The following is a 243,793-nucleotide window of genomic DNA, read 5'->3' on the forward strand; positions in this document are numbered from 1 at the left end:
TAGAAACCTTCACTGTTGCAACTCGAGGCTTGAATTTTTTCGTCAGTTCTTTCAGCTTGTACCATTTTACATTCCCACCAGCAGTGTACAAGTGTTCTAGTCTCTCCACAGCCTCTCCAAAATTTATTATTTTGCATTTTTTGGATTAATGCTAGCTTTGTTAGAGTGAGATGGAATCTCATTGTAGTTTTGATTTGCATTTCTGTAATGGCTAATGATCACATACACAATCTATTTAAGGTAAATACATTATAATTTCATATCATACTTCCAACTTGAATTCAGAAGTATATACATATGTATTTTTTCTCCCCCTTTTTCTTAGCTAAATGTGGTATCCTATGCATACTTTTATCCCCCTTACTTTTTCCACTTAACATTATGAACTAGCCATTGTAGTTGTGTGTCAGCAAGTCACGTTGACCTTGACCTGTTTAAGTAATGTCCTGGTGGCATGGGAAGAGTCCTTTTGTGTAAAATAAAAAATTATTATTTTTTTTTTGGGAGACTGGAAATTTGCATTTTCTCCAAGTGACAACTTTAAATCCATCCCACCCTCCCTAAGTTGCCACAGGAATGAGCAAAGGAAGAAACATAAGTTTTGACTACCATTTTGGATCACTTATGCCCCTCCTCTCTTCAAGCAGCATGATCAAGTTGTCTCACTCTTAATGTTGCTGTAATTCTTTATTAAACATTATTTTTTAAAGATTTTTATTCATTTTTTGCTATTGTTGAGAATATACACAGCAAAACATATACCAATTCAAGTTTCCACATGTACAATTCAGTGACATTGATTACATTCTTCAAGTTGTGCAACCATTCTCACCCTCCTTTTCTGAGTTGTTCCTCCCCAGTAACATGAACTCACTGCTCCCTAAAGGCCCTTCTAATCTTTACAGTTGCTGTTGTCACTTCCATCCTATTTAGTTAGTTCTTAAAAGACCAAATGCTCAAGGCAGACTTTTTTTCACTAGTTAGGCTAAACTATTTTTTTTTAATGATTTTTATGTGCTTTAAGTGAAAGTTTACAAATCAAGTCAGTCTCTCACACAAAAACCCTTATACACCTTGCTACACACTCCCAATTACTCTCGCCCTAACGAGACAACCCGCTCTCTCCCTCCACTCTCTCTTTTCGTGTCCGTTTCGCCAGCTTCTAATCCCCTCCACCTTCTCATCTCCCCTCCAGGCAGGAGATGACAACATAGTCTCAAGTGTCCACCTGATCCAAGAAGCTCACTCTTCACCAGCATCCCTCTCCAACCCATTGTCCAGTCCAATCCATGTCTGAAGAGTTGGCTTCGGGAATGGTCCCTGTCCTGGGCCAACAGAAGGTCTGGGGGTCATGACCACTGGGGTCCTTCCATCTCAGTCAGACCATTAAGTCTGGTCTTATGTATTGTTTGGTTTTAAGAAGACTTCAGGAGATATTTTCGGTTTAAGGTTCAAAGATCATCTCAGGGCAGTAGTTTCAGGGGTTCATCCAGCCCCCATGGCTCCAGAAAGTCTGAACTCCATGAGAATCTGAAATTCTGTTCTGCATGTTACCGCTTTTGATCAGGGTTCTTCTATAGAATGTTTGATCAAGCATTAAACATTACTAATGGGCCTACTAAACTTGCATTTTGTCTAAGGGCTCATGGGCTCTGAGTATGAAAGTAACTACCACTTTCTGAGTGCCTGCCATATGCTGGAGTGCTGTACCTACCTGTTCTCATTTATTCCTCACAAATACCCTGTGGAATGAGTGTTACTGTCCTCATTTTACAGAAGTTGGTCACTGGGGCTCCGACAAGGTTGCTGAACCTGGAATCTGGTTTCTCAGTGCTTTTCCCACCAGGTCATGCTAAGAAGGAAAAAAAAAGAAAACGATAAAAAAAGGCTTTATTAATTATATTTGTTTCCTAGGGCTGCTGTAACAAAGAACTGCAAACTGGGGGCTTAAAGCCCAGAAATGTATTCTCTCACAGTTCTGGAGGCAGGAAGTCTGAAATCAAGGTGTCGGCAGGGCCATGCTCCTCTGAAGGCTCCAGGGGAGGAGCCTTCCTTGCCTCTTCCAACTTCTGATAGCTCCTGCCAGTCCCCGGGTTCTTTGGAGTCTCTAGGTGATACAAACTGTTGATGTGCTTGGCTGCTAACCAGAAGGTTGGCGGTACAATGTAATTAATGCCACTGAATTTAATGTCGCTGAATTGTCCTCTTGGAAGAAAGACCTGGTGATCTACTTCTGAAAAATCAGCCATTTAAAATCCTGTGGATGACAAAGGTTCAATCTGTAACCAATCATGGGAATGATGCAGGACCAGGCAGTGCTTTATTCCACTGTGCTTGGGGTTGCCACGAGTAAAGGGGCGACTTGATGGCAGCTACCAACAACAACTGTTCAACCCAGTACTCTGTTTCCCTCACTTACTGGTGACAGGAGGGATGACTGTAGGCAAACCATGTGGATTCTGTTTATCAGTTGTCCATACAATTATTTTCCTATTTGCCTCAGCCTCTTTCCTCCTCACTCCTTTCATAACATTTTGTACCTCTATGAAAACTTTTACACTGACTTATAGTTCAGAGCCCTGGTGGTGCAGTGGCTAAGTGCTTGGCACTAATGGAAAGGTCTGTGGTTCAGACCTACCAGCTGCTCTGCAGGAGAAAGATATGGCAGTCTGCTTTTGAAAAGATTACAGCCTTGGAAACTCTATGGGGCAGTACTACGCTGTCCTATAGGGTCGCTGAGTCGGAATTGACTTGAAGGCAATGGGTTTGGTTTGGTTTTAGAGTTAATTCTGTCCGTGTGTGTTTCTGAAATCATAATTAGCAAAATGTCTTCCCAGGAATACTCAGTTAATTGAGGTTAGGTTGAATTTAAATCCGGAGCCTAGACTAATTTACCAGTCTGCTCTGTAGCTGGGAAATGGGTAACCCTGATACATATTAAACCTCAAATCTTGTTAACTGTCCTTTATATGTTCTTTGGCCTCTCACTATGTCTAATTATAACAGGCTTCTGGCCTTGCTCTGTTTAGCTTTGTAGAATTTTGCTTGCCATTATTTATGGCAACCATTAAAAATGCCTCATTGCTTCAATGACATTTGTTATTGTTAGCTGCCATGGATTCAATTTTCAGTCAATTTTCAACTTATGGCAACCCCATGTGACAGAAGTGGCCAGGACTTTCTCCCACAGAGCCACTGGGTGAGTTCGAACTGCCAACCTTTTGATTAGCAGCCAAGCGCTTAACAATTACACCACCAGAGCTCCATCAATGGCATTTACAAGAAAATAAATGAGTAACCAGGGAGGGTACGTGTGTGCATATACATATCATATTGCCACAGTCCATCTGGTCTCTCAGCATACTTCAAATAAATAAGACTGCCAATTCTTCACCAGTGAAAATCTTTACAGGAGTAGGGATAAATTTAGCTTATCACCAAAGCTGTTTGCACATTATTTGGACTGATTTTTTGGCTTTTGGCAAATTTCCCACGGAAGACTGTGGCCTTCAAGAGCTTTAAATTATTTTCCTAAATACTGCATATATATATGTATACACACACACACACACACACACATGCCCTGGTTGCACAGTGGTTAAAGCCTTCAACTGCTAACTGAAAGGTCGGTAGTTTGAATCCACCAGCCACACCTTGGAAACCCCATGGGGCAGTTCTACACTGTCCTATAGGGTCGCTATGAATATGAGTTGGAATCGACTCGACGGCAACGGGTATACATACATATATGTGTCTGTGTATGTGTTGTTAGTTGCCATCCAGCAGATTCCGATTCATGGTGACCCCCCGTTTGTGTAGATTAGAACTATTCCACAGGGTTTTCAAGGTTGTGACCTTTTGGAAGCAGATCGCCAGGCCTGCCGTCCAAGCCTGCCTTTCAGAACACCTCTGGGTGTCCTCCAATCTTTTGGCTCGTAGGCGAGTGCTTAACTGTCTACATCACCTAGGGGCTCCTTATACACGTACAATATGTATTTACATACTTGTAAATTATATAAAATTTGCCATTTTAGTCATTTTTAAGAGTACAATTCAGTGACATTAAATTCAGTGTTATTAATTACATTCATCATGTCGTGCAACAATCGCCACTGCTTCTTTGCAAAACTTTGTCATCATCCTTTCGTTTCTATTTTTACGTGTACCATTAGGGGGCGGTCGAAGATAACATCGTCAATCTCCCCTGACAACCACCCCGTTCTCCCGCGCATGCGCAGCTCACCTGCCGGGGGCGGGGCCGAAGGCGGAGTCGAGGGTGGCGCAGGCGCGGAGCGCAGCCGGCGGACATTGTGACGTCAGGCGGCGCGGCCTGGGCGGGCGAGGCGGCGACACCCCGACGCTTCCCCAGTGTGACGTGCGGAGGTGTCCTCCCCCGTGGCCGCCGCCCGCCTCCCTCAGCGCGTCGAGCGGGCCAGCGGCCGGGGCGGAGGCCGGGCGACGCGGGGAGAGGGGCCGGCGGCTGGCGGGCGGAGCGCGGGCAGCCCCGGTTGACGGGGACTGTGCGCGCCGCGGGCGGGCGGCGGCGGCGCCGCCGGTCTATATGGCGGCGGCTCTGTCGGGCCTGGCTGTCCGGCTGTCGCGCTCGGCCGCCGCCCGCTCTTATGGGGTCTTCTGCAAGGGGCTGACCCGCACGCTGCTCATCTTCTTCGACCTGGCCTGGCGGCTGCGCATCAACTTCCCCTACCTGTACATCGTGGCTTCCATGATGCTCAACGTCCGTCTGCAGGTGGGTGACCTGCCGGGCCCGGGCGCCGCCCGGCCTGCCCCCTCTTTCTCGACCCTCCCCCGGCGGCCGGGCCTGCCCGCCGAGGATGCTGCAGATGCCCAAGGGAGCCTGCACCGGCTGGATGGGACGCTGAGTGTGCCGAGCACCGTGCGTTTTCTCGTGCAATCCCACAGAGACCCAGTGAGATGATTGTCACCCCCGTTTTCCAAACGAGGTCTCCTTAAGCTTCTTGCTTGTCGTGAGGTCCGAAGACAGGTTGATGGCATGGGTAGGAAGGGGCCTGAAAAGGAAATTCTGCCCAGAGAAATACAGATTGTTGGTTTTCTAGTTTCCAAACTTTGCGAAGCTTCTTTATGTTATCCGGAAAACTTAAAATGAGTCGGAAATTCATGGTATTCTGGTGCACGTATGTTATTTATCCTGGTCAGGGGTGGGAGTGAGCGGCGGGGAAGATGAAAAGAAATGAAGCAGGAGAGGCAGAAACCAAAACCTATTGCCCTCGAGTTGATTTCCGACTCAGAGTGAACCTATAGGACAGGATAGAACTGCCCCATAGGGTTTTCTAGGCTACAGTCTTTATGGGAGCAGATTACCAGGTCTTTCTACCGCGGAGTGGCTAGTAGGTTCAAACTCCCTACCTTTTGGTTAGTAGCCGAGCACTTAACCACTGCACCATGAGAGTTCCTCTGGGAGAGGAGGAGGGATATAGTAAAAGGAGTGGTACATGCTCCAGACTGATGTGAAATGGTGGGTCCCTGCCTGGCACCCTGGAGACTGCCTTTGCTACCACCAACCGGCATTTCTGCATCTTCTAAATGACAGGAGTGCAATGGTGAACCTCTGGGGTGCTAACCAAAGGGCCAGTGGTTGAACCCACCAGCCGCTCTATGGGAGAAAGACCTGGTGACCTGTTCCGGTAAAGAGTGTGGCCTTGGAAACTCTATGGGGCAGTTCTACTCTGTTTTATAGGGCCACTATGAGTCGGAATCCCTGAGAGGGCAATGGGTTTTTGAATGACGGATGCCTTTTTCTAGTGGAAGGGGAAGGTGTCAGTTTGAGAATTCTTTCTTTGTAAGTGGTGTCATAGGTGGCCTAATGCTGAGCTCCTCTTGGATTCTGTGTACACATCTCAGAGTGCCTACCATATGCATGCACGGGTCTGTGATGGAGAAGGTCCCTGCCCTCAGGGAGCTTACGGTCTAACAGTACTTGCGTAACTTCCTTGTGTGCAAAATGAGGAAGCCTGTGCAGTGGAGCATCAGGCAGGTGCCTTTTTTTTGTTTGTTTGGTTTGGTTGGATTAGAGTGTAATTGTCCCTGTGCTTGGACTCTCATTCAAGTTGCTGGTGCCCAACACTGGTGATGGCGGGTCACGTAAAACCAACCACTGATCAAAATTGTGTCAAGGTGGGTTGAGGTGAACCTGCCTCTCAGTTTCCCATTCTGTATTGAGATACTCTTATATGAACCAGGGCTGTGGCATCCGTGAATGGTAACAGACTAATCAGTTGCCTTTGATTTGAATTGCCCTTATGGCAACCCCATGGGTGACAGAGTAAAACTGTCCTCAGGTAGGGTTTTCAGTTGTTGATTTTTCAGGAGACCACCAGGCCTTTCTTCCAAGGTACCTCTGGGTAGACTAGAACTGCCAGCCTTTCAGTTAGCCACTAAACATTTATTTAACTGTCGGTACCATCCAGGTAATTGTTAACAGGCTAGAGGAATAGAAAACTCAAGTATCTTTTTTCCCCCCCAATCATTTGTTTTATTTATTTCTGCTGTTGAAAATACGCACAGTAGAACATAAATCCGTGAAAACTCAGGTATCTTTCAAGCAGGTCAAGGGTGCTGGTTGGGAGCTGCGGTAACCCAGAAAGTCTGTGCTCTAGCCACTGGCCGCCCTGTGGAAATACCTATCCAGTGCTTGCCAGATCTGACGATTTCCAAAAGAAACTGAAAAGTCTGATTTTTAGACACCAAATTAACTCAGAACTTAAAGAAAAATTTTTGGTGGGCAACATGAAACATGTCAACAGGTTAGATTTGACGTAGCGAGCTCTTACTTTGGAACTTCTTATCTATAGTTACATTAATCATTTTCAGTCATTTTTTTTTAATCAACTTTTATTGAGCTTCAAGTGAACGTTTACAAATCAAGTCAGACTGTCACATATAAGTTTATATACACCTTACTCCGTTCTCCCACTTCCTCTCCCCCTAATGAGTCAGCCCTTCCAGTCTCTCCTTTCATGACAATTTTGCCAGCTTCCAGCTCTCTCTATCCTCCCATCCCCCCTCCAGACAGGAGATGCCAACACAGTCTCAAGTGTCCACCTGATATCATTAGCTCACTCTTCGTCAGCATCTCTCTCCTACCCACTGTCCAGTTCCTTTCATGACTGCTGAGTTGTCTTTGGGAATGGTTCCTGTCCTGGGCCAACAGAAGGTTTGGGGACCATGACCGCTGGGATTCCTTTAGTCTCAGTCAGACCATTAAGTCTGGTCTTTTTATGAGAATTTGGGGTCTGCATCCCACTGATCTCCTGCTCCCTCAGGGGTTCTCTGTTGTGCTCCCTGTCAGGGCAGTCATCGGTTGTGGCTGGGCACCATCTGGTTCTTCTGGTCTCAGGATGATGTAAGTCTCTAGTTCATGTGGCCCTTTCTGTCTCCTGGACTCTTAGTTATCGTGTGACCTTGGTGTTCTTCATTCTCCTTTGATCCAGGTGGGTTGAGACCAATTGATGCATCTTATTTTCAGTCATTTTATAAAATAACAAGAAATTCTGTAAGAGAGAATCTCTGCCTAGTGCTGTTATGTTGAATATTACTGTGTTTTAAGTTATTAAAAAAATCACCTTTCTTGTATGTCCCCTTCTGTCTTTTATGATCACCACACTAGCCCAGGCTACCATCATCAATAAAGAATGAAGGACTTCATTGCTGAAGTGATGCTTGGGGTTTCCAGACTCCTCAGTTGTTTGTAGGCTGTCGAAATAATCTCTGGAAATGTTATTTGAATACAGATTTGCCTGAGAAATAATTGGGGCTATCCGAGAAGGCTAGGCAGTTGGTGAAAACTCATAATAAGGAGCGAGTGAGTATAAGTGAACTGAAGTACATTCTGAAGGAGGGAAATTGGATCTATAAGAGTGGTGTGGGTAGGCAGTCAGAGGAGAGCCCCAATCCTGAAAGCCCACAGTGAATAGGTTTGTGGGTTTGACATCGACCACTGTCCCAGGTACAGCACAGCTTTTGAGAATTCCGGGAGCCAAATGCTTGAGGAACAGAAAAACTAAGTGGTGTGAAGTCGACTCTGACTCATGGTGACCTAATATATGTCAGAGCAGGACTGTGCTCTATAGTGGGTTATTCTTCTAAATTTTATTTACAGTCGGCCCGCTGTATTCACGGGTTCCACATCCATGGATTCAACCAACCGTGGATCAAAAATATTTGGAAAAAAATAAAACAGACTTTTTTTCTTGTCACTATTCCCTAAACAGTACAGTATAACGACTGTTCACGTAGCATTTACATTGTATTAGATATTATAAGCAATCTAGAGATTTGAAGTATGGGGGCGCTGTATGTAGGTTATATGCAGATACTACACCATTTTATATAAGAGACTTAAGCATCTGTGGATATTGGTATCCATGAAGGGAGGGCCCTGGAACCAATACCCCAATACCTAGGGACAACTTTAGTTTGTTGTTGTTGAGAATATACACAGCAAAACATAAACCAACTCAGCAGTTTCTGTGTTTACATTTTAGTGACATTGATTATATTCTTCAAGTTGTGCAACCTTTCTCATCCTCCTTTTTTGAGTTGTTCCCCCTTCATTAACATAAACTCCCTGCCCCCAAGGTTCCTATCTAATCTTTTGAGTTGCTGTCATCACTCTGATCTCATATAGATAGTTCTTAAAAGAGCACAATGCCCAAGGCAGACCTTTTTTATTGTATAAGCTAAACTGTTATTAGGTTTTAAGATGACTTCAGGGGATATTTTTCGTTTATGTTTTAAAGATTATCTCAGAGCAGCAGTTGCCATAGTTCATCCACCCTCCATGGCTCCAGAAGGTCTGGAGTCCATGAGAATTTGAAATGCTGTTCTTCATTTTCCCCTTTTTGATCAGGATTCTTCTATAGAATCTTTGATCAAAATGTTCAGTAGTGGTAGTTGGGCTCCATCCAGTTCTTCTGGTCTCACGGCAAAGGAGGCAGTTCATGGAGCCAATTAGCCACACATTCCATATCCTCCTCCTATTCCTGTCTTTGTCTTGCTCCAGGTGAATAGAGACCGATTGTTGTGCCTTGGATGGCTGCTTGCAAGCTTTTAAGACCCCAGGCACTACGCGGTGAACTAGGAGGTAGAACGGAAGCGCTAAACCCGTTATTAGGCCAATTAACTGGGATGCCTCATGAAACCATGACCATAAACCTCCAAACCAAGGAACAAAATCCCATGAGGTGTTTGGTTGTACGTGAGCAGCTTCAGCAGCTACTCTCTCTCTCTCTCTTTTTTTTTTTCTGTTTTTGTTGTAAATGTATCTTTATCACACAAGTTTTGTCAGTTCAGTTTTTACAGGTGTAAAAGCTATAGTGTTTTTAATGGCTGATTTTTTGGAAGTAGATTGCCAGGCCTTTCTTCTGAGGCTTGGTGTGTGGACTTGAACCTCTAACCTTTTGATTAGCAGCCAAGTGCATTAGCCATTTGTACCACACAGGGACTCCTTGAGAAGCAGAGAGAGGACTTTTTGTCAGTTTGGGGGCAAGTAGGGAGAGGGTTTCACCACCTACCTTGGGGAAGGGCTTCTAAGAGCTGGATGAGGATTTTAGGCTTGATCACGGGCTTGACCAATAAACAGCTCTTCCCAGACTGAAGGGGGGTGGTCTCTGTCTTCACTGTAACGGAAGAGGCTGTGACCTCGGTCTCAATAAGATGCTGTATTTACCTCGGGTACTTTAAAAACCCTTGCAAGTTATATAGAGTTTTTGTTCATGTGTAGAAAATCACTAAGTTACCTGATTTGAGGGTTTAATTACTCTGGCCTTCCTAAAGGGAGTGCAACAGGAAGTAGAGTCTCAGTAAGGGGGCCCGCCCCGGCACCCTGCTCTTTTTTTTCTCAGAACACTTGGTGCCCTTCCTCTTTGCAGGGGTGCTGGAGTCTGTGTTGCAAGTAATGAGAATTAAAAGGACTCCATTTCTTACTGGTTTACTTAGGACTCCCAAATCTCTTGTTTGTAGGGCAGTGAGGAGTTTTAAGAAGATTTATACCTCATTAGTCTGAAAGATGATTAAAGGAGAAAATCAATGCAAAAGGGCTTTGTAAGCTGAGAAGGATTACGATTAAAAAATCCTGTTTGCAAGCAAGGCTTCACCTCCTAGAGTTACTAGCATCTACTCTATTTTTACAGAATCTGAAATACAAAGGCAGGAAAAAAGCAAGAATCCATACTAAATACTATATTTAGTAAAAGCAAGGTAAAAAATCATACTGAGAACCTGGTGTCATTTAACAAGTTATGCCTACAGCGGTTCAGTTATGTGGCCCAGGGGGAAGAATCAAGTATCTTAGTTCCAAGGTCACCTAGATTCTTGTAACTAAAAGAGAAGGCTTAAGAAAGAACAGAGCAAAGAAGAGATCCTGAAGGTTGATGATAGTTGTCAAGCCAAACAAGAGCCTTGTTTTACCTGCGCCTGTCTGCTGCCCTGCCCAGTGCTGCCCAGGCCTGAGAATCTTCCTTGGGCTCCTCCCTTTGTGCTGTCTTTCCCCTTGTTCTGTCTCTGCTCTTTTTTAGTTGTCTCTCTTTGAATGACTTTCCAAATCCATAGCTCCATATGTTCAATGTTCACCTATCATTTGAAAATCTGTTATTCATTCATTCTGAGCAAGTTAAAAGAGTTCGGGATGCAGGGGCCTTGGGCAAGCTGGTTGCCATTTCAAATAGGGCACTCAGAATGCCTCACTGAGAAGGTGAGGGCTTTAGCCACGGATATGCCTGGGTGAGAAAAGTATTTCAGGTAGAGGGACAGCTGGTGCAAAGGCCCTGGGGCTGGTCCATGCCTGGCATGCTTCAGGAACAGCAGGGGCTGATGCGTTGGAGCAGAGTGAGTGAGGAAGGTGTTAGGAGAGCCAGACAAGAGTGTTCAGGGCAGCTCCCTGGTGTCTTGTGGGCATTGAAAGGACTTTGACTCTGATTGGAAAGATCTTACTTATGTCTGAACAGCTTCAAAAAGTAGTGTGTTAGTTACCCAGTGCTGCTATAACAGAAACACCACAAGTGGGTGGCTTCAAGAAACAGAAATTTATTTTCTTGGTTTAGGAGGCTAGAAGTTCGAAAATAGGATGCCAGGTCTAGGGGAAGGCTTTCTCTTTCCGTCCGCTCTGGGGAAAGTCCTTATTCCTTGAGCTTCTATTTCTGGGCGCTTTGGTGATCTTCATGTGGCATGGCGTCTATCTTCCCTCGTCTCTGCTTGCTCTCTTACTTGGTATATTAAGCATATGAGCCTTTTTATATCAAAAGAGATTGATTCTAGTCACATTCTACACTAATACTTTCATTAACATAAAAAAGAAAAGCATTTCCAAATTGAATATAATCACAGGTATAAGGGTTAGTTAGGATTTACAACACATTTTTGGCAGACACAATTCAGTCCATAACAGCAACCAAGATCCTGTTCCTAGGACTGATCACAGCTTGAAAGGAGCTTTTCCCTACTGTTTGGTTTACACGGGGCTCTGAGAAGAAAATTAGGGGAAATTAGAGACTATTAAAAAAAAAAAAAAAAAAACTTTATAAAATCTCGTAAGCTCTGTAAAAGCTTAAGGCCATGTTACTCATTTTTCAGTCAAACCATGAGCTCACTTAAACCTGGGAGTTTGTCCCGGCTTCTGAGATACTGGACAGCTCTTTACTTCAGGATGATAAGGGCTAAACATACAGGAAACAAAAATGCCATGGAAACTTTTCTGTCTTTCAAATGAAAGCTTAAATCATGGTTTTTCAAAAACTTTTTGTTTTGAAAATTTTTAAACCTACAGGAGAGTTCGAAGAGTAATGCAGTCAACACCTACAGCCTTGACTCGTTTTTTAGAAGTCCTATGAATGGTCATGTACTAGTTCAAGCAGATGTCAGAGTGTATGAGTGAGATCTGTATGTACTAATATAAAAAGATGTTCATGATACATTAAGTGAAGAAAAGCCAGTTTGAAAATTGTTTTTATTACTTCACTAAAAGTTGTTTCATAAATACGGTATGTTTGTCAGCCTCTGGGGGAAGCAGTCCAGCCTTAGGAGAGTGCCCAGGTGAAATGCAGGAAAGAGGATAGAGAGGGAAGAGCCACTTTTATGATTTCTGCTTTATGGAGAAGAGAGAGCCTTTTTTTTTTTTTTTTAGAGCACCGTATTACAGTTTCACCACAGTCGGAAAACCCCTTCCATTCACAGTTTTTGCTGGATTTGCAGTCATTCGTATCTACCCGTAACCATCAGAGTGGGAAGAGGTACACTGTGTCTCTGCAATAAAACTTGCCAGGTTCTCCCCTCTGTGCAGGAGACCCAGGTTCGAATCCCAGCCAGTGCACCCCGTGCACAGCCACCACCTGTCCGTCACTGAAGGCTTGTGTTTTGCTATGATGCAAACAGGTTTCAGCGTACCTTCCAGACGAAGATAGACTAGGAAGAAAGACCTGGCGAGCGAGTTCCAAAAATCAGCCAGTGCAAACTACATGGATCAGAATGATCCAATCCAGAACCAATCACGGGGACGGTGCAGGACTGGGTGGCATTTTGTTTCCTTGTGTGTGGGGCCACCATGAGTTGGGGGCCGACCTCAGGGCAGCTAACAACAACCACGCCACCTCTGCTAAGCAAACGGTACTTCCCTGAGTAGACATAGGTCTTCCCCCCTTACTGTTCTCACGTGGTGCATCGTGAGACAACACCCTGTGGTGGATCCAACGACACTTTGAAACAAGGCTGGTTGGATATGGACCTTCTTGGTTTATTTTTCTTGGTTCATTTTTTAAACTCTTTCTTTTTCTATCCCTCCTGTATTGTGGAACATCAGAGTATGAAGGGCACATGCGGTGGTAATGGTTCTGCCCTGCTTTCAGTCAGCCTTTTCAGGGTAATACAGTATCAAGTGTCCAGAAACTTTCATTCCTGCCATTTAGATAGAGATGAACCTTAAAAGTTTGGAACTTGTGCAAAAAGAAAAGAAAAAATGGGAGTATTGGCTGCATTTGGAAACCCTGGTGGCGTAGTGGTTAAGTGCTATGCCTGCTAACTAAGAGGTCAGTAGTTCAAATCCGCCAGGTGCTCCTTGGAAACTACGGGGCAGTTCTACTCTGTCCTATAGGGTCGCTATGAGTTGGAATCGACTTGGCGGCACTGGGTTTGGTTTTTTTGGTTTTGGCTGCATTTAGCAAGATTTATTCTTACTAATAAAAACAATCAATGATGCAGTGTTATGAATTCTGTATATAGGGTATTTTTATTGTAATAAAATATGTTTAACAAAAAGTTTAGCATTATAACCATTTTTTAAAATGGTACTTTAGATGAAGGTTTGCAGAGCAAATTAGTTTCTCATTAAACAATACACATACTGTTATGTGACATTGGTTGCCAACCCAACAACATGGCAGCACTCCCTTTCTTGACCTTGGGTTCCATATTACCAGCTTTCCTGTCCCCTCCTGCCTTCTTGTCCTTGCCCCTGGGCTCATGTGCCCATTTAGTTTCATTTTGTTTTATGGGCCTGTCTAGTCTCTGGCTGAAGGGTAAACCTGAAGAGTGACTTCATTACTGAGTTAAAAGGGTGTCCGGGGGCCATACTCTCCAGCCTCTGTCAGACCAGTAGGTCTGGTCTTATTTGTGTGTTAGAATATTGGTCTACATTTTTCTCCAGCTCTGTCAGGGACCCTCTATTGTGATCCCTGTCAGAGCAGTCCCTCCCTGGTGGTAGCTGGGCACCATCTAATTGTGCTGGACTCGGTCTGGTGGAGGCTGTGGTACTTGTGGTCCATTAGTCCTTTGGACTATTCTTCCCCTTGTGTCTTTGGCTTTCTTCGTTCTCCCTTGCTCCAGACGGGGTGGGACCAGTGGAATATCTTAGATGGCTGCTCACTGTAACCATTTTTAAGTGTACAATTCAGTGACGTTAATTACATTCACCATGTTGTGCTGCCATCACTACTATCCATTTCCAAAAGTTTTCCATCACCCCAGTGAATAAGGAAAACCAAAGAAGAATCGATGTCTTTGAATTACGGTGTTGGGAAAGAATATTGAATATACCCTAGACTTCCAGAAGAACGAACAAATCTGTCCTGGAAGAAGTACAGCTGGAATTCTGCCTAGAAGCGAGGATGGCAAGACTTGATCTCACATACTTTGGGCGTTTTATCAGGAGAGACCAGTCTCTGGAGAAGGACATCATGCTTGGTAAAGTAGAGGGTTGCCAAAAAAGAGGAAGACCCTCAACAAGATGGATTGGCACACAGTGGCTGCAACAGTGGGCTCCAACATAACGATGATTGTGAGGAGGGCCCAATACCAGGCAGTGTTTCATTCTCTTGCACATAGGATAACTATGAGGCGAAACTCACTCGACGGCACCTAACAACAACACAAGCAAAAACTCAGAACCCGTTTGGCAAGAGCTTTCATTCGTTCTCTCCTCCCCCCAGCCCTTGGTACCTGTTGCCGTTAAGTCATTTCCAACGCATAGCAACCCTAATAGGACAGGGAAGAATTTCCCCGTGGTGTTTCCAAGGCTATCACGTTTATGGGAGCAGATGGCCAGGTCTTTCTCCCATAGAACGGGGTTGAGTTCATTAAGCGGCCAAGTGCATGCATAACCACTGTACCACCAGGGCTCCTTCAGCTCTTGGTAGCCGCTAATCTTTTGTTTCTATGCATTTGCCTCTTCTAGATATTTTTTATTTCTCTAGTTCCTTCCACATTTATTCATTATTCATTTATTCATTAGACTTCTTTTGTAAGGAAGAGTTGTCTCTTCTCATGCATTTATTTGGTCATTTATTTTTATCAGTATGGGGTCATGGATAGTTATTTTATTCGTTAAGTTATCAGTCATCCAATACTGTTGTTGTTTTCTGTGTTGTTCAGATTGCTCCAGCTTTTCCAGCGAAGGTTTTTCATATTGGCGCCTGTGTCCTTTCAGCAAGCCCCCATCAAAAGGATAACTTTTTTAAAAACAGCGTTATTGAGATAGAATTCACATACCATACAATTTACCACTTCAAACATACAGCTCAATGGCTTTCGGTATGTTTATAGATTTTGTATGTATGGTTATAGATTTGGTATGTATATTTATAGATTTGCTATGTGTGTTTCTAGATTCGATATTTATGTTTCCAGATTCACTATGTGTGTTTCTAGATTCGTTATGTGTGTTTCTAGATGAGTGCCTACCACATCCACCACATTCAATTTTAGAACATTTTCATTACTGTAGAAAGAAGCCTCAGGTGTCACCCCCATGTCCCTCTGTTCCCCCAGCCCTAGGGGACCAACCACTATTCTACTTCCCTGTCTATATTTGTCTGTGTGGCTATTCTAAACATTTCATATGAATGGAACCATATAATACATAGTCCTCTGTGACTGGCTTCTTTCGCGTAGCATCATGTTTTCAAGGTTCTTCCGTGTCGTAGCATGTATCAGGACTTCATTCCTTTTTGTGTCTGAATAATATTCCATTGTATATCCATAAAAAAAAAATATATTAAAAATTTTTTTTTTTTTTACATTTCATTTATTCAGTCACCAGTTGATGGACATTTCGATTGCTTCCAGTTTTTGGCTGTTATGATAGTGCTGCTATGAATATTTGTGTACAAGTTTTTGCACGGGCATGTGTTTTCAGTTCTCCAGGGGATCTACCTAGGAGTGGAACTGCTGAGTCATACGATAACTAACCATTTCACCAGGATCACTTTTAAAACTCTGTAAGGGGTGGAGGCAGGGAGAGGATTACAGTAACCCGGGGGAGAACTAATGGTGAGCTGGCAGGGTGCGGGCAGTGGAGGTGGTGCCAGGTGGCTGCCTTGTTGGGTGTATTTTGGTGGCAGAGCAGCAGGCCTCCCTTACTTAAAGGAAGAGGTGGTGTGAGAGAAAGACCTGTTTGCATTTCTTTTTCTGTGAATTGCCCATGTTCTTTGCTCATTTTTCTGTTGGATTGTTGGTCTTTTTCTTAATTTCTTGGAGCTTTGTGTCTGTTAAATAGCCCTTTGTCTATTTAACAACTATTCAAGAGTTGAAATTTATTTTCTAGTTTGTTACTGTGTTTTGACTTGGCTTATAGTATCTTTTTGCCTTAATGAAGTCTATTTTCACGTAGTAAAATTTAACAGTCTTTTAAGACTTGAGTTTTGTCATAGTTAGAAAGGCCTTCTCAACTCTTATGGTTATAAGGAATTCACCCATATTTTACTATTTTTATTCTCGTACTCTTTTTCCTTTAGTTTTTATTTTTAAATCTAATGTCTTTAAAGTTTATCCTGATATATAGTGGACTGTATGGATCCACGTTGCTCTTTCTCCAAATAATTCTGCAGTGACTAGTCTTGTGCAGACATTTTTGTCCTGATAAATATTTAAAAAAACGAAAAACAAACTCTTTGCCATCAAGTCGATTATGGCTCATATTGACCCTATAGAATGGAGTAGAACTGCCTCATAGGGTTTCCAAGGAGCGGCTAGTGAATTCGAACTGCTGACTTTTTGGTTAGCAGCCAAGCTCTTAACCACTGCGCCACCAAGGCTCCAGAAAGTAAGCTTTAAGAAGACAGAGTTCTTTTTGTCTGCTTTGTATACTGTCCTAGCACCAGCACCTAAAACAAGTGCCTCGCTTCTGGTAGGAGCTCAATGCTTGTTTGTTGATTGAATCTGTACCAAGCAATCTCAGTATACTCCTGTATCAAAGTCCGTGTACATTTGTGGTTTTTAAAGTTATTGCCAAGTTGCCCTCTGTGAGGTCAGTCCGCCTTGTGCCCCAGGCAACGCAGGAGGGGCCTTTTTTTTTTTTTTTATTAACTTTTATTGAGCTTCAAGTGAACGTTTACAAATCAAGTCAAACTGTCGCATATAAGTTTATATACACCTTACTCCGTACTCCCACTTGCTCTCCCCCTAATGAGTCAGCCCTTCCAGTCTCTCCTTTCGTGACACTTTTGCCAGCTTCCAACTCTCTCTATCCTCCCATCCCCCCTCCAGACAGGAGATGCCAACACAGTCTCAAGTGTCCACCTGATACAAGTAGCTCACTCTTCGTCAGCATCTCTCTCCAACCCATTGTCCAGTCCCTTCTATGTCATGTCTGATGAGTTGTCTTCGGGAATGGTTCCTGTCCTGGGCCAACAGAAAGTTTGGGGACCATGACCGCCGGGATTCCTCTAGTCTCAGTCAGACCATTAAGTCTGGTCTATTTGTGAGAATTTGGGGTCTGCATCCCACTGATCTCCTGCTCCCTCAGGGGTTCTCTGTTGTGCTCCCTGTCAGGGCAGTCATCGGTTGTGGCCGGGCACCAACTAGTTCTTCTGGTCTCAGGATGCTGCAGGTCTCTGGTTCATGTGGCCCTTTCTGTCTCTTGGGCTCTTAGTTATCGTGTGAGCTTGGTGTTCTTCATTCTCCTTTGATCCAGGAGAGGCCTTTTGTTGATCTCCATTCACTCAGCCGATCCAGCCTGAGCCTTTGCCTCCACTGAAGGCAATTGTCCCTGTGGAGGCCACCTCCATGCTGCCATCTCCAGCAGTTACTCCTGTGTCCTCAGTGTTACGAAGCCTCTCAGCAGCATCACGTCATTTGCTGGCCAGACTCCACAGTCAGAGGGCAGAGTTCCTAAGAGATTGCCCTCACTTCAGACACCAGCCACAAGTTTAGAGGTTTCCACAACCACCCTTATCGTATGATCTGCTAGAACAACTCACAAAACGGAGGAAAGCGTATTATAGTTTTATTCTAGTGAAAGGACACAAATTAAAATCAGCTGAAAGAAGAGAGGCATAGGGTGAGGCCTGGGAGGGTCCAAACTCCACGCTTCCACGCGTCCTCTCCCCGTGGAGTCCTGGTCTGCGTTCCCTCCTGGCTTCCGTGTATGACAGTACGTAAAGAGCACTGCCATTACTGCCAACCAGGGAAGCTCACTGTGCCTTTGGTATCAGAGTTTCTTGGAGCTCGTTCACATAATGCCTGCCTGCTGACCTCACTTCCTCTGGAGGTCAGAACTGATATGGTGTGGCCTGACGCCCCCATCATAAATCATACCACCAGACTGTCCCGGGGGCCAGAGACCCCAGCCAGCACAGACAGGTGAGACTTTCTAGGAGCCTGAGGTCACCTCCCAGGAGCCAAGGCAAAAGCCACATGCTCTTTGGGTAGGCCTGACGTTTCACGACACAACTCCCTGGAACACAGCTGCCGCTGCTGCTGCTACTGCTAATTATGATAGCAGTAACAGCTGCCCATGATGTGCTCTCAGAGGGCATTTCTCACACATTTGCCCTCACAGAGTCCTGTGAGGTGAGTGTGTTTCCCTGAGGAGGATAAGTTGCCCGAGGCCCCAGAGGTGGGACAGAGCGGAGCCTCCTCCGAACTCTCTCACCTCCTGGGCCTGACAGTGGCTGCGCCTTCCAGAGCTCTGGTGTCAGGAAGGAGGAAGCGCTGGAGAGAGATGGGTGGCTGGCTTTTGAAGGGTATGTGTGATTCAGACGTGCTGAGCCATTAGTAAAGGGAACTCAGAGTTTGTGTGTACCCTGTGGTTATGATGTGGCTTCATTCAGAAATGATTGGATCATTTCTGGTTCTCGTCCTTTGAGCTATGTAGGAATGAGGGGTTTGTTTCCATCAGCTCCCCAGGATGGTCATTTTAGCCAGGAGCACAGGGACAGTCAGACACTTTCATGTCCCCGTTCCAAGTCTGGTGAGGGCAGGACCGTCCTGGAGCATGTCTGTAAGCTGTTGTTATTTGAGACCCACTCAGAGCCAGCCCATTGTCACCCTGCCCTTGGCTGAGCGGGCCAGGCTATGTTTGCTGTGACTTTTTCCCTCTCCCCTCTGGGACTCAGCTTGCCAGCTTCTTTTAGGAGCATAGAGGCCAGGATATTTTTAACTGAACAGAGCCATGAATAGCTTGGATGAGGGCAAGTGGGAGGACAGGAGTCCAGCTGCCTAACTGGGTCAGGTCCGTTATCATCCAGCAGGCCATCTGCCTTCAGTGGAGGTGGGGCTTTTTGTGGAAGGTGATTTCTTGTGTCTGCATCAGAGATCCTTGTGGACATACCAAACCCATGGTGCTGAGCCTCTTATTTCTCAGCCTTTATCATCTGTAGGGGAACAGTAAGTTCAGGAATTTACTCCCACTGCTATGTTTTTGGTAGGAGCCCTGGTAGCACAGCGGTTAACCTGCTAACCGAAAGGTTGGCGGTTTGAACTCACTAGCCACTCCTAGGGAGAAAGGTGGGGCAGTCTGCTTCTGTAAAGATCACAGTCTTGGAAACCCTGTGGGGCAGTTCTGCTCTGTCCTGTAAGAATCACTATGAGGCAGAGTTGGCTCAGTGGCAGTAGGTTTGGTTTTTGGTACTGTTTATGGAGTCCCTGGGTGGCACACATGCTTGAGGGGTAGACCTACTAACTGAAAGGTTGGTGGTTGAAACCCACTCAACGATGCCTCAGAAGTAGGCCTGGCAGTTTGCTTTCGAAAGGTCATACCCTTGAAAATTCTACAGAGCACAGCTCTGCTCTGCACATGGGGGTCGCCGGGAGTCGGAGATGACTTAAAGGCGACTCACAGTAACAACCACACTGTTGTTCCTGATTCATACTCCCGTGAACTCCAGAATATGCCTCTTCCCTCATCGGGGTGGTCTAAGTTTTGGAGGATAAGTTGTGTGCCATAATACATGCTGTTTATTTTGTAGACTTAGTTGGGGGTGGTGAGGAAGATAGCTGGGGGCCCCAGAGTTAATTATATAATTGTGCATACAGTATCTGGTACAATAGATGTCTCGGGTAGTGAGAATAAACTATGAAAAAATATTTTACAAATGACTATTAAATATGTTTAGAAATTATTTAAAAGTTATTTCTGGCTCTCGGCAGTAAGTAATATCTCTAATACAGTCTAGTATCGAAGGATTGGCTAGTCGAATGCTAGGAGCCAAAATGTATTCATTGACCTACTCAGGTATTTGTATTTTTGGAAAGAGAGTTAATATATAGTTGATTACGGCATTTACTAAAGAACTAGAAGGTCATCAGTAAGCTCTTTATCATTATTAAATTATTATTAAATAAATGATTAATAGCCCATATTTCAAATATTTTAACACAATTCTGGAAGTACTTCATCTTTCTGAATACTAGGCCCTTGTACAAGAACATAGTAACAGTGGTTAGACACTAATTTTTCTGAGCTGTCCCATATTAAAGTGACCTATTTTTATTAAGAAATAAAAGATAAAACAATCTATTTTAATATGTATTAAAAGTATGTTTAAGAATGCTTTCATTTCAGGAGAATGTCCATTCTTAACCCTTTGCCAGCAAGTCGATTCTGACTTGTAGAGACCCCATGTCTTACAGAGTAGAACTTAGCTTCGTGGGGTTTTTTGCCTATAATCTTTCTGGAAGCAGATTGCCAGGCCTTTCCTTCTGGTGCTGTTGGGTGGGTTTGAACTGCCAACCTTTTGGTTAGTTGTCAGGTGCAAATTGTGCCACCCAGGGATCCGTGTTTATTCTTAGTACATTTCAAATCAGTAATGTAAATGTTAAGTTTGAAATAACGAACTTTGGAAAGTTAAGAGAAGATTAGGTTTAGCTTGATTACTTTGTTTTGAAATGTTGATGGACTCTACACTTACAGTAATACCACCTTATATTTGTGGAGTGCTTATTCTATTCAGGAGCCCTGGTGGCGTAGTGGTTAAGCGTTATGGCTGCTAACCAAGAGTTCAGCAGTTTGAATCCACTAGCCACTCCTTGGAGACCCTATGGGGCATTTCTGCTCCGTACTGTAGGGTCACTCTGATTCAGAATCTACTCAACTGTCTGGGTTCCACTACTCAGATACAAAGAGTGATGGTCAGTTTCTACCAAGAAAATATTTTTAGCATGCACCACCAGGTATAGATACATGATCATAAACTATATAACTTGCCCTATAAAAATGTAGTATAGATTATAAAACATTCAAAAAATTAAAAGGGAGAAGAGATAAAAGGCAAAGACATTCTGATATTTTCCTCCATGCCTTGAGGTGGGTTCACCCCGTTTTAACAACTGCTGGACTAGAAGATTTTGCAAAGAGTTTTTCAGAATTTACCTGTAGCTGGACTGAGTTGTGTGTGCAAGAAACAGATCTTAACCACTCTCTTCTTTTTGAAGCACTCAACTCAGTGGGCCTCTGCAACACTCGGTTTTCCTCTTACTGTTTTGAGTGTTCCTCCTTGGTGTCTTTTGTGGACTTCACCTCTGACCAGGCTTTATATTTTGGTGGTCTCAGCCTTCCGTATACTACCTTCCATCTGTCCTTTCTTTTGATGTGCTGTTTACCAAAGTCAGCAGTTTAACACTTTGTAAAGCCGGGATTTCTGATCTACCTCCCCAGCTCTGACATCTCTTGGGCTAAAGACTTTATAAATCCAACTGCTTGCTGGAAGTGCCACCGTCAAACTTTTTTTTTTTTAATCAAACTCTTTATGTCCTCATCTGAACTCCTTAATCCCCCTCTGACCTGTGCCTCCCCCTCTTTTTCATTCGATGACACCTTCATTACCCAGAGTTGAAAGCAGAAACTTTCTTTTTCGAAAGAACCTGTAAGTCATTTCACCTTCTACATCTAATCAGCCGCCATCTTTTTTCTGATTTTACATGCTAAAATATGTAATTTTCTCTATTAGCACCTCCTGACTCCAGCCCTCCATCTTTTCCCTGCACTACTGAAGTAGCCCCAAGTTGGTCCTCTGTGTCCAGTGTGATTCCTTTCTAGTCTGTCCGCCACACGGCAGCCAGAGCAGCTAACCTAAAATACAAGTCTCGCCATCATTTCCTTGCTAAAAATTCACCAGTGGTGCCCCCCCGACCTGGTCGCCTGCCCAGTGACATCCACGTTCTTCATGACCCTGGTCAGTGCTGCTGCCACCTGGCTCCTGTTAAGCTCCACAGCCCCATCCTCAGCCCGCCTTGCTTTCCGCCTTAGCCTCCAATAATACTTACTGGCTCTATTCTCTTCCCCATGTACTCTTTTTGAACTTAAAAAAAAAATTAACAGTTGTACATTTATGTAACTTAAAGAGTCATCTATGTCTGTAAGATCAATTAAGAGAAACATCTGTTTCCTACTTTGGTTTCTCCAACCCTGAAGTCAGTCAGTTTCAGCGGTAGCTGGGTCTTTCTGTGTTTACTTTGCTATTTCTAAATTACACGCTGGTGTTGTCGCTTCTTGATTTTCCATTTCCAGGCCATGTCTCTTCGTCTCCCCACTGTGGAGGATGAGGTGTTGGCTCACTTTTGCCCGGCTTCTGCCTCACACGCTCACATGTCCATCCCTTCTACCCAGTGTTGCTGCTGTTTGGTGCCGTTGAGCCAGTTCCAACACACGGCAACCCCATGTTACAGAACAGAACTGCCCCGTAGGGTTTCCTAGGCTGTCACCTTTACAGAAGCAGATCGCCAGGACTCCCTCCTGCGGAGCCGCCGGTGGGTTCAAGCTGCAGACCTTTGGGTCAGCAGCCAAACCTTTAACCATTGTGCCACTAGGGCACCTTAATGAAAGGTGTAGGCCCTCGTAAAGTTAGATAACCCAGGGAGGAATGTGGTAGACAGCATTATCGGTAATCTTATTTTTTGTTCATTTCAAAGTCTTTCCCAGTTTTTCCTGACAGTTGCCCCATTTGGATCATAATGTCAAAGACAGATTTGTTTTTGTTGTTGTTGTACTTTTGATGAAAGTTTACAGAACAAACTAGCTTCTCATTAAACAATTAGTACACATCGTTTCGTGACATGGGTTATCAATCCCATGACTTGTCAACGCTCTCCCCTTCTCGACCTTGGGTTCCCCATTACCAGCTTTTCAGTCCTTGCCTTCTAGTCCTTGGCCTGGGCTGATGTGCCCCTTTAGTTTTGTTTTGTTTTATGGGCCTATCTAATCTTTGGATGAAGGGTGAACTTCAGGAGTGACTCATTACTGAGCTAAAAGGGTGTCTGGGGGCCATACTCTTGGGGTTTCTCTAGTCTCTGTCAGGCCAATAAGTCGGGTCTTTTTTTTGTGAGTTGGAATTTTGTTCTACATTTTTCTCCAGCTCTGTCCAGGACCTTCTGTTGTGATCCCTTGTCAGAGCAGTTGGTGGTAGTAGTGGGACACCATCTAGTTGTGCTGGACTCAGTCTGGTAAGAAAGATTATTCTTGATCTCACACAGACACAGACATAGACACACACACACACCTGGTCTCATTAGGTTTGTAGGTGCAGCAAGAGTGTTAATTAACCATGCAGCAACCTTGAGGTTGCTCTTGCACTCTAGAGCCACACAGTATTGAACAACTACTGAGGTCACAAACCAGCTTCTGCCCAGAAATTTTCATAAGGGATCTCAAATTGATCTTTTGAAAGCCTCTGTTCTTTGCTATCCTGAATATTAGAAACTAAGCCCAAGAAACTTTCTCTACGACATTTTTAACTGGAACCGAAGTAGTTATAGATGTGGGGGAAGTCTTTTTTTATCGGGGTCTGCAAAATTTGCTAAAAGTTCCTGGCCTGCCAGGAGGTGATCTCCCTTATCTTCTTTAAGGCCAGGACCCTTCCAGGCTAGTTTCCCTGCTAGAACTTTGTAGACATCAGAGCCGTAAGTAGAGTTGACCTTGGCTCCTTAAAAGTGGCTCGTCATACCTGAGTCTAGGAGAATCGTTCCCCAGTGTCTCTCCGGGTAAGACCCCGGTTCCATAATCAATTCATTGTTACATCCTGGTTAAAGGGAGGACAGAGTTCTGTTGAACCTGTGCAAATAGCTGCATTCCCACAAAAAGTACAGAGTCTCAGAGTTTATATTTTTCTTCAGTGTTTGTAGGGAACTCTGCATTAGTGAAGTACTGCTCTTGCTGTGATCTCCAGTGGGTAGGTGGTCATGCTGTTTGCTATCACAAGGTGGGAGTGACAGTAATAGTAGTAGTGTCAGTGTCCTCAGAACCTAACTTCAGGGGGCATAGTGCGAATCAAGATCAGCCCAAGGCTGATTCCAGTGAGGTGGGGGTCAGACGCACCTCTGGCCTCCAGCCTTTTTACCAATTCTGACACCAGCCGTCCCTCCCATAGCACTCTCTACTTCTCTTCCGGGTTTGATGATCCATTGCAGCAGCCGCAGCAGAACTCAGAGAGCACACTTACAGTTAAGTGGCTTATTAGGGAACAGGGTACAACTCGGGATCAGGCTCAACAGGCCCAACTCAGGAAGCACGCAGGCAGTCTCTCTTCTTCAGTGCAGGACAGCTCTCTCAGCGCCTCTGGAGTGTGCAGGCCTCCTCTCGGCCCCCTGAGGGCAGGCTCCTCTCGGCCCTGTGTCTGTCGCTGCTGCTCTGCAGTGGAGCCCCTTCTGGGCCTGTTTCCATATTCAGTGTTGCAGCCCTTGACCTGTGTTACAGCTCGTGTAGGAGGTTTCTTGTCTCCCCTCTGCTGCTCTCTTCTCTCTTCTTTCTTCCTACTTCTGTCCTGCCGCTTCTTTCTGTCTCAAAAACCTCTTTGGGTTGGCTGCTTAATTATGCGAACTCCTTGTCAATTTCGAGGCAGGGAGTTGCCACCAGGGCCAGGAACCCTGCAAGGGGCATGCCAATCGCAGGGCAGGCTGCAGCCCAGCGCCAGGCAAAAAATATCAAACCGTCCTTGTTTACAGCTTACCCAGGAGCTGTAACAAACCCTTTGGGGTAGAAAACTAAGACAAAGGTAACTCCTCAGGATTTAGGGGAAAAACTTTTCTTAAGCTGTCTTTCTAAAGAACCAAAGCAAAAGGTCGTATAAAGGAACGCATTTCACCACACCTTGGTACCAACGATCCTAATATTTGTTAGGAAATATCTGATGTGGGTAGACTTTCTTAGGAATCTCATCTTCAGGATGAAATTGAAATTTGATTATATTTTCCAGGTTCATATTGAGATCCACTGAGTGCCTGCTTCTGACTGTGACCAAGGCATGTCCTCGAGCCCCTGGCATCAGAGAGTACAAAGTATGAGGGATGGAAGAGGGACCCTTGGCAAATGCCTTGCCAAAGCGGAGGAGGAGGGAGAAGCTGGCTCAGACAAATCATTATATGGGCTTGATAAGAGAACCCAGGAGAGTTCTGACCCATCAGACGTACTGTCCTGGGTGGATCAACCTGCGTTCAATGTAAATGGAAATTCACCAAATGAGTTATCAGTGGAAATGAAAAATGACCTGAGCGAGGCTCCAGACTCGCAAGAATCCTTAAGAAGAAATTCCGCTTTAGCAGCCGCTCTGAGCAAGACCATGGCTCTGTCCTTTGCTCGCACGGAAGGGCGGGGTGTGAAGGTGCTCCCAGATGTTGGTGAGGCTCTGGTGAGGGACTGGCTGAGAAGAGGGCCAAGGGCCACTGACCGCCGCAGAAACTGGTGCCGCAAAGGAGAGCCCGGGGTGTGGTCTGCACGTCTCCAGCCTTTGGAACTACCACGTTACCACGAACTGAATCTGCTGCAATTAGGAACGGGAATTCTTGAGGATGAATCACCGAGTGCTTTTCTTGGGATCAGCTCTGAGCTTGAACCGCCTTCCCTGTACTCCATCCTTTCTGCAACCCTGTATGCATGTCCTGATGTCCCCCTGAATAATGAGACAAAAGATGCTTCCCTTGACTGTTTGAAGCCCGTGTTTTCAGAGCAAACTATAGAGTACAAGGAAATGCTCTCAAGTGTACAAAGTATACCAAGTGATCTGCAGGTGACACTGGGGTTACTGGCTCTCTGAGCTTTGGAATTTGCAAATCTGTTATACTATAGCTAAGGTACAAGCAGAACAATAAAGATAGTGAGATTAATTTCAAGAGTTGTCTTAAAGAGTGATTTCCTTTGCATTAAGGCTAGATGCAAACAGTGCAGCCGTCAAGTTCCTGCTCTGGTTGTATGGCTAGACCAAATTAAAGTAAATGGAATTGAAACTCACAAAAAGCTGGCTGACTCAGAAGGAAATTTTTGAGTGTATTTTAACTTGTGCTTGAAGGACATTCAGAATTGGGAAATCCATTTCAGAAGAATATTGGTAGATAATAAATATCAGATTAGAACCTTGTTTAACATAAAGTTCTTTGTAAATCTTTAGTACCTGTTTTGAAGGACTATTGGCCAGATACTGCTCTTCAGCCTGCCTTTGATCATCTGATAGAAGTGGATATTTGTAAAAGTCAACCCTCTCTACCTTCTAAAAGCTGTGGTGAGTTTGTGGTCAGCTGTTACCATTTCTGCATTTTGTGGAAAAATTTTGATCTGCAGGAGAATTTCTTTTCTCAGACACTTTTTTTTTTTTCCACTTGAAACACAGTTTACATGTAGGCCCTCAGATGAAAGTTGCAGTATTAAATTTACCTTTAGAATAATCCTTTCTCGAATTAGGAACCCTAGTAGTGTTATCTTAAGTAAAAATGAGCTTGAAAATATTCAGTGTAGCTCAGTTTACAGAGAGGTAAATCAGATATTTCCATTCTAGAATGTTCCCAGTTTCTAGAGATTGAGATATCTTTTACACTAAGATTTTTCGGAAGTAACTCCTTTTGCTGTTTGTGGATAACTTTGGTAAAGTCATTAAAGAGTCACCCTTGTGTGTAAGTTTCTAAGGAATCCCGAGGTGAGACTTAAAACAACCATTTCCAGGATTATTGATTGCCTATATCAGCTTCTATTGTGTGCTGAATTACTGTGCTGCGTGCTGTTTTAGTGTTTTGGGGAAATGAAAAATAAAATCTCTTCTTCAGCGTAATAAATATAAGTATTTTTTTACGTGTGTAGTCTTGGTTTATCTGGTCTCTTTATTAATGCTGTCTTCTTAATTCTTAAACATCTCTTAGCACTGAAGTGGGTTGCTGATCTAAAAGACCGGAAGCAGAGGTTGAAAAACAAAACGTAAAGCTAGGTCAGAACTGAGCCGCTTCAGTCTCTTCACAGGGTCTAATGAAATAGTGCACTGTGGTCCTTTGGGATGGTGCTTAGATGAACCTTTGAAAAACACGATCACCATCGAGTCTGAAATGACACTGTCCTGATTGAGCAAGTAAAACTCTGGCTAAAGGACACTCCATGTGGTGTCACCAACGGATTGTGAAATGAGATGAGGACACATTTATTTTAAATGTTTTAAAAATGGGGACTGTTTCCTTGCAAGCTCTACTCCTTTTACTTCTTTACAAAAAAAACAACCAAGTCTACTCCTTTGGGATGGAACTTTCCATGACTCATCAACTGTTGTTATTTCTTTGTTTTGTAAATTGCAAGTATGTAAATGTATTCAGCCAATTGCAGAGAAAAGTACAGAATTCTCTATTGGGCATCAAATGCTGAAGTAATAAATTAAAAATGTTTTCATGTGGTTGCATTAAAATAAAGTGTGTTTTTTCCTAAAAGCAGCTTTGGGGATGTGAAATGCAAGTAAGAGTAGTAGTGTCAGGACCTGACATACCTCCACCCTCCCAAAGTTTTTACCAATTCTGACATCAGCTATCCTCCCCAGGCCACTCTGCTTCTCTTCTGGGTTCCATACGTTGCAGTGGTCACACAGAACTCACAGACCATATGTACAGTTAAATGTCTGATTAAGGAAGCGACAGGGTACAACTTAGGGCCAGGATCAGGAAGCATGCAGGCAAAGTCTGGAAGGCTCCTCTCCCCCAAGAGGAAAGCACCTGCCTCCCTTCTTCACTGCAGGACAGAGTTCTCAGCTCTCAGCCCCCTGAGGACAGGCTCCTGTTGGCCCTGCAGGCCGTGGGCATCAACTCTGCCCTTATAGCTTTTTTAGGAGGTTCTTTGCCTCCCCCCCTCTCCCCTTCTCTCTTCTTTCTTCCCTCTTTCTGTCTCTAAAAAACCTCTGTGGGGTCAGCTGCATCTATACATAACTCTCAATTTCAAGGCACAGCCCCTCCCAGCAGAGCTAAAAACTGGCCAATCCCCTCTCAGATACTTCATTTGCATAGTAGAGTATAGACACTTACTTTGCATAGTCTATTGACCAGTCCCTGCAAGGTGCATAGCAGTCATAGGACAAGCTGAAGCCTAGGGCCAGATGCAAAGTATCAAACCATTAGGTTTGATTACACGGGAAATGTGAGTAATCAAAAAAAAAAAAATAACAAATGCTCTAGGGTAGAAAACTAGGGCAAAGGCTACTCCTTAGGGCTTGGGGGGAAAAGCAAGCTGTTTTTCCAAAGAACCAAGGCAAAAGGCTACATAAACTCACGTCACGGCAGGGGAAAGGTCACAGTAACTTGTTTCTTCACATTGATGTTTTTGTACCCATATACTTAGCTGCTATGTTTTCCTTTGGTGCTTAACTGTGTACATTTCCTGTCAGAAGATTCGCTCTCCTGTTGAAAGTTCTGGGGATAGCTTTACCTGGAACTCAGGAGCAAAAGGTGACAGACAGCCCCGAAGAAACATGATAAATGCTCCTTATATAGTGTCATGATTTTATAAAATGAAGGCCTCCTTTAAACCCTTTTATTCGGAGGCAATTACTACAGAAAGAAGGAGACATTCTTGTGCATAAACTAAGCTTCCATGATTGGGTTATAAAAGGGATCACGCCCTGGAAGTACAGAGATTGTACGGAGCAGTTCCACTCTGTAACACGTGGGGTCGCCATGAGTCAGAATCAGCTTGACGGCAACAAGTTTTATAGTTTGGGCAATAAGAACTAAGGGAAGCTTGTTTTAAAAGAATTGTGATTCTTAAAATTAGATGCTTTTTTTTTTTTTTTTTGCCTTTGTGGACTCTGCCTGTGGAAGGCTTTTAAGGGTTAAACACAGCAATCATTTTAAATTTAGAAACAATTTCTTTTTTTATATTAATACGGGAATGGTGGTGAGGTCTTGAAGTGATTATGAAGTTGCAAACCTCTAGAGAATAAAAAATAAAGTTGCACTTAAATAGATCATTTTTATATGACTACCGATTTTATAAATAACCAAGAAATGTATTTTAGAACTTAGTATAAATCTGTGTATTCTAAAATTCACATAGATCATTGGCTATACTGTGAATTCACACAGAATCAGAAATGTGCTATAGAATTCTCTCTACAGTTTCTTATGAGATAATTTTCAAATTCTTTTTAAACCTTCCAAGCAGAAGAAACAGATGGGATCTCTGGAACAGTACAGGCATACCGTGGAGATATTGCAGGTTCGGTTCCAGACCACTGCAATAAAGTGAGTCAAATGAAGTTTTTGGTTTCCCAGTGCATATAAAAGTTAGGTTTACACTATACTGTAGTCTATTAAGTGTGCAACAGCATTATGTTTAAATAAACAACGTACACATCTTAATTTAAAAATTCTTTATTGCTAAAAAATGCTAATCATTGAGCCTTCCGTGAGTCGTGATCTTTTTGCTGGTGGAGGGTCTTGCCTGGATGTTGATGGCTGCTGACTGATCAGGGTGGTGGTTGTTGAAGGTTGGGGTGGCTGTGGCTGTTTCTTAAAATAAGACAACAGTGAAGTTTGCTTCATCGATTGACTCTTCGTTTTAAGAAAGATTTCTCTGTAGCATATAATGCTGTTTGATAGCATTTTATCCACAGAAGAACTTCTTTCAAAATTGGAGTCAGTCCTCTCAAACACTGCCACTGCTTTAGCAACTAAAGTTTATATAGTGTTCTAAATTCTTTGTTGTCATTTCAACAATGTTCACAGGATCTTCACCAGGAGTAGATTTCATCTCAAGAAACCACTTGCTTTGCTCATCCATAAGAAGCAACTGGAAACCTTGGTGGCGTAGTGGTTAAACGCTATGACTGCTAACCAGAAGGTCGGCAGTTTGAATCCCCCAGCTGCTCCTTGGAAGCTCTATGGGGCAGTTCTACTCTGTCCTATAGGGTCACTATGAGTCAGAATCAACTCGACGGCAACGAGTTTGATTTTGATTTTTTAAGAAGCAACTCGTCATCCATTAAAATTTTATCATGAGATTGCAGCAATTCAGTTACATCTTCAAGCTCCACTTCTAGTTCTCTTGCCATTTCCATTACATCTGCAGTTTCTTCCTCCACTGAAGTCTTGAACCTCTTAAAGTCATCCATGAGAGTTGGAATCATCTTCTTCCAAACTCCTGTTAATGTTGATGTTTTGACCTCTTCCCATGAATCATGAATGTTCTTAATGGCATCCAGAATGATGAATCCTTTCCAAAACGTTTTCAGTTTACTTTGCCCAGATCCATCAGATGAATCACTATCTATGGCAGCCTTACAAAGTGTATTTCTTAAATAATAAGACTTGAAAGTCAAAATTACTCCGTGATTCACGGGCTGCAGAATGGATGTTGTGTTCGCAGGCATGGAAATATTAATCTCCTTGTACGTCTCCATCAGAACTCTTGGGTGACCAGGTGCCTTGTCAGTGAGCAGTAATGTTTTCAAAGGAATCTTTTCCTGAGCAGTAGGTCTCAACAGTAGGCTTAAACTATTTAGTAAACCATGTTGTAAACAAATATGCGGTCATCCAGGCTTTGTTCCATTTATAGAGCACAGGCAGAGTAAATTTAGCATAATTCTTAAGGGCCTTACGATTTTTGGAATGGTAAATTATCATTGGCTTCAACTTAAAGTTACCAGCTGCATTAGCCCTTAACAAGTTCAGCCTGTCCTTTGAAGCTTTGAAGCCTTGAAGCAAGACATTGACTTCTGGCTACCTATGAAAGTCGTAAATGGCATCTTCTTCTAATATAATGCTGTTTTGTCTACACTGAAAGTGTGTTGTTCAGCGTAGCCGCCTTCATCAATTAGCTGGATCTTCTGGGTAACTTGCTGCAGCATCTACAACAGCTCTTGCTGCTTCACCTTGCACTTTTATGTTACAGAGATGGCATCTTTCCTTAAACCTCATGAACCAACCTCTGCTAGCTTCAAACCTTTCTTATGCAGCTTCCTCACCTCTCTCAGCCTTCACAGAATTGAATAACGGCTTAGATATCTAGTGCTGCTATAACAAATACCATAAGTGGATGGCTTCAACAAAAAGAAATCTATTCTTTCACCGTCTAGGAGGCTAGAAGTCCGAATTCAGGGTGCTAACTCCAGGGGAAGGATTTCTCTTTTGGCTCTGAGGGAAAGTCCTAGTCATCAATCTTCCCCTGTCTAGGAGTTTCTGAGCGCAGGGACTCTGGGTCCAAAGGACACGCTATTCTCCTAGGTCTTGTTTCTTGGTGGTATGAGGTCCCCATGTCTCTCTGCTTGCTTCTCTTTTTTATATCTCAAAAGAAATCGACTTAAGGCACAACCTAATCTTGTAGGTTGAGTCCTGCCTCCTTAACCTAATTGCTGCTAATCCTGCCTTATTAACATCATAGAGGTAGGATTTACAAGGCACAGGAAAATCACATCAGATGACAAGATGGTGGACAATCACACAATACTGGGAATCCTGACCTAGCCAAGTTGACACATATTTTTGGGGGACACAATTCAATCAATAACAAAGAGAGTTAGAGCCTTGCTCTGGATTAGGTTTTCGTTTAAGGGAATGTTGTGGCTGATTTGATCTTCTACCCGGACTACTAAAACTCTCCATATCAGCAATTAGGCTGTTTCACTTTCTTATCATTTATGTGTTCACTGGAGCAGAACTTTTAATTCCCTTCAAAAACTTTTGCTTTGTAATCACGACTTGGCTGACTGTGCAAGAGGCCTAGCTTTTGGCCTTTCAACATGCCTTCCTCACTAAGCTTAATCATTTCTAGCTTTTGATTTAAAATGAGAGACGTATGACTCTTCCTCTCACTTGAACACTGAAGCCATTGTAGGGTTATTAATTGGCCTAATAGCAATATTGTGTCTCAGGGAATAGGGAGGCCCAAGGAGAGGGAGAGAGATTGGGGCGGGGGGCGGGTGGGGAACGGCTGGTCAGTGGAGCAGCCAGAACACACACATTAAGTTAGCCATCTTATATGGGCGCGTTTTGTGGCGCCCCAAAACAATTACAAGAGTAACATCAAAGTTCACTGATCACAGATCACCATAACAGATAAAATGATAATGAAAAAGTTTGAAATACTGCAAGGATTACCAAAATGTAACAGACACGATGTGAGCACACAGTGTTGACAAAATGGAGCCCATAGACTTGCTTGACTCAGGGTTGCCACAAACCTTCCATTTGTAGAAACGCATTATCTGCAAAGTGCAATAAAACGAGCCTTGCCTGTATGTTTGAACTCTCAGGTGGAAACTGCGGTCTTCAGGCTTGGCAAGGAGTGGAACCTTTAAAACGAGACTTCAACCTCAACCCAACCCAAGCAAGCGACTATACAGGCAGTGGAAGTTTTGAAATTAGAAGCTTAAGTAAGAGTGCAGCTCCTTCTGGACTCCCCTTTGCTTCCGGAATGTTTTCTCTTATCCGAAACATTTTGTTTTTATCAAAACCCAATTAACCAGGTCAATTGAAAAGCATCTGTTTACTTACAATTGCACTTCAAATTTTGCATACTAACTGCTCGAGTGCTGTATATGAACAGAAGTTTGAATGGAAAAGATTATTTGCCAAAGTGCTTGCTTTCTAGGACAAGTAACTCTCAGGACGAACTTTCTTTCCTTTTTCCTGAAATAAATTGTCTGGCCTTATTGAGGCAGATCAAGACATTGTTTTTACAGGAATACTCTGTTGAGTTGGGAAGTGTGTCCAGGCCTTACTCAATCAGACGTTCACCTCAGTCGTCTTTACAGCACAACAGGAGACCGTTGGGGCTGAGAAGTCCTTGAGTGTCGTGTTTCCTTCTGGTAAACCGATCAGTAATTCAAGGGTGCAAGAGTAGACGGTGGTATAATTTTGCTCTTTATAGTTAATTTAATTTAGTTTTTATTCAGGTAAGTAACAATATTGGGAATTTTTCTAGGGTAGCTGTGGCTCACGACAGTACCGTTTGCTGTCAAGTCAATTCCAGCTCATGGTGACCCCATGTGTGTCAGATTAGAACTGTGCTCCATAGAGTTTTTAATGGCCGAGTGTTTGGAAGTAGGTTGCCAGGCCTTTCTTCCCAGGCACCTCTGGGTGGAGTTGAATCTTCAACCTTTAAGTTAGCAGCCGAGGAGTGCTTTAAAGCATTTGCACAACTATGGACTCCAGGACAGTATTCGTTAGTTGCTATGAGTCGGTGCCGACTCATGGAGACCTTACATAGAACAGAACAGATCCTGCACCATCTCCAGGATCTTCTATGTTTGAGCCCATTGTTGTCCTAGTCTGTTTTGATCTGGAAGTGCCTCTGAAACCTGTCTACCATGGGTGACTCTGCTGGTATTTGACATACCAGTCACATAGCTTCCAGCATCACAGCAAGACGCAAGCCACCACAGCAGGACAGCGTTAACAGATTGAAATTCTCCGATTAACTGTTCAATGCTTTCAGTGTTTTAAGGAAGTGGACTTGACCTCTTTTCCTTTCCCCTGTCTGTCTCACAAGAGTGCTGTTTCTGATACTAGGAAACAATCAGGTAATTTAGTTGGAGAAAATTAGGGAACTGGCTCCCTTTTCTAACTCTTAAAGCTTTTCTTTATTATTTCTTTATTGTTACAAGGACTCTGCACTGCTCCTTATTCTGATGACTTGGAGGAAGTCTCCTGGCTCTGCCATCCTTTGACTGGCATTGTGCAGCTGCCTCTTCCCGGCTAAGTTCTCAAATGCTCTTTGTCAGACGTGTAGGAATAGCATACCCAGGACAGAGGAGCCTACAACTCACAGTGCAGCAAAAGCACGGATTCTTGTCATTTTCCCTCTTTTAAAAGACCTGATAAAGACTCAGACCTTTTCAGGAAAACCTCTTGAATGTGAGGGGCTCTGAGAAAAAAAAAGGGGTTAATTTACTTTAAATGCCTATACCTGGTTCTCCACATGGCAAGTGAGCTCTCTGCAAATCCAGACATTTAAGTGTCGAATCCTGGAACTGAGAAGGCAGCGGTGAGGGAAACGCACTGTTCTCAGGCCCCGGTCCTGGTGCCTTTGGGAGCAGAACCATGTCCTGCCTCCCCACGGCCAGGTGAGCACCAGGTGTGTTCATTGCAAAATTTAGTCTTTCCATTTTCTACTCTGCAGTGTAAAATCAAGGTGTGGCAGATAAACGTGCATTTAAAAACAACATTCAAATGTTTGGGATTCTTTTTAAAATCCGCGTCTCCGTTTTTCCTGGACTAGTTCAGAGTTTGAGTGATTCTTTAACAAGAACATATGGTTCAGCGTCAACATCGTACATTTGGGTTGAATATATTATTCCCTGATTCTTCAATCCCTGTATTTGGCAAAAGAGCACAGTCGGCCATTTTGTTTTAAAATTTGCATAATTTATGTGGTGAATATTATGCCCCAAATGGATTTTTTCCACCAGCTTCCTGCGGGGAGCAACGGGTTTGCTTTTTAGCCACAGAAGTGCTAGAATATCAGGACTGTGGCGTCAGGCCCCCCTCCACAATGTGTGATCAATGTGTGAATTGTATCCTTCAGCGTTCAGATTCATAGCAGTGGTGGACTTGGTTTGTTGGGGGGAAGGAGGAGGATCCAGAAAAAGGGGTGGAATTGCCCAGCTCATTCTAGATGAGAGTTACTCAGACCAAAGGACCTGCCCCAGGTAAGTATGAGGCTCCAGGGTTTCAATCCTGTAGAGGCCCCTTCTGACCATTGTGAAAAATGGATGTCCCATTTTTTTTATTTTGTATTGTAAATTCTTTGACAGCCATTCATTGATTGAAAAGCTTGCCTTTTCTCTAAAATCCTGTTTATCAGCATAGGGCTCTTTTGAAGGTGGTGGTCGTGTGCTGTCTATTCTGACTCACAGTACCCTACAGGACGGAGTAGAACTGCCTCATAGGGTTTCCTGGGCTGCAGTCCTTATGGGAATAGATCACCAAGTCTTTTCTCTCTTGGAGCCACTGGTGGGTTTGAACCGCCAACCTTTTGGTTAGCAGCCAAGTGTTTAGCCATTACACCACCAGGTAATTTTTCTTCCTTTTTAAACATCTGTGAAATATTTATTTGGAATATTACATTCACTAATTTACAAAAACTAATAATTATCCATCACAGATTAGGTCAAAAGGAAATGCTAATAAATTCTAAAAACCAGAGAATGTACAGGCCTCACTTAATTACAGTGAACTAAAACTAGAAGTTAATGACAGCAGTTTAAAAAGAATACCTAGCCAACTGAAAATTTAAAACTTGTACTCCAAATGGGGTAATGTTTGTTTTTGGAGGTATACGCAAAGTAGAACTGCTCCATAGAGTTTGCAAGGCTGTGACCTTTCGGAAGAAGATTGCCAGGCCTGTCTTCCAAGGCACCTCTGGGTGAGTTCCAACAGCCAACCTTTTGGCTAATAGTCAAGCGGCGCTTAACGGTTTGCGCCACTCAGGAACATCCAAGTAGTTGCTGGTGGCCTTTATTCTGGGCAAATTTTAAAGCTTGAATGGAAAATTCTCACCTTCCCCTGAAGGTGAACAGCTGAAGCACGCCCCAGCACACAGGGTCCTGCTGCTGTTGGATGTGTGTGTTAGCGAGTTGCGGGGTAATTTATGAAGCTGCGGAGTTGGAGGAGGGGGGAATGGGGAGGCATGAAAGCCACCCCCCTCACAGACACAGTGGTGCATGCAAGGCTGGCATTAGCCACAAGAGGGCGCCACGTGTTCATTTGGGGAATGTTTTGCTTCAGCGAAGGCCTTGTTTCTTTTTCCGATTATTTTGTTTATCTACGTTCTTAAACAAAAATTAACCTCAAAGTGCAGGACTTAGTTTAGTTCAGTATGATTTGTTAATCATAGTGAGTGTAATGGATCAAACATTACAACAGGATCCTAACTGTTTAATTCCATACCCATAGAGGTGCGTTAGGAGCCTTGGTGGCGCAGCTAACCAAAAGGTTGGCGGTTCGAACCCACCCAGTGGCTCGCGGGAGAAAGACCTGGTGATCTGCTCCGGTAACGATTGCAGCCTAGACTAGCCATGACTTTGATCATGAAACCACTTTCTCACGCTGCACTGACAAGAGTGGTCATTTGTTCTGAGCCGGCTTGTCAGAATCTCACTTCTGCCCGCAGGTACACAGACCCTTCTAGAAGCACTGGCGTCTGTGCTAATTCAGCACGGGCAACAGTGAGTTTTCTTCGGCCAGGCCTTTGTGCGGGAGCGTCTTGGAGACCCTTAAAGGGAAACTTGCCACGTGGGATGAGTTGATTTTTCACTACATGAACCACAACTTTAGTTTTCTTTTGAGGCTTGTAGTGCAATGTTCTTAAAATGCAGGACTCTACTAAAAGCTGGGAAACTGCTATTGTTCAGTAACGTCAGTGAACTATTGCTGTTTCCAAGGCATTCTGGTAAAAGATCTATCAGGAAATTTTTTTTTTATGATGAATTGGGAAAGTAGAGTATATATAAATAGCAAGCTATTGAATTTCATAGAAATGTTTTGAGCACCAGTTAGAACTTATTACAATAAAGCAGCTTGTTCACATAAACACCAGGCTTTCTCTTTGTTGGATATTTCCATTTTAATCTGTTGGGGAACTTGCTAGAATGGCGCTTCCTCTCTCCTGCTTCATTCAGACGTGATATTCAAAGCTCCTCGGATATGTTTTTGCAATATCACAAAATCTGGAGTGAGTTAACTGTAAATCTCGCCTTTATATTATAAAGCTTGTATTTTTATGCACATGGTTCTCCCCCATATTTACTGTTCTCAAGATATTTTAGAACAAGAATGTTTTATTAAAAGAGCAACTAATGGTAAGGCTGTACCTTTGAGGGCATTTCATTCTTTTTCAGGTAATTGATCATTCTAACAGCTAAAAGGTTGGCAGTTCAAACCTATCCAGTTACTCTGTGTGGGGACAAAGACCTGGCGATCTGCTCCCATAAAGACTACAACCAAGAAAACCCTACGGGACAGTTCTACTCTCACGTGGGGTGGCTGTGAGTTGGAATCGACTCAATGGCACCCAACAACAACAGAGGCTATCCTCTGAGCTCCAACCCCACGGCGTGAATAGGCAGCGACTCTGCTGGGTGCAACACTACCTTAATCTTCAGAACAGCACAGTGATTCTCATTTTTGGGCTGAGGAAATGGAGGCTAGGTGTCTTGGTTTGCTAGTGCCACTGTAACACCAATACCAAAAGGGGGTGGCTTTAAACAACAGAAATTTATTTTCTCACACTTTCGGAGGCTGAAGTTCAAATTAGGGTTTTGGCCTTGTTGGTAGCCCCAGGCCTTCTTTGTTTCGTTGGTGTTCCTTGGCTTATATGGATGATCCCAGGTGACATCTCTTTTCCTGTTTGTCCGTCTGTCTGTGTGTCTTTATCTCTGTGTCTATTCTGGTCTTTTTCTAACTCAGAAGTGATTAGTTTAGGATTCAGTATAGGGTAGTGTGGCCTCATTAACATAACAAGAGAAACTTCTCTATTTCCAAACAAGGTCGTATCTACAGATACAGGGGTTAGGATTTCAAGTCATATTTTGGTGGGGGGGACACAATTCAATCCTTAACACTAGGTCACAGAACTAGTAACTGGCAGAGCCAGGATTTAAATCCTGTATGGCTCCAAGCAGAGTTCCTGGGTGGTGCCAACGGTTATGGTGTTCGGCTGCTAACCAAATGGTTGGAGGTTCGAATCCACCCAGAAGTGCCTTGAAAGAATGGCCTGGTGATCTACTTCTGAAGAATCAGGCACTGAAAATGCTGTGGGGCACAGTTCTACTTTGACACACATGGGGTTACCATGAGTCAAAATTGGCAGCAACTGGGAAAACAAAAATGGCTCCAAGGACAGTTACTTCTTTATGTCATGTTAGTTTCATCCCTGTCGCTTCCTTCCATGATGGTCATTCAACATTCAGAAAATATTTATTGGGTACCTGCCATCCTAGCAGGTGCTGGACCCAAAACCAAACCCATTGCCCTTGAGTCGATTACAACTCATACCGACCGTATAGGACAGAGTAGAACTGCCCCAGGGGGTTTCCAAGGAGCGGCTGGTGGATTTGAACTGCTGAGCTCTTGGTTAGCAGCTGAAGCTCTTAACCACTGCGCCACCAGGGCTCCAGCAGGTGCTGGAGGTAGAGCAGTAAATAAAACCAAGCTCACCACCCTCGCAGAGCTCAGTGATTGATCTCAAGTGAAGGATCAAGGTAGAGGGAATGTCGGTGGGGAAACGGGGACATCTTTCCTCATAAGAGTACTCACATCCTGGTCTTTGATGTTTGATTTTCGGATTGGGTGCATGATCAGTGTTACACCCAAGAGTCAAAGCTCTGGCTAACGGGAACAATACTGTTAAGTTTTTGGTGCTGGTGAGGTCTTCAAGGATGAAAGGCCTGTCCTTCACTTCGTGCGTGAATCGTCACTAACCTCAGGCTGTGTTGGTCAGCTTGGCCTCTGCCTTTTTCACTAATGGTCCGAGATTTTTTAAAAAATCCTAAGTTTTCCTTCTGCGCCTCTAACGTTATGAAAATTATACCTATACTACCCAGTACAGTAGCTACTAGCCACATATGGCTATTTAAGTTGTAACGAAAAGAAAATTTGAACCAGTTCTTAGGCACACTAGTCATGTTTCAAGTGCTGAATAGTGACCTGCAGCCAGTGGCTACTGTCTTGGATAGTGCAGGCACAGAACGTTCCTGTTATCACAGAAAGTTCCACTGGACAACCTGTTACAGACACACTTAATGATAGTATTGCCTCTTCAGGATATGAAGATCTTCTTTTAATATATTAGGGCATTTTAAAAAAGCTTTTAAGTGCCTCTCCCCATCAACATAAGACAAAAACATCATTCTCTTAAAAGTGAAGAAATAAAACAGACCACGAGTGTGCACATGATTTTCTGTAAGCTTTTGCTCTACAAAGAGAGGTTGTCTTTTTGAGTGAAAACCTCTCACTTTTTAGCTTACTCACGAGGTTTATTTCAGAGTTGTTTTTGAGTAAAAAAATGTGAAAGTTTAGCACAAGTACCAGATGCCTGGTAGGCAGTCAGTGGGTGTGGCAGCCTCCTTTTGTCTGGATTTTATGTTACTCTGTAAACTTCAAAATGTAGACTCCTTAGCTTCTCTTAGTTGAAGTCTAAGCATTTATTGTCCAATAGGAGTCCCTGAGTGGCACAGTTGGTTAAGCACTTGACTATTAGCTGAAAGGTTGGCTGTTCGAATCCATCCGGAGGCCCTTTAGAAGACAGGCCTGGCAATCTGCTTTTTGAGAGGTACCAGCCTTGAAAACCCTGTGGAGCAGTTCTCCTCTGCACACAGGGGTTCACCATCAACTCCACAACAACTGACAACAACACAGTGTCCAACAGCAATGGTTTTAAAGTCTATTTCATTTTAGCACCTTTTGAAAAATTTAATTTCCTGTGATGCTGTGGAGGTCCTGGGTGGTGCAAACCGAAACATGCTTGGTTGGAGGTTCATGTCCACCCAGAGGTACCTCAAAAGAAAGGCCTGGCAATCTACGTCTGAAAAATCAGCCTTTAAAACCCTATGGAGCCCAGTTCTGCTCTGAGACACATGAGGTTGCCGTGAGTTGTAATTGACTTGATAGCAACTTTTTTTTTTTTATGCTCTAATCCCGAGCGTGTGATTTGTTTGGAGAGTAGAGTATGCTGCCCTTTAGCACAAAGGAAATACATACTCTGGTTGAAAATGACTTTGGCTCTTGTTGCAGTGAGGCAGCCTTGTGGTTAAGGCACATTGAGCTTGGGATGATTCACAAGAACACCCTGTACTACCCCACTCCAGAGTGACTTGGGGCTGTGAAACGTGTGCGTGAGGAATCGAGGTAGACCTTGAAAGCGTTTGTCCCTCTTGAATTGCACGCTTACTGAGCAGACCTTGACTTCCTTCCAGCGTGAGGCTGGGCTTTGCCTCCAACTGAACCGCTTTTCCCAAAAATAGGATTTGGAACTTATTCACCATGTGACATAATCCATTTCAGAGTCACAGGCAGGAAGTGGGTGATTCCCCCCAGACCTGCAAAGTGCCCAGGAGATGGGCTGGAAAGGATGTTCCCTCCCAGTCCTGTTTTACCACAGAACTTCAATGCATTTAAAAGACAATTTTCTTTTCAGTCTTAAAATACGGCATGCTCATCAAAACTACACTGCAAAAGAGGTTAGACTGGCTAGATTTGGATGAGCTTGGGTGTTTAAAGCTGTGCTTCATAAACCGTCAAGGTCAGGTGTTAGTAATGATGCCCTCCGTCAAGTTCAATATTGTACTGGGCACAGTGGGATTTATAAAAGCAGCGTGGTAGTCTCACTTGTTCTTGGGTGCCATCAAGTCGATTCTGACTCATAGTGAGCCCATGCGACAGAGTAGTACTGCCTCATAGGGTTTTCTAGGCTGAAATCTTTATGGGAGCAAAGCGCCAGGTCTTTCTCCTGTGGAGCTGCTGGTAGGTTCGAATTGCTGACCTTTTAGTTAGCAACCCAGTGCTTAACCACTGCTCCTCCAGGGTTCCTTGTAGCCTCACTAGGGAAACACATTCATATCCTTCAAATTATTAGAGCAGATGGCCGAATTTGGCCCATTGCCCAAACAAATGTGCAATTGAGGCAGGCTCGGCTCTGAATTTTGGGCAGCAGGAGAATCGTATAGCAGACCAAAGCAGGCGGGCACAGGCTCAGAATGTTCCACAAGAGTCCTTTTGGTTTTCCAGGGTTTTCAGTAGGAATCGAATGTCTTTGTTTCATTGCAAGTCCCCGCCGGGATCTCAGGATGAACAGGTGGGAGGAGAGAGTCAACCCCAAACATTCCCAGCTGGGGGAGGAAACTGACGTCTGCACCAGCCATTAAAGTGGTGCGGGTGCTGGGTGTCATTAGTGGGATAGCCCCTGGGGGCTGGGGAAACTTCTGGAAGGTGTCAGAAGTGGCTCTCAGAGGCTTACTTACTATACTTCCAGCTCCTTGGACTGAGGCCTCCATCAAAGGAGCCCCATCTCAGCCCTAGCTAAGTGGTTCACACAGGTTTGCTGAGCACACATGGTGTACTGTGCTGGGGGTCTTGGATTCCAAGATAAACCTTTGAGACATAGTTCCTGGACTGTAGGACTGTGATTTCACCTGCCAGCCTGTGCAGGGACCTCAAGACCTCTTAACCCCCGTCCTTCCAACTTAGGGGCCCAGGAGGCCCCGAGTCTCAGATGAATCTAACCTCTCACAGTCTGTCTGTCCTGGGGGCACCCTGACCAGTACTCAATTCCCCGCCCAGTGCTCTTATAGCTCCTTCCCACTCAGCCAAAGGCCAAGTCCTCCCCTTGGTAGTTGATGGCGCAGTTCCTCCTCAGCTTTTTGTAGTCACGGCGGGCTTTCCCTCCTATTCAGTTCTTTGCACAAGAAACAACCTTATCACCGCTACCCAATTGTTTAAACCAAATCAGACGTGAAAACAAGAAATTAGAGTCTGATTTTGCTTTGCTGCTTAAACTTGTTCATTGTAAATTCTAATGAAAGCAAACCCCAGTTCCTTAAGATGACAAATGAGGGGAAGCCCATTAACTGGGTTTGCTATTAAGTGGGTGTATTTCCACGTAATTGGACAGAAAATTACTGGGAATGCTTAGAGTGGAAATTAAAGCATCTTAGACGGTGGAGACGGGACCGTTCAATGCTTCAGTTCTGCCTGATCCCGGGAAGCTGCAGGTGGACCCTTTCTCCAGGTGCTCTCTGTCCTTGTGGCTGCCTGGCTTTGTGGGGCACTCCGACTTCCCACCGGTGAGGCTCCTTCCTCCCCACGGGCCTCCTGGGCTCCAGCCTGCCCTTCCTTCCCCTTCAGCACGGCCAGCACTGATTCATTTCTTGAGGCTCCCCTTCTTCTGATCAGGAGCAGTTCCCCCAGTTCGTGCACCCCTAGTGTCACCCCCAGTGACATGCACCTGTTTGTCATAATAAAATTTTCACTGCAATTACCATGAAAGGAGCAAACAACAACAGATGGCCCAAAAAGGAGAAATAATCAAAGTTCTCGGTTCTCAGGAGATCCACCTAGATGAGGTGGCCAGGGCCCCAGGCTTCCTTCCTTTCTTCTTCTTTTTTTAAAATAATTTTATTGTGGAAAAACATATATAACAAAAAATTTGCCATTTTAACCATTTTTAAGAGTACAATCACTGACGTTAATTATATTCACCGTATTGTGCATCCATCGCCACTATCCATTTCTGAAAGTTTTCCATCACCCCAAACAGAAACTCAGTGCCCCTTAAGCAGTAATTCCTCCTTCCTCCTCCCAGCCCCTAATAGCCTCTAAAAAACTTTTGTCTCTATGTATTTGTCTAGTCTAGATATTCCATATCTCAGGCTTCCTTCCTTGGTAGCAGGAAGAGCCTTCAGCATCCTCCTTATTCCTGAGAGTGGAGTGCCTCAAACCTCTTTCCACTGTGTTTCCTCAGCTACAGATCTTAACCCCTGGACCCAACAGAAAATTCACCTCTTTAGAACATCCCCAGTCCTGGGGATCCCATTTCTGAGCCCTCTACCTCCCAGAGAGGAGGGTACCTGAAGGACCATTCTGTACTTCTAGGGAGTATGCCACAAAAGGCCAGGTCTCTTGCCCCCCATTTTGTTGCTACAGAGACCATGTGTGGGGGTATCATGGGACAATACAGTCACAAAGACGTGGGTTTGAATTTCAGCTGACTGGAGAATGGATACATTTGAGCTGTGCTGTTGGTGAAGAATATCAACTTTACCATGGACTGCCAGAAAAAAGAACAAATCAGTCTTAGAAGAAATAGAACCAGAGTGCTCCTTAGAAGTGAGGATGGTGAGACTTTGGCTTGCTTACTTACTTTGGACACATATTCAGGAAAGACCAATCTCTAGAAAAGGACATCATGGTTGGTAAAGTAGAGGGTCATCGAAAATGAGGGAAATTCTCCATAAGATGGATTGACACAATAGACCTAACAGTGATTCAAACGTACCAATGATCATGGAGATGGTGCAGGACCACGGGTGTCACTAGAGGAGTACAGGGATGCAGACTGCACCAGGTGATACTGTCAGAGGGGGTGACACCAAAATGACTATAAAATTTTCGTGCAGTGTTTCAACAGAAACTTATTATTTAAAAAAAAAATTCCTGTTGTTAGTTATGACAACAAAAACGTTTTTCATAAGCCTGGCTTACATGTACCAATATACCTACAAGGCTAAAACTCTATGCTGATTTCCTTTTTCAACCTTCTGATGCCCTCTGGTCACAGCTGTCATTATTACCCAGTTACGAAGGTGCTTTGAATCACATGGTTCCGCCTGCACGTGTCACAAGCATGGGCTGCTGTTTTCTTTGCTGCTGGTGTGTTTTTTTTTCCCTAATTGTGCTTTAGGTGAAAGTTGTGGCTGGTGTTTTTGTAGTCGCCGATTCTGTCAGATCATCTGTGTTTCAGCTAGGATATTGTCGTGATTAGTATTTGTGAACCTGTATCAGTAACTTTTTTGAGAGTGATGTAATAATTAAAGGAAAAGGAGAAAAATTAAAAAAGGCTTCCACTCCATTGCTAATAGTGTTATAATTCAATGTAGAAAGATTTTACAGAGCAAATTTGTTGTTAATACTCATAAAATCTAATAATTACATTTAAGCAATTTACAACCATGTCACATATTATTCTATGATTAAATTGATTCTTCTAAGGAGTATGTTTCTCTCAGGTGTTATTTTTTATCTTATGTGTTTGTCTATTTTTTGGCTGGGACGTGGTCTCTGGGAATGGCTCCCTTCAGAGGTCAGAACGGTGTCTTAGGGCCATTGTCTTGGGCTTTCCTTCAGTCTGTCAGACAAGCAAGCCTAGTCTTTTTTGTGAATTTGATTTTTTGTTCTACAGTTTTCTCCCGCTCTGTCCAGGACCCTCTGTTGTGATCCCAGTCAGAGCAGTTGGTAGTGGTAGCTGGGCACCATCTAGTTCTCCTGGTCTGTGGGTCGTGTAGGCCGTGGTTCATGTGGTCCATTAGTCCTTTGGACTAATTGCTCCCTTGAGTTTATGGTCTCTTTCACTCTCCCTTGCTCTGGACGGGAAGAGACCAATAGTTATATCTTAGATGGCTGCTCCCAAGCTTTTGAGATCCCAGAAGCTACTCACCAAAGTAGAATACAGGATATTGTCTTTATGTACTATACTGCGCCGACTGATGATGTCCCCTGAGTCTATAGCCCTTTGTCTTCTAGCCTAGGAACTTCATCCCATGAGGTGCTTGGTTAAGTCTAAGAGATTTCCCTGAATATACCCCTTGTGTGCTCTACATGACCTGCATCTACAGTCATGTATATGGAAATATCCACTACCAAACCTATATTTGCCAGTGGGTATGTTCCCCTACATCCTCTCACATCTCTTGGCGTTTGTAGCTACCTATTTGTCCAATCGTAAATTACTATTTTTTAATAGTATTGCTGCAGGACTATCTAAGCTATAGTAGTTAGCGTAGTTGCCCTTTATTCCTTAGTTCCTCTCAGTGTCCTCTGTTGCCCTGGTCATGTTGTGCTGACTTCCCCTATATTATGTATTGTCTTCCTCTTCACCAATATTAACTCATAGCTTCTATCTAATTGGCAGTTTTCCCTCCCTCCCCTTCATCTCCCTGAAAACCATCAAAGAATGTTTTTTCTTTTTTTTCTATGTGTATATCTTTTTTTGTTACTTTATAGTGGTGGTGTCATACAGTATTTGTCCTTTTGTGATTGACTTATTTCCTGCAGCATAATGTCCTCAAAATTTGTCCATGTTGTGAAATGTTTCACGGATTCGTCATTATTCTCTATCATGTCATAGTTTTCCACTGTATGTATGTGCCACAGGTTGTTAATTCATTTAGGCTGTAATCTTTATGAAAGCAGATCACCAGGTCTTTCTCCCACGTTGCCGGAGCCTCTGGGTGGGTTTGAACTGCCAACCTTTTGGTTAGCAGCTGAGCACTTAACTGTTGCGCCACTAGGGCCCCTCTTGAAAGATTAACTAAGAGAATTAAGTGACATCCACATAAAGGATGCCAGGTATGTTTCGTTTTTTTACCTTCTCTTTAAACTTGAGGGACGAGATAACACTTTCAAGTTTATGTGAGTGAAAAGACACTTGGGGAGAGGAAATGTCGAACATTGTACTTATCTGCTATTTTAGTAAGAATGGGGAATACAAAATTAGTAAAAGATAACCAATTCACATGAAAATATGCTTGACATCATTAGTCATCAGGGAAATGGAAAATCAAAACCACAGTGAGGTACCGCTTCATATCTGATAGGATGGCTAGAATCAAAAAGACAGATAATAGCAAGTGTTGGCGAGCATCATGTTTTCAGGGTTCATCCATGTCACAATGTGTATCAGAACTTCATTTCTCTGTGACTCAGGGTGTGGAAGTAGTGAGCACAGCACAACCATAATAAAGATGAGTGTTTGAGCACAAATAGAAGTGTATAGACACAATTAAAGAAAATGCTGACAAACAGTAATAAATGTAACTAATGTCAATGAACAATTTATGTGGAAATTAAAAAAAATTCATTGGGAGAAATACAGTTCTGCAGCAACAGTAATAACAACTAAGAAATATATGTTTGGTTACATAGATATATGTGTATGCATAAATTTGTACAGGAAGGCATATATGGGTGTGCATGTATAGGTGTAACTGTAGGCATATGTATATATATGTTTATGTGTGCTGCATATATTTCCAAATATAAAGTAAAGCACATGGGGGCACAGTTATCTATACTTCCTAGATACAACCAACCACCTCATGGGATTGGTCTACTGGGTTTGAGGGCTTAGGACCATAGTCTCATGGGACAACTCAGTCAATTGGCACAATATAGTCTATTAAGACAATGTTTTACATCCTAGTTTGGTTAGTAGTGTTTGGGGTCTTAAAAGCTTGCAAGTGACCATCTAAGATGCAACTATTGGTCTCTACTTGTCCGGAGCAAAAGAGAAAGAAGGAAACCAAAGACTCAAAGGAGAAACTAGTCTACAGAACAAATAGTCGACAGGAATAATGACATCACCTACCTTGAGATCGGAAGAACTAGGTGGTACCCAGCTACCAGTACCGACTCTTCCAACCAGGGACTGAATAGATGGTCCTGGATAGAATAGGAGAAAAATATAGAACAAAACTCAAATTCCTAAAAAATAGGCCAGACTTACTGGACCCGTAGAGAATAGATGAACTCCAAGACTATCACCCTGAGATACTCTTTAAACTTGTAACTCAAACCACTCCCAGAGGGTCACCTTTCAGCCAAATGACAGATTGGCCATAAAATAAATAATATCACCTGTGAGTACTGTGCTCCTCAAAATAATCATCTAGATGAAACCAAATGGTAAACATTTACCCTAGACCAAAGGCGAGAAGTAAAGGGGTGGGGGGCGGACAGGGAAGCTAGATTAATGTAAACAGAACAACCAAAATGGAAATAACCAGAATGCTGATATATTGTGAAGAATGTAACCAATGGCACTGAACATTATGTATAGAAATTGTTAAATGAGAACCTAATTTTCTGTATAAACTTTCACCAAAAACACAATTAAAAAAAATACATATATGTATAAAAGAACTTCATTTCTCATTACAGTTGAATAGTATCTCATTGCATGGATATACATTTTTTTAATCCATTCACCTGTTAATGGACATTTAGGTTGTTTCCACGTTTTGCTATTGTGATTAGTGTTACAGTGAACATTGGTTGTGATGGTTAAGGTTGTGTGTCAACTTGGCTGAGCCATGATTCTTAGTGGTTTGGCAATTATGTAATGATGAAGTTTGGCAGCTGTGTAATGATGTAGTTATCCTCCATTTTGTGATATCATGTAACCACCTCCTTGATGTGTTCTGATGTGATCAGCCAATCAGTTGTAAAGAGTTTCCTCAGAGTTGTAGCATCCAATATATATGGACATTCTGGCAAAGCTCAGTGGTTTTTTGCTCACTCTGGATCCTGCATCTGGCTCATCATCATCTGACGTCTGGTTCTGAGGACTTGAGCTAGTGGCTGGCCATGTTGTCTGCTGATCTTGGGATTCATCATTCTCTGCAGCTTATGAGCCAGCAGCCTGCCATCTGACCTGCCAATCTTGGGTTCGTCAGCCCCTGCAGCTACGTGAGTCAGGAGAAACCTCCAGCCTGATGTCTGACCCATGGATTTGGGACTTGCCGGCCTCTACAATTGCATGAGCCATTTCCTTGAAATAAGTCTCTCTCTCTCTCTCTATACACTTCACTGGTTTTGCTTCTGTAGAGAACGCTGCCTAAGACATTTGTGTACAAGCATCTGTTTGTGTTACTGCTTTCAGTCCTTTTGGGTATATACGGTGAAATCTGTGAGAGCCAGAGTTCTATAGGACTTGTTTTTCCAGGCCTTGCAAGTTTTCCGCCTTTGACAGGGTGTAGTCTTACCACTTTTCTATTGCTTAAGTGGAAAATATTTGAGTTTTCCTTCTCTGACTGGTTTCTACCTTACACAGGTTCCAGCTTTCACAGGTTTTACTGTACCTAGGAGTGGAATTCCTTGGTCGTCTGGTAATTCTACATTTAACTTTCTGAGGAACCATCAAATTGTTTTCTACAGCGGCTGTACCATTTTACATTCGTACCACCATTTATATCAGTTTTTGGTCTGAGCCCCTGGTACAATGAAGCCAAGACCAAGTCTGCCCTCCAGCCCAGACGTTCCTCACTTCCGAAAGTATCTACTGGCTCGGATTTTTAAAACTGGGCCTGGCTCAACTTTTATTATTTGCTTAGAGATTATTTTTAGCCACTCTGGACTAGTTTTGAGGTAAATCTTTTGGGTCCTTATGGAGCATTTTTTTTTTTTTTAAGATTATGACTCTAAAAACAAAGAAAAAAGATCATGACTCTATTTTCAACTGAGTTTAAGTTCTAAGGCAAAAACATTGCCTTTTTAAGGCGGTGTTTCTCTGGTGATTATAAAGACTAATCCAAAAGATTTGCCAAAATGGACACTTGTTAAATGCTTGTGTCTGGGAAATACTTGCAATGGCGAACTTCTCTGGGGTGAGAGAAGGAAAGAAGAAAACCAGAGTCTTGTCTTGGGTGCTTATGAATAGTGAATTCCTTAATTGGACAAGTTTTTTTTGTTTAAACCAGAAAGCTTACTTTCATCAACAGTAGGTAGGCTTGTAAAAAACTGTACCTAACCAAAAACTACTTCCCGAAAAATTCAAGTTAAAGGGACAGTTTGCCAACCTCTTTTGGGTAAACCCGGTACATCTGCCGCCATAGCTCAGTGGATTAGATATGTTTCTGCATCTTTGAGAATCACCTGGTCCCAGGGGTCTCTCCACAGTTTTAGGGGAGCAAGTCTCAGGGTCCCTCTGCCCCAGCCACAGACCCAGGGTCAGGCTTAGCCCTCAAAGGCTGCGGGTGAGCAGAGGGTTTTCCTTTGGGAAGTGCTTGAAGTCGTTTTTTACCTTAAAAAACAAACAAACATAAGCCAATAGGAAGATCCATGGTGGATGGCCCCGTAGAAAGACTTGGGAGTCATTCAGACCAGGGTTTGAGTCCTGCCTCCACCACCTACTGCTGTGCGAGCCTTTAACCTCTCTGAGCCTCAGCCACCTTCTTTATAAGATAGTGTTGATGATATCTCTGTTGTTAGGCTTATTGTGAATGTGTGAGGAGTGCCTGTGCTAAAGGACACGAACCCTTTGCTCCCTGCCTGCCTCATTGTAGGCATGCAGCAGACGGTAGGTACAATCGGTAGTAGAACCATTGCCTATGTAAAAGCTTAAATTCATTTGTTGTTGTTGTGTGCCATGGAGTCGATTCCAATCCATAACGACCCTACAGGGCAGAGTAGAACTTCCCTGTAGGGTTTCCAAGGCGGTAGTCTTTATGGGAGCAGATCACCAGATGTTTTCTCCTGTGGAGCCTGCTGGTGAATTGGAAGTGCTGATCTTTTGGTTAGCAGCGGAACGCTTTAACCGTTGCACTACCAGGGCTCCTTTAAGTTCATTTAGATACTCCTAACAACAGTCTGATGTGATCTTTATGTCAACGTTCATTGTGGTACTGTTTACAATATCCAAAAGGTAGAAACAACCTGTATGTCCATCAACAGATGGTGGATACACAAAATGGGGTCCATCCATACAATGGAATATTACTCAGCCATAAGGAGAAATGATGTTCTGATACATGTTACGACATGGATGAACCTTGAAAACATTACCTGAGTGAAATAAGCCTGTCACAAAGGGACAAATATTGTGTGATTCCACTTACATGAAATAGGTAAATATATAGAGACTAAAGTTTGTTAGTGGTTACCATGGGTGGGAGGAAAGGGGAAAGAGCGAGTCTTAGCTTCGGGGGCATAGAGTTTCCTTTAATGGTGGTAGAATAATTTGGGAATGAATAGAGGCGATGGTTGTACAACATGATGGACGTAACTGATGTCACTGAACTGGACGTGTAAAAAATGCTGAAATGGCAAATTTTTTGCTATGTATATTTTTACCGCAATAAAACAAAAAATAAACCTACCTCTAATAATGTTAAGATTTTTTTTTAAAAAAAACTTTTTAGCTAGCAGGCTGGTTAAAATTAAGATTTAAAAACCGATTTTCAAATAGTGGTGAGGGTTGCCTGACGTTGTAAATAGAATTAATATCACTGAATTGTACACTTGAAAATGATTAAAATAACAAATTTTATGTCATATATATATATTTTTATTATCCTTTAGGTTTTTTTTTTTAGGTGAAAGTTTACAGAGCAAACTCATTTTTCATTAGAAAATTTATACACAAATTGTTTCGTGACATTGGTTGCAATCCCCACAATATGTCAGCACTCTTCCCTGTTCCACCCCAGGTTCTTCTTTTCCATTCGTCCTGTTTCCCTGCCCCTTCCTGCCTTCTCATCTCTGCTTTGGGCAGGTGTTGCCCATTTGGTCTCATATATGATCCTCAGGTGTGTAATTGTTTTATAGGCCTGTCTAATAGTTGGCTGAAAGGTGAACTTTGGGAGTGGCTTCAGTCCTGAGTTAGAAGGGTGCCTGGGGACCATAGTCTCGGGGGTTCCTTCAGTCTATGTCAGACCAGTAAGTCTGGCCTTTTTTGTGAGTTTAAATTTTGTTCTACATTTTTCTCCCACTCTGCCCAGGACCCTGTCAGAGCGGTTGTTGGTGGTATCTGGGCACCATCTAATTCTTCTGGGCTCAGGCTGGGGGAGGCTGTGGTTCATGTGGTCCATTAGTTCTTTGGACTAATATTTTCCTTGTGTCTTTGATTTTCTTCATTCTCCTTTGTTCCAGATGGGATGGGACCAATAGATGTCACTTAGGTGGCTGCTCGCAAGCTTTTAAGACCTTGGATGAGTAGTCTCCAACTCATGGAGACCCCACGTATGTCAGAGTATAACTGTGCTCCATAGGGTTTTCAGTGACTGATTTTTCACAGTATATCATCAGACTTTTTCTTTATGAGCTGTGTTATGCCAATTGATACAGGTGTCCCCCAAGACCACAGTTTCCAGCTGTCAGCCCCAGTAACTTGGTCCCTCAAGGCATTTGGATGTGTCTAGGAAGGTTCTATGACTGTGCCTCGTTTGTGCTCTATTATATAAATACATTAATATACATATAAGAGAGGGAGCAAAGGCCCTGAGATCGGAGGGTGCCAGTTTGAGAAATAACGAAGAGACTAGTGTGGTTAGAGAAGTATAGACTATATTATCAGGGAGGTAATAGGGGGTTGAGTGTGGAACCTAGAGACTTATTAAGACAAGGAACAGAGGGGTCTCCAAATCCGCAAACAAAATAACAAGAAATAGGCCAGGGTGCAGAAACAAAGCCATTCCCCAGAACAATGGGGCAGGGTATCTAAAAATAGTCCGCAAACTTCTTTCAAGTTGCCTTTCAGAAGCCGCTAGAGAAAACCAGGCCCAGGAACATGTGCAGAACATCCACCTGTGACCGCTGTGTGACCTTCCACGGGTCGGGGGAGGGCAGTGAGGGGCTACAGTCCCAGCCGGGGAATCGAACCCGGGCAGCAAGAGACCGTGCAGGCGCAACACCCCGTAATAAGTCCTGCTACAAATCCAGAGGCCTCCGGGACAGGGGGCATCTTGGAAAGCTGCTGCGGTGCACCTTAGTTAACATACCCTCGCCTGTGTCTATGAATAAACATGAGTCTTTTCCCACTCAAGAATTTTTAAAAACTCAGGCCCATCTTTTGTTCTGTGAGATGGAGGTTGCTCTAGGCCCTCCTCGTCTTCGCGTACAAGCCTCTTCAATAAAGCTTTGCTCCTGTGGAAAACTACGTGCCTTACCTGCTCATTCTTGACCAGTGAGAGGCAAGAGCCTTATTCTGGTAACACATACTGTGGAGCCCCAGTGGCATAGTAGTTAGGAGCTTGGCTGCTAACCAAAAAAGTTTGGCAGTTCAAATCCATCAGCTGCTCCTCAGAAACGCTATGGGGCAGTTCTACTCTGTCCTATAGGGTTGCTATGAGTCAGAATTGACAGTAACGGGTTTTTTTTTATACATACTGTGCATACAAATATGTACATACAAATATCCATAGCCTAACCTATATATATGTGGGTATACTCCTATATTCTCTGCTTCCCCTATTCAGCATACTTTTCTGCCTGTAAGTTATTATTTGTTTTTACTGTTGTTGTAGGGTTGTATATGCTATAGCATTTACTCCGATTGCCTCTTTTATTTATTTTCTGTGTTCCTCTCAAGTGTCTTCCTGTTCCTTGGTTAAGTTGTGCTGACTCGCCCTATATTGTCTGTTATCTTTCCCTTCACCCAAATTAACACTTGTCTACTATCTAGTTACTGATCTCCCCTCCCCACAACTCCCCTCCCTCATAACCATCAAGGATTGTTTCTTTCTGTGTGTAAAACTTTTCTTGAGTTTTTAGAAGTGGCCTCATACAATATTTGTCCTTTCGTGATTGACTTACTTCACTCAGCATAATGCCCTCCAGATTCATCCATGTTGTGAGATGTTTCATGGATTCATCATTGTTCTCTGTCATTGCGTAGTACTCCATTGTGTGTAGGTACCATAATTTGTTTATCCACTCACCTCTTGATGGGCACTTAGGTTGTTCCATCTTTTTGCTATTGTGAACAATGCTGCAATGAACATGGGTTGCATTGTTACATATATTTTACCACATTAAAAAAACACAAAACATTTTCAGCCTCATGGGGGCTAATCCCAAATGTAGATGTGTCCCAGATACTATGTGTGAATATTGAGGGCCCTAGGAAGGGTTGTTTTACCACTCAGAAGTTCAGATCTGATGACCATCATCGTGGTCAGAGACAAAATACTTTGAGGAGACGATTCATAAAGAGTATTTAAGGATGAAAATCAGAAGTATGTGAAAGAAATATGTTCTGCATATAAAGATTTAGAAGATAAAAATAAAAAGTTTATATAGTTGGTCAACCAACAGTTTCTGAGCGCCTGCTAGGTTAAATGTGTGGGTTCTCCAATCAGCTTGCCTGTGTGGGTGACCCAGCTTCCCCAGCGTTGTCTCCTGTGTTGTTGAAGATCTCGGGCAACTTGTAAATAGGCCTGAAGAAGGTCTACTGAATTTGTTTGAACAATAACTTTGAGGCCTGCTGTGAGATATAAAAACTACTTAAAATGGCAGTAGTACACTTGGCCAAGTTATTTCTAACCAACCAACCAACCGGTTGCCGTTGAGTGGTCTTCGACTCATGGCGGCCCCATGTGTGTCAGAGTGGAACTGTGTTGTGTAGGGTTTTCAGTGGCTGATTTTTCAAAAGTAGGTTGTCAGACTTTTTCTCTAAGGCCTCTGACCTTTTGGTTAGCCGCTGAGCTCATTAACTATTTGCACCACCCAGGGCTCCGGCCAAGTCCTGAATGTCCATGATTTCTGCTTGCTGGAGTTTGGGTCCCTCGACTTTCTTGGTTTGACCAGCTACCTTCTCAACTTTTAATAAACTGTTAGTATGATTAGTCTGTCGTAATGTACACATTGCATTTCAAGTGAAACTTGACAAAGTTGGAAGAAATGAACTTCAACTGAACTTTAATGTCTGATAGATTTAGAGCTAAAGGCATGTGTTTAGCTTTAGTTTGGGAACATTGAGGTGTGAGTGTATGCCTTCCTTAAACAAATTGCTTTTTCCCCACCCACAAAGTAGCTTTTCAGTTATCATGAAACTCAGGTTAATTCGTATACCAAATTATTTTCCCGTACCTTGTTTTGCATAAAGCTTCCCAGGACAAAGGAAGTCTCTTTGTCTTTAGTTGCTGGCTAGAATTGAGGTTCGCAAAGGCCAGTCCTCATTGACTGGTCGCTCACTGGTTATTGGCATCATCCTCAGCATTGGTGATGGCCTCACTGACTTGTGTAACCAGCTCTCTGAGAAAATCTTCTGATCGGCTTCTAACCTAAAAGATTGGTGGTTTGAACCCACCCAGTGGCTCTGTGGAGGAAAGGTCTGGCAATTTGCTTCCATAAAGTTTACAGCCAAGAAAACCCTATGGAGCAGTTCTACTCTGTTACACGCAGGGTTACCATGGGTCAGAATCAACTGGAAGGCAATGGGTTTGGTTTTTTGATGTTTAAACTTGGGAAAGAAAGACAAGGAACAAGAAAGAGGAAGGGGGCAGTCACAACCAGCTTGATCAGCCCATCTGGTGTTGCAGTGGTTAAGTGCTCGGTTGCTAACCAGAAGATCAGTGGTTCAAACCCACCAGCCACTCTAAGGGAGAAAGATGTGGTAGTCTTCTTCATTAAAGCTAGTCCAAATCGACTTGACAGCAACAGAGTTTTTTTTTTTTTTCTTTAATAATGGTAGCTGGTAGTGCAATTGTTAAGCACTCAGCTGCTAACCGAAAGGTTAGTGGTTGAAACCTACCCTGCAGCTCTGCTGTAGAGAAGACCTGGCTTTCCGCTCTCATGAAGATTTCAACCTAGAGAATTATATGGGGCAGTTTTGCTCTGTCACATGGGGTCACTGTGAATTGGAATCAACTTGATGGCACCCAACGGTAACAACGTAATGGCAGCTATCACAACCAGAATGCCCATGCCTCTGACAACATTTTCTTTGTGTGCCAAGATAGTCATCATACATGAAGTTAATGAATGAAAAGGAACTTAACTGAAGTTCCCAGATCGGAGGCTTATAACTTATTGTCCTTTGGGGATTTTTATTCTCCTAAGACTCATTTTATATGTGACATTTGGAAGACTTAGTGCTTTTTAACATCTGAAAATCACATAAGGTCATTGTCACTTCAGTGAACTTCTTAGTATTGTATCCTAAAGCATGCAAAATGTTTATTTTATTTGGAGCTTTCTCTAACTTCAGTCATATAGATTGTACAGTAGCTCTCAAGCTTGGTCGATGATAAGGGTCATTGGAAATACTTGACAGAAATGAAAGATTGCCAGGTCCTATCCCTAGAGAGCCCGATTTAGACACTTCCCCAGAATTCTACATGTTTGCATGCACACCGGTGGTTTTTTGTCTACACTGTGTCAAACAGTGGTATATACAGATGTCCAGAGTTATCCACTACAAATTCTACCAGATTGGACAATGGAATTTTTTTTGACATAGCAAGTTGAAAGACATGTTTAAAATAACTCATTACAATCCCAAAGAATCCATCACTGTAAAATATATGCTAAATGAAAACAGAAGAAATATTTTTAAAATTTTTGATGAACTGTTGGTAGGTTTTCTTAATCCAGAGGGAATTTATATTTGCCCTCATATGTTCTTTTTAACATTTTTTTTTAAATAATTATAGATTCACAGGAAGTTATACAAAATTCACAGGGAGGTCGCCTGTACCCTTGACCCAATTTCACCCAGTGGTAACTATAGCTCAATAGCCAGGAAATTGACATTGCTACAGTCCACAGAGTTTATTTAGGTCTCACCAGTTTGTATGCACTCATTTGTGTGTGTGTGTGGTTCTGTGCAGTTTTATCATGTGGAAGATTGTGCGATCACCACGGCCATCAAGACTCAGAGCTGTTTTCTCTCCACGTGACTGCTTCTAGATACCTTCTTGCAGCCACACCCATCCTCTCTCCCTCATCCCTAACCCTGGCAACCAGGAATTCTGATTTTTTTTTTATTTAAAGATGTTATGTAAACAAAGTTGTATAGTATGTACCCTTTTCAGATTGATTTTTTCACACAACACAACTTGATGAAGATTTACGGAAGTTACTACATGTATCAATAGTTCCTTCCTTTTTATTGGGGTCCCTGTGCTGAGAAACTCTTAGACCAGTGGAAGATTGATGTCAAGGACCTTCCCCCAGAACCAACAGAGAAAGAAAGCTTTCCTCTGGACCTGGTGCCTGGAATTCAGGCTGCTAGCCTGCTGGACTGTGAGGGAATAAATTGTTTGTTAAAGCCATTCACTTGTCCTATTTCTGTTATAGCAGCACTAGATAACTAAGACAGCACCTGTCTCATGGTCACAGTAAGGATTCAGCAATGATGTGCAGAAGGCACTTAGTCTGATGATTGGCTTTCGCCGCAGAGCAAGGGCTGATGATTATGGCAGATTGTGTTTAACAAAAGATGGCTACAATAATACCTCATGCTCTTATAGAATCTCGTCACTCCCATTAAGAGATGTCTAATATTCTCACCCCTTTGAATCTGGGTACACTTATGACTCACTTGTGACCAAAAGAATGTGGCATTAATGACACTAAATGACTTCCAAGGCTGGGTCGTAAAAGGCTACGCAGCTTCTGCCTTCTTTGCTGAGTCATCATTATGTAAGAAGTCTGACTACCCTGAGGCCGCCATATTGTGAGGAAGCCCAGGCCACATGGACAGGCCACGTGGAAGTGTCTTGGCTGACAGCCCCAGCTGAGGTCCCAGCTGAAACTCAGCATCAGTTACCAGACCTGTGAGTGAAGATGCCTCTGAACGATCCTAGCCTCCAGCTTAGGAGTTACCTCCATCCCCTAGCCTTTGGTCTTCCTAGCTGAGACATGGAGCATGAACAAGCCATCCTTGCTGTGCCTAGTCTTAATTCCTGACCCATAGAATCCATGAACATAATAAAATCGTTGTTTTATGCCTTTACTATTTGGAGTGGTTTGTTACATAGTAGTAGTTACTAGAACAATGATAATGGTGCTGTGTTGTCACTTCTACTTCCTTACTGTTTCTGAATCTGACCACTTCTCCCTGCCCATTTCTACTTTACCCATCTTAGCTTGGCCCTGTCTTAGTTATCTAGTGCTGCTAGAACAGAAATACCACAAGTGCATGGCTTTAACAAACAGAGATTTATTCTCTCACAGTCTGGAGGCTAGAAGTCCAAATTCAGGGTGCCAGCTCCAGGGGAAATCTTTAAATCTCTGTTGGCTCTGAGGGAAAGTCCTCGTCATCAATCTTCCCCTGTCAAGGAGCTTCTCAGCGCAGGAACCCCGGTCCAAAGGATACACGCTCCTGGCTGTTCTTGCTCGGTGTTAATAAAGTCCCCCTGTCTCTCTGCTCTCTTCTCTATTTTATATATCAAAAGAGATTGACTCAAATTACAACCTAATCTTGTAGATTGAGTCCTGCCTCATTAACACAACTGCTTCTAATCTTGCCTCATTAACATCATTTAAAAAATAAAACCCCATTGCAGCTGAGTTGATTCTGATTCATAGCGACCCTATAGGACAGAGTAGAACTGCCCCCACAGAGTTTTCTAGGAGTGCTCGGTGGATTCAAACTGTCAACGTTTTGGTTAGCAGCCATAGCTCTTAACCACTATGCCACCAGGTTTTCCGTTTCATAAAGGTAGGATTTACAACACATAGGAAAATCACATCGGATGACAAAAAGCTGCATAGTCTCACAGTACTGGGAATCATGGTCTAGCCAAGTGGACACACATTTTGGGGGAACACAATTCAATCCATAATAGGCTTCTTACCTGCATCAAATTCCACAGTTGTCTTTCTGCCTCCCATTTTGGCCCCTGAAACTTCCCTCTCCATATTTTCTTTTATTGTTGTAAAATGTATACATATGTACCACATTTGCCGATTCAACATTGTTTACATGTACAATTCAGTGACACCAATTACATAATCATATTGTACAACCGTTACCAGTATCCACTGCCAAGTTTTCCACCATTATAAACAGATAATGCTTCCTACACAATGACTTCCTCTTCCCCCCTCTCCTGCCCTAAACCAAAACCAAACCTGTTGCCATTGAGTCTATTCTGACTCTTAGCGACCCTACAGGACAGAGTAGAACTGCCCCTGTAGGGTTTCTAAGGATAGGCTGGTGGATTTGGACTGCTGACCTTTGGTCAGCAGCTGAGCTCTTAACCACTATGCCACCAGGGCTCCCCTCCAGCCCTAGTGAGCACTAATCTACTAGAATTTAGTCCCACATGATTTTCAGTCACAGAGTAGCTCTTAGATGGGTAAACAACCCAGGACTAGGGCTTGGTCTGGGGAGCTATCTGAGCCAAACCCAGGAGAGCATGTGCAGGTATTCAGGTGGCCCAGGATGTGGGTGAGGAAAGTTTGGCACAGTAAAGATGGCGGGGCGGAGGCGTCTGACCACCTCGTCTTTATCTTCTCAAGGGGGAAGGAGACTCATTACCAGCATGGGCAGCCCAAGGCTGATGGCTATGAGGCAGAGGTCAGACATATCTCTACTATTCAACCTTTTTACCAGTTCTGACACCCACCATCCCTCCCACGGCACTCTCTAATTCTCTGCTAGGTTTGAGAATTCATTGCAATGGTCACACAGAACTCACAGACCATACTCACAGTTATGGGGATTTTTAGGGAAGTAACATTATTTTTTTTTTTAACAGGTTATTACAATTCAAGTTTAGGAGGGACTCAGGATACAGCTGTTCAATCAGGACAGCCTCTCCTCAGCTGTGCCTGCAGGCAGACTTCTCTCTGGCCCTCGGCCCCTCGTCCTGGCCTCTGCCCTGCTCGGGCAAGTGTTACAAAGCTCTTTAGCTCCACCGATAAGTGCCCAGAAGCACCCCACTCTGCCAGTAAGCCTTGGCCCAAAGGTACTCAGCTCTCTCGTTTCGTGGGCCAGGAAGCTCACTGCACCATCTCCTGCCGGTCTCCTGGTTCTGCTGATTCTGCTGTCCCCGTTTCTCTGCCTCTGCTTCTTGCTGTCCTGCTGTTTTTGGTGTTATGGCTCTGTCTGTCTTCTGGGTCTAGGAGGGTCTCAGTACAGAGGTCCTGGGTCCAAAGGATGTGCTCCACTCCCATCTTTTCTTGGTAGTAGCCAGGTCCCCATCTGCTCTGGGATTGGCTTGCTTTTAAGCCTAGTGGGATGGCAAAACTGACCAGTCCCCTCGTTAGGGTTTCATACACCTTATTTGCATGGTCCCACCTCCACAAATGTGCCATGAACATTATTTGCAGCAAGCTGTCCAATCCCTTTGGTGGACCACTAGCACCTCATTTACATAGCCCCACCCAGTCATTTGGTGAGAGTTACAAAGACTATGGCTAGAAGGACCTCATTAAGTAATTCACTGCACTGCACCAGGTGACCAGGTGCTGGCATTCAGGTGGCCCAGGATTCTGGGGGAGGGATGTCTGGGTGAGCAGGTGCAAGTACTCAGATTCCTTCAGCTACACTAATGTCCCATGGGGCTGGCCAACCCAATATTTCCCAAAACTCCACCTTCTACATGTCGGCAAATGGAACAGATTAAACTTAAAATGTGCTGCTTGCGTTTTTGCAAATACATTTTGAAGGCCTTTGATCTTCTGAGGTTGTTTTGACTGATCCTTTGGAATGATTGGATGCAACTACGTGCCACTTCACGTAGCTCTTCCAGAAACTCTAACGGGAAAACTTTGTTCTTTGTTACTCACACAGTATGTGGTGAAGATCGGTCACTTTGGAAAATGCAGTAAAACTGTTAAACTGAGCAAATGAAGAAAGCCTTTTCAAAGTGGGAAAATAACTTTTAAAATGCTTTTTAAAAATAATTTCTTTTTTATCGTTGTTGAGAATATTCACAGCAGTACATACGCCAATTCAGCAGTTTCTCCATGTACAATTCAGTGACATTTTAAAATGTTTTTTTAACGGTGAAGTTTTGCCATTGATACGGCTACTTGCCACCTTGGTTTTTTGAGCTAAGGCCTCTTGTATAAAGCTGAAAATTCTTATGTCGAAAGGTACTTCCTTCTGTTATTTTATCACCTTCCTGGTTTTGTCTAATCTTATCCAGATTACAGTCATATTTCTTGGTCTTTTTAATGTGCATATTAAAATTGCAAACGTGGAGTCTTTGTTCTATAGTCTTGAGTTTCTCTGTTCTCTTAGACATATTTTGAGACTTTTACAAAGACTGTTCGCTTTAAATATTCTTAATGTCTTTAAACCCGCTTTGTCATGCTGAGCTTCTAAAATTTTCTTGCATCTGATGAGGTGTTTTATTTAGAGAGTATTTTGTTTTAATTAAGCTCATCTTAAGAGGCATTTTTTTTTTTGGCAAGAATGTGCTTTCTCCCTTACAAACCAGTTATATTTACAACATTCATAAACTAAGTTATTAGCAAAGGCAAAGTGTTAGCCGCACTGTAGCTGTATGTCTTCTAAATTCATGAGGAACTAAAGAGGATAAGAAAAAGCTAAGCTAAAACATGGTGACAAACCAAGACGCTATGAACATGTATGGACTTTATTTTCAGCCATACAGTTTTTTTAAATGCTGGCTTGTTTTACAGAACAATTTCTCATCTTTGAAAAGCATGCAGAGGGTAGGTCATTGTATTTGTGAGCATTGTTGTGTTTTATTGTTTAATATGTACCTGCTGTAACTATATAGTAGTTATATAACCACTATGCTACTATACTAAAAACCAAACCAAACTCATTGCCGTTGAGTCGATTCCAACTCATAATGACCATATAGGACAGAGTAGAACTGCCCCATAGGGTTCCCAGGGAGTGCCTGGTGGATTCAAACTGCTGACCTTTTGGTTAGCAGCTGTAGGTCTTAACCACTACACCACCAGGGTTTCCATGCTACTATATTATACTACTATAACTACTGTACACTATACTATTATAGGTCCCTGGGTGGTGCAAGTGGTTTGCACTACCCTGAAAACCCTGATGGCGTAGTGGTTAAGAGCTACAGCTGCTAACCAAAGCTTCAGCAGTTCAAATCCACCAGGCGCTCCTTGGAAACCCCACGGGGGAGTTCTACTCTGTCCTGTAGGGTTGCTATGAGTTGTAATCAACTCGATGGCAATAGGTTTGTTTTTTCTTTGGTTACTAATCTAAAAGTTGGTGATTCAAACCCATTGTGAAAGAAAGTCCTGGCTATCTCCTTCCAAAAAGTCACAGCCTTGAAAACCCTATGGAGCAGTTCTACTCTGCACACATGGGTCACCATAAGTCAGAATCAACTCGATGACAACAACAAAAACAACATACTAAACTGCTGTAGTGACCCAAGATGTGGTCTTTTCAATCACCTCATATACATGCAAAAGCTGGACAATGAAAAAAGAAAGAAGAACTGTCACTTTTGATCTGTGATGTTGGCAAAGAATATTGAAAATACTGTGGACTGCCAGAAGAACAAACACATCAGTCTTGGAGGAAGAATGTTCCTTAGAATGGAGGATGGTGAGACTTTGTCTTACTTACTCGGGACACATCATCAGGAACGACCAATCACTAGAATAGAACATCAGATCTGATAAAGCAGAGGGTCAGTGAAAACAAGTTGTTGTTAAGTGCCATCCACTTGGTTCTGACTCACAGCAAAGCTACATACAACAAAATGAAACACTGCCCCGCCCTGTGCCATCCTCACTACCGTTGCTATGTCTAGAGCTCATTGTTGCAGCCACTGTGTTAATCCATCTCGTTGAGGGTCTTCCTATTTTTTGCTGACCCTCTACGAAGCATGATGTCCTTCTCCAGGGCCTGGTCCCTACTAATAACATGTCCAAAGTATGTGAGACAAAGTCTCACCATCCTCACTTCTAAGGAACATTCTGGCTGTACTTCTTCCAAGATAGATTTGTTCGTTCTTCTGGCCCGTTAAAAAACCCATTGCTGTCGAGTCGATTCCGACTTATAGTGACCCTATAGGACAGAGTAGAACTGCCCCATGGGGTTTCCAGGGAGTGGCTGGTGGATTCAGACTGCTGACCTTTTAGTTAGCAGACAAGCTCTTCACCACTACCTTACCAATATTCTTTGTCAGCACCATAATTCTGAGGCATCAGTTCTTCAGTCTGCCATATTCCTTGTTCAGCTTTGGAATGCACATGAGGCAATTGAAAATACCATGGCTTGGGTCAGGCACATCTTAGTCCTCAAAGTGATATCTTTGCTTTTCAACACTTTAAAAAGGTTTTTTTGCAACAGATTTGCCCAGTGCTATTAAGTGCTACCGCTGCTAACCAAGAGGTCGGCAGTTCGAATCTGACAGGTGCTCTTTGGAAACTCTGTCAGGCAGTTCTGCCCTTCCTATAGGGTCGCTATGAGTCGGAATCCACTCGACGGCAGTGGGTGGTTTTTTTTTTGGTTTTTTTTTTTATGCATCATTTGATTTCTTGACTGCTGCTTCTGTGGGCGTTGACCGTGGATCCAAATAAAATGAAATCCTTGACAACTCCAATATTTTGTCCATTTATCATTATGTTGCTTATTGGTCCACTTGTGAGGATTTTCGTTTTCTTTATGTTGGATTAGATAATGAGATGGATTGACGCAATTGCTGCAGCAGTGGGCTCAAGCATACCAGTGATTGTGAGAATGGTGTGGGACCAGGCAATGTTTCATTCTTTTATGTGTAAGGTTGACTCAACAGCAAATAAAAATAACTGCTGTAACTACGAGTGATATAGCGACTATAACTAATCTACGTGGAACCCTCAACTTTTCCTTTGTTTGATTAGCCTGCGTTTAAAAATGAAAGTTCTTTGTTTTTCTGAATATTATACTATCCATCCATATAATTTTTCCTTTTAACCCTGAGTACCGTGGCTGTTATTTTGGACCTGGCCAAAGCATGATTCATTTTTTTATGTTTCCTTTCATTCTAATCCCAAAATCCCACCAGGCTGAGGCGCCTTCTTAGAAACCTGGTAACTGGAATAGGAAGCCTGCCTATTACTTAGACTTCATTTGTAGCATCAGCATAAATAATTAACCTGAAGTTACGCTTAGAAGACAAATAGGCAGGGTGAAATCGGTGATGCTGTGTGCTGGCTTGTCCTCCTGGGTTTTTATCCCCTTCACAAAACCCAGGAAGTGGACACGGGCCTTCCCATTAGCGGGAATGAGCCGTCTGCTCGGGAACACTTAGACAGGAAACCACAACCGAACCACTTCTCTCGTGCACTTAAACTTGGGGTTTATCTGAGGCCCTTGATAGCATTCTCCCCGCTAATGTCTAACAGGCACGCTAAGGCCTGGCTGCAACCGCCATAATGCACTGTGTGTGTGTATATGTGAAAATATACACAATAAAACATACATCCACTCAACAATTTTTACGTGTCCAGTTCATTGGCATGGTTACATCACGTCGTGTCACGATTCTCCCCACCTCTGCCCATGTTGTTTCACCACCGTTAACTTAGACTCTGCCCCTTACAGTTCTCAGCTGTGATTTATAGTTACTGTTGTCCATTTGATCTCATATAGATTTTCTTTTAAAAAGGGCAGTGCTCAAGGTGAACATTCTTTATTAAATGAGCTAAATCATTGTTTAGTTTAAAAAGATGACTTCATGGTATTGGGCCCTAGTGGTACAGTGGTTAAGAGCTCGGTTGCTAACCAAAAGGTCAGTAGTTTGAATCTACCAGCTGTTCCTTGGAAACCCTATGGGGTATTTCTACTCTGTCCTATAGGGTTGCTGTGAGTTGGAATTGACTCAACGGTAATGGGTTTTCATGGTATAGTTTTGGCTCGAGACTTAAAAGTTGTCTCCAGGCAGGGGAGATGAGAGGGTAGAGGGGGTTAGAAGCTGGTGAAATGGACACGAAAAGAGAGAGTGGAGGGAGGGAGTGGGCTGTCTCATTAGGGAGAGAGTAATTGGGAGTGTGTAGCAAGGTGTATATGGGTTTTTGTGTGAGAGACTGACTTGATTTGTAAACTTTCACTTAAAGCACAATAAAAATTATATATAAAAAAGTTGTCTCCAGGCAATAGATTTGGGGTGCCATAGTGCACTTTTTTTTTGTGTGCTTTAAGTAAAAGTTTACAGAGCAATTTAGTTTCTTGTTCAAACATTTATACACAAATCGTTTCATGACATTGGTTGCAATCCCCGCAATGCGTCAGGCCTCTCCCCCTTTCCACCCCAGGTTCCTCATTTCCATTTGTCCAGTTTTCCTGCCCCTTCCTGCCTTCTCGTCTTTGCTTTTGGGCAGGTGTTGCCCATTTGGTCTCATATACTTGATTGATCTAAGAAGCATGTTCCTCATGTGTGTTATTGTTTGGTGTATAGGCCTGTCTAATCTTTGGCTGAAAGGTGAACTTTGGGAGTGGCTACAGTTCTGAGTTAGCAGCATGCCTAGGGGCAGTAGTCTCGGGGGTTCCTCCAGTCTCTGTCCGACCAGTAAGTCTGGCCTTTTTTGTGAATTTGAATTTTGTTCCACATTTTTCTCCTGCTCTGTCCGGGGCCCTCTATTGTGATCCCTGTCAGAGTGGTTGATTGTGGTAGCCAGGCACCATCTCCTATGGGCGCAGGCTGGTGGAGTCTGTGATAGTTGTGGTCCCTTAGTCCTTTGGACTAATCTTTTCCTTGTGCCTTTGGTTTTCATCATTCTCCTTTGCTCTGGATGGGATGGGACCAATAAATGTATCTCAGGCGGCTGCTCACAAGCTTTTAAGACCCCAGATGCTACTCATCAAAGTAGGACGTAGAACATTTTCTTTATGAACTATGTTATGCCAATTGACTTAGATGTCCCCTGAAACCGTGGTCCCCAGCCCTCAGTAACTCAGTCCCTCAAGGCATTTGGACGTGTCTAGAAAGGTTCTATGACTGTACCCCATTTGTGCTCTATTATATATGTGAATATACATGCCGTACACACAAATAAAAAAAATGTATGTAAAAATAGCCACTACTTAACATATATGTAAGTGGTATCCTCTCATAGTCCCTCCTTCCCCTTTTCATAAGTATCTGCTTACATATCTGCTTGTAGGTTCTCATTTGTTTTTATGGTTGTTGTAGAAAGTTGTATATGTTATAATATTTACTGTGGTTGTCTCTTTTATATGTTTCTTTTTTTCTTGTGTTCCTCTAAGTGTCTTCCTTTGCCTTGGTCAAGTTGTGCTGACTTCCCCCTATATTGTATATTGTCTTTCCCTTCACCAAAGTTAACATTTGTCTACTATCTAGTTGGAGCCCTAGTGGTGAAGTGGTTAAGAGCTCAGGCTGCTAACCAAATGCACAGTAGTTAGAACCCACTAGCTGCTCCTTGGAGACCCTATGGGGCAGTTCTCTTCTGTCCTGTAGGGTGGCTCTGAGTCGGAATTGACTCAATGGTATACAACAAGAATAGCAACAACTATCTAGCTAGTGATTTCCCCTCCTCACCACTTCCCTCCCTCATAACCATCACGGATTGTTTCTTTCTGTGTGTAAACCTTTTCTTGAGTTTTTGTAATAGTGGGATCATGCAACAATTGTCCTTTTACTGAGTCTTTTATTTTATTTTGTGGGTAAGTTTGTTAATTTTCTTTGTGGTTACTGTGAGGTTTACCTTTATCATCTTATGTTTAAAACTATCTGTTATTTTTAGATATCTCCTTGACTTCCTCCCCATATGGAAGTTTTGTAACTACACCATTTGTTCCCTCTTTTTGTTTTCAAGTTGGTGTCGATTTCAGATTGACATTGCTGGTTCCCTGTTTTTGGTTCCGTAGCTTTATTTTGCTTTTGAGATTCCTCTCTCTGGGTTGCCATCTTGGTGATGCCATCTTGTGGCTTAATCTCAGGTTGTTGTCTGATGTCATTGATTCTCTATCTGAAGGACTCCCTTTAATCTTTCTTGTAAGGATGGTCTGGTTTTTACAAATTCCCTTAATTTCTGTTTATCTGAAAATGTCCTAATTTTGTCATCATATTTGAGTGACAGTTTTGTTGGGTATATGATTCTTGGTTGGCAATTCTTTTCTTTCATGGTTTTACATATATCACCCAATTGCCCTCTTGTCTGCACAGTCTCTGCTGAGAAATCAGAGCTTAGTCTTACTGGAGTACCTTTGTAGGTGATATTTTCTTTTTCCCAAGGTGCTCTCAGAATTCTTTCTTTATCTTTGGACTTGAAAAGTTTGATTATGATATGTCTTGGTAGCTTTCTCTTGGGATCTATCCTGTATGGGGTTCATTGAGCTTCTTGGATGGAAATTTTCTCATCTTTCATAATATTGGGAAAGTTTTCTCCCAGCAAATCTTAGAAAATTCTCTCTGTGCCTTTTTTTTTTTTTTTTTTGGTCTCCTCATGCTCTGGGATTCCCATTACACATAAATTATTCCTCTTCACGGTACCCCTCATAACTCTTAGGTTTGTTTTGTTTTTGTTTTTTCTTTTCTCTGGTTGTTTCTTAATCAAATTGGTATCAAGGGATTTGTCCTCTATCTCACTAACTCTTTCTTCCATCACTTCAGTTCTACTTCTGTGTCCTTCCATTGAATTATCTATCTGATATTTTATTGTTAATCTTCTGGATTTCTAGTTGCTGTTTTTGTATGATTTCTAATTGTCTATTTAATTTGTCATTTTGTTCTTATATTGTTTTCCTGAGTTCTTCTAGAGTTTTGTCTGTGTTTTCCTTGCTTTCTTTGATGGCCCTATATAGGAGCCTTTGGAAGTCCTTATCAGGCAGTTCCATTACATCTCTTCCTCAGGAAGGTTTTCTGCTCCTTTATTTTGGCCATTTGGTTGAATCATCTTGTCTTGTTTCTTTATATGATTTGATATTGTCTGCTATCTCTGAGGCATTAAGGTGTTATTTTATTTATTTATTTATTTTGGTTTGGTTTTGATTTATCAGTGCAGGCCATTTGGGTGTACTTTGATGATTACTTGTCTTACAGCATGGGGGTGTTCACTTCCTGCCCCTAGCTGGATGGGGCAATGGCTGGCAGGGTGAGCCCTCATCATTGTTCACTGCACATGGGGGATGGCTGAAGGCATACTGGATGGATGCTATCTGGCATTTTGGGGATGCTCACAGTCACTCACCAGATGGAGGAGTGACAGGCAAGGAGCAAGGCAGGCATCTGGGGGTCACTGAGGTGCTCCCTCCATCGGAGGTGACAGGGCAATTAGCCAGGGGTCACATAAGCACTCTCTGCAGTGAGGGGAGGGGTGGAGCAGTTAGCTGGGGGGGGAGCACACAGGTACTCTCTCTGGTAGGGGAGGGACATGGTGGGTGGATGGGGGGAGCACAGGCGTTCTCTACAGTGGAGGTTGGGTGGGATGGTCTATCAGGCATTCTCTCCAGTGTGGAGAGGTGGGGTAGACAACCTGCAGGAGTGCAAGTGCTTTCTCTGGTGTGGGGGGGGGGCAGGGTGAATGGCTGGGGGCGAGAGAGAGAAAAAGAAAAAAGGGGGTATTTTTATCTGTTGCTCCATCTTGTCACCTGCGCTACTGGTCAGGTACCACTGCTGGAGAGTCACCCTGTCTCCGGGTCCTGGCTCCCTCCTTGCTCTGTGTACACTGGGATCTCTAAACCTCACATCCTCCTTTCTGTACTTTCCCTCCTCAGCCCCAGTTCATGTCTTGCTCACCTTGCTTCACATTGGGTATGTCAACACAGTTTCTCTGTCTCCTATTGGGAGTTCTGTGGTGTTGTTTTCCTGTGCTCCTCACCTAGGGTCACTGCTGGATTTGTTTCAAAATGGCCCCGCTGTGCCCGGTTGTCTGGCAGGGCACCTCCATTCCGTTATCTCTCCCCGTTCACGTTGTCATTCAGTTTCTTCTTCCAATCAGTGTTTGATCTAATCCTATACGCTTTCATTTGATGTTCAGGGTTCCAGGCTTGTCATCTGTATCTATTTCACTTTGTTTCTTGGGTCTTTGTTGTGATGGTGTATCTCACTAGGCTGCCATCTTGAATCTCCTCTGCCACGGTGCACTTTTGATTATTTTTAGTTTTTAAATTTTACTGTGGTAAAATATATATAACAAAGAGTTTGCCATTTTAATCATTTTTAAATGTGTAATTCAGTGGCATTAGATTTACCATGTTGTGTAACCATCACCACCACCCATTTCTATTCATCACCCCAAACAAAAACTCTACTTCTTAAGCAATAATTGCCATTTCCTCCTCCCACCAGCCCCTGGTAACCTCTAATCTGCTTTCTGTCTCTATGAATTTGCTTATTCTAGTGATTTCATCTACCGCATGTCTGTCAATTTGTCATACTGTGGTGGCTCGCATGTTGCTATGATGCTGGAAGCTATGCCCCTGGCATTTCAAATACCAGCAGGGTCAGTCATGGTGGACAGATTTCAGTGGAGTTTTCAGACTAAGACAGACTAGGAAGGAGGACCTTGCAGTATACTTCTGATAAACTTGGCCAGTGAAAACCTTACAAGTGGCAGCAGAATGTCGTCTGGTATGGTGTCAGAAGATGAGCCCCTTAGGTTGGAAGGCACTCAAAATATGACTGGGGAAGAGCTGCCTCCTCAGAGTAGAGTTGACCTTAATGACATGAATGGAGTAAAGATTTGATGCATTGAACGCTAATGACCAAAGACAAGATGAGTTGTGGGATAACATCAAGGAAATCATACATGAAGAAAGCAAAAGGTCATTAAAAAGAAAGAAAAGACTAAAAGGATGTCAGAAGAGACCCTGAAACTTGCTCTTGAATGTAGAGTAGCTAAAGCAAGTGGAAGGAATGATGAAATAAAAGAGCTGAACAGAAGGTTTCAAAGGGTAGCTTGAGGAGACAAAGTAAAGTATTATAATGAAATGTGCAAAGACCTGGATTTGAAAACCAAAAGGAAAGAACATGCTTGGCATTTCTCAAGCTGAAAGAATCGAAGAAAAAATTTCAAGCCTCGAGTTGCCAGTTTGAAGGATTCTATGGGCAAAATATTGAATGACCCAGGAACCATCAAAAGCAAATGAAAGGAATACACAGAGACACTAACCAAAAAGAATTGGTCAACATTCAGGAGATAGCATATGATCACAAGCCGATGGTATTGAAGGAAGAAGTCCAAGCTACACTGAAGACATTTTTGAAAAACAAGGCTCCAGGAATTGATGGAATACCAACTGAGATGTTTCAACAAGTGGATATAGCTCTGAATGTGCTCAGTCATCTATGCTAAGAAATTTGGAAGACATTCCATACACAGAAAATTCTAAGGACTCCACAATAAAGCTATTGGAACTAATAGAAGCATTCAGCAAAGTGGCAGGATATAAGATTAACATACAAAAATCAGTTGGATTCCTCTACATCAACAAAGAGAACTGTGAAAAGGAAATCATGAAAACCATACCATTTACAATAGCTCCCCAAAAGATAACATACTTAGGAATAAATCTAACCAGGGAGGTAAAAGACTGACACACACACACACACACACACACACACACACACACACACACACACCCCTACAAAAAAGTACTGCGAGAAACCAAAAGAGACCTACATAAAATGGAAAAACATACCATGTTCTTGGACAGGAGGACTTAACCTTGTGAAAATGTCAATACTACTCAATGCAATATATAGATATAATGCAATCCTGGTCCAAATCCCAAAAACATTCTTCACTGAGAAGGAAAAACTAATCACTAACTTTATGTGGAAGGGAAAGAGCTCCTGGATAAGTAAAACATTACTGAAAAAGAAGAACAAAGTAGGAGGCCTCACACTACCTGATCTCAGAACCTACTGTATAGCCATGGTAGACAAAATAGTTTGGTACTGGTAAAACAACAGATACATAGACCAATGGAACAGAATTGAGAACCCAGATGTAAATCTATCCACCTATGGACAGCTGATCTTTGACAAAGGACCAAAGGATATTGAATGGGGAAGAGACAGTCTCTTCAACAAATAGTGCTGGCAAAATTGAATATCTGTCTGCAGACAAATGAAACAGGATCCAAACCTCACACCATACACAAAAGCTAACTCAAAATGGATCAAAGACCTAAATATAAAACCTAAAACTATGAAGATCATGGAGGAAAAATTAGGGACAGTGCTAGGGGCCCTAATATATGCCATAAATAGATTACCAAACGTAAGTAAAAATGCACACACAGAAGAAAATGAACTAGCTAAATGGTACCTCCTAAAAATTAAACACTTAAACGCTCAACAAAGGACTTCTCCAAACAAGTAAAGAGAGAACCTACAGATTGGAAAAAAACTTTGGGTACAACATATCTGACAAGGGTCTAATCTCTAAAATTTATAGAAAACTTCAACATCTCAACAACAACAAAAAGACAAATAATCCAATTGAAAAATGGATAAAGGAAATGAACAGACACTTCACCAAAGAAGACGTTCAGGCTGCTAACAAACATGAAGAAATACTCACGATCATTAGCAATTAGAGAGATGCAGATCAAAACTACGATGAGATAACATCTCACCCCAATGTTACTGGAACTGATTGAAAAAAAAAACAGAAAGTAACAAATGTTGGCAAGGTTGTGGGGAGACTGGAACTCCTATGCACTGCTAGTGGGAATGTAAAATAGTACAACCGCACTGGAAAACAGTATGGATTTTCCTCAAAAGCTAGAAATAGAAATACCGTGTGATCCAGCAGTCCCACTCTTAGGTATATACCCTAAAAAAATAAGAGCTATGACACGAATAGACACATGCACACCCATGTTCATTGCAGCATTATTCACAATAGCAAAAAGGTGGAAGCAACCTAAGTGCCTATCAACAGATAAATAGATTAACAAACTGGGGTACATACATGTAATGGAATAGTACCCAATGATAAAGAATAACAGCGAATCTGTGAAACAGCTCACAACATGGATGAATCTGGAAGGCATTATGCTGAGTAGAATAAGCCAATCACAAAAATACAAATATTGTATGAGACCACTTTTCTGAAGTTACAACAGAAGGTTTACACACAGAAAAAAAAAAAAAAAAAAAGCCTCTTTGATGGTTACCAGGAATGGGAGGGTGAGGGAGGAAAAATTACTGGAAATAGTGGACATGAGTTAGTACTGGTGAAGGAAAAGGCAGTACAAAATATGGGAGAAGTCAGCATAACATGAGCAAGACAAGAGAGGGCACTGAGAGGAATGAAAGAATAAAGGACAACTATGAGGTAACTGGAAACCCTGGTGGCATAGTGGTTAAGTGCTATGGCTGCAAACCAAAAGGTCAGCAGTTCGAATCTGCCAGGCGCTCCTTGGAAACTCTATGGGGCACTTCTACTCTGTCCTATAGTGTTGCTATGAGTCGGAATCGACTCAACGGCAGTGGGTTTGGTTTTTTTTTTTATGTGGTAACTACCATAGCACAGACAGCAATAGAATCAACAAACAATAATCTACAAATAGATGGATGGATGGTTGGATGGATGGATGGATGGATGGATAGATATGCCAAGAGCTGAGGGAGGACATAAAGAAACACACCCACCAGCAGATACAGGTTCGGAGGTGGACATTTCTAAATACATGACTGTAGGTGCTTCTCATATATTAATATAAACAATAGAACACACAAGGGCCACCACAATCAGCGAAACCTTTTAGACATAACTAAACACCTTATGAAGTTCCCAGGCTTGAAGGCAAAGGACTATAGACTCTGGGGACATCTGCGTTAATTGACACAATATAGTTCTTAAAGACAATGTTCTACATCCGACTTTGGTAAGTAGTGTCAGGGGTCTTTAAAGCTTGCCAGCAGCCGTCTAAGATAAAACTATCGGTCTCTTTTAGTCTGGAGCAAAAGAGAGGGGAAAAAAACTAAAGACCCAAGGGAGCAATTAGTCCAAAGGACCAATGGACCACATGAACAACAGCCTACATATCCCCGTAACGAGAACTCGATGGTGCCCAGCTACCACTACCTACTCTGGCTGGGATTACAACAGAGGGCCCCAGACAGACTGGGAGAAAAATGTAGAACAAGTGATCAAATTCACAAAAAAGACCAGACTTATTGGTCTGACAGAGACTGGAGGAACCCTTGAGGCTATGGCCCTTGGACACCCTTTTAACTCAGACTTGAAGCCAATCCCAAAATTCACCTTTCAGTCAAAGATTAAGCAGGCCTATAATGAGTCAAAAATTGACAGCAATGGGTTTGGATTTTTTGTAATAAAACAAATGGAGCCCTGATGGCACAGTGGTTAAGAGCTATGGCTGCTAACCAAAAGACCAGCAGTTCGAATCCACCAGCCATTCCCTGGAAACCCTATGGGGCAGTTCTACTCTGTCCTATAGGATCACTATGAGTCAGAATAGACTTGACGGCAACAGGTTTTATAACAGAAACAGTAACACTTGTGAGGAACGTGCTTCTTAGATCAATCAACTATATGAGATCAAATGGGCAACACTTGCCCAGGACCAAAGATTAGAAGGTGGGAGAGGACGGGAAAACTGGTTAAATGGACATGGTGAGCCCGGGGTGGAAAGAGAAAGGGGGAGAGTGCTGATACAATGCAGGATTGCAGCCAATGCCTTGAAACAATTTGTGTATAAATTTTTGAATGAGAAACTAATTTGCTCTGTAAACTTTCACCCAAATCACAATTAAAAAAAAAAAAAAAGAGCAGATTTAGCAAGCAATCAAGCAAGCACAAATGAGGGAAGATAGATGCCACGCCACATGAGATCTCAAAGTAACCAAGAAACAGAAGCTGGAAAGAGACTAGGACTTTCTCCCAGAGCCAACAGAGAGAAAAAACCTTCCTCTAGAGCCGGTGCCCTGAATTTGGACTTCTATCCTCCTAAACTGTGAGAAAATAAATTTCTGTTTGTCAAAGCCAAAAAAAAAAAAAAAAAAAAAAAAATTGGAAGACAATTACCTGGCCAACTGACAGGAAGAGATTCATATTTGTACCCATTCCAAAGAAATGATCCAACAGAATGTGGATATTACCGAACAATATCCTTAATGTCACACTTTAGTAAAATTTTGCTGAAGATAATTCAAGAATGGTTGCAGCAGTACATTGACAGGGGACTGCCAGAAATTTAAGGTGAATTCAGAAGAGGATGTGGAACCAGGGTTATTGTTGATGTCAGATGGAATCTTGGCTGAAAGCCGAGAATACCAGAAAGATGTTTAACTGTGCTTTATTGATTATGCAAAGGCATTCAACTATGTGGATCATAACAAATTATGGATAACATTGGGAAGAATGGGAATTCCGGAACACTTAATTGTGCTCTTGGGGAACCTGTACACAGACCAAGAGGCAGTTGCTCGAACAGAACAGGGGGATACTGTGCCGTTTAAAATCAGGAAAAGTGTGTGTCAGGGTTGTACCCTTTCACCATACCTATTTAATCTGTATGCTGAGTACATAATCCAAGAAGCTAGACTATATGAAGAAGAACGAGGCATCAGGATTGGAGGAAGACCCATTAAGAAACTGCATTCTGCAAATGACAACCTCGCTTGCTGAAAGTGAAGAAGAAGCCTTTACTAATGAAGATCAAAGACAACAGCCTTCAGTATAGATTAACCTCAATATAAAGAAAACAAAAATTCTCGCAACTGGACCAATAAGCAATATCATGATTAACAGAGAAAAGATTGAAGTTGTCAAGGATTTCATTTTACTTGAATCCATAATCAATGCCCACGATAGCAGCAGTCAGGAAATCAAATGACATATTGCATCATGCAAATCTGCTGCAAAAGGCCTTTTTAGGGGAGAGAGAGGGAGGGAGGGAGAGGGGTTTTCGGTAATTAGATAGTAGATAAGAACTATTTTAGGTGAAGGGCAAGACAACACACAATATAGGAGAGGTCAGCACAACTGGACTAAACCAAAAGCAAAGAAGTTTCCTGAATAAACTGAATGCTTCGAAGTGCAGCATAGCAGGGTGGGGGGTTGGGGACCATGGTTTCAGGGGACATCGAAGTCAATTGGTATAATAAAATCTATTAAGAAAACATTATGCATCCCACTTTGGAGAGTGGCATCTGGGGCCTTAAAAGCTAGCAAGCGGCCATCTAAGATGCATCAATTGGTCTCAACCCACCTGGAGCAAAGGATGATGAAGAAGACCAAAGACACAAAGTAATTATGAGCCTGAGAGGCAGAAAGGGCCAATAAAGTAGAGACTACCTTAGCCTGAGACCAGAAGAACTAGAAGGTGCCTGGCTACAACCGGTGACTTCCCTGACAGGGAACACAACAGAGAACCCCTGAGGAAGCAGGAGAGCTGTGCGATGCAGACCCCAAATTCTCGTAAAAAGACCAGACTTAATGGTCTGACTGAGACTAGAAGGACCCCAGAGGCCATGGTCCCCAGACCTTCTGTTAGCCCAAGACAGGAACCATTCCCAAAGCCAACTCTTCAGACAGGGATTGGGCTGGACTATGGGATAGACAATGATACTGGTGAAGAATGAGCTTCTTGGATCAAGTAGACACATGAGATCATGTTGGCATTTTTCCTGTTTGAAGAGGAGTTGAGAGGGTAGAGGGGGTCAGAAGCTGGCCAAATGGACACGAAAAGAGAGAGTGGAGGGAAGGAGTGTGCTGTCTCGTTATGGGGAAAGCAATTAGGAGTATATAGCAAGGTGTTTATAAATTTTTGTAGGAGAGTCCGACTTGATTGTAAACTTTCACTTAAAGCACAATAAAAATAATAATAATAAAAAAGGCCTCTTTAAAGTGTTGAAAAGGGAAGATGTCACTTTGAGAATTAAGGTACACCTGACCCAAGCCATGTATTTTCAATCACCTCATATGCATGCAAAAGCTGGACAATGAATAAGGAAGGCTGAAGAAAAATTGATGCCTTTGAATTATGGTCTTGGTGAAGAATGCTGAATATACCATGGACTAACAGAAGAACGAACAAGTCAGCCTTGGAAGAAGTGCAGCTGGAGTACCCCATGGAAGTGAGGATGACGATACATTGTCTTACATACTTTGGACATGTTGTCAGGAGGGACCAGTCCCTGGAGGACATTATACTTCATAAGGTGGAGGGTCAGCGAAAAAGAGGAAGACCCTCAAAGAGAGAGATTGACACAGTGGCTGCAACAATGGACTCAAATATAGCAACGATTGTGAGGATTGCGCAGGACCGAGCAGTGTTTCATTCTGTTGTACGTAGGGTCACTATGAGTTGGAACAAACTTGACAGCACCTAACAACAACAGAGAATTCATTTAAATGGAATCATACAGTATTTGTTCTTTTGTGCCTTGCTTCTTCCAGTCAGCGTGTTTTTGAGGTTCACCATTTTGTAACATGCATCAGAGCTTCATTTCTCTTTATGACTGTCTAATATTCCATTGAATGGCTAGATCACATTTTGTTTATCCATTTAGCTGCTGATGGATTCGGGTTCTTTCTATATTTTGGCTGTTATGAATAGTGCCACTGTGAGCCTTGGTGTATACTTTTGACTTTTACCTCCTGCTAATTTGGTCTTGTCCCTGGGGATGATGGTGGGGGCAGATCCAAGAGGGCTTGTGGTCACCTCAACTCAGATTCGCCCTTGACTGAGTTGGTCAGGGTGAAGAGGCTGCTGGGATTGTTTGTACTTTCTTTTCATTGAAGTGAGATTCACACAGTGTAAATTAAGCATTTTAAAGTGAATAGTTCAGTGGTATTTAATATATTCATTATGTTGTGCAACCACCACCATCTAGTTGCAAAACATTTTAATCACCCCAAAAGAAAAGCCATTAAGCAGCCACTCCTCACCCTCCCCTCTCCCAGCCACGGGTAACCTCTAGTCTAATTCTGTCGCTATGCATTTTCCTATTCTAGATTTTTCGTGTAAACGGAATCTTAGAATATTTGTCCCTTTGCATCTGGCCTCTTTGACTTAGGGTGGTGTTTTCAAGGTTCATCCATGTCATAGCATGTATCAGACTTTATTTCTTTTGCCCTGGTGGCACAATGGCTAAGCACTCCGCTGCTAACCGAAAGGTCAGAGGTTGGAACCCACCAGCTGCTCCATGGGAGAAGACCTGGCAGTCTACTCTTGTAATAGATTACAACATCGGAAACCCTATGGAACAGTTCATATAGGAGTGTTATGAGTCAGAATGAACTCTATGGCAAAAAACAACGTTATTCCATTGTATGGCCATACCACATTAAGTTCATCCTTTATCTGTTAATGGACACTTGGTTTCTACCTTTTGACTATTGTGAATAGTACAGTGTGAACATTGGCGTACAAGGATTTATTTGAGTCCTACTGCTGGGACTGTTAGGCTGTGCTTTGCTCTGCTTCTTTTTCTCCTTGCCAGAAGGCTCCCGGCTGCCCTTCCACACCTGTGGCCAAGTTTGTCCCACGGTGGCCTCCTGCGGCTGGTGGGACGACCAGCACTTCTTGGAGAACCTGCCGGGTGACATGTCTCGGAGGGTCAGAGCACTCAGAGGCCACCCAGCAATTAGGAAGCCGCCTTTGCACATTCCCCGGGGTGGGGTGCCCGGGATGTGGGCTGACAGTTCTGGTTGTCATTGGTTTCCTAAAAGCACCACAGAAGAGGAAACCACAGCCTCCAAGGGGGCAGATGACGCGAGAATCCGCCTCCTGAGTCACCTTTGGGTGAGCTTCACTTTAAAGTCTTGGGACAGCCAGTCTTGCCTCAATATTAGTGTTAACAGGATGAGTAAGGCATGAAGACATGGGAGTCGGGGTGGAGATCGTGGGCTCCAAGTTCTGTTCCAGCCTTGTTCACCCCATTACTCACTGATACTACGTTGTTAGTTGTCCTCAAGTCAGTTTCAACTCATGGCGACCCTATGTGACAGTAGAACAGTCCCATAGGCTTTTCTTGGCTATAATCTGTACAGAAGCAGATCTCTGGGCCTTTCTTCCATGGAGTCACCGGGAGGGTTCAAATCACCAACCTTTCGGTTAGCAGCTCTTTGCCTCCAGGGGTCCTTGCCGATACCGCAGGGTCTTGGGGATTGTTGCCTGATACCTGAGCACATCTGCCAGAGACCAAGATTCAGCAAAGGAAGAGTCTTGATGAACTTCCAGGCTCTAACAGCATTAAAAATCATCACCTGTGAAATTCCTTTACTGTGCAATTTCTAAACCTTTAAAAAAAAAATTGAGTTGAAATTCATGTAACAAAAAATCAACCATTTTTAAAGCAAACAGTACAGTGGCATTTAGTACATTCGCTATGGTGTGCAGCCATCACTACCATCTAATTCGAAAACATTTTCATTACCCTAAAAAGAAACCCCGTATCCATTAAGCAGTAACTCCCCATCCTAAACCCTTTTGATCTTGAAAACCAGTTGGCATCAAGTTAACTCCAATTCATGGCGACCCCACGTGTGTCAGAGTAGAAGCACATTCCATAGGGTTTTCAGTGGTTGATTTTTTTGGAAGTAGGTCTCCAGGTCTTTCTTATGAGGTGCCTTTAGGTGGACTCAAACCTCCAAACTTTCGGTCAGCTGCTGAGCGTACTGTTTGCATGACCCAGGGATGCCATGAGTCAGAATCGACTCCTCAATTCCTCAGCAACTGGTTTTCAACCTTGAACCATTTGAAATTGCATTCTAAATGTAATGTCCCAGCCCCCTAGATCAAGACCTGTACCACATGGAGGGCTCAGTAAAGATGGGACAGAATATAGTAAAAGAAGTGGGGGTAGGCAGGAGAGCAATGTGGCTGATTATCAGACCATGTTCAAGGGCAGACCGGGGACTCCCTGGACATGTGCTGCTGCCAGGACTCGGAAGTAACTGGAATATTTTGGAATATTCCAGAGGCTGGATGGTGCCTTGGAAAGAATGGGGCAGAGGAGGTAGGATGTTCGCCAGCTCCTCCATTTTCTAGCTATGTGGTCTTAGGCAAGTTAGCGAATGTCTCTGAAGCTCAGCCTCCTTGTCTAAAGGGGGCTAACAATGCCTACCTTGTAGGCTGGCTGGAGAGTCCCTGGGTTGTGCAGATACTTGGCTGCTAACCAAGTGCTCCTTGGAAACTCTGTGGGGCAGTTCTACTCTGTCCTATAGGGTTGCTATGAGTCGGAATCGACTCGATGGCACTGGGTTTTTTTTTTTTTAACCAAAAGGTTGGAAGTTGGAGTCCACCCAGAGATGCCTTAGAAAAAAGGCCTGGTGATACACAGGTAGTCCTCGACTTACGATGGGCTTCCATTCTGAAAACTCTGTCGAAAGTTAAGTCAGTTCTGACTTGTCGAACACCTGATTTTTTTTTTAGTTTTCATTATTACCGCCTTTTATTATCATAACGTGGAACACCTGGAAATGAACATCTGAGAATGATAACATCAGCAAATTATACGCTGCAACACTGTATGTGGTTGCATATTACTAACCATAAGCTGTACAAAAAGAAAAAAAAAAGCAGAAGATTGTTAAATGCGGCTTGTCGTAACTTGGATACACCATAAATCGGGGATTACCAGCCATGGAAGATCCGAGGGCCCACAATTCTACTCTGACGAACATGGGGTTGCCATGAGATGGAATCGACTTGATGGCAAATGTCTTAGTGTGGTTGGGAGGGTTACGGAGCCCTGGGTGGTGCAAAACGGTTAAGCACTGGGCTACCAACCAAAATGTTGACGGCTCAAATCCGCCCAGAGTAGCCTTGGAAGGAAAGCCTGGTGACCTGCTTCCGGAAAGTTCACAGCCATGAAAAGCCTGTGGAACACAGTTCTGCTCTGACACACATGGGGTTGCAGGAGTTGAAATTGACTTGAGGGCAACTGGTTTGTTTCGGTTGGGGAGGTCTGGGAGGGTTGCAGGGAAAGTATGCAGGGTACTATAGGTCCCTGTGTGGCACACATGGTTTACACTCAACTACTAACCCAAAGGTTGGTGGTTCAAACTCACCCAGCAGCTCCATGGGAGAAATGCTGGCTATCTGCTTCTGTAAAGATTACAGCCAAGAAAACCCTGTGGGAAAGTCCTACCTTGTCACACTTGGGGTCGCCATGAGTTGGACTCACTGGCAACAGATTTGATTTTTTCTTTTTAAGTATTTATTTTTGTTGTTGTTGAGAATAAAAAGAAAATACAGCAAAAACATACAGCAATTCAAGTTTCTACGTGTACAATTCAGTGACATCTTCAAATTGTGCAACCATTCTCACCCTCCTTTTCTGAGTTGTTCCTCCGCCATTAATATAAACCCACTGCCCCTTAAGGTTCCTGTCTATACTTTCGAGTTGCTATTGTTAATTCGATCCCATATAGATAGCTCTTAAAAGAGCGTAATGCTCAAGGCAGACATTCTTTACTAGTTAAGCTAAGCTATTGTTTGGTTTAAAGAAGAATTCAGGGGCTATTTCTGTTTAATGTTTAAAGATTATAACAGGGCAATAGTTTCAGGGTTTTATCCACCCTCAGAATTAAGTCGATGGCAATGGGTTTGGTTTTTTGGTTCTTATGGCTCCGGAAATTTTGGATTCCATGGTAATTGAAATTATGTTCTGCACTTTCCCCCTTTTGATCAGGATTCTTCTATTGACAGATTGGATTTTTTGATTTTATGCAGGACACTTGGTACTGAGTCTGGTACAATGCAAGTGCTTGAAAGTGGTTACTATAACGTCGTACTTATTAAGTGATGAAGGTGATGGTGATGGTGTTATGGATGGAGGTGCCTGGGAAAACCCAAGTTCTCTAGATGTCTGCTTCTTATCTCAGTCGCAGGAGAGAAGGGACCAGAATGGTAAAAAACAAGAATGAGAGGTCCAGAGGACTTTACCTCCACTCAGGAGAAGCAGAGTGAGATGAAAGCCTTTTAAGAAATGAGGACAATCGCTCACCCTGATTCACCTGCTCTGGCAGGGTGTTTCCCTGCACAGTTCCAGAAAAGCCTCGTATCTTCTCGCCTTTGAACTTGGGAGTCACAGAGAAGGGTTTGAAAGGCTGTGACTCAGCTCACAGCCAGCTGACTAGAGCCTCCTGGTGTGGGAGCAGGCACCCAGGAGAATGAGCCCAGGACAGTGCCTTCATGCGGCGCCCCAGAAGGTGATTTCTGTTTGCTTGTTTTCTTTTCTGTCTCCTCTTTTATACACAAAAACATGCTGAATGCTTGAGAACGTGTCCCCCATTTTCCTGTTGTAGAAGATGAGTCTTCATTTCCCAAAAGGATTCTGGGACTTATTCTCCTTGTGAGCCAGAGTGCTGACTGGCCGGGGTGGGGGAAACTTCTCTTCCTCTGTGTGTCCTCAGCAAAAGACTCCACTTGCCCGAGACCATCCAAAAGGCAGAATCTGAAAACATGATGCTGAGTGAAACACAAAAGGGCAAATATGTATGATCCCACTTATGTGAAATGACCAGAATAGGCAAATGCATAGAGATCAAAGTTTATTAGTGTTTATCAGGGGCTGGAGGCAATGAATGAGCAGGACTCATGGGTGTTTTTACCTACTGCCAGTCAAATTTTGGCATCACACTGGACCTTGGCTTGGCACAGTTATGCCTTCAGGTTCCTGGTGCTCTGTGATGGGTATTCTTCTGTCCCTTGGCTGCTGGCTGAGAATACCCTTTCTATTCAGAGGACCAGAAGCACACAGATGTTCACTATTCTTAATTCTTTTTAGTTGCCTGTCCAATAGTACGCTATGCACCCCTCAGTGGGTCCTCTCGACAACTTTAAGGTGCACACTGCAGGCTCTGACCAACTTCTGAAAGGTGCTTTTTTTTTAAAATTAATTATTCTTTTCTTTTTGTGTTTAATAGGTCAGGGACATGCTGTAAAAATGAAGCACTAGGTAAAAATAACACAGCCTTTTATTATTATAAGAGACACCTTGCATGTGATCATTCTTCATATTGATGCTGCCTCGAGTGGGTATAGTGTCTTCCTTCCAAAGTCAAATTAGCTCGAAATAATGGCTAAGTTATTATTTTTTTCAAGTTTACCACCAAAGAGAAATTTGACTGCCTGTTTTTTGTAAAGATGTAAGTCACTGATCAATCTAAAACAAATTAAGCTGCCCTTGGTAACATGAGGCCACAGAACTGATGTCGACTGTGTGGATTGGTGGGGGAAAACCAGGGCAGACCACACTGACCGACAAGGGTGGACAGAGCATTGTGAAGGATGTGGTGTCTGGGCTTTTGCAAATTTAATGAGCATTTGACCTGATGCTGGGGCTCCTGTTGTTTGTCTGGCCCGAGTGGTGAACGCTTATCTGCCCAAGCTCATTTTTCTTCCGACGACATATTTTTCTTTCCTACGTGAAATTAGATTTCGGGCAACATTACTTTCCTTTTGTGACCGGGAGCTGACAGTGAGCTGACCAGACCCCCGAGCAGATGGCGTGGATTAGTCGAGGTTCCCGTCTCCTGATGGTCACTGCCGTGTCTGCCTTTCTCGACTGTTATCAGAGGAGACGGGAACTGTGCTGTGCCAGGCTGGGGAGCAGTGTGCAGGGCAGTGTGGGCAGCCTCTTTGGACGGAGTGCAAAGAAACTGGCCTTGGCAGGGCCTGGCTGCTGTGGCCGCGGCGCTGGGAAAGGAGCCTCTGTCCGACAGCACAGGCCTCTGCTCGCAAGATGGAGATGGATGCACAAGGGAGGAGTCCTTTGACCTTCTCAGAATGTGGCTGCACATTTTTGATTTCTGAAACTATTGCTCCAACAGTCACAGGGCTGGTGAAGGGGTTTCGACATGCCTTCAAAATGTCTCCCACTTTTTAATACCCTTTATTTTTTAGAGCAATTTGAGGTTTACAGAAAAGTTGTGCAGAAAATAGAGTTCCCACACACCTCCCCCCGCCCCACTGTTTCCTCTGTTACTAACATCTTGCATTCCTGTGGTGCGTTTGTTACGGTCAGTGAACCCATACTGATACAAACAAAAGTCTGTATTTATAATCTACACTGGAGTTCGCTTTGTGTTGCACAGATCTACGGGTTTTGACAAATGAGTGTCATGTGTCTTCCATCACAGTATCAATCAGAGTAGTTTCACTGCCCTAAAAATGCCCTGGGCTTTACCTACTCATCTCTTCCCCTCCCCCTGAACCCTTGGCAATCACTGATCATGTTACCGTCTCTATAGTTTTGCCTCTTCCAAAATGCCATGTAACTGGAATCACACAGAATCTTGTTTTTCAGACTGGCTTCTTTCACTTGTAGTCGTGTGCGCTGTAGAGTCGATTCTGACTCGTGGTGACCCCGTGTGTCAGAGTAGAACTACCCCACAGGGTTTTCTAGGTCATAATCTATACAGGATCAGATCGCCAGGTCTTTCTCCCGAAGTCATTGGGTGGGTTCAAACTGCCAGCCTTCCTTTAACAGCCGAGCAATTAACTGTTGTGCCACCAGGGCTCATTTTCTTTCACTTAGCACTATGCATTTAAGGCTCCTTTGTGTCATTTCATAGCTTGACAGCACTTTTCTTTTTATCGCTGAATAATACGCCATTGTATGGATGTGCCACGCTGGGCTTATCCATTCATCTGTTGAAGGACATCTTGTTTGCCTCCAATTTTTGGCAATTATGAAAAAAGCTACTATAAGCATTCTCGTGCAAGTTTTTATGTGGACACACATTTTCTCCTCGTTTTAGGCTCATTCTAAGAGTGTGATTGCTGGATTGTATGTCCCCCACGTTTGATTGTCCCAATTAATCCAGCAGCATTTAACAATGTACTGTTGCTTTCTCCCTTCTCTGCTCTGGACAGGCCCTGCAACAGGAGGGAAGGACAGGATAAATACAGGCTACAGTCTCTGTCCTGTAGGCTTCAAGGCTGCAGAGCCAATACACATGGAATAGTGAGCACTGTGAGAAAGTTTACGAGCAGGGCAGGACATCGAGATTACAATTAAATAATTGTAATTATTTGCTTAATGACTATATTCCTTCTAGGCTACAAGTCCCACGAGCGACTGAATCTGTCCTTTTCACCATCAGATTCCCGGTACCTAGGACAGTGCCTGGAATACAAAACCCATTGCTTTTGAGTCTGACTTATAGCCGTTCTATAGGACAGACTAGAACTCTCCCGTAGGGTTCCCTAGGCTGTAATCTTTAAATCTTTACTGAAGCAGACTGCCACGTCTTTCTCCTGCAGAGCCACTGGGTGGGTTCAAACCACCAATCTTTCACTTAGCAGCCAAGCACTTAACCATTGCGCCACCAGGGCACCTAAATATTGATTGAATGACTGCAATAAGGTTTTGGGTTTAACACTTGTTATCTTGCAGAGATGTCTGTTGCAAGTGTTGGTTCTTTAGAAATTCACTTATGAAACTTCCATCTGAGGAGACCACGTAAGCTAGACATAAAGTGGTGGCCTACTTTTGTAGACTGATAGATATTTGGGGGGCAGTGGTGGTTCTAGGATAGAATTCTCGCCTTCCAGGCTGGAGTCCTGGGTTTGATTCCCATCCAGTGTACCTCAAGCGCAGCCACCACCAGCCTGTCAGTAGAGGCTTGCGTGTTGCTACGGTGCTGAACAGGTTTCAGCAGAGCTTCCAGACTAAGACTAGGAAGAAAGGCCTGGCAATTTACGTCTGAAAATCATCCAGTGTGATGGTTAATGTTATGTGTCAACTCGTCTAGGCCCTACTTCTCAGTATGATGTAATTATCCTTTATTCTGTGGTCTAATGTAAGGGGAGTTTCTTTGGGGCTGTGACCTGTATCCAATGTATATGGGTGTTCTGGCAAAGTCCTCCCTCTATCTCAATCCTGCACCTGACTCATCATCATCTGACCTCCAGTTCTTGGGATATGAGCTAACAGCCTGCCGCCTGACCTGCAGATTTTGGAATTTGCCAGCTCCTGCAGCTCCGTGAGCCAGCAGCCCGCCGTCTGACCTGCGATTTTGGGTTTGTCAGCCCTTACAACTAGATGAGTCAGGAGAAGCCTCAAGCCTGATGCCTGACCCACAGATTTGGGACTTGCCAGCTTCTACAACTGTTTGAGCCATTTCCTGGAATTAAATCTTAATGTATTCATTTACATATATGTGCTTCACTGGTTTTGCTGCTCTAGAGAACCCAGTCTAGAAGAGCTGGTAAACACCACATGGATCACAGTGGTCTGATCCACAACTAATCATGGGGATGGTGCAGGAGCAGGCAGCGTTTTGTCCTATTGTGCATGGGGTTGCCATGAGTGGAGAGGCCGGATCAACAGCAGGTAACAACAACAGGTATTTAATGTTTTTATGTGTAGGGACTACTTGCATGTAAGCAGATTAGAAAACCATTATCATGGTTATCTCAGATCTGAGAGATACTGGGAAGTGCCAGTTTTTCAAACAAATCTAATTTTTCCATTAGATATTAAATTCCTTTGAGTTGTAAGATTTTGAAGCCTTCCAAGTCCCCCATTAAAGTGGAGAGATGACACCTAAACTTTCATGCCCCCGGTATTTTTGCAGGTCTCATTGAAATGGGGCCCAGGCTAAGCATGGGGATGAAATAACTGGGCTGTGCTTTATTCTGATGACAGTTAGATTAGATGGAGATCAGAGAAGCAATTTACAGGGACTTTGGTGGGACCAAGAAAGGTCTGGTTTTCCCCAGGGTCCAAGGGCACAGTAGCTGAGAGGTCCCTCTGACAGAAGAAGGGAGCTCATACCTTGGGGGTGGGGGAGGAGTGAGCTGAACCTTGCCCTCCAAAATCTTGAAGTTCAGCTCAAATCAGAATTTTCTGTGTCGGTTTCTTTTCTTTTTTCTTGTGGTAATATATATATAACAAAAAATTTGCCATTTTAACCATTTTTAAGTGTACCATTCAGTGACATGAATTACACTCACTGTATTGTGCAACCATCACCACCACCTACTTCCAAAATGTTTTCTTCTCTCCAAGCAGAAACCCTGTAGCCATTAAGTAATAACTCCTCATTCTCTCCTCTCCCCATCTCCTGGTGGCTCTAAGCTACCTTCTGTCTTTATGCATTTACCTGTTCTAGATATTTCATGTAAGTGGGGTCATACACTATTTGTCCTTTTGTGTCTGCCTTCTTCTACTTAGCATCGTGTTCTCAAGATTCATCCACGTCATGGTGTGTATCAGAACTTTATTTCTCTTTATGGCTGAGGAATATTCCATTGTGTGAGTAGACCACATTTCACTTGTCCATTTGTCTGTTAATGGACACTTGGGTTGTCTCCGCCTTTTGGTTATTGCGAATAGTGCTGCAGTGAACATTGGTGTTTCTGTATCTGTTTCTTAAGCCAACTTTTTACTTTTTACAGAGATGACAGCTGGAAGAACTCTTACTGGAAATGTGACAAAACCAAAGACAGTCATTAAGCATCTTCATTGATGTTGTCATCCAGAGGTCCAGAAACATTTGTTTTTGCTTAGAAATAGTTATTTTGGGGACTTGTCAAAAATCCCACGTTTGGAACTGAATAATTCAAACTCTGACAGAATCACCTATAGGTGACACTTCAAGGGCCCTAAAGAATTAGGAAGACATTTCAATGTGTTTATAACTGATAGTATCTTTGAGTTCAAAGCTCCACAAAGCACAGTGTCAAGTTCAAAGAATGTTCTCGTATTTCCCAGTAGCTATGCAGTCTTCTTCAAGATGACAAAGCAGATAGGAAGGAGATCAGGAAGCTACATCTGTGGGCTGGGACTTGAACGTGTATCTCCTGACTTCCAGGCCCCTTTTCTGTTACACTTTTGTCACATAAGCTGCCAAACATCTTATCTACACCCAGAGGAGTCCATAGTGCCTTTCAAAGAACAGGAATGCTGGCTGCTTAATTCCTGAGATTATTTGGAGACTCAGCTCTTTGTCTGGAATCATCCCACAACCTTGAACAAAAAGGTGAATGCTGTCCGTTTTGATGGACCACAGCAGAGGGATCCTTTGATTCCATGGATAATTTGCAAACATAAAACAGTTGCCGGGAAATTATATTAGATATGAATGATCTCCTCCATTATGACATTTGCTTTTCTTTAACACAATTTAGATGGAAAATGAACGGAAAGGTCTGGGGAAGGGGGGCACATTCACTGCTTCAGGAGGACTTGCTGGAAGCAGGATATGGAGTGAGAAAGATATCTAGAGAAGATTTGTAGCAGAGGCAACCTGAGGTCTTCTGACTGGGAGACCTGTGCTTAGGGTCCTGGCTATGCCCTGGGAAATGGAATTCAGCGCTCTTTCTCTCATTTCTGTGTGTCTGCATCCTAAATCCAGGGCAGCTGGCAGCTTTTCAAGGGAGATTAGAGCTAAACTAAGGAGCCCTGGTGGTGCAATGGTTAAGTGCTTGCTGTTAACTGAAAGGTTGGTGGTTTGAACCCCCCCAATGTCTTGCAGGAGAAACACCTGGCAATCTGCTTCGGTAAAAATTATAGCCTAAAAGGAGAATGAAGAACACCAAAAACGTAAGGAAAATATGAGCCCAAGAGACAGAAAGGGCCACATAAACCAGAGACTCCATCAACCTGAGACCGGAAGAACTAGGTGGTACCCGACTACTGCCAATGACCGGACTGACAGGGAACACATAAGAGAGCTCCTCATGGAGCAGGAGGAAAGTGGGGTACAGAATTCAAATTCTAGTAAAAAGACCAGACTTGGTGGTCTGACTGAGACTAGAGGGACCCCAGAAGACGTGGCCCCCGGACTCTCTGTTAGCCCAGAACTAAAACCATTCCTGAAGCCAACTCTTCAGACAAAGATTAGACTGGACTATGAAACATAAAATGATGCCGGTAGAGAGTGTGCTTCTTGGCTCAAGTAGATATATTAGACTAAATGGGCAGCTCCTGTCTGGAGGCGAGATGAGAAGGCGGAACGGGATAGGAGCTGGTTGAATGGACATGGGAAATACAGGGTAGAGAGGAGGAGTGTGCTGTCACATTACAGGGAGAACAACTAGGGTCACATAACAACATGTGTATAAGTTTTTGTATGAGAAACTGACTTGAATTGTAAACTTTGACTTAGACCACACACACACACACAATTATAGCCTAAAAAACCATGTGGGGCAGTTCTACTCTGTCACATGGGGTCACTATGATTGGGAAATCAACTGGATGGCTCCTGACAACAACAACAAAGCTAAACTTTCAAGGGCACCAGAGGCCAGGCTGGCCCACCTCTTCCCATGTGAAAGCGGAGGGAACCCAGGTGTGCCGGATTAGGATTTGGGTATTACCTTATGAGAACACGCGTTTATAAAGCCTTATACCCTGTTCATTTCCAAGTGCAGTCTTATTGCCAGGAAAGGAGAAGAGGCCGCATTGTATATCAGAAAGCTTGACAGGCTGGAATAATTCCGAAGACCTGTGGCGACCTTACATTTCTTCTTCTTCTTCTTTTTTTTTAATTTTCTTGTGCTTTACATGAAAGTTTACAATTTATACACAAACTGTTTTGTGACATTGGTTACTATCCCCAAAATGTGTCAGCATTCTCCCCCTTTCCCTTTACACCCTGGGTTCCCTGTGTCCAGTTTTCCTGACCCTTCCTGCCTTCTCAGCTTTGCTTTTGGGCAAGTGTTGCCCATTTGGTCTCACATACTTGATTGAACTAAGAAGCACATTCCTCACGTGTGTTATTGTTGTTTTATAGGCCTGTCTAATCTTTGGCTGAAAGGTGGACTTCAGGAGTGGCTTCACTTCTGAGTTAGCAGGCTGTTCAGGGGCCATAGTCTTGCGGGTTCCTTCAGTCTCTGTCAGACCAGCAAGTCTGGTCTTTTTTTGTGACTTAAGAATTTTGTTCTACCCTCTGTTGTGATCTCTGTCAGAGTGGTTGGTGGTGGTAGCCAGGCACCATCTAGCTCTTCTCGGCTCAGGCTGGTGGAGGCTGTGGTTCACGTGGTCCATTACTCCCTTGGACTAATCTTTTCCTTGTGTCTTTTTTTTTTTTTTCTTTCATTCTTCTTTGCTTTGTTAGAGATGGAACTAATTGATGTATCTTAAATGGCCGCTTGCAAGCTTTTAAAACCCCAGACACTACTCACCAAAGTAGGATGTAGAATGTTTTCTTTATGAGGTATGTTATACCAACTGATCTAGATGTCCCCCAAGACCATGTTCCCCAGCCCTCAGCCCCAGTAACTCAGGCCCTCAAGGTGTTTGGATGTGTCTAGGAAGCTTCTATGAGTTTGATTTGGCCAAGTTGTGCTGACTTCCCCTATATCGTGTGCTGTCTTTCCCTTCTCCAAAGTTAACACTTATCTGCTATCTGGTCAGAAACCCTGGTGGTGTAGTGGTTAAGAGCTACAGCTGCTAACCAAACGGTTGGCAGTTAGAATTCACCAGCTGCTCCTTGGAAACCCTATGGGGCAGTTCTGCTCTGTCCTATAGGGCTGCTGTGAGTCGGAAATGACTTGAGGTCAATGGGTTTGGTTTTTTGGTTTTTACTATCTAGTCAGCGATTTCTCCTCCCCACCCCTTCCCTCCCTTGTAACCATCAAAGTTTTTTTTTTTTCCAGCGTGTAAATAATAGTGGTCTCATACAATATTTGTCCTTTTGAGATTGACTTATTTTGCTCAGTGTAATGCCCTCTAGATTCATCTATGTTGTGAAATGTTTCACGAATTCATCATTGTTCTTTTTTGTTGCATAGTCTTTCACTGTGTGTATGCACCATAATTTGTTTATCCATTCATCTGTTGATGGGGACCTTACATTTTGGGGGGCCCCAAGGGGAGGGTCTGACTTTCCAGGACGTTCATTTCTGGACCTTTTTTCCTGAGTGCAAGTGCGAGGAGGACGCCTCGCCTGAGTTTTGTAGAAGGAAGCACTGCAGTGTCCCAGACCCCACATCTGTTCTAAGGCTGCTGGGACCCCATTTCACCCTCGCCTGGCCGCAGCCTCCGGATCGGAGGAGACGCCCAGGAGCGTGGGCCGCTGTCAGGACACCAGCCTCACTCCGGCAGGGGGCGGGGCCGTGCACCCTGGGCTCCGCCCACAGAGGGGGCGGGGCCTATGCGTCACATGACGGCGGCGGGCTGCGGGCGGCTGAGGAGGCTCCACCGGCCGAAGAGGCCCCGCCCGGCTGAGGGGGCCCCGCCCGCCGAGGAGGCCCCGCCCACCGAGGAGGCCCCGCCCGCCGAGGAGGCCCGGGCCGCGAGCCGGCCGCCGCCGCGCTGCTGGAGCCGAGCCGGTAGCCCGCGCGCTCCGCACCGGCGGCGCCCCCGCCCGCGGCCCCTCGCCCGGCGGCCCCGGCGTGCCGGCAGCGGGAGTCGCCTCAAGATGGATGAAGGCGGCGGCGGCGGCGGCGGCGGCGGCGAGGGCGGAGGTGAGTGTCAGAGGTGTGGCGGCTCGGCCGGCGGCCTGGGCGGAGGTCCCGGACGGGCCCGACGAGGGCGGCCGGGGCCAGGGCGGGCGGCCGGGGTCGGCCTGAGGAGACCGGGCGGGGCCGGCCGCGGTCGCCGCCGAGCCCGAGCGAGGGTCCCGGGCGAGGCGGGGGTGCCCGGGCGGCTCGAGCCGAGGCCGCGGGGTCGCTGCTCCGGGCGGGAGTCCCCGCGGGCGACCTTCCCCGTATCCCGTCGCCAAGGGCGTCCACGCCCTCCGGGGCCCCGCCGCCGCTGGGGCTGACCGGCGCCGGTTCCTTTCTCGGGCGGTGGGAAGGGGCTGAGCCGTGGGGAATGGGGCTCCGCCAGGGTCAAAGGAGGGAGCGAGGGTTCAAACTCAGAATGAACACTTTTCTCGGCTCTGGGTCCGACGTGGTCTCTGGAATTGCTTGGGGGGCGGGGGACAGCGAGATTACAGGTGTGGATAAGCGAAAAATAAAAAAGTGGCAGAGCCGAGGGCTTGAGTAAGGAGCTACAGCCAGCGGCAGGAGTTCGACACCGGCGACCCCTTTCCTGTCGCCTCTGGGGAAGGACAGCTTTCCCAGGTGGATCGTGTCCGTGGCAGGATGGCCCAGGTCGTCTGTGTTTGACGTCCTGTCACCTCGAGCAGCATTTGTTGTGAACTATTTAGTGGAATACGGTACACCGTTGTGTCATGGGATGTATTGCTGCGAATTGCTTTTTTAAAACCAAATAATGTGTCTGCCTGGATTGGGACATTGGTTTGGAAAAGTACAGGATTAATACGCATATTTCACAGGGACACCCGAGGTCGAGGTTCTCTGTACTTTTGTTCAGGATACCCTTTTTGCTGACAGACCAAATGATCAGAAGAACCCCAAGTCATAGGCGAGCGTTTTTTGAAAAGTCCTAATTACAGCCTGCTTAGCAGTTGCCTGTAAGAATCAGCAGGATTGAATGCTTCAGGATGAAGTTAATCAAGGTGCCTTCTAGAATTTAAGTGCTGCACCGAGGGAAACGTTTTTTTTTTTTTTTTTTCCTGAAAGCAGGGATGTGGCTGTGATGGTGGGAAGTTGGCACAAGTCACAGCGTTTGAGAGTTCAGTGCGCGGAGTTAAAGCTAGCGATAGCACTATGGCACCAAGTGGGTGTGTTGTTTATGAAAGAAAGTGCTGTGCAAAGAAGGAGCCCAGTTGCAAACCCTCCTACAGCCAGGCTGTCGGTCTGAAGACACAGGATTCTAAGTAATGGATTCCCTGTGGATACAGCGCTTCCTGCCCATCACTCCTTGGAGGACACAACATAGCAGGCATAGCCGTTTTTCTTTTTTAGAAAATAAAGACAATTGTAACATTCAAACTTTTTTTTTTTAATGAAATTTTATTGCATTTCAGTGAAGGTTTACATGGCAGTTGAGGTTCCCATTCAACGGTTTCTACCCAAATTGTTCAGTGACATTGGTTACATTCTTTATAACGCATGAACATTCTCCTTATGTCTATCTGGTTCCGTTAACATTTAACTGTTTGATGTTAGAGTTAAGGTAGCTCGACAGACATGGAAAGGTGCGTCGGACTCCGTGAGCAAAGAGATGTAGAAGACTTGAAGGTAAAAGCAGATATAAAGAGAAAAAAAGGGAGCCAGAGTCCTGGAGCAATTTATAGGTCTTGAGTCCTATAACAAAGCCTGACATTAAATATCCAGAGTGTTAGAGCTTTCTTTGGGCTATTAATATATCAAGGAGCCCTGGTGGTGCAGCGGGTAAGTGCTCAGCTGCTAATCGAAAGGTCGGCGATTTGAACCCACCAGCCGCTCCTTAGGAGAAGGACATGACAGCCTGCTTCCTTAAAAAAATTAAAGACAAAAAAAAAAAAAATTTTTTTTTTTTTTTTTTTTATTACAGCCTAGGAAAACCCTATGAGGCAGCTCTGCTCTGTCCTATAGGGTTGCTGTGAGTTGGAATTGACTTGACGGCAATGGGTTTGGTTTTTTGGGAGGAATATATCACAAGGAAACAATCTTGAAATTAAAAAAAAAAAAAACCTTATTCATGAAGATGTACATCACATTATTTATAATAGTAAAAAATTAGAAGCAGCGGTGCCCAACAGTAGGGGAATGTGAGGTAAATTAGGGGAAGCTTATTGGAGGAAAATAATTTACAGGCATTAAAAATAGTGTTGTTTTATAAGTAATGGTCTAAACAATGTTAAAACTAGTGTTACCATGGATGGTTTATTTTCTTAGTTTATGTATTTTCCAGATTTCTGGATTAAGCATTAATTACTTTCAAATTTTGAGGGAGAAAGACAAAAAATGGACTCGCTAGTGGGAAAGGTATATGATTGCTTCTAATATATAATTTAATTCACCTCACTGGAACATTCAACAATGAACAGATATTTATTGATTTCCTACTAAACTAGCAGCCTGCTAGGTGCTGGAAAACAACTTCTGACCTTTATTGATTTGGTTTATTAAAATCTTGTATTGTGAAAGACCCTTAGCAATATTTATTTTTGAATCAAGTGAAAATCTTTTTCAAAAGTTTCGAAATAAGAATCATTGTATATAGATTATTGTATAAATTCTATGTGCTTACATTTAACTCTTGATCGTTAGGGCCTTAGAACCTGACAGACCTCCTACAGTTCTTTACACTTATTAACGCCATTTAGATTTTTAAAAAATGCTTTGTTTTAAAATTCACGTTTTAAGATAAAGTTCAGCCCTTTAGCAGATATTTCAGTCAGTTGCCAAACAATTGTAAAACATAACCTCTTTGGTATATTTTTAGAACAAAGTACGCAAAGTTTCAGCTTGCTTAAAAGGGTGAGTAATCTATTTAAATGGTAGTTATAGCAGAGGCCAAAGATAATTTGTAAGGTCTTATTTGTTAATGTGTTGGTCAGGTTAAAAGACTTAAAAAATTGGTCCCTACTTGCTGCTTTTACAGTTTAATTTTTGTCCAGGGTATTATTATGATTTGTTCTTTCAGTGCAAGATAAGGACAGAGGTTGGTGATATGAGTGGAAGGCGGTTATAAGGAGGAACAAGTGGGGGGTACAAGATTACAAGAACACATTGTTATTTATAATGTGTGCAGAGTATAGTTAAGGCATTTTTAACTCCTTTGGGGCTCTGTTGCCTTTCAGTTTTTCTAGAACTATTCTTGAGGTATGACTCTTCTTGAAAGGCGACTGGCTAGTTTAATGTTTGCTGCCATCATAAAGATCAGTGTGGGAATTTATCTGACCGACGTTCCTGAATGGATCATCCATGGCAGATTAACTTTGTTGGTTTTGCCTGCCCCCGGCCCATTAATGTAGACAAGGGCTGAATCTGTCTTCGTGGGGAAAGATGCCCAGCCTCACTTAATGAAATACAAATTAAAACTATATGGAGATCCTTCCTTTCACCTGTCAGACAAGTGATAACCTCCAAGTTTGAAAAGTCTGTTGGCAAGCCAGCCTGATAGGTTGCTGGTAAGAGTGTAAATTAGTTACAGCACTTATGGAAGCAGTGCCAACCTGTGTCCCCTTGGTTCTCAGATCTGTTCTTGCCCTTCCTCTGCAGAGGACTGACCCCTGCAGGCTACCTCTCCCAGGCCCTTGAGTCAGCTGGCTTCCAGCTGGGCTTGGCCGGTGGGGAGCCACTGGTGGGAGGTTGGATGGCAGGAAGAAGGCAGAAGCAGGTTTTTCCTCCTCCTCTTTTCTGCCTCAGACACTGTCCCTGGCAGTTGCCTTGTTTCCTTCTTGGCCCTGGCTCCTGCCATCAGGTCCATTGTGGTTCTAACTTCAGCCCAGCTAGCGGCCCTAGCTCCTGAGCTTTGAAAAGACCTCCTCCTTTTGACCCCCTGGTTTAGAGGAGGTGGCAGCTTCTTGCTGCTGCTAATCTCTGGGTGGTCTCACTATTTCTTGTTTGATGTCTCAGCTTTTCCCTCACCTCTGTGATCAATTCCTTGTATTTCCTCCATTTCATATACTTAGAGAGTGTGACTTGTGTTTTTTTTTCTGGTTGGACCATGACGGATACAGGGGGCACTTGAAAGTATCTTTTAAAATTGTTGCTGTTAGTTGCTGTCAGGTTGGCTCCAATTCATGGCAACCCCATGTATAACAGAACGAAACATCATGCAGCCCTGCTGCTCCATCTCCACGATCTTTGGCATGTTTGAGTCCAGATGGACAGTATTCTGTTGTGATCCATAGGGTTTTTGTTGGCTAATTTTTGGAAGTAGATAGCTGGGTCTTTCTTCCTAGTCTGAGTCTGGAGGCTCCACTGAAACCTGTCTACTATGGGTGACCCTTTTGGTATTTGGCTTCCAGCATCACAGCAACACCCAAGCCACCACAGTGTGGCAAACGGACGGACAAGTGGTATCTAAAATTACAAGTGTATAAATCCTTTGACCCAGCAATAGCTGTTCTAGGAATTTAACCTACAGATGTATTTGTATATGTGTGAGATAGCGTATGTACAAGGTTATTCATTGCATTGTTTGTAGTAATAAAAGATGAGAAATAACCTGAGTGTCCCATCTGTAGGAGATTCATCAGATAAATCATAATATATCCAGATGGTGGATGTCATGGATTGAATTGTGTCCCCCCAAAATATGTGTCAACTTGGTTAAGCCATGATTCCCAATATTCTGTGGTTGTCCTCCATTTTGTGGTTTTCAATTTATGTTAAAGAGAATTAAGGTAGGATTGTAACACCCCTACTAAGGTCACATCCCTGATCCAGTGTCAAGGGAGTTTCCCTGAGGTGTGGCCCGCACCACCTTCTATCTCACCAGAGATAAAAGGAAAGGGAAGCAAGCAGAGAGGTGAGGACGTCATACCACCAAGAAAGCAGTGCCAGGAGTGGACTCCTACTCCAGGGGAAGATTGAGGACAAGGACCTTCCTCCAGAGGCCACAGAGAAAGCCTTCCCTTGGAGCTGTTGCCCTAAATTTGGCCTTCTAGCCTACTAGACTGTGAGAAAATAAATTTGTTTTTGTTAAAGCCATCCAATAGTGGTGTTTCTGTTACAGCAGCACTGGATGACTAAGACAGTGGATGAAGTTGTGAAGTTGTAGAAAGAAATGAAGACACTCTTGATGAATTGATATGGAAAGATCTCCAAAATATCTTCTTAAGCTACAAAAACAAAATGTAGGAAAATGTAAAACTGCCATTTATGTTTAAAGAAAAAAAAGACATTCTTACATATGCGTGAGTGTTTTCTGGAAGGTTGAACAGGGAACTAATAACAATGGTTACCTGTTTGAGGAGAAGGCTAGGAACTGAACAGATGGGGAATATGGGTGGGAAGGAGACTTTACTATATATACTTTTTTATTTTTTGAAATTAAAAAAAAAAGTTCAAGTAAGTCTGTTTTCAGTTTTTCCAAAATCTGAAGATGGTTTCACAGAAAAAATAGTGGTTAAAAAAAAAATCACTCATTTTGAGGGTATTTTTATATGGAAAAAAAATATGATTAATATACATTCAATGGTAAAACGAGTTACCTAATTTTTTCAGTCTGCTTGTAGGAAATTAACAACTACTAGTCTTTTGAATGTTTAAAAAGTAGGCACAATAGATGCTTTTAGAATGTGCTTAGAGCATATTCTTTTCTAGTCAGTTTATTCATTTAACAAATATCTATAGCCTCTCTGCCAAATGCCAGGTGCTCTGCATGGCACAAGGGCTGTAATGGTGAAGGAGGGAGATGAGGTTCCTAGGACATGGAGCTTATGTTTAGGTGGGGAGACAGGTGGGAAAGGTAAACGGATATATAGACTAATTGCCCATTATAATTAACGGGTTAAAGGAGATCAACAAAGGGTTGAAGGAGAGAATGAGGGTGAGTCTATAGGGTCGCTATGAGTTTGAATTGACCGGAAGGCAGTGGGTTTTGTTTGGTTTTGGTTTAGGGTTGGTGGGGCAGGAGAAGTGAAGCCTTTCAACCAAGGAACCTTCTTTGGGGAAATGCTGTTTCGGGTACAACCTCAATGGCCAGAAGGTCTTGCCAATCATGCACACAGTGGACCAGGCAGAAGGAAAGGTACAGAGCTGGAGAGAGCTGAGTATGTCTGCAGAATTGAAGGAAAGTTTCTGTGGTTTAAGACAGTTTTTTAAAATTTTTTTTAAGGGGGGAGAGAGAGGCAAGGGCCATATCAGGTGGTTTCAGTAGGTCCAAAATTCAGATTTTCTTATGTGTGCATGAAGCCATTGGAGGGTTTTAACCAGGGGAATGACATTTGATCTACATTTCAAGAATTTTAGTTAAGGTTTACATAATGCTTTCTATAGGGGGTAGTGGTGGTTCAGTGGTAGAATTATTGCCTTCCATGTAGGAGACCAGAGCCCTGGTGGCACCAGTAGTTAAGTGTTTGGCTGCATCAAAAGGTCGGCAGTTCGAATCCACCAGCTGCTCCCTGGAAACCCCATGGGGGCAGTTCTGCTCTCTCCTGTATGGTCGCTAAGAGTCGAAATTGACTCGACGGTGGCGGGTTTGGGTTTTTTTTTTTTAATTAATGTGGGAGACACAGGTTCCATTCCCAGCCAGTGCACCTCATGCGCAGCCACCACCCGTCTGTCAGTAGAAGCTTGGGTGTTGCTGTGATGCTGAACAGGGTTTCAGTGGAGCTTCCAGCCTAAGATGGACTAGGAACAAAGGCCTGGCAATGTATTTTCCAACATCAGCTGATGAAAACCCTATGGATCCCAGTGTTCCGATCAGCAACTGATCACGGGGATGGTGCAGGAACTGGCAGTGTTTTGTTCCATTGTGCATGGGATCCATGAGGCGGGCCCACTCCATAGGGGCTAAGGACAGCAGCGCTTTCTGCAAAACAGGTTCTGTCCTATGTGCTTTACATATCTTAAGTACTCTTCCCAGTAACCCTATTAAGTACTTATTATCATCACCATTTTACAGGCGGGAAAACTGAGACACAGGGAAGTTAAGTGGCTTGCCTGACGTTGCACAACTGGGGCTGTATAGGGTCTGCATGTCCTGGTAAAGAGGGCTGTAAATTTTTCCCATAGAAAGGCCAGATAGTCAATATTTTAGGCTTTGTGGGGACTCTGATGGCACAGTGGTTAAGAGCTTGTCTGCTAACCAAAAGGTCTGCAGTTCGAATCCACCAGCTGTTCCTGAAACCCTGTGGAGTAGTTCTTTTCTGTCCTATAGGGTCACTATGAGTTGGAATCGACTCGACGGCATTGGGCTTACAAATCCAGAAATGCTTTTTACCTTGGGTGTCGTCATTGACCTTACTCTGGTTCCCTGTATCTCTTTGACATTTTCCATCCCTCTTCTCACCGTTTCACACCAGCCACACAGGTCTGCTTGCTAGTCCTTGGACCTGCCAAGCTCAGTCCTCCTGTCTCAGCTCCTTTGCACTTGCTGTCCCTCCGCCTGCAGTGTTTTCCCCTCAGCTGTCTGTGTGTCATGCTTCCTTGCTTCATTCAGGTTTCTGTTCAGATGTCTCCTCATCAGAGAGGTCTTACTCGACAAACCTGTCTGAAATAGCACCCCATTGTTAGCTTTATTTTTCTTCTTTGTGCTTACCACCCCTTACCTATTATATATTTGTCTCTTCCCTCTTAGAATGTAAATTCAATGAAAAGCAGAAATATTGTCTGCCTTTATTCACGGTTAATATCTCCAAGATCTAGAACACTGTTAGGTGCATAGAAGGCCTTCAGTAAATATTAGTTAATAAATATCAAATAAAATTGTAGTTACTTTTGTGTAGTAGCCTTCCCTGACCCTATTTCCTTCTTCCTTTTATATTTCCTGAGAGGCAACCATTACGAATTTGATGTGTGACCCTCTAGTGTGTGTGTGTTCACACACATTAACCATACATACATATACACACATACATATATATGTGCACACACACATATGTGTTTTTTACTTTTTATTGTGATAAAATATATCTCTCAGAAAACTTGCTGTTTCAGCCAGTCTTTAAGTGTACAATTCAATGACATTAATTGCATTCACAATCTTTAGAGTATTTTTAATACTTAACCCAGTTGTTGTCAAGTCAATTCCAACTCATGGAGACCCTAGACAGACATATATTTATACATGTATGTGTGTGTGTATCCGTAAACAATATATAGGTACTTGTGAGTAGTGTTCTTATTTTCCAGCATTCCTAGTGTTCTTAATCAACGCACGGTGTTTGTCAATGATGGTCTAATTTACGTTGCTTTAGTAGTGATCAAATGTATTTTAGAGAGAGAATCAGTTGGACAAACTGTTGGCTTGGAGGTTGGAGGTGAAGGAAAGAGGAATCTAAGAGGGCTTCCCTGTTTCTGGCTTCTGTGACTAGGTGGATTATGGTGCTGTTTGATGAGAAGGGGAGGTCTTGGTAGGTAGGACTAGGAGAAAACCATTTTGAGGATTCTTTTTTTTTTAAATGTCTTTATTTTGCCTTCATTTCTGAAGGGCACTTTCACCGGGTATACAATTCTAGGGAGTCTTTGGCTGGTGCAAATGGTTAATACACCCAGCTGCTAACCAAAAGTTTGGGGGTTGGTGTCTACCTAGAGGTGCCTTGGAAGAAAGGCCTGGTGATCTATGTCTGAAAAATCAGCCATCGAAAGCCCTATGGAGCACAATTCTACTCAGACACACATGGAATTGACTCGATGGCAAGTGGTTTATACAATTCTAGGTTATCAAGTTAATTTCTTGTAGTGCTTTGGAGATGCCATTTCATTGCCTTCTGGCGTCCATTGCTTCTGTTGAGAAATCAGCTGTTACTGTCTGATTGTTCCTTCGAAGATAGTGTGTCTTTCTCCCTCCTCTGGCCGCTTTTCAGATTTTCTCTTTGCCTTTGGTTTTCAGCTGTGTTACTGTCATTTGTCTGGATGTGGTTTTCCTCACATTTATCCTGCTTGGGATTGGTAGTTCTCATCCTCTTTCTTCTTTTCCTCCTCCTCTCTCTCTTTTTTTTTTTCCTTATAAAGCTGTGATAAAACTGTGACTTGAGATCTTAACATTAGATTTGGAGAATTCTTGGTCATTATCTCTTCATATATTACTTCTAATGCATTCATTTTCTCCTTTAGGACTCTAATTACATGTATGTTAGATCTTTCACTATGTCCTGTATGTTTTGATCTACATTCCAGTGTAGTAGTCCTTTGACTAGCTCTGTCTATTCTACTGTTAAACCAATTCATTGGGTTCTTAATTTTAGTTACTGTCTTTTTCAGTTTTCTTGATTCTTTTTTTAGATTGCAGTTTTCTGCTGACGTTTTTGATCTTGTCAACTAAATTCTTTATTATGTTAATCATAGCTATTCTAAAGTCTGTGTCTGGTAACTCCAATATTTGGATTTCTGAGAGTCTCTTCTACCCTTGGTTTTTAGTCAGTCATCTGATCTTGACTCAAAGTATGCCTTTTAAGCTTTCATTAAATTCTGGACAACGTGTATGAAAAATTGCAGAGATAATTTGAGACTCTGGATATCTTCCTCAAGAGAGGATTCTGTCAGGAAGGTAAGGTAGGGGACTGTCAGTTTAATTCAACTGGGATTTGAGCTCATTTGAAGCTGGGCTTCAGTCTTTATGAAGGCTGGTCTGCTACTGATTAGCCTTTCTTCTAGTGGTCCCAACTGAAAGTGTGGTGGAGGAGGGTGGTTACCAGGTCCTCTCCTACTTAGTGGGCCCTGAACTCCCAATTTTTGTCCCTCCAGGCTACTCTGGCTGCTCTAAATTCTGCTGACCTCAAATTCTCACGCACTTGTTTCTGCCCAGCTTTTTGGCCTCCTACCTGCTGCTGTGAATGGCAAATGCCTCAAGGAGAAAAGTGGCTCAGATTGTTGGACTCACCTCTCTTCTGTCCGGGTTTCTGACCCCCCTCAGTCCTCACTGCATTGGACGCTTGCTATGGCCTCCAAACAGTTGTTTTTAATAATTTATTAAGCCTTTTCACTTGTTCTTGGCAGAAAGGTTAGTCCTGGGCAAACTGGTCAGCTTCTACTGGAAGCAGAATCTCAGGAGTTTAATTTTGATAATGAAAATTTGACTTGTCCATGAGATTTCTAAGTGGAGATGACAGGCAAGCAGTTGGCTGTGTGAAGCTGCTGCTTAAAGGACTGGTCTGGGTAGGAGATAAACATTTGGAAGATAATCCATATTTTAATGCTTGGGGATGGACGAGATCACCTAGGAGAAGAAGTAGAGGAAGAGGAGAAAAATCTCAGGACTGAGGACGACCTAGCAAAGGAATCTGAGGAGTAGCCAGTGAGGTCAAGGATTCCTTGGAGCTTGTGTGGTATTGTAAAGGTTAAGGGAGGAGAGAGTTTTTTTTTTAGAGTGTACATGTTTAATAAGGTAGGACCAAGGGGAATGAGAACAAGAGAGAGACAAAATATGCTGTAATGCAAAACCCATTTGATTATAAACCAAATAAAGCAGATCCTCATCTTGATATTCATGAAGAAAATGTTAAGAGAAATGTGGTTTTAATTTTTTTTTTTTTTTAAATTTTTATTAAGCTTCAAGTGAACATTTACCATTCCAATCAGTCTGTCACATGTAGGTTTACATACATCTTACTCCCTTCTCCCACTTGCTCTCCCCCTATTGAGTCAGCCCTTACAGTCTCTCGTTTCGTGCCAATTTTACCTTCTTCCATCTCTCTCTATCTTCCCATCCCCCCTCCAGTCAAGAGTTGCCAACACACTCTCCCGTGTCCACCTGATTTAATTAGCTCGCTCTTCATCAGTATCTCTCTCCCCCCCACTGACCAGTCCTTTTCATGCCTGATGATTTGTCTTCGGGGTTGGTTCCTGTCCTGTGCCATCAGAAGTTCTGGGGAGCATTGTCTCTGGGATTCCTCTAGTCGCAATCATACCATTAGGTGTGGTCTTTTAATGAGAATTTGGGGTCTGTATCCCATTGGTCTCCTGCTCCCTCAGGAGTTGTCTCTTGTGCTCCCTGACAGGGCAGACATCGATTGTGGCCGGGCACCAACTTGTTCTTCTGGTCTCAGGATATTGTAGGTCTCTGGTTCAAGTGGCCCTTTCTGTCTCTTGGGTTCTTAGTTGTCGTGTGACCTTGGTGTTCTTCCTTTGCCTTTGCTCCCGGTGGGTTGAGACCAATTAATGTATTTTAGATGGCTGCTTGTTGGCATTTAGGACCCCAGGTGCCACAATTCAAAGTGGGATGCAGAGTGTTTTCATAATAGAATTGTTTTGCCCATTGATTTAGAAGTCCTCTCAAACCAAGTTCCCCAGACCCCAGCCCCTGCTTCGCTATCCTTTGAAGCTTTCATTTTATCTCGGAAACCTCTTTACTTTTAATCCTGTCCAATTAGGCTGACCTTCCTTGTTTTGAGTGTTGTCTTTCCCTTCACCCAAAGCAGTTCCCATCTACAGATTGATCAATAAAAAGCCCTCTCCCTCCCTCCCTCCCTCCCTCCCCCCTTTGTAACCACAAAAGTATGTGTTCTTTTCCGTTTTTTCTATTCCTCAAGATCTTATAATAGTGGTCTTATACAATATTTGTCCTTTTGCAACTGACTCATTTCGCTCAGCATAATGCCTTCCAGATTCCTCCATGTTATGAAATGTTTCAGAGATTCGTCACTGTTCTTTATCGATGCGTAGTATTCCATTGTGTGAATATACCACAATTTATTTACCCATTCGTCCGTTGATGGACATCTTGGTTGCTTCCAGCTTTTTGCTATTGTAAACAGAGCTGCAATAAACATGGGTGTGCATATATCTGTTTGTGTGAAGGGTCTTGTATTTTTAGGGTATATTCCGAGGAGTGGGATTTCTGGTTTGTATGGTAGTTCTATTTCTAACTGTTTAAGATAACGCCAGATGGATTTCCACAGTGGTTGTACCATTTTACAATCCCACCAGCAGTGTATGAGAGTTCCAGTCTCTCCGCAGCCTCTCCAACATTTATTATTTTGTGATTTTTGAATTAATGCCAGTCTAGTTGGTGTCAGATGGAATCTCATCGTAGTTTTAATTTGCATTTCTCTAATGACTAATGATCGAGAGCATTTTCTCATGTATCTGTTGGCTGCCTGAATATCTTCTTTAGTGAAATGTGTGTTCATATCCTTTGCCCACTTCTTGATTGGGTTGTTTGTCTTTTTGTGGTTGAGTTTTGACAGAATCATGTAGATTTTAGAGATCAGGCGCTGGTCTGAGATGTCATAGCTGAATATTCTTTCCCAGTCTGTAGGTGGTCTTTTTACTCTTTTGGTGAAGTCTTTAGATGAGCATAGGTGTTTGATTTTTAGGAGCTCCCAGTTATTGGGTTTCTCTTCATCATTTTTGGTAATGTTTTGTATTCTGTTTATGCCCTGTATTAGGGCTCCTAGGGTAGATCCTATTTTTTCTTCCAAGATTTTTATCGTTTTAGTCTTTATGTTTAGGTCTTTGATCCACTTGGAGTTAGTTTTTGTGCATGGTGTGAGGTATGGGTCCTGTTTCATTCTTTTGCAAATGGATATCCAGGTATGCCAGCACCATTTGTTAAAAAGACTATTATTTCCCCAATTGACTGACACTGGTCCTTTGTCAAATATCAGCTGCTCATACGTGGATGGATTTATATCTGGATTCTCAATTCTGTTCCATTGGTCTATGTGCCTGTTGTTGTACCAGTACCAGGCTGTTTTGACTACTGTAGCTATATAATAGGTTCTGAAATCAGGTAGGGTGAGGCCTCCCACTTTCTTCTTCTTTTTCAGTAATGTTTTGCTTATCCGGGGATTCTTTCCTTTCCATATGAAGTTAGTGATTTGTTTCTCTATTCCCTTAAAGTATGACATTGGTATTTGGATTGGAAGTGCGTTGTATGTATAAATGGCTTTTGGTAGAACAGACATTTTTACTATGTTGAGTCTTCCTATCCATGAGCAGGGTATGTTTTTCCATTTAAGCGTGTCCTTTTGAATTTCTTGTAGCAGAGTTTTATAGTTTTCTTTGTATAGGTCTTTTACTTCCTTGGTAAGATTTATTCCTAAGTATTTTATCTTCTTGGGGGCTACTGTGAATGGTATTGATTTGGTTATTTCCTCTTCGGTGTTCTTTTTGTTGGTGTAGAGGAATCCAAGTGATTTTTGTATGTTTATTTTATATCCTGAGACTCTTCCAAACTCTTCTATTAGTTTCAGTAGTTTTCTGGAGGATTTCTTAGGGTTTTCCATGTATACGATCATGTCATCTGCAAATAGTGATAGCTTTACTTCCTCCTTACCAATCTGAATACCCTTTATTTCTTTGTCTAGCCTAATTGCCCTGGCTAGGACTTCAAGTACGATGTTGAATAAGAGCCGTGATAAAGGGCATCCTTGTCTGGTTCCCGTTCTCAAGGGAAATGCTTTCAGGTTCTCTCCATTTAGAGTGATATTGGCTGTTGGCTTTGCATATATGCCCTTTATTATGTTGAGGAATTTTCCTTCAATTCCTATTTTGGTGAGAGTTTTTATCATAAATGGGTGTTGGACTTTGTCAAATGCCTTTTCTGCATCAATTGATAAGATCATGTGGTTTTTGTCTTTTGTTTTATTTATGTGATGGATTACATTAATGGTTTTTCTGATATTAAACCAGCCTTGCATACCTGGTATAAATCCCACTTGATCAGGGTGAATTATTTTTTTGATGTGTTGTTGGATTCTATTGGCTAGAATTTTATTAAGGATTTTTGCATCTATGTTCATGAGGGATATAGGTCTAAAATTTTCTTTTTTTGTAATGTCTTTACCTGGTTTTGGTATCAGGGAGATGGTGGCTTCATAGAATGAGTTGGGTAGTATTCCGTCTTTTTCTATACTTTGAAATACCTTCAATAGTAATGGTGTTAAGTCTTCTCTGAAGGTTTGGTAGAACTCTGCAGTGAAGCCATCTGGGCCAGGACTTTTTTTTGTTGGGAGTTTTTTGATTACCATTTCAATCTCTTTTTTTGTTATGGGTCTATTTAGTTGTTCTACTTCTGTATGTGTTAGTTTAGGTAAGTAGTGTTGTTCCAAGAATTTATCCATTTCTTCTAGGTTTTCAAATTTGTTAGAGTACAATTTTATGTAGTAATCTGATATGATTCTTTTGATTTCATTTGGTTCTGTTGTGATGTGGTCCTTCTCGTTTCTTATTCGGGTTATTTGTTTCCTTTCCTGTTTTTCTTTAGTCAGTCTAGCCAATGGTTTATCAATTTTGTTAATTTTTTCAAAGAACCAGCTTTTGGCTTTGTTAATTCTTTCAATTGTTTTTCTGTTCTCTAATTCATTTAGTTCAGCTCTAATTTTTATTATTTGTTTTCTTCGGGTGCCTGATGGATTCTTTTGTTGCTCACTTTCTATTTGCTCAAGTTGTCGGGACAGTTCTCTGATTTTGTCTCTTTCTTCTTTTTGTATGTGTGCATTTATCGATATAAATTGGCCTCTGAGCACTGCTTTTGCTGTGTCCCAGAGGTTTTGATAGGAAGTATTTTCATTCTCGTTGTTTTCTAAGAATTTCCTTATTCCCTCCTTGATGTCTTCTATAACCCAGTCTTTTTTCAGGAGGGTATTGTTCATTTTCCAAGTATTTGATTTCTTTTCCCTAGTTTTTCTGTTATTGATTTCTAGCTTCATTGCCTTGTGGTCTGAGAAGATGCTTTGTAATATTTCGATGTTTTGGATTCTGCAAAGATTTGTTTTATGCCCTAATATGTGGTCTATTCTAGAGAATGTTCCATGTGCGCTAGAAAAAAAAGTATATTTTGCAGCAGTTGGGTGGAGAGTTCTGTATAAGTCAATGAGGTCAAGTTGGTTGATTGTTGTAAGTAGGTCTTCCGTGTCTCTATTGAGCTTCTTACTGGATGTCCTGTCCTTCTCCGAAAGTGGTGTGTTGAAGTCTCCTACTATATATGTGGAGGTGTCTATCTCACTTTTCAATTCTGTTAAAATTTGATTTATGTATCTTGCAGCCCTGTCATTAGGTGCGTAAATATTTAATATGGTTATGTCTTCCTGATCAATTGTCCCTTTTATCATTATATAGTGTCCTTCTTTATCCTTTGTGGTGGATTTAAGTCTAAAGTCTATTTTGTCAGAAATTAATATTGCTACTCCTCTTCTTTTTTGCTTATTGTTTGCTTGATATACTTTTTTCCATCCTTTGAGTTTTAGTTTGTTTGTGTCTCTAAGTCTAAGGTGTGTCTCTTGTAGGCAGCATATAGATGGATCGTGTTTTTTTATCCAGTCCGTGACTCTCTGTCTCTTTATTGGTGCATTTAGTCCATTTACATTCAGCGTAATTATAGATAAGTAAGTTTTTAGTGCTGTCATTTTGATGCCTTTTTATGTGTGTTGTTGGCCATTTCATTTTTCCACATGCTTTTTTGTGCTGAGACGTTTTTCTTAGTAGCTTGTGAGATCCTCATTTTCATAATGTTTAACTTTGTGTTTATTGAGTCGTTACGTTTTTCTTGGCTTTTTTCTTGAGTTATGGAATTGATATTCCTTTTTGTGGTTACCTTTTTATTTACCCCTATTTTTCTAAGTAAAACCCTAACTTGTATCCTTCTATTTCGCCTTGTATCACTCTCCATCTGGCAGTTCAATGCCTCCTATATTTAGTCCCTCTTTTTGATTATTTTGATCGTTTAGCTATTGATTTCCATGATTTCCTGTTGTGTGTATTATTTTGTTTATTTATTTATTTTTTAGAATTAGTCTTAATTTGTTTGTTTTTGTGCTTTCTCTGTTTGAGTTGCGTTGATATCAGGACGTTCTGTTTTGTGACCTTGTATTGTGCTGGTACCTGATATTATTGGTCATCAGGCCAAACAATCTCCTTTAGCATTTCTTGCAGTCTTGGTTTAGTTTTTGCAAATTCTCTAAACTTGTGTTTATCTGTAAATATCTTAATTTCTCCTTCATATTTCAGAGAGAGTTTTGCTGGATATATGATCCTTGGTTGGCAGTTTTTCTCGTTTAGTGCTCTGTATATGTCGTCCCATTCCCTTCTTGCCTGCATAGTTTCTGCTGAGTAGTCTGAACTTATTCTTATTGATTCTCCCTTGAAGGAAACCTTTCTTTTCTCCCTGGCTGCTTTTAAAATTTTCTGTTTGTCTTTGGTTTTGGCAAGTTTGATGATGATATGTCTTGGTGTTTTTCTTTTTGGATCAATCTTAAATGGGGTTCGATGAGCATCTTGGATAGATATCCTTTCTTCTTTCATGATGTCAGGGAAGTTTTGTGTCAGGAGTTCTTCAACTATTTTCTCTGTGTTTTCTGTCCCCCCTCCCTGTTCTGGGACTCCAATCACTCGCAAGTTATCCTTCTTGATAGAGTCCCACATGATTCTTAGGGTTTCTTCATTTTTTTTAATTCTTTTATCTGATTTTTTTCCAGCTATGTTGGTGTTGTTTCCCTGGTCCTCCAGAAGTCCCAGTCTACATTCTAATTGCTCGAGTCTGCTCCTCTGACTTTCTATTGCGTTGTCAAATTCTGTAATTTTATTGTTAATCTTTTGGATTTCTACATGCTGTCTCTCTATGGATTCTTGCAACTTGTTAATTTTTCCACTATGTTCTTGAATAATCTTTTTGAGTTCTTCAACAGTTTTATCAGTGTGTTCCTTGGCTTTTTCTGCATTTATCCTAATTTCATTCGTGATATCTTTAAGCATTTTGTAAATTAGTTTTTTATATTCTGTATCTGATAATTCCAGGATTGTATCTTCATTTGGGAAAGATTTTGATTCTTTTGTTTGGGGGGTTGGAGAAGCTGTCATGGTCTGTTTCTTTATGTGGTTTGATATGGACTGCTGTCTCCGAGCCATCACTGGGAAACTAGATTTTCCAAGTAGTCAGCTAAAAAAAAATGCAGTCAGATCCCTATCTGAATTCTCTCTCTGGCTCCGGGTATTCGGATGTTAATGGGCTCGCCTGGGGAGGGTGAGGGAGGGATCTGAGAGCTAGGAGTGTAGCACCACAGAATATAGAGCTGAACACCACGTTCACGCTCCGCCCCCGTTTGCCAAAATCCGGGCTGGACGGGTCCCTGGCTAGGACACTGCTTTCCTTGCTCGGAAACCAGTCCCTTCCTCCTGGGGACTTCCTCCGGTGCGCGGCACCGCTCGTGGGCACTGAGTGGGCGTTTCCCGCACGAACGGGTGGGCCCGCCCCCAGGGTCTATTCAGGGCAATAAAAATGGACTCCGTGCTCACGCCCCGCTCGTGCGCGCGCCCAAGCCCCAGCAGGACGGAACCCCGTCTGGGACGCTACTTTCTGCGCTTCGGGACCAATCAGTTCCTCCGCACGGCCAGGTGGGCCCGCCCCCTGGGTCAATTCAGGGCGATAAAAATGGACTCCGCGCTCACGCCCCGCCCGCGCGCGCCCAAGCCCCAGCAGGGTGGCACTCTGTCTGGGATGCTACTTTCTGCGCTTTGGGACCAATCAGTTCCTCCGCACGGCCAGGTGGGCCTGCCCCCTGGGTCAATTCAGGGCAATAAAAATGGACTCCGCGCTCACGGCCCGCTCGTGCGCGCGCCCAAGCCCCAGCAGGGCGGCACTTTGTCTGGGATGCTACTTTCTGCGCTTTGGGACCAATCAGTTCCTCCCGGGGACTTCTCCTTCCAGTGTGCCGCACCTCTCGCGCAAACTGGGAGGGCGTCACTCGCACGACCAGGTGTTCCCGCCCTCTGGGTCAATTCAGGGTAATAAAAATGGACCCCGCGCTCATGCCCCGCCCGCGCGCGCGCGCGTGCCCAGATCGCAGCGGAATGGCTCCCCGTCTGGGATGCTGCTTTCCCTGTTTTGAGACCAGACACCTCCGGGGATTTCTCCCTCTGGTGTGCCGTGCCACACGCGCGGACTGGGTGTGCGTCCTCCCGCACGAACGCGTGGGCCCCGCCCTGGGGTCACCCCAGGGAAACACAGCTGACCCCCCCCCCGCGCGCGCCCCGTCGGCTTCTCGCCTAACTCCCGGCGGACAGCAGGGCACCCCAGCTGGGACGCTGTTCTCCCCCCTCTCAGATCAGTCACTGCCTCCCGGGTGTTTCTCCCTCCGGCTGCGCCCCTACGCCGCCCGCGCCAACCTGCTAGGCTTCCTCCCGGGATGGGTTCGGGGGGGAAGGGGTGGGCCCCCTTTCTGTGCCGTCTGCCCCCCTGGGCTCTGCCCCAGATCGAGCTCCGAAGGTCACCTGCCTGGTGCGCTGGCTCCTAGTTCTGAAAACAGTCGCTGTCTGCCCGTATTTGTTCGTCCTCCGTCTCTAAGTCTGTGCTTGTTGTTCAGAGTTCATAGATTGTTATGTATGTGATCGATTCCCTTGTTTTTCCGAGTCTTTGTTGCAAGAGGGATCCGCGGGAGCGTCCACCTAGTCCGCCATCTTGGCCCCCCGTGGTTTTAATTTTTTAAATAATTTTTATTGTAAAGTTTACAAATCAAATCAGTCTCTCACACAAAAACTTACATACACCTTGCTACATACTCCTAATTACTCTCCCCCTAATGAGACAGCCCACTCCCTTCCTTCACTCTCTCTTTTCGTGTCCATTTCACCATCTTCTAACCCCCTCTACCCTCTCATCTCCCCTCCAGGCAGGAGATGTCAACATAGTCCCAAATGTCCACCTGATCCAGGAAGCTCACTCCTCACCAGCATCCCTCTCCAACCCATTGTCCAGTCCAATCCATGTCTGAAGAGTTGGCTTTGGGAATGGTTCCTGTCCTGGGGCAACAGAAGGTCTGGGGCCACGACCACTGGGGTCCTTCCAGTCTCAGTCAGACCATTAAGTCTGGTCTTATGAAAATTTGGGGTCTGTATCCCACTGCTCTTCTGCTCCCTCAGGGGTTCTCTGTTGTGTTCCCTGTCAGGGCTGTCATTGGTTGTAGCCGGGCACCATCTAGTTCTTCTTATCTCAGGATAATGTAGTCTCTGGTTCATGTGGCCCTTTCTGTCTCTTGGGCTCATAATTACCTTGTGTCCTTGGTGTTCTTCATTCTCCTTTGATCCAGGTGGGTTGAGACTCATCGATGCATCTTAGATGGCAGCTTGCTAGTGTTTAAGACCCCAGGCGCCACTCTTCAAAGTGGGATGCGGAATGTTTTCTTAATAGATTTTATTATGCCAATTGACTTAGATGTCCCCTGAAACCATGGTCCCCAAACCCCTGCCATGCTGGCCTTCAAAGCATTCAGTTTATTCAGGAAACTTCTTTGCCTTTGGTTTAGTCCAGTTGTGCTGACCTCCCCTGTATTGTGTCTTGTCTCTCCCTTCACCTAAAGTAGTTCCCATCTGCTATCTAATTAGTGAATACCCTTCTCCCTCCCTCCCTCCTCTCATAACCACAAAAGAATGTTTTTTCTCAGTTTAAACTGTTTCTCAAGTTCTTATAATAGTGGTCTTATACTATATTTGTCCTTTTGCAACTAATTTCACTCAGCATAATGCCTTCCAGGTCCCTCCATGTTATGAAATGTTTCACAGATTCATCACTGCTCTTTATCGACGCGTAGTTTTCCATTGTGTGAATAAACCGTAATTTATCCATTCATCTGTTGATGGGCACCTTGGTTGCTTCCATGTTTTTGCTATTGTAAACAGTGCTGCAGTAAACATGGGAGTGCATATATCTGTTCGTGTAGAGGCTCTTATATCTCTAGGATATATTCTGAGGAGTGGGATTGCTGGATCGTATGGTAGCTTTTTAAGGAAGCGCCAAATCGATTTCCACAGCGGTTGTACCATTTTACATTCCCACCAGCAGTGTATAAATGTTCCAGTCAGAGAGAGTGTTTTAAGAGGAGAGAGCGGTCAGCTGTGTTGAATACTCTTGAGAGGCGGACTAAAATAAGGATAGAGAAGTACCTGTTGGATTTGGTGACTTAAAAAAAACGGTTTGGTGGAGAGGTTGGGAGCAAGCTCGACTGGAGTGGATTAAGGAGGGAGTGGGAGAAAGGTTTGTCCATGCTGAAGGAATAGCACGTGCCAGGGCCCTTAAATGGAAGAGTTCGGCATATCCGCAGAATGGAGGGAAAGCCCTTTTGATTGGAGCCTAGTGAGGGAAAGGTTTGTTTGATTTGCAGCTCAGTGTTCCTCACATTGTTGATGGTGCTCGAGGACCAAGAGTAATTTATATGAAGTGAGTTAGAGCAGTAGCATTGTTTGCTCATAGCCTTAGTATAAATAACTTCAAGAGAAGTAAATTAGTTTAAAAAATTATTGACAGATCCTTTAGGATACAGGTTTATCAATTTGTAATATAGACTTATTGAAACTCTTGAAGTGAAATGAAATGAAAAAAAAATTTATCAGAACATCCTAGAACTGCTTAAAATATATTAAATATTTTGAATTTGTGGGAAAAGAATAATTTAAATGAGATCAGAAACTACATGGCTCTCCATCCTGGTTTTTGAAGTTAACCAAACTTACAAACTTTTTTTTTTTTTTAACAAAAAAAAGTTATTTAATTTTATTTGATTCCTGATTGATGGTTAGTGATTTTTTTTTTTTCTTCTTTTTTTTTTCAGCCGGCAGTTTTGGCATCCTAGTAGACCCATCAGATATAAATGTATAGTTTGATTGAAGCTACTGGTAACAGATTCTGTTTCAAAATACCCTACTTAGTAATTTCTTTAGTTAAGAGAATTGTACACACCAAACTCATAAACTTTTTGTAGTTAATATCAATTCCCCAACTGACATGACGTACATGTGAGATTCTGTAGTGTTTTATAATTTGACTAGAGACAATTCAGCAAGTATTTATTTTGGATAAATATCTTTCAGTAGTATTGTAAATATTAGAACAGACTCACCTGAGTCAATTCAGTTGGCTAAGAAGATTTTGTAATTTACTTTTGCAGAGCAAATTTACTCTTTTAGCTGACTTAGTTTTCAGTAAGTCACCAGGAACACAGTTAAGGTAGGAGAAAATAAAAGTTTCTATCCTAAACTGTCAGCAGGGCTATTGTTAATTATGGTGCACTTATTTCTGTAATTAATAAGTAAAAACAGCAATTTGCTATTTTAATGAAGCACTTTAATGATCGAACAGTATTTCCCAATATCTGGATAATTAGTAGAATTTCTTTTTTTAGTTTTCATCCAGATGTTTGGCAATGTGTAGGCACAGCCGTACTGCAATTTTCTAATTCACTTTCATGGGAACATATAATATTCTCCGTTTATTTTGGACAGTAGAGTTTCCTTTTTCTGTGGACAGATACATCTGAAACACATGCTCTTTGAGTGGAGTTTGTGGTCCTCTGAGAATTCTCTGAAGGAGGAAATGGGTTGACCTATTTGGTTGCTATGAAGTAAAAACAATCTTGTTTCCATTTTTTTGTGAACATCTGGGTTGCATTTAATATTTCACATTCTGAAGGTTCTTTAAAACCACAATGTGATAATATGAGGGTTCATTAAAGCAGTAACTATTTGGCTATTTCTATAGTTGATTTAAGTGCTAGGGTGGCTGATAAATTTTTTAAAAATACTTTTTCCTCCCTAGAAAATGTAACTTTTAAATAAACTCATTGCCGTCAAATCGATTCCAACTCATAGTGACCCTGTAGGACAGAGTAGAATTGCCCCATAGGCTTTCCAAGAAGCAGCTGGTAGATTCGAACTGCTGACCTTTTTTTTTTCGTTTAGCAGCCACGCTCTTAACCGTTGTACCACCAGGGCTCCAACTTTTAAGTAATGAAACCTTAGATTTGAAAACCTAAAGTGAGATCTAATTTTTTTTCCTGGGTGGGGGGTTTGGAAGAAAAGAAAAAAAAAGGACTGATTGATCTGTGTCTTTATCGGCCAGTGCCATGTAGTTTTTGGTCACTGGTAAAGCTGTATTTGAATCTGTGAAAGACAGTTAGGCCCGTATTGCAAACCACCTTCCCCTTTTCCCTCACACACAGAACCCTGATTTGTTCAGCTTTCTACCCATTGGGGAGGAGGACCCTGTCGTCACAAAGGAGTAAATCTTAAATAGTTTAAGCCAGATTTGGCAATCTCTTTTTTCCTTATCATTGATTTTCCTTCCTTGATCATTGGAGGATGGGTGGATGTGTACCCCAAATCTGGCCAGTGAGATGTGAAAGGCAGTTTGTGGGGGGCCTTTTGGAGAGTTTTCTTCCTTTAAAAAAATATACAAGGAAGAAGCAGTTCTTTGTCTTATGCTAGCCTTTGTTGTATGTGCTGGTTAGGTAGCCATCTTACCTCCATGCCAGAAGCTAGCCTCAAGATCCGAGCCCATGTGGCCAACTGGATCCTGGATGATGATATTGAATTTCTGAATTTAGCCCACCTGGGAGCCTCCCTATCTCCAGACTTCCTGTCACATGGCACAGTGAATATCCTTGTTTAAATGGTTGAGTAGAGGTGTCCTGTAACCTGGAGCCGAAGGCATCTTAACAGATATGACTTGTAACAGCAGGTAGGTTTCATTCTCTCATTCATTCAGTAAGGATCTCATTGCGACACAGTGCAGAAGAGAAACATAATAAGTAAGTTTTCATTAAACATATATTATTTGTCATTTTAAGAACGGAGCTAGTTATGTATGCTTTTTGAGATTAGTAATTTCTCCCACTTTTAATAAAGCAAAACATTTTCATATGCTTAGAAATCCATTAATAGTTGCATGTGGCAAATCCTTATGACCACATTTATTTTAACTCAGAAATATTCAGAAAAATGCAGTAATTGAAAGTGGCAGACAGTGTGATTTAATATGCTGCTAAAAGACAGGACTTCCTTTTAGTTCTTAGCAGAGAGGAAATAAAAGAAAATGACCAAGAATGTTCTTTTCTAAGTTTCAGTAATTGGATTAAATTTTTTTTTAATTGAGGAAGGATCAGACAGATGAATTCATTTTTGTTTGTATTAGAGTATGGGAAACTTTGAGGTTTCTAATGTCTTGTAGACATTTGGCATCTTCACATGATGAGGCTGTGTTTCCCGAGTGTGGGAGGACAAGCGATTGCAGACTTCTTTCAGGCTCTGACCACACTTCTGAGAGCATGGACATTTTTGAGAATAAAATGCTGCCTTTCATTGCCTTACATGAAAAGAATCTTGATACTGGCTAAGCCTTCTCCTAAATTGTTGCATTTTCTCGGGAGCCTCTGAGTTTCTGCTGTGGATTCCCAAAATCACGTGTTTATAAGACAGCTTTTTCATTTAAAATAGTGGTTAAGCCATATACTAGTCAAATGGTTACTGTGAGGTTTTTATTTTTTACAAGAGAAAGTCAAATGTGTTCTTTCCTGCCTTTCTGTAGTCAGACTTGTCTTTGAATTCTCCACAGCTTGCTCATCAGACCTTCTCCTGATGACAAGCAGACAGAGGGAATAGAGGTCTTCCCACTGGAATGCAGGCAGGATGTCCCACCCTTGTGTGACTCCCTCAGTGCTTGTTCTGTCTTATAAGTGCCCAATAATTTGTCTGGGCATGGAAAATATGACTAGTTTTTAATTTTTTTGATTCTGGAAAGAGCCAAGCTGAGGAGTCTCCTCTGGGTTCTGCTGCTATTAGTGTTTAGATGTTTGGTTTTAGGATTTAACCCTTACTTTTCCACACTGTTCCCTGTCCCCTTTTCCTTCCCTTTCAATAGAGTCTGGGGCCTTCTTTCTTTGCCCTCTTCCTAGCGAGTATTTTAATCCTGGCTGTCCTGCATCTAAAGATAATAAGAAAATCTGTTTCAGAAGTGTTCTGGCAAAGAACTAGATGGGGCCTGGCTACCACCGGTGACAGCCCTGACAGGGAACACAATAGAGAGTCCCTGATGGAGCAGGAGAAAAGGGGTGCAGAACTCAAATTCTAATAAGAAGACCAGACTTAATGGTCTGAACAAGACTGGAGGAACCCCAGAAGACAAGGCCCCCGGACTCTCTGTTAACCCGGAACTAAAATGGTTCCCAAAGCCAGTTGTTCAAAGAATAGACTGTACTATAAGACATAAAATGATACTCATGAAGAGTGTGCTTCTTTCTTAGTTCAAGTAGATACACGAGTCTAAATGGGCAGCTCCTGTCCGGAGGCAAGATGAGAAGGCAGAAAGGGACAGGAGCTGGTTGAATGGACACGGGAAATCCGGATTGGAAAGGAGGAGTGTGCAGTCACATTATAGGGAGAGCAACTAGAGTCACATAATGGTATGTGTATTAATTTTTGTATGAGAAACTGACTTGAGCGGTAAACTTCCACCTAAAGCACAACTAAAAAAAATAAAAAGTATTACGGCTAGCTCTACAGTAAACATTTTATCTCCTTCCAGTTTATCTGGAAAGGTTTGAGGTAGGTTAAAAAAGAATTTCACTCTTCAGAGAAAGGTCCACATTGGGATTTAGTGTGAGCCTCCCCAGGTGTTCTGAAACTGAGAAAGTACCCTTGAGACCACGGCCCAAACCAGGGATCTGCCCACTTCACTTTGCAGAGACTGTCTCCTAGAAGTTGTCTAGTCTCGTTAGCTTTGCTTGGGTGGGTTTATCATGGTTTTAGTAGTGAAGTTGGTTAAAGTGGTGCCTGGGAGTTTCAGGAACAGATTATACAGGAAAGCCATTTCCTTAATTGAAGAGTTTTAAAGTTACTGGCGTCAGTGTTGGTGGTATAGTGGTGAGCATAACTTGTCTTCCAAGCAGATGACCCTGGTTTGATTCCTGGTGAATACATCCTGACCTTTGGAAACCCTGGTGGCATAGTGGTTAAGAGCCATGGCTGCTAACCAGAAGGTTGGCAGTTCGAATCCACCAGGTGTGCTCCTTGGAAACCCTATGGGGCAGTTCTACTCTGTCCTGTAGGGTTGCTATGAGTCGGAATCAACTCGATGGCAACAGGTTTTGAAAGTTACGGGCAGTCAGCCTCGTGCCAACTTCCACTTTTGAAAGGAGTTCAAGTCCAGACTTGGGTGGTGATACTAATCTGTGCATCCTCCCCAAATGGCAGGGAGGAGAGTCTGTCTTTTAGCACGGAGCTTCATTTTATGAGAGACTTTCTGCTTGTTTGATGTTTCTCCAGTTTCCCAAACACTTAACCCATCCCTCCATTCAGAGTCTCTTACTCACATCACTTCATCAGAAGCTGGAACCATGGAGCATCTCAGCGCAATAGCGTTAGCTTACCTGTCCTTCCCCAGTCGTGCTTCTCCGTGGCTGATCTTGTTGGGGATGAATCAGGCTAGAGTAGGACCAGGCAGCCATTCCTTCCTAAGGGATTTAGCCCTATGGGATTTGGGAGGTCTTCTTTCCGCTCCAGCCTCTTTGAGTACTGTGACTTCAGAATCTTTGCCTGTTTGCTGTATCAGGTCAACCATTGAGGATATTTCTGATAATTTCCCCAGTTTAAGGCAGAAAATAGTCTACTGTGATGTTAATGGGTTTATTCTGAGAAATTGGTGTCTCTAATGTCTGCGTGCTTGTATAAGCTTGATGAAACATTTGAACTTGATTGTTATGTTTGGTGTTCACATCTTTTTAAGTAAGTATATTCATCTCTGACACTGGTTTCCTCGTGACTCTGTGTAGGTTACTTAATCTCCGCAAGCATCAATTTTCTGATATGTAAAATGGACGTTAAAAACCCAAAGTGAAATAGTGTGTATGAAGAATTTATTTAAAAAATCCCAAATAATTAGTAGGTGTTCAAAATTGTTATTTGTCAGCTTATTAGGCCTCTTGTCCACATTTACGTACTATGCAGGGTATGTTGTATTATAAATCATTGTATTTGGGTTTAGGAATAACTAATAATTGGCAATATAATTATTTGTATCTAATTTTTTTGGAAAAATTTCAGATGTACAGAAAAGTTGAGAAAATAGTACAATGAACACTCATGCTTTTCACCTAAATTTACCAATTGCTAACATTTTGCCACATTTGTTTTCTATCTTTAATATATTATACATAGATGCTGATATTTCAGCTGAACTATTTGACAGGAAGTTGCAAACATCATAACACTTTATCCCTAAATTTAGCATTTATCTCCTAAGGATATCCTCCTGTATAACCATAACCATTGTCATACTTTAGAAAATTAACGATAATTCTATATTATTTCACAAATAGTCTAAATTTGGCTTTCCCCAGTTGTTTACAAAATGCCTTTTATACCTATTTTTTCCTCCTATCTCAACTTTAAGGTTCACACTGTGTATTTAGATGTGTCCCTTCAGTCTATTAATTTTTTTTTTTTTTGGTGACATTAACTTTTTTGAAGAGTCTGTCTAGTATCATCATTTGCAGCTCATAGACTAGATGTATAAGCAGAAGAGATCATGCTTTGGTTTCTTTTTGTTGTTGTACTTTAGATGAAGGTTTACAGAACAAACTAGTTTCTCATTAAACAGTACACAGATTGTTTTATGACCTTGGTTAACAACACACGACATGTCAACACTCTCCCTTCTCAACCTTGGGTTCCCTGTTACTAGCTTTCCTGTTCCCTCCTGCCTTCTAGTCCCTGCCCCTGGGCTGGCGTGTCCCTTTAGTCTCATTAATGCTTTCGTTTCTGTAGTGTCGCATTTTACTATAAAGAATGTTAAAATCATCTACTTGATTCAAGGTCAAAGTCACATACATTTTCCTTGTTCTTTGGTAAATGTGGATTAAATTGGTAACCAAAAGGAGTTACTAAAAGGCTCAGATGTCAATGGAATATGTGAGTGGGTGAACTTGGAACAAATATACATGGTGGTTTGTTAGCCCTACACCCATATGGAGATGATTAGTTATCTGGCTTAACATAGTAAGAATTTTATTTTACTGTTTGGCCAAAGCTTTATAAAGACATGAATTCTTGAATTGGAAAATTTAGTAAGATAAACTATATTTACTTAATACAAAAGAAATGCTTTTGCTGTCAGATCCTGGGATGAAGAACAAACCTACCATGTCTCAGGAGCAAGTTTGTTCTTCTTCCCTCTCTCTCAACACTTTTCTATTGGCTTTTAGAAAGTTCAACTTCAGCTGCAGCTGAGACTAATACAGGATCCAGCTGTAACTTTTTGTTGTTGTTGTTCGTATATCCGGTGATGGTCATAGCAAACTCATTGTATGAAAACTCAATAAAGGAAAGGGCAGGGTGGGAAAAAAATGACACTCTATAAAACTATTCAAGAAATAGCAACAGGATCTAGGAGTCTCCCTTCAGGCTACTGATTTACATTCCACCCTGAAGTATTTGTTATATTGTGTTTGTGACTAGTCCCTCAGGCATTTTAGTTTTCCCCTTTTAATAATATTCTGTATACAGCCATGTAACTAGAGAATATACATGAGGTTGGCACATTCTTTTCAGTGGGAGGCAAAAAATAGCAACTCGTGAGATCCCAAGAGACTGAACCTTGCTAATGTAAAATAGAGCAAGGATTTTTCAAAATATCGTTCACGCTGGTGTAGATACAGCAGCGCTCTGCGAAAGAAAGCCAAGCTCTCTTTTCCTGAATTTATTCAGCCGCACTCCTATTTATGCATTGACCATGCAGCAAGTAAGTATAGAATCAACAGTTAAATTAAATTTCCTATTTGCATATCTTCTTTAATGTAGTTGCTGTAAAGGCTTTGCATCTTTGATTAACTCTGTCTTATGGGGACCAAGAACATATTTTTATCACCCTGTAGCTGAGGATGAATAATGTGTTTTAAAATAGTTTTTGTGGTAAATATAATTATCATAAGACTAGTGATTTTTACATGCTGTGTGTCTCAAACATTCTTTTTCTTTTTATGTGAAGGAGGTCAGATTTCTCAGATTTCTTGTAATTGTAGCCAGACATCCTGTTGAGGGGTACTTGAGAGCAGTGCTGCCTGTGAAGAAATCGTGTAGTTCTGAAGGAATCTTCTGATGTATTTTTTTAGATGTGATTTTATAGACCTGTTTCCTTGAAATCCCATACTCTATTTTTAGCTGCTTTCTACATTCCTGTGGTTCAGGGTATCAGTAATAAACGTGTCTATTATTCAGCACAAAAATACTTTGATGGTCTCAGTGCTGATTGAGCCGTAGAGGAAAAATAAATGGGTAGCACTTGTTGTCGATTCTGTGTGAGTACTACTGAATAAATTTAACAGAAGGGAGCTTGGCTTGCTTTCAGAGAGCATTGCTATATCTATACCAGCCCGAATGATATTTTGAAAAATCCTTGCTCACTTTTACATTAGGTGGATTCAGTCTTCTGGGTTCTTACAAGTTACTATTTTCTACCTTCCACTGAAAGAGATGTTTTATAACCCTGAAAGAAACTTCCTATATGTGTCTGGTACCTCTCTCCTGCCCTATTTATTACCCACAGGGTTTTTTTTGTTTTGTTTTGTGTTTTAATTTAAGAATAGTCTGGTAGCTTTTTCCTTAGATTTAAAAATGATTGGTTTAGTATAGCATCAGAGACGCTCATATTCTTGGAGTCGTTTTGACCTAATGAAGCGTTGTTCCAGCAGTGACAGACTGTTCCCTTTGATTCTTATCTGGGAATGAAGTACCTATACTTTTTTTTGTAATTGAAATATAATTCACATGCAATAATATTTACTCTTTTAAAGTTTCTAACTCAGTAGTTTCTGGTACAGTCACAAAGCTTCGCAGCCTCACCACTGACTCATCGTAGAACTTGGTCATCACCCCAGAAGAAACCCTGTCCCATTAGCAGTCACTCCCCATTTCCTTCCCAGCCCCTGGCAACCACGAATCTACTCTTCCGTCTCTATGGATTTGCCAGCTCTGGAAATTTCGTAAAAAATGGAATTGTACAATACGTGGCCCTTTGTGTCTGGCCTTCTTTCATCGAGCCTGATGTTTTCCAGGTTCATCCATGTGGCAGCGTGAATCAGTATAAAATATCTCTACTACTTCTGTGAGTGGGATTGAGGTCTGGAAGTGGTTCTAGTTTCAGGAGTGGTTGGGGAGATTTTGCTCCCTCCGGTCACATGACAGAATCTGTGGCTTGTATGCGATTTTGAAGGTTTTTGCGTTTACATGTGTTTTCCTCTCATTGAGAAAGGTTGAGTTTATTTTAAGCTTTATTATTTGGAGAATGACGGGGTTGAACCCTCGCTGTGTGACCCTGTCGTTTATAGCGTCATGACCGTTTGCGTCTGGAACAGGAACAACCGTGTTCGTAGCAAATTTCTACTTTCCCTGAAGACCAACTTACGAGTTCGAGAAACTGAATTTCCCAAGGGAGCTGTGCTGAACTCTGTTCTCATAAGTCTGAAGGATCTATGTCTCAGGGACCCAGAGAGGCTTCACCAGTATGACCCCAGTGGAGGCCGTGTTAATCAGAAGCTTATGTTAAGAATCTGATTCTGACTTTCCAATTAAGTGGACTGAGCCCTAACTTTCATCCCCCATTTACCCTGAAATTCCAATAAATGATAGGAAAGGAATAACCTAAAAGGCAAGAGACTGCAAAGAGATCTTTAGTAGAGATGAGAATTAAGTTCGTGCAAGAAGAAGTCGGAAACGTATTAACAGTGCAATAGAATGGGGAGTTTGAGTAAGCAGGAAGGGTCTGGGCAGCGCCTCTAAGGCTGACTCAGGCAGGTGGGAAGAGGGGTGAGAGAGGAAGGGGTGCTGCACTCAGGAAGCCACTGTGCCGTGGTGTTCTCCACTGTCATCTCTCTGTTCTCCTCTCCCCACCCTCTGGCTTCCATAGCATTTTACCCTCAGGTGAGTATTTGTTTACTGGGATTGAAATAGCTGCCTGGGGGAGAGTTGGGGCTATCAGGGTAAATGCTAGTACCCCAAGTAGAGCTTTTTGTTTCTTACAGGGGTTTGCCAGCCTCAGTGCTGTTTCCCTGAGTTTTCACCCTCATGTGGAGGCTGCCCAGACACAACATGAACAGCATGAACCTTCCCATTAAAAGCAAGATCTAGTGAGAAACGATGTCTACGTCCAGCTAGCTATGTCTCATTTTTAAAGATGTGTAGGAAACCAGGGTCTCCAGAGGTAGGAGGAAGCCAGTAGCATGAGAGAGAAAATTTAATACAGAATCTCTACGAAAAGGTAGAATAGCTGACCCCAAAAGAAAGAGAATTCAGAAGATAGAAGAAGACTTTAAACAACGATCATTGGAGACTTCCTGGGAAGCTGTGAGTTGAGCACTGCTTTGGTCTAACCCTCTGCTCCCTTGCTTCCTCTGATCCTCATCCTGATTGAAGTGGTTGACAGGATAGAAAAGTAAGTGAAAACCTGGCTCATGATAGGTGGGGTCAGGGTAAAGGAAACGCAAGGGCTAACTCCTCGCTCTTTCCTGAGAACTCAGTGCAGTGTTGAGAGAAATGTGAGAAGAGGTGATAGTGGCTTTACTAATTTGAGGGTGAGGGTGGGTGAAGCCTGATGACACCAAGTGGCTTCAGGTCGTGAGAAGTAGCTTTGTTCCCTGTGTATCAACAGCTCTCAGGAGCAGCTGAGTTGGGAGGCCAAAGAACACAGGTAGCTTTAGCACACTCAGAATTGGTAGGGCTTCTCCTTGACTCTTGGCAGCCTTCCTCTTGGGTGCAGTGGGCAGCACCCACCTATGGGGAGTAAGAACCATGTCAGATGGAGAATTAGGTACAGAAACATGGTCCAGTACCATAGGGCCATGGAGAAGGAAGCTTGCAGAGGTAAGTTCCCTTGAAGCTGGACCACCCTTGAATGAATAATGCAGCTTTCTGTATCCATAAGCTTACACGCTTAGAGGAAGAGTCTAGCACCATTTTGTGAAAGATTGGGCCTGGATACCATTGCTCAGTAATAAGAAAAAAAAGCAACTTAAAGTAAGAGGAAGAGAATATAGTTTTAGAGGCAGAGGGAAAATACAGTGAAACCTGTGAAAGATGGGACCTGTGTAAGGCAGAAACCTGTCAGAGAAGGAAAATGGAAATATTTTCCACTAAAACGAGTGATAGAAAAATGGTAAGACGGCACCCTGTCAAAGGCAGAAAACTCACGAGACCAGGAAAACAAGGCGGGCCTGTGAAGTTCTGACTCTCAGGTTTCACTGTATAATTTTGAGAAAGATTAAATACAGAATCTAGAAGTAAATTTCAGGTTGAATCTGCCACGTGTGTGTGTTTTTTTAATAAAGATATTTTATTTTTGTTGTTGAGGATATACACAACAGAATGTATGCCAATTCAAGTTTCTACATTTACGATTCGGTGACATTGATTACATTCTTCAAGTTGTGCAACCGTTCTCACCCTCCTTTTCCAAATTGTTCCTCCCCCATTAACATAAACTCACAGCTCCCTAAGTTTCCTGTCTAACCTTTTGAGTTGCTGTTGTCAATTTGAACCCGTATCGATCTTAAAAGAGCACAATACTCAAGGCAGACATTTTTTTACTAGTTAAGCTAAACTATTGTTTGGTTTTAAGATGCCTTGTGTTGTTTTTAATGAAATTCAAGAAAGGCTCTGAAATAAGTGAATGAAAAATGAGATGAGGCAACAGGCCAAGCTGAAAAATAGGCAGAATTATAAAGGGAAATGAACGAGCTGAGAGATGGAAACTAATGATTCTAAGTGCATTTGCAGAATTTTAGACTCCATTAGGATCCATATACAGCAAAAACTACAATGTAGGAAGTTACATTGGCGCTGTGATTTAATTAAGTGTTGTTCCTGAGGAAGACACCTAGCTTAGTTGTCTAGTGCAGCATCACCCGCAGCATGCCCTGGGAGTGCTTCCTCATGGCTGAGGCCGAGCAGCCCCGCTCTTAGCTCTGGTTCTGTATTTTCAGGCCAGACGTAAGAGTTGCTGGTTTGGCAGTATGGGGAGAGGAGAAATAATTTTTGAGCACCTGAAATTTTCTTTTTTTTTAAATGTTAGGTGCTATGCTAGGTTCATATTTATTCACCACAACTGTCCTGGGAAGTCTAGATTCTCTCCCAAAGAACTTCAGGGACATGTCCAAGGGCACAGAGATGGAAAGGAGTGGAACCTGCACTGGAACCCAGGTCTCTCTCACCTGGGTCTCTTGTTCCCTTCTCACAAGGCCTCCCAGGCAGCCTAGGGATTGGTGGCCCTTGGTCCACTCTGGGATCAGAGCCCAGAAGCTGCCTCTTGGGGGGGAGTTTGGGAAGGAGTGGGCAGGGTGATGTTGATTATAGCCTGATAGAGAGTTTGTTAGAGCTTCTAGCTCCATTCTTGAACTCTTCTCTCTGGGCCATGGTTGTTGGGAATGTAAGTGAGCCCGGCCCCAGAGTCATTTTGCCTGTGCTAGAAAGGTAGCTCTCTGCTCCATTCCTTCCTGCCTAGTGTACCATCACTAGCCCGTTCTCACCCATCTTACCTCTTCCAAATAATTTTTATTGATTTCTTATTTATCTTTATAGTGTTTGTTTATGCAGTTATAATAAAAATATAAATTCTTCTTACTGCCTTTTCTTACATAAAAGAGTATATACTTTGCTTTTTTCATTTATTTTCCTGACTGGAGCCCTGGTGGCACGGTGGTTAAATGCTAGGCAGCTAACCGAAAGGCTGGCGGTTCAAACCCACCCAGAGGCTCCGTGGAGAAAAGACCTTGCGATCTGCTTCTGAGAAGATTACAGCCTAGGACACCCTATGGAACAGTTCTGCTTTGTCATATGGGGTCACTATGAGTTGAAAAGGGATTTGAGGGCACCTAACAACAATCTCATTTAATATCCTGGAGATCATTCCATATTGGTGTATAGAGCTCTTTCTTACCTTTTTTTTTTTTGACAGCTACATAGTAATCCGTTGTGCGGACAGATTATTTAACCAGTACCTTATGGGGTTTTTTTTTTTTTGGGTTATGGATGGACACTTGAGTTGTTTCTGATCTTTTGTTACTATGTTGCAGTGAATGTGCCATTTTGTGCAGATTTACCTGAGAGGTAAAATTTCAGAAGTGGGATTGCTGAGCCAAAATGAAAATGCATTTGAAATTGTGGTAGCAATGACCACATTTCCCTCCATACCCGTTATTATTTTTTACTGCCACCAGCAGTGTATGAGAGAGAGTGTCTGATTCCCTGTGGCCTCCTCATCAGAGCGTGTTGTCAGACTTTTGGATTTTTGACAATCTAATGGGTCAGAAATGATATCTTAGGTTAGCTTGTATTTGTTTTTCTCTCATTTTATGCCCATTTATTGCTGTTGTAAATGAAGTATCCTTTTATATTTTATTGTCTAATTGGTTATTGTTTGAATTTATGAAAGCTGTTAATTTTAGCATATTAATCTTCTATCTCCTGGCTTACCAGATTTTCTGATTGTTTTTAAAAACATAACTTTTCATTTGGTTCTCTCAGATTTTCTACTTAGACAGTCATTTCCTTGGCAAGTGATAATTTTATCTCCTTTTTCCCCCAAGTTTTATTCTGATTTCAGCCTCTTGCCCAGTTGCATTGACTAATGAGTTCTCTTTTGAAAATGTTGATTTCAAGATGCCACTAGAACCTCTGTATGGAGATGGAAGTTTGGTGCTTAGGAAAGATAATTAAGGGCTAGAAATCAAATTTGGAAGTCATTAACTTAAAGTCGGTGGTTACAATAGCAGGGGTGTGTGTTTGCTAAGGGAGAAAGTGCAATGGGGACCGAGGATAGAGCTGAGGACAGAACCTTGGCTTTGCGTGGGTGATGAGAGGCATAGACCACAAGGAGACCAGGAAGGAGGGAGTTCCTTTTTAAATTTACTTTTGCATACTCAGTATCCATACCCATATGTATATTTACATTATACTTCAGTTTGCACTTCTTTACTAAACACAACTACTTTTCATTAGCCTATATTGAACTTTATCTAGCTTGTTAGCAGTCTTTAATCTTTCAACATTCTTTTCCCTCAGTCCTTTTATTCTTTCTAAAAGAGAAGTTAAGAATTTCCTATAGTGGCAATTGTTTAAACAATTACCTGGTGGGAGGAATTAGGCTTAAATGGGGTCCTGGGGGTTGTTTCTGTTGGTTACAAATGAAGTAATTAAATTGTTACTAAGATTCACAGCATTTTTCTGATTTTCATGGGTGTGAGCTTAAAAATCAATTGATCTAAAAAGAATACATCCAACTTTTAAAATATTAATAGTTTATCCTGGTTGGAACAAGTTGTGTAGTCATCTTCCTAGGTTTGGATGATAAACAACTTCTAAGACTGGGTGAAGTTGTCTAAGACATTTAAAATGTATTTTCTTCCATAAAACAGAATATTGGAATGAGTGAGAACCTTGGTATTTTTTTTCTTTTTTTTTTTGTTACCAACCCCTCGACATGTCAACACTTTCCCTTCTTGACCTTGGGTTCCATATTACCAGCTTACCTGCCCTCTCCTGTCTTCTACTCCTTACCCCTGCAGGTATGCCCCTTTAGTCTCATTTTGCTTTATGGGCTTGTCTATCTTTGGCTGAAGGGTGAACCCCAGGAGTGACTTCATTACTGAGCAAGAAGGGTGTCTGGGGGCCATACTCAGGGTTTCTCCAGTCTCTGTCAGGCCAGTAAGTCTGGTCTTTTTTTTTTTGGAGTCTGAGTTTTGTTCTTCATTTTTCTCCAGCTCTGCCTGGGACCCTTTACTATGATCCCTGTCAGAGCAGTTGGTGGTGGTAGCTGGCACCATCTAGTTGTGCTGGACTCAGTCTGGTGAAGGCTGTGATAGTTGTAGTCCATTAGCCCCTTGGACTAGTCTTTCCCTTGTGTCTTTAGTTTTCTTCATTCTCCTTTATTCCTGACAGGGTGGAAAACCTTGGTACTTTTGCCTACCCCTGACTCTGTGCATTGTTTAAAATCTCAGCCAAATTGATTTGCAGGCCATATTTTAGCAATATAGGACGAGAACTCCCATGAGTGCTGTTAAATCTTACATCCTCTTGCATTTGCAACCCTTGCTACCTCTGGAAATTGGCTGACTTTTGAGACTTTTAGGAAGAGAGTAAAAGATACAACTATTGAATTCCTGTGTACTGCTTGGACACATAAATGGAATCTTGTAATTAGCAATAGATCTTGTGAGAATAAAAACTTTGTGTTTTTAATAGAAATCAGAACAAGAAAGGTGAAAGGTACAGGTGGTCATCTTAATAACTTAGATTTGTTTTTGGAGTCTCTATCAGTGGGACATCAGCCGCCCTCTGAAAACTAAATGGAGCTCAGACTGTCCACCAGGCAACCTGCCACAGTGGCAGATTCTTTGCACTGGTGCCTGTAGTGCCTGATAAGCTCAGAGTTCTCATCTAAAATCACAGGAGTTGTGTAGAAGCAAGGAGCCCTGGTGGTGCTCAACTGTTAACTGAAAGGTCGGCGGTTCGAACCCACCAGCTGCTCCAGGAGAGACGGATGTGGCAGTCTGCTTCCGTAGAAACCACAGCCTTGGAAACCCCATGAGGCAGTTCTGCTCTGTCCTGTAGCGCTGCTGTGAGCTGGAATCAACTGGAAGGTTTGTGCAGGAGCACTCCCTCTCTGAGAGAATTGAGGCCGTGCGTGCTTAAGTGTGTGCTTGACAGAAGCTGAACGGAGACCTTTATATACATGATGACTCCTTTGATTAGGATATGAGCCTCCTATGAGCTGTCGACGGAGACCTGGTGGTGCAATGGTTAGGAGCTTGGCTGCTAACCAAAAGGTTGGCAGTTCAAACCCACCAGCTGCTCTGTAGGAGAAAAGACCTGATGCTCTGCTCCCGTAAAGATTACAGGCATGGAAACCCTATGGGGCAGTTCTGCTCTGTCCTGTAGGGTCACTGAGTAGGAATTGACTGGACAGCAAACAGCAACATGAGCTGTTGAGTGAAGAAACAGGTTTCATCCCCCGGATAACCCTCCTGCGTGGGTGCGCGCACACATACACAAAGCCAGAAGCTGACCCAGGCCAATTGACTGGAGGCAACTGTTTTACTCATTGATTGTCTTTCATACGAGTAATTATAGCTTTATTTATTTGTGTTAAAGAGAAGAGAACCTCCATTTCTAGAACATTAGCTGGGAAATTCCAGTAATCTCTTTGAAACTCTGTACCAGATAGGCAGAAGTACCGCCAGAAAGTTGGTGACAGAAAGTTTTCATAAGAAATGGTTACTCACTGTTAATGTATTTTCCAGAATTTCCAAAACCCTTATCTATGTTTAAATGGTATAATTAAGATCCCAAACCTGTTTTTAAACTTTACAGTATAATCCTAGATTAGGTAGTTTAAAAAGCAAGTTAAAGTGGCCTACTGGCCTGCCAACACCCTGGTAAATACCAGGTAGTCAGGTTTGCGGAAGCTCTTAGTTGTTGGAGGGATATTTTGTGTGATTTCCTAAACTGGTTAGGCTGGTTTAATTTTTAAGCAAATACCAGTCCTAGCTGAAGAAATGTAAATACAAACATGTCAGAATAATTTCTTGAAAAAGTAGAGTTGTATCTTCCAACCTGTACTGAAATTCCTTAGCAGTTTTTTATAAGGGGAGCTTTTATTCTCTTGATAGTGTAGAGTGTGGTGGAGAAAACAGAAAACTCAATACTTGAATGTATTTTGTATCCCTAATAATTTTATAATTTGCTTGATTTTTCAGAGATGAAGAAGCCATGTAAATGAGCAGCAAGATATTACCAGCTGTTGTGTTACTTGGCTAACATCTGGCATTTTATTTTCCATTTCAGCGTAGTATCTATTAAATGACTGCCATGTATAAGAAAGAAGCTGTGGTAGGTTTCTGAGAAGTACCAAGCTAAACAAGATGTAAGGTATAGTGGCTGTTGTCATGGAGCTTATTGGAGAGGCCATGGAAGTAACTAGCACAGTCGAGCAAGTACTAAGCGGAAGTGCAAGCAGTACTGTAGAAGTCCTAAGGAAGGATCAGGGCAGCCATTGTGAAGAAAGTGGTGGCTTGGCTTTAAAGGATGAGTAGGTGGAGAAGGGCTAGGCTTTCTATCTAGAGGAAGTGAATGTGTACAGCAGAGAAGCATAAAATACTCAGGGAGTGAGCGTTCCCCGTGACTAGGGATTTGGTGGGAGATGAGGCAGGGAACATCGTTTAGGACCAGATAAGAGGCACTTAAATGACTTGACTTGTCAGAAGCCCTCGTGCTTTTGCTGAGTAGGTGGGAAGAACTATTGATAACTTCCTTCACCCGCTTGGGTCACATCCCTTCATTTTTCAACAAGCCACTCAAGCCCTCATTACTGATGGAACAGGAAGTTCAATAACTCCTTCAGGATGACTTTTCTTGACCTAGGAAGTGTCTGTAGAGTGTGAAGGATTCATTAAGTTCAGAGGGGTTAGTGCAGCCAGGTGGTAAGAGAACCAGAGGATCCTAGAGTCAAGGCTCTTTCAGTTTACACTCACATACTCAGCTATTTTTCCCAAAGCACTGATGCTTGTGCCAGGGTCTCTGAATCCCCTGGGGCTTCTAGCCTCAGGTGTACGTTGGGCTGCAACCAGCCCTCTCCATGAGCACTCAGATCTTGATGTTGCTCGCACCTGAGTCACCCTCTCATGGTGAACTCCTCTTTGGGGCGACTGGTATCCTTGCTGCCAGCAGATCTCAGTTGGGGATGTCCAGTTCTCTTTGAACTTTTAACAGGAAGGAATAAGGGTCTCCCTCCTTTTCCTCCAGGAGGTTATTTGGCCCAGATGCAGATTTGACCCATTGGATTCTGAATTTTTGGTAAGGCAGACTTTGATCAGAACCAAGAAGATACTTTTATTACTTTTCCAGGTCAGTGAATACCCACTTACCTTATATTCTCAAAACTAAGAGAGGCCTGACTCACAGGACTCTCCCCCAACAAAGATCTTCTCCAGTGGCCTTTCTCGCTAAAACGTGTGAAGGTCTACCTCACTAGGTTCCTACTATGCTTTATAAAGGTTACTGAACAGGGCTTTTCGACAGGGAGGTCACGTGGTCAGCTCTGTGATTTCGAAAAATAATTCTATATTGTAAAGGATGGATTGGTGATAAGGTCTTTAAATAGGGTAGGAACTGGGGCTGTAGAAAAGGAGACAAATTTACTGTCTTAAAAAAGCAAAACGAAACTTATTACCCAAGTAGAGTTGGCAGGATTTGGTGACCACTTAGTAACTATGACTCAAAGGTTATCTGACTAGCTAGATAGTAAAGACTTGAATCAAGACATGGGATAGGAGAAAGAGAATGTGTAGAGGAAGAGCTTGTGAATTAATTTTTGGGCACATTGGTATATCTACAGGATATCCTAGTGAAGTATCTCGGCAGTTGAATATACTGGTATAATCAACACATAGTTGATAGTCGAGGTGCTGAAAACATTGAGATAACCAAGAGCAAGTGTAGAATGAGGAAAGTGGATGACTGAAGGATGAATTTTAGGGAGCAGCAGAGCTTAAAGGGCTTGGGGAGAAAGAGAAACCCTAGGATGCCGGGAGACTGAGATAGAATGGATTAGAGAAGAAGTAAAAAGGTAGAGGAAACCCTGGTGGCATAGTGGTTAAGTGCTATGGCTGCTAACCAAGAGGTTGGCAGTTCAATTCTGCCAGGTGCTCCTTGGAAACTTTATGGGGCAGTTCTACTCTGTTCTGTAGGGTCACTATGAGTTGGAATTGAGAGAGAGTAGAAGTAGTTGGAGAATGGTTTTAAGTGACCACAGGAGTAGATAGAGTGCTCCAAGCAGGTGGGAGGTGTGTTGTCAAGGGTGCCAAGTACCATAGCTAAGAGACTGACCCTTGAAATAGACATGCCAGTCAGGGTTCTTAGTTGCAAACCACAGAAAATTACTGTCTAAGTGTTTGAGGAAATCATTAGAAGGATCTGGCAGAAGTCAGAGAACCTACAGGAAGTCTAGAGAGCCATCCCCAGAACACTGACCATAGCAAAGGAAGCTGGTCAGTCAGAACCCTTGTCACAGCCCCGCTCTCAACTAACCCTCCATGTGAATTCGGCTCTCCTCTGTTAGTCTCTCCTTTCCTTCATAGAATTTAATAGTATTCCTAACGGTATGCTTATGTTTGTTAAATGCTGTTTCTCTACTAGAAGGAAGCTTAGCCCCTTGGTGACTCAGTTATTTTCTGCTTTGAATTTTTTGTTGATACCATGTGTTTTCCATTAGTAGAAGCATGTTGAATCATTGAGTGTGTCTGAATTTTTCGAAGGTAGTATGGATTTTTTTTTCTTGCCCACTCCCAGAAGCCTACCCTAAGTGTTAAGTGGTACCACTAGTTATACTCCAGAGTCTCCACCGGGATCTACTGATACGTGTGTGTAACAAATAAAAATTTCCAAATTTCTATTTTTCGTGCCAAAAATGCAGGCACTTCATACAATATCCTGTAAAAACAGCATGTGCCGTCAATGGGAAAGCAGCTTCCCAATAAACCCCAGAGGCTGAAAAGTTTATGGTCACTGTATGTACTGCCAGGCACAAAAGGCGTAACGAGGGCAGAGGCCTTGTTGGTTTTGTTCATGGATGCTTACCTAAAGCAAGGAAAAATGCCTGGCACAGAGTAGGTGTTCGGTGCATATTTGGACAGTGAATGAAAGCTCCAGGTGTGGGTGGTACAGTTGAGAAGGGAGAAGACCTGGTGGACTCAAGAGCTGTGAAGCTTGGCCTTTCTGAAGGGTTTCAGCATGAGTAGCTGCTGGGAAAGTGGAAACATGGCTGGCAGGGTTGTGCCAGAACATCTGTTGGTGGAAGCCAGACATGCCACATGTTACCTGCTTAGCAACAAAATAATTTATTTCCAAATGGAAATGGCTTTATTGATCCTCTTGTGGTTGTAAAAGTATTACCTTACCTGTTGCCATTGAGTTGATTCCAACTCATAGCGACCCCCCTATAGGACAGAGGAGAACTGCCCCATAGGGTTTCTAGGAAGCCGCTGGTGGATTCGAACTGCCAACTGTTTGGTTAGCTGCCATAGTTCTTAACCACTGCGCCACCAGGGCACCTGTGTCTAGTGGCTAATAAAGTAGGATGCAAATTGGGATTTCAGGTTTTCACTTTTCCCTAGTTCTGTTCCTTTGGGGTTTGCATTAGTCATGAGATCCTCTCCCTATACCTCCAGTATCCCGGCCCCCTTGCCCCACCCTGCTGGATTGGGAATAGATATTTTTAGCTTTAGGTGCCTGAGGCTGTATTTTAAGTTTCTAGGTGAAGGGTGTTAATAGTAATTAATATAACAATAACAGCAGCAACAATAATACCAATTATCATTTATTGTTTACCGTGTCCCAGACACTGCACTTAGCCTCTACATTTGGAGGACTAGGCTCATTTCTCATTCTCACAACAGCCCGGAGATAGGTACTGTAAGCTCCATTCTACAGATGAGGACACTGAGGCTTAACCAGATTAAATGATTTACACAAGTCTAATTAGAGTGGAACTGAGCTTGGAATCTGCCTTGGTAACCGGTCTCTCTCCATTTTGTGTGCCTCTCTCAGGGGAATGAGTACCTCTTATAGTTGTTATTGTTAGCTTCTGTCAAGTTGGCCCCTGACTCATGGTGACCCCATGCAAGATGGGATCACACCATTGAGACACATAGGGTTTTCATTTGTTGATTTTTCAGAAGGCCTTTCTTCCTAGTCTGTCTTAGTCTGGAAGCTCTGCCGAAACCTGGTCAGCATCACAGCCACACAAAAGCCTCCTTGGAGAGGCAGGTGGTGGTTACACTCAAGGTACATCGGCCGGGAATCGAACCCAGGTCTCCTGCGTGGATAGTGCAAACCAAAAAAAAAAAACCCACTGCTGTCAAGTCGATTCCGACTCATAGTGACCCTATAGCGACCCTATAGTGGATAGTAGCAAGATACAATTTCTTCATAAGGTTAAAAAGGAGACACTTAACCTCTCAACTAGAAGCAGAAATGCTTTATCATTTTAAAAACAAACTTAAATTAAGATGTAACTGCTTTTATGTATTTGGCTGTAGGTGGATAGTGACTGGAAGAAGCAAGTCCATAAGGGAACTCTGGAGCCCTGGCCAACTCCGCTTTCATAACTACCTATTTCCTCCTTGGAGTTTCCTTTGCTCTTTATTTGGCAAATTGAAATTTCACCTTCTGTTTCACGATTTTGTTCTGTTGCTGGACAGCTGTTGAACATCTGTTCCTCTGCTCTGAGGACATGGAGTGGTTTCTGTGTGTATACAGTGGCTCCATGCATCCTGTTTGTGTATGCTCTAGCAGCCTTCGAGTGAAGCGCCTCTTACAGTGGTTGTACGGTGGCGTCTGTTTTCCTTGTCACCACTTCCTCAGTAACTCACTAATTACTAATAAAAATGTCTAGCAAAATGAAGCACTCTTTCCTGTCAGAGGAATGAAGGGAAAGAAGATGAGACAAATGGAGGGAGGGAATCGCCTGTAAAAAGGAATGGATTTTACATTCTGAGAAACGCAGCCGTGTCTGTGCCTCGGGCAGGAGGGAACAATTTTGTGGATCTAGAACTCGGAGGAGTTGGTAGAAAGTGTGGGAGGATGCTTCTCAGAGAGGGCAAGAGCCCAGACCTCCAGAAGCTAAATGGTAAAGTTGAGCATGGCTTGGAGGCAGATAAGCTCTTTCGCCTCCTCTCCTTGCTTTAAAATTGCTCATTTTTTATTTTTAAGGTCATTTTGGGGGGAGTTTCTTTGCTACCAGGCTGACTCTTTCAGTGTGGCCTGACCCCTGAGTCTTATCCTCCCACAGGGCTTGAGAACGCGATTCTTTTCTCACAAAGACTTCTTTCCAGTCCTTCCCCTCCCCACCATATTTGGAGCTATGTAATTTGAACAGAGCCCTGGCTAGAGGGATTGTTAAGTATGTTCTTCTGTCCCACGTACATGGAAAAGTATGAACATTAAAGCAAATGTATATAAAAGTGGAAAATGTCCTTCTAAGCCAGGGCACATTACTCTGTTTTCTTCCCTGAGTGTGCTGTGATCTAGCCTCTTTGTGATCTACGTTCTCTAGTCTCTTTGAAACTGGAAAGTGATCAGCAGTGGCTTGAGTTAATGAAAGGGAAGAGAGAATCAAGAAAGTAGCTTCTTAGACTTCTTATGTGAACCTTGGCTTAGCAGAGTTAAACAAATAAGAACTTCACATTTGTGATTAAAAAAAAAATTTTTTTTTTAAATAGAATCTGAGTCAGAATGAACCTGAGCAGTTATCTGGTTGTTGTTGAAATCTAGTCCAAGTACCACAGTTTTACAAGTAAAGAAACCACAGGCCTGATATAAAGGTCACAGGTTCCCATTCTTCAGAAAGGTAGCACTTTGATAAGCTGGCTCAGCTGAGGTCCAGGAAGGTTGCGCCATATCAGTCGCTGTGGAGTCAGTTCGGACTCATGGCAACCCCATGTGTGTCAAAGTAGAACTGTGCTCCATGGGGTTTTTTTATGGCTAAGTTTTTGGAAGTATCTCGCCAAACGTTTCTTTTGAGGTGCCTCTGGGTGGACTTGAACCTCCAACCTTTCAGTTAGCAGCCAAACGCATTATCCATTTGCAGCACCCAGGGTTACTTGTTCACATTCACTGTGGGTATCTCTGCTTGAGGAACCTAGGAACATTTTCAGGAACATTATCAATAAAGTTTTGGGATATTGTTGGCCTGGAAGATATACAAAGAATTTCGACAGCCCATTTGAGTGAAGAAATAATTTGCTAATTTTTCACAAATTAGTTGATGTAAATGTTTCCCTTTGGTTTGCTAACTAGAGCGAGCCACAAGCGGCCTTTTTCCAGCCTTGGAAAACCTGTGGAAAGCCCTTGGCGAATGTTGAATGGCAGCAGTGATAGTAGCTGCCTCGTTTTGGTCCTAGCTTTAGGGGAGATGCTTCCAAGTCAGATGTTGCAGGTTTCTGCCATAGATTCTTAGGTTAAGAGATCTCCTATTCTTAGTTTACTGAAGGATTTTGCCACCCCCCCCCCCTTTTTTTAAGTCAGGAAGAGCCGTTGAATTTTATTAAAGCTGTTTTTCTGTCTCTTGAGCTGATCATATGCTTTTCATTATGGTCCTTTCTGTACTCCGGACTTTTTTTTTTTTTAACCATTTGCACATATTATAGCCACTGATTGGTGGCTTAGAACTCCTTTGATACTGTCACTGTGTCTTCTGCATGTGTTTTTCCTCGGATCTCACTTCTCTTCCTGTTTGCTCCTCTCAGCTTTGTTTTGTAGGGATTTCAGCATTTCTAGGCTGTAGTGATTTATTCTTTTAAGAAAAGTCTCTCCTGTCATCTCATGGGCTTAAATAAGAGAGAGGTTATACCCGTGGCCTAGTCTGCCCTCTTGAACCAGTCTCTGGGACTTCAAAAATGCCACCCTTACCTGCCCAAGTTCTAGAACTTTCAAGTGCTTAAAACCTTTAAGGTGTTGCTGAACGTTGTGATCCTGACTGAGAACCAGAGTTTGGAGTTACATTACAAAACCTGGCTAAGTGGGCTGAACTTTTGGGAACCGACTTAACTAAAAGGTTCATTAAGGCCTTGACCATGGCATGTCTGGAAGATTCCCCTGCAGGGGTTTTTAGCCCAGACTACTGCCTTCATCTTGCTTTCCTGGACTGTGAGATAGAAGCCACATGGATTCCTCCGGATGTAACTGCTTTGTCCTAAAATAGCACCCCGTCACCCCCACCCCCATCTAAACATTGCATTCCTCAAGTGTTCTACCTTTTAGATGTTTGTGGATGGAAAATGGAATGCCAGATGTTCTACAGCTGTATCTAATCTGTTAAAGACAGAGACATGGTTCCTGCTTCCCAGCAAGGAACAAGGAAGTATTGGCACAGCTTGCTAAGCCATCTTATCAGGGAATCTTCTTTGGAGGTGTGGATGTGTGGCCAGGACGGGAGGGTCTCAAAATCTTCCAGCTTCAAGGGAATGCTATCACAGATGCATCGTTGCCCTTTACTTTTTAGACACCCTCTGTGCCTGAGGTGGGGTTTATCAGGTTGGTGGCACAGGCCTATGTTCTGGGCCACCTGGTATGAACATTTCAAATCTGTTTTCTTTGTGTAAAGATAAAATTGCTCCCTCCCCCTATTAAAAACAATGTTTTCGATATAAATTTTCTGCTTTAATTTTTTTCAAGCTTCATATTGATATAAGCCCTGTTTGTACAGTATTCATCCCGGAGTTGTCCTTTGCATCCAGAACAATTTCTGTGAACAGTTCACTGGATATGTGATAGTGAATATGTACATGTTTTGTTAGACAGTGTGACATAATAGTAGTGTACTGTCTTAACTTATCTTATAATTCAGACTTTATTAGTATTAGATGTTTTATTCAACAAGATATACTGATTGTTGGTTTAGGATTTGTTTTGGGACCTGCCATTGAATGCTGTGTGTTCTAGTTTTTCTGATTTCTGTCGCAATACACAGAAAGTGAAAGTGAAAAACCTCAGGCCCCAGGTGACAGAGTAGGGAACCAAGGACCCTGGATTCCAGATTTCCAGAACAAAAAGACCAACTGAAAACTTTATATTTTTAAAAGCTTTATTTGAAACATAATTTATATACCATAAAATTCATCTGTTTTAAGTGTATAATTCAGTGACTTTTCGTAAATTTATAGAGTCGTGCAGCCATCCCCTCAGTCTGCTTTGAGAACATTCCCCTCGCCCCAAATATTTCCTGCTTGCAGTCAGTCCTTGCCGCAACCCCAGCTACCACTAATCTGCTTTTCTGTCTTGATGGCTTTGGCTTTCCTGGACACTTAACTTAAATGGAATCATAGAGCATGTGGCTTTGTGGCTGGCTTCCTCGCTTAGCATACGGTTTTTAAGGTTCCTGCTGTGGCAGGTATCGGTGGTTCATTCTTTTGTGTGTGTGTGTGCTGAACAATATTCCGTACAATACACCATACAGTGGAATATTATTCAGGAAAAAAAAAAAGAATGAACTACTGCTGTCCTCAGGGACCATGACCTGGAGGAGGACATCATGCTTGGTAAAGTAGAGGGTCAGTGAAAAAGAGGAAAACCTTCAATGAGATGAATTGACACAGTGGCTGCAACAATGGGCACAAGCATGGCAACGATTGTGAGGGTGGTGCAGGACGAGCAGCTCTTTGATCTGTTGCACATAGCATCCCTAGGAGTTGGAACTGACTCGACGGTACCTAATAATAATATGGATATACCAGTTTTTGTTTATTCATTTATCAGTTGGTGGACATTTGGATGGCTTCCATTTTTTTGGCTATTATGAATAATACTGCCAAAAACCGTGTTATTTTATTTATTTTTTTAGTGATAATTGTGTTTTCAGTGAAGGTTTACACAGCAGTTTAGGTTCCATGCAACAATTTCTAGACAAGTTGTTCGGTGACATTGTTTACATTGTTCATGATGTGTGAACATTCTCATTTCTGTTCTGGTTTTTCCATTTCCTTTAATCTAGTTTCCCAGCCCCCTTACCTTCTCATCTTTGTTTTAAAGTAATTGTTGACCATTTGGAACCTTGTTTTTTTTTTCCCCACTGAATTTTATTTATATTTTGTTGTTGAGAATATACACAGCAAAATACACACCAGTTCAACAGTTTCTACAGTTTAGTGACATCAGTTAACATTCTTCAAGTTGTGCAACCATTCTCACCCTCCTTTTCAGAGTTGTTCCTCCTCATTAACGTAACCTCACTGCCCCTTAAGGTTCCTATCTAATCTTGAGAGTTGCTGTTTTCAATTTGATCCCATATAGATAGTCTTTAAAAGAGCATAATGCTCAAGGCCGACCTTTTTTTTTAATAGCTAAGTTAAAATGTTGTTCAGTTTTAGGATGGCTTCAGGGTTTTTTTGTGTGTGTGTGTGCTTTAAGTGAAAGTTTACAAATCAAGTCAGTCTCTCATACAAAAAGTTATATACACCTTGCTATATACTCCTAATTGCTCTCCCCCTAATGAGACAGCACACTCCCTCCCTTCACTCTCTCTTTTCATGTCCATTTCACCATCTTCTAACCCCCTCTGCCCTCTCATCCCCCCTCCAGACAGGAGATGCCAACATAGTGCCATGTGTCTACTTGATCCAAGAAGCTCATTCTTCACCAGCATCATTTTCTATCCCATTGTCCAGTCCAACCCCAGTCTGAAGAGTTGGCTTTGGGAGTGGTTCCTGTCTTGGGCTAACAGAAGGTCTGGGGACCATGACCACTGTTCAGGGGATATTTTTGATTTAAGGTTTAAAGATTATCTCAGGGCAAGGGTTTCAGGTATATATCTATCCTCATGGCTCCAGGAAGTCTGGAGTCCATGAGAATTTGAAATTCTGTTCTTCATTTTTCCCTTTTTAATCAGGATTCTTCTATGGAATCTTTGATCAAAATGTTCGGTAATGATAGGTGGGCACCATCCAGTTCTTCTGGTCTCATAGCAAAGGAGACAGTTGTTCATGGAGGCAGTTAGCCACACATTCGATATCCTCCTATTCCTGACTTAAGGAGCTCTGGTGGCATAGTGGTTAAGCACTTGGCTGCTAACCAAAAGGTAGGTGGTTTGAAACCACCAGCTGCTCCTTGGGACAAAGATGTGACAGCCTGTTCTTGAAGATTACAGCCTTGGAAACCCTGTTGGACAGTTCTCCTCTGTCTTATAGGGTCGCTATGAGTTGGAATGACTCCTTGGCAATGGGTTTGAGTTTTTAGTCCTGACTTTCCTTCTAGAGGAATAGAGACTAATTGTTGTGCCTTGGATGGCTGCTGGCAAACTTTTAAGACTCCAGGTACTACGCAACGAATTAGGAAGTACAACAGAAGCACTAAACACATTATTAGGCCAATTAACTGGGATATCTCCTAAAACCGTGACCCTAAACCTCCAAACCAGGGAATCAAATCCCATGATGTGTTTGGTTGTATATAAACAGCCTCAGCAGCTACACTTTTTTGTTATAAATATATCTGTCATATGACTTTTGCCAATTCAACTTTTTACAGGTGTACAACTTAATAGAGAGTAATTACAGTAATTGACTGCAACCCTATCCTTAATTAGTGTGATTTTTCCATCACTGTTAACCCCCTTTTTCTTCTTCCCTCCTGCCCCTGGAAACCACTAATAAACTTTGGTCTCTATACATTTGCCTTTTTTATCTTTTTATATAAGTGAGGTCATACAATATTTGTGATTGGTTTATTTCAGTCAGCATAATGTCTTCAAGCTCCGTCCATACTGTAGCATGTATCAGCACTTCATTTTTCCTACTGACTGAGTAGTATTCCACTGCATATTTTGTTTATCCATTCATCTGTTGATGGGCATTTAGGTTGCGTCCACCTTTTGGCTATTGTGAATAGTACTGCAGTGAACATTGGTGTACAGGTCTCTTCTTGAGTCTTTGCTTTCAGGTCTCTTGGTTATATACCTAGGAGTAGAATTGCTGTGTCACATGGTAGTTCTATTTTTAGTTTTTTTTAAGAACTGCCAGTGTTTTCCACAAGGGCTCTACCATTTTGCATTCCTACCATCAATGGATATAGGATTCAGTTTCCCCACATCATTGCCAACATTTGTTCTTTTCTGTTTCTTTCTTTTTTTTAATCTTAGCCATCCTAGTGGGAGTGAAATGGTATCTCATGGTATCTCGTTGAGGCTTTGATTTGCATCTCTTTGATGGCTAATGATGCTGAGTGTCTTTTCATGTGTTTGATGGCCATTTGAGTGTCCTCTTTGGTGAAATATCTATTCAAAGTCTTTTTTGTTATTTTTTAATGATGTTGAATGACTTAGACATATTAGGGAAAATTTGAAAATATGGAAAAGTATAAAGAAGAAAATAAAATTATTTTCAATTCTGTTACCCATAGAGAACCAGTCTTAACATTTTTTTTCACATATCATTTTTTATGTGTATTTGAGATAAATAGTGTATATACATATTTGCATTTTGATTCCTTTTCCATTTACCATTAATTATGAAGATTATGAACATTTCCCCAAGTCATTAACTTTGCTCCAGAATCATATTTTTTTCATTTCGAATGACTAATTGATATTCTATTGTGTAGACTCCCTTGCTAATGTAAACAGTTAAGGCCTCAAATTCCAGTCAAAAGGTTGGCGGTTTGAACCCACCCAGAGGTGCCTTGGAAGATAGACCTGGCGATCTGCTTGGAAGACCCTATGGAGCAGTTCTGCTGTGCACACACGGGTTTGCCATGAGTTGGAATCAACTCAGTGACAACTAACAACAACAAATACATCATGTTTTTGAACATTTAGTGAAATAATTGTTTCTACTTTTAATTATTGTGATAATGTTACGGTGAACTTTCTGTACCTGATATTTATAATTTTGATTATTTCCTTAGGAAAGATTCCTAGAAATGGTTATTACTGGATTAAGAGATATAAACACAATAAAGACTCTTGAAGTACCCTGCCAAATTGTTTTCCACAAAGGAAAGTCCCACCAGCTTTTGTGTAAACACCTTTGTCGGCCCCAAGTAGTAGTATATTTTTTATTTTTACCAAATTTATGTTCTTAATATGCAGTTTGGCTTACTCAATTTGAAAGTTATTTAGGAGACTTTTTTTATTTCCAAGTGTTTTGGGAGAGGGTTTTTTTTTTTTTTTTTTTTAAATTATTGTGCTTCAGGTGAAAGCTTACAAATCAAGTCAGTCTGTCATACAAAAAGCCATACACACCTCTCCGTGCACTCCCAGGTGCTCTAAGAGGTTGCTTTTTAAAAATGTAATCTTCTTATTGATAATTTCTCTTCCATCTTTTTATCAGTTTTCCTACATTGTTGCAATTGCTAGAGCCTCAGTGAATGTACAAGCATTTCCGTATGCACCTACTGAGTCCAGTTTATTAATGGTTATTAAGATCGCCTTGGTCTTTATTTAAGAAGCAGAGTGCAAGCTTAGACCCCTCTTTCTAATAGTTTATATGAGGAGAAAAGGGATTGTGTAGCTGTGGACACGTGTGGGCTCAGAGGGGGTGGGATGGAATGGGAGAGATTTGAGCATTTTCATAGGTTGTGTGAAAGGAACCAGGAGGAAAGGGAGAAGTTAAACACAGCCAGAAGAGAGGGCTTGGCTTAGGGAGCAAGGTCCTGGAGGGAGAAAGGAGTTTAGGTCAAGGGGGGTAGGCATCGATGTCCAGCATAGCATCAGAGGACTGAAAGATGCCGACCTTTACAGGACAGTGGTGACTGTTCCTAGCTGGGAAATCTAAAATTACGGTATTATGAAACAATATGAACACTTTTTGGGCTTTATAAACCAAGTATGGGGAACTTCTAATTTGGATTAAAAATTTAGGCATTTGGAATTGAGTGGATGCATGAAAATTAGTCATTCTTTCTCTGGTAGATCCTGCTACTTAGATTTCTAATTCTCGCATTAATGAGTGCAGTCTTTCCCCTTTGGGAATGAGTTTGGCTCTTTATTGATAAGCCAGAAAGGATTGAGATTATATTGTGACCTAAGAGATGTAGTTTTGATATAAAAGACCTGTCTTGGTCCTGTGATATTTGCAATATTGATTTTGTTGATAACTGTATCTTTACAAAGTTTTGTTAAAAGGCTAGAGTGATTTTCTTAATATCCATAAAAAATACAGGAGTGCACCCTGAGTCGCAGAACCTCATCAGAGTCTGTATCTTGAGTGCCATCCCAGAACTGTTCCTAAATTCTTACTCTGTCTTCTTCTGTATCTGTATGTGCATAGTCAGCCTGGAAAGACAGAACCTGAGATGTTAACTGTGGCTGTCTCTATGTGGTGGGGTTGTAGCTGCTTTTCCTTTTCTTGCACTTACTTGCTTTTTCTAATGAGCACGTATTTATGCTTTTTTGTGCTCTGGGGAAAACACTAATGAATAGGAATCAGTGAGAATAACATATGTGGAATCTGAAAAGACAGTGCTTGCATCATTCATAGGGTTCAGTGACTTGACTGCTGTAGTTATTATCCGCTCTTGCAATTCGGGAGAATTAATTTGTGTATAAGCACCTAATCTCCACTTAAATTGAGAGGGAGTGAAGCCTCCTTATCCACTTTGGCTTACCTCAAATAATGAAGGAGAAAATGATTTGCCTGTCAGTGAAGGCTGCCAAAAGAGCTCAGTTGACTTTAAAAATTTATTATTTGTTGATTATCTGTTAAGAGCAGACCAGAGTGTTGTTTGGAACTAGTTTTTAAAATATTCTCTCGTAATATTAGCTGTGTTGTCAAATAAAAACTACCCATCATCTGAAAATATAACACATTCTTTTATAATAATAATAAATTATAATAGTATATAATGAATTTGTTCAGTTTGGACTCAGTACTTCATAGTAACATTCGCCTGGGATCCTTCTTCCCAAATATTAGTGGATACTAGGTGTAGTAGGTATCACCACGACTGGGGTGTTGTGCATTGTCAAGTCAATTCCAACTCATAGCAAACCTGTAAAACAGAGTAGAACTGCCCACAGCGTTTCCAAGGTTGTAGTCTTTACAGGAGCAGGCTGCAACGTCTTTTCTCCTGTGGAGCAGCTGGTGGGTTCGAACTGCCCACCTTTCAGTTAGCAGCCAAAACCTTAACCACTGTACCACCAGGGCTCCTTATGACAGGGGTAGAGCTGAGCCTTGATGGCACTGTGGTTAAGTGCTCGGCTGCTAATTGAAAGGTTGGTGGTTCTTCGGGAGAAAGATGTGGCAGTCTGCTTCCGCAAAGATTTACAGCCTTGGGAACCCTATGGGACACTTCTGCTCTGTCCTGTAAGGTCGCTATGTGTTGGAATTGACTTGAGGGCGATGAGTTTTTTTGTCGTCATTTCTTAGAGCTGAGGAAAGCAAGGCTGCTGGCCTGGAGTAGCACAGAGGCAGTGGCTGGGTGTTACTGGCTCATTCTCATTTCGTTTCGCATTTTTGGAATGAGGAAACCCTGAGATTCATTCAGTGAAGATGTGCCTTGACATTTCTGCCTTAGAAAACCTGGCTGGTGTTGTGCTATTCGGAGGCATCGATGCAGACCCTGGCAGGGCCACTGCAGCTCTTTGCTCTTGAGCCATCTGCTCTTCTCTGTCCCCCTGCCAGTTTCCTGTGGGATGGCTCACAGGACCTGTATAACCGCAGATCACTGTATACATTCCTTCTGTCTGGTCACAGATACAGAAAACATTTTTTTTCCCTTAGGTGTATGTGTGTGTGTTTTAACTTTTTATTTTGAAATAAATATAGATTCACAGAATGTTGTAAAGATAGTAGTATAGAGAGGTCCCATGTACCCTGCACCCATTTCCCCCATCGACTACATCATATGTAACTGTAACAGTGTTAACACCAGGAAATTGGCGTTGGTATAAAATGTGTGTATAGTTTATAACACAGGTAGACTCATGTAACCACCACTGCAGTCAAGATACAGAGCTATTCCATCACCACAAATAGCTCCCTGCTGTGATCCCCTTTTATAGTCGCAACTACTGTCCCCCCTCAACTGTCCTTAACCCCTGGCAAGGACTAATGTTTCCCATCTCTATAATTTTGTCATTTCAAGAGTGTCATATAAATGGAATCATACCGCGTGTAACCTTTTGAGATTGGCGTTTTCACTCAGCATAGTTCCCTGAGGCCCATCCAATTGTTGTATCAGTAGTTCGTTCCTTTTTATTGCTGAGCAGTATTCCGTAGTAGTGATGGGCCCCCATTATTTAACTTTTCATCTGCCAAGAGGACACTGTTTGTTTCCAGTTTTGGGCTATTACAAATAAAGCTGCTATGAACAATCATGTAAAGATTTTTATGTAGATAACAACTTTCATGTCTCTGGGGTAAATATCCAGGAGTGAGATTGTTGGGTTGTATGGTAAGTGTATGTTGAGTTTTTTAGGAAACTGCCGAACTATTTTCTGGAATGACTGTACCATCTTACATTCCCTGCAGGAATGTATGAAAGATTCAGATTCTCTGCATCCTCGCCAGCCTTTGGTATTGTCACTGTTTTATTTATTTTTATTGTGCTTTAGGTGAAAGTTTACAGAGTAAATTAGTTTCTCATTCAAAAATTGATATACAAATCATTTTGTAGCATTGGCTGCAATCCCGGCAATGTGCCAGCAGTCTCTTCATTTCCACCCCAGGTTTCCCATTTCCATTCTAGTTTTTCTGTCCCTTCCTGCCTTCTTGGCTTTGCTTTTGGGCAGGTGTTACCCATTTGATCTCATATACTTCATTGTTCTAAGAAGCACGTTCCTCACATGTGTTATTATTTGTTTTGTAGGCCTGTCTAGTCTTTCTCCCACCCTGTATTGTGATCCCTGTCAGAGTGTTCGGCGGTGGTAGCTGGGCACCATCTAGTTCTTCTGGGCTCTGGCTGATGGAGGCTGTGGTTCATGTGGTCCCGTAGTCCTTTGGAATAATAGTTTCCTTGTGTCCTTGGTTTCCTTCATTCTCCTTTGCTCTGGACAGGATGGAACCAATAGATGTATCTTAGGTGGCCAAGCTTTTAAGACCCCAGATGCTACTCACCAAAGTAGGATGTAGAACATTTTCTTTTTGAACTATGTTATGCCAGTTGACCTAGATGTCCCCTGAGACTGTGGTCCTCAGGCCTCAGCTCCAGTAACTCAGTCCCTCAAGGTGTTTGGATGTGTCTAAGAAACTTTTATGACTGTGTCCCATTTGTGCTTTATTATATATATGAATATACGTGCTGTATATACAAATATGTAAAAAAAATCCACAGCCTAACCTACGTATGCATATAGGTATACTCCTATATGCCCTCCTTCCCGTGTTCAGCATATGTATCTACTTGTAAGTCATCATTTCTTTTGCTGTTGTTGTAGGGTTGTACATGCTACATAGTATTTACTCTGGTTGCCTCTTTTTTTTTCTTCCTTGTTTTCCTCTAAGTGTCTTCCTTTGCCAAGTTGTGCTGACTTCCCCTGTATCATGTGTTGTCTTTCCCATCACCAAAGTTAACACTTGTCTACAATCTAGTGATTTTCCCTCCTCACCACTTCCCTCCCTTGTAACCATCAAAGATTGTTTCTTTCTGTGTGTAAACGTTTTTTTGAGTTTTTATAATAGTGGTCCCAACAATCACTATTTTTTTTTTTTTGGCTCTTCTAATAGCGATATAGCTGCTAACCAACAGTCGGCAGTTCATATCCACCTGCTGCTCCTTGGAAGCCCTATGGGGCAGTTCTACTCTGTCCTACAGAGTTGCTGTGAGTCGGAATCGACTTGATGGCAATGGACATGGTTTTGGTTTTTAATAAGGTGTGTAGTGATATCTCATTGTGGTTTCAGTTTGTATTTCCCTAATGACTAGTGATGTTGGACATCTTTTCATGTGCTCATTTGCCATTGTATACCCTCTTTGGTGAAATGTCTCTTCATATATTTTGCCTGTTTTCTAATTGATCTTTTTTTAACTGTTGATTTTGAAAGTTTGGTATAAATTCTAAATATGAGTTTTTTATCAGGAATGTGGCTTGCACATATTTTCTTCCAGTCAAAGCCAGCAATGTAGCATCTTGTTTCGGTCATCACATTGCCTTTTCTGTGTCATCTCTCTCTTACAAGGACACTTTTGATTACATTTAGATAATCTATTTAGATAATCTAAATACATTTAGATAATCCAAAGATTCTTAATGTAATTACATCTGCAAAATCCTTTTTGCCACATAAGGTAACATTCACAGGTTCTAGGGATTGTTGTTGTTGTTGCTACTGGTGAGCCGTCGAGTTGTGGAGTTGATTCTGACTATAGCAGCCCCATGTGTACAGAGTTGAACTGCTCCATAGGGTTTTCAAGGCAGTGAACTTTCAGAAGCAGATCACCAGGCCTGCCTTCCAAGACACCTCTGGTGGGTTTGAACCACCAGCCTTTCTGCTACTAGTTGAGTGCTTAACCATTTGTGCCACCTAGATAACCCTTCTAGGGAGTAGGACCTGGATGTCTTTGGGAGCCGTTATTCAGCCTACCACATCGTTCTGTGGGTGCTTGAAAAGAATGGAAGTTGTGCTGTAGCTCAACGGAGTGTTCTATAATATCCAGTAAATAGTTTGTTGATGGTGTTCTTGAGTTCTTCTAAATCCTTGCTGATTTTCTCTCTAACGATTCTATTAATTGTTGAAAGATGGATGTTGAAGTCTCCAGCTATAATTGCGGATTTGTCTGTCTATTCCGTTTCTATGAGTATTTGATGCACTTATTTCACAGCTGTGTTGCTCGATGCATATACATTTAGGATTGCTTTGTTGTCATCTTGAACTGACCCTTTTATCATTATATGATGTCTCTGGTAAATTTCCTTGCTCTGAAGTCTACTCCATTTGATATTAATATAGCGACTCCTACTTTGTTTTGATTGTTGGCATGACATGTCTTTTTTCATCCTTTTACTTTCAACCTACCTATATCATTGTATTTGAAGTAGGTTCTTGTAGACAGCATATTAGTTAGTCATGGTTTTTTATCTACTCTACTTGTCTGTGTCTTTTAATTGATATATTTATGCCATTTACATTTAAGGTCATTTTTCATAAATTACTGCCTAAGTCTACCATTTTATATTTTGTTTTTTGTTCTCTCAATTTTTTATTTGTTTTCTTTTTCCTGTGAGTTACTTGAACATTTTTCAGAATTCCATTTTGATTTCTCTACAGTGTTTTTGAGTGAATGTCTTTGTATATCCATTTTAGTGGTTGCTTTAGGTGTGTTTGTGTGTGTGTGTGTTTACATATGCATGCATACACACACACAGCCTATGGGTGTCATCATCTTACCAGTTCAAATGAAGTACAGAAACCTTATCTGATTTTATGTCCCTTTACCCTCCCCCATTTATAATTAAAAAAAATATTTCCTTTATGTACATTGAGAACTATACCAATGTTACAATTTTTATTTAAATCATCAAACATAATTTAGAAAACTCGAGACAGAAAGCCTATTGCGTTTACCCATATTTTGCTTTCCCTGTTCTTATTTCCTTTCTAATGTTCCAGGATTCCTTTTTTTTTTTTTAAATCATTTTCTTTTCTGTCTAGAGAACTTCCATTAGCTTTTTTAGGGTAGGTCTGCTGGTGATAAATTCTCTTAGTTTTCCATCATCTGATATTGTCTTGATTTCTTCTTCATTCCTGAAGGTGAATTTCACCAGATACAGAGTTCAGGGTTGACTGTTCTTTTCTTTTAGCACTTTAAAAATGTGCTACTTCCTCTGGCCCCCATGGTTTCTGATGAGAAATTCACTGTCACTCGATTTTTTTTCCCTTATGGATAAGGTTCATTTTCTCTGGCTGCATTCAACATGTTTTTTATAAGTTACCAATGGTGTATCTTGGAATAGATTTCTTTGGGTTTATCCTGTTTGAGGTTTGCTCAACTTCTTGAATCTGTGGGTTAATTTTATTATTTGCTAAATTTGAGAAGGTTTTAGCCATTTTTTCTTCAAATATTTTTTCACTCATGCTCGCTTTATCCTCTTTTTGGGACTCTGATGACATGAACATTAGCTATTTTGTTATAATCCTCCAGGTGTATGGTTCTTTGTTTTTTTTTCCAGCCTACTTTCTCTTTGTTGTTCAGATTGGACACTTTCTGTTGTTCTGTCTTCATGTTCACTGATTCTTGCCTCTGTCCTCTCCATTCTCTTAAGCCCATCTATTGACATTTTAATTTTTGTTATTGTATTTTTCGATTCTAAAGTTTCCGTTTGGTTCTTTTGTATATTTTTCTTTGCTGAGACTTTCTAGTTTTTCATTTGTTTCAAACATGTTTATAACTGCTTATTGAAGCATTTATGATGGCTACTTTAAAATCCTTGTCAGATAATTGCAACATCATTTTTTGGCATATATTGATTGTCTTTTCTCATTCTGCTTGGGGTTTCTTGGTTCTTAGTATGATAAATAATTTTCAAATGAAACCCAGACCTTTGGCTATTATGAGACTCTGGGTCAGATATCACCTGCCTCCTCTGATATCACCCTAGCAGAGGAAACGTGGTGGGAGGCTGGAAGCGAGGCAGGGGGAGGTCTGCCTCCTAACTGATATTGTAAAAAGTTCTTCATTGTGATTGACAATGGTATGTACAGATAAGAGGTTTTTTTTTTTTTTTTAAACAAGATACAAATTTTTAATCTGTCCAGATACTGGGCAGATTTAAGTTGGTATTGCTATGAGGTGTGGTGGGATTCCCAAGCCCTCCCAGAACCCAGTTCTCAAATGTCCCTCTAGTTGGTAACCTCTCTGGAGCTGATCTTGGCTCTTTTACCTCCTTTCTTGGGCCTTGACCATTTGAGGGAGGAAGTACTTTCTTTAGTTGGGCTTCACATGTTCTTTTCTTGAGTTCCAGTAGGTTCTGCACTGACCTTCAGTTACTCGTCATCCCTTTTTAAGTTTTCTGTAGCTTTTGGGAACTCTTATTCTAACTTGTCTCTGTACTGATCAGTTTATTTAAAGCATATATCTTAGCCAAGTTGTTTATGGCTGGTTCCATTTTTTTGTTAGCTGGCATCTTCACTGTTGTAAGCTTTTTTTGTTTTGTTTTATTTGAAGTCAGTGGATCACCCACATGGCTTCAGTGGCCTGGACTCTTTCAGGAAGCAAGGGAGGGTCCAACCTTTCAACATACCCTCTTCCCCTGCCAATCTGTTTCAGGGAAATCCTCCATACCCCTTTCTAATTGTGGGATATCTTTTGCTCTTGACTTATTAGAGCTCAAGGAATAATCAAAAGGAACTTTTTGGTAATATTCATTTCTCTGGGGCTTTCTTTGTTGACTCATGGGCTCGGTTGACCACCACTACAGGGAATGGTTTTCTAAAATCCTATCATTACTCTTTCAAAATACTTGAAAAGTAACAGATCTAGTTACCATCAAAGGAAGTGGGGGGTGTCCCATCCCGTTTTGTTCACATCCTGAATAACCCTGTAGTTTGTTTAGGATGGGTTTTGTTTAAAATTTGGCCTGTTTTTTATTTACCAAAAGGACTTTAACCTTTTGTGCAAAGCCGTTGAAAAATCAAGATAAGAAAACACTCTTGTCTCTATACTAGTAGTGTGATTGGGCGGTTCCTCACTTACCATGGCCAGCAAACACCGCTTTCCAGAGAAAATGTTAGCATTGGCCCATATCAGTCTTGAGTCAGTTTTTATCACAAATAGTAATTCTGTGGAAAATCTTGCCAATTCTGCGCATCCTTCAGATCAGATGAGAAGGAAAGAATAGGTTTTACAGGTTCCACTTGTCTCTGCTACTAGCAAGTTCTCCTTCCCCAGTAACTGCTCATCTTTTTTGTTGTTCCGTAGGATTTTGTTAGGGTTTGCTTTGTTTAGCTTCTGATGCTGCTCCTGGTCCCTAGCATTCCAGATGGACTGTGACCCTTTGAGGTACCAAGGGAATTCCAGGGCTGAAAATATATGCCTCTCTTGGAAATGACACCAGTTTGTCTGGTTTTGAAGAGCCAGATAGTGTAGATTATTTAGGAATATTTTTTATAAAGAGTGCCTTACATGGAAAATGAAGGAAGGATGCCATTAAAGAATGGTTTAGAAGCCTGTGTACCCATTGCCATCGAGTCATTTCCGACTCATAGTGACTCTGTAGGACAAAGTAGAACTGCCCCATAGGGTTTCCAAGACTGTAATCTTTACAGATGCAGACTGCCACATCTTTCTCCTGCAGAGCCGCTGGTGGGTTCGAACTGCCGATCTTTCGGTTAGCAGCTGAGCACTGTAATCACTGTGCCACCACAGCTCCTTTAGAAGTCTATAGAGTTCTCTAATAGTCAATAGGGCTTTTAAACTTTATTTACTTAATATTTTGAGTTTTTGAACATTTTTTATTTTACTGTGAAATTTTTCAAATATATAGAAAAGTTGAAAGAATTATACTGTGTTAGATTCTGCAGTTACCCTTTTTATATGTTTGCTTTATCACATAGCTACCCATTTACTTATTTATTCATCTCTCATCTGTCCATCAACCCATCCTAGTTTTTAGGAATTTCAGAGTTGCAGATATCAGTACACTTTACTTCTTTGCCTTTTTTTCCTTCTTATTTATATGGTCAAAGGTGGTCCCTCCAAACACTTGGAACCAGCATACCTCTCCTCTCTTCCTTCTTTGCATCCTGATAAGCCTTCCTAAAAGCGGTGGAGAATTGCTGCCTTACGCCAGCACATCCTTGGCCGGGCTGTTCTGGAACAGTGTGGAGTCGTGGTCTCTGAGTGGGAGGGGAGGACGTCCAAACAAATGACCTCTCCTCAGCACTGGGCCACTGGGGTAGGTTTTTGCTTTGCTGACTTCTAAGCATCAATGCTCACCGTCTCTTTGGGCGTAATCCTGAATTAACTAAGGAGTCCAGGAGAAGATGGAGGAGACCCAAAGAGAAGTGAGATGTTCACACTCAGGAACTGTTCTTCCCTGATCGTTGGTTCTCAAGGCCCCCCAGGGGTACTGGCCAAGGAGATTTAAAAAAAAAAAAAAAAATTTGGTGGGTTAATTAAGGACAATGGCAAAAAAGAAAAAAAAAGGAAGGGCACTTTACGGGGTTTCAAGCACATTCAAAGAACGGGATCACACTGCCTCATCGTGTTGTGTTACAGACCTTAAAATGCTGGGCACTGATGTCATTAATGCCCTCTTGACTTTAAAATTATTTGATACAAAATCGTAGAAATCTTATTTAAAAACAAAGTCTCCCCACCACCTCCCCCCGCCCCAAAAAGACAAAATTCTGTTTTCTACAGCACTGAGACATTTTTTCAGGACTACCCTAAAAAGCAAAAAAACAGTTGCCAACTCATGGCAACCTCGTGTGTCGCAGTAGAACTGTGCTTTATAGGGTTTTCAATGGCTGATTTTTCGGAAGTAGGTCACCAGGCCTTTCTTCCGAGACACCTTTGGTGGCTGTACCCTCCAACCTTCCAGTTAGGACTCTAACCATTTGTACCACCCGGTGACTCCAGGCCCCCACTGAAGCCATCAAAGTGGATGCAATAGCTCTTTTAATTGCAAAGAATCAACAACCAACCAACCTCTCATCCGTGGAGCAACTTTTGTGAAAAATCTGTTCTGAGTACTCTGGTAACTCAGCAAATACTTTTCAGCACCTAGTATGTGTCAGTCACAGCTTTTGGTGCTGGAAATTCAGTGGGGAACAGGGCAGACAAGAACCCTGTAGGAGGAGACATAACACAGTCAGAGAAGACGATGAGGTTAATACATAGTTCTTAGTACGTACAGTAACCTGATGACGTAGGTACTGTTACTGTTGTTGTTAGGTGCCATCAGGTTGGTTCCAACTCATAATGCCCCTGTGTACAACAAAACAAAACACTACCCGGTCTTGCACCTTTCTCATAATCATTGCTTTGCTTGAGCCCATTGTTGCAACCCCTGTGTCAGTCCATCTCATCAAGAGTCTTTGTCTCTTTCACTGGCCCTCCACTTTTTACCAAGCATGATGTCCTTCTCCAGGGACTGGTCCTTTCTTGATAACATGTCCAAAGTATATGAGACAAGTTTTGCCATCCTTGCCTCTAAAGAGTGTATTGGTTGTACTTCTTCCAAGGTAGATTTGCTTGTTCTTTTGGCAGTCCATGGTGTAGTCAACATTCTTTGCCACGGATACTATTATTGTCCCTGTAAAATGAGAAAAGCGAAGCACAAGAATCCAGTATCCCACAGCTAATTAAGTGGCAGAGCCAGGATTCAGACCCAGCAGAGTGACTCCACAGCATGGGTACTTAATCCTTACTTTATACTGCTTCCGGGACGTTTTTGATAATAGTGCTATTAAAAGAAAACCAGTGATGTTTTATAGGAAATGATTGTGCAGGGAGTTGGGGATCCCTTTGCAAGGGTGATCAGGGAAGGTCACATTTGAGCTGAGGGCCGAGGAGAGGGAGCAGTGGAGGAAACCTTCAGTAGCTGGGGACTAGTGAGCTAGGGAGCTGGGTTCACAATGAGGGCCAGATGGAGCCTGACCAGATGGGAGAGGGTGCTGCAGGCCCTCGTGAGGAGTTTGGATTTTATTCTGAATGCAGTGGGAAGCCATATGTGTTTTAAGAAGGGAAGAGGCCGGATTTATGTTTTAGTGAGTGCTGCCAAAACTTTATTTGGAGAGGAAATTGAGAAGAAATTCCAGGCTACTTATTTGTCCATTTTGTAATCAAATGTCAAATTGAAGACTTAGCTGAGGATATTGAACCTTAAGCTTCACGGAAGATTAAATTGTTGCCCTTTGTGTTGTGGGTTAAACATATTTAAGTGAGATGACTCTACGAAGGCAGGCAGTTTAGCCCAGCCATTTCTTTTTGAAAGATACCTGGTTGAAGATGCAGTGGAAGAAGTCATGCTGCTTTCCTGAGCCTTGGGAACCACTGCCCAGGATCATGTCCAAGGTCGTGTCAGAGGTCATCAGGGCTGGTGAATGAATGGGAAGTGCAGGAATGGCCTAGGCACTGACAGTCTCTTTCGGTGACACCAGCAGCACACTTGCTGATTCAAAGACCGTGCAGTTTTAGCCGGAATTCACTTACAGGAGTACTGCAGATTGGTCATAACCACCAGTTTCTGCTGGGCCAGCTCCAACTCGTGGTGACCCCAGGTATGTCAGAGTAGAGCTGTGCTCCACAAGGTTTTCAGTGGCCGACTTTTCAGACGAAGATAACCAGGCCTTTCTTTGGAGGCACCTCTGGGTGGACTCAAACCCCCCAAGCTTCCGGTTAGCAGCCAAGGGACTTAACCGTTTGCACCATCCAGGCACTCCAAATTAGTTATAAATTTTTTTTTTATCTTCCTAACTTAATGGAGCACTTAAGGTCAGAGTTTCTGAAAATAATTTTAATGAAAAGAATAAAATCTTGTAGATTTTAGGTGACACTTTTCTGACATCATGGCTGTAAATCTCATTTGAAATCTGATAAGGAACTTTTCTGTACGTCTGTCTGATCTTCAAGAGACTTGTTGGAAGTTGTGGTTGATTCAGGTGCCAGAGGTGAACTTCCACAGAATGGTTTTGGAGAATTACTTGGTAGCTTTGGATGTCATTATCCCACTGTGTGTGTTTTTTAAATTAATAAACTTTAATTTTTAGAGCAGTTTTAGGTTTACAGAAAAACTGTGCAGAAAGTACAGAGGGTACCCATACACCCTCTTCCCCCTGGACACTGTTTCTCCTACTATTACATCTTGGTTCATGCGGTACGTTTGTTAGAGTTGGTGAGCTAGTATTGACACATTATTATTGACAAAGTACATTAGTGTTCACTCTCTGTGTTGTACAGTCCTGTGGGTTTTGGCAAATGTGTAATGTCATATAGCCATCATCATAGTATTGTGCAGAATAGTTTCACCACCCTGATAATCCCCTGTGCTCACCTGTCGATCCCTCTTCTCTTCTCCCCAGAACTTCTGGCAGCCATTAATCTTTAAAAAAAAATTTTTTTTTTTTTTTTCTCATAGTGGAGCCCTGGTGACTCAGTGGTTAAGAGCTCAGCTGCTAACCAAAAGGTCTGCAGTTGGAATCCACCAGCCTCTCCTTGGAAACCCTGTGGGGCAGTTCTACTCTGTCCTATAGGTTGCTGTACTTCGGAGTTGACTCAACAGCAGCGAGTTTGTTTTTGTCTCTCTAGTTGTGCCCTTTCCTGAATATCATGTAGTTGGAAGCATAGAGCACATAACTTTTTCAGACTGGCTTCTTTCATTTAGCAATATGCTTTTAAAGTTTCTCCATGTCTTTTCGTATCTTGATAGCTCCTTTCTTTTTATGGCTGAATAATTTATACTGTATGAACGTTCCACTGTTTATTCACCCACCTGTTGAAGGACATCTTGGTTGCTTCTGGTTTTTGGCAATTCTGAGTAAAGCTGCTATAAACATTCGTGCGCAGGTTTTTGTGTGGATGTAAGTTTTCAGCTAAGTTGGGTAGATGCTTTGGAGTGAGATAACACTATGTTTAGCCTTATGAGAAGCCATCAAACTATTTTCCAAGGTGTCAGTATCGCGTTCTATTCATGTGTGTTTATAAGGCTGTTTCCCCTCCACCTCAGCCACAGGTTCTGACTGTGGAAAAAATCAGTTAAACAAGCTTGATGTCAGAAGTTTCTGAATTAGCTCTTTCACCTATCTAGGGTTGAAAGTTTCAGTATTCATTATTAATTTTACATGATTGATGTAGAATATTTATCTTTCAAGATTCTTGTTTCGATTTGCTTTTAAGCAGTATTTGTTTTGAAATGTCAGATAACACTGAAGAAGAGCATTAGATTTTGATTAACTTTTGAGATAGTATATATTATGATCCCATTTACAGGTGCGGAAACTGAGACACAAAGTTCAGATTAAGTTGCCCAAAGTCACCCAGCCAATAAATGACAGGGACAAGATCTGAGTTCAGTAGGAACAAGACAAGGATGCCCTTTATCACCACTCCTATTTAACATTGTGCTGGAAGTCCTAGCTAGAGGAATAAGGCAAAAATAAATAAATAAATAAAAATAAAGAGCATCCAAATTTGTAAGGAAGAAGTAAAACTGTCCCTATTTGTGGATGATATGATACTATACATAGAGAACCCAAAAGACTCCACAAGAAAACTACAGGAACTAATAGAAAGATTTAGCAGAGTAGCAGAATACGATATCAACATACAGAAATCAGTCGAATTCCTATACATCAATAAAGAGAACTACGAAAAGGAAATCAGGAAAGCTATACCATTTATAATAGCCCCTAAAAAAAAGTAAAATACTTAGGAATAAATATAACCAAGGATGTAAAAGACCTATACAAAGAAAAGTACAAAACACTACTGCAAGAAACCAAAAGAGACCTACATAACTGGATAAACATATCATGCTCATGGATAGGTAGACTCTAACACTATGAAAATGACAATTCCGCTCAAAGCAATCTACAAATACTATGTAATCCCAATCCAGATACCAACAGCATTCTTTAACGAGATGGAAAAAACCAATCATTAACTTTATATGGAAAGGGAAGAGGCCCCGGATAAGTAAAGCACAATTGAAGAGGGAATAAAGTAGGAAGACTCACATTGCCTGACCTCAGAACCTACTATATAGCTGCAGTCGTCATAACAGCCTGGTATTGGTACAGAGACAAACACATTGACCAATGGAACAGAATCGAGAACCCAGATGTGAATCCATGCACCTATGGTCACCTGGCGTTCCACAAATGTCCAGAGTCCATTAAATGCGGGAAAAGATGGTCTTTTTAACAAATGTTGTTGGCAAAACTGAATGTCCATTTGTAGAGAAGTAATAACAGGACCGATGCCCCACACCATATACAAAAACTAATTCAAAATGGATCAAAGACCTAAATATAAAACCAAAAACTATAAAAATCATAGAAGAAAAATTAGGGATAATGCTAGAAACCATAATGCACAGTGTAAACAGGATGCAAACCATAACTAACAATACACAAACACCAGAAGATAAGCTAGATAACTGGGATCTTCTAAAAATTAAACAGTTATGCTCATCAAAAGACTTAATCAAAAGGGTAAAAAGAGAACCTAGAGACTAGGAAAGAAATTTTGGCTATGACAAATCTGACAAAGGTCTAATCTCTAAAATCTATAGGAAAATCCAACAAAAAGACAATCCAATTAAAAAATGGGCAAAGCATATAACAGACACTTTACCAAAGAAGACCCTCAGGCAGCTAACGGACAAATGAGGAAATGCTCTTGATTACTAGCCATCAGAAATGCAAATCAAAACTACAATGAGATACCATCTCACTCTAACATTACTGGCACGAGTCAAAAAAACAGGAAATTACAAATGTTGGAGAGACTGTGGGGAGATTGGAACCCTTATTCACTGCTGGTGGAAATGCAAAATGGTGCAACCATTCTGGAGAATGATACGGTGCTTCCTTAAAAAGTTAGAAATAGAAATACCATATGATCCAGCAATCCCACTCCTAGGAAAATATCCTAGAGAAATAAGAGCCATGGCACAAATAGACATATGTACACCTATGTTTATTGTAGCATTATTCACAATAGCAAAAAGATGGAAACAACCTAAGTGCCCATCAGCAGATGAATGGATGAACAAACTATGATACATACACACGATGGAATGCTATGCAGTGATAAAGAACGATGATGAATCTGCAAAGCATTTCACAACATGAATGAATCTGGAGGTTATTATGCTGAGTGAAGTAAGTCAATCACAAAAGGACAAATGAGACCACTATTATAAAAACTCATGAAGAGGTTTATACACAGAAAGAAACAATCTTTGATGGTTATGAGGGAGGGGAGGGAAAAACAATAACTAGACAATAGATAAGTGGTAACTTTGGTGAAGGGTAAGACAGTACACAATACTGGGGAAGCCAAGGCAAGGTTACGGAAGCTTCATAGACGCGTCCAAACCGAATTACTGGGCTGAGGGCTCTGAGGACCATGGTCTTGGAGGACATCTAGCTCAGTTGGCATAACATGGTTTATAAAGAAAATGTTCTACATTCTACTTTGGTGAGTACCGTCTTGGGTCTTAAAAGCTTGTGAGTGGCCATCTGAGATACTCTACTGAAGGGAGAATGAAGAAAACCAAAGACACAAGGGAAACATTAGGCCAGAGGACTAATGGACCACAACAACCACATTCTCCACCAGACTGAGTCCAGCACAACTAGATGGTGCTCAGCTCCCACCACCAACTGCTCTGACAAGGATCACAATAGAGGGTCCCAGACAGAGCAGGAGAAAAATGTAGAACAAAATTGAAACTCACAAAAAAAGACAAGACTTACTGGTCTCACAGAGACTGGAGAAGCCCCAAGGGTACAGCCCTGGACACCCTTTTTTTAGCTCAGTACTGAAGTCACTCCTGAGGTTCACCCTTCAGCCAAAGATTAGACAGGCCCGTAAAACAAAAGTAAATGGGCACACCAACCCAGGGGCGAGGTCAAGAAGGCAGGAAGGGACAAGAAAGCTGGTAATGGGGAACTCAAGGTCGAGAAGGGGAGAGTGTTGACACATTGTGGGTTTGGCAACCAGTGTCACAAAACAATATGTGTATTAATTGTTTAATGAGGAACTAATTTGCTCTGTAAACCTTCATCTAAAGCACAATAAAAGAATAAGAAGGACCCCCTCCCAAAACAAACAAAAAAACCCACCATCCATTCGTAAAAAAATAAATTTGGCATTTACCAATTTAAAAAAAAAAACTGAGTTCAGGTAGTCTAGCTGTGAGACTTAGGCTCTTAAGTACTCTGCCACACTGCCTCCGTACTTAATATATTACATTCATGATTTAACAACTTACATGTTCACAGCTACATTTTAACAGTGGTTCTCACACCTAAGTGTTCAACAGAATCATTCAGGAAGCTTGTTAAAATGCAGATTCTAGGTCTCATACCCAGAGGTTCTGACATGGTAGGCATGGAATAGGGCCTAAGAAATCCGTTTTAGACCAGCACCCGCAAGTGATTCTGATAGAGATGAGCTGTAGACTATGTGGTAAGAAACTGCTATAGAAAATGAGCTAGAAGTAGTGATTCAAATGAAATACTTTATGATGAGCATTCCAGAGAGCTGGGGGAAAGTCCTTGGCTCTTTTGTTTCGTTTTGCTGGATGGAACTGGTGCATAAATTGTTCTTTACTACTATATTCAGTAAGATAACATGGCACTGAGGAAGTTCTGTGGCTTGGTGGTGGTTGGCTGCATCGCCCTAACAGGAAGAGCAGCAATTGTGAGTTGGCGTTTTGGTTGTCAAGTGTATGTTTATATACCTGAGTCTAAAAGGCTGATTTGGGGAGGATTGCAGCACCACGTGAGTGTAAAGACAAAGTAGCTATTTAAAAACCTTGCTAAGACTGTTCTCACTCACAGTTTCTTGCTAATTTTATCTGTCATCTTTGTATTGTGCGCAAATTCTTACCCGTTCCTGGCGGGGCGGGAGGGCCACTGCTGTAATTTCATCATAGTCCCTCAGTTATCTGTAGCCACTGACCGGGCTCGTAACTGTTGTTGCCAACGTATGGCTGGCCTTGTTAGTCATCTGAGTGTGATTGAACACTGCCTTATCACCTCGCTGAGATCAAATAGTTCTTGAGTGCTGGTGAGAGCCAGAGCACAGCTACTGGTGGCCCACAGCCTGCCTTTTTGTTCTGAATACCCATATTTGTAATATCTTTGTATGATATTATTTCAGTAGTACCTAGGAACTCGTGTTAACAGTTTAAATCTCCAGCTTCTGCAGTGTTACAAGATAGGTATTCTTTCTTTTTGGGTTAAATCACAGCCCTGTATACAGAGTTACCATTTAGCAAATTAACCAGGACCAGTGCCCAAGCCCATGCTTTGCCAGTGTTCTCAGTGTCCTATAGAATTGCCCTGTCCCTGACCCAACCGATTTTTTTTATAGTACCATATTATAACAGAAAAGTTAGTATTGATTAATAATAATGGTAAAAGTAAGGGTATAACAAATCAATTTCTATTAGGAATTGGTAGCCAAAAGTATATAGTTGTGAGTTAAATTATCAAATTTTTGTGCAGTGGATAATTTGTTAAATGATCACATTTGACATATAGTGACTGAAACATGGTGAGGTTTTCTAGGCACAGTTCACATCTCTGGAACTTAATATTTGCCTAAGGGAAGTTGTATTAACTTCACGGACAATCATGCTTAAAAAAAATAAAAGAAATATATAGTAGATATTCATAGCAATAAACCAGGAAACTGGAGCTTCCTGGTAGATTGGAGCCCTGGTGGCACAGTGGTTAAGCATTCGCCTGCTAACCAAAAGGTAGGCAGTTTGAATCCGCCAGCCGCTCCTTGGAAACCCTGTGGGGCAGTTCTGCCCTGACCTTTAGGGTTGCTGTGAGTTGAAATTGATTCAGCGGCAGTGGGTTTGATTTTTTTTTTTTTTTGGCTTGGTAAATTGGAGTCTGCTGGATAACTGGATTAAGTATTTTCTAACTTTCAGGTTATATTGATCGGCTTAAAGGTACCACTCGTTTATATTTTAATGTCAGTATGTATAATACCCATTTTTCATCGATTCTGGGTTGCAAATTTTCCACATTTTAACATTTCTGAAATTGAGACTACATCTTACAATCGATAGGGTCTTAGATTTTGTTAAATATGGTAAATAAAGTAATTCTAAATGTCTTAAGACTACAACATTATAATTGTGTATTTTATTTAGTGGTTGTGTTAGGGTTTATAATGTATAAATTATCACAGTCTACCTTCAAACAATAAAAAAAACGATAGATACTTTCAATTTTTTCTTCTTGCCTTTGTGCTGTGTTTTACCTAAATAACCCAACACAGATTTGTTGTTTTTGTTTTAAACAATAACAGTAAATCTTTTAAAGCGATACATATGATGAAGGGAAAAAAGTTTGCTCACATAGTGACCATTTATAGTGCTTTTCATTCCTTTGTGTAGATACAGGTTTTCACCCATCATTGCTTTTTTTCTGCCTGAAGGACTTCCTTTAACATTTCTTGTAGTGCAGGTTTGCCTTCATTTTTGAAAGGTATTTTTGCAGAGTGTAGAATTCTAGATTGATAGTCCGTCCCCCCCCCCCCCCCCCGCTTTGTCAGTGCTTTAATGATATTGCTTCAATGCCTTCTGGCTTGCATTGTTTCTGGTGAAAAGTCTGCTGTAATTCCTGCCTTTGTTCCTCTGCACGTAATGTGTCTTTGTTCTCTGGCTGCTTTTAAGATTTTCTTTCTATTCTTGATATTAAACAATTTGATTATGATGCGTCCTGGTGTAGTTTTCTTTGTGTTTTTCAGACCTGGGGCTCATTGAGCATCTTGTATCTGTGTGTTTATACTTCTGATACAAATTTGAAAAATTTAGCCACTGTTTTTTCAAAGATTCTTCTGTGATACCTCGCCACTTCCCACTTTTCAGGACCTCCAAGTGTAAGTAATTAAGTCACTTGAAGTTGTCCCACATCTCACTGCTGGCAGCGATCATTAATTTTTCTAGGTCGTTCACTCTGTTTTATTTTATATGGTTCCGTTGCTGTGTCTTCCAAGTTCACTAGTCTTTTCCTCCGCAATGTCTACTTTGCTGTTATTTTCATCTGTTGTATTTGTCATCTCAGATATTGTAACTTGTCATCTTTAGGAGTTCACTTGGGGTGTTTTAAAACATCTTTCTCGTCTCTACTTAGCATGCGCGGTCTGTCATCTAGCTCTTTGTGACATGTGGAATACAGTTACAATAACTGCTTCATTGTCCTTGTCTGTCAATGTTGTCATCTGTGTAATATCTAATTTAATCTTGATTGAATTTTCTCACCGTAGGTTGTATTTTCCTGCTTCTTTGCATGTCTGATAATTTTTTTTACTGTTTGCTAGACATCAGTTTTTACCTCGTTAAGTGCTGGATATTTTGTATTTTTATAAATACTTTTGCGTTGTGTTCTGGGATACAGTTAAATCACTTGAAAACAGTTTGATCTTTTCTAGTCTTATTTTTCAGTTTCAATAGGTGAAACAAGCTCAGGCTAATTTTGTCCCTCTCCTGAGGCAAAACCCTTCCGTGTATTCTACTCAGCGATGCCTTGTGAATGATGGGGTTTTCCACTCTGTTTGGTGGGAACAGAAACTCTTCCCAGTACATGTGAGCCCTGAGTATTGTCCCCTTAATCCTGTTGTGTGGCTCCTTCCTTGGCTGAGTAGTTTCCTTGCACACTTGTACTCATCAGTAGTCAGGTGAAGATTTGGTGTGGATCCTCCACAAATCTCCAGAGCTCCCTTTCCATGCTGCTCTTTTCCCTCTGGTACTCTGCCCTGCAAACTTTAGCTGCCTCATCAGACTCCCAGCTTTGTCTCCTCGAGAGCTCAGGGAGATACCAGGTTCTGCCTCCATACACCCTCCCCGTGATGCAGCCTGGAAACTCTCCCCAGGCAGTAAGCTGGAACAGTAGTAGGACTCAGCTAGTTTGTTGCCCTTCTCTCAGGGATCACTACCCTTTGTTGTTTTCATGTTAAAAATAAACTAACTTTATTGGGAGAAAAAAAAAATCAACCATGGGACTTTTGTTTTATCTTACTGACAGTCCAAGTGACAGGATGTAGATGATGTCAGTAAATGAATCCAACCGTATATTGCCTTCATTGGGAGAAGACTTGTCCACTGCTGTGGAACAGGTCTGGATAATCAAGGATACCTTCACTGAATGTTCCTTATCCTATTTATAGTGTGGCACTTGCACGTTTGAAATTGCCTGTGTGTCAGCAGATCGTGTAGCTGCAAAGCTACTTTGAATGTAGAGAGAGACTGACAGAGCTTCACTAATAGCTGGTGTAACAACTGAGATGTTGGTGTTCACTGTAAATTCTGGGTGTCAAAAGAAAAAATAGGACAGTGAGCTATTTAAATGACAGGTTGTTCAGAGATTGATCCAGAAATATTTCATTACATTTCTTTCTTTTATCTATTCTTTTTTTGTGTGCAAAGGAGCATTCTGCTATCTGCTAATACTACTTGTGCCAGATGCCCTAAAATATAAGAGATGCTACTGGCTACTTAAGAGCAGAGATTGTCCTTTTTTTTCCACTTTTTATTATGAAAAATTTTAAACCCTCAGTAAATAAAATTGATTTTGAATACCTGTATACTTGCATGTACTTATATATAGATTTAACAATTGTTTTCATTTTGCTTTTTTTTTTTTTGGTCAGGTATTTCAAGGTAAAGTACAAATATAGTAACATTATGCCCCAAATACTGAAGTACGGATTTCGAGAAAATAAGGACATTTTTGTACATACTACAATATAATTAATCCACTTCACAAAATTTCTTTCTTTTAGACATGCAAATTCTGACTGAAATTACTGGTAAAGTAAATGGTCAATACTTTATTTGTTTAACTACTTAGGGTCTTAAAGGAATTGGAAAAAGTAGGCATTACTGAAAGAAAATCAACAAAATCCATGATTAAAGATTACGATTAGAAGCAGCTCTGGTATCTTTAGAATTAAGTCAGCCTGGTGTTTGGATTTACTTGGTTTTGCACTGTCTTCCGGCTCATCAGTCAGTTTGTCTATCCCTACGTTGTTATCACATCATCTTAATTTGTTTGTTGAAGCACTGTATGTTCTCTTGCTATTTACTCATATTTTTAATCTTTTGCCTCTTTAAACAGATTAATGAAATGGAAATTAAACACACAGTAGTGAGGACAGTCAAAGCCAATTCTTTGAAAAGCTTAATGAAATAAACTAGCGTCATAAGTTTCATCAAAGAAAGAGAATGTGTACGCACACATGTATCAGGAATAGGCAGTGTCTCAGAGGTTAGTCATTAATAAGAGGATATTATGAACAACTTTGTACCCCACACACAAAAATAATAATTCGGCAAATATCCATAAGCCTACCATCCTCCAAACCACTGGGGGTGAAACCTCCTGAAGATCTTCTCTGATTGTTTCCTGTCTCCACCTTTCTCAGAAGTCACCACTACCAAGAATTTGGAGTTTATTATTCCTATGCATTTGTTTATACTTTGCCCATCTATATGTATCCTCAAACCATTGATATATTGTTTGATTTTAAACACTCTATAAAAGGTATCACATACAGTAGAAGCTCTTCTCCCTGCCTTTTTTTTTTTTTTGCTGTACTTACAACGACGGCTTTAATATAGAAAAAAGGATACAAATGAAGAGCCACATAAGGCGAGGTCTGGGAGGGTTGCCAGTGTGAAGCTTCCATGTCCTGAAAAAGGATATGCCACCCTCTCATGTACATCGATGTCTTTACTTTTGCCTGCTTTTATAATCATCATTCTATTTGTGAGGCTCCTGTGTCGGTAGGTTGATAAACCTCGTTCAGTCGTTTTTTAATTGTGTGGTTTTTTTTCCTCGTATGTTAGATGAAAGTTTACAGAGCAAATTAGTTTCTCATTAAACAGTTAATATGCGTATTGTTTTCTGACTTTGATTGCCAATCCCACCACAACATGTCAGCATTCTCGCCTTCTTGACATTGGGTTTCCATTTCCGTTCATCCAGCTTTCCTGTACACTTCTGCCTTCTCGTCCTTGCCCCTGGGCTGGCATGCCCATTCAGTCTCGTATACAGGGTTGAACTACATGTATTACTGTTTGTTTTATGGGCCTGCCTGATCTTTGACTGAATGGTGAACCTTGTTGTGTGGTATTCTGTCTTATGAATATACCACAGTTCATTTGTTTTCTTTTTGGTGGACATTTAGGTTATTTTTCTGTTATAAACAACGCTGCTATAAGTATCTTGTACATGATCTGTGTGCTGGAGTTTTTTTAGGGTAAAGAATTGCTGGGTTGTCACATATGCCTGTCTTCCACTGTATTGGATATTCCCAAATTGTTTTGTGAAGTAGTTGCTGTTTAGTTATTTAATTTTATTTTCCTTTCAGTGCCTGAAGACCTTTCCTTAGAAGAGAGAGAGGAACTTTTAGACATTCGTCGAAGAAAAAAGGAACTTATCGATGACATTGAGGTAAAAACATCTCTTTTTAGCTTTTGCTTTTGCGTAATATAGTAGATCAAGTAGCTTCATGAAAATGTAAAAAAGGGTGTCCAAGGTGTGTACATGCAGACCACCTGGAGAGAGAAAATAAAAGGTTTATCCATGTTGATAAAGCACAGGTTGTCCTGGGTGGGGCAGACTCAGGGACAGAAATCAAGACGTCAAGGTGCTGGAGACAGTGGTAATTAACTTGGGATTCCAGAGTCACAGGACAGCATTTTTTAACAGCAGCAGCAACCCGCAAACATATTGCCCTCCAAACTTCGATCTTAAGACCCTACTTTGTTTACCAGCACCCCTAGCATCTAGGACATTGCCTGTGACATTTTTGGCACTCAGATATTTTTCAAATGACTGAATAAACATGAATTGAGATCCAACAATGTACCAAGTGCCTGCAAATGGTGGGAGTACAAGGACAAACAAAACAAAGATGACTGAAACACAAACATTGTACTTTCCACATTGGTGCACTCCACTGCAGAGGGCAGGCCACAGGAGGCCCTCGGGGAAGCCAAGGGAGAAAGCCACAGCCTCAGGGTCGGCATGTAGGTGGGCGTTGCAGAAATTATTCAGAAGGCAGCACTGCCTGGGCTGCTTCTGTTTGGGGCTGCCCTGGGCTGTGCTTTTCACACCAACTAGTAGAAGGAGGAAGGTCAGTCAGTCACAGGCTCTTCTTTGAGAAGCTTCCAGTCATTGTCACGCCAAGATAAATGTGCCTCACAGGCCACTCGCTGTAAACCCGGCCTGTCCCAGACAATAACTCCTTTCTAGAAGCTCCTACTTTAAGACTGAGGTTTCTTGGCTCACGAAACAATAAGGTTCTGAATAAAAATTTGTGCTCGAAAGGTAAATTCATGGAACTTCTTCTAGGGTTACCCTTAATCCTTGGAAAAATCAGATAAAGCAGAATGGCTGCTTTGGCTCAAGAATAACAAATATACTTTGATTAGTAGTTCTGTTTGGAGCTCAGTAATAATGGGGCCTATTGACTCTTAATTAATTAGAATCTTAATCTAGCTCTGAGTACTCATTTTGTAGCTGAGAATGAGGAAGCTCAGAGAGGTTAGGCAACGTGCCAAAGGCCCTTCAGCCAGTGGAGCCACATCCAGGGAAAGGGGAGTCTCCATTCTGGAATTTCCGGCTCATCCAAGTGCCTTAGATCAGTTGTCACCCTACCATCCCACCCCCCCGGGATCTATCCGTGGTACTTCATCTCAAACACAGTGATTGAAATCATCCTGAAACTGGTGATTAGGTAACTTGATATTGATCTAAATATGTTTAAGCTGCAACATCTCCCAGTCCTGCCAAGAACTTTGGTAGCAGTGCAGGAGACAGCCAGGACCACTTGGGGTGATGCTGAACAGCTGCAGGAAGGGGACGAAGGCTCATTGCTTCCCTTCTGCTGGTTTTATCTTTTTACACCTGTGGTATTTCTCCCCAGTGGCCCTTCCTGATTTTACACACAGATACTCTAGAATCTGTCCAGTGCACTCCCGCCCTCTGATCTGGGTCTGATGAGGGGGGCAGGTAATTACTTTGATTTCTCCTGAGCTGTGGTGGCTCTGACAGTGAAACTCTGTCCTGATGAAAGCATTGTTTTCCAAACCTGTGATGCCCAGATGAGCCCCCAGGGAGGCCTGCACCTGGAAGGCTAAGATCCCTGAGTCTAGGAGCAGGAAGGTCAAGACACCCCTCCTCACCCTTCTTCTGTCTTCTTTCTTGACAGAGGCTGAAATATGAAATTGCAGAAGTGATGACAGAGATTGACAATCTAACTTCTGTAGAGGAGAGGTATGCATTTATGACGACACCTTCAAGTTGTTTCATCTTTTCTCCCCACTCCACCCTCCAGCTGAGCTTATAAGACTGGGAATTGCAGTGGGGGGCTAGAAGGGATGGCATTGGGAGGTGGGAGGGGAGCCTTCTGGAGCTGTCCATTCCTCTCCTCCCCACTCTCACTCCTTCCTGCTCTCTGTGGAGGAGCCAGGAGTTATGTCTCTGGATGTTACTTCTCATCCCCTACGTGTTCTTCTTCGTCACCTACCTCTGTAGGGTCAGGAATAAGCACAAGCACTTCAGCGTTCACTGCAGGTCCAGTGCAGTTCTGTGTAATGAGGCACTGGGCTGTTTTTCCATCATTAGCTTTTTCTAGGGAAGTGATATCAAGTTATCAGATGTAAAAAGAGCCAAGGCAGCCCGATGATGTCTCCTTCCACCCAGGGGGCATAGGGCGGGCTCCTCTGGGAGGGTTTGGCTCTTTCCCTGGGCTGTGGTGAGGGGAAAACCTGCTGAGGGAGTAAGACCCAGCCACTCTGTGTGAGGCCGTGCCATCACTGGGCTTCATGGAAATATCCAGGAGTGACTTTCTTTTTATTTTAAATAAATAGCAAAACTACACAGAGGAACAAGCAAATAGCCATGGGGAGAAAGAAATTCAACATGGACCCCAAAAAGGTAAGAACACATTCTGAGTTCTCTGGCATTGATTGACTGATCAACTGATTTTAACGATAAGCTCCCTTTTACATAAAGGTGATTGTTTCGCATCATAAAAAGACTGAGAGTCAATGTTGTAAAATTTTTATCAAAATAAGGGGCTGCTTATGAATGGGGGGGAGCCATTGTGGTGCAACAGTTAAGAGCTCAGCTGCTCGCCGAAAGGTTGGCAGTTCAAACCCACCCAGTGGCTCTGCAGGAGAAAGACCTGGCAATCTGCTCCCATAAAGATTACAGCCTAGTCTGACTGAGACGAGGAATCCTGGCGGTCACGGTCCCCAGATCTTCTGTCGGCCCAGGACAGGAACCGTCCCCGAAGACAACTCATCAGACAGGGAAGGGACTGGACAGTGGGTGGGAGAGAGATGCTGACGAAGAGTGAGCTACTTGTATTCAGTGGACACTGGAGACTGTGTTGGCATCTCCTGTCTGGAGGGGGGATAGGAGGGTAGAGAGGGTTAGAAACTGGCAAAACGGTCACGAAAGGAGAGACTGGAAGGAGGGAGCGGGCTGACTTATTAGGGGGAGAGTAAGTGGGAGTATGGAGTAAGGTGTATATAAGCTTATATGTGACAGACTTGATTTGTAAACTTTCACTTAAAGCACAATAAAAATTATTAAGAAAAAAAAAAAAGATTACAGCCTAGAAAACCCTATGGGGCAGTTCTGCTCTGTCACAGGGTGTCGCCCTGAGTTGGAATTGACTCAACACTAACTGGGCTGCACACTGCGGCCCAGACATGAAGGAGCTGGCTGGTCCATGGAGGCGCAGTGGTCTCAGTGATCTGACTGCCTCCTCTGGTGGTGCCTCTCGGTCTCACCTTCTGGATACAGTCCTTTTCTCAGTCCTGACTGCTCTCTTTGCCCCTGCCTTTTTCTTTCTTTGTTTTTTAAAGAGGGTTCTTACGTTCATTTCCCCTTGAACACTTTGTTTTTTTTTTTTTTTTTTTTTAATTAATTTTTTTTATAATATTGTGTTTTAGGTAAAAGTTTACACAAAAAATTAGGTTCCCATTTAACAATTTTTATACAAATTGTTTTGTGACATTGGTTACATTTTTCACAACATGCCAGCATTCTCATTGTTTCCATTCTGTCCTGTTTTTATTAATCTGGCTTCCCTGCCCCTCCTTACCTTCCCGTCTTTGCTTTAGGGCAAATGGTGACTGTTTGGTCTCATAGAGTTGATTACTTAAAGGAGCACAATCTTCAAGAGTGGTGGTGTTTATTTTATGAGCCAAACTATTATTTGGCCCCTGGCTTTTGTCTCTGTTTTCTCCTAAGGTCTCTGGCCTGAATTCACCCCAGTGGCTCCATGTTTTCCACAATTCTCTTGCAAAGGGGAGCTGGAACTTCACTCCTCGGTGCCTTCCTTTTGTCTTTGGTCTGTGACCTTTAAGCACAAAAGAGATTACATTGTTCTGTTTCCGGCTGCTTTTCTCAAATCCTTGTAGCTTGTTTCATAGCACTCTCCAAGAAGGTGTCTAGTTTTGGGGGAAACAGCTGACTTTTAGGGCAGGTCATGAGCATTCAGAAGAACTCATGGAAACCTCATCAAAGGGCTCCCCAGCCCCTCTAGTTCTGTGACCTCGAGCTGGCAGGGCAATGGGCCTTGGTTCTGCAGGACCCAGTGCTCAGCTTGTGATGGCAGAGTGTGCTGGTTAAAGACACCAGGAAAGGGGGGAAGGAGAGCAGGACTGGAGGATGCAACAACCTCTGAAAGCCCTGGTCTCTGCAAGGATGCCCAGGGAAGTCATGCCAGCAGAAGGGAAGCTGTGCTGTTGGGGAAGATTAGCTTCCCAGTCAACAGGAGGGAGGAAGTAGCTGTAAAAGTTAGCCTGTAGGACTGGTTCCAAAACTGCGGGGGCAGCAAAAGGGATCACCGGATCAGGTATCACCCCAGATGTGAGCCACACTTCACCGCAAGGCCCCTACTTGTGTTGACCCCTTTGTCCCAGGACCTTGGGTTCCTTCCTACCCTCTCTCCCCAGCTTCTTGCAGTTTTCAGAGCAGCTAGATGCATTGTCTCCACCCATAGCCAGTCTTGTGAGTCCCACACCAAGAGCTCCAGCAAGGGGTCTGGTGTCACAGGTGCAGCTTTGGCCTCTGACCTCTTTGCCAGTCTTCTGCCTAGCTCCACAGAATTCCCCTCACTCACAGACCCCAGCGGGATCCATCGCTCTGCCTATCCCCTCCGTATCCCTGGTGCTCCAGCTGATGGACAAGACGCTTGTCTTGATGGATAAGAACATGACTGCTTCATGTTGCTTCTTTACTAAACTGATGCCCATTCTTCTCACCTTCAATGCCTGGGTGCGCTCTGCAGATAAAGCAAACAAGCAAGGCCTTAGTACCATTGTCCGCATCCCAGCCTTGTTTTGTAGGGAACCGGGGCTAGGACAGGTGGATACTTCCTGCTTACAAGTGATACCAAGGTGGGTGCACCCGTTTAAGCACCTGCCAGAAACGTATGAGAGTTAATTTAGAAGTGTCAAACTTACTGATATTTTTGGTAAGCTTTTTTATTCTCTGAAGAGTACCATGTATGTGCTTAACTACTGTGCCACTAGGACTCCTACAGTACGGTGCACAAATGTTAAATGTACAGCTTGGAGAATGTGTACAAATTAACATACTTAGAACCACAACCCAGAACCAAGATATAGCTATAGAAGACTTCAGGGCACCTTTTTTTCCCATGGTAACCACTATTCTAATTCTGTAATTAGTCTTTAAAAAAAATAAAAATAAAACTTTCTATGAATGGAATTAAAATATACTCATGTGTCTTTTATTCAGTATCATGAGATTCACCCATGTTACTGAGTATAAAAAAAAATATGGCAACTGTTTATTCCATTTCATTGCTGTATAGTTTTCCATCATATAAAAGTACCAGACTGTATTTATTGACAGTTGGGTTGTTTCCAGTTTTTGGAAATTTTAAATTTCCAAAATTTAGAACACCTGTGGACACATGGATTTAAAAAAAAAGACTCTGCAGATGGGTGTGAGGGAGCCCTAGTCTTGGGCCCTGAGAGTTTTAGCTAGAAGAGCATCTCTGTGTTGGTAGAAACATCCATCTAGCAGACAGGTAACAAAATTTTCTATTCCCCTCTATTCACCTGGAGCAACAGAGGAAGGAGAGTCGGGAATAGGAGGAGGAGATGGAATGCGTGGATAATTGCCTTCATGAACAATTGCCCTCTTGGCCATGAGACCAGAAGAACTGGATAGTGCTGGTTACCATCATTGAACATTTTGATAGGAGATTCTATAGAAGAATCCTGATCAAAAGGGGGAAAATGCAGAGCATAATTTCATATTTTTATGGGATCCACACTTTCTGGAGCCATGGAGGGTAGATGAGCTCCTGAAACTATTGCCCTGAGATAATCTTTAAAACAAAAATACCCCCTGAGGTCTTCTTAAAACCAAACAGTAGATTAGCTTAACTAGTAAAAAATGTCTGCCTTGACTATTAAGCTCTTTTAAGAACTATTTACATGGGATCAAAGTGACAACAGCAGTTCAAAGATTACATAGGAATCTTAGGGAACAGTGAGATTATGTTAATGGGGGATAAACAACTCAGAAAAGGAGGGTGAGAATGTTTGCACAACTTGAAGAATGTAATCAGTGTCACTGAATTGTACGTGTAGAACGGATTGAATTGGTGTATGTTTTGCTGTGTATATTCTTAACAAAATAAAGTTAAAAAAAAATGAAAAGAAAAAAAATTTCTCTTTCCTTACTAGACTTGCCAACATGTATTTGAAGCCAGCGCAGAGCTCTATGAGAAATAAATGTGTGCTATTATTGTATGTCCCCAGGACTCCTCATGAGACAGAGCACTACTGACTCGGGGTCAGTGGCAGCCCTTTGATGCCTTTCATTCAGAGATTTCCAGCTGTACTCTGTAGGTTCTTAAAGTGGGCATGGATTTTGACTGACTAAGCTCATGGCCCAGCCTATCAATTAACGTGTTCAGCCAAAAGTAACAGAAAATCCAGCTAAAGATCATTTAAACAAGTGGAGGGTTATTTTCTGTCATAACTGGTAGAGTGGTAGGTGGCTGCCAGTGTTGTTGAATGACTCCCAAGTGGCTGGACCACAGCCTCTGTGGCTCATCTTAGCCTTCCTGTTTCTTGTAAGATGGCCATTGTGGCTCCAGCCATCACACCTGTGTTTGAGCCAGGATGGAGAAGGGGGGAGCAGTGCCAGCTGCCAGAGTCCCCTTTGATTAAGAAATTATTCTTCCCAGGTGTGCCCTCCAGCTTCCTTTATGTCTGTTCGTCCAGATCTGTGTCACAAGGTCATTTCTAGCTTCAAGGGAGGCCAGGAAGGTGATTATTCAGGGAAGAATTGCAGTGGTCAAGGGGGTTTGGGAATGAGTGTTGGTTGGCCTCCAGCAGTGCTGGCCACATACAATCAACACAAAACGAATCATTTTCCTAAGCTTGGAAAATATGGTGTCTGTACTCTTAACCTTTATAATCTCTAAAAGCCACTGACAGTGGTTTGTTCAGTAGCTCGTTTGTGTTTTAACCTGTTAAATTGCCAGGAGGAATGAATAGGTTTTCCTTTGATGGGTAAAATGTTGTGTGGTGTTTTGAAAACCAGATTGTGCTGTTGTATGGGGCTCTCTGGTGTTATTTTTGCTGTATCCAAACGAGTAAGATCATTATACTAAATGTATTTCTGTATTTGGAAAATGACTTTGTGTGACCCTCCTAACCAGTGCTTCCTTTCTTAACGCTCTTCCTCAGGGAATTCAGTTTCTAATAGAAAATGATCTCCTGCAAAGTTCCCCAGAAGACGTAGCCCAGTTCCTTTATAAAGGAGAAGGACTAAATAAGACCGTCATCGGGGACTACCTGGGTGAAAGGTAAGTTGAAGGAGAATGAGTAGTCCTACCTAGGCCCACCTCGTCCTGCAGCCTGACCTGGGTTCACCCTCCACCTTTGGGTCTGTCATAGTTACTTTGCCATGGGATAGAGGGAGTGCACAGGTTGCTCTTCAGTAGTGAGTGACCTCAGTGCAGTGACATCCTCTTCCATGCCCCTGTGAGGAGAGAGGTGTTGGGGTGTTCTGTGTGGGCCCTGTGGTCTTTGGAATCCTCTACCAAAGACCTCTGGCAGAATTGAAAACACCACTGCCCCTTTCTCCACGTCTCGGAAAGCGCCTTAACCTTCTGGCGTTTTGCCTGGAAATACACCAGATTTCTTAGTGGTTTTCTTTCTCCTGTTAGTTGGGGTATGAATAAAGGTGGGAAGTTATTATTAATCTTTTAAACGGAAATCAGCCGGTCAGCCCTCACCACTGAAAAATCCATTTACTCTGCGTCACAGAGGTGAGGTCAGGTATTCTGAGGCAGCACGGCCCGGGCTAGACTTCCATAAGGGCCGAGAGCAAGTGTCCTTAAACCAAAGTCCAGCAGCTGCTCACTCAGGATGGTTTTTTTACTAAAAGTATGTGATCAAAAGTGAAAAGTGAAATACTTGCCAACTCATTCTGTGAGGCCAGTGTTACCTGCTACCAAAACCAGACAAAGATACCAGAAGAAAACTACAGACCAATGTCTTTTATGAATACAGATGTAGAAATCCTCAAAAAAATACTAACAAATCAAATCCAGGGATGTATAAAAAGGATTATACACCACAATCAAGTGGGATTTATCCCAGGAATGTGAGGGCGGTTCAAGATCCAAAAATCAGTTAATGTAGGGTAAAAGACAAAAACTACCTGATAATCTCAGATGCAGGAAAAGCATTTGGCAAAATTCAGTACCCCTTTATGGTAAAAACACTCGAACGAGGAATAGAAGGGACTTTATTCAATTGATAAAGGGTATCTCAAAAAAAACCATAGCTGACATCACACTTAATAATGAAAGACTGGATATTTCCCCCTAAGATCAGGAACAAGATAAGGATGTCTGCTCTTGCCACTTCTTTTCAACATGGCACTGGAAGTTCTGGCCAGGGTAATTAGGCAAGAAGATAAAATTAAAGACAGTCACATTGGAAAGAAAGAAGTAAAACTATATTTGCAGATGGCATGATCTTGTATGTAGAAAACCCTGAAGAATCCACTAAAAACTATTAGAGCTAACAGGTTCAGTAAGGTTGCAGGATACAAGATCAGTATATAAAACTTGCTTGTATAATAGATGCATCCTGATAGAATGGGAGCAAAATGTGGGACAGAACTCAAATTCTTAAAAAAGTCCAGACTCACTGAACCAGTTGAGACAGGAGTTCTCCCCAAGACTGTTGCCCTGATACACTCTTTAAGCCTTGAACCAAAACTATTCCATGAAGTCGTCTTTTAGCTGGTAAAATAAAGTCTCACCTGTGAGTACTGTACTTCTTTAGGAAATCGTCTACATTGAGACCAAATGGTTAACACTTACTCTAAAGCAAAGACGAGAAGACAAGGGGGCAGGGAAACTAGATTACTGGAAACAGAACAGACAGAATGGAAATCGTGAGAAAGTTGATGCACTGTGTAAAATGTAACCAGTGTCACTGAACAAATTACATAGAAATTGTTAAATGGGAACCTAATTTGCTGTGTAAACTTTCACTGAAACACAATAAAATATTAAAAGAAAAAAGTTATGTTTCCATACACTAGCAATGAGAAAACTGAAAAGGAAATTAAGAAAACACTTCTGTTTTACAATAGTATCAAAAGAGTTTTATCAAAAGAGTAAAATATTTAGGAATATATTTAACGAAAGAAATGTAGGAGTTGTACGTTGAAAACTACAATACACTGTTGAAAGAAATGACAGAAGACCTAAATAAACAGGAAGACATCCCATGTTCATGGATAAGAAGACTTAATATTGCTAAAATGGCAGTACTCCCCAAACTGATCTACAGATTCAATGCAGACCCCATCAGAATGCCAGCTGACTTGAGGTTCCCCTTAGGGACCCTCACTGACCAGGAATCCTAGGAGTAGCTTTGAGTTAAAATTCCAGTAAAGCCACATTGTTTCTGTTGCATCGTTCTTTATGTTTCATCTTTACAGTCTTTCTTTTTTAATAAAATTTTACACCTTTTATTATATTCTCATGTTTAGTTTTTAAATGCTAATGTAAGGTATTATCTTTCCCAGACTTTCCTCTCTGAGGCCAGTATCTGCTTTATGGTTTGTGACCTTGGGTATGTTATTGTAGCTCCCTGAGCTCTGAAATCCTTGTGAAGTGGGGATAAGAAGAGCCTCTACTTCATAGGCTTGTCTTGAAGGTGAAGAGAGAATGGTCTGATGCTGAGCACCAGAACAGTGCCTTAGAACTTAGCACCTGGTGAGCACTCAGAACATTGGCTGTGCTTGTATTATCTGAGGGTTTATGATGGTCCTGTTGCCCTGAATCTTAGCAATTATGAAGTAAACTCTTAATATCCTCTTGCTTAAAAGGAAATTTACTGTGGGGAAAAAAAAAAACTTAGTCATAGAAAATTCAAAACCACAAAAGCCTGCTTTCGGAAATGGCTTTCCTTTAAAACGATGGAAATAATATGCATTGGGCTTGAAACTTATTTCCTTCCTTTCCTAGGGATGAATTTAATATTAAAGTTCTTCAGGCTTTTGTTGAACTCCATGAGTTTGCTGATCTCAACCTCGTACAAGCCTTAAGGTCAGTCTGTAATTGCGCGTTGGTTACGAGAGAGGTGGGTGGGGGAGAATTGGTGCACGGACAGCAGTGGCTGCTGCTTCACCCCGGCCACTCAGAAGGTCGTGTGTGTCTCTGCAAGCACTGGTATTCCTTATGAAGACACTGCTTGTCATTCAGCAGCCCAGAGGGAAGTTGAGACATCGGTCCACTTATGGGCGGATGCTCCCACTTTGGTGATGGTGACCACCGGCGCTGCATTCCAATCATAGGTTCTTTGCTGTGCTTTGTTTTTCATGGTACTTGGTAGTACAAGGCTACTGATTGCTCTGTCGTCGGAGCTCAGACAGGTGCAAGCCCACTTCCTGCCGGATGTGGCTTCCAATGCCATCAGTGTGAATGCCACTGAGTGTGCCAGGGAGGCCTCTGCTCAGCCACAGATGTGGACTTCCCACTAGCTGAGGAGAGCCAGGTGTCCCCACATGTCACCCCAGGGTGGATTTGGAGGATCAGCCCCCACTCTAGAGGGTACAGTCCCAGCACAGCTGTCCATGGTGCAGGCTGGCCACAAGGACAGGGCGCCGGCCCTTCTCCTGGACGCACACTCTCGTCACTGTTCTGGCACATTCTCCTCTTTCCTTCCTTTGCTTCGTTCCTGCGTGTCTGGGCTAAGACACGATGGCTGTGCTGAGCCTGTGCCATCCTGGCACCTGGTCTGGTGGACGTTGTTGGGGCAGGGGCCCCTTGGCCCTGTGTGCACCCTCAGAGCTGCACTTGAGCCGCTCCACCGTGAGCTCAGGGCAGGCTGTGCCGGAATGAGCAAAGTCGGCACGTTTTGTCCATCTCACGGTCTAGACCTTGCCCCTGTCCCCAGGGTCTGCTTGCTCCAGCGTGAGCTTCTTCCTTGCAGCCTCACTTCAGCAGCGACCTGGGATGTTGGCATGCGTGCCCATGGGACACGTGTGCCCATGTGCTGCTCAGCCTGGGGCTGAACCATGTGCCAGCAGTTAGCAACAGACATGATCCCTGTAGCCATATGTGTTTTTAGATTCAAGTTTTGAAAAAATTTTGAGAAAGGGGCAGGACTGGGGGACTAGTCTGGGAGGTGTGACCATGGCACGGTCATTGCAGTTGTCATTCTGTTTCCTCTATGACATAGTCTCTGGCCCAGAGCTGCAGGACGGTCTTAGCTAAATGCTACAGGTGTTGGGGGCCGACATGGCCCTGCAGCAGGCCTGGTTGGGGGAGGCCTGGGCTCTGTACATGTCCACAGCCTCTGTTGTCCCTCCTGCTGCATGCCTGCCCTTGAGATACACCTGGCAGGGCTCCCAGGGTGACTCAGCTCCCAGAAGTCACGGCCTTGTGGGAGGGCCCCGCCCAGAGGGTAGAGACAGGGTGGACACAGCTCACCCTCACTCACACTGATGGTGCACACCTGCCCTCACGCTGGCAGCTGTGCTGGCTCGAGCCATGCAGAGAGATGAGGCCAGGAGGAGAGTGGGCCTGGGAGCGGGTGTGGGGTCTGCTCAGATGGCAGCACCGGCTGTGGGGATGCTGAGGCTGGCAGGGAGCGTCGAGGTCTTCTGGGCCAGGCGAGCGAGGGGATCAACACAGCAGACTCGAGGCCTGGCTGGTGCCAGAGTGCAGGGGTGCGAGTGGGCAGTGAAGACACATCTGAGTGGGAGAGCTCTTCTCACCCTCAGAAGTGTGGGTTTTAGTTTGATGACTCGGAGCAGCCAGGGCTGAGGAGGCGGGTGCTGGCTAAGAGGTGGCCTGAGTGTGGCTGGAATCCCTGGAGAGAGTTAGGTGAGGAGAGGCAGAGTGAGGCCCAGGGCAGCCTCGTTCAGGGACATGCAGAGAAGGGGAGCACCTAGAGGGAGCTGGGGAGGCGGGGATCAGGCAGGGCAGCGTTCCCCTCTCACCTGAGGGCTGTGGATGGAGGCCTTCAAACTGCAGACAGTCCAAAATGTTGCCGAGCCCTTCATCTGACCTCAGCCCTGACCCCACACTAAAGCCACAGAAGCACTGGCCATGTGCTGAGCACCAGGGGTGCGGCCTCGGGCAGGCGGGGGGCATGCTGGACAGAGGCCTTGTAGGGTGGGGCCAGTGGGGCAGATGACAGTAAGGAGAGCCTAGGTCGCTGTGGTGATGGTGCTGGGCCTCGGGACAGAGTAGAGGAGGGCTCAGGAATGAGTGGGTAGGGGTGGCTGGGGAAGACTCCATGAAATGGTGCCCACTGGATAGAAAGGAGTCCCAAGGTGTGAGGATGCAGCTGCCTGCTCACCAGGGCAGACCTCAGGGGAAAAGCCCTGAGGCTAGGGTGGCAGGGTAGGGGAACTGGCAGAGGGTGGGTGGGAGAGGAACCCCGGACGCCATCATGCAGACTTAGGTTTTCTCCACTGAGGTGGGGTCTTGGGTGGAAGAGCATGGCCCGGTTACATGGTCAGGGTCACTGAATGCTGCCTGGAGGATCAACTGGGGGGCAGCAGGGGACACACTGGGCCCTGGCCGTCCTCTGGGTGGGCAAAGGTGATGGCAGCAGTGGAGGGGCAGAGGTGCTCAGATTCTGGGTGCATTTTTAAGGCAGAAGTGACAGGGTTGTAACCACCAAATAAGGGTCGGTTTTGAGTTACTGATGAAAGGAAAAGATCACGAGTCTTCCTCCTTGCCTACCCCATACCCTCCCATGTCCCTGCCAGAGCGGGTCACAGGTGGAAGAAGATGAGGAGGGTGCAGACTGTACGTGCAGGGCCAGGACCAATCTCCGGCACGGAGAGCGAGGTCCGAGGAGGTGCTGTATCACCTGGTGCGTTATTGGACGCGGGGTCTGTTCCTCTGCAGGCAGTTTCTGTGGAGCTTTCGGCTTCCTGGGGAGGCTCAGAAAATCGACCGCATGATGGAGGCTTTTGCTTCACGCTACTGCCTTTGCAACCCTGGGGTCTTCCAGTCCACAGGTCGGTACTAACACACGGCCTCCCTCCGTCCCCTCATTAGGGCCCCTGGCTGGCTGGGAGGGGCCTGGTGGACACAGCCTGGGGGTTTGTTTGCTGTGGGCTGCTAAGAAGGTTCTGCCTCGGCCCTGAGCCAGGACAGTCTGCTGTGATCCCTGTCCAGAACAGGCCTGCCCAGGCGGCCAGTGGAGCTGTCCCACCAGGACACTTGGTCAGTCCTACTGGGCACCCCTCCCTGATGTAGGAATTCTAGACCATGTGCAGATCTGTCTGCAGCCTCTCGGGCGTCCTCCGAATGTGTTCTAGATACCTGCTACGTGCTCTCCTTCGCCATCATTATGCTCAACACCAGCCTCCACAACCACAACGTGCGGGACAAGCCCACGGCAGAGCGCTTCATCACCATGAACCGCGGCATCAACGAGGGAGGGGACCTTCCGGAGGAGCTGCTGAGGGTGAGTGTTGCAGAAGCATGAGTCTGAGCACAGGACCGGGCAACCTCAGAGCCAACTCAGGACACCTGCAGCACCACTCCTCCTTCCTCTCTGTCCCTTACCTTGCCGTCAGTTTTCAGGATTAGCAGATTCCATCTGTGCTAACTGGCAATGCCGCATCTTTCTTTTAAGCATGTTCTTAGAGTCTCTTCGCTTCTCCAACCCTGCCGAGCCTCACCCTTCTCCTGAGCTGAGAAGGGACAGGTGGCTTCTGCCCTGTGAACTCTGGGTTTGCTGCTGTTTTCCCTTCCTTACAGAATTTATACGAAAGTATTAAGAATGAGCCATTTAAGATCCCGGAGGACGACGGGAATGACCTGACCCACACATTCTTCAACCCTGACCGGGAAGGCTGGCTCCTAAAGCTGGGTGAGTGCTGGCGCTTTACTGTGTGGCCCGCGGTCGTCCCCTAGCCCATGGTCCTCAGTGTCCTCGTAGCCAGTGCCCCTAAGCAGAAGGTGGGTGTGTCAGGGGCACAGCTGAGCACACGAGTGCTCCTGGTGGCTGATGCGCCAGAGCCGTGACTGCTCCCCTGAGCACAGCCTTCCAGAACAGGGCAGACAGGGGCACACTCGGCTGCCCGAAAGCTGCCCAAACACGGCTCAGCTCCTGTCTAGATACAAGTCCAAGTCAGTTTCCTGTCCCCGAAGCAAGTGCGTTTACCTCGAAAGACCTCCGCGTGCCTTTCTCTTGGTTTGGCGTGGCTGTGATTTTGATGCGTGGTTTAAATGTGCCTTCTTGTTGTTTTCCTTCTGCCTGTGGCTCCCACCTTTCTGTTCTGTGACGGGCTGTCCCTGCTTGTTCTGCGTTAGGAGGTACGTACCCAGTGGCTTCCTGCCCCTGCCTCAGCTGCTCATGTCTCTCCTGGTTTCCTCTCCCCTTGCTGGCTTGTGTGAAGCTCGGGTGACAGCCGCCATTCATCTGACCCTGTGGCCTTGACGTGCTGGGCTCAGCTTTGGGGTTCTAGTGTGAGGTGACCCATGGGGCAGGGTCAAGGGTGGCTGTGATGCCCCAGAAGCACATGGCATGCTGTGCGGGGATAGCTTTGACTCCCTGCAGTTCTGTAGGGTATTGGGGACGGCCAGGAACCAGCGCCACCCCTCAGCGTCACCAGTCTCCTTCCTCACACCCACTGAGCATTGCCTACCTGCCATCCAGGGAAGACACCAGGTCCTAATGGCTCCCTTATGCTTTATGGGTGGTTTAAGTAGTTTTCAGGGGTCATTTTGACTCTGGGGATTGGGATTTTTGCCTTCCTCTTGACTTTAAATCCTGTGAGCTATGACAACTACTACATCAAGGCACTTCTGAGAGCAGATTGTTTCTTGTGGCGTGTCAGATATTAAAGGCAGCAAAAATTGGGGTGATTTTTTAGCAAGGAGAAGATACAGCTGCAGTGAGTGGTGAGGGTGCAAGCATGGGTGGGGCAGTGCCCCAGGAGCCCAGGGACTGTCATTCTGGTTCGAGGTGTCCACCTAGCCCTTGCTCTCCTGACCCGTCCCCTCTGTGCACCAGTTTAGGAGAGTCTGGATCTTTGCTAGAAACCTCACAGCGGTAGCCATGGGACTTGGAGGCGTAAGTAACCTCCGATGGAGGCCAGACTTTCAAACCGTGGACAGCCAGTGGTTCTGCTGTGAAGGCAGGAGGAGGAGGGCACCGTGAAGTAACAAGGTTTGCACCAGGGGCAGAGTGAGTGGGGGTGCAGTTGATGAGAGCCTGCTGCTCCTGCATTGCAGAGGGCGCCCCCTGGTGGACGATGGCCTCCTAAGCGGAGCCACCATGCTGATGGATCGGCAGGGAAGCGTTGAGGGGCTGCGTTGTCTTTTTTTAATAACTTTTTAAATTTTTCTGCTGTTGTTACTGAGAATATATACAGCAAAATGTATGCTAATTCAGCACGTACCTACACGCACACCTGAGTGGCACTGATTCCATTCTTTGAGTTGTATAAACATTCTCACTCTCCATTTTCAAGTTGATTCTGCACCATTAACGTAAACTCACTGCCCCCTAAGGTTCCTGTTTATTCTAGTTGCTGTTGTCAGTTTGATCCCATGTAGATAGATCTTAAAAGACCAATGTGGGGTTGGCGTTGTTATTAGCCCAATACCAGGGATGAACTAGGACACCCGCAGATGCAGAAAGCTGCTCCAGGCAGAGCCCCTGGGACACAGGTTGCCCCGTTGTACCTTTGTCTTCCTGGACCTCCATCTGACCCAGGCAGCCTCCGTACTCGCTGTGGTCTCAGGAGTGAAACCAGAGACCAGAGGCTGGTGTGGTCACTGTCCCGCGTGGTGGGTCACCAGCAGTGGCTGCGCCCAAGCTCCTGCCCTGTTGGGCCATGCAGCTCTCAGCACCCAGAGACTCTTGGCCTGGAGGCCTCATCCCTGCAGCGTTGAAGGCCCAGAATGTTACCATCCAGACCCAGGCCTGGCCCAGAGACAGCTGAGGGGCTGAGCAGGCCACAGGTCAGCCCTGAAGGTGGTGCATGTTAATAAGGACATCCAGCTCAGGCCTCCTTCACAGCCCCTGATCACTGGAGAGAGTCCCCCAACACAAGGCAGGCGCTTGGCCAGATGCACAAAACAGGCTTAGAAGGTGAAACGTTTGTCCCCGAGCATGTGCACAAAGGGCACAGGAGCACCCGAGTGTGACCTTGCTGAATTGCATCCTCCTAGTCAGTTAATTTGAAACCAGGTGGCACTTTGACAATCCCTGGACACCCTACTAGCCAGACGCATAATCTTTCCTGTGCGGTCTGCAGGGCCTGGTGAGTACTGTCAGTGAATCACAGCCCCTCCTCAAGTCCTGAGAATCTGCTGTGTTAAAAATGCACACAGGTTTGTGCTCAGAGTTAAGCTTTTGTGGCTGTGCACACACTGGCCTGATGACACCGGTGAAAGTGGGAGGAAAATGACGAGAAAGCAGGTTCTGCCACTGTTTCGGGGAAGCCAGGTTCCTTTTGGCAGAGGGGTGTGTGTATGGGTGGTGTGTGTGCATGTGGGTGGTACATGTGTGTCCTGTGTATGCGTGTGTGTAGTGTCTGCATGAGCGGTGAGTGTACATGTGTGTAGTGTGTGCATGTGGGTGGCGTGTGTGTGTAGTGTCTGTGCGTGGGTGTCTCGTAAAGCCTAGCTTCTCCTCTCCTTGTAGCTTGGCCCTGAGACCAAGGCACCGTCCCAACCCTGCCTGGGACTGACAGGGTGCCCTGGGCAGGGCTTTTATTTCCCAGGCCTGTGAGGCTACCCTGGCCTCAAGAATGGAGACCCGGGACTGAACCCTCCAGGATGTGCCACTGAATTTGGGAGCAGGGGCTAGCAGTCAGGGTGCAAGGAGCAGATAGCCATTCCTGGCAAAACTGTTTCTCCTGGGAGTTGGTGGTACAGGCCTAGCGATGGGCTTGGGGTAGTCAGGCCCAGGAATGAGCAAAACCAACAGATAGTACCTAATCCTATGTTGTGATGAGAGCTTCTGGCAGAGACAGTGTACAGACAGAGTGCCTGGGAAGGATCTCAGAGAACTTGGTGGAGGCTGAGCTGAGAGAAGGTGCTAGGAGGAGCAGTCGAGGCTAAGGGAGACCTTGAGGGAGTTTAGGGAGTTTGGGTCTTACACTGAGAGCAGGGGGAGCCCTGTGGGACTTCAAGCAGGGAGCCACTCGGCCAACTTATTTTTTTTCAAAAGATTCCTCTGGTGCTGTGTGGGGGCCAGTGGTAGGGGCAAGCGGGGTGCCGAGGCCAGAGAGGACACCTTGCCCTGCTCAGCACTTGGGGAGGACATGTGAGGGATGGAGGCGAGTGGAAGTGGGGTGCAGAAAGAGTTAGTGTGAGGGACGGAGTTGGGCGCGTGGAAGTGGGATGCTGAGGGAGTTGGTGTGAGGGATGGAGTTGGGTGCATGGAAGTAGGGTGCTGAGGTGAGTGCAAGTGGGTGCTGAGGGAAGAAGTGTGAGGAATGGAGTTGGGTGCGTGGAAGTAGGGTGCAGAGGAAATGTTTCGGGATCACGAGGGCTCGGCTCGCAGGTACCTAGAGCCCATCAGCTGTATCCTTCTTTTCTTGTGGCTTCTAGATTCCTAGCACATGTCTCTGTCCACCTGTCACTGGGGGACTTGGGGACAAGGTTGAGGTCCCATGTGATGCCACAGAGGAGTTGGGGGAGGTAGAAGGCCAAGGAGGGCCAGTGTGGGTCCGGGTGCCACCAGGGAAGCCAGGCCTGTGTTTGTCTCAGGGGGAGAATGGACAGACCTGTCTGGGGTGAGTGGCGAACCCCAGCAAGACACCAAGAGCCTTGGTGAGGCTGTGCTGTGCCACAGAACATGCAGCGGCCCAGGCGGAGGCAGGAGACTAGGAGGGGGCTCATGAGGCCAGGAGATGGGATGTCCCACCCTGGCAGGGAGGTGGCCTCAGGGAGGGCCTGAGGGAATCGTAGGCAAGCAAGCTCTGGCCGGCCTGGTATTCAGACAGACCCTCCTGACAGGGACGAGTGGTCAGGTAGGGGCGGGAGGAGCATCTGAAAAGGAGGTAGGGGGCTGCACCTTCCTGCCAGAGCGTGTCTTAGAGCCATGACTCCTACAATGTGGCTGTTGCTTTTCCTCCCTGTGCTGCTGTGGGTGTGGACCTGGGGGAGGGGTGTGGGGGGGTGCCAGAGTGGGATTCTCTCAGGGCCCGCTATTGACAAGGTGGACAGGGCGGCCTTGAGCCTGGCGCTGGCGCACCCGTGCTGCACCTCGCCACACCTCTCCAGGCCACAAACAGCGACCTGTTAGGCTTCAGAAGGATGAGCCATTTGGGTTTAGTCTGTGAGGCAGGGCGAGGCCTTCCCAGTGCTGCAGAATCACAGGGAAAGGCAGTGGGGCACCTCCGCACCCTGCACACCTGCAGCGTTTTCTTTTGTTTCTGGCTGTCTGCAAACTGAAGCCCTGTCAAAGGCCATGTTAACGCTCCTGCCCCAGCCCTGGGTAACATTCGGCTTACAAGGGTTCCACTCAGAGCGTCCCTTCGTTTCACGTGTGACCCGCACAGAAGGCCTCCCGTAGTCCTGTCCTCATGCGCATGCTGTGTGGCTGCCTGAGCATACCTCACCTCACCACACCTCTCTCCTCACCCCACCTTACTGCACCTCACCTTACCTTACCTCACCTTACATCACTGTATCTCACTGTACTACATTGCATTGTGCCTCACCTCACCTCACCTCACACCTCATACCTCATACCTCACTTTACCTCACACCTCACTTTACCTCACACCTCACCTCACACACCTCACACCTCACCTCACCTCACCCCTCATCTCATACCTCACACCTCATCTCACACTTCACCTTACCTCACACCTCACCTCACCTCACACCTTACCTCACAGCACACCTCACCTCTCCTCACCTCACACACCTCACACCTCATCTCATACCTCACACCTCTCACCTCACCTCACCTCACCCCTCATCTCACACTTCAGCTTACCTCACACCACACCGCACTGACTCACGGCCTCTATGTGGGGGGTGGTCCTGGCCCTGAGGGCAGACCCTCACCCTGACTGCACTGCCTTCAAGCTCTGAGAACCTGGGTGGAGCCCACAGAATGTCAGCAACCTCAGCACTGGGTACCTCTGGGGCCTGAAAAGTCATTTTCCACCTTGAACCCTTTGTCTCCCTTGAATTTGTTGCCCACAGCATGTTTTTCTCTTAATAAAAAAAAAATTCACGTCAGCAGCAGGGGCAAGAAAGTGAAGCCAGTTTGACTGTCTCTGCTGCATGTCTATGGGTAGAAGGGAGTTCCTTTTCCTTCGTGAAAGGCGTCTGTCAGAGGAGCTGAGCGAGGTGTGTTCATGTGTGTTCCAGATCTTGTTACAAGATTAGTTCAGTCTAATAATTCCCTGGGCAAGGAGTAATTGACTGTGACGGATTCCAGGGCTGCCCCCGAGTATTCCGTAATGCGATAACCACCCTGGCCTAATAGGATTAGGTGACAGCAGATCCGGGGCGAGCGGACTGTGACCGTATCATATGGTCATCTCCATGTGGGGAAATTAAGCCCATCCATTACGACTAACTTTGCCGGGAAGATGACGGAATTATCTAGGCAATCTGGGGGTGCATGCGCGGGGGCCCCAGCAGTCATCCAGTTTTCCATCCAGTGCCACAAGGGATCAGATGGCCTTCAACAGCCAGGCCAGCACGGCTAGCTCAGGACTTTTCAGATTGTCAGGCTGAATGTCAAACACTTCCACGAAAAGGAAAGCTTAAAACCAAACTTGGTTCCTGGTCACATTTCTGAAAATTCATTAACTTGTTTAAGTCTGGGGGCCGCCACCCCGCTGTTGGGCCCTGGCGCTCAGCCTGCACCATCATGACTCACGAGACCTTCTGCTTGCAGGAGGCCGTGTGAAGACCTGGAAGCGGCGCTGGTTCATCCTGACGGACAACTGCCTCTACTACTTCGAGTACACAACAGTAAGAGCAAGCTCGGGGCCTGCCTGTCCCCCCGTGGTGACTGGCACCCACTCTAGGTGGAGAGGGATCTTCCAGGCCAATGGCCTGAGTGGATCTAGATGCGCCCCTTTCTCTTGTAGGACAAGGAGCCCCGGGGAATTATCCCGCTGGAAAACCTCAGCATCCGAGAGGTAGAAGACCCACGGAAACCCGTAAGATGGCTTTCTCTTGCCAAATTCTCTTTCAACAAACTGGACTCTCGCTTGGTGGCGGTGCAGAGGGAAAGGGCCCGAACCTGGGCATTTATGATCCTCCCCCAGCCCTTCAGTGATGTTCTTCCTTCTCTCTTCCCTCTTCCAGAACTGTTTTGAGCTTTATAATCCAAGTCACAAAGGGCAGGTTATCAAAGCCTGCAAGACAGAAGCTGACGGCCGCGTGGTAGAAGGGAACCATGTGGTGTACCGGATCTCTGCCCCGACCCCAGAGGAGAAGGAGGAGTGGATCAAGTCCATCAAGTGAGTAAAGTGCTCCACAGGGCCATGGAGGCTCCAGGGCTGTTTTCTTCTGACAGTTAGGTTTCAGAGTATGCACACGTGTGTGCACGTGTGCTGTCTCCCTGCCTGAATGTATACTTCTGTGGGCACGAGTGAACCCTTTGGTTTCCAGAAATTCTGAGGAGACTTCAGGTCTTAAGGATTTGGCTCTGCTCTTGTTAAATTTCGATCAGGCTGATGGGTGGGGGCACTGTGTCTTACAGGCAGCACAGCCCCACACATGGATCTAACCTGACTTTTTCCCTTTTTTTCACCAGAGCGAGTATCAGTAGGGATCCTTTCTATGACATGTTGGCAACAAGGAAAAGAAGGATTGCCAATAAAAAATAAGAGCTTTCCTGGCTCAACAAGTAAAAACCAAAACCCCGCAGCAAAAGTGACTGAAGCGTCCTCCCCATGACACCTTGGACCACACTTCCTTAGGGCGTTTTCCAGAAGGCACGAGGCCAGGAGGCAGTGGTTTCTGTGTCGTGCTTACAACTTCTCAAGTGAAGAGTGCTCTGGGGTCCGTGTCAGTGAACCAGGCTGCACACTCTGAAGCCTTCGGAGTGCCGTGGTCTGGGATCGTCGTTGTTGGTGAGGTTCCAGAAAATCTCCTTTCCTGCTGACCATCACAGCCCACGTAGATGTCCAAACACTCCCTTCTCAGTTTTCTCCACAGCAGCGCTTGGTGGAGCCATCAGGACTGTGCACCGACGCAGGGCTCGTTTTCTAGAGGTGGGAACTTCGCTCGTGCCAGCTGTGCCACACGTCAGCCGTTCCAGAAGCCACTGTTTTATAGCAACACAGGAAAGAAAAAGCTACCACTTTTTTATTCAGAATTCTTTTCTCAAATATATTATAGCTTTTATATGCTTTTTTATATTCTGAAATTATAATGAAAGATTCTTACTTTCTAACAGTAGTATTTTTAGAATGGCAGCTATAAATTTAACTTCTGGACACACGTATATCCTGTGCACTGAAAATATCTATGCAGCGCCCAGAGGTTTGGTGAGGGAGAGGCATTGGCACTTTGGGGGCTGTGCAACCAGCTGGTGCTGGGGCACACTTGCCATTGTCAGGGAGGGAGAGGCGTGGGGGCCATGGCATGGTTTCCCCGTCTCCCGGAGGGGGGCCCGGGGTTCCTGGGGGAGAACGAGCACTTGGCGGGGAGGGGGGCAGCAGAAGTCAGGGCCCCAGGTGCGATGACACCTGGTACTGTGCTTAAGTTTTGAGAGTTTTTTGCCCCACCAGCTTTCTCTCAAATACTTTCCGGAAAGTAAATCGTTAAGTAGAAATTATGTTTTTGGGAGAGGTTTATACTATAACTGCTGAATCCCAGGAGACAGCTTTTTCCCTGGACACAGAGGCTGTATGTTGAACCACACGAAACTGCTGCTGTGGCTGGTTTGACCTGCACAAGGCGCAGTTCCATGTGGCTCAACCGAGTATGGGTCAGGCTGGCTTTGGACCACATTCTTCTCTTTAAAACCTGTCAGCAAAATGAACGCCTCATTTTGCTGACCTTCCAATAATTTGACCAAATTTCTTAATGGAGTTGGGACATATATGTAACTAGAAATAAGTTGTATTCTCTAGTACTGGACCATGTTTTCAGAGAGTTTGTCATGAGGAGGGAGAGAGCCAGCTCTGCGGTGGATGTGTCATTTAAAACACATACCTTGTCTAGACCAAACTAGTATGGCACTGGGGTCTTCTGTAAGCAGCGTGACCCCACGTAGGCCACCCTGGAGGACCAGAAGGTGCTGCCTCCGGTGGTGGTGGGTGCACACTGTGTCCGCTGAGGGGGCTCAGCCCTGACATGGCGGGGTCACCCAGACCTGGACTGAGGGTGCAGAGTGATCAGGGCTCCGAGTGGTGCTTTGGACCTTCAGGAAGGGGCTGGGGGACAGATGCAGCCTCCTTTCCTGATGTAAGCTACGTCCACATCCGGGACACACGTAACACAGGGGGCCTCCTGCACGTGACTGTCACTGGACAGCCTTGGCGAGGGACCTCCTGGCAAAGGCCTTCCTGTGCAAAATGAAAGCTCAAGACAGAAAAACCTCAGATTGTGTGCACTTGCTTCATTTTGAGTAGCTGAATAACTGCCTTATGCGTTGCCTTGATGCTGAGACTGAGTGGCTGGCCCTTTGCCTCTGGGTAGCTGACCTCGGTGTAGCTTTAAGGCACCCTGGACTGCAAGGGGCGCCCAGCCTGTAACTCCACCATGCGTCAAACCTACTTTTTGGTTCATCCCCAGATTTTTAGGCTTTGTTACTGTACTGATACCTCAAATTCAAAACTTTAATTTTTGAGAAAGGCAACAGTCGGCGTTCTCGGGCAGCCTGACTGGTATATATGCAACTCTGGCCTCCAGTCTTCCACCCCCACAGGAAAACTGCCTGGGCCACCAGACCCGAAGCTGGTGAGGACGTCCAGAGCCAGCGTGGGGCCAGCTCGTCAGTGTTTCACGCAGGAAAAACCACTTTCCTTTCTCCTGACTTTCTCACCCCAGATATGACCCTGGTGGCGCAGGGCTGCTTTGTTTGGGGTTTGGCCTCAGAGTGGTGTTGGGAAAAGCAAGCACGAAGGAGACACTTGATCAAGTCTGTTTCTCTGCCGTGTCATCTGTGAGGGGATGTCACTGAGTCACTGAGGGGGTGTCACCGAGGCTGCACACAGGAGCTGTGCAGAACACGTGGTGTTCTTAGAGTCCGTGTAACGTGCCATCCTTCCAAGTGTTACGTGAAGCCGTCTAATTCTTGTGACAGTATTAATATGGTGGGCACAAAGCCATCGTGCCCACCTAGCCCCAGGCAAGCCTGTTCCAGGAAGCCTGCCAGGCCGGGGCTGCCTGCAGGCGGCTGGAGACGGGACGGCCGTTTCATCTCGAGTGGGCAGGCCTGGTTTTCCTGCCTGAACTTGAGCCTGCTCAGTCACGTTCATCCTCCAGTGTCTACACTTTGTGCTTGAATCATTAGCTCCAGCTCTGGCCAAAGACAAAGCTTCCTCCAGAGACAAAAGGAGCAGGAGGCAGTGAAGAGGAGCGCCCCGTGGGGCCTGCAGCGTCCACAGCCTCGCCAGGCTCTCTCGCCAGGCCCCAGACAAGCACCGATGTCTTCAGGGTCAGGTAACGCTTTTGAACAATTAAATGTGGTACCAAACAGTCCAAATAGGAGCTATTTACCATGAAGGAGCACTTAGTGCTCCATAGAAAGCAATGCATATTTTTAAAGTTACGAATGCATATATCTGCATAGCTGTGCTTGCTGAGAACACAGGTCTATGGTAGACCAGAAACCACAAGTTGTGATTTCTCGTTTATTTTTTCTTAGAAAACATTTCTATTTACAGTCAATATAGTTAGTATGTAAATAATGTACATATATATGGATTTCTGGAATGTTTGTCAGTGTATATACTGCAACTTGCATGAAGAAATATTCTGTATCTTGATATCTTGTTGTAAAGTGAACAGTTAGTAAAGTTGGAGAGTGGCTATAAAAACTCTCTTGCAAAAATACTGTGTTCCCTCAATAAAAAATCAAATGTATTGCTAAGCAAGATCGTCTAAGATTTGGTTCTTTAAAACAGATACTGGTGGATCCGGCAACCTGCTCCCCAACTCTAAGCGCCAGGACGTCTGCAGGCAGGCTGGCTCTGCAGCCTGGCCTGTCTGCTGGAGGAGGTGAACGTGGATGAGAGCGAGGAAGTCAGGGGGAAGTGTCTGTAAGCAAATGGGAAACCAGCAGTAAAAAATAAGACACAAAATGTTTAATTTGCTGCCATTTATATACTATATAAATTTTACATGCTGTATATTTACAGTGGGGCAAGTGCTTTTTTAATCTTTAAAAAAACAAAGATCAAACTTTCGACATCTCTGAACAACACAAACTGTATAAACCATACAGATGATTCATATAACAAACTGTATTACATACAGTTTTCCCCACTCCATCTCCTGATGCAGGACCAGTGAATTATAAGTGTATCACAGTTTGATAGCATATCCATATTAAAAATAAAATCACAGTATGAATTTGTCTGTAACTAGGAACTTTAAGGGACCAAGCTGATGACTTAGACGCCTGTACCATATAGTCAAGACAAGAGACACTGTATCAAAAAGGGTTAGGTAATAAAAACATACTGTAGGCTTTACAAATAATGTTTGGATTATTACATTCATAATGTAAATACTCATCATAACTGGTAAATTGATTGGAATAGTTCCACGAAGTTCAAAAACAGAACTTGTCTATAAAATACATCTTCAAATCTTGAATACAACTAAAATATGAAGCAAATTAGTTTCTAGTATCAGACATTACAGAAAACAGACTGCTCTCAAAAGTGTAGTTGAGAGCTGTGAATCTTTAAATAAGTCTTTAAATTAAATACACACACTGTCAGTTGTTTGATAATTCCATGGTTTCCCGGTTGGTCTTGCACCAGATGTCTAACTGGAGGGACACTACATGAAATACAAGTAATCAACCTGAGTCTGTAAGGAAGCAGCATTTGAGATGTTCTATTCCAGGGCATTATTTTCAATGTGATTTATATACACGGTATTTTACAGTGGTCAGCAGTTGTAGAAAGTGTTCATCCATTTGGAATAAGGGCAATTAAGAAAAGGTAAAAACTAAAAAAAAAGTTCTCCATGGTAAAATCTGTACAGTATTTACTAAAGAAGCACCACGCAGATTTGAACAAAGTTATTTTCTATATTTATAATTTAAGCTGGGTTGGGGATGGCTTCTGTTGAACACGTTGGATCTGAAAGACAAGAGGCAGCAGACATCAGTGATTCCCGAGGCAGGAGGGGGCCTCCCCTTTCACCACACCAATGACTTACCCACAGCCTCCCCGCTGGCAGCTTCCCCAAGGTCTTTGGGGAGGCTCTCCCTCCTTAAGATGGCAACTCTGCCTGCCTGAGACTTAAGGAGCAAGGGGGCCAGCTGATCCACCTCAACCCGCCACTGCCGCTAGGGCTCAGGTTTCTTTAATTAGGCTTAGTTAGGTCTCTTCCTTGAGAAAGCCTGTGAATTAAATGCAAACTAATCTTCAGGAGAAAACTCAATTTAAAACTCATTTAAATCCCCATCACTAAGCAAAAGACACATTTGGACAAAATTTCTCTGAGGGGCAAAATGACTCACTGTCCCCTTTACCTCAGCATGTACAGGGTACAAACACCAGTGGCCATCTCCCCCAGCCACTGAGTAAAACCCCAGGTTAAATTACTTCAACACCTTGACACTCAGGGTCAGAGTTTCCGTCTGCTATGATAATTTTTTTTTTTTTTATGAGGCACCCACACCACAAGTCAAATAAAACAAAGTCATTTCCTCCTGAAAAGGGTGTGTCGCAACAGGCCTCCGAATGACTGCTAAGTCTGGCGTGTGGGGTCAGTGTCCCCGGCTTGGGCGCTGGGTCAGGTAGCCTAATGTGAATGGCGCTAACCCCTCAGTTCCCAGACCAGGTATCCCAGAAGCACAGGGAATAGGGAAAGAAGGAACGGAGACACCCAAGCTCCTCCCTTGGGGCAGCCGATTAGGCAGGCCTGGGTGGGGAAACAGGATTTTCCATTTATCAAATGACCGTCCCATTGACTTCTGATGCTGTGAACTTTGCCAGCGTTTTTTTCAATGAAGGAGACAGAAAAACAGAGTGACTAAGTCTAAGGGACATAAATCTTCCCTGACAACGTTGGGAAAGTTTGAGGAAAAGAGGGCTAACTCCTCCAGGTGTCTGGACTTCACATAAAAAGCATTTGCAGATAGCGCAGAGCTTGTTGGGAAACAGCTAAGGGAGCAAGTTCCCCAGATGCACCTACCCCATCTACGGCAGACACCTGGTGTCCTATCACCCAGCTACCAGGGGTGGGGCCGAGACCAGGAAGGCACTCCCTGACATTTTCTTCAAAGTTAACACTCCCTCCTCTGTGTCCCTCACCGGCTCTGTCAGCAATTATGAAACGAAATATGAAAACATCCTATCATAACTAGTGAATAGAACACAATATGAAAACAGCTTACCATAACTAGTAAATTGAGGCCGAGCATTCAATCACCTAGAAAGCAAAGGGTGGGAAACATTTTAATGAGGGTTCTGCACAGTGTTTAGTGCCTCTGCTCTGCAGGTGCCTTAAACGGTTACAATTAGCACCCTATCCTCTGAAGCCTCCTTTTGTCACCTGAAATCAGGCCTCTAGGAGGACAGGCACGGGTGTGTCAGGAGCTACTTCTCCAAGTGCTCTGCTGAAAGCGAGAGACAGTTCATGTGGTATTGAGGGGCCCCACGGGCGGGCTCCATCCACAGCCCCATCAGACAGACCACCTCTCACGACAGAAGCATCTTAGGCTGAGCGGAACCAGAAACCATGAGTCAAATGAGAAAGGCCAAATGGGCAAAGTGCAGGACGGGGAACTTGAGACTCGTGGAAGATGGTCAGAAAGGGGTGTTCATCCCCTGTCCAATGTCAAGAGTCCCCTCTGGGGAGGATGGACAGGACAGCCCTCGGGCCCCCACCCTGGCTGCCAACCAGGCAGGCCTCAGGTACAACTGGACCAGGGACAGGGCATAGGGTCACAGCTCAGACAAAGCCTTCTGCAGCCCTGACACCCTTGTCTGGGCTACAAATGTGAGGAAGCCCAGGACTGGCACTCAGCTCCTTTCCTCAGAGCCTCTGCCTCCTGGCAGCCCCTGGCCGCATCCTTACAGATGACCGGACAACTATGCAGCGGCCCTCCAGGCCCTGGCCAGCACCCAGGACAAGCCCATCTCACACTTAATCCTGACACGCCAGCACCATCAGAAGGGAATCCATCCTCACACCCCCTGCAGCCCAGTCACCAACATGTTCATGTGAAACCAGCTTTAAAATGTGTATAATTTCTTAAAACACAGGCAAGTTAAACAACAAAAACACAAACAACCCAATCGAAAAATGGGCAGAGGACCTGAATAGACATTTCACCAAAGAGGACGTTCAAACAGCCAACAAGCACGTGAAAAGATGCTCAACGTCCTTAAAAAAAATTAGGAAAACGCAAACCAAAACCACATGATTATTATTAAAAAAATAAAAACAAAAAAAGGGTAAATAAGTGTTGGTGAGGATGTGGAGAAACTGGAACTCCCATCCATTGCTGGTGGTAATGTAAAACAGGGCAGCTGCTGGGCAAAAGTTTGGCAGTTCCTCAAAAAAGTTGAACACAGAACTACCATACGACCCAGCAAATTCCACTCCTAGGTATATATGCACCCAAAGAACTGAAAGCAGGGACTCACGATACATGTTCACTGCAGCACTATTCACAACGCTGAAAGGTGGGAACAAGTTAAATATCCATCACCGCCTGAGTGGAGAAAGAAATTGCGGTACATACATACAACGGACTACTCAGCCAGAGAGAAATGAAGCCCTGATGCATGCCACTACATGCATGAACCTTGAACATCATGCTGAATGACATAAATCAGTTGCAAAAGAACAAATATTATATGATCTTGCTTATGTCAGATAAGCAAACATACAGAAACCAAAGCTTATTAGTAGCTACTAAGCGTGGGGTGGGGGGGGAAGGGAAATTTTTGTTTAGGAGGCAGTGAGTTTACGTTAATGGTGGGGGAACAATTTGGAAAGGATAGGGAGAATGGTTACACAACTTGAAGAATGTAATCAATGTCACTGAGTCGTACATGTAGAAGTTTTCAGACGGTGTAGCTTTTCCTATGTACAGGTAGTCCCTGACTTAACGATGTACTGGAGTTAAAATGAACCTCATTCACAACCGTGTTTTTTCTGTACATTTTATCATAATATGTACTACATACAATGTTGAATGTGTAATTTGCTGATATCATTCTCAGATGTTCAATGTTACAATTTTTAAAGATATTGATAATAAAACGCAATAATGAAAACAAAAAATGAGGTATTTGACTTACATCAGAGCCAACTTACAACAGAGTCACTGGAATGGAACCCCGTCACGAAGTGGGGACTACCTATATGTTTTCACCACGATAAACACGCACACACAGAGCAAATACCACTCGAACCTTCACTTCATGTGGGCAATGGCAATTTTTCATCTGCTACTTGCTGTTCACAAACTTCTAACACTAAGAGGCTGTAATCGTCCTCCCAAGAGAAGTTTTCTGGCTCTCTGCACACCAACATTTTGTGGGGCCCGTGTGCCTCCCTTAATCAACAGTCGAACACGGACTGTGGGCCAGTGGAAGGGCCAAGTGGTACCTCCTCTTCCATGTCTCCCCCGTGACACATCAACACCACCATCAGCCCGGGACACTGTCAGGAACCAAGAAGCCCAAAAGGGCTCTGAGCAACTGAGATGGTGCATCAGCTCCTGCGATAATAGCGCGCGCTGTATCTGTGAACCACGGGGGCTGGGGCAGGGGTCGCAAACTGCTTCTGTAAAGGGGCAGATGGTAACCACCACAGGCTTTGCAGGCCATGGGATCTGTCACAACTCCGCAACTGGGCCGCTATAACACCAAAGCAGTCACAGCCAATAGGTAAATCAACTGAGTGTGGCTGTGCTCCAGTAGAACTTTTTCATGGACACTTAAATTTGAATTTCATGTGAAATGAATTATTCTCGTTTCGATTTTTTCCAACCATTTAAAAACATTACAGCCAACAACAAAAAGACAACCCAATCAAAAAATGAGCAAAGGACTTGAACAGACATTTCACCAAAGAGGATATTCAAATAGCCAATAAGCAGATGAAAAGATGTTCAGCGTCATTACCCGTTTAAAAAAAACGAAAACAAACCCATTGATGCTGAGTCAATTCCAACTCAGAGCAACCCAAAAGGAAAGCACAGAACTGCCCCATAGGGTGTCCAAGGAGAAGCTGGTGGGTTCCAACTGCCCACCTTTTGATGAGTAGCCTGAGCACTTAACCACTGCACCATCAGGGCTCCAATTAGCTATTAAGCAAGCCAAACCAAATCTACTGCCATCAAGTTGATTCCAACTCCTAGCAACTCCCTACAGAACAGAGTAAAACTGCCCCATAGAGTTTCCAAGGAGTGCCCCGTGGATTCAAACTGCTGACATCTTGGGTTAGCACCCATAGTGCTTAATCACTATGCCACCAGGGTTTCCTTAGCTATTAAAGCCAAAAAAAAAAAAAAACCCACTGCCGCCAATTCGATTCTGACTCATAGCAACCCTATAGGACAGAGTAGAACTGCCCGAGTTTCCCAGGAGCGCCTGGCAGAATCGAACTGCCGACCCTTTGGTCAGCAATCGTAGCACTTAACTACTATGCCACCAAGGTGTCCAGTCCTTAGCCATTAAAAAAAAAAAAAATAGCCATTAGGGAGATATACATCAAAACCACAGTGAGATACCCCCTCACCCCCACTAGAATGGTGATGATAAAAGAAAAAAACAGGTGTTGGTGAGGATATGGAGGAACTGGAACCCTCATCCACTGCTGGCAGGAATGAAAAATGGTACAGGTGCTGTGGAAAAGAGTTTGGCACTTCCTCACAAAGTTGAACACAGACTTACCATATTACCCAGCAATCCCAATCCTAGGTATTTACCCAGAAGATGTGAAAGCAGGAACACAAACGAAAATGTGTACACCAGTGTTCGGTGCAGTGCCTTTCACAACAGTCAAAAGGCGAACAACCCAAATGCCCATCAACAGATGAGTGGAGAAACAAAATGTGGTCTACCCTACGGTGGAATACTGTGCAACTGGAAAGAGAAATGAGGTCCTGCTCATGCCACAAACCTGCATGGACACCGAAAACACTATGCTGAGTAAAACCAGGCAGTCACAAAAAGCCAAACACTGTATGATCTCACTTGTATAAAATACATAGAAATCAAAGCTTATTAGTGGTTACTACGCAGGGTAGAGAAGGGGTAAGGAGAAATTCTGCTTAAGGGACGGGGGGTTTATGTTAATGGTGATGGAATAATTCAGAAATGGTTTGACAACATGAAGGATGGAATCCGTGTCATGGACTTATACACATAAAAGTTACTGGGATGGTATACGTTATGTACATTGGTACAACACGCACATAAAAAACGTTACAATCATTCTTAACTTGCAGAACCTAGAAAGGCAGGCCGTGGAAGGCTTTGGCCCCAGGGCCGCTCTAGGTCCACTGATTTACATCCATGCCTTTCTAATAAGGCTCAATGCCCCTTTCCAGGGTCAAAGGTTCTTGGAAGCAAATTAGAAAAGGGGAGAAGGGCTACTTTACATGCACTCAGAGAGCAGAAGGGGCTTCTAGGTTCAAGGAAGACACAGAGTTGTGCAGAACAGACACAAGAATGCACCAAGGCAGAACCCTTGAGCATCACTCTGCTCAAGGCCTAGAACTAATGTTTCCAATGACCCAAGTCATCAAATTATGAGGTAGATTATACTCAGAATGCCAGAGGTTTATGGATTCAGGAGAGCAAAAATATTTCTATCAAAAATGGTTTGAAGGGTTCTAGTCCTTAAAGGAGGAGCCCTGGTGGCACAGTGGTTAAACGCTCAGCTGCTAACTGAAGATTGGTGGTTCGAATCCACCAGCCACTCCATGGGAGAAAGATGTGGCAGTCTGCTTCCATAAAGATTACAGCTTTGGAAACCCTGTGGGGTAGTTTCTGTCCTACAGGGTCACTATGAGTCGGGATTGACTTGACAGCAATGGGGTTTTTTCAGACCTTAAGGACTCGAACACACAGATACCCAAAGCCATATACTCCAGGGGCTCCAGATTCCAGGTTCTGTCGGGCTGGTTGTACATAACTTGGGCTTCCAGTGAATACTAAGGCGTCAGTGACAAATGTCCAAACCATGCAAGTGAGTCACATTCCACGCCTGAGAGTTGGGGCTGGAGGAAACGGGGCAGTCAGGGGACCTACTCGTAATTGTATACCCTTTCGTGCCATTTGCGGATTTTTTTTTTTTTTGCATGTCAATTACCTTCTAAAAATTTTTTTTATTAAAAAAGTATTTTCTCTGTTCTTAATTCCAAGTATGTGTCCCCTCTTACCCTGGCCACACTCAGAGAGATGACACTTGTCACCCCTGCTTTCCATCCTTAGATGTTTTGTTTTCTCGCGGCAAGGTCCGATGCCTTCTAGAGGCTGGCCATCGGTGAGAGGAAAGCCGCCCTCGGCTCGACGGATATGGTCAACAGTCTCATAGCTAGTGGCCTTGGGTAAGTGTAGTACTGAATCTTTAATAAAGTCCTCTGATTTTCTTGAATGTCTCTTCTTTTTCTTCTTCTTTTTTTTGTGTCTGTGGAGGTCAGCATCAGAGTAGGCAACTGAAAGGTCTGAATCCTGCTGATGCCTGCAGGAGAATATGCCAGAATAAAACAGTAAGAAAAGCAAAACTGCCTAGCTGTTAGACCCACACGTTGGTCTAAACACAGGTGAAACGCTAATTAAAAACGTGTTGTTTTCATTGCAATAACTGTTTTGGTTCAGGGCCATAAACTCGTCAGCTTCGGCTCTACCACTGGCTCCTTCCTTGGCCGCCTGGAGCTCTGCGCAGGGGCCAAAACCGGGCAGGAGAATCCGGCTGTTCCCGCAACTAGTGGCTCAAGGAGGAAAAACGCTCCTGCCAGGTGTCTCAGCACACAGCAGTGGCGGTGTTCATGATTCCCTTTTCCCTCAGGTAACCACTGTTTATTTACCCAGGGCTTTTCGTCATCTTTTCCCAGGGTTTCAATTTTAAGAACTGTCTGCTAAACTACAGAGTAATTCTGTTCTTGCCTCTCCAACACATCATGGATTAAGTCATTTTCAAGACACTCACGAAACAATTTATTTTTAAAAATACAAAGCCCAATTTCCCAAGTGGATTTCAAATTGACAAATGGAGACAAAAAGAGACAAAGGCCAAGGTAACGAGCAACCTGTCTCAGACCCCCACTCTGGCAGGCAAATGTCAAAAGGAGAGTGGCCTCCCATCTTCTGCCCACCCCGACAGCCACTGAACACGAAGAAAACAAGAGATGAGAAAGTACAACCTCCTCAGGTGAATAAGGACACTGGCGCTAATTCTGAAGACAAAGACTCCCTGGTTGTCATTCACAGGACATCACGCACGTATCCCTACAAGTCCTACGAGCCAAAGGTGGCGACAGCATTTTGAAAAATGAGGTTGTCGGGCATTTTACTATATACCAGGGAAATAACATTTACCTTAAAAGCACAAGTGAGTTTTAGAAATCTGCAAAAACAGTGAAATCTCAAAACCCACAGAGATGAACTGCAAATCAAACTAATACAAACATGACACGGCCGGGCTAGAAGAGAGGAAGAAAGGGCAGGCGGCTGAGCAGCAAACAGCTTGCAGCCTGGGCACCGCTTCTCCCCCGACCGCAGGCCAACGTGCAGCCCCCACACCTACCTGGAGTCCCGATCTCGGTGTTTGTCTTTGGATTTCTTTTTCTTCTTTGACTTTTTGTGCTTTTTCACTTTAGGCTCCTCGAAGGACTCTTTCTGTAAGCTTCTCCGGGCCTTCCTTTCTACGTTGCTGTCATTCATTTCTACACTACCATATCTCCGTTTCCGTGACTTTACGTTATCGTGTTCATGAAATCGATCGGATAGGTGACAACTGATGTCTTCAGCTACAAGTGCAATTTTCTCGTGGGGGTATTTCTCCGGGTACAGAGGAAGCGAGTGGGGTGGGCCTGCCCTGGGGCTGCTGAAGTGGTGCCGGTCCTTGTCTTTAGCAGCCAGCTCATAGCCCTTCCTGCCCTTATAGTAGTCCTTGTATGGCCGGTTACTGTACTGACCCGCTTTGTCGTAGTCCCGGTCGCTGTGGAAAGGCTTCCACTCCCTGCCCTCCCAGGCCGTGTAAGGGGCGTATCTGTCATGGTAGTAGCGACACTTGTCCCATCGTGTTTTGTCAGGGTAGTACTTCTCCCGGCCCCAGCAGTGTTCACTTTCTGAATGGTGGTACCGGCTCCATTCCTGGTCTGACCCGCTCCGGTTCCGAGAGTGGTGGTGGCTGTACCGGCCCAGAGAGTGGTGCTCGCTGGGGCTGCCCCGCTCGCCGTGAGCCGGGTGCTGCTGACTCCCGTTGCAGTGCTCAGGCTTGTGGCGCTCCTGCTTGGGCCGCTCCCGGATGTAGGGGTGCCGCTGCTTGTGGTAACGATCCTCGGTCTTGCTCCTGCTTTCCCTCGCGCGCTCGCTGCTGGAGGAACGCTCTCGTCGGTTCCGGTAATGTCCTCGATCGACCTTCCTGAGGCTGCTGATTTTTTCCTTGACTGGAGAACGATCCTGAACTTTCTGCCCGACCTTATTTTCTTCGCATCTCTCACCATTACTTTGCTCAGGGGCCCCATCTGAGTGATTTTCTGTGATCGGGCCTAACTGAGGAGAGGGCAGCTCACCTGTGGACACGCCTGAGCTTTTAGGAAGGTCCTCCAGTTCTCGGCATTTCTCCCTACTGACGTAAACCAAGAGTTTATGCTCACATTCACCATCTGAGTTTACTGAGGGAGCTGGAGCCACCTTCTCCGCTGCTTCCACCGATGCTCTGCCCTGTGGACTCTCTATTAACGTCCCATTTGTATCCTGTGATGGTTTGATCTGATCGCTGGTTAAATTCCCAGGGTCACACCGTTTAGAGAGGGGATCATCCCCTAAGGTACTCTGGTTGGCATCACAGAGACTGTTGGTGCTGGGCAAAGACTCAGCGGGTTCTGTGCAACCGTTTTCGGAGGCTTCTTCTTTGGTAGATTTGACACTGGGCTCAGAGGGAAGCAACGCCTTCTTTAACTTGCTGCTGAGACTTGAAACTGTCTCCAGGTTCTCGCAGGGATCCAGAGTGCTCCTGGCAGCCTCTGGTTCGGCTTCGCGATCCTCTTTGGGGTTCTTCTCTGTTCCAGTTGCGCTGCAGCCCCCACCAAAATAAGTAAATAAGATAATTAGCTTGATTAGCTAACAGGGTTCTGTCATTAACTTACAGGGACAAATACTTCAAAATATCCATTTGCCCAATATTTTATACCTTTAAATATATTTGGCTAAAACCCGGCATCAGACTTGTCATCCTTGGAAACTTGGAATTTTCTCTTTCCCTTGTTAGAAAAAAATACAAACTTTCATATCAAGCCTACCTCTTATCCCACCTTCCAGCATGAGCAGTTCTGCAGCTCCAGGCTCCTCCTGTCCCCAAGCGTAGTTCTCATTTTCCTTAATGACTCAGTCTAAACAATCCAGGCAGCTGAACGATGCTCCCGCTTTTCCTCTGAGTGTCTCCTGGAGCCTCAGAGCCAGCAAACAGGGCCAGCAGCTCCCTGGAGTCTTATAAATTGTGAGGAATCGCTGAAGCCTCAGAAAAACTTTCTCTAGGTAAAGGAACCTGTCCTTGATTGCTACTGAGCTTTTGATATAATCTCAAGATTAATGAAAGCTGCCAGGAAGCAGTAAAAACCCTACAGTGATCTCCACTGTTCAGGGTGGATCTATCTGGGGCCTGAACGCATATGCAGTCGATGCAGAGACGTTCCCTACAGTGTGGGAGCGAGCATCTCAGCCAGCTCATAACGCAACTGGCGCCTGGCCACAGCAGACATGGTTTGCTTACACAACCGTCTGCACCAGCTCTCCTGCACACGAAATCTGAGGACCACTGAGCCAGACCAGGAAAGGAAAAAGGGGAGAGTCATTATGCGAACAACTGAGCACTGACACCATTCTACCTTTGGGGTATGCTGGGACTGAGCGGTCTTCTGCGCCTATAGGATTTGCAACACCCTGTTTTAATAATTAGGCCTCATTCCAGTGGTTCTCAGTAAGGGCAGTCCCACCTGCTGGGGGCCATTTTGGAAATGGAGAGGCATTTTGGGGTTGTCACAATGATGGGGGACTTCACAGCACAGAGCAGTCCTCCATCATGAATCAGTGTCCTACGTCTCACACATCCTGACGTTCATGTGAATGAAAAACCTGGTTATATTATTTGCACAATTTTAAGAGACACTCAAATTTTCAAGAACGCATCTACTGTGTAAACCTAGACATAATGGCACTAAAATTTGGTCAGAACTTCACCAAAACGTTCACCTTTAGAACGCTGGTATCGCTGATGGCGAGTCTGTTCGTGGTCCCCAGCACACCTGCGGAGTCCACTCCACACCGCCTCACGCAGGTGGATCTGTGTGCAAATGTGAGCACCTGCCTGCCCTACCCTGCCTGGGAGGAGTGCAGCCCCACCTGATTACATACTGCAATAGCTACATTATTATAAATTCCTTTCATTTCTTTCAGCGTTATTATAGTTAGGTCAATACACTGATTTTTGTAAAAATTAATATGGGAACAGGTTCTACCTATGAAATTAATTTTAGAATAGCAGAGAGGGCATTAGAAAACATTTGCTACTCGATAGCTGAGAGCCCCTGCCCTATAACCTTGGCGCATCTTTATATATTTGTTTGTCATTACAAGGATAAGCGAGACAGTGCTGGGTGTCTATGGAACACATGTGCCAACAGGATGCCTAACCAGAGAGAGAGTGGCTATGCAGAAGAAAATGTTAGTGCAAACATGTCCTGTTCTCATGGACTTGACTAATTTTTTCAACTTAATTTTCTAAAAGACAAATTAACAAATTCTATAGATATTGTTCAGATCATTCCAGGAATCGAAGGGCTCATTACAAGACTTTGTACAGAGTTAAAACATGGACACACTGACAGGCACTACTGAGATTTCCTGCCGTGTAGCTTCCTTTGTAAGTCTTTCTTGTTTTACCTTGTTTCTTCCGCTGAGCCTTTTGCTTTGTGGCTAAGTTTGAAGGTCTCCAGGATTTTGTCTTCTGGGAGGGGTGGCAAAGGCGCAGAGATCAACTAGGATAAAAGAACAAAGGTTCAGCTCGGATCGCCAACCCCGCACCCACAGAAACCTCACCCCGTGGACTGCTAGGTTACAGCTGAAGCAGAGCCTGCCACTGCAGCTCACTCACCTTTACAGGGAGGCCATTGGCCTTAGAGAAGGGGTTTTCTGAGTGTGCAGCAGGCTGGACTTGGCAGCTGGCACCGTCAAAGGGCAGACCGTTTTCCTTCGGGTCACTGTCCGTACTGTTAGCACCATTTAGGGTAATAGGCGCTTGAAGCTCATGCTGGGAAGCTTCGTCCTCAGCATCTTGACCAGGAGAATGAGAGCTCTTGGTCGTACCAAGACCATTTTCTTTGCCTAGCCCCTTGGACTCCTCGTCAGACTCTTCAGACGACTCAGCGCCATAGGGGACCAGCACACTTGAGTTCAGCTTGGACTTGCCATTCATCACGGGCTTGGGACAAGATTCACCAGGGGTGATCTGTTTTGTTACTTTACTAGAAACTGCCACTGGAGATGTGTTCGAGGTAGACTGTATTGCAGAAGAGTTGGTAATGGTAGAAGAGGGAGCAGGCTTGGAAGAGTTCTCCAAAGAGTTGTTATGAAGGTTAGGTTGAGACTGACTTTGGCGAACAGGCAACTTGTTGTGAATACTGATAGTAATTTTTTGTTTCTTGGGATGTTCTGGTATAACTGAGGACCTGTTAACTGACCAGTTTTGAACAGATGTTGAAGCATTAACAGGACTAGCCCTGTTGACACTGGAATTACCATTAGGACTTGACATGGAACTGCTTGGTGTTTCTTTCAAAGGTCCAGTCCCATTTAAGTGAGGTGGATTCTGTAATGAAGAAAAGCACAGGCAGGTGAGGGTTCCACAACAGTGTCACAGAAAGACAATCCAGTCTGGCTCATGAGCCCTTCCCATCTTAGTCTGCTTTTTCTTTGCACAAATAACACGTTTCACGCCCCCAGAAACACCTCCCCTTTCTTTCATCTGGCTCTGCCCACCAAATACCTTTCACAGGTCAGGTTTTTGGGCAATTAACCAACCAACAGGGACAAACGTTTGTCAGAGCATGTTCTAGGGCACAACCCCAAACCAACCTCACTATGCCCGAATCTGGCAGATGAACAGACCTTATATATGGCCTCCTTGGTCGAGTTTCCTGGGAGCCCGCCACTGCACAGGCAGAAGGAAGTGCTAGGAGGAAGTGATTCCTGCTGGCTTGGGGGCTGGAGAGCCGTCAGATGGGCAGAAACAGGAGAGGCTGTGCCTTGCTCTACTGTGTCTCTGATCTACTCGTGCGGCTGTTTCGCTCCAGAGCCCAACTACAGTAGCTCTACCCCAGAGGCCGCAACCGGAGCTCATGAGTGAAATCTGGTTTAGAGATGGATTTTGTTTGGTCTTCACAATGTTTTCTTAAATATCTGAGTTAGTTACTATCTTAAAAGTGGACTGTTTCATGTAAAAAGCCCAACTGCCTGACAGAACAATAGCAGCTGCCTCGTACGTGGGCAGGCATGCCCTCTCCAGTTTGCCGGAGTCCGGAGGTCCCCATCCAGGAGCCTGCTGCCTGCTCAGCGTCCAGAGCCTTTTGATTTGGGACTCCTACTCCAATCCAAATACTACCCAGTGTCCACGGAAAAACAGCATACAACTAGACAGTTCATCTGATAATTCAAAACAAATTAAACTCCAACTGAAAGCTGTTAAAACACTACAACCCGACTGATGCTGATAATCCCAAAATGCAGACAGGCTATAAATAACCTGGACATGGAAGTCTAGTAAGTTGGGCCTCCACTCTCTTCAGACTTTGTACTTCATGGGACACAGGCAACACTGATGGGACCATCAGGGAGCAGGAGCAAAAGCAGCAGAAGAGCACACAGAAAATGCCACATTCCTGAAATGGCTGAATGGACAAAATGAAAGTGTCCTTGTAAAAGGGTCACTTTCCTGGAGTCCAGCATTAATTACATTAATTAAAAATCCCCAAATATGTCATCTATAGAGTGAATGGAAGTTCAAAGTGGAAGCTAAAATCTCTAGCATTTCAATATACTTAAACCCAAACTTTCTCCTTGATCATCCTTCTCTGAGTTGTGCTGGGCTGCTAACCTTAAAGGCTGGCAGTTCAAACCCAGGGCCATGAAAGAAAAGCCCTGGCGATCTGCTTCAATTTGAGATTATAGCCAAGAAAATCCTATGGAATAGTTCTACTCTGTAACACATGGAGTCACTATGAGTTGGAATCAACTCAAGAACAACTAGCGACAATAAATACCCAAACTTTCTTGTTGATCATGACATTCATACTCAGATTTTCTGTGTATTTGAAACATTTTGTAATAAATAAAGGGCTGGGATCAACTTATCTGATTATAATAAATCCAGATGTAGGTGAAAACATAACAACTACTGCAATGTGAGCTTGAGGGTTTGATTATACTCTATGTATGGAATGTTACCTTTATCACATGAGAAGGAAGCTGTGGTCCGACGAACCCTGACGCAGCCTGTTTATTGTTGACAACCCGCTGACTGATGACCGGTCGGGGGGAAGACTGGCCCGGGCTGTGGGTGGAATGAGTAAGTTCACCTCCATTCTTCACATCATGGGACCTGGAGGTAAAGAGGGTGGTATCACTCATGGTTACACAGACGATTGCCTCAGAAGAGATTCATGTGGAAATCCAACAGCAGTTACCTCCTCAGGTAAAAAGACTGAGAAGAAAATAACCATATTTTTACGTTACACCTACAGAGCTATGCGTGATATCTCACAGTCTCTTCTTCAGGCTGAGGTGAATGTCAGGTATTCCAACCAGGGGACAACAAGGGTAAGTGAGTAAATGGTATTTTTACTTGTGTATTCTGAAGATGCCACTATCTGAAAGCTATTTTTCCTTTTATTTATATTGTGCTAATTCTAAATACATACCATTTTATAGAAAATCTACAATGTCCAGAAAAAGTAAAACAACACAACACTACCCTTCACCTGACCACTTAGTTATTGTTAGGTGCCGTCGAGTCAGTTCCGACTCATAGCGAGCCCACGTACAACAGAAGGAAACACTGTGTGGTCCTGCGCCATCTTCAGGATTGTTCCTACGTCTGAGCCCATTCTTGCAGCCACTGTGTCAATGCATCTTGTTGAGGATCTTCCTCTTTTTCACTGACCCTTTACTTTACCAAGCATTATGTTCTTCACCAGGGACTACTCTCTCCTGATAACATGTCCAGAATATGTAAGACAAGGTCTTGTCAGCCTCACTTCCAAGGAGCACTTTGACTGTACTTCTTTCAAAACAGATTTGTTTGTTCTTCTGGGCAGTCCATGGTATATTCAACAATCTTTGCCAACGCCACATTTCAAACGTATTAATTCTTCTTCAGTCTTCTTTATTCATTGTCCAGCTTTTGCATACATGATGCAATCGAAAATACCATGGCTTAGGTCAGGCGCCGCTCAGAGGCTCCTTCTATTCAGATTTAGTAGATGATCCTCCATCTTTAGCCTGCAGTGCTTTTTCAAGACAGGTACATAAAGTTTCAAACTCCTTTTCCCCCATATACTGAGCACTTCCTCAAAACATTAAAAAAAAAAAAAAAAGAGAGAAAACTATAAAAGTCATCTTAGCAGTTGCACAGGGATCATTCTGCTATTGTTGGGTATCTTAGGATAGTCTTAATCTTCAGTTATTACACATGAACACCTGGGAGCACACAGCAGATTCTTCCCAAAGGCCACATTTCTGCAAACAGAATTGGCAAGTCAGAGGATGCAACAGCACTAGGACAGGAAAGGTGCCGGAGCTGCTGCTGGCAAGAGGACTAGCCCGGGAGGGCGGCTGGCTGACCCTGCTCAGGGGATGGAGAGGCTGCTGGGACCAGCCTCCACCCACTGCCCTGCAGCCCTCAGGGCCACCTTGTTTGATGCTTACAGCATAAGCGGTCCCTCCTCTGCACCTGCCAAAGAGCTAAATCAAACTCATTAGACATGGTCAGAACTACTTACTTTCTACCTTGGCATGTGGCCAAGTTACTTATTAAACCACTGTTTTAAAAGTAACCCAATATTGTATGCTGATGAGTAAGAGCGCAGCATGATACTCACACCCACACACATTTTTACATATAAAAATCGTTTGACATTAACAGAAAACTTGAACATTTGTTTTCATGACATACCTGATATAAAAGAGGACATAAGCTTGCTGACTGAGTACCGATCTGATATCACTGGTAGATACGATGGAATCATTCATTTGATACCAGAGGCCATTGCTAGCCTGCAAAAAATAGCCAATAAGAAAGAGTAGCTATAATTAGATACACAAGAGAAATATAACAAAAACGGACATTCATTTTAACTCTAAAAGCTCCACCTTCCCCCTAGAATACCAGTGCTACCTTAAGTGTGGATCTACATTGATTTGCAAAATCCATACAACTTACTTTTATGTAGCAGAAGTAATGGCCAGCGTGGCAGTTGAAACCGGTGTGTACTAGCACTGCGTATAGGACATAAATAATCGGTTCCCCGTTTGGTTGAGACATGTACGGTCGAATATCAAGATATTCAGGATATTTCACGTCCTAAATCAAAATGGAAAGAGGAAAAAGGAGCGTCGTTTCTGAAGGCCCACATCATTCCACACACACGGGTGCAGGCTCGGGCAGCAGGTCTGCTAGGAGTCAGGCCAAACACCGCCGGCCGCCAACGTCCAGCAGAAACCTAACACACCACATCCCAAAGGAATCGAAGAGCAACGCGTGTTTCATGCAATCCCACTGTATTTTTTTCCCCTTTTAGCAAATAAAGTTCCACATTACAGTGAATTCTTCAAATCCACCCAAGGAGATAGTAACAGAATGACAACACTGGACCTAAGTCACCATTTATTTTATTTTTAATAATTCAGGAATGGATTATTTTATTTCTCCTACATGCTACTGAATTTCTAACCATTTTCAATCTTCTGAAAGTGCGAATAAAATGGGAAAATGCAGTGACCTACTAATCAGAAAACAAATGAGCAAACAAGAGGATGGCCTTCCAGGCAAGAGGGGCAAGACCTGGCAGGTATTAATTCACACATGGGCTCTCTGTGCCACTCCTTACCCTGAATGACAAAGAATTGGCTATGAAGCCAAACGCAGATAACAGTTACCAATTTTACCACCAGAAAGTCTAGCTAGTTAAAGAATATGGGAAAAACACACTTGAACAGTCACCAAACTACTGGCTCCATTCTTTGACGTTTCTTCCCACTACCATATGCACATAAGCCTTGAGGAGGGTCAACATAAAGGTTATTAAGGATATCAATACTATCCACATACCTTAGCAATTTTTCCACCAGTAAAATTTGCAAAACGTTTCAGAGAAAGTGTAAGAACGTTAGAAGATCTATGTATAGTAAACCTCTTTGAAGCTGGAACCATCTTTTTACACCTTGAAATAAACAGAAGGAAAGGATTAAGATAAATATTGTATTTTTTCGGTGTTTTAGTCTTTCCCTTGTTATTTTTGTGAAACATTCTGAATTTGTTTACAAAAGCAGTACACTAGATGAGAAACATCACCCCCTTCCACCAATGGTGAAAACAGTAAAATTAAAAATACAGGAAACTGCTGAGCTGAGTTAGTATGAAAGGACAATGGAAGACAAGACAATCATGAGATGCAAAGCCATGCAGGAAACCGATAATTTTAAAATCAGGTTAATACAGGTTTCTCTCAATTCAAAGCAAACTGGAAAACTAATGGATTTTCCAGCTGGTATCTATTCTGCGAAAAGAAAGCCCTATCCTGATAAAGGAGGAAAAATACAGATTAGAAAAGCCTATGGAATAGAAAAAACAAAGAGATTCCTACAATCTTGGAAGAAAGAAGGGAGCCTTCTTCCTCTAAAAATGAATATTTGATAAAGATTGTCTATATTACCTCTACTTAAAGGAAAAAGGGCTTTCTTGACTTCATGAAGAAACATAACATAAATACAACCCTGTATCTTGGGTAACCACCGTAAGAGAGAAAGCTGCTATAACTATTCTGGGAGAAAGTGACTTCCCAGCCCCATCCCAGCCTTTTTATTTTTTTTAATGTGTTTTAGGTGAAAGTTTACAGCACATATTAGTTTCTCTTTCAAAAATTTATAAATTGTTTCATGACATTGGTTACAATCCCCACAATATGTTAGCACTCTCCCCCTTTCCATCCCGGGTTTCCTGTGTCCATTCATTCAGTTTTCCTGTCCCTTCCTGCCTTCTTGTCTTTGCTTTTGGCCAGGACTTGCCCATTTGGTCTCATATATTTAAACTAAGAAGCACGTTCGTTCTGACATGTGTTACTGTCTAATCTCTGACTGAAAGGGGGACTCCGGGAATGGCTTCGGTTCTGAGTTAGCAGGGTGTCGAGGGGCCATGGTCTTGGGGGTTCCTCCAGTCTCTGTGAGACTGGTAAGTCTGGTCTTTTGTGTGTGTGTGTGTGAATTTGAATTTTGTTCCACATTCTCTTCTTGCTCTGTCCAGGGCCCTCTATTGTGACCCTGTCAGAGGGGTCAGTGGTGGTAGCCGGACACCATCTAGTTCTTCTGGGCTCAGGCTGGTGGAGTCTGTGGTTCATATGACCTGTTAGTCATTTGGACTAATCTTTTCCTTCTGTCTTTGGGTTTTCTTCATTCTCCTTTGCTCCAGATGGGATGGGACCAAAGATGTATCTTGGATGGCCACTCACAAGCTTTTAAGACCCCAGATGCTACTCACCAAAGTAAAATGCAGAATATTTTCTTTATGAACTATGTCATGCCAATTGACTCAGATGTTCCCCAAGACCATGGTTCCCAGTCCTCAGCCCCAGTGACTTGGTCCCTCAAAGTGTTTAGATGTGTCTATGAAGCTTCTATGACTTTGCCTTGGTCAAGCTGTGCTGATTTCCTCTATATTGTGTGTCTTTCCCTTCACCAAAGTTAACATCTGTCTACTATCTAGTTAGTGATATCCCCTCCCCACCCTCCCTCTCCCTCGTTACCATCAAAGATTGTTTTTTTTTTCTGTGTGTAAACCTTTTATTGAGTTTTTGTAACAGTGGTCTCATACAATATTTGCCATCCCAGCCTTTTTATAGAGGAAGTCAACAAAAGGCTTGCGTGACAAAGACATGCAATCCAAAGCCGTATCCTCCTATGAGACAGCACTAATGTGTGGTTTCTAGAGGCCCTTACCTCACTCTTCTTTCACAAATCCACACAGAAATGATATACCAGACCCCAAGGGCACAGGGCTGCACATCTCGAAAGAATGCAAACATTTGGACACTGCCTGCTCTGGCCCTTGGACAGCAGGGACCCAGTGTCTTCCCAGATGGTATCAGAAACTAAAAGGTATCTAGAGGGGTTGTTCAAACACCCCAAACTCTTGTGAACCAGGCTTCCCTGCCATCCCCACTGGAGCAATGAGCGTCAAGTCCATGCCGCCAGCTATCGTACTTGCTGCACTTGTAGGAGTTTTCTCCATCGAGCTGTTCCGGCTTCACGAACTGTTCCAGTGCCTTGTTGACACTCTGAGCAGCCTGGGAAGAAAGGGCACACACATCACAACTCACAGCCTCTTCTAATGAAAACAGAAGACAAATGTGCGTTTTTATGCTAAAAGGACAATGTTCCCTTATGATGTTTACTTTTATACATGTGCACATCCAATTATTTTCCCTCTCAGAGCCACTAGGAGTATATAGCAAGGTGTATATAAGTTTCAGTATGAGACGCTGACTTGGTTTATAAACTTTCACTTAAAGCACGTTAAAAATTAAAAAAAAAAAATTATTTTCCCTTTCATTAAAAAACAAGCAAAGTAAACAAAAATACGTAAAGAGGTTGCTCACTGCAGTATTATGTAAAATAGTATAAAACTGGAAATAAACCAAATTATCTACCAGCAAGGAATTAGGGAGGTAAATTACGGCTTGTTCACTGGATCCTACACAACTGCCCCAAGAACACACTTACACAGAAAGCCCTCCCCCAAGCAGAATTCCATGAAAACAGCAAGTGGCCACATAGGCAGAAGGTATAATCTGATATTTAAAACAAAAATATATATATATATGTGTATGTGTGTGTGTTCACCCACATACATACACATATATATACATACATTTACACACACATACGTATTCCAGAATAATATGTATCAAACTGTTAACCAGAGTTCATTCTGAGAGATGGGATTTTACATTTATCTGCTATGTCTGTCATTTTTATCATAAGCATGTAGCACATTTGTCATCAGAAAAACAAAAGTTTAAGAACAACAAAAAATAGGAGTTTAGAAAATGCAAGAAACAAAATTGTTCCTAAAAAATTAATAACCATCTAACTTTGGCTAATATATAAGGGCACTGTCGAGGTTATATTAAGAGTCCTCTGCCAAAATACTAGGATAGGCACTGAATCTTCTGGTTTTATGAAGATGTATTAAATGAAAAGTCAAAGAGTGGTAAAAAGATTGTTTTAAGTCTGTTACGATGCTTACTACCAGGCTTGAATAACCCAACAACCCAGTGCTTGAATAATCACCTTTAAATGAAGTCTGAGCACATTTAAATTTCCAGTTCATACTCTCTAACTAGTTTAAATCATAAATGAACTACAAAGTTATGCAAAGTGTGACTGACTTTTTTAACCACAACAATCAAACTCACCTTTATCTCCAACGTTATATCGAGGTACGGGTCAAAAGTATCTGAAACACCCTTGCAATTTAAACATTTGACTGAAATAAAAATAAAACACACGGTATGAGCCAAGCGTAATCATTGTGTCAGTATCAACGACTGAAATGATAAAATACAAACACTACATCAAAATCAAACAAGCTACGATATCTGAGAACTTGACTACTCCACACAGCATGGGTCAAAGTGGGCTGGGTTTAGGTGGGACGTAAACTGGTATCACCTCTAGAAAGGACGATATGGCAACATTAAAATTTAAAATACAGAATCCTCTGATCCAGAAATTCCAACACTAAGAATTTCTCCATGGACATAAGGGCACACGTTCAGGGATATTCAATGAAGCATGGATGGTAATTAAAAAAAAAAACCAGAAACCACCCAAATAGCCATCAACAAGGAACTAGATAAATAAATGGAATACTACTGCATCTGTGAGAAGACTGTTAGATCTGTATGTGCTGAAAGGTAAAAAAAAATTTCTAATGTTAAGAGGAAAATGAAAGGGCTATGTCTAGTCTGTCCCCAGTCTATGCACGAGTAGGAAACCACTGAAGGATACACTATAAACTGGCACAGCGGTTGCCTTTGGGGACAGGGGTGGGGGTCTGGGCTGCGGGAAACTGACTTTTCTTTAGTAAGCCTTTCCTCGTTTGTATTTTTTAAACTACTTGTATGTACCACTTTATCAACTTTTACACAAATCTTTACCTCGAGATCTCAGGTATCCTCCAAATATCTGACAAACAAGAGTGGTCGCCTGCGTGTGTCTGTCTAATCTGAAACGAGTCAGACAGTGACATGAGAGAAGAGTTCTGCAACAGTCACAGATGCTATGACCAGATTTCAAAAGCATATACGTCTAATCAATGAACGAGAATTCAAATAGGAGAGCCATGAAATAAGACGACATTAGTATGTATGTGTGGCAGCCAGAGAAGAGTTCTGCCTGGACAGAACATAGCAAGGGCAGGGGAGTGGTAGGAAAACAGGCAGGACAGCAAGAACCAGAGTACAGAGGGGCTTGAAGACAAGGCAGGAATTTGGCCTGGAGGACGAGACTGGAGGCAGGACTGTGAAAGCAGGGACCCAGAGCACTTCCGTGATTCGCAGCCTGTCATTGCCCAGATGCTGAAGGCCTGGATGTGGGAACGGCAGTGGCAACAGAAACAGAAAAGGAGATTTACCAGATGTGTTCGGGCAATATCAAGTGGTTTAGGGTTTGTTGTTTAATTGTTCCCCCAATCTTCCTCTTGAGGCTGCATTTAGGTTTTAAGGAAGAAGCTATAGGAATTGGCAACTGAGCAGACAGAGAAGGAGGCAGGGAACAAATAAAAAATTTCCAAGGCTGGAAATCAACTGAGAAAGTGGCAGGCACGACTGGAAATGAGACGGGATTAGTTTTAGATCTGCAGACTTCAGCTGACACTCAGAAATCCAACAATGGCAAAGCCAATACTCATTTCCTGACATCTGTAACTAACAAATTCAAGTTGCTATGGTAAGCATACCTCTTTAAATGTTAACTATCTTAATGTAAACCAAACAGGCGGGGGAGAGAGGCAGTACAAAGCCAAAAGGGGAAGCAAACAGAGACGTAGGTACTTTTCAACTTAAAAGGCAAAACTGGATTCTGATAAGCCATGGATGGAAACCGGATATGACTGGGGCTCTGCTGGACTTACTTATTGCTCCCATTCAAGCATGCTTTTTGCATAGCATCCACAGTGTGCTGAAGAAATTCATGGGCGTCTTCTTGGTTCCCAAAACGGAAATGCCTAGCTATCCCTGCAAAATGTAGAACAGGACAAAGTTTTATCATCATAAAATGTGCCCAGCCTGTACCCAAGTAAGAGTTTTCTCTTATGATCATACTTCATTGAGAAAACAACAGCTGAATAATTATTTGAGGCACTAGCACTAATAAACAAGCTACCCTGAGAGCAGCTAGGACCACTGTCCTCTAGCCTACTAAACGCCCATGTGGCCAGAGTTTCCTACAGCCCAGGTAGCAGCGACAGAGGAGGCTCGTGCATTACAGGTCTTTAGCAAGTTCACGAAATTGGACTTGAGTACATTCAACTTTGGCTGTACTGTCTCAAAAATTTGTCAAAAATGTTACAGTGCAGTCACTGAATTGTACATGCAGAAACCTGAGCTGGTGAATGTTTTGCTTGTGTATATTCTCAACAAGAAAATAAATTATATTTTTAGAATGTTATGGTGCCGGTGAACATATTTTAAATTCTTCACTAGATCTCCATGATAAAACAACCCCTGCAAACGTAAATGTCCAAACCTATCTAAATTCTATTCTGATGACCTACAGAATGAATTATCTGCTCTCAGTTACATACAGCAATATTTCAGCCCTACTTCTAATTGACTAAATAGCTGCAAGACCAAATTACATAATAACAAAAACAAACACAAAAGCATAAATATCACAATATTATATGTCAAGTTTTGTACACTAATGTATATAAGGAGCCCTGATAACACAGTGGTTAAGCATTTGGCAGCTAATCAAAAAGTCTGCAGTTCACATCTACCAGCCGCTCCTTGGAAGCTCTATGGGGCAGTTCTACTCTGTTCTAAAGGTAAATAGTATGTATTTACCTATATACATGTAAATACATATTAGCTTAAATCACACGAAATTGCAAATATTCTACCAGTTTTGACCTAAAAAACGGCAATTTCATGATCCTACTCTGTGTGTGTGTCTCCATGGATGTATGTATACACATACACACAGCAAGGCCATGTGCTTAAAAGACTAGGCTTTAAAATACTAATCATGTCTGATATATATGTATATATATACATTAAAAACAACTAACCACCCCTGGCTAAAATGTTGCCAAGATCCAACAGTGTTTTAAAGATTCTTGCATTGTCTGTTCCACCCAAGCAAAAATGCCAAGAGCCAGCATAACACTGCCTTAATTTTCAACAGCTTTTTAAGAAAGAATTACCCTTCCTCATCATATAATTAGGCATCCCTATAATTACCAGTTGGATACAAGTAAAGAGTTGTAGTTTTTTTGATTTGCATGCATTTTTTGGTCCAACTCAATTAAGATGATGTAAAAGTCACAAAAAATGCACAAAGGACAAAAGAAAATTTCAAGCAACCTATTAGGATCATAATTCAAAAGACAAAATTTTTAAATAAAAAATTAAGTATAAAAAGCAAACATTATCCACACATCTGTTAAGACATGAGTATAAATTTTTCTTTAAAAGTATAATTAACTTTATTTTGACAATTCCTGTCGCATGTATAGCATAATATTCATTCATCAAATTGAAGGCAATTAAAAACTACTTACAGGAACCTGTGAGAAAATATTTATCAGAGTTAGCGTTATTCAGCACAGATATTCAAGTATCTGGGAAAAAGACTGTTGTAAAACTTATCAGCGATTTTATTAACAAATTCTGAGTTTAAAAGAAACATTTAAAATTTGTTTATATTAACTGAATGCTGTCTTATTATATTGTCATCTTTTGTTTTAAAGTTTCAAAATATGCTTACATAGTAAAATGTTTTACTAAAAATAACATTATTTAGTAAAAAAGCATATCCATGCATGATAAAATGTTTGTTTTTTAATAACACACCAACCCAAAACCTGTTGCTGTCAAGTCGATTCTGACTCACAGTGATCCTACAGGACAGAGTAGGAGAACTGCCCCGTAGTGTTTCCAAGGAGTGCATGGTGGATTCAAACTGCCGAGGTTTTGGTTAGCAGCCAAGCTCATAACCACTACTCCACCAGGGCTCCAATGATAAATACACAGGGGGGTCATTTTTTACCAGTTATGTCATTAAGACTAACTAGCTAATAAATACTAACATAAGCTACTACAGAATGGTACTTACTCCGCATCTCATTGATGACAAACATTGGTTTAATAACATCCCCAGGATTGCTGAGTGCCTGAGTAATGTGCGCTTGCATGGTACACATCATACAAAATCCTTCTGCATGACCTGAAAGATAACAGATAATTCTTCAAATTAGCAAAAATATGACTACATATACATACGTTAAAGCAAATGAGATCTAAGGGACACACTCCTCAAATGGAATAACAATAACAGTGACAACGTGTCATGCATTGGCCTATCTACCTTATATTCATTCTCTCGCTTAATTCTCCAACAAACCTAAGTATATATTGGCTCCATTTTATAAGAGAGGAAACTGAGGCTCAGAGAAGTAAAAATTTGCTCAATGTCAAATAGTTATTAAGTGGCAGACACAAAATTGGAATCATACGCTTTCTGACTTCAAAGCCTATCCATTTAACAACTCTATACTAGAAAAACATGAACCTTTTCTTACACTACCATTTGCCCCAAATGGGTTAGAAAACTCTCTCTGCACATAACTTTGGCTTTCTGAGTTGCATATTTTTTTTAAAAACAACTTTTAAAAATATAAAATCCACTCTCAGCTCATGGCTAAGTGGTGTTACTGGCCTCTAGTGGACAGAGGCCAGCAATGCTGCTTATTCAGCCTACAAAGCACAGGACAGCCCCAAAGCAAAAATTCTCCAGCCCAAAATGTCAATAGTACTGAGACTGAGAAACTGTCTTAGACTAAGGCCTGCTCAGAGCCTGCCTAATAAAGCAAAAAAAAAAGCCTCAAAAGATCAAACTCTTTTCAATTAACTGTGTCCCAGAATAAAGTTAAAAAATATTTAATAATAACAACAACAAAAAAAAATTCAGCAATCAACAACATAATGTTCATGATGTCTGGCATCCAATTAAAGAATATAAGGCATGAAGACATGCTGGGAAGTATGACTGATAACCAGGAGAAAATAACAAACAGATCCAGAAATGACACAAATAATACACTAAAGACAAAAACATTTAAGAAGACACTATAAATATATTCATCTGTTAAAGGAGGTAGAGAAAAGCAAGAGCATGTTAAGGAAAGGCATGGAAATGGACCCAAATATACTTCTACAGATGAAAAATACAACCTCTGAGATGAAAAATATACCAGATAGGATTAACAAGAGATTAGACATCACAGAAGAAAAGATTAGTGAACCTGAAGACAAGAGAAGTAACAGAAAATATCTATAATGAAACACTGAGAGAAAAAAAAACTAAAAAAATAAGCGTATTAGGAAGCTGTGTGACAGCTTCAAGTTCTCCCTAATATACATGTAATTAGAAAAAAAAAAAATTAGTTTTTTTTAGAGTCCAAGAGTGAAGAGACAGAACAAATATTTCAAGAAATAATGACTAGCAGGCGGGGGCCAAGATGGCTGACTAGGTAGAAGCTACCTCGGATCCCTCTTGCAACAGACTCGGAAGAACAAGTGAATCGACCACATACATGACAATCTACGAGCCCTGACCATCAAACACAGATCGAAAGAGTTGACCTGAGTGACAGAGACTGAGAACGAACAACCACGGAGAAGTAGCGACTACTTTCAGAGACTGGAGCCAGTGTCCCAGTCAGGAAACCTTGGCGCCAGGCTTTGGACTGGGCGCAGGGGAGCTGAGCACGGCATCCTGAGATGGTGCAAACGTGGGGCGCAACCCTAACCCCCTGAACTGACCTCAGGGGAAGCCCAGACAGTGCATACAGGCAGCACAGCGATGCAGCTGACAGGAGGAGAAGTCACCGGGAGGCAGTAACTGGTTTTGGAGCTGGGAGTGCGGCGTCCCAGCTGGGGAACCTTGGCGCTGGGCTTTGGACTGGGAGCAGAGGAACTAACCGCGGCTTCTGAGACAGCGCAAGCACGGGACACGGGCCTGATTCTCGGGGGTGATCTCTATCCAGCCAGTGCACACAGTCAAGGTGCCCCTCGGGAATCTCAGATAAAACAGTCATCCCAAGCAAGATAAGTAACTTTGTCTATATTCCGGGGTGCCACACTCTCCTATTTATCTGAACCCTCCCCTCCCCTTCCCAGGTGGCTTCATTAACACTGGAATTTCCTGAGCCAGAGAGTAAACTGCTCTGCGGTTTTTCGTTCTTTTTTTTTTTTTTTGGTCTTTTACTAACCCATTCTCCTGGCCTGAGAGAAGCAGCTACAAAAAACTCAGGGACCAAAAACCCTTCCCTAATTGGACTAACAGCACAGAACCAGCTCCAGCCAAGCATATGTGACCCACAGTCTTGAGGTTTCATCCCCGCAGGGTACAACGTGGCTATTATAATACAAAGGCATTTCTGATAGGGATCTGACTGTAATTGTTTTAGCAGATTACTGGAAAGACAAGTTTCCCAGGTCTGATACCTCTGCATATTCAACAGAGCCCTCACTGACCCACAACAGGGAACTGAGGGCTGAAGCTCCCCCCAGACCACCTAGCCTCCTGCCTTAGGGGTCTAAGGAGGGTGACACCTACCAATCTATAGAGGTACTTGCATTGGGGGCCTAAGGTACAGCTGCAGAGCCCACCCACCAAAGTGCTTTAGGAATAGAGACACACCTACCTCACTGGCACTTGGGGGAAGCCTGTCAGCATCCTGCCCCCACTGGTGTGTGAACCCCTGCTGCTACCAGAATCTGGTGCACACAACTATCACCACTACTTCTCTAGGTGGATAGGTGACAGTCTGCACCACACACTTGATGACCCAAAATCAGATTCTACTCAAGAATAGTGAATGGACTCAGGCTTATATATCTGGTAACAACCCAAACCAGCTGGTAATAGGACATAAGTGATTCAAGGGCTACAACAATCAAGATAGCGCAATCTAGTAGCCCATCTATGTATATTGAAAGAAAACAAAACAAGATAAGACTCAGTGCGCAAATATAGAATAAATCACTACAATATCTTAGTGATGGCTCGGAGACACCAGTCGGTGTCAAACCACATAAAGAAGCGGACCATGATTGCTTCTACAACTCCCCAAACTAAAGAATCAAAATCTTTCCCAAATCAAGATACAATTCTGGAATTGCCAGATGCAGAATATAAAAAACTAATTTACAGAATGCTTCAAGACATCAGGGATGACCTCAGAAATGAAATTAGGCAATCTACAGAAAAAGCCAAGGAACACACTGATAAAGCAGTTGAAGAACTCAAAAAGATTATTCAAGAACATAGTGGAAAAATTAATAAGTTGCAAGAATCCATAGAGAGACAGCATTCAGAAATCCAAAAGATTAACAATAAAATTACAGAATTAGACAACGCAATAGAAAGTCAGAGGAGCAGGCTCGAGCAATTGGAATGCAGAGTGGGAGATCTGGAGGACCAGGGAATTGACACCAATATAGCTGGAAAAAAATCAGATAAAAGAATTTAAAAAAATGAAGAAACCCTAAGAATCATGTGGGACTCTATTAAGAATAACTTGCGTATGACTGGAGTCCCAGAACAAGGAGGGATAACAGAAAGCACAGAGAAAATAGTTGAAGATCTGTTGGCAGAAAACTTCCCTGACATCATGAAAGACGAAGGGATATCTATCCAAGATGCTCATCGAACCCCATTTAAGACTGATCCAAAAAGAAAATCACCAAGACATATTATCATCAAACTTGCCAAAACCAAAGATAAAGAAAAAATTTTAAAAGCAGCCAGGGATAAAAGAAAGGTCTCCTACAAAGAAGAATCAATAAGAATAAGTTCAGACTACTCGGCAGAAACCATGCAGTCAAGAAGACAATGGGATGACATATATAGAGCACTGAAGGAGAAAAACTGCCAGCCAAGGATCATATATCCAGCAAAACTCTCTCTAAAATATGAAGGAGAAATTAAAACATTTACAGATAAACACAAGCTTAGACAATTTGCAAAAACCAAACCAAAGCTACAAGAAATACTAAACGAAATTGTTTGGTCAGAAAGCCAATAACATCAGATACCAGCTCAACACAAGGTCACAGAACAGAACATCCTGACACCAACTCAAATAGGGAAATCACAAAAACAAATTAAGATTAATTTTAAAAAGAAAAAAAACGCTCAAAACAGGGAATCATTAAAGTCATTATGTAATAAGATCACAATAATCAAAAAGAGGGATTAAATACAGGTGGCATAGAACTGCCATATGGAGAGAGATACAAGGCGATATAGGACAATACAAGTTAGGTTTTTACTTAGAAAAAGAGAGGTAAATATTAAGGTAACCACAAAGAGGTATAACAACTCCATAACTCAAAATAAAAACCAAGAAAAACATAATGACTCAGCAAACATAAAGTCAAATGCTATGAAAATGAGGAACACACAATTTACAAAGAAAAACATCTCAGCACAAAAAAAGTAACTGGAAAAATGAAATTGTCAACAACACACATAAAAAGGCATCAAAATGACAGCACTAAACACATACTTATCTATAATTATGCTGAATGTAAATGGACTAAATGCACCAATAAAGAGACAGAGAGTCTCGGACTGGATAAAGAAACACGATCCGTCTATATGCTGCTTACAAGACACACCTTAGACTTAGAGACACACCTTAGACTTACAGACACGAAGAACCTAAAACTCAAAGGATAGAAAAAAATATATCAAGGAAACAATAAGCAAAAAAGAGCAGGAGTAGCAATATTAATTTCTGACAAAACAGACTTTAAAGTTAAATCCACTACAAAGGATAAAGAAAGATACTACATAATGATTAAAGGGACAATTGACCAGGAAGATATAACCATATTAAATATTTACGTACCTAATGACAGGGCTGCAAGATACACAAAACAAACTTTAACAGAACTGAAAAGTGAGGTAGACACCTCCACAATTATAGTAGGAGACTTCAACACACCACTTTCAGAGGAGGACAGGACATCCAGTAAGAAGCTCAATAGAGACACGGAAGACCTAATTGCTACAATCAACCAACTTGACCTCATTGACTTATACAGAACACTCCACCCAACTGCTGCAAAACATACTTTTTTTTCTAGTGCATATGGAACATTCTCCAGAATAGACCACATATTAGGTCATAAAACAAACCTTTGCAGAATCCAAAACATCGAAATATTACAAAGCATCTTCTCAGGCCACAAGGCCATAAAAGTGGAAAGCAATAACAGAAAAATTAGGGAAAAGAAATCAAATACTTGGAAAATGAACAATACCCTCCTGAAAAAAGGCTGGGTTATAGAAGACATTAAGGAGGGAATAAAGAAATTCATAGAATGCAACGAGAATGAAAACACTTCCTATCAAAACCTCTGGGACACAGCAAAAGCAGTACTCAGAGGTCAATTTATACTGATACATGCACATATACAAAAAGAAGAAAGAGCCAAAATCAGAGAACTGTCCCTACAACTTGAACAAATAGAAAGTGAGCAACAAAAGAATCCATCAGGCACCAGAAGAAAACAAATAATAAAAATTAGAGCTGAACTAAATGAATTAGAGAACAGGAAAACAATTGAAAGAATTAACAAAGCCAAAACCTGGTTCTTTGAAAAAATTAACAAAATTGATAAACCATTGACTAGACTGACTAAAGAAATACAGGAAAGGAAACAAACAACCCAAATAAGAAACGAGATGGGCCACATCACAACAGACCCAACTGAAATTAAAAGAATCATATCAGATTATTACGAAAAATTGTACTCTAACAAATGTGCAAACCTGGAGGAAATGGATGAATTCCTAGAAAAACACTACCTACCTAAACTAACACAATCAGAAGTAGAACAACTAAATAGACCCATAACAAAAAGAGATTGAAATGGTAATCAAAAAACTCCCAACAAAAAAAAACCCTGGCCCGGATGGCTATACTGCAGAGTTCTACCAAACTTTCAGAGAAGAGTTAATACCACTACTACTAAAGGTATTTCAAAGCATAGAAAATGACGGAATACTACCTAACTCATTCTATGAAGCCACCATATCCCTGATACCAAAACCAGGTAAAGACATCACAAAAAAAGAAAATTACAGACCTATATCCCTCATGAACATAGATGCAAAAATCCTCAACAAAATTCTAGCCAATAGAATTCAACAACATATCAAAAAAATAATCCACCACGACCAAGTGGGATTTATACGAGGTATGCAAGGCTGGTTTAATATTAGAAAAACCATTCATGTAATCCACCATATAAATAAAACAAAACACAAAAACCACATGATCTTATCAATTGATGCAGAAAAGGCATTTGACAAAGTTCAACATCCATTCATGATAAAAACTCTCAGCAAAATAGGAATTGAAAGAAAATCCCTCAACATAATAAAGGGCATCTTATACAAAGCCAACAGCCAACATCCCTCTAAATGGAGAGAGCCTGAAAGCATTTCCCTTGAGAACGGGAACCAGACAAGGATGCCCTTTATCACTGCTCTTATTCAACATTGTGCTAGAGGTCCTAGCCAGAGCAATGAGGCTAGACAAAGAAATAAAGGGCATCCGGATTGGCAAGGAGGAAGTAAAATTATCTCTATTTGCAGATGACATGATCTTATACACAGAAAACCCTAAGGAATCCTCCAGAAAACTACTGAAACTAATAGAAGAGTTTGGCAGAGTCTCAGGTTATAAGATAAACATACAAAAATCACTTGGATTCCTCTACATCAACAAAAAGAACATTGAAGAGGGAATCACCAAATCAATACCATTCACAGTAGCACCCAAGAAGATAAAATACTTAGGAATAAATCTTACCAAAGATGTAAAAGGCCTATACAAAGAAAACTACAAAGTACTACTGCAAGAAACTAAAAAAGACATACCTAAGTGGAAAAACATACCTTGCTCATGGATAGGAAGACTCAACATAGAAAAAATGTCTATTCTACCAAAAGCCATCTATACATACAATGCACTTCCGATCCAAACTCCAATGTCATTTTTTAATGCGATGGAGAAACAAATCACCAACTTCATATGGAAGGGAAAGAAGCCTCGGATAAGTAAAGCATTACTGAAAAAGAAAAAGAAAGTGGGAGGCCTCACTCTACCTGATTTTAGAACCTATTAACAGCCACAGTAGTCAAAACAGCCTGGTACTGGTACAACAGGCACATAGACCAGTGGAACAGAATTGAGAACCCAGATATAAATCCATCCACATATGAACAGCTGATATTTGACAAAGGCCCAGAGTCAGTTAATTGGGGAAAAGATAAGTCTTTTTAACAAATGGTACTGGCACAACTGGATATCCATCTGCAAAAAAATGAAACAGGACCCATACCTCACACCATGCACAAAAACTAACTCCAAGTGGATCAAAGACCTAAACATAAAGACTAAAATGATAAAGATCATGGAAGAAAAAATAGGGACAACGTTACGAGCCCTAATTCAAGACATAAACAGAATACAAAATGTTACCAAAAATGACAAAGAGAAACCAGATAACTGGGAGCTCCTAAAAATCAAACACCTATGCTCATCTAAAGACTTCACCAAAAGAGTAAAAAGACCACCTACAGATTGGGAAAAAATTTTCAGCTATGACATCTCCGACCAGCATCTGATCTCTAAAATCTATATGATTCTGTTAAAACTCAACCACAAAAAGACAAAGAACCCAATCAAGAAGTGGGCAAAGGATATGAACACACACTTCATTAAAGAAGATACTCAGGCAGCTAACAGATACATGAGAAAATGCTCTCGATCATTAGCCATTAGAAAAATGCAAATTAAAACTATGATGAGATTCCATCTCACTCCAACAAGGCTGGCATTAATCCAAAAACCACAAACTAATAAATGTTGGAGGGGCTGCGGAGAGATTGGAACTCTTATACACTGCTGGTGGGAATGTAAAACGGTACAACCACTTTGGAAATCTATCCGGCGTTTTCTTAAAAAGTTAGAAATAGAACTACCATACAACCCAGAAATCCCACTCCTTGGAATATACCCTAAAGAAATAAGAGCCTTCACACAAGCAGATATATGCACACCCACGTTTACTGCAGCTCTGTTTACAATAGCAAAAAGCTGGAAGCAACCAAGGTGTCCATCAACAGATGAATGGTTAAATAAATTGTGGTATATTCACACAATGGAACACTACGCATCGATAAAGAACAGTGAGGAATCTGTGAAACATTTCATAACATGGAGGAACCTGGAAGGCATTATGCTGAGCGAAATTACTCAGAGGCAAAAGGACAAATATAGTATAAGACCACTATTATAAGAACTTGTGAAATAGTATAAAATGAGAAGAACACATACTTTTGCGGTTACGAGAGGGGGAGGGAGAGAGGGTTGGAGAGGGTTATTTACTGATTAGTAAGTAGATAAGAACTACTTTAGGTGAAGGGAAGGACAATACTTAATACACAGAAGGTCAGCTCAAATGGACTGGACCAAAAGCAAAGAAGTTTCCGGGATAAACTGAATGCTTCAAAGGTCAGCAGAGCAAGGGCGGGGATTTGGGGAACTTCTAAGTCAACTGGCAAAATAATAGTATTATGAAAACATTCTGCATCCCACTTTGAAATGTGGCGTCTGGTGTCTTAAATGCTAACAAGCGGCCATCTAGATGCATCAATGGGTCTCAACCCACCTGGATCAAAGGAGAATGAAGAACAAGAACACCAAGGTTACATGACAACTATGAGACCAAAAGACAGAAAGGGTCACATGAACCAGAGTCTTACATCATCCTGAGACCAGAAGAACTAGATGGTGCCTGGCCACAACCGATGACTGCCCTGACAGGGAGCACAACAGAGAACCCTTGAGGGAGCAGGAGATCAGTTGGATGCAGACCCCAAATTCTCATAAAAAGACCAGACTTAATGGTCTCACTGAGACTAGAGGAATCCCAGCGGTCATGGCCCCCAAACCTTCTGTTGGCCCAGGACAGGAACCATTCCCGAAGACTACTCATCAGACATGGAAGGGACTGGACAATGGGTTGGAGAGAGATGATGATGAAGAGTGAGCTACTTGTATCAGATGGACACTTGAGACTGTGTTGGCATCTCCTGTCTGGAGGAGAGATAGGAGGGTAGAGAGGGTTAGAAACTGGCAAAATTGTCACAAAAGGATAGACTGGAAGAGCTGACTCATTAGCGGGACAGTAAGTAGGAGTATGGAGTAAGGTGTAAAAAAAAAAAGTGTATATAAGCTTATATGGGACAGACTGACTAGATTCGTAAACGTTCACTTAAAGCTCAATAAAAATTATTTAAGAAAAAATAATAATGATTGCCTTTGAAGGAGTAGCACAAAGGAGTTTTGCTGCAGTGATGACCAGTTTTGTATTCTGACTGAGGTAGCAATTACATAAATCCATACACGTTAAAATTCATAGAACTGTATATCAAAAAAGTTAATTTTATTGTATGTTAGTTTAAAAAGGAAATGGTTTAAAAATTACTGAAACTCATCCAAATTTGAAGCAAAGAGTAAATCTGTGGATTTACGCAACAAACCCCAAACAGAAGAAATATGAAGGAATCTACACAAAGGACCACTCAGTCAAACTGCTTAAAAACAGTGATAAAAAGAAAATCTTAAAAACACTTAGGAAAAAAAGGAAACATTACGTATAGAGGAACAAATGTAAACCTGACAACATACTTCTCTTCAGAAACAACACAAATCAGAAGACACTAGAGTAACACCTTTTAAGTACTAAAAAAAATGCTGGCAACATCGAATTCCACAAAACATACACTCTATAAAAACAACTTTCAAAAAAAAGATGAAATGTCCACCTCTGGGAAGATGGAGAAAGAGGTACTTCCCCTATTCTCCCACTAAATACAACTAAAACCGTGGACGTTATATATAAAACAAACATAAGAAGGCTGTGAAACGTGGAGAGGAAAAAGGCAGAGAAGCTAGGGACCTCAAGTGCCCAAGGAATGATATAATGGTGAGTTCCCTCGGTTTTCTTTGTGCTTCATATATTCTAGACTTAAAGCTGAAGAAGCCAGCAACTTGGAAATGCCATCAGGTACCAGCAAAAAAAAACCCTCAATGAAAGCCTGCTTTCTCTCGCCAAAGGGCCAGGAAAGGGGCAGGATCAGGAAGCAAAAGACCAGGATGGGAGGAAAGAGAAGACAAGATAGAAAACTTTTAGAAAATCACCACTCCAGTCTTCCCAAACACCACAGAAAGATTGTGGCCCTGCTCATGTCACCAAAGGCTGGTGAGGAGTCTCGACTTCCACTCACCAGACAGTAACATGGTACTCCAGCCCACTGACTAGGGAAGTGTTAGCAAAGGCTGTTTAGAAGCTGGGACCTTCATCCACACCAGGCAGTAACAATCCCCACCACCACCACCACACCCATGGTATCAGTGAAAATTACATTAGGAACCTGAATTTCCACTCCCACCTGGTAGTAAAGAGGCATCCCTCCAAATACCCACTGGGTAGTGTCGGAGTCAGGACTTTTGCCACTGCCCTGTGATAATGAGGCCACGTCCACTGCAGCGTCAGTGGAGACCACATGGTAAACAGGAACCTCTATCTCCACCAGCAATAATGAGGAGCCCCTACGTCCACTTCAGCTGCCAATGGAGTCTGAATGGGGAAGCCAGACTTCTACCCTCTACCTGGCAGTAATGAGGGGCACATCACTTCTACAGTGGTGTCAGAGAAAGCCAGATAAAACAGAGCTGAAATAGGATCCAGTGTCTCCTAACATAATATGATAATGTCTAGGTTTCAACAGAAAATCACTCTTCATACCAAGGACCACGAAGATCTCACACTGAATGGAAAAAGGCAATGAACAGATGCCAACACAGAGATGACAGCAATGTTACACTTATCTGACAAAGACTGTAAAGTAACCATGATACAAATGCTTCACCAAGCAATGACAAACACACTTGAAACAAATGAAAAAAAAGCCTCAAAAAAAGAAAATCTCAGCAAAGAAACAGAAGATATAAAGAAGAACCAAATAAAAACTTTAGAACTAAAAAATAAATAATTGAAATAAACATAAGAATGGAAGGGACAGAGAAAAAAAAAATGGTAAACATGAAGACGGATAATAGAAATTACCCAATCTGAAAAAAACAGAGATAAGAGAGACTGGGGTAAAAAAAAAAAAAAAAAAGAAAGAGCTTCAGGGACCTGTGCGACTGTAATAGAAGGTGTAAAATATATGTCGTTGAATTCTTAGGAGAGGAAAAAGAGGGCGGGGCTTATAAAGTATTACAAAAAACAAAGGCTGAAAACTTCTCAAATTCGGCAAATGACTTTATAAACCTCAGATTCCAGAAGTTGAGCAAACCCCAACAAGAATAAACCCAAAGAAATCTATGCCAAGACACATCATAATTCAACTTCTGAAAATTAAAGATATAGACAAAATCTTGAAAGCAGCGAGAAAAACGCCACCTTACCTGTAAGAGAAAAACAATTGAAATGACAGCAGATTTCACATCAAAAACCATGGGGCCAGAGGAAGTGGCACAATATTTTTCAAGTGCCGAAATAAAAGAACTGCCAACCCAGAATCCTACACCCAATGAAAATATCCTTCAGGAATGAAGGTGAACTCGAGACATTCTCAGATGAAGGAAAATTATGAGACTTTGTCACCAGCAGAATTACCCTAAAAGAATGACTAAAGGAAGTTCTCTAAACAAAAAGGAAATGATAAAAGAAGGATCTCTGGAACATCAGAAGGAAGAAAATGCACGCAAATCAAAAAAAAAAAAAAAGGGTAAATACAATCCTTTCAAGTTTTTAAATTATATATGACAACGGAAACAAAAATGGTAACACTACACTGTCTAATGTATGTAGGGAAAATATTTAAAACAATTAGAAAAAAAAAGTGAAGGAGCATAAAGAAAGGTAAGGTTTCTACACTTTACTTGAACTGTTAAAGGACAACACCAGTAGACTGTGATAAGTTATATATAATAATTAGAACCACCACTAAAAAAGCTATACAAAGAGATACATGCAAAAACACTGTGCTCATTGCTGTCCAGTCGATTCCAACCCATAGCGACCCTGAGGGCACAGCAGAATTGCCCCCACAAGGCTTTCAAGGAGTGGCTTGGTAGATTCAAACTGCTGACCTTTTGGTTAGCAGCCGAGCTCTTAACCACTACGTCACAAGGGCTCCAAAAAGACTACAGATAAATCAAAATAAAATTAAAAAAAATATTCAATCCACAAGAAGGGAGGGACAAGATAACAGAGAAATAAAAAAACAAAAAATATAAAACGACAGACGTAAGCCCTAACATCAATAATCACCTTAAATGTAAATATTCTAAAAATACCAATTAAAAGACACGGATCTGCAAAGCAGATTAAAAACATGACCCAAGTACATTAACTATAAGAAACACACTTCAAAAAATAGTAGAAAAAAAAAATCAATTTCACAAAAAAGACCAGACTTACTGGTCTGACAGAGACTAGAGGAACCTCCAAGACTATGCACAGCTCTGAACTGGAACTGAAGCCACTCCCAGAGGCCACCTTTCAGCCAAATCATAGACAGGACAATAAAACAAACAATTAACACCCAAGAGGATAGTGTTCTTTAGAATAATCAGTTATATGGGACCGACAGGGTAACATTTGCCCAAAAGCAAAGATGGGAAGGCAGGAAGGGACAATCAGGACAAAAGGAAATGAGGAACCTAGGATGTAAATGGAGAGCATGCTAATAACACATTGTGGGGAATGAAGCCAATGTTATATAACACTTTATATACAAACTACTGGATGGGAAACTAATCTGTTCTGTAAACTTTCACAAATGCATAATTTAAAAAAAAGAAAAAGAAACTCTTAAAATATGACAATGCAGGCAGGCTGAAAGTAAAAGGATGGAAAAAAGATACATTATGCAAACATTAATCAAAAGAGAGGAGGAGTGACTATATTAATATCAGATAAAGTAGGCTTCAGAGCTAAGAAAGTACCAGAGACAGAGAGGGATATCATATAATGATAAAAGGATCAACGCATCAAGAAACACAACAATCCTAAATGTGTTTGTACCCAACAAAAGAGCTGCAAAATACGTGAATCAAACACTGATAGAACTGAAAAGACAAACAAATCCACGATTATAGTTGGAGACTTCAACATACTTCTCTCAATGACTGAACAATTAGAAAATCACCAAAGACACAGAAGTCAACAATTACAATCAACCAACAGAGTCCAGTGAACGTTTATAGGACATTTCACAGAATGAAAGCATAACATGTATTCGTTTTAAAATGTCCACAAAACACATACCAAAATAACCCATCTGGGCCATAAAACATCCTTCGAAAATGTAAGAATTAAAGAGTGTGTTCTCTGACCACAATGGAATCAAACTAGAAATCAGTTAAGAGAAAGGTAGCAAGAAAATCTTCAAATACTTGGAAATTAAACAACACACCTCTAAATAACACATGGCTCAAAAAGGAAGTCTCAAGGGAAGTTTAAAACTACACGGAACCAAATGAAAATACAACATACCGAAAAATTTGGTATGTAGCTAAGTAGTGCTGAGAGAGAAATTTATAAAACCAACTATATACATTAAAAAAGAAAAAAGTCTCAAATCAATAATCTAAGCTCCTACCTTAAGAAACCAGAAAAAGAGCAAAATAAACCCAAAGCAAGCAGATGGAAGGAGAGTGAAGAGAGTAGAAATCAATAAAATTGAAAACAGAAAAACAGAGAAAATCAATGAAACAAAAAGCTAATTTGGAAAGATCAATAAAATTGACAAACTTCTAGTAAGACTAATAAAGGAAAAACAAAAACAGAAAACACAAATTACCAGCATCCAGAATGAAACATGGGATATCACTACAGTCCCTACAGACATCAAAAGCATAATAAGAGAATACTACAAATAGCTCTACATACATAAATTTTACAACGTAGAAAAAATAGGCCAATTCCTTAAAAAAAAAAAAAAAACAAAACCACACTAATACAACTTAAAAAAAAAAAAAGGGTTTTTTACCTAATAAAAAATCAATAATCTGAATAACTCTATACCTATTAAATACTAGTGGCATAGCTTCCAGCATGACAGCAACACACACCCCCACAATACAACAAACAACCTTGCTTGCTGGAAGTGAAGAGGACGTGAAGCACTTACTGATGAAGATCAAAGATCACAGCCTTCAGTATGGATTACACCTCAACATAAAGAAAACAAAAATCCTCAAAACTGGACCAATAAGCAACATCATGATAAACGGAGAAAAGGCTGAAGCTGTCAAGGATTTCATTTTACTTGGATCCACAATCAACACCCATGGAAGCAGCAGTCAAGAAATCAGAAGCCGCACTGCACTGGGCAATCAGCTGCAAAAGACCTTTTTAAATTGTTGAAAAGCAAAGATGTCACCTTGAGGACTAAGGTATGCCTGCCTCAAGCCATGCTGTTTTCAATACCCTCATATGCATGTGAAAGCTGGACAATGAATATGGAAGACCTAAGAAGAACCGACGTCTTTAAATTGTGGTGTCAGCAAAGAATATTGAATATACCATGGACTGCCAAAAGAACGAACAAATCTGTCTTGGAAGAAGTACGACCAGAATGTTCTGAGAAGCAAGGATGGTGAGACTACGTCACACATTCTTTGGACATGTTATCAGGAGAGATCAGTCCCTGGAGGACATCATGCTTGGCAGAGTAGACAGTCAGCAAAAAAGAGGAAAACCCTCAACGAGATGGACTGGCACAGTGGCTGCAACAATGGGGTTGAGCACAGCAACAATTGTGAGAATGGCGCAGGACCAGGCAGTGTTTTATTCTGTTGACACAGGGTCTCTTTGAGTCAAAACTGACTCAATGGCACCTAACAACAACATACCTATTAAGGAAATTGAGTTTGTAATTTAAAAACTAAAAAAAAAAAAAAGAGAAATCTCCAGACCCAGATGTTTAAGAATTCTACTAAATGTTTAAAGAAGAATTAACACTAATTCTACACAATCTCTTTCAGAAAACAGCACATCCCAATTCATTTTATGAAACTAATATTACCCTGATACCCAAACAGTAGAAAAAAAGGAAATTACAGACCAATATTGCTCATGAATATAGATATAAAAATCCTTAACAGAATATTACCAAATAGAATTCAGCAATATGTAAAAAGAATTACACATCATGACCAAGTAAGGTTTATTCCAGGGATACAAAGGAGCTCAATATTGGAAAATCAACCAATGTAATCCATCATATTGACAGGCTAAAGAAGAAAAACCAATGATCATATCAGTTTGATGCAGAAACACGGCTTAACAAAACTCAACACTCATTCATAATAACAACTCTTAGAAAAATAAGAATAGAGGCCAACTTCCTTAACTTGATAAAGAGCATCTACTATAAAAGCTACAGCTAACATCATATTTAATGGTAAAAGACTGAATGCTCTTTCCCTAAGCTCAGAAGCAAGGCAAGGATGTTCACTCTTACCAATCTTATTCAACATAGTGCTAGAAGTTCTGGCCAGAGCAATACGGCAAGAAAATAAAATACAAGGCATACAAATCAATAAGGAATAAAGAAAACTGTCCCTATTTGCACATGGCACAATTGTCTACATAGAAAATTCAAAGGAATCTACAAAAAAATCCTAGAATAAGTGAGTTCAGCAAGGTAACAAGATTCAAGACCAACATGTAAAAATCAATTAACTCTATAATAGCAATAAGCTCATGGACACAAAAATTGAAAATATAACATCACTTAAAATCACTAAAGAAAAAAAATTCTTAGGTGTAAATCTGACAAAACATGTACAGGATTTATATGCTGAAAACTAACTAAACCATACTAATAAAAGACCAAAATAAACAGAAAGACATACCACGTTTATGAATGGAAAACGTCAACACGGTAAAGACATCAATTCTCCCCAAATGGAGCTACAGGTTTAATGCAATTCCTATGAAAATCCCAGCTAGATTTTTTTGTAGATATAGATTATTCTAAAACTTATATGAAAAAACAAAGGAGCCAAAAGAGCTAAAGCTACTTTGAAAAAAGAATTAAGTGGGAGGAATCATTCCCTCAGATATCAAGACATATTACGTACTTACAGCAAGGCTATGTGGTACTGGTGGAGGGATCGACACACACAATAATACAAAAGAATAGAAAACCTACAAATAGACCCATATAAATATGCCCAACTGATTTTTTATAAAGATGCAAAAGCAATTCAATGGAAGAAAGACAGCCTTTTCAACAAACGCTGCCGGAGCAAATGGATATTCACAGGCAAAAAATTAACCTCAAATTAAACCTCACACTTTATACAAAAATTAACCAAAAACAGATCAGGGATTAAATGTAAAAACTCTAAAACTTTTAGGAAAAAACAAACATAAAAGAAAATTCAGGATCTAGGACTAGGCAAAGAATCTTAGATTTGACACTAAAAGTACAATTCATAAAAGGAAAAACTGATAAATTAGATTTCATCAAAGTTAGAAACTTTTGCTCTGTGAAAGACCCTGTTAAGGGGATTAAAAGACAAGTCCTAGACTGGGAGAAAATACTTGCAAACCACATAACTGACACAAGCCTAGTACCTAGACTATATAAAGAACTCTAAAACTCAACTGTACAACAAGGACTGCAATAGAAAATGGGCAAAAGACATAAAAGAGGATGTATGAATGGCAAATAAGCTCATGAAAAGATGTTCAACACCTTTAGGCATCAAGGAAATGCAAATTAAACCCACTAGGAGATACCACGACATACCTATCAGAACAGCTAAAATGAAACAACAGTGACAACACCAAAGCTGGCAAGGATGCAAACAAACTGGAACTCTCATCCATTGCTGGTGGGAACGTAAAATGGTACAGCCACTCTGGAAAATAGTTTGGCTGATTCTATGAAGCTAAACCAGCAACTACCATATGCCCAGCAATTGTACCCCACAGAAAGGAGGACTTGTGTTCACATAAAAACCTGTACACTAATGTTTATAGCAGCTCTATTCATAATATTCAAAAACTAGAAAACAGATCCCCCATGTGTCTGTCAGTCTGTCATACTGTGGGGGCTTGCGTGTTGCTGTGATGCTGGAAGCTATGCCACCAGTATTGGTATCAGCAGGGTCACCCATGGAGGACAGGTTTCAGCTGAGCTTCCAGACTAAGACAGACTAGGAAGAAGGACCCAGCAGTCTACTTCTGAAAAGTATTAGCCAGTGAAAACTTTATGAATAGCAGCGGAACACTGTCTGATACAGTGCTGGAAGGTGAGATCCCCCCAGGTTGGAAGGCACTCAAAAGATGACTGGGGGAAGAGCTGCCTCCTCAAAGTAGAGTCGACCTTAATGACGTGGATGGAGTAAAGCTTACAGGATCTTCATTTGCTGAAGTGGCACGACTCAAAATGAGATGCAGCAGCTGCAAACATCCATTAATAATTGGAACCTGGAACGTACGAAGTATGAATCTAGGAAAATTGGAAATGGTCAAAAATGAAATGGAACGCATAAACATCGATATCCTACGCATTAGCGAGCTGAAATGGACGGGTATTGGCCATTTTGAATTGGACAATCATATAGTCTACTAAGCTGGGAATGACAACTTCAAGAGGAATGGTGTTGCATTCATCATCAAAAAGAACATTTCAAGATCTATCCTGAAGTACAACGCTGTCAGTGATAGGATAATATCCATATGCATACAAGGAAGACCACTTAATACGACTATTATTCAAATTTATGTACCCACCACTAGGGCCAAATATGAAAAAAGAGAAGATTTTTATCAGCTGCTGCAGTCTGAAATTGTTCAAACATGCAATCAAGATGCATTGATAATTACTGGTGATTGGAATGTCAAAGTTGGAAACAAAGAAGAAGGACTGGTAGTTGGAAAATACAGCCTTGGTGATAGAAACAATGCCGGAGAGCGAATGATAGAATTTTGCAAGACCAATGACTTCTTCATTGCAAATACCTTCTTTCACCAACAGATAGAACACACAGAAATCAAACTGACTACATCTGTGGAAAAAGATGATAGAAAAACTCAGTATCATCAGTCAGGACAAGGCCAGGGGCCGACTGTGGAACAGACCATCAATTGCTCATATGCAAGATCAAGCTGAAACTGAAGAAAATCAGAGCAAGTCCACGACAGCCAAAATATGACCCTGAGTATATCCCATCTGAATTTAGAGACCACCTGAAGAACAGATTTGATGCACTGAACACTAGTGACCGAAGACCAGACGAGTTGTGGAATGACATCGAGGACATCATCCATGAAGAAAGCAAGAGGTCACTGAAAAGACAGGAAAGAAAGATCAAGATGGATGTCAGAGGAGACTCTGAAACTTGCTCTCAAACGTCGAACAGCTAAAGCAAAAGGAAGAATTGATTAAGTAAAAGAACTGAACAGAAGATTTCAAAGGACCGCTCAAGAAGGCAAAGTAAAGTATTATAATGACATGTGCAAAGAGCTGGAGATGGAAAACCAAAAGGGAAGGACACACTCGGTGTTTCTCAATCCGAAAGAACTGAAGAAAACATTCAAGCCTCGAGTTGCAATAGTGAAGGATTGTATGGGGATAATGTTAAACGACACAGGATGCATCAAAAGAAGATGGAAGGAATACACAGAGTCATTACACCAAAAAGAATCAGTTGATGTTCAACCATTTCAAGAGGCGGCATATGCTCAGGAACCAAGGGTACTGAAGGAAGAAGTCCAAGCTGCTCTGAAGGCACTGGCGAAAAACAAGGCTCCAGGAATTGATGGAATATCAATTGAGATGTTTCAACAAACAGATGCAGCGCTGGAGGTGCTCACTCGTCCTTGCCAAGAAATATGGAAGACAGCTTCCTGGCCAACTGACTGGAAGAGATCCATATTTATGCCTATTCCCAAGAAAGGTGGTCCAACCGAATGTGGAAATTATAAAACAATATCATTAATATCACATGCAAGCAAAATTTTACTGAAGATCATTCAAAAACGGCTGCAGCAGTATATCGACAGGGAACTGCCAGAAATTCAGGCTGGTTTCAGAAGAGGACGTGGAACCAGGGATATCATTGCTGATGTCAGATGGATCCTGGCTGAAAGCAGAGAATACCAGAAGGATGTTTATCTCTGTTTTATTGACTACGCAAAGGCATTCGACTGTGTGGACCATAACAAATTACGGATAACACTGCAAAGAATGGAAATTCCAGAACACTTAATTGTGCTCATGAGGAACCTTTACATAGATCAAGAGGCAGTTGTTCGGACAGAACAAGGGGATACTGATTGGTTTAATGTCAGGAAAGGTGTGCGTCAGGGTTGTATTCTTTCACCATACCTATTCAATCTGTATGCTGAGCAAATAATCCTAGAGGCTGGACTATATGAAGAACGGGGCATCAGGACTGGAGGAAGACTCATTAACAACCTGAGTTATGCAGATCACACAACCTTGCTTGCTGAAAGCGAAGAGGACTTGAAGCACTTATTAATGAAGATCAAAGACCACAGCCTTCAGTATGGATTGCACCTCAACATAAAGAAAACAAAAATCCTCACAACTGGACCAATGAGCAACATCATGATAAACGGAGAAAAGGCTGAAGCTGTCAAGGATTTCATTTTACTTGGATCCACAATGAACAGCCATGGAAGCAGCAGTCAAGAAATCAAAAGACGTATTGCATTGGGTAAATCTGCTGCAAAGGACCTCTTTAAAGTGTTGAAGAGCAAAGATGTCACCTTGAAGACTAAGGTGCGCCTGACCCAAGCCATGGTATTTTCAATCGCATCATATGCATGTGGGAGCTGGACGATGAATAAGGAAGACCAAAGAATTGATGCCTTTGAATTGTGGTGTTGGCGAAGAATACTGAACACACCATTGACTGCCAGAAGAACGAATAAATCTGTCTTGGAAGAAGTACAACCAGAATGCTCCTTAGCGGCAAGGATGGCGAGACTGTGTCTTACATACTTTGGACATGTTGTCAGGAGGGATCAGTCCCTGGAGAAGGACATGATGCTTGGCAGAGTATGGGGTCAGCGGAAAAGAGGAAAACTCTCAATGAGGTGGATTGACACGGTAGCTGCAACAATGAGCTCACGCATAACAATGATTGTAAGGACTGCTCAGGACCGGACAGTGTTTCGTTCTGTAGTGCACAGTGTCACTATGAGTCAGAATCGACTTGATGGCACGAAACAACAACAACAGAAAACAGGTGTCCTTCTACAGGTGAACAGTTAAAACAAGCTATGTGCATTCACACAATGGACTACTACTTAGCAATAAAAAGGAACAACCTGGATGAATTTCCAGAGAACTATGCTGAGTGAAAAAGATCCAATCTCAAAAGGTTACATACTATCTAATTCAATATAACATTTTCAAGTGACAAAATTAGAGAGATGGAGAGTAGATTAGTGGTTGCCAGGGCTTAAACAGGAGGTCAGGGCGGAAGGAATGTGGGCTTGGCTATAAAAGGACAACATAAGGGATCCTCCTTATGGTGATGGAAATGTTTTGTATCTTGACTGTATCAATGTCAATATCCCAGTTGAGATACTGAATCATAGTTTTGCAAGTGTTGCCACTGGGGCAACTGGTAAGGGTACACGGGATCTCAGCATTGTTTCTTAAAACTGCATATGAATCTACATACAGTTACCTAAAAATAAAAAGTTTAATTTAAAAATAGGCAAAATAAAGCCTTTTGACCAAAACAAAGCAACAAAACACCCAGAACGAATTCATAACCAGAAAGAAAAGGTAAGAGAGGTCCTTCATGTATGAAAAAGATACCAGATGGAAATCTGGATCTACACAAAGGAATGAAAAGCAGCAGAAACAGTAAACAAGTAGATAATAAAATTTTTTAAAAGACTAAAGTTCTTTAACAGACTACTTAAAGCAAAACTAAAAAATTATATAAAGGCTATTTAAAGCAAAAACAACAACAATACAATATATAAAAAAATATATAGTTTATAACATATGTAAAAGTCACATGGATGACAATAATAGCACAGATGCCAGGAGAAGGAAAATATTAAGTATACTGCAATATTGTTCTTATACTACACATAAAGTAGAATAATATTTTAAAGTAAACTGTGGTAAGTTAACAATGTATACTATAAATCCTGAAGCAATCACCAAAAAAGAAAACAGTATTATATAAAACATGCCAATAAAGGAGAGAAAATAATACCATAGAAAGTACTCAATTCAAAAGGGGGAAAAAAAAGATGAAACAGGCAAGAAAAAATAAATAAGACAAGTAGAAAAGAAATCACAAGATGGTACATTTAAACCCAACCATATATAAGAATCTCCTTAAATGTGAATGGCCTAAATTTCCCCAAAAAATGCCTGAGACTGTCAGCTTAGATAAAAAAGCAAGATCGAGCTATAGGCTATTTACTAGAAATCCACTTTAACTACAGACACAAATAAGTTAAAGGTAAAAAGATGGAAACAAGATATACCATGCTTACATTAATCACTAAGAAAACTGGAGTGGCTATGTTAATATCACACAAAATGGATTACGGAGCAAAGACTGCTAGGGATAAAGAGGGTCATTTCACAATGGCAAAGAGGTCACTTTTTCAAAAGATCATAACAATCTTAGATGACAGAGTTGCAAAATACCTGAAGCAGAAACTGATAAAACGAAAGAATAGATAAATTCACAAATTATGGATTGATTTCAATACCCCCTCTCAAAAATCTGACCTAACAAACAGAAAAGCAGTAATGACACAGAAGACCTCAACAACACTATCAACTCCCTAAACATTTATAGGAACTCCAACCAATGAAAGCAGAATACACATCTTAAGTGCTTACGGAACATTTGGTAAAACAGAACACGGTGCAGAAAACAAGTCTCATGTTTAAAAAGGTTCACTCAAATAGTTAAAAAAAAAAATATGTTCTCTAACCACAATGAAATTAAGTTAAAAATCAGTGACAGGAAGATTTCTGGAAAATCCCCAAACATCTGGCAACTCAACAACACACTTCAAAATAATCACAAGGGAAACTGGAAGTATTCTGAACTGAATAAAAATTAATACATGACATAGCAAAATGTTTAAGATGCAGCTAAAGCAGCCCTTACAGGGAAATTTATAGCATTAAAGGCTTATATTAGAAAAGAAAGGTCTCAAGTGAAATGATCTAAAACTTTAAACTAGAAAAAGAGCACATTAAACCCAAAGTAAGCAGAAGAAAATGAATAATAAAATCTGTACAAACAACAATGAAATAGAAAAAAGAAAACCAATGAAACCAAGAGCCAATTCTCTGAGATCAGTAAGATTAATAAACCTCCAGTCAGGCTGATCAGGAAAAAAGAGGAGACACAAATTAACAATACCAGCAATGAAGAGAGGAAATCACTACAGGTCTCAAAGGAAGTAAAAGGATAATAAGAGAACACTATGAACAATTGTATGCCAATAAATTCAACAACTAAGATAAATTCCTCAAAGGACACAAACTACCAAAGCTCCCTAAAGAAAAAATATATACCCTGAACAGCCCTATATCTATTAAAGAAATTAAATATGTAGTTAAAAACCTACCCAAGAAAACTCCAAGGCCCAGACAGCTTCCCTGATGAAATCTACCTAACACTTAAGGAAGAAAAAACACCTATTCTAGACAAACTCTTCCAGGAAACAAAAGAGGAAAGAATACATCCAAACACATTCTATGATGCCACCATTACCCTAATGCTCAAACCAAAGATCATAAGAAACTATAGACTAATATCCCTTGTGAGCATGCAGTTCTTTTAAAAACTTTAACAACTCAAATACAGCAATATACAGAAAGAATCATGATGTACTGGGATTTATCTCAGGAATGCAAGGTTAGTTTAACATTCAAACACTCAACCTGGTAAAGGGTATCTTTAAAAAACCTATAGTTAACATCACAGTTAATGGTGAAAAACTAAATGCTTTTCCCCTAAGACTGGGAAAGAGACAGGTGTCTACTCTTACCATACTTATTCAATACTGTAATGGAGGTCCTAGCCAGTATAAACAGCAAGAAAAGAAATAAAGGGCATATGGGCTGGAAAAGAAGAAGTAAAATAGTCTTTATTCATAGATTATATGATTATCTCTGTATAAAACCTTAAAGAATCTTAAAAAAAAAGACTACTAAAATTAATAAGTGAGTTAAAGGAAGGTTACAGGGTACAAGGTTAACACACAAAAATTAACTGTATTCCCATATTCTAGGAATGAACAATCAGAAGTAAAAAAAAATTTTAAATATCACTTATAAAGTTATCAGAAGTATGAAATATTTAGGGATAGATCTGATAAAAGATGTGTAGGACTTGTACACTGAAAACTGTACAACATTGCTAAGAGAAACTAAAGATGATCTAAATAAACAGAGAGATACACCTTGTTTGTGAGTTAGAAGACAATATTGTTTAGATGTCGATTCACCCCAAATTGATCTATAGATTCAACACAATTTCAATCAAAATCCCAGGATTTTTTTTTGGTAGAAATTGATTCTAAAATTCATTTGGAAATACAAAGGACCAAGAACGGTCAAAAACTCTGAAAAAGAAGAACAAAGCTAGAAAAATTCCCTGACTTCAAAACTTGTAAATATATGGTTAGTAATCAAGACATTGTGGTATGGTATCAAGATAGACAAACAGATCAATAGAACAGAACGGAGAATCCAGACGTACATCCATACATAAATGGGCAATTGAATTTTTTACAAAGGCGCAAAGATGTGTGGGAACAACTGGATACACATAGGCAAAAAAATGGACTTCGATCCATTCTTCACCACAAAGAAAAATTAGCTCAAAACGGATCATAGGCCTCAACGTACAGCTAAAGCTGGAAAAATTGAAGAAGGAAAAATAGGAGAAAATCTTTGTGACCTCTGGTTAGTAAAAGAGCTCTTAAAACCACACCTAAAGCATGACTGATAAAAAGTATTGACTCAGAATTTCTCAGAAGTTGAGAGTGTCTGCTCTTCGAAACACACTGTTAAAAAAATGAAACAATAAGCCACAGACTAAGAAAATATTTGCAAGTCACATATCTGATAAAAAAAAAAGACTTATGTCCAGAATACATAAAGAACACTAAAAACTCAACAATAAGAAAACTACTCAATTTTAAAATGGGCAAAGATTTAAACAGACACTTTAGCAAAGCAAATATACAAATGGCAAGTTAGCACCTGAAGGATGTTCACCCTCATTATTCATTAGGGAAATACAAATCAAAGCCACAATATTACACTGCTACACTATACACCTGTCAGAGTGGCCAACACTGAAAAGACTGACCACGACAGGTACTAGGAAGGATGTGGGGCAAACGGAACTTTCAGTTACTACTTGTGTGAATGTAAAATGCCACAATCCCTTTGGGACACAGTTTGGGAGTTTCTTAAAAAGTTAAGCATACACCTACCATGGGATCAAGCCAATCCACTTGTAGATATTTACTGAAGAGAAATGAAAACATACGTCCTTATAAAAACTTGTTTACAACTCAAATGTCCATCAACAGGTGAATGGAGAAACAAACTGCAGTGCATCCATACAATGGAATACACTCAGCAAAAAAAAAAAAAAGGCATGAACTAATGATATATGCAACAAAATGGAATAATATGAAAGTAATTATGCTGAGTGAGAGACACCAGAAAATAAAAGAACATATTCTATATGATTTTACTTACATGACATTCTAGAAAATGCAAGCTGATTTCCAGTGACAGAAAGCGTATCAGTGGTTGCCTGGGGTGGAGCGGATAAGCGGTAGGGAGAAGGGGAATGAAGCGATTTCCAAGAGTGATAAGGAAATATTGGGAGTGATGGATACACTCATTATCTTAACTGTGGTGATAGTTTCAAGGACGTGTACAAATGTGAAAATGTACCAAATTGTGTATTTAAATATGTGCCTTTTTTTTTTGTGTGTGTGTATCAATGATATCTCATGAGGGCAGGGAAAACAGAAGAAAAAAAAACTACCAGTAGCATAAAAGATAGGCACCTAATTCTGGACACCAGCAGCTTCTGACTTTTTGTCTTGGTCCTCTCCTGCTGTCCAGGGGCCAGTGCTGGGTTTTCATCCACACCCTACTTTCATTAAGCGTAAAAGTGATAGGAAAGCTGTCTGTGAGGAATGAATTATGGACTCAGAAAGGGAGAAAATGAGGGCAAAGAGAATGTTCACTCTAATTCAAACCCCCTGGCATAACAAACACCTCTCGGTGGTCAGATTATAGGTGATTTTCCTTTAGTTTCTTTAAACTTTACTTTCTGAATTCTTTATAAGTATTACTTTGCTCTTTGGAGATAAAAAGTTTAAAAGAATCAGTTTAAATTCATCATTAAATAAAGAACTACTCTAAAAGAAACCAAGGGGTTTTTCCCCCTGATAATTCATGAACAGCACCAGAACACACATACACAAATCTGCGGATTAATTCAGACTTAGGGACAGGGACATTTCATTCATAAGGATGCTCTTCAAAAGACAATACACAATATATGTAGAAGGTCAAAACCTCAAAACATGGATATGTTCCAAAGTCTGCCTTTTCTCAGTCAACCACTGAGTTGGCGTTCACCTAATTAGAGACACTATGATGTTTTAACTGATGTCCTGCCCTTTAGGTTGAAGACTGAACTGTCACACTCAAAAGGGAGTCCTGTTTCAAGGAGGCTGGGACAACAACAAGAGGTTTCCTCACCTCTAGGGCTTATCAGCCTGTAAATGAATGAAGCGTTACAACACAGGATCTCTGCCAGGAGAGTCAGGGTCTTAACCCCGCTTCGTCCCAAGCTGTTGGCGTCAGAGATCTATGCTACATTTTTTAGCACATGCAGAAAATCACCACAGAATTCAGAAATCCAAAGTGATTATAACATATATTTCTTTTTAAATAATTTCACAGGTCAAATCGGGTGCAAAATGCTTTTTATGCTAGGTGAACACAAATCCTAAGAGTTCCTCTTGGGTTTTTGAAAGAATACAAACCAACCTCTAAGTGATCATAGAATTCTCAGCTTAATTCTTTCCTTTCATTTCAGATTAAAATGGAAGTAGGTTAGCATACCACAATACCACAAACGTACAGTGACACCAACACTTACATGTCTTGGAGTGTTCATGTGATAGCATGTAATTGGCGAGAGGCGGTGTGTAAGTTAAACACTGCAAGGCTGCATTGGCAAAACAGGTATTGCCCAAATTCTGGAGCCCGGCTCCAACTCTATGAGTCTGTTGCCACTTAAGGCAGATCTTCTCAGATGGGAAGAGAACTTTTTGTGGAGGAGCAATGCCATCACCTAGGACTAGAAAAATAAACAACAGATATTTAAAAACAAAGCCTGGCATGCCTCTAAGGCTAAATAAATAGCAACACATCAAGCCTGAATCTGATCCAGACTCTAAATCCTATTACCAGTTTACCGGAAATACAAGAAAGAAAAGGAAATTTTAAAAAGAACGAACACGGGAAACTCTACATGATTTGATTTCTTCAATAAATAAATTGCAAGAGCCAAAAAAGAAGGGGATTCAGAGATGAAAGGCAATTTATGACACATACCCACCAAATACAAAGTGTAGACCTTGTTTGAATCTTGATTTGAACCAACTGTCAAAAAACTGTATGACAACCAGGGAAATCTGAACATTGACTAGATTCTTACATAAAGACATTTTTTTTTAAATCCTTATTTTTTAGATATACACATTAAAATACTTACAGATAAAATGTGAAATCTTGGATCTGCTTTAAAATAATTTGGGGTGGGAGAGCGAACGGGCAGAGGTATAGATGAAACAAGATTGGCCATGAGTTGATAAATGTCAAAGTTGGCTGCTGGGTACATGAGAGTTCCTAATAGTCTCTCTTCTTTTATATCTATTTAAAATTTTCCACAGTAAAAAGTTAAAAACAAACCAAAAAAACCCACCATAATTAGAAAGTACAGGATAAGTCAATTCCCTATAACACTTGCTATGGATGCGTATATTCAGTACCCCTACCATCACTGTCATCCTTGCCAACATCTCACTTACTGAGCCCTAACTAGCCCAACAGTCTCGATTTTAAGGCCTAATATATTGTCCCTCCCATGTTGCCAGTAAGGAAACAGGCTTTGAACTCTGGATGTTGGGCACCACCACATCACACTTATAAGTTCCCTCCTTATCCACAGGGGATGCCCTCCAAGACCGAAGGTGGATGCCTGACGCCTCAGATAGTACCTAACCCTGTATGTATTGCTTTGTCCTATACATACATACGTATCTATAATAAAGTTTAATTTATAAATTGGCTACAGTAAGAGATTAACAACATTAATAATAACATAGAACAATTATAACAGTATACTATAATGAAAGTTATGTGAATGTGGTCTCCGGGCCGGACAAAGTGAGATTTCATCACGCTACTCGTTTAACATTTTCGGACTATGGTTGACCACAGGTAACTGAAACCACAGAAAGTGAAACCATGGCTAAGGGGGAGGGCTACTATATTCAGTTTTAGAAGGTTTTATCTCTTTTTAAGAATTTTAACAGTTTACTAATGACTAAGCACATTACTAGAACTCAGGTGCAGCTCAAGAAAAAACAACTTATTTAGGAAAGTTCCTAATCATTCATAGCGAGATTAATTTTTCAAAGGCTTTCCAGTTCCTGGGTGCTACTAATGGGTGAGACTGCCACAGGTGGTTCTCTATAAACACAGGCATTGGTGAGCATTTTAGCAAGCAAACGTAGGCTTCAGCACAGTGGGGAATGGGAAGCAATATCAGGTAACAAGTAATGAACCTACAGAGAGTGGGACAAACAACCCGGAAAAGGGAGAAGCAAGAAGATGTGAAGGAAGTCCTAAGGGAAAGAGAGAGGAGCCCAAGCAACACGGCAGGAAGCTGGAGTCTGTGGAGGAAGGTGCCCTGTGGGAAACTCCCGGTGGTGAGGGAGCCAAAGGACTTTAAACCTCTGTGTGTAACATTCAGTTGTTTGTGTTTGTGACGGAAATGCTTCCTGTGACCCAATCTCCAAATCACAGTATCACACTTACTGAGAGGACTCAGGAGCCCTGGTGGCATGGTGGTTAAGAGCTTGGCTGCAAACCTAAAGGTCAGCAGTTCAAATCTACCAGACACTCCTTGAAAGCCCTATGGGACAGTTCTACTCTGCCCTATAGGGTCCCTGTGAGTCAGAATCAACTCAAAGGGAATGAGTCTGGTTTGGTAAGAGGACTGAAAACCAAACAAGGTTCAAACGATTCTAAGGAAAACTAAGCCAAACAACTTTCCTAGTAGGAGCTAATTCTATTACCTGTCTTTGCATTTCAAAGCCTTCAAATTCAAAAACTTTTAAGTACAAATTAAAAGTGTCAATGTTTTATTTATCTGAGAAAGTTTTAACAAATGTAACAGCATTTATACTGTTTTAACAAATATATTATCTATTCTCTTTCAAAAAGAAAAATTACTCCAGATGATTTTAACAGGCAAAAAAAATGTGGATAGAGCCCATTGTCAAAACGCAGCCATCTTTTAAAACATCTTTAAATTTGTAAGACAGACATCTACTTAGCGAACTATAATAACTACTAATTAATTGACAAGTTAATTAACATAATGATTGCCCATCTCAATTCGCACCAAGATAAAATTTAGGAAGAGACTAACTGCAAACATCTCAGTAACTAAGAATAATCTTACCTGTTGTGATACACGTGCTGATCGTGTACAAGCAGCTGCGGAAAACGAAGCCTGCCAAAAAATCTAACTCTGCTGGCCGCTCAGCAGGCGATACGTTTTGCAAAATAAGCCCTTCTGTGAAACTACCAACCCACTGACAGCATTCATACAGGAGTTTCTGGTAATGATCCTGTCTTTCTAAAAACAGTACCTTGATCCTTTTGTGGTGATGGCTTTGATTTATCAGGTACGGATGAACTTGAATAAACTACAGCACCAGGTACTGGTCCTAAAGAAAGTGTGTGATTTGAGACATCATTTAACGAAGACACAGCACCCCAGCTGGCAGAGCCTGCATCCATGTCTCCAGGTGAGACTGCTTCAGAACTGCCAGGCTGATTCTGATAGGCTGATGGTTCTGAAGATTCAGAAGCTTTGTCAACTATGGTCATTGTTCAACTCTGCAAGAGACGAGAAGCACACGTTTGTTTCATAACATGAGGAAAGTAATCTATTTGTTCTACCGCTAGATCTGGGAAAATTATCCTAGCCACTTCTAATTATTTTCAAACAAATCACCCAAATACAAAAGCAATAGTATTCTCTAGCAGTTCTGCAATAGTTTCTTTGGGACAATTAGCATTGTGCTACCCTGAACGTGTCCACATTTTCTATTTTAAAACCTTCAATGAAGTACTTGATTACAAGATCCTTTTCTATTCCATCCCCCCTAAAAGTGTGATATCTCAGTTTACAATCAATGTCCAATTCTATATATTTACAAGTGCCTGGTTTTTTCTCTCTAGTACTTAAAACTGGCACGTTACATGCACTGGCACATTTGACTAAATTTTCAATCTGAATACGATTCCTCAGGAAAACATCTCAACTACAGGAAGAGAAAATCTTTTATTCTGAACTAAAAGTCCAAAATGACATTGTTTTATGGGCATTTTAAAATATTATAGACAGTCTCATCTTTACAGCAAACACATTTTTCTGGAAAGATTCATTTAGATGGCATGTATAACCTTTTTAATGAAGTCCGTAAGACACTAGTGACTTCAGACTTGAGCACAAACGCATGTTAAAAAAAGTATTTAATTATAATTGTCTCTCTGAATACTATTTTTAAATCTTACAGCTACCACTAATTGGGCATTTTCAATATGCTGGACACTGTTAATCACTGTATATACATTAATTTTCAAAATGAACCTATGAGAGATCAGACACACACATCCACAGGGTCTATAAAATGAAGCAAGTGTAACCCAAACTATTCAGCTGCTGGGGCTATGGAGCCAGGTCCAACATTCCCAGCTGGGGTTCCTCCAAGCCACATCACCTAGTTAGCAGAACAGTTTTAGGAATGCTCCCAAAACTGCCCAATGGCAGCTAGCGTTGAAAAACAGTACCCTCCCCCAACCCCACAGCCAAATCCGGCTGCCTAACACCTAGACTTGGCAACGTCTGACCTAGTAACCTCTCTGCACACTCCCCGGGTTATATTCCCGCCACACAGAGCTCAGTTCCAGTCTCTGCTCGCTCTGGACTCCACATAGGCCACTCTTTTTTCTCTTGTGTCTTCCATTCTTCCACCTCCTGCCAGTTAACACTTCCACTTCTCTGTTAAGAATTTATTTTCTCCAGGAACTTTCCTTGACAAGCTCCCTTCCCCTGGATTTGGTTAGAAACCTGTCCCATGTGCTTCTACAGCTGATTTCTCTGGTAGTACTTCAGCACTTTGCACAGCCCTTTTGTTACTTTCCATCCTGTTCTTATTTATATCCCCTGACCAGGTATGCGGAGAGCCCTAGCAGCACAGTGGTTAAGAACTCAGCTGCTGACCAAAAAGCCAACACTTCGAATCCACCAGTCACTCCTCAGAAACCCCATGGGGCAGTTCTACTGTGTCCTATAGCGTCAGCATCAGTCAGAACTGACTCAACCTCAACAGGTTTGGAACTGGCACACAGAAGACTTTCACGTGGTTCTGGAGACGGAAAGTAGCTAACATTGGCCTTCAGCACCAACCTGTGCTGAGTGGGAGCTCTGCTGGCACTGCGGTTAAGAGCTCAGGTGCTAACCAAAAAGTTAGCAGTCGGAATCCACCAGCTACTCCTTGGAGACCCTATGGGGCAGGTCTACTCTGTCCTATAGAGTCACTATGAGGTGGAATTGACTTGACCGCAACGGGTTTTGTGCTGAGTGATTTATGTACAGTATCTCATTTAATCCTTCAAAAAAGAACTCTGAAGAAGGAATAGCCTTTAAAATATTCTTTAAAAGTATCTCTATAAAGTACAAAGGATAATAACAAAAGTATCCACGTACTTCCCATCTCAACAAACAACTGTTATGGTGCACTGGCTCTTCACGGTAAGTTTGTTTTTCAAATGCCTCAATTTAGTTGTTTATAACTTTTTATTCAGATTATCATTAAAAAAAAGCACAACCTTGGGAAAAAAAATTGGAATCTTATATGGAAATAGCAAAAAAAAAACCAAACTAAACCCACTGCTGTCAAGTCGATTCTGACTCACAATGACACCACAGCACACAGTAGAACTGCCCACAGGGTTTCCGAGGCTGTGTATCTTTATGGAAGCAGACTGCCACATCTTTCTCTCACGGAGTGGCTGGTGGGTTCAAACCGCTGACCTTTCGGTTAGCAACCATGCGTTTTTAACCACTGTGCCACCAGGGCTCCTTGGAAACAGAAAAGCAGATAGCAATTAGATTTCAATAAATGGAGAAAAACTAAAATGAATTTTTTTTAAACAAAAGCAAAGAGTTTTATTGAAGGCAAGACAGTTTAAACTGGAGAAACACACAGTCTACAAAGTAAAACTGCAGTACTCCGAAGTGGTGCAATAACAAAAACTATTTATATAGTAAAACTGAGTTGAAATTTTTAGTCAGTCTCACACACGTAAGCCTCATTCAGGGAAAAAGCTTGAGCAATATTACCTAAATGAAGTTTACTTTCCCCACTTTACAGTTAAATTATGAAACTTGGGGGGGGGGACAGAAGAAAACAAAAGAGGAAGAGAAGGAGAAGGAAAAGAATATGAAAGCCAAAAGAGGGTAATTTAAAAAATTAATCCAGCCTTATTTACGGTAATGTTAAAGAGCAGCAAAAACCTTTATTTTCCTGGGATAAACATCCCTTCAGGATAATCATTAATAAATGATCAAATACAAACCATTTTACTTGCTCCAATTACTGTTTTGAGATGGAAAAGATCTCTTAAATGAAAAAAGAAATTAACAAAAGCATACAATTCAGTCATCAGTAACTGTATAGCACTGTAATTTTGGGAAGACAGACAAAAACCGTACCTTCTTCCTTTGTATATTCAGCCACTCAAATTCTTATCCTAAAACCCACAGGTATCAAACTAAACTCCATCTGCCTCAGAAATAACCTTTCTAGACACCAAACAATGTTGTGTGGGACTCAGGAATGATCAGGTTATGTACATGTTCTTTACTCAGTAAAGCTTCAAAACTTACTGTCATAAATATCAAGTCTTCCAAGCAACTACTTCAAAGAAAAGTTAAAATTTCTCTCAACATCTTCTGATGAGAAACGAAGTTACAACGGCGTGATTTAAAAAGTTAGCATGCATGGATCACAGTTGGATGCATGTGGAGGAATAAGGCCATCAACCTTACAATTGTCTCCTTTGCTTTAAATACAATCTTTTATTCAAAAGTCTTAAAATTCTTAGCCCCTTGTATTTCATCTTTGCAGTAACCAAACACTACAACGAATTGTTTTTTTCATTAGAAGAAAGACATATATATATACATATATACACACACATAGCTATTTAAACATCGTGGCACTCCACATACCTTGGTGCAATAATATCAACACATGTGAAAAATAAACTGTTACACTCTAGTTTCTCGTAAACAATGTAACTCACGTTCTTGCTGCATTTCCACTTTGACACACACACACACATGCTTTAAAAAGACGCAACCTCGATTTTCATTATACTTAAGTAAACAAGGAAACCCAGGACGAATAGTGGTTAAGATCTATGGCTGCTAATCAAAAGGTCAGCAGTTCAAATCTACCAGGCGCTCCTTGGAAACCCTATGGGATAGTTCTACTCTGTCCTTCCGGGTCCCTATGAGTCGGAATGGACTCGACGGCAACGGGTTCGGGTTTTTGGTTTTTTAAAATAAAACGTTAGCCTTACACCTTTATAAGCCAAATACTGCAGACTTAATCCAAAGATCTAGAAAAGAAAGTGAAAGTGACCCTATGTAAAAACAAATGAGTGACAATGATTCCTCGTATCCCCTATGTACTTTGAATGAATAATTCAGTAAAAGAATTCAATTAAAAAATTCACAACTCTTAAAAAACTGCAACTCGACAAAAATGTGGAAGCTCCTACGAATACTGTTCCTACCTTTAAAAAAAAAAAAAGGCGCTAACTAGTTTTTCTACCAGTTTGGGGGTTTTATTTGAAATAACCAACATGTTTTCCCACAACCAAGTAAAGCATCAAGGTTTCCCTGGATATAAGAGAGCTTATGCACCAAAGGCTAATTTCAACCGCCCTCATCACAGCGAGTTTAAAGTCCTGGATAATAAAACTTCTGGCCCGTCCAAGTTTCACTGCAAACCTCCGAGGCTGCTCTGTCCCCCGCTCTCCCGGCCGCCGGGGCTCCTCCTGCCCCGGAGATAAAGAACCTGACGGCGGCACACATGCTCCGGCGCACGCTCCGCCCGGCCCGGCCGGCTCCTCCTCTCCCCGCCGTCCCGCACCTACCCGCGAGGCGTGGGCCAGTCGGCGGGGCAGCCAGGTGCGCGGGCCGGCGGCCGGGGCGGGGGCGCCCGGGCTGCCCAAGTTCGCTCTTCGGGGGACGCGGTGGGGGTGGGGAGGCGAGCCCGCAGCTCCCGGGGGCGCCGGAGCCGAGGTGACACCACGCGGGGGGCGGGCGAGCCGGGACCCCGGCTCCACGGTTCCGCGGGCGGCGGCCGGCACACGCCCACCCGGCCCAGACCCCGGCCGCCCGCCGCCCGCAGACGCCGGCCCGGCCCCCCGGCGAGGGGGCGGGCTCGGGCCCGGCGGGGGTGGAAAGCAGTGTCCATGGCAACCGGGGGGGTCCGGCCTCCCCGCGCAGCCCCGCTCTCCGGGCGTCCGGCCGCGGCGGCCACCGCCCCCTCCCCAGCGGCCGGGCTCGGGCGGGCGGCGACGGCGCTGCCACCGGCCCGGCGGGGTCCCGGCCGGCCCGCGGCTGCGGAGGGGGCGGCGGGCGAGGGGCCGCGCCAGCTCCCGGAGGGCCGCGCCGCCGGCCGGGCTGAGGAGCGGCCGGGCCGGCTACGGCTGAGGCGAGCGGGGCGCTCCGCTGGCCCCACGTCGGCCGGCAGCCGCGGGAAGGAGGCGGGAGCTTACCTGACCCGGCTCGGCGCTCGCTCCATCCCCCTCGGCCGCCGCCGCCGCCGCCGCCGCCGCCGCCGCCGCACACAGCCCAGCCGCCCGGCGGGGGACAATGACGTGCCTCCATCCGGGCACCGCCGCCGCCGCCTCCGGGTCAGCGCCGCGCCCGCCGCGCCCCGCCGGGCCGCTAGGGGGCGCTCCAGGGCCGCGCCCGCACGCGCCACCGCCCAGGGGCCGTCGCACAAGAGGCGCGGCGCGCAGCTAACGGGCCGGGCGAGCGCGGGAGGGGTCTTCACCAAAGGGCCGCGGGCGAAGGTTAGCCTCTTGCGTCACTGGAGCGCCGGGCCGCAGGCGGAAGGAGCGCTCTGATTGGCCGAGCGGTTGTGTCGCGGCGTCTAGCCGGGCGAAGAGCCCTGCCCAGCGGCCGCCCCCGCCGTGATAGCCGGGTGGCGCCTGGAGCCGGCCTTTGCGCCTCCGCCTTCTCTCGGACAGCGGGGAGGCCGTCTCTCTGACCTCAGGGGACGCCCTTCGCCACCGCGAAGCCCTCCCAGCCCGGGCGCTCCGGCGCGGAACTCTGCCCAAATGCGCTCCCGCGCTCGGCATAGGCCCGAGGAGGGGCGAGTGGCCCGAGGCAACCCCGCGGGGTCTCCAGCCGGCGCCGGGCGGACGGCACGCGCGGAAGAACAGGGGCCAGAGACGAATAGCG

General features: G+C 42.8%; 3 protein-coding genes across 13 annotated transcripts; 2 read left to right on the plus strand and 1 right to left on the minus strand.

Annotated features, from left to right (window-relative positions):
• Positions 1 to 4,522: 4,522 nt before the first annotated feature.
• On the plus strand, positions 4,523 to 161,593 carry LOC104846480 (small integral membrane protein 10-like protein 2A). 4 transcript variants are annotated; one of them, XR_010323711.1, is made up of 3 exons: positions 4,527 to 4,747; positions 159,722 to 159,804; positions 161,567 to 161,593. XR_010323711.1 is itself a non-coding variant. In XM_064296026.1 (2 exons), the coding sequence occupies exons 1-2, from the start codon at positions 4,562 to 4,564 to the stop codon at positions 26,127 to 26,129; spliced, it is 198 nt and encodes a 65-aa protein (XP_064152096.1). In that variant the 5' UTR covers positions 4,523 to 4,561; the 3' UTR covers positions 26,130 to 28,710. The 4 variants fall into 4 exon arrangements, 3 of the variants coding, with proteins under 3 accessions (XP_064152096.1, XP_064152095.1, XP_010594575.1); XM_064296026.1 differs by lacking the exons at positions 159,722 to 159,804; positions 161,567 to 161,593 and adding an exon at positions 26,118 to 28,710 and having other exon boundaries at positions 4,523 to 4,747; XM_064296025.1 differs by lacking the exons at positions 159,722 to 159,804; positions 161,567 to 161,593 and adding an exon at positions 24,930 to 25,142 and having other exon boundaries at positions 4,542 to 4,747.
• CYTH3 (cytohesin 3) lies at positions 159,762 to 189,739 on the plus strand. 2 transcript variants are annotated; one of them, XR_002787372.2, is made up of 13 exons: positions 159,762 to 159,804; positions 161,567 to 161,631; positions 162,228 to 162,294; positions 167,106 to 167,224; positions 169,910 to 169,990; positions 172,808 to 172,920; positions 173,224 to 173,372; positions 173,669 to 173,780; positions 179,787 to 179,863; positions 179,983 to 180,054; positions 180,203 to 180,357; positions 180,654 to 183,511; positions 183,976 to 189,739. XR_002787372.2 is itself a non-coding variant. In XM_010596275.3 (12 exons), the coding sequence occupies exons 2-12, from the start codon at positions 161,594 to 161,596 to the stop codon at positions 180,724 to 180,726; spliced, it is 1,056 nt and encodes a 351-aa protein (XP_010594577.1). In that variant the 5' UTR covers positions 159,762 to 159,804; positions 161,567 to 161,593; the 3' UTR covers positions 180,727 to 183,888. The 2 variants fall into 2 exon arrangements, 1 of the variants encoding a protein (XP_010594577.1); XM_010596275.3 differs by lacking the exon at positions 183,976 to 189,739 and having other exon boundaries at positions 180,654 to 183,888.
• USP42 (ubiquitin specific peptidase 42) lies at positions 185,050 to 243,165 on the minus strand. 7 transcript variants are annotated; one of them, XM_064296020.1, is made up of 19 exons: positions 243,103 to 243,165; positions 240,226 to 240,391; positions 237,891 to 238,140; positions 235,106 to 235,306; positions 208,882 to 208,992; positions 206,678 to 206,780; positions 205,704 to 205,771; positions 204,960 to 205,030; positions 203,746 to 203,828; positions 201,599 to 201,710; positions 200,711 to 200,851; positions 200,444 to 200,544; positions 198,718 to 198,871; positions 196,370 to 197,083; positions 196,159 to 196,253; positions 192,800 to 194,293; positions 191,433 to 191,734; positions 186,426 to 186,460; positions 185,050 to 185,163 (listed from the first exon to the last, which is right to left on the minus strand). In XM_064296020.1, the coding sequence occupies exons 3-18, from the start codon at positions 238,129 to 238,131 to the stop codon at positions 186,453 to 186,455; spliced, it is 3,999 nt and encodes a 1,332-aa protein (XP_064152090.1). In that variant the 5' UTR covers positions 238,132 to 238,140; positions 240,226 to 240,391; positions 243,103 to 243,165; the 3' UTR covers positions 185,050 to 185,163; positions 186,426 to 186,452. The 7 variants fall into 7 exon arrangements, with proteins under 7 accessions (XP_064152090.1, XP_064152091.1, XP_010594578.2 ...); XM_064296021.1 differs by lacking the exon at positions 240,226 to 240,391; XM_010596276.3 differs by lacking the exon at positions 243,103 to 243,165 and having other exon boundaries at positions 240,226 to 242,481.
• Between the last annotated feature and the right edge of the window lie 628 nt (positions 243,166 to 243,793).

The sequence above is a fragment of the Loxodonta africana genome, chromosome 12, assembly GCF_030014295.1.
Source record: "Loxodonta africana isolate mLoxAfr1 chromosome 12, mLoxAfr1.hap2, whole genome shotgun sequence".
Lineage (NCBI taxonomy): Eukaryota > Metazoa > Chordata > Mammalia > Proboscidea > Elephantidae > Loxodonta > Loxodonta africana.

Excerpts from the sequence above, each read along its gene's own strand:
- LOC104846480 (XM_010596273.3), top strand. The coding sequence starts at position 24,978 with ATGTCCTCGAGCCCCTGGCATCAGAGAGTACAAAGTATGAGGGATGGA.
- CYTH3 (XM_010596275.3), top strand. The coding sequence starts at position 161,594 with ATGACAGAGATTGACAATCTAACTTCTGTAGAGGAGAG. Across the intron at positions 172,921-173,223 it reads TGGGGTCTTCCAGTCCACAG|ATACCTGCTACGTGCTCTCC; the intron begins GTCGGTACTAAC and ends AATGTGTTCTAG. Across the intron at positions 180,358-180,653 it reads GAGTGGATCAAGTCCATCAA|AGCGAGTATCAGTAGGGATC; the intron begins GTGAGTAAAGTG and ends TTTTTTCACCAG.
- USP42 (XM_064296021.1), bottom strand. The coding sequence starts at position 238,131 with ATGACCATAGTTGACAAAGCTTCTGAATCTTCAGAACCATCAGCCTAT. Across the intron at positions 198,872-200,443 it reads TATGTCCTCTTTTATATCAG|GTCCCATGATGTGAAGAATG; the intron begins GTATGTCATGAA and ends CTTTACCTCCAG. Across the intron at positions 194,294-196,158 it reads GGCTCAGCGGAAGAAACAAG|CGCAACTGGAACAGAGAAGA; the intron begins GTAAAACAAGAA and ends TGGGGGCTGCAG.